The sequence below is a fragment of the Pristis pectinata genome, chromosome 4 (genome assembly GCF_009764475.1).
Source record: "Pristis pectinata isolate sPriPec2 chromosome 4, sPriPec2.1.pri, whole genome shotgun sequence".
Lineage (NCBI taxonomy): Eukaryota > Metazoa > Chordata > Chondrichthyes > Rhinopristiformes > Pristidae > Pristis > Pristis pectinata.
Genome location: NC_067408.1, coordinates 95,689,072 through 95,974,502, shown reverse-complemented (window position 1 = coordinate 95,974,502; position 285,431 = coordinate 95,689,072). Strand labels below are relative to the sequence as shown.

At 40.0% G+C, this 285,431-nt stretch overlaps 2 protein-coding genes across 4 annotated transcripts; both read left to right on the top strand.

The window, feature by feature from the left end:
• The first annotated feature begins 51,662 nt into the window (after positions 1-51,662).
• LOC127569346 (HMG box transcription factor BBX) lies at positions 51,663-173,636 on the top strand. Of its 3 annotated transcripts, XM_052013902.1 has the most exons (14): positions 51,663-51,914; positions 79,509-79,580; positions 139,786-139,956; positions 145,499-145,738; positions 152,307-152,505; positions 154,678-154,745; positions 156,113-156,193; positions 157,387-158,149; positions 162,823-162,961; positions 165,042-165,190; positions 168,701-168,772; positions 169,757-169,960; positions 170,888-171,095; positions 173,027-173,636. In XM_052013902.1, the coding sequence occupies exons 3-14, from the start codon at positions 139,795-139,797 to the stop codon at positions 173,112-173,114; spliced, it is 2,373 nt and encodes a 790-aa protein (XP_051869862.1). In that variant the 5' UTR covers positions 51,663-51,914; positions 79,509-79,580; positions 139,786-139,794; the 3' UTR covers positions 173,115-173,636. The 3 variants fall into 3 exon arrangements, with proteins under 3 accessions (XP_051869862.1, XP_051869863.1, XP_051869864.1); XM_052013903.1 differs by lacking the exons at positions 51,663-51,914; positions 79,509-79,580 and adding an exon at positions 52,593-52,793 and having other exon boundaries at positions 169,775-169,960; XM_052013904.1 differs by lacking the exons at positions 51,663-51,914; positions 79,509-79,580; positions 168,701-168,772 and adding an exon at positions 52,593-52,793 and having other exon boundaries at positions 169,775-169,960.
• Positions 173,637-244,088: 70,452 nt separating this feature from the next.
• Positions 244,089-260,798, top strand: LOC127569670 (immunoglobulin kappa light chain-like). Its single transcript, XM_052014471.1, has 5 exons — positions 244,089-244,158; positions 248,796-249,158; positions 254,212-254,517; positions 258,542-258,634; positions 259,992-260,798. The coding sequence occupies exons 1-5, from the start codon at positions 244,089-244,091 to the stop codon at positions 260,126-260,128; spliced, it is 969 nt and encodes a 322-aa protein (XP_051870431.1). The 3' UTR covers positions 260,129-260,798.
• The last annotated feature ends 24,633 nt before the right edge of the window (positions 260,799-285,431 follow it).

The following is a 285,431-nucleotide window of genomic DNA, read 5'->3' as shown; positions in this document are numbered from 1 at the left end:
GCGGATCTATCCTGGGCCCAACACATTGATGCAATCATAGAGAAGGCACACCAGTGGCTCTACTTTGTTAGGAGTTGAGGAGATTTGGTATGTCACCGAAGACTCTTGCAAATTTCTACAGATGTACGGCGGAGAATATTCTGACTGGTTGCATCACCGCCTGGTATGGAGGATCCAATGTGCAGGTTCAAATGAGGCTGCAGAGGGTTGTAGACTCAGCCAACTTCAACATGGGCATATCTCTTCCTGCCATCGAGGACAACTTCAAGAGGTGGTGCCTCGAGAAGGCAGCATCCATCATTAATGACCCTCACCATCCGGGACATGCCCTCTTCATGTTACTACCATCAAGGAGGAGGTACAGGAGCCTGAAGACCCACACTCAACAATTCAGGAACAGCTTCTTCCACTCTGCCATCAGATTTCTGAATGGTCCATGAACCTATGAACACTACCTCGTTATTCCTCTTTTGGACTACTTATTTATTTTTGTAACTTACAGTAATTTTTACGTCTTTATGTCTCGCACTGTACTGCTGCCACAAAACAACAAATTTCCCGACATACGGCAGTGATAATAAACCTGATTCTGATTAATTTCTTTTTGTTGCTACTTTGTGTAATGAGATGGGCAGGATAGTCTTGGGATATAAAACAGGACAATGGAGCTTGAACTAGTTTAGATGGGAATCTTAGTCAGCATGGACCAGTTGGGCTGAATGGTCTGTTTCCGTGCTATATGACTCTATGACTCTACTTAAAGATGGAACGTTGGATCTTAGCTGGTAAATGAGATGGCATCTGGTGTTTTATGGAAACTTTCCCATTTCTGGGGGTTTCCTTATGGTAACTGTTGTCAGGATATAATGAATCACCTCGAGTTGTGCTTAGGAAAGAACTGTAAAGAACTTTAGTTTTCACGAACAATGTGGAGAGGCAGGATGGAAAAAAAATTAAGATTAATTTGTTGCCCTGAAATAAAATGGGATGAGAGAAAAAAATGAGTGTTATGGAATGTTGGAGAAGACATTGGGGGTGGGTGTGGAGGTGGAGGGACCTTTGGCCAGTCCATTGTTGATTTAACTGACCAAATTAAAACAATAGGAGAAGAAGTATGCCAAACAGTCCATCAAACCTGCTCCATCATTGAATCACAATTAACTTAATGACTGACCTCTAAGGCAGAATTTCAGAGACTCAGAACTCTCTCCTCTCAGTCTTAAGTGGTTGATCCCTTATCCTGACATTATGCCTGTTCGTCCTAGACTCTCTTGTCGAGAGCAATAACTATTCAACATTTACCTCATTAGGCCTCCAAGAATTTTATACTCTGTGAGTGAGAGTCATAGACAGACAGCACAGAAACAGTCCACTGTTTCGGTCCACTGAGTCCGCACCAACCATCAAGCATCCGCTCTACACTCATCCCATTTTTCTTTTCCTCACATTCCCATCAACTCCCTCCCAATTCTACCTCTCATCTATACGCTAGGGACAACTTACAGTGGCCAATTGGCCTGTGAACCCACATCTTGGGCATGAGGAACACCCAGAGGAAAAAGGGAGAACATGCAAACGCCAGACAGACAGCACCTAATGCCAGGGTTGAATCCCATTACTGGAGCTGTGAGGCAGCAGCTCTACTCACTGTGCCATCGTGCTGTCCAAATCTTTTTCTAACTCTAGAGGACATTGGCCCATTCTAGCCAGTCTTTCCTTAGTGACAACTCTCATACTCCTGGAATCAAAATAGTGAACCTTTGCTGCATCCTAAGCATATCCCTCCTTCTGTAACAACATAACTCCAACATTGGTGGGGATTGTTTGTGGGCTTTCAAACTATAAAATTAATAGAGATCACAGTGGAAACAAGAACATTAGAGGTGGTCCATGTACCAAAGGCAATACAGTCATCATGGGTGACTTTAGTCTTAACATCGACCGGGCAAATCAAATTAGTACTGAAAATGTAGAGGATGAATTTCTACAATGTATATTAGATGGATTTCTAGACCAGTATGTTGAATAACTGGCTAGGGAACAGGCCATCTTCGAATACTGTGCAATGAGAAAGTGTTGTTCATGAACAATTTTGTCGTAAAGGATTCTCTAAGAAACTATAATATGGAATTTCATATTACATTCAAAAGTAATGTAGTTTAATCTGAAACCAGGGTTTTCAATCTGAACAAAGGAAACTATAAAGCTATGAGGGACAGGTTGGCAGGGGAAGATTGGGAAGCTACATTAAAGATTATGATCATGGGCAGATAATTGTTAACATTTAAGGAACTAATACATGATTTTCAATAAATAAAGATTCATTTAAGACACAGGATGTGATCCAAATATATGAGAAATTAAAGATGGTATTAATCTCAGGAAGGGGCTTTTACATTAACAGGGAAAGATTAAGCCTGAGGATTGGGAGTATTTCAGAATTCAACAAAGGTTTACAAAGAAGTTGATAAATAAAGAGAAAATAGAATATGGGAGTAACTAGTGAAAAACAGAAACAAGCCTCTGACCTGCTCTTGTAGCCATGATATTTATGTAACAAAAACAGAAAATGTTGGGCAAAAGACAAAGTGCTGGAAGAACCCATCGGGTCAGGCAGCATCTGTGGAGGGTAATGGACAGTCGATATTTCAGGCCTAGACCCTTCATCTGGACACCAAACGTTAAATGTCATCGATGTAACTGCAGACGAGATTCAATATTAAATTCAAGATGAGAAACAAACTGTTCCACGTATGTCCTTGGTTGTCATATAGACAGGGGCAAAAACACTGTTGTGGTCACGGTCAAGGGAATAGAATACTAGACCTTTTCGAAGAGTACATGTTGACTTTTGTAAAAAAGGGAATGAATATTTCTTGGCACTGATCAGCAGTTACTCAAAGTAGATTGAAGTAAAACGATTGGGTTTGTACCTTACTGAACATACTATGGATGAGGTGAGGTCCAGTTGTGTGGATGATGTTTCAGAAAAGCTCATTTCTGAAAATGGTTCTCAGGTTTGAGCTACACTACTTGCAGACAATATGTAATGGAATGGGCTATCATTCATATTCCTTTTCCTTATGATCATTTAGCTTCAAATGGACCAGCAAGAAGATCAGTCTGCAGTGTTAGTAGAGTTCTCAAAAAGCAAGATATAGAGTCATAAAGCATGGAAACAGGCCCTTTGTCCCACCATGTCTATACTGACCATTGAGTACTTGGATGCAATAATCCCAGATTTTCCTCCCACATACCTATAACCTCCCCCAATTTTCCTGCCATCCAACTGCACCAAGAGCAACTTACAGTAGTCAATTAACCTACCAACCAGCAGTTCGGAGAAAACCAGAGCACTGGGGGAAAGCTACATGGTCACAGAGAAAACATTCAAATTCCATACAGACAGCACCAGAGTTTAGGATTGAAGGCAGGTGTCTGGAGATACGAAGCAGCAGTACTAATCACAGCACCATTTTTCTGCCCCAGCAAGTGTTGCAAGCTATTCAAAACTCAGCAAGTAACATCAGTTGTCCAGTTTCTTTCTGATGGATGTAATAACTCCACACAACAAGTTAAGCACCTTATGTGCCTGTTTTGTAAAGAATGTACCGGTTTTACTGATGGTCTCGAAACTCAGTGTGCAGTAAATCTTTAAGACTCAGCATGCAAATAATTTTAAGTGTGCTGTTGCGCAAATAAAAATTCTCTTTGGATAAACATTCAAAAGCTATTACAATCACCATCAATTTCCACTATATTAGTTGGTCTAAAAACATTTCCATGCATTCTCTATATAAATGGAAATGCTCACGCACCCAGTTGTATACAAGGTTTCCAATGTAGCTAGGTTGAGTCTGAGCATGCATTTAGTCCTGTTCCAACTCTTAGAGTTATGTACCACATCATTATATCTTTTGTGCTCTTTATCTAATAGCCACAGAATGTAGTAGTTGCTAAGGACTAAAGACTAATTGCGCCATGATGTTGAAATGAAAGTGGTCACAGGTTTTCACAAACAGTTCACTTAGCTAATCAACAGAATCAAACATACTTTTTTGTCATTGGTCTATTGTTGCCTTTTTTGTTGGTTTTTATCCTTGTTGTCAATTTGTAATACTTGTGCTTATACTTGCATTTCCTACTTCTAATCAGGATTCTGGATATATATAGAGAAACACAAAAAACTGATAACTGGTTTATTCAACCGAAGAACACTGTGTATGTACAAATATGTTAAGACATGTATATTTGTCATTCATTTTATATCCACCACAACACCAATATCTATGTACTTCTTGAAGTGATAACATTGGTAAACAGGTCATCAGCAACATGGTGTGTGTCTGTGATGGTGGCACAGGGATATGTACTAATCATACTGTTTATTTTCCTGCTTCTTTTCTGGATTAGGATCATCATATTTATTTTAACATTACAATAATGGAGCAGTTGAATTATAATTTAAACAGCACCACTTTGGAAGTAATTAAAACAGAAACTATTTGTTAAATTAAGGATTTATTCAAGAGAAACAAAGGACTGCAGATGCTGGAATTTAAATTATTCAACACATTTTGAAATATTTTTGAAATATTGATGTATTTATTCAACACATTTTGAAATAATTTTTCAGCATTTTGCTAGAAATATTAAACAGGCATTCATTGCTGTGCTTGTGATGTCAAGCCTTATCTTACAGGGGCTAAACAACCTTCAGAATGAAGTTAAAGAACATGTGCATGGATAGACAGTTGCAGGACTACGCTGACTTAGAAATTTATTTTTACTTTTTTTGCTCTACCTTCCACTGATGTTTAAGGGAGAGCTACACCAAGCTGTGTATCAATTTAAGTAGATTGAACAGATTGTTAATATGTACTAATTACAGAATGTTTGTCACCTGAAAATAACTAATGATGTCGATGGCAGATTTTTGGCTGACTAAGGTGGGACATGGAAAGGGGCAGCAATCAACACTTAGCTGCAAATAGGCTGAACTTGGCAGGGTGGCAATGGAAAGGATAAAATAAAACAGAAATCAGAAATGAATTTTAAAGTAGTAAAACAAAAAAAGGTTTTAAAAATCTAAGGTAAAAGTAAAGAAGATAACAGATTTTACCATAAAACTAGAAAAATAAAATGCTGGAATTCTGCATTGCAGAAGTAAATTACGATGCATTTGGATTGTTGAAAAATAGATGGTACCAAGATTGGGAGCAATGTTAAAATGCATGAGTACTGGATCATTAGAAAAGACAGGGGACATTAACCTTAATTCAATACTTGATGCTGATAATGGGCATGAGGAGCAGGTGGTCCCTATAATTGGGAGTTATGGCAGGTGCGTGATAAAATGGTCAACAAGTGTGCACAAAGCTCATTAAAGTTCCATCAGTTGCTATCAGCATCTGGCCAGCACCATAAACGTACAAAGGGAAGCGGCAGAGTAAACCAAGTTGAGAAGAACAATGCAGAGTGAGCTAACTGGCGTGAGGAGGAGACAGAACTTCAAATACAGCACTGTAACTGAGTAAGGAACATCAAAGAAACATTAAAAAATATTATGGTGCTTACAGATTTGATAAAGTGAGGAAAGGTAATGAAATTACAGAAAGAGGTTGACATGATAAGAAAATAAGAACTCAAAGGAAAGGAACAGGGGCAGGCAATTGTCTCACCACCTGTTCTGCCAGTTACATCTGTCTCAGTTCTCCAAACCTACCAGCACCTTCACCACAATTCTTAGTTCCTTTAGTATCCAAGATCAATCTTTGGGAAAGTAAAGCTGTAAAGCTCTCACTTCCCAAGGTTTGCATCTTCCTAACATTTGCCCTGTCAGACCCCTGAAGAGTCTTGTACATCTTAATGAGATTTCCTCTCATCTAAATTGTTGGGCAGATGTTCCCAAACAGTGCAATGTGTAAACTGAGGGATGTGCAAAATATCCTTCAGGTGGGTTAGGGGGCTGCATTAAAAACATTATGCAGTGTTAGACTGATGGGGATGAGGGTGCCTGTGGCAGAGGCCATTCTGATGGTGGTGTCAGACAAGACAGCAGGGGAAGTGTGGGCATAAGAAAGGATTGGGGCAGACCTTCAGGCAGATAATTGGGGAGGTGGTAAAGCAGATGTTCTGGAGTCATCCCAAGCAGATGATGGGGAGGGCAGGTGAGTACACGATAGGCAGAGGCCAGGTGGAGGGTGGAGTCGATGATCAGTGGGGGTATCAGGCAGGTGATCAGCAGGAGAGAGGGAGGCGGTTGGAAGGGTATCAGGCACGTGACTATGGGAGGGTGTTGGTCAGGTGATCGATAGAAGGGTTGGTCAAGTGACCAGTGGGGGAGAGGGAGGTGGTTGGCAGGGGGTAGTGGACAGGAAGTCAGACAGATGCTAGAGCAATGGCTTGGACAGTTGATAATCAGCATATGAAAGATATATATTTTACACATATCATGGAAGAGTCTCCAGAATTAAAAAAACAAAGTTTAAGAATCCCTACGCTAGGTAATATAGCAATACTAGCCAAATATACTTAATCTTTCCTTAGGATGATCTGCCCATCCCAGAAATCAGTCTGATGAACTGTCTCCATAATTGGAAGACAAAAAACATTCATAATGTTCCAGGTGTAGTCTTACCAAGGCTCTTTAAAATACTACTTAAACTTCTTTACTTCTTTTCTCAAGTGTTTCTGTAATTTGTCTTCCTAATTTCTTTTTGTAGTTGAATGTCAACATGATTTATGTAAAAGAACACACAGTTCACTGAGAGTAACAACATTTCCTTTTCTCTCAATTTTCAGAAATCCTCTGTTTTTCTCTGTTTCCGGCAGCAGTGGGTGGTCCACTGGGCATGTTACTTGTCTGTATCCCTTTGCAGCCTCTTCACATCCTCCTCACAACCTGATTTCCTTCATCAGCAAACTCAGTTACACCTCATTTCTGTCCTATTGGGCTACAGGTCCCAGCCTGTGAAGAACTGTTCATACCACCCATTGACTTCAGTGGCACCATCTGGGGAAAAGCAAGAGGGTCCTGCACTGTACTGGGATCACAGGATGGAAAGAATAAGCTCCACCACAGAAGGGAATAGCCAGCCAAGCCATGCTTCTTGAGGCAGCTGGAACTGTCAAGTACCGAGTGTTTCAGTCATTTAATGCCCTTCAAAAATAATCAAAAATATGCCTTGAACTTTCACAACTATACACTTGAAAAGATTAAAAATCTAAATTAACCAATTGTCCCTCACTACTCTTTGTCACCACTAAGGTGACTGGGGAAGACCCTCTGCCAGGCCTTGGCACCAAATTCTCATGTGGATTCTCCACCAGGATTGGGGAATCATTTCAACTTCTTGCATCCTTGCTGAATTCCATGAGTCTTCCAGAGTCAGAGACTAGATGGAAAAACAGTAGCAAACCTCTTGTCAATAATTTTGGGCCTTTCACATAGAAACCCCAAAATTACTGAAAGTTGTGCAGGTTATTTCTGATGTTTCCTTACAAAATCCCCTCAATATGTTTTTTTAGTTGCATGTTCCTAATAATAGGCCTTTCCCTTCGATATCAGGCTAATTAGTCTACACATCCCTGTTTAACCCCTCTTAACTATTGCTATCCATGGAAATTGTTCTGAAGTCTAGACAAATCTATAAGATCAAGACCAACACCTCCACAAACATTTGTAGCCACCTCCTTTAAAATCCACAAGCTTAAGGAGATCTGATTGCTTTTGGTCTCACTAATTTCATCAGTGGTATTTCAGTATTAATTTCTTCAATTTCCTCATTCTCAGTAGAAATTATTTTACTGATTTCTGCTGTAAAAGCAGGTCAAATTACACTTTCTCCTAACTTTGTCAATTAGGAGTCACGTTTAGTTTTGCTAATCATTTAATAATCACATTAAAAAAAAACAGAACATTACAGCACGGTGCAGGCCCTTAGGCCCATGATATTGTGCCGACCTTTTAACCTACTCTAAGATCAAACTAACCCTCCCCTCTCACATACCTCTCCATGTGCCTATCATCCATGTGCCTATATAAGAGTCTTTTAAATGTCCCTAATGTACGTCCCTCTACCAGCACCCCTGGCAACGCGTTCCACGCACCCACTACTCTGTGTAAAAACACTTACCTCTGATACCCCCCGTACCTTCCTCCAATCACCTTAAAATTATGCCCCCTCATGTTTGCCGTTTATGCCCTGGGGAAATTCTCTGGATATCCACTTGATCTATGCCTCATCATCTTGTACACCTCTGTCAGGTCACTCTCATCCTCCTCTGCTCCAAAGAGAAAAGCCTCAGCTCACTCAACCTATCCTCATAAGACATGCTCTCCAGTCCAGGTAGCATCCTGGTAAAAATTTTCTCTGCACTCTTTCTAAAGCTTCCACATCCTGCCTATAGTAAGATGACCAGAACTGAACACAATATTCTAAGTGTGGTTTTATAGAGCTGCAACATTACCTCTCAGCTCTTGAACTCAATCCCCCGACTAATGAAGGCCAGCATGCCATATGCCTTCTTAACAACCCTATCAACTTGCGAGGCAACTTTGAGGGATCTATGGACTTGGACCCCAGATCCTTCTGTTCCTCCACTCTGCTAAGGATTTTGCCATTAACCCTGTATTCTGCCTTCAAATTCGACCTTCCAAAGTGAATCACTTCACACTTCTACGGCTTGAACTCCATCTACAAAAACATCTACTTCAATGACTCTTAGTCATTTGCTCTCATTTTTTTTCTGTATCAATTTCTTGGTCAGCCATGCTGAATTCTAAAGCGTTTCTCAATTCTTGGGCTTGCTGCTCTTTTTACATTATTTTAACTCTCTTACTTTATTCAAAGATTAGTGATGGTTGGACAAATCAGAGAGTTTATTCATTTCTTTGAAAGTTTGCCATTGCTTAACAATCTTGATAGGTCTAATAAAAAATAGCAAAGAAAGAACACAAAACTCAAAAAATATTGGGTAAAACAGTTATAAAAAGTAAATCAGTGAAAAAAAGCTTTGCTAAATGTGAGGTGAGCCCTCTAGAGGTCAGTGAGTTGTCCGTGAGTTTATAGTGTCAACAGAATCTAGCAAGTCCTGTACAACGAAATCATTTTTCAGTGTTCATGCAAGAAAAAGATGTGCAAGAAGAGGTAAATTTTGGATTAGATAAAAGGGAAGTAAGAGATATTGTAATATAAATGGAATATATTAAAAGTTAGATTAGCTGATGATAAAGCAATGGATGTTCATTAAATACAAATCTTCACTAAATTGAAAGATTTAGTGGATATAGTCTTGAGAGTGGATATTTGTCTCAGAACTTGAAGATGACCAACATAATGCTAATTTTCAAAAGGTGCTAGAGAGCTAAGCCAAGGAAAGACTTTACATCTGTTAGAGGGAAAATGTTTAATTAACAATGGTTTTAGTTAAATATCTGGATGATGAGAAATATAATTAGAAGAAAACAGAAAGTATGTATTGAAGGCAATTTTTCAGAATGGTGGAAATTAGGCAGAGGCATCTTACATGGCTCAGAAAAGGCACCGCTTTTATTATTTTTTTTGATTCTCATGAAATGTGCATGTACTGATAAAGCCAACTCTAATTGCCCATCTCTAACTGCCCTCGAGAAAATGGTAGTCATCTTCTTGAAGGTGCTTCCATTGTGCTATTGCACAGAGAGCTCCTGAATATCAGTGAAGGACCAGTAATGTACCAAATCAAAAGGTGTATGCATCAGAGAGGTCAGTGTCCCTATTCATCTCATGACCTTATCCCTTTAGGTGGTAAGTGTCATGGTTACGGAGGAGCTGCAATTGAAGAAGTCTTGGCAAGTTGTTGCAGTGTCTCTTATAGAAGTTACATGCTACAGACATAGTTCTTATAGCTACTGTATTTATGTGGCCTATATGGTCATTTCTAGTTAAAGGTGAGCACATCTTGCCCCTTCCCCATCTCTACATCCCCTTCCCCCAACTCCCAAGATGTTGGTGGGATGGACTTGCAATGATAATGCTGGCAAATGTAGAAGGGGAAGTGATTAACCTGTCTCTTATTTGAGAATTTTGTGGACAGGTGGTACCTATTGCTTGAAATAAATAGCTTGGCTATAGACATAACAAGTTCTGGAGTGTACGATAGCAGGGAGACTATTGTTCCATGGGCCTTTGGACCCACAACCTGCATTCTCATTTGAATTTCTTGATATCATATGAAGTGAATAAAATTGATGGGAGGAGTTCAGGAAGAAGTGACAAAAGATCATCCATTAGCAATTCTGGCTGAAAATGGTTCAACCTTGTCTTTTACAGGTGTTTATCATACACACTAATGATGTTCATTTCAGTGTAGAGCGATTAGTGTCCAAATTTACAGATGAACATAAAACAGGAAGCTGAGTAAATAATTTTGAGGACAAAAGGAAGCTGCAAGATGGTTGTATAGAACAAAAGGAGATGAATGGAATTCAAAATATTGAACATGGGATGTTACATGTAAAGAAATATTAAGTGTCAACTACACTTTAACTAAGGGAAGGGAGAGTGATATAAAAGAGCAAGGAGATTTGGGGATTTAGTTTTGCAAGACCTTAAAGAGATCAGGTCATAAAGAATCTGATGGTAGTTGTTTTGTCCCAGGTTCCAGCTGGTGTCTGAACTGAGAGGACCAAGGATAAAAGAAAATTGCCCCATGGACTTAACAATGCATTTGACACAAGCTGCTGGCCCAGGTCAAGCCCTAATATGCAGCCTTTATCCAAGTGAAAATGCCAATGTTGGGCTGCCCACCCAACCAGCTACAGCCCTCAGACAGGTGCTCCATCTGGGCTTCCTCCTGAGATCCCACTGTTATAGAAGAGTCTCTAGCCACTTCTATTCACTCCATATTATATTACAAACAGACAGCACTGAACACGTGCTTGGGAACAAGCTACACCTCTAGTCAAGTTGTCATTGTACAGTTACTACACTAGCACCTAACTACCAAGGGAGAACATTGGCCTGGTATGACTTGTTCATAAAGAAAAACAGGACGAATCCATTCCAGTTAATTACCACACAATCTGTGACTTCTCAATCACCGTCAAGGTGATGGAGCTTTCGTCAACAGTGCTATCAGTAACTTTGCTGCCCAGTTTGGGTTTCACCAGGAGCGCTTGATTTTAGACCTTGTCATAGATTTGGTCCTTACATTAACTAAAGAAATGAATTCCAGTGGTGAGGTGAGAATAACTATCCCTGATATCAATGCAGATTTTGACCGAGTATGGTATCAAGGTGCCATGATAATTCTGAAGTCAATGAGTATCAAAGGGAAAACAGTCCAATAGCTGGAGTTATAGCTTGGAGGAAGGAAGATGGTGTGGTTGTCAGAGTTAATCATCCCAGCTCTAGGACATCACTGCAGGTGTTCCTCAGTGCAGTGTCCTAGGCCCAACTATCTTCAGCTGCTTCATTATAAACTTCCTTCCATCAAAAGATCAGAAGCGGGGATGTTCACTGATGTTCAATTCCATTTGCACTTCATCAGCAAATCAAGCAGCCCAGGTCTATATACAGCAAGGCACAGACAGCATTCAGGCACAGACTATATAAATGACAGGTAACAGTCATGCCACAAAAGTGACTATTACCAACAAGAGAGTCTAATCCCCAACCTTTGACCCTCAATGGCATTACCATAGCTGAGTCCCCTACCATAGGTATCCTAAGGGATCACCATTGAACTGAAACTCAACTGGACCAGGCACATAAATGTTGTGCCTTCAAAAGCAAGTCAGAGGCTGAGTATCCTGTGGTGAATGACTCACTTCCTGACACCCCAGGCCTTTCCATTTTCTACAAGGCACTCTTCAAGAGCATAAGGGCATACTCTCCACTTGCTTGAGTGCAGTGCAACCAGTCTCAGGGAACTAAATACCAACCAGGGCAAAGCAGACCACTTGATAGCACCCCATCAAACAACCTAAACAATCATTCCCTTTACTGTCAGTGCATAGTGACTGTAGTGTGTATCATCCACAAAATACAATTCAGTTACTCACCCAGGCTACTCTGACAGCAACCAAAATCAAGACCCACTCCTGGAGGCAGAAGGTATGGTTGAGGTTCTAAGTGTGTTCTTTGCATCTGTCTTTACCAGAAAAGAAGATGTCCCCATGATATTAATAAAACAGAAGGTAATTGAAAAGCTGAACATGTTAAAAATTGATAAAGGGGGAACTATTGGAAGGGCTGTCCGTACCTTAAGTAAGTTGGTCACCCAGTCCTAAGGAATGCAACCTTGTTTGCTGAGGGAAGTAAAGCTGAAAATTTTGAAGGCACTGGCCATAATCTTCCAATCTGGGAGAAATTAACGGTCACTTGGATAAGTAGAAATTAACTAATGATATACAGCATTGATTTCCAAAAAGCAAATCATGTTTAACTAAACTGATTGAAATGTGTAATGATGTTTCAGAGAGGATTGACGAGGACAATGTGGTTGCATGGACTTCCAACATACCACACAGCAGGATTAATAAAGCATCACCTAATTGTCAGCAAGGTTGAAGCCCATGGGAAAAAAAAGCATTGCTGTGGATGAGAAATTGGGTTAGTAAATGAAAACTAAGAATCATGAAGAACAGTTGTTTTTAAGAAAGGAGAACATTAGACTGTAGTGAACTAAAGGGGTCAGTGAATCATAGAGTGATAAGAGTACTATAGTACAGAAACAGGCCCCTCGGTCCATCTAGTCCATGCCGACCTGATCTTCTGCCTAGTCCCATCTACCTGCACCCAGATCATATCCCTCCAAACCCTCTCTCCTACCTATCCATCCTTCTCTTAAATGTTACAAATGAACCTGAATTTACCACTTCCGCTAGCAGCTTGTTCCACACTCACACAACGCTCTGAATGAAGAAGTTTCCCCTCAGATTCCCCTTAAATATATCACCTTTCACCCTAAAACTATGACCTCTAGTTCTAGTCTCACCCAACCTGAGGGGAAAAAGCCTGCATACATTCACCCTGTCTATACCCCTCATAATTGTGTGTACCTCTATAAGATCGCCCCTCATTCTCCTGCTCTCCAGGGAATAAAGTCCTAACCTATTCAACCTTTCCTGATAACTCAGATCTTCAAGTACCAGCAAAATTCTTGTAAATTTTCTCTGCACTCTTTCAAGCTTATTGATAACTTTCCTGTAGGTGGGTGACCAGAACTGCACACAATACTCTAAATTCAGCCTCACCAACATCTTGTACAACTTCAACATAACATCCCAACTGCTGTATCCAATGACCTGATTTATGAAGGCCAATGTGCCAAAAGCTCACTTTACAACCCTATCCACCTGTGATGCCACTTTCAAGGAACTATGGATCTGTATTTCCAGGCCCCCCTGTTCTACTGCACACCTCAGAGCACTACCATTCACTGTGTAAGTCTTACCCTGGTTTGTCCTCCAAAAGTACAGCACCTCACACCTGTCTGCATTAAATTCCATCTGCCATATTTCAGCCCATTTTCCTAGCTGGTCAAGATCACACTGCAAGCTTTGATAGCCTTCCTCGCTGTGCACTTGGTGTCATCCGCAAATTTACTGATCCAGTTTCTCACATAATCATCTAAATCATTAATATAGATGATACACAACAACAGACCCAGCACCGATCCCTGCGGCACACCACTCGTCACAGGCCTCCAATCAGAGAGACAACCATCTACTACCACTCTCTGGCTTCTCCCACTAAGCCAATGTTGAATCCAATTGGCTACTTCATCTTGGATGCCAATTGACTTAACCTTCTGGAGCAGCCCCCCATACGGGACTTTGTCAAAGACCTTGCTAAAGTCCTTGCAGACGATGTCCACTGCCTTTCCTTCATTGACCTTCTTGGTAACCTCCTCGAAAATATCCATAAGATTGGTTAGACATGACCCATCACGCACAAAGCCATGTTGACCATCCCTAGTCAGGCCCTGTCTATCCAAATATTTATATATCCTGTCCCTTAGAATACCTTCCAATAATTTACCCATGACTGACGTCAGGCTCACCGGCCTATAATTTCCCGGCTTATTCTTAGAGCCTTTCCTGAACAACAGAACAACATTAGCTATCCTCCAGTCCTCTGGCACCTCACCCATGGTTAAGGATGTTTTAAATATCTCTCCCAGGGCCCCTGCAATTTCTGCACTAGCCTCCCACAAGGTCTAAGGGGACACCTTGTCAGGCCCTGGGATTCATCCGTCTCAAGACAGCCAGCACCTCCTCTTCCATAATCCAGATATGGTCCATGGCCTAACTAGTCTTTTGCCTCAGTTCTATAGTTTCTGTGTCTGTCTCCAGAGTAAACACAGATGCAAAAAATTCATTTAAGATCTACCCCCATCTCTTTCAGCTCCGTGCCTAGATGACCACGCTGATCTTCAAGAGGACTAATCTTGACCCTTGCTACCCTTTTTCTCTTAACATAGCTATAGAAACCCTTTGGATTCTCTTTCACCCTGTCTGTCAGAGCAACCTCATGTCGTCTTTTTGCCCTCCTGATCTCTCTCTCATGTTCTCTTGCATTTCTTATACTCCTCAAGGGCCTCATTTGATCCTAATTGCCTGTACTTGATATGCACCACCTCCTTTTTCTTTACCAGGTCCTCAATATTCCTCAATAACCAAGGTTCCCTAAACCTGTTAGCCTTGCCTTTTATTTGAATAGGAACATACAGATTCTGTACTCTCAATATTTCACTTTTGAAAGCCTCCCACTTACCAAGCATCTCTTTGCCGGAAAACAGCCTATCCCAATCCACGCCTGCCAGATCCCTTCTGATGCCATCAAAACTGGCCTTACTCCAATTTAGAATCTCAACTCAAGGACCAGCCCTATCCTTCTCCATGATTATCTTGAAACTAATGGAATTATTATCAATAGATCCAAAGTGTTCCCCTACACACAGTTCTGTCATCTGCCCTGTCTTGTTCGCTAAGAGGAGATCCAGTATTGCACTCTCTCTAGTTGGGACCTCTACGTACTGATTACTGAAACTTTCCTGAACACATTTGACAAACTCTATCCCATCCAATCCATTTACATTATGGGAGCCCCAGTCAATATGTAGAAAGTTAAAATCACCTACTATCACAATCTTATATTTCTTGCAACTGTCTTCTATCTCTTTACAAATTTGTTCCTCTAAATCCCACTGACTACTGGGAGGCCTATAATATAGTCCCATTAACATGGTCATCCCTTTTTTATTCCTTAGTTCCACCTACATTGCCTCAGTAGACAAGCCCTCCAATATGTCCTCTCTGAGCAATGCCATGAAATTTTTTTTGATGAGTGATGTCACATCCCCCCCTCCTTTAATACCTCCTTCTCTATCATGTCTAAAGCATCGGAATGCTGGAACACTGAGCTGCCAGACCTGCCCCTCCTGCAACCAAGTCTCACTAATGGATACAACATCATAATCCCATGTGCTGATCCATGCTCTAAGTTCATCTGCCTTACCTACAATACTCCTTGCATTGAAATAGATGCATCTCAGAACATTAGTCCCACTATGCTCATCAACCAGTCGATTTCTATCTTTGCTTGTAATTTTAACAACTATTTTCCCCACTTGCTGTCCTGCCACTCTGTTTCCCATCCCCCTGCAACTCTAGTTTAAACCCCCCGAGCAGCACTAGCAAACCCTCCCGCAAAGATATCGGTTCCCTTCCAGTTCAGGTGCAAACCATCCCATTTGTACAGATCCCACCTGCCCTGGAAGAGAGCCCAATGATTCAAAAATCTGTAGCCCTCCCTCCTGCACCATCTGCTTAGCCATGTGTTAAACTGCACTATCTTCCCATTTCTTGCCTCACTAGCACATGAAATGGGTAGCAATCCTGAGGGCCTGTCTTTTAACTTAGCACCGAACTCCCTGAACTCACTTTGCAGGACCTCGTCACCCTTCCTGCCTATGTCATTGGTACCAATGTGGACCATGACCTCTGCCTCCTCACCTTCCCCCTTAAGAATGGTGTGGACTTGATTTGAGATGTCTCTGACCCTGGCACCTGGGAAGCAACATGTTCTCATCCACAGAATCTCCTGTCTGTTCCCCTAACTAATAAATCCCCTATCACTACCACATCTCTTTACCCCCTTCCCTTCTGAGCCACAGACCCAGACAGTTCCAGAGACCTGACAGCTTTCCCCTGGTAGGTTCCCCCCCCTCCCAATAGTATCCAAGGCGACATACTTGTTATTGAGGGGAACAGCTGCAGGGGTACCCTGTACTGACTGCCTATCCCATTTTCCTCTCCTGACGGTCACCCAACTACCTGCATCCTGCAACCTAGGTGTGACTGCCTCCACGTAACTCCTGTCTATCAGCCCCTCAGCCTCCTGAATGATCCGGAGTTCATCCAGGTCCGGCTCCAGTTCCCTAACTGTAAGGTCTGTAAGGAGCTACAACCGGATACATTTCTTGCAGGTGTCGTCATCAGGGACACTGGCGGTCTCCTTGACTTCCCACATCAGGGAAGAGGAGCAGACCACTGCCCTGACTGTCATTCCCACTGCTCTACCTGGGAGGGAGGGAGGGAAGGAAGGAAGGAAGGAAGGGAGGAAGGGAGGGAGGGAGGGAGGGAGGGAGGGAACTTATCAGAACTTGACCTTAGCCTCTGCTCAGTGCTGGGTCTACTGCTTTTCCTGAAACGTTAACTAACTTGAATCTGAGTATACATGGACAACCTCAGAACTTACTGGAGACAGAAAAGTTGGAAGTATTGTGAACATTGAGGAGGAGACCATCAGACCTAGGAGGACATGGACTGGCTGGTGGAATTGGCCAAATATGTTGTGAATGAAATTTAATGTAGAGAAATGCTGTGATACATTTTAGTAGAAAAAATGAAGAAAGGCAGTAGAATATAAAGGGCACAATTCAAAAGGGGTTGTAGAATTAGAGAGAACTGAGTGTAAATGTGCATGAACCTTTGAAAGGGATATGTTAGGCTAAGACAGTGGTTTACAAGAAGAATATGCTATTTGGGTTTCATAAAAGAGTAAAATTTATGATGAAACCTTGTAAAACGTTTCCTCATCCACAGCTGGGGTATTACATCCAATTTTGGTCACTGGTTATTAGAAAGGATGAGATATCCTTGGACAAAATGTAGATAAGATTTGCCTTAGGCTGCTTTCAGAGATGAAGGACTTAAGTTACAGGGAAAGGTTGGAGAAGGTGGGGTTATTTTCGATAAACAAGAGAAGATTGAGAGGAAGTGTCAACATAATGAAGTATCTAGACAGAATGGATGGAGGGAAACTGTTCCTGTTGGTGGAAGGATCAAGAGCCAGAGGACATAGATTTAAGGTAAGTGGCAAAAGAATCAAAAACAAACTGAAGGAATGTCATCTTTACGCAGTGAGTTGCTAACATCTGGAATACATTACCCGATGGATTTAATCATTGCTCTTGAAGGGTTTAAGCTCAGTACTTGAAAGAAAAAGAAATGCAAGGCTATGGGGATAGGTTGGGCAAGTTGGAGTAACTGCATTGCTCTTGCAGAGATTAAGTGTGGGCTTGAAGGGGATTCAAACAATGACATGTTTAAGACAATCATGAAATTTAGGGCCTGGGTCTAGCTTTAGAAAACATAGATTGTGTAGCATTAACGTTGCAGGGCTTTTCAAAGAAGTAACTAACATCATGGATGAAGGAAATTATATGGATATCCAGGAAGTTTTTGGTAAGAGCTACATGCAGGTCTATTATATAAAAAATAGATACCATGGTTTTATTGGAGAAACAGTAGAATGGATTGGGGATTGTTTGAAACAAACAATGGTTATTAACAGGGAGCGTTCAAACTGTGCCCTAGTATGAGTATTCCCCTCAACTCTATCTCTTATTCTGCATTGTTTTGATCAACAAGCTGAGGAGGGCATGAATAATACTTTTAGTAAATTTGCAGATGATTCAGATGTGTGCTAAGGTTAGCAACAAAATGAGATTAGCAGGCAGCAAGCTGATTTAGATAAGTTGATTGAATGGGCTGTTAAACGGAAGATGTTGTTTTACATGGTATGCACAGAGATCCAGCAACTTGTTATCTTTCCCTTTAAAAGTAGCATAGAAAGAAACTGAGTTAAATGCAGTTAATGACTGCCACAAAGCAGTAAATTTTTGTTCCATTATGATTCTCTTGTTTTTTTTCCATCGCTGCATCTACAAAATGCTAGAAAATAGTGTAAACCCAGTGTACATCTATCCTACCAATTTTACAGTAGAATATAGTTATTTTTTTAAAAATTTAGGAATAAAAATTATAAAAAATAACAACCATGGCAACTTGTAGTATACGAGTGTATGTACCTTTAAGAACTGAGTATGCTTGATATATTTTTCCACCAGACAATGCAGTTTGGTTTGAGAATGGTTGCTTTCAACAAGTGATCTTTTACTGGTTTGGGATATTTCTTTTGTTAGCTCTGTCTAGTCTGAGTGATCACATTTGCAGCAACACCAAAGGGACCTACAGTCACTACACTGGCAATGAGGATAGAATAGTGCTGCTTGTGATAATACCATGAGACAGAGATCCAGTGTGGTGTGAGTAAAGAATCAAATTCTCTAAATAGGAGCAGGAGTGGTGAGGATGGCAGAAAGTCAACATGTGAGGTATGCTGGGAAGCTCGAAGAATGAGCAGACCCAAGCATTTACCCTCTATATGTACTGCATGAAGTTGCTCCTTAAGGTAAGCAATATTATTGAGGTGCTGGGGGATGACCCAGAATAGATGATGCATGGGGGGGTGAGGAAGGCTATTGACTGTAGGATTGGAGACAGATGGTAAGTCCAATGGTACCACAAACTACTGACGAGATATATAATGAAGTGCAGACCTCGATGAGACATTTCATTTGACTTCACCAGCAATTGTTGAGAATGCAAGCAAAGTGAGTTCATATGGTGGTGGTAACCTTTGGGACAACCATGCAGGAATGCCACCAGTCTGAAGGGAACTGGAGAGTGTGTGGCAGCTTTGCATCTGTGGTGCAAGCAGGCAAAGGCCTACAGAGTTGGAAACGGTGACTTGGTCTTTATTTAGTGTGACTCATGTGGATGCTGCAAATGGGTTCAGCAGAAAGTAAGCAGTCTAAAGGCAGGAAGGCAATGAGCTACATGAAGGGCTGAAGGCCTTGTCATAGATGCCATGATAGACACCTAACCTCAGAATGCTCATTCAGATTTGTACTCGGGTTTCAGTTGCCATGGGATAGGGCACATGGTACAACAGTGCAAGTTCTTCAGGAAGCTAATGGCTGATAGGGAAGGTGTCCCTGCAGCCTCAGAACCTCGGAGGCACATCCGTGGAATGTCCATCCCTCCTAACCATCCAGGATATGGTACCTCTGGTGGAGTCTGAAGCAAAAGATGTGGAAATAAAAACACTCAATGATATTTATTACAACAGAATAAAAATTACAAATGTAAGACCACCATGTCAATTGAGGGTGTGTATAGATACTATGGCTCATTGTTCTGCGGTGGAACAAGATGTGTATTTGGAATATTTCCACCACATTCCATTGAGGTGGAGCAAGACAGTGGTGAGCATCTACTCAGGAGATATCCTCTGAGTCATGAGTGAGAGGGACTGCTAGATGCCTGACAGGGATGGTTGGGTCATGGGAGGTATCAAAGAGTCACAGCTACCAGACAATAAGGACCACAGGCTACGGCTTGAACGTGCTTGCCACAGGAAACAGCATCCTAGTGTGTGACTGTATTCCCAGTCTCCTTGCTGCCTTAGGCTGTGATTTTTTTTAATGAAACACAATCCCTCACTCCAAGTGATTTGGTCCAGTTTGCTCCCATATTCACTGGTGCATGCTCATAACACATATCTATGGTCGGTAACTGGACCCAACAAACCCTGCCAGGCATCCATCAGTCCATTACAAGTATACAGTCCAATGAAGGTTATTAACCTGAAATGTAAACTCTGTTTCTCTCTCCATAGATGCTGCCTGACCTGCTGAGTGTTTCCAGCATTTTCTGTTTTTACTTCAGATGTCCAGCATCTGACATATTTTGCTATTGGGGAGCCTCTGACAATGTGAAGTGGTATAGGAGCAAGGCAGTGCTTTGGAGCAGAAGATTCAAATGTAGTCTCCACGGACCGGAGAGGCAGTGAAAGGGAAATACTGCTCAAGAAATTTCAAGCTGTACATGTAAATATAACAAAATCGTTGAAGGTTACAGCAGATAAGGCAACCCAGAAAGTGGTTGAAGAACACAAATTGATGCTGGCCAACCTCAAGGAAACCTTCAAGGATGCCGTAGATATTAGATTTTCTGGCTCTTGAGTTGGTCTGGAATCTTGAGAGGCTGTGTTTATTGAATTTCAGTATGAAGTGGCTGAGGCATCAGTGTTGGAATGGAGCCAAAGCATAGAATTGATTATCCACATTGAAGACAGTGCATGCAAAATGAACAACACATAAATGGTGAGATTTGAAGAAACTCATTGTGCTAAGATGGTAAGCTCAGATACAATGGGAAATGGGCATGAACGTGCACAGCACCATTCAGAAAAAAGAAGCAGAGGTGCTCAAGATTCTATGATGGAAATAATAATGTAGACTCAGGGTCATAAATTGGAATTGGTTTATTATTGTCATTTGTACTGGGGTACAGTGAAAAACTTGTCTTGTATACTGTTCATACAGATCAATTCATTACACAGTGCATTGAGGTAAAACAATACAGAATGCAGAATAAAGTGTAACAACTACAGAGAAAGTGCAGTGCAGGTAGACAATAAGGTGCAAGGTCATGACAAGGTAGATTGTGAGGTCAAGAATCCATCTTATTGTACTAGGGAACTGTTCAATAGTCTTAAAACAGTGGGATAGAAGCTGTCCTTGAGCCTGGTGGTACCTGCTTTCAGGCTTTTGAATCTTCTGCCCGATGGGAGAGGAGAGAAGTGAGAATGTCCATGGTGGGTGGGGTCTTTGATTATGCTGGCTGCTTTACCCAGGCAGTGAGAAGTGTAGACAGAGTCCATGGAGGGGAGTTTTCCGTGATGTGCTGAGCTGCGTCCACAGCTATCTGCAGTTTCTTGTGGTCGTGGGCAGAGCAGTTATCATACCAAGCCGTGATGCATCTAGATAGGGTGCTTTCTTTGGCGCATCGATAAAAATTGGTGAGTGTCAAAGGGGACATGCCAAATTTCTTTAGCCACCTGAGGAAGTAGAGGCGCTGGTGAGCTTTATTGGCTGTGGTGTCTACATGGTTGGAGCAGAACAGGCTATTGGTGATGTTCACTCCTAGGAACTTGAAGCTCTCAACCCTCTTGACCTCAGCATAGTTGATGTAGCCAGGTCCATGTGCACTGCCCCCCCCTCCCTTTCCTGAAGTCAATGACCAGCTCTTTTGTTTTGCTGACATTGAGGGAAAGGTTGTTGTCATGACACCATGTCACTAGACTCTCTATCTCCTTCCTGTACTCCGACTCATCATTATTTGAGATTTGGCCCACTACGGTGGTATCATCTGCAAACTTGTAGATGGAGTTAGAGCAGAATCTGGCCAAGCAGATGTATTATTTCTACACTGTGAAGTCAGGGTCTGAAGGAAGTTAATGGCAAAGGCTGATGGAAACAAGAGTCAGCCAATGAGAAAACAAAGGAAGTTCAAAGACAGCAAGGACCATGACCCATCATTGAAGGTAATACTCATGTATGTCTGGTCAGGTGGACACAACAAAAAGAATCAATAAACAAAATTAGGCCTAGCAGTTTCCTCTATAATCTGAGCAATGGAAGATTAAGCCCTTGCAACCAGTGGATCACCTCCTGGTGTGCTTTAGCTTCAGCGCTTCAAGAATGGAGGGTCAAACCAAAATCAAAAAGGCATAGCATGCTAAAAGACAATCAAAGAGTCTGTTAACATTGATTTCATGACATTGAGTTATGTGCCGTATGATCTATAATTATATTTGTTGTGATTATCTTTTTAGAGTTATTAGATATGGGTGTTAAGCTCTATGAAAACTTATGTACTGCATGCAGGTGAATATAAGGTGAAGATACAAGAGACTGCAGCTACTGGAATATGGAGCAATAAACAATCTGCTGGACGAATTCAGCAGGTTGGGCAGCAAGTAATCCAAGGTGTTCAACATTAAGGAAATAATTATGTCCCTGCAACAATTATAGAACAGGATGCCAGACCATATGTGTGTGTGATGTATATGAAGGGGTGGCTTATTGGAATCAATATTGGCAGAAGCGAACTTTTCAGCGATATTCAGTACAGCTTCTGGTAAAAAGTTTAGTAAACAAGAAAACTATGAAACTGAATGAATTTACAATTGGTCAAATTATAATTGTGGATTATAGATATGTCTATAAATAATTATTGTATCTTCATATGTGAATATAGATGCTTGGTCACAGAAACAGCATAGAAACAGACCTTTCAGCCCACCACATCTCTGCTGACCATCAGGCCTAAAAATACCGATCCCACTTGCCTGCATTAATTCCACATCCCTCTGTGCCTTGCTCATTCAAGTACCTGTCCAGATGCCTCTTAAATGGGATTAAAAGGCAAGAGGTATGGGCTTTGTTTGCTTTTTAAAGGGAAATAGTGTAGTGTATATAGGGTTGAGTGAACCTTTGAAGAACTGAGTGTACCATGTGGAGTGACCTTGTGACCTTGAAGTAACAAACATTCCTCTCTGGTTTGAGAATGGCTCCTTTCAACAAAAAGGATGTTCTGTGGTTAGCTCTGCCTACTCTCACAGATATATTCATACTAAGAATTGGAATACATCCATCAGCATTTCAGTATTTAGTGGCTAAATGGAACTTTTTTTAAGGAGTTCCTGAAGCTTTGTGGAAGAAGGGGATGGGTTACATTCATTTGAAGCCTATAATGTAGAAAGCATTATGAAAAATACTGTGGTCCCAGCTTTGTGTGACTTTAATAATCTCACACACAAAAACGTGGTACAAAATAGATAACTGTGATTGATTGCTGACAATGAGCTTTGCCCTAAGTTCCTGAGCCCAGTTATGTTCTAGCTCAGTGAATTTAATCTTGCATGACGCTCTAAATCACGGTTGCTACACAAACCATGGGACATGCAGATACATCATAGGCAAACAGAAAACTAAACACTGTGTCCATGTCACCCAGAACAAACATAGAATAGATCAGGCATCAACGTTACATCCATAAACATGGAAGAAGCATTACAATACACTCCGCTACTCCTGAGAATTGTCAGCCTTAATTATTTGATTATGTTGGGTTTCATTTTGCTCTGAGTAAAAAAATAATGGAACACAATTCAACTCTAGACTAGTCAGAAGGTTGTTGGGGGCGAATCTTAGTGAGCTACATAAATAATAAGTAATTAGAGAAAAAATGAGAATATTAGTTTAAAGTAAACCAGGTGCATGGGGTCAATATAAGTAAAATTGAAAGATGCTGGGAGAATCTGTTTACACCAAGGAATAGTGATTGAATAGTTAATAATAGCAATATTATAAGGGATTCTCAAAACAGCTTGGCCATATAATAGGAACATTAGGTACTAGAGAGGTGAAATAAAAACAGAAAATGCTGGATACTCAGAAGGTCAGGCAGCATTTGTGGAAAGAGAAACAGAGTTAATATTTCATGTCAAAGACATTTCATCAGATATTTTTGAATACTGCCTTCTGATGAAGGGTCTTTGACCTGAAGTATTACTCTTTCCACAGTCACTGCCTGACCTGCTTGGTCTTTTCAACACTTTCATTTTTTCATTTAAGTTTCCAGCATCTGCAGATTTTTGATTTTCATTTGTCGGTGAGATAAAATTTGATTGGGCGAATGCTATTACCAAGACTTTTTATGATTTTCTTTTGGACAGCATGACAGCGTTTGTACTGGTTCTGTACATTGGGGAGGAAAATAGTTCAGACCTGTTTGTGAGCTGAGACTCAGCCCTTTCAGTCCCTGAACAAAAAGGCTCGAAGGACAGAAACTGGCTTGATATTGGGCCCTAGCTCTCCTGAATTGCCAGTGCCCCTCCATTAAGTTGCACATCTCATTTCTTGTCTCATTGGCAGTAGCCCTTAAGTAACTTGCAGGTTCAGGGTTGGGGTGGGAATCTGGGATAGGTGTGAGGCTCTGGGGAGAACAATTGGCACAATAATTGAATTAGAGGAGTTTTCTGCTAGTTCCACAAGGAACTCCTTTGATAAAAAAGGAAAATACTAAAAAAGGAAATCAGGAAGGCAAAAAGAAGATATGAGGTTGCTTTGGTAGATAATGTGAAGGTAAACCCAAAGGGTTTCTACAAGTATATTAAAAGGATAGTAAGGGACAAAATTGGTCCCCTAGAAGATCAGAGTGGTCGTCTATGTGTGGAGCATCAGGAGATGGGAGAGATCTTAAGCAGTTTTTTTGCATCAGTATTTACTCAGGAAATTGGCATAGTGGATATGGAAGGAAGGGAAACAGGCAATAGTGTCATGGAACATATAGAGATTAAAGAGGAGGAGGTGATTGCTGCTTTACAGCGAATAAAGGTAGATAAATCCCCCAGGCCTGGTAAGGTATTTCCTCGGACCTTGAGAGAGACTAGTGTAGAAATTGCAGGGGCTCTGGCAGATATATTTAAAATGTCCTTAGCCACGGGTGTGGTGCCGGAGGACAGGAGGGTAGCTCATGTAGTTCTGTTGTTTAAAAAAGGATCTAAAAGTAAACCAGGTAATTACAGGCCAGTGAGCCTGACATCAGCAGTGGGTAAATTATTGGAAGGTATTCTGAGAGATCGGATATACAAGTATTTGGATAGCCAAGGGCTGATTAAGGATAATCAGCATGGCTTTGTGCGTGGTAGATCAAGTTTAACGAATCTTGTAGAGTTTTTCGAGGAGGTTACCAAGAAAGTAGATGAAGGAAAGGCTGTGGATGTTGTCTATATGGACTTTAGTAAGGCCTTTGACAAGGTCCCACATGGGAGGTTAGTTCAGAAGGTTCAGGCACTAGGTATCCATGGAAAGGTTGTAAACTGGATTCGAAATTGGCTGTGTGGGAGAAGACAGAGTGGTAGTGGATGATTGTTTCTCAGACTGGAGGCCTGTGACTAGTGGTGTGCCTCAGGTATCTGTGCTGGGGCCATTGTTGTTTGTTGTCTATATCAATGATCTAGATGATAATGTGGTAAATTGGATCAGCAAGTTTGCTGATAATACTAAGATTGGAGGCGTAGTGGACAGCGAGGAAGGCTTTCAAAGCTTGCAGAGGGATCTGAACCAACTGGAAGGATGGGCCAGAAAATGGCAGATGGAATTTAATGTAGATAAGTGTGAGGTGTTGCATTTTGGAAGGACAAATCAAGGTAGGACATACACAGTAAATGGTAGGGCACTGAGGAGTGCAGAGGAACAAAGGGATCTGGGAGTTCAGATACATAATTCCCTGAAAATGGCGTCGCAGGTAGACAGGGTTGTAAAGGAGGCATTTGGCATCCTGGCATTCTTAAATCAAAGTATTGAATTGGGATGTTATGGTGAGGTTGTATAAGACATTGGTGAGGCCAAATTCGGAGTATTGTGTGCAGTTCTGGTCACCTAACTAGAGGAAGGATATTTGTAAGATTGAAAGAGTGCAGAGGAGATTTACTAGAATGTTGCCGGGTCTTCAGGAGTTGAGTTACAGGGAAAGATTGAACAGGTTAGGACTTTATTCCTTGGAGCACAGAAGAATGAGGGGAGATTTGATAGAGGTTTACAAAATTATGAGGGGTATAGACAGAGTTAATGCGAGTAGGATCTTTCCACCTAGTTTAGGAGAGATAAGTATGAGAGGACATGGCTTTAGGGTGAAAGGGGAAAAGTTTAGGGGGAACATTAGGAGGAACTTCTTCACTCAAAGAGTGGTGGGAGTATGGAACGGGCTGCCATCTGATGTAGTAAATGTGGGCTCACTCTTGAGTTTTAGGAATAAATTGGATAGATACATGGACAGGAGAGGTCTGGAGGGTTACGGACTGGGTGCAGGTAAATGGGACTAGCGGAATACCGTTTCGGCACAGACTAGAAGGGCCAAATGGCCTGTTTTCTGTGCTGTAGTGTTCTATGGTTCTATAACAAAATTGTTTCTAAAAGGTCAATTTTATTGCCACCTATAAAAGTCAGTGAGGAATTCTGAGTGGGACAAGTCTGCCATTTGCTTTGTTCATGATAATCACATTTTCTGGAGGGGTTGTCAAGCAGATGATTTGCCCTTATGTGGGGGTCCTAAAGTGAAGCTGAGGCAGCCACCAAAATTGCCTAAAAAATGAACCTAATGAATTGAACAGTGGCCCGAGCATATTTACACCAGCCAGCCCATAGCCTAATTTGGGAACATTGGATTTGTTTCAGCTTGAAAAACCCAATCATTTAGAATTTAACACTGGTGACATTCATCTAAAATTCACAACTATTTTAAAAGATGTATGGCATTGATTTAACATGGGAAGTCATAGTTCATAATTCTATTTATGCTCTGGGGCCTAAGTTTAATTTGGTAGGAAAAGTTGACCTGGATATTAATGATTTAATTTTTATAAGAAGCTTGAAGAATGTCCACCTGAGGCATTTAAAGGACAATAAGCCATAAGATTATTGCCTACACATAGAAATGAAATGAATGGAAAGAAAAGGTAGGCCGTTTTTATAACAGGCAGCAGATCTCTAATGACAGATGAATTAAATGTTAGTTTGCATTGGTGTTTACTATGGACGATACAAGCAACATCCCAGAAATAGTTGTAACTAGGGAAATGGAAGGGAGGAAGGAAGGAATTTGGGAAAAATACAATCATTAAGGAAGTGGTACTGAGCAGATTGCTGAAGTCATAGGTGACTAATTGCTGGATCTTGATAGATTTCATCCTATGGTCTTAAAAAAGATGTTGGTGAGATTCAAAGTTGATGCAATTCAAAAAAACTGCAGATGCTGGAAATCTGAAATAAAAACAGAAAATGCTGGAAACACTCAGCAGGTCAGGAAGCATCTCTGGAAAGAAGAACAGAGTTAACATTTCAGGTTGAAGATTGTTTGTCTGATAAGGGGGAATCAACCAATGTGCTATGTTTAGATTTCCAGAAGGTACTTGATAAGGTGCTGCATCAGAGGTTATTGTGTAAAATAAAACCTCATGGTACAGGAGATAACATGGTGGAGTGAATAGGTTAGCTGGCCAACAGGAAGCAAATAGTAAGCATGAATGGGTCTCTTCCTGGTTGACAAGATGTCACAATCGGTGTGCCACAGGGATCAGTTCTGGACCCTCAAAGATTTTACAACTTTTATAAATGATTTGAGTAAAGGCACCAAAGGTGTGGCTGATAAATTTACTGATGTCACAAAGACAGGTACAAAACTAGATCGTGAAGAAGACTCAAGGAGGCTACAAAGGGACGTACATAGGTGAGGGAGTGGGCAAAGATTTGGCAAATGTTGTAAAGTATGAAATTGTCCATTTTGACAGGAAAAGTAAAAAAGAAGCATTTTATCTAAACAGTGAAAGATTGTGGGGCTCTGAGAGACAAAGGGATCTGGGTGTCCAATTGCATGATTCACAAAATCCTAGCATACAGGTACATAAGCAGTTTACAAAAGCTACCAGAAAGAAGGCTATACGTCACTTCTATAAGGGCATTGGTGAGACCAAATCTGAATCACCATGCGCAGTATTTGTCTCATCTTTTTAGGAAGGATGTTATTACATTGGAAGCAGTTTAGAGAAAGCTTATGAAGCTAGTACTTGGAATGGGCAGATTTTCTTGCAACACAGAAGGCTGGACAGATTAAGCTTGTACCCACTGCAGTTTAGAAGAGTGAGAGGAGACTTTATTGAAACATAAAATCATGAGGGGTCTTGACAGGATGGATGTAGATGTTTTCTTTTATGGAAGAATATGTAACCAGGGTTCACTTCAAAAATAAAGGGTCACTTATTTGACACGGGTGAGGTGAGTTTTTTTCTCGTAGGAGGTCTTGAATCTTTGGAACTCTGTTCCTCTAAGAGAGGTAGAATATCTTTAAGGCAGAGGTAGATGGATTCTTGATAAGTAAGGGGATGAAAGATTATTGCAGGAAGACAGGAATGCAGAGTTCAGGATTCAGTCAGATCAGCATTGATCTTATTAAATAGTGGATCCCAGATCATACGTTCTTGTGTTTGTACGTAATACTAATTGACTGCACTGGTGAAAGTTTAAAACCTACTCTAGAGAATAGAGAGCAAATGAGCTAAGGGAATTTAAAACTTGTTTAACAATTGAAAAGAGATGACCACAGATGACAAAACATCTGGTCAGTAACAATGCCCAGGGACGTTCTTCACTCTGAAGAAAGGTCATTGACCTGAAGCATTAGCTTTTTTTCCCGTTCAACAGATTCTGCCTGACCTGCTGAGTATTTTAGCATTTTCTATCTGCAGAATCTGTTCCAGGTTCCCTGCTCTTCACATGTCATAAGTAACTTAGAAATCAATACTTATGTAATAATATAAAACTTAATGAGGACACCAAACATTAACAAACTTATCGAAAGACTGTGTGTAAAAATTCAGTGCCGAGAATGGCAAACAGAAGATTCCCCCATGTGGCCAGATGTTGAGCTTAAGGGATAATAAAAACACTTCAAAGATGTGAATCAATTAAGTGGCTTGAATACAAAACATCAGATGGGTTTAAATATATCTAAATATTCAGTTATGTACAGTGGAATAGGAAGTATGAAGTACAGGTACATGGTGTATCCTTGCTAAAGGAAAGGATTCTGGATGTGGTTATTAAACCTTGACTGAAACTACTGAGAAATAAGAAAATGATATCAACAATCAAGTACTTGGGTGCATGTTGAGGGAATCTGATGAAGCCAAATGATCATGTTGTTTCATGAATCAATTCTTCCTATTATACCAGAGTGCTTGGACTCAGAATTTTGAAATGATTTACTTTCATGTTTCAGAGCCAGGAAGGAACTTGATATTCTATTTCATTTCAGAGGACAGTTAAGTGTCAACCACACTTATGTGGGTCTGAGTCACAAATAGACCAGGGTATGGTCAGAGGAGTTCTCTCCTTAAATGACACTACTAAACTGGATAGGATTGACAATCTGGGTGTTTCATAGTCACCTTTACTATTTCTAGCGTTGTAATCCAAATTTATTTAATTAAATGAATTTAAGATTTCATGCTGGGAACTGAATTTGAGTCAACAGACTATTTGCCTAGATCTCTGGATTACTAGACAGGTCCAATATCGTTATACTGTTCAATGCCACACCACCGCTACAATCTGCCCCCCAACAGATTATTATAATGGCTGAGGTGCTGCTCCAAGGAAGTGGTCATGGCTCCATGGTGCACAGATCAGTGTGAAAGCAGCATTACCATTCTTTGATTACCTATACAGTTGAGTGTTAGCCTGCTGAGCCTGACTGCTAACAAACACGTTGAGAAGATACAATCCAAAGCTGGGATTTCTAGGTTCAGAACTGCCTGATGTCTTGCAAGGCCATCTACAGTCTCCTCAATTGAAAATCAGCAGCTTTTTGCCAGTCATGCTTCAATCACTGTCCAGGAGCACTACAGCAGACAGATGTACATGGGACGCAGGCAGCTGAGAAGTGCACAAAGATAGTTGCTTGGTGTTTATAGGTCATTTGGCAAGCTTTACTCTGTAAACTTGATGTAGAATATTTATTTTGAATTTAATTTTATTTCTGCATTGTGTCCAAGTAAATACTGTGATGGTGAAGAAAATGAGGGTGGGCACAATTGATGCATGGGGGACTGGGCTTGTGCCTATCAGTGCCATGTTTGGATGAGCTTTTCATAGCCCAACCAGCTACAAAGGCTGTCTTGGGAGCCTCATCCCTTCCTCTTCCTCCTGGTGGTTATGCGTTGTATAGCAGACCAGTATTAACCACTTGGTGGAGTATTGCAGGATTTGGCCTAGGATGGTCCAGACTGTGAAATTAATGCTTCAACATATGAATGGTCTGGTCTATTACTCTTCAAGGGGTAGCATGCAATTTAGAACATAGAACATAGACAGGCCATTCGGCCTACGATGTTGTGCCAATCTTGATGCCAATTTATACTAAATGACAGTTTGTTGTGAACATGTTGCCTATGTTGGCAAAAGCCATATTGTCAGCAGGTAGACCTTAAATTGTCAAGGAGGCTCAAAGGCTGATGGCACAATGGACTGAATTCAGTATAACTACAGCCAGGATGCAGCTTTCGTTGTTCAACATGTAGTTCACCAATTTCAAATAGAGAACAGCTCTTGCATTTTCTCTGTTTATGTCAGATTTTCAACATTTGCAGTATCTTCCTTTGGTAAGTTCTGAAAATGATTGTTTCTCCTGTTTACTCCTCTGACGAAATGTTATGTTTTGTTATTTGTCATAGTGCCAGCCTCTTTCAACTTGCGCTGTCAAATGTTTTTGTTATTTAATCTCTCCTGCCATCCACTCTAATACACTGTTTGCTTTTGCTCTCTCCTCCTCTCTTTGTTTTTCCTGCATCTCAAAACCTTGAATGTCACCCAGTTTTATGAAAGCCCTTTGACCTGAAGCATTTACTGTTTCTTTCTCCACATTTGCTGCTGGATCTGCTGCATTTCCAAAACTTTCTTCTTCCATGGACTGAAACTGGCTGGGAAATCATATTCTTCATGTAACTGTAAGCAAGTTTGGGATTCTCATGAGAATCAGAAAAATAGGAGCAGGAATAGGCTATTGAATTCTTCAAGCCTGCTCCACCATTCATGGCTAATCTTCTACTCAACACCATTTTCCCACCCTCTCCCTTTACCTCTTTGATAGCTTTTGTGTCCAGAAATCCATGCACTTCTTTAATATATTCAACGACTTGATCTCCATCACTCTCTGAATTCCACAGGTTTATCACCCTCTGAGTGAAGACATTTTTCCTTAGTCAGTCCTAAATATTTTACCCTGGGCCCTGAGACTGTGACCCATGGTTCTCAACCTCTTCAGCCCCAGCCAGGAGAAACATCCTTCCTGCAGCCAGCCTTTCAAATCCTATAGATGTTTTGCACATTTCCATGAGATCAGCTCTCACTCTTTCTAAACTCTAGTGGACTATGCCTAGTCGACCCAATCTTTCCTCATGCATTAGTCCTACCATCCCAGGAATCAGTTTGGTGAATCTTTATTCCACTCTCTCTATGGCAAATGTATCCTTTCTCAGGTAAGGTGACCAAACATGCACACAACACTCCAGGTGACATTTCACCAAGACCCTGTATAATAGTAGGAAGACATTCCTGTTCGACAAACCATTTGACTTCTTAACTGCTAGCTGCACCTACGTGTTTGCTTTCAGTGACTGATGTACAAGGAAACCCATTTCCCTTCCTACATCAACATTTCCCAATCTACAACCATTTAAATAATACCTTGCCTTTCAGTTTCACCAACCAAAATGAAAAATAGCATACTTATCTATGTTATCTTGTATCTGCCATGTTTATGCTCACTCACACAAGTTTTCTAAATTACATTGAAGCATCTTTGCATCCTTCTCACAATTCACAATCTCATCCAGTTTTGTGTCTTTGGCAAACTTCGAAATATTACATTTGGTTGCCTCATCCAAATCAATGATGTATATTGTGACTAGCTGGGACCCAAGCATTAATCTCCGCTGGCCTGCCACAACAGAAATGATTCATTATTCTTACTCTCTGTTTTCTGTCTCTCAACTAACTTTCAATTCATGTCCGTATATTACTTATATGCCCATGTGCTATAATTTTGCAAACTAATCCCGTGAAGGAATTAATCAAAACCCTTCTGAAAATCCAAATGCCACTGGTTCTCTCTTATCTATCCCAGCAGTTAAAAATTCCAGTGAGTTTGTCAAATTGATTTTCCTTTCATAAATCCTTGTTGAATTTGTATAATCCTGTTTGGGATGATTATCATATTTTCGAACATTTTCCCCACTATTGATATCCCCAAATTGCTGCTGGTTTTACAGGCAACTTTACAAAAGCACTCCAACACTGCATTCCCCATGGATAAAATCTGTAATGTGATAATTTTGATTAGAATTCCAGTACTGTTATTGTATAAAAATATCAGTCATATTAATTCAATTTTCATTGGAAGTGGAAATCTGAAGATGCATATCATTTTAGTATTTTAGTATCAAATAACTTATGGTGCTGATACTAAATATAGCATTATACTAAAATTTACTGCAACATTTGCATGGCTGTTACTATCATCATAAAGCACAACTGCATGCGCTGTGACACAAAAAAACTTGCATTATATTCAGCACATTAAATCTTGACTAATTGAAGAGAACAGATAAGCAACCCTTATTTCTGCCTCTTTTCATATCTGTGTGTAAGAGTTTTGATGGCAATGGAGCACTAGCAAAGAAAAAAGTAATTTACAAGAACAGAAATTTAAAAAAAGATGTTTCCAGTATTCTGGGATGTGGGTGGAAGCACCCACTCTGCCGATGTCCACTGAAACCTTGTTATTCATTAAACCGCAGGGAGAGTTTCTGACCCTGCTGATGACCCTGAGTAAGCAGGCCAATCTGTAGGAATTCTTAGCAAGCAAGTTTAGAAATCCTCAGGGATCCAACCAGTGTGGATCACAATTACTACAGTTAGGAGTTATCTTTTGGAACAATTTGCAGCATTCTTGATAGATAGCCATAGACTTCCTTCTCACTGCTGCTAAAGAACTGAGGCCACAGTGAAATGTTTACACTCCATGCCCTATCCACAATTAATCCCAAAAACTGGTAATTAATTGGCTACTGTAAATTACTCCTTAATGTAGGTACGTGGCAAAAGAAAAGGCAATTTGAAAGTGGATAAGTTGGAGGGCTACAGGGAAGAAAGGAGATGGGGAATGATACTGATGAACTTATCCTGTTGTAAGCTGGTGTGGACCCAATGTGCTGATTGGCTTCCTCTGTGAGATCAGATTCTTTAACTGCCACTTTATTTCAACCCATCAGAAAAATCCCCTGTTTCACCCATTGCCTTTCCCCACCTTCTCTGGTAACTAACTTGTTTCTATCTTTCTCAGTTCTGAACCTGAAGCATTGTTTCTCTTTTCACAGATGCTGCCTGACCTGCTGAATTTTTCCAGCGTTTTTTTTAATTTCAGATTTGCATCATCTGCATTTTTGTTTATATTTTCATTTACCATGGTATCGAATACATCCATCTCCGAGAGCACATGGCATGCAGTGGAGGTGGGAGTAGGGTGGGTAGAAATTTGGTTGTGGTAGCTTTTGCACATTGCAGCCCCCTTATATTATTTGGTTCTATTTACAGCAGTCCTGTGATGCACATACATCAATTGTATAGCTACAAGTTTACTGCTAATCTGAAGAAGTCATGAATCTAATATTTCCAGGTAAACCATGTTTTGGAGCTTTGAAAGCAAAGATTTTGACTTAGTGGCCATGAGGGAACAGTGAGATATTTCTGAATCAGATGTCTGATTTGATTTTTACTTGCCTAGAAATTGTTCCATACACAAAAGGTACATTAAACCAACAATGGACTGAGGGCCAAAGGATGTTTGATGCCCCACAGTGATATTTATTGTACGTGAATCCCAAACTTGATAGCACTTATACAAAGAATGGGCGGTAGGAATTCCCAGAAATATAAGGTGGAACGGGCATCTGTTGAGAAAAAAACTTGCACAGTACAACAGGTCTTGCACAATAAATGTATACAAAGCTGTTTTTTCCCCAATAGCTTCACCACTGCAAATCTAAAGGAGAAAACAGAGAGATGAGGGGTAGGTAGTTGTGGTTGGGAGAGGCTGGTTGGCTGGGGAGTATCTGGCAGGATCCAATCTTCAATTAAATATGGGCTGGGTGAGACAGGAACATTGAAAGTTTAACTGGGACGTTGTGGAGGAGTGATGTCGCAATCAGCTGGGCATTGTTGGAGTGGGGTTGTTGATTGGCAGGGATATTGGGAATGCTTTCAGGCTGGTGTCCACTGGCGGTGGAGTATCTGAAGAACATTTGCAGGAAGTTCCAAGGTCATGTGGCAAGGATGAGGGTTAAGTAAAATTCTTATAGGAACTGTACCTCTAGGCAGATCCACACATTGATTTTACAGCTGTGGACCTAGTCTGGCAGATATCCTACAAATTGTGCAGAAGCGGGCCTTATCTGTCTGCATCTATGTTCATGACGGAACTTTGTGTTGGTGATACTGAAATGCATGTTGCACGCCACTTGATGCCACTACACATGTCTTAATGATTCCCTGCATAACCAAGTCATATACACCCTGAACAGATTATGTTTATTTGAACTGCCAACAGAAGCCTTCAAGCATCAGCAAGAATTCCTAGGCCATTATGCTGTGTTGTAACAATTTGGTAAAACTGATTGTTATTTTAGAGAGTAGTTAAATAGATCTGGAGTCACATAAAGAATGGACCAGGTAAGGGAACAAATTTCTCAAAAGAACAATGCTGAAACAGATGGATTTTTATGTGAATCTGACGGGCACTGTGACAAATACTACTTTTCTAATTGCAGATTATTTAATTAATTGAAGTAAATTCTAAGATGCCTCCAGATCTGTATTCTAGACCTTTTGATTCATAATCTAGGAATTAACCCTTTATACTTTCTCAATCTACATCTGCTATTGATATCCATTATGCTTTCTTCTGCCATTCATCAGTTATTTATAAAGCCCCTTTTATAGCATTTATATGTCTTTATCCTGATAACATATCCTCCAGAATCAAGTATTGATGGTTATATTTCATTGATGATGTTATCAATATATGCCACTACCTGACTGTGATGTTATGCTGCAATATTATATAAAGTAAGGTGCAAGATATCTCTGGTCAAAATTTCTGTTGAGTGGGATTCCTATGGTGTGTCAATACTTTGAATTCATACCAAGCATTGCTTTTGACAACACCCTTAGCTATCTTTACTTCATTAGTATCATTGATATTGCACTACTTGGAACATATTTGAATAGTTCATCAAAGACCATTCTTACTCAATTTATATTAACAATCATTGTATTATTAATCCCTTGACCACTCTGAATTTCATTACACCAGTAGTGACTACAGATTAAACTTTTTGTTTCTTGATACATCAGCCTGTTTCAGTTTAATTGTGGGATTTAGATACCAGGAGAGGCTACTGGCCTGTTAGCAAATTTATCCATAATCTGCTGAATGGTCTTTTCAGAACACATCACAAATATGCAATTGTCACTTACAAAAGTTCTTTTATAATTTGTTTGGTATTAATATAGTAAACACTTTTCTTCTTGTACTGATTTGTGACCTAATTCCTGCCTGAAAGTTTATCATTTTATAAGCCAGAAGAGGTGCCTATGTAGAGTAGTATCCTTTCAAAGCAGGGAACAGTTAATGCAGACTACCTTCAGTGTACACACGGCCATGCATTGAGCTGTTTCAGAATGGAAAAATTTCCTCCAGGCAAACTGCTTTTCCTTCAAAGTTTGATCTGCCTGATGGTGTCAAAAGCTTTGTTCAAGTCAACAAATGTCATAGAGATTTTGATTCGGTTCTCTGGACCTCTCCTGAATTTAAAGATTGTGTCTGTGATCTCTTGGTCAACCCTGAAGCTGAACAGTGATTTTGGATATCTCCTATCTGTGATATTCAAAAGTAGGTGACTGAGAAGAAAGAGGAATGTCTCATCTAACAGCAGTCCATACAGGTTTAGAAAATGCTGTCTGACCAAGTGACAACTCAAGTTGTTCGTGGTAACCCAAATGGCATTGGATGCAATTCAATTCAAAAATTTATTTACTAAGTAAAAAGCTGTGGATAGTAAGAAAAACAAATGCAAGTGAATGAAACAAAACTGCATTAAAAAGAAAGACACGTTATGTAACATGATTCATCAGGACATTCCAAATCACTTCATAGCCAATAACAAACTTCTTTTAATTGCAGTCACAGGTGTAATGCTTCTAACCATTTCTCAGAAACCACCTTTGAAATGTTAACTCTGTTTCTCTTTCCATAGTTGCCTCCTGACCTGCTGAACAATTCCAGAATTTCCTGGTTTTATTTCAGATTTCCAGCATCTACAGGTTTTTGATTTTCATTTTCTTCTTTCCTACTTGGAGCAACAACAATGGCCACATTAAGATTAGTTAACTAGTTTAATGCTCTTGAGGACAGAGAATGTACAGAGGGCACAGGGTTGTAATACGGTTCATTGTTTGATTAAGTTTGCCACAGTCACATTTTGCAAGACCCCCCATACACACTTGTGCATCTAGTCACCATGGCAGCCATGTTTGCTGAGGGTCAGAAGTAGTCTTCTATACTATTCGCAGGTCAAATCCAGGAGGTATTATTTTTGGGATAGAATTTATTATTGGAAATCAATAAAGCTGCAGAGGCTGGAAATCTAAAACAAAAACAGAAAATGCAGGAAATACTCGGCAGGTTAGGCCACATCTGTGGGAAGAGAAGCAGAGTCGACATTTCAGGTCGAAGACCCTTTGTTAGAACAAGGAAGGAGACAAAAGAAGCTTGTAAAGCTGGAGGGAGGTTAGGGGAGGGGATTATTTCTGATGGTGAATTTATCCTTCATGATGATTTCTTTCCATGGTTTCCTCCAAGCTGCTGCATCTTATCCTGCGAGGGCTTCTACACGTACCACAAAGATTTCAGGGAGACCAACTACCAACCTGAAAAATTCTTTAAAACTCTATGGAAGGAAAGGAAGGGGAGGTCTGGGTTGTCATGTGAACGGCCTCTCCGTGTCACTTCCTTGCAGTGAATGTCTGAAGGAGTAATATTGGCCAGCTGTGCTAACCATTGAATCAGGGCACATTTCAGGGTTATAATGATAGCGGACATTGCATAATTTGAGTGGACATTCACATATTTGACTCGTAGGTGCACAGTAGCTAGCTGTTGAGAAGAACAATGCTCTAGCAGAGGTGTGGTGTTGTCCTGCAGTGGCATCACAGCTCGTTCTGGTTAGTTTTGCACTTTGCTCGCCCAATGCTTGACTTTTTAAAATTCATTCTATGTATTTATCTATCTATCTACTTATTGATTTATTCTTCAAAGGTTATCATGAATGTTTAAGATGCAGTCAAGGATCACACCCAGGTAAGACAGAATTAGATTGTGTGGTAATTTTTCTCAGCAAAAGATTACGGTGAATATCCACAGATCCCTGAAAGTTGCCTCACAGGTGGATAGGGTAGTTAATAAAGCTTATGGGATGTTAGCATTCATAAGTCATGGGATAGAGTTTAAGAGCCACGAGGTGATGATGCAGCTCTACAAAACTCTGGTTAGACCACACTTAGAGTACTGTGTCCAGTTCTGGTCGCCTCATTATAGGAAGGATGTAGAAGCATTGGAAAGGGTGCAGAGGAGATTTACCAGGATGCTGCCTGGTTTAGAGAGTATGCATTATGAGGAGAGACTAAGGGAGCTAGGGCTTTACTCTTTGGAGAGAAGGAGGATGAGAGGAGACATGATAGAGGTATACAAAATATTAAGAGGAATAGATAGAGTGGACAGCCAGCGCCTCTTTCCCAAGGCACCAATGCTCAATACAAGAGGGCATGGCTTTAAAGTAATGGGTGGGAAATTCAAGGGAGATATCAGAGGGAGGTTTTTTACCCAGAGAGTGGTTGGGGCATGGAATGCACTGCCTGGGGTGGTGGTGGAGGCAGGTACATTGGTCAAATTCAAGAGATTGCTAGATAAGCATATGGAGGAATTTAAAATAGAGGGATATGTGGGAGGAAGGGGTTAGATAGTCTTAGGTGAGGTTTAAAGGTCGGCACGACATTGTAGGCTGAAGGGCCTGTATTGTGCTGTACTGTTCTATGATTCTATGATTCTATGAATTGAAAACGTGCTTTGTGATTACTGAGATGAAGCAATAGGAATATGTACTTCATTGGAATTGGTCACAGTTGCCACACACAGGGGTATTCTGCCATTAATAACAGGTGTGATATCAGCAAGTCTCCAACCTCTCTGAAGGTCTTTGCTTGTGTGCTCATCATCATATGCAAATTACCTCAAAGAAGTAACAGGCATGTCACTGACACGTATATTGAAGAAGATCAGAGCAAGAGCAGTTGGCAGTTATTTAAGATCTTAATTTGCTCACATGCCCATGCTCATGACTCCTTATGTGTGACTACATTAAGCTGTGTGTAGAACTGAAGCGGACAAACACCAAGTGTCACCACGTGCTGAGGTTTTACCTGTCCCTGGTGTTGCGAAGGATGGGCCTGGCCTGGTTTCTGCACCATGTTTCATTCAGCTGGATTTTGCTGCACTGCCTGTCCTTCACAGAAAAGTCTCTGCAGAGAATCACTTTTGACCACAGGTCCATTAGGCAGTGCTCAGCACAAAATGTCCTGCACGTCCTACAGGACAAGGACTCAATGGATCGTGTGGGATGGTTCCCGGAGCAGAATGTCTCAACACCAGAACTCACAAACAGGCACCAAAATCTGGCCTGGCTGGTACTGAAGGGGGTCCTCCCCATCTGATCCTTCCTGCACAGCCAGAGTCTCACCCCCGAGATGACTGCGGTGTGGATGAGGCAATCTTCTATCTCTTTGTGGACTGTGCATTTGCCATGAAGGTCTGGGAAAGGATGTAATGGTCCTTGTCAAGGTTCTATGGTCTATGGGCTATTCCCAGGGACACATATCGAGCAAATATCAAGATCATCAGTTCAGTGGAAAATACACTTTGGTCTGCTCGAAACTTGTTGGTCTTCCAGTGGAAGGAGCCACCCACAGGGGAATACTGCCAATTGGCACATTCCAAGGTGCAGGGGTATGTACTGAGGGAAGCACTGAAGCTCGGTGCAGCCAAGATAAGATATCTTTATTGGTCACGTGTACATTGAAACACACAGTAAGATGCAACTTTTGGGTAGAGTGTTCTGGGGGCAGCCCGCAACTGTCGCCACACTTCCGGCACCAACATAGCATGCCCACAACTTCCAAACCTGAACATCTCTGGAACGTGGGAGGAAACTGGAGCACCCGGAGGAAACCCACACAGACATGGGGCGAACATACAAACTCTTTACAGGCAGTGGCCGGAATTGAACTCGGGTCACTGGTGCTGTAATAACGTTACGCTAACTGCTACACTACTGTACCTGTACTACAGCAAAGACTCTATGGGGAAGGACCATAGTTTTGGTTCCTACCATCACTGGACACTTAGGGATTGGGCCCTGTGTAACTGCCTCTGGAATGTTTCACTGATGCAATATTTAAGGAGGGAGCATTAGTGGTGTTGATATATTGTAGGGGAATGCTTGGTACAATTTATGTACTTAATGACATGTCCTTATTGTATTTACTCTATATTTTATGTATAAAGTATATTTTTGGGAAAATGCATATGTTGATTGGGGGCACCCAACTCGAAGCCTCCCTGTCCATGAACATCAGCATCTGCAACCACTTTGAACAGGCCTCAGGGGGCCAGCATCAATGCTGCAAAAGTGAGGCCATGTTCTTTGTCAACTGGTCAGAGCAGCTCTTTGTTCCCTTCGCTACCAGGTTCAATTACTGTGCTGGGAATCTGCTTCAGAGGAGTTGGGTTGTGCAACAAGAATTGGCTGGAGTGAAAAGCCAAGGTGAACCAGAAGTTGAGCGGCACTCCCTCTTCATGGCAGGATTGTAGCTGGTCAAGAGGTGCAAGCTACTCTCATTGGCCCAAACCTGCTGGGTCCTGTGTAATAACTTCTCAAACATTTAATTGACAGAATGTTTGAGGATGAAAGAATTATGATTTTAACACTTTATAAGTAAAAATATTGAATTGCCTGATGCAGTGAATGAAGACAATGATATGTCCCAAATGTAGGGAGATCGCAGATAGCTGTAAGAATAATAGGTTTGTAACAGTAGTGGATTTTAACTTTCCAAACATTGACTGGGACAGTCATTGTGTTAAGGGCTTAAATGGAGAGGAATTTGTTAAGTGCATTCAGGAAAAATATCTCAATCAATATGTAGATGGTCCGACTAGAAAAGGGGCAAAACTCGACCTCTTCTTGGGAAATAAGGCAGGCAAGTGGCTGACTTATCAGTAGGGGAGCAGTTTGGGAACAGTGACCATAATTTTATTAGTTTTAAAATAGTAATGGGAAAGGATAGGACTGGTCCACAGGTTAGAGTCCTAAATTGGGGCACGGCCAATTTTGACAGGATTAGACAAGATTTTTCAAAGGTTGATTGGAGGAGGCTGTTTGCAGGTAAAGAGATGTCTGGCAAATGGGAGGCTTTTAAAAGTGAGATAGCGAGAGCTCAGGTCAAGCATGTTCCTGTTAGAGTGAAGGGCAAGTCTGGTAGGAGTAGGGAATCCTGGATGACAAGAGATATTGAGGCTCTAGTCAAGAAAAAGGTGTATGTCAGGTATAGGCAGCTGAGATCAAGTGAATCTCTTGAGGTGTATCGGGGTGTAGAAGTACACTTAAGGGGGAAATCAGGAGGGCAAAAAGGGAACATGAGATAGCTTTTGCAAAGAGAATGCAAAAAGATTCTACAAGTATATTAAGGACAAAAGAGTAACTAGGGAGAGAATAGGGCCCCTTAAAGATCAATGAAGTAGTCTATGTGTGGAGCTACAGGAGATGGGCAAGGTACCTAAATGAATATTTCTCATCTATAGTTACCATGGAGAAAGTCATCGATGCCAGGGAATTTGGGGAAGTTAATAATGATCTCCTGAAAAGAGTCCACGTTACACAATAGGAGGTGCTGGAGACCTTAAAAAGCATTAAGGTAGGTAAATCCCCAGGACCTGATCAAGTGTATCCTCAGACAATGTGGGTGGCTTGGGAAGAAACTGCAGCACCCCTAGCAGAGATATTGGTATCATCAATAGCCACAGGTGAGGTACCAGAAGACTGGAGGGTGGCTAATTCTGTACCTTTATTTAAGGGCTGCAAGGAAAAGCCTAGGAACTACAGACTGATGAGCTTAACATCAGTGGTGAGTAAGTTATCGGAGAGGATTCTGAGAGATAGGATCAACATGCATCTGGAAAGGCAAGGACTGATTAGGGATAGTCAGCATGGCTTTGTGCATGTGAAATCATGTCTCGTGAATTTGATTGAGTTTTTTGAAGAGGTGACTAGAAGATATATGAGAGAAATGTCTACATGGACTTTAACAAGGCCTTTGACAAGGTACCGCATGGTAGGCTGGTCAAATGACCTTGATCCCTTTCAATTTGCCTATGGCCACAACAGGTCAACAGCAGATGCTATTTCCCTGCTCTCCACTCTGTTCTGGACAACAGTAATGCATTTGTCAGGCTGCTGTTCATCAACTAGCTCGGCATTTAACACAATCATCTCCTCCAAACTTAACACCAAGCTCCAAAACCTGGGCCTCTGTACTTCCCTTGGAATTGGCAGACCTCAGTCAGTACGGATCAGTAACAACATCTCCTCCTCACTGATCATCAACATAGATGCACTTCAAGGCAGCATGCTTAGCCCCTTCCCTACTCTCTCCACATGACCGTCTGGCTAAGCACAGCTCCAATACCATCTATAAATTTGCTGATGACACCACTGTTCTTAGCTGAATCATGGGTGGTGATAAGTCAGCATACAGGAGTGAGATAGAATATCTGGTTGAGTGGTGCTATAATAATAACCTAGTGCTTAAAATCAATAAAACCAAGGAGCTAATTGTTGACTTCAGAAAGAGGAAGTTGGGAGACCATGTGGGTGATTGGTGGGTCAGAAGTGGAGAGAGTAAGCAGCTTCAAATTCCTGGGCATTAACATCTTGGATGACCTGTCCTGGGCCCACACATAGAGGCACCCCAGCACCTCTACTTTCTTCGAAGCTTAAGGAGACTTGACATGTCACCAAGTACTTTAACTAACTTCTACAGATGCACTGTTGAAAGTATCCTGACTGGTTGATTCATGGAGACACAAGAGATTCTTCAGATGCTGGAATCTGGAGCAACACACACAAAAAGTGCTGGAGGAACTCAGCAGGTCAGGCAGCATCTATGGAGAGAAATAAACAGTCAATGTTTTGGTTCGAGACCCTTCATCAGGACTGGAAGAGGGCAGAAACCAGAACAAAATGGTCAGGGGAGGGGGCTGACGGGTGATAGGTGAGTTCAGGTGAGAGGGGGAATGTAGGAGGGTGGGGGAAGGGGTAGATATAAGAAGCTGAAAGGTGATAGGCAGAAGGGGCAAAGGGCTGAAGAAGAAGGAATCCAGTAGGAGAGGACAGTGGACCATGGAAAGGAGGTGGGGAATAGAGGGAAGGAGGTGGGGAATAGATGGGTAGGTCATAAGATTGGGGAAAGGGGAAAGAGAGGAGGGGAGGGGGCCATAGGAATGAGGGTAGGCAAAGGGGGGAAAGGAAAAAAAAGGGGGCAAGAAGAAGTGAGGGGTTTACTGGAAGTTAGAGAAATTGATGTTGAGGCCGTCAGGTTGAAGACTACCAAGGTGGAATGTGAGGTGTCGTTCCTCCAATCTACGTCTGGCCTTAACGTGGCAGTAGACGAGGAATGTTAGTATGGGAGTGGGACGTGGAATTGAAGTGGCTGGCCACCGGGAGATCCTTGCTTTTGCGGCAGATGGAGCGAAGGTGCTGGATGAAGCGGTCACCCAATTTGCATCGGGTCTCACCGATGTAGAGGAGGCCGCACCAAGAGCACCAGATGCAATAAGTGACACAGTTGGATTCACAGGTGAAGCACTACCTCTCCTGGAAGGACTGTCTATGGATTCATGGCCTGGTATGGCAATTCCAACGCACAGGAACGCAAGAAACTGCAGACAGTGGTGGACACAGCTCAATACATCGCAGGTACAGCCCTCCCAATCATTGAAGGCATCTACATGAGGCACTGCCTCAAGAAAGTGGCATCTATCAACAAGCCATCTCCCCACCATCTGGGTCATGCCCTCTTCTCACTGCTACCATCAGGCAGCAGGTACAGAAGCCTTAAGTCCCACACCACTAGGTTCAGGAACAGTTACTTTCCATCAGTTTTTGAACCGATCTGTACAATCCTAACCTTACCTCAGCAATGGAACACTATATACCACTTCTTGCACTACCATGGACTTGTCTCTGATTTTGTGCTTTTTTTTGCATTGATAATTTATTTTGTGCAGTCTTTTTGTTCTCTTCAGTGTCTTGTATAATATGTGTAATTTATGTATAATTTATGTTTTGTGTGTAGTCTGAACCTATGTGCTTGTGATGCTGCTGCAAGCAAGTTTTTCTTTGTACCTGTACCTCACTATACTTATGCACATGACAATAAACTTGACTTGACTTGAGCTAGCCAATTGGATACAAAATTGACTTGATGGTAAGAGACAGAGAGTGGTAGTGGAGGGTTGTTTTACAGACTGGAGGCCTGTGACCAGCAGTGTACTGCAGGGATCTGTGCTGGATCCACTGTTGTTCATCATTTATATTAACGATTTGGATGAGAATGTAGGCGGTATGGTTAGTAGGCTTGTTAAAATTGATGGTATAGTGGACAGTGAAGGTTACCTAAGATTGCAATGGAATCTCGATCAATTGGACAAGTGGGCTGAGGAATGGCAGATGGAGTTTAATTCAGATAAATGTGAGGTGTTGCATTTTGGTAAGACAAAACCAGGGCAGGACTTGCACAGTAAATGGTAGGGCCCTGGGAAGTGTTGTACAACAGAGAGACCCAGGTGTGCAGGTACATAGTCCCCTGAAAGAGGCAACACAGGTAAACAGCGTTATGAAGAAGGTGTTTGGCACAATTACCTTCATCAGTCAGGATATTGATTACAGGAATTGGGACATCATGTTGCAGCTATACAAGACATTGGTAAGGCCACAGTTGGTAAGTTGACAAATTGGTTTATTTTTATCATATGCACTGAAATACAGTGAAAAGCTTTGTTTTGTATGCCATTCATACAGATAATTTCATTACAACAGTGCAATGAGGTAGTACAAGGAAAAGCAATAACAGAATGCAGAATAAAGTGCTACAGTTACAGAGAAACTGTAGTGCAGGCAGACTATAAGGTGCAAGGCCATAACAAGAGCCCATCTTATAGTACTAGGGGACGGTTCAATAGTCTTAATAGTTGGAGTACTGCACACATTTCTGGTCACCATGTGAGAGGAAGGATGTCAACATACTGGAAAGGGCACAAAATAGATTTATGAGGATGTATCCAGGACGGGCGGGTTTGAGCTATGAGGAGAAACTGGATAGGCTATGGCATTTTTTTCCCTGGAGAGTAGGAGGCTGAGGGATGACCATAAAGAGGTTTATAAAATTATGAGGGGCATAAATAAGGTGAATGGTCACAGTCTTTTCCCCGGGTAGGGGAGTTCAAAACCAGAGGGCATTAATATAAGGTGAGAGTGGAAAGATTTAAGAGACCCGAGGGGCAACTTTTTCACACATAGGGTGGTGCATATATGGAATGACCTGCCAAAGAAAGTGGTAAAGGCCAGTATAATTATGATATCTAAAAGACATTTGGACAGGTACATCAATAGGAAAGGTTTAGAGGGATATGGGCCAAATGCAAGCAAATGGGACTGGCTTAGTTAGGCTATTTGATTGGCATGGTCGAGTTAGGCCCGTTTCTGTTCTGTATAGCTTTATGACTCTAAATTATGAATAAAGTATATTTTTGGAAACAATTGCATAAGTTGCTTGTCCAAAAATGTCTACCAAATGTGGTGCAGACTGGTGGAAGGGAGAAGTCAGCCAATTTTAGCGATGGATCTTTGCAGGATGTAGAAAAGTTAATGAATACTGTGCAGTCCAAGTTTGTGTTGGAAGTCAACCTTGATGTTTATAATGAGGGCAAGCAGTTTATCACAGCAATTTTCAGCGTGGCATAAAACCAGAAACTGCAATTGTGAATGAACAGATATTTGGTCTTAGTAATGTTAGTTAAATGATTTCATTCTCTCGATTTCTATGAGAAATATAAGTGACCCTATGCCTTTATTTTGCATCCAATCAGCCTCCAAATTCAAAGGATACCACTTCTGCTCCTCCAAAGTGATGTCACCAAGAAACATACCTTCCCCTCTCTAATAGAGCAATTGTTCTGAGACACTTTGGTTCACTCTTCAATCATCCCTAACAACACCTTGCCTTCTCCTGGCTCCTCCCCATGTAAGCATGTGATATGCAACATCAGTCCTTTTAATGTCTCTCTCATTGTCATCCAGTGTCCAAAACATTCACTTTAGGTGATGCAGTAATTTACTTGTACTTTATTCAATTTATTGCACCCTATTGCTCACGATGTTGTCTCCTTGAACAAACACTAACAGTTTCATCACTTTATGGAGCACATCCTTTGGTCAGGCAGCATGACCCTAGTCACTTGGTCATGTTTCACTTTAATTTTCTATCTCACATGCATCCTGACTTATATATTTCGGGAAAAACCAATTGATGCTGGAGGAACAACACCTCATCTTTTGTTTAGGCTTTCCAAAATTAATATTATTTGATAATCTCTTGAAATAATATTGAAAATCTTGAGGACAAATTTCAAAGACTTTATTTAAAACATATTCAATGTTAAAAAAATCAAGACTGAGGGGTTGGTCTGCCGCTGCCGCCCACACCCACACCCACACCCGAAAACACAGGTTATAAAAAGATTTTAAAAAATCAGAAATATTATGCATTTTTGCCTGTGTGAGCAAGGGTAAAGAAGTGTTAATACTATTTCAAAAAGAGTCAAGTCAAGTCGAGTTTATTGTCATGTGTACAAGTACGGTGAGTTACAGGTACAATGAAAAACTTGCTTGCAGCTGCATAACAGGCATGCAAGTTCAGAGCGAGTGAATAGAGAGCCAAAGAAAAATATTTCATCTTCACAACAGTATAGGTGAAGGATGCAACCTGAAAAATTAAGGGCAATGTACATGATCACATTGCATAATCTAAATTCAGCTCACATATTCTCAGCTTTGGGTAAAATATTCATTCATCGACATTTGGGAAAGCAACCTTCACATAAAGATGTTAATGAAGACATTAAAGGAATCAAAACACAGTTCAGATGATATGTTTAATTATGACTTTGTGAGATATATAATTATTAACAGGTTTAAACTGACAGCAAAATTTTCAGTTCACAAAGATTTTATTTCTCTTTTCTTTCTTTTAAAATTATTAGCATGTTGGACACAACTGATATTATAATAGAAGTGATAAAAGTAAAAACAAACTGATAGAAGTAACATTTCCAAACAAATATTTCTGGGAACCTGATGGCCACGTTGTACATCCACTCTAGGATTCACTCTTACTATCGAATAGCACCTATCGTGCAAGACATAGTAGTTCACCATTAAAATTGAAAATACCAATTAGAGTTCCACCCACAAGAATGCTTGCAAATATTTATGTTCATGAAACAAGTTTCGCTATTATTGTTAGATTTCCACTTGCCAATATGGTTATTTGCATGAAAAGTTATCAACTAAATAGCAACACTCTACAGAGCATCCAGGGCATTTGTGGAGAGGGAAAGTAATTGTGTATCCACTTAACCAATTTGACTGAAAACTCGTTAATGGGCAGCACAGTACCCAAAGCAGGAAGTGTAAGTTATTTTACTCAATATGAAATCAGGTCCAGATAGTTGTTTCATTCTATTAGAATGGGGGAAAAATTGATGGAAAGGTATAAAAGAGACAGAAAGTAAATGAAAATTCTTTAAATTGTATAACAAAGAATTAACAATAATCAAAAGCTGAAAAAGACTTTCTAATAATAAATGTTAATTTTCAGTAATGAGCAGGTTGGCAATAATTAAGACTAACCACACCTTTTGGGGGTACTTAGACGAGAATGTACACGTCCTAACTTATTTTCTGAATCAATGAGGTAAGTAGAACAGTTTTGCATTTGAGTGGTCTGTTGGATGGTAGGATGCTATTTTTGGGAAGCTTTGGAAGAGCAAAGCATCTTTTTCAGCTCCTATCACAATGCCACATTCAACTGGGCAAGAACGTTCACTGGAAATTGTTGTGCAACTTGCACATTGAGATGAAAAAACGTTAACCTCACTATTAGTTTTACAGCAAAATCTAGCCCAATGTGCTTTCAATGGTGCATTCTTTCCGTATCCTGAAGCTAAGATATATTAGTTTTAATATGACACAAAGCAATTCAGTAACAGAATGGTAATGTTATCCATATTACAGTTTGTTGTACAGAAACATCAGTTCAGGACTAGGCCACTTACCCCTTGGGTCTCTTCTGTCAATCGATATAATTGTGGTTGATATGCACCTGAACTACATTTACCTGCCTATTCACCATGATCTCTTAATATCCTATAGAACATAAATCTACTGATCTTAGTCATTAAAATTTCAGTCGATCCGATATCCACACTGTTTTAGGGATGACAGCTCTAAATTTCCACTATTGCTTGTGTCAATATGGGTTTTTTTCATTTCACTGCTAGCTGGCCTAACTCTAATTTTAATATTATGTTTTTATGCTCTCCTTCCTGGGGAAATAGTTTCTCTGTACCTATCAATTCAATCTCTTTATCATTTTAAAAACCTCAATCAGATCATGTCTTAAACTTAAGAAAGTACAAATCACATTGATGTAACTTGTCATAATTTAATCAGTTCGATGTTAATAACATGTTGGTTAATCTTCAATACATTCCCTCACTATGCAACTGAAACATCATATAAATTTTCTTAAATCGCTTTTGGTACTTGTACTCTAGCTGTACTGGTTTGTGCATATGGCTACCTAAGTCGATTTGTTCTGCACAACTCAAGTCTCTCACCATTAAGAAGATATTCACATTTATCTTTCTCAGATTCAAGTAGACAACCTCACTGTTTCCCAAGCCGAACTTCAATTGCTATAATTTTTTCCATTTATTTAGTCTGCCTGTGCCATTTCCATAATTTCCATTCTTTAGTGGTGTAACCTCAAATAACCCTTTATCCTTGCACTAAATGGTTAATATATAAGATGAAAATCTGGAGACCCTGCACAGATCACTGTCACAAGATTATCTTTAATTCTCCACCGGAGAAACATCCAGATCTAAAAAAAAGGAGAAATAAATCTTCTTTATTGCTTGATCTGTCATAACATCTCCAATAATTCTCAATGCTCTGAAGATATTGCCATATGTTAATTCTTAAATAATGAGTCGTACTCCTGCAGTTGAATGCATGTCTTTTGTTGCTCTTTATTGTGGCTTGAGTAAAGTAACTGTATATTGATGTGTGAGAGTTCAAATTTACATATGGTTAAACACCGAATACCATTTTTACATTAAATTGCAACTATGCATTAATAACATTAATAACATTCATTCCTTTTTATAATGTCTGTAGTAGATATTTGTCATGACCTGCTATACTGGCAATATAATGTGAATGATATACAAAGATATTTAGAGACTTTATAATAACAAAAACAGCGTGGTAAATGTTTGTAAGTATGGTAGATGGAGTTCAATACTGAGAAATGTGGTGCAGTTTGGGAGATACAATATGAAAAAAAAAGAATCAATAGCAAAATTTTGAAAAGTATAGAGAGAATAGGGGCCTAAGTTTCCATTTATTCTAATCCTTGGGTTTCTTGCATTCTTCGGTTATTATTCACTTATTGATGATGGTATTGCTAACTGCCGACAAGTAGGTGGTAATAGTCCACCTTGTTGAACTGCTGCAATCCATCAGGTTTGGATATGGTGTTACATTCTTTAGACCCACGGACAAAGAAGGAATGGCAGTATATATTTTCAAGCCGGGATTGCTTGTGATTTGGAGGGGAATTTACATGTGCTATTATTCCAATACACAAGCTTCTCTTTGCCTCTTTGGTGGTAGAAGTTCTAAAGTTGTCTAGATTTTGCTACATGCAGGCATGGACTGCTTCACTTTCTAAAGGGCTGTAGAGAAAATTGAATATCTTCAATCATCAGGGAACATCTGCACTTGTGAACTTATGGTAGAAAGAAAGCTATTGATGAAGAAGCTTAAGGAATAGATTACAAAAGCTTGGAGATCAATTTAGAATCTCCTAAATCACTGGCTATAGCTCTGCTGGAGAACTGTGGACAATTCTGGCACCACACATCACGCTAGGTGTAAATGGTACATTGGAGGCTTGCAGAGAATGACTTCATTTATGGGGGGACCTTGGAAAATAAATGACTGTTCTCCTTGGAGCAATGGTTAAATAGTGATGCAGGAGATGTTTCAAGATGGAGAAGATAGAACAGATGGAAAAATAACAATTTATTTTGGTGGGTGGATCAACAAATAGATTCAAAATAAAGACAAAAGATTTTGGGAGGAGATGAGAAGCTTTTCACTCAGAAACTTGTCAGAAACTGGAACACTACCTGAAAAGATGACTGATTTGATAAACAATTATAAAAGGGAATAGGAAGCATACTTGGGCATGTGGAACTTACAGAGTAATAGCAGAAAGTGTGGAAATGGAAACAAACATAATTTCTCTTTCAAAGAGCCAGCATGGCATCACTGGCTGAATGGCCACCTTCTATTCTGCAAGTTTCTCTGATTCATGATTCTATGAATATCAGCGACAAAATGTGTGGATGTTGTCTTCACTGTTTGTTAATAGTCATATGATGCAGAAAGGAACTTTTTTGATGCTGATTATTTCAATTTAGATTGAAAGGATTGGATTTAGGAAATACTGAAGTTAATTCATTTTAAGAATCTGGATAAGTAGTTTTCCCATGCAACGCAAACAGTTTTGATTGCGATGTACGTTTTAGTTACCCGTTATGCTGAAAATCATGCATAAGTATTTTTCTTCCCAGACAAAAGAACTTTCCTAACTTTTCTGTGAACACCACGTCCTTTAAATATCAAGTATTGTCCATGCTGTCTGTTATGGTGGCACAGTGATTAGCACTGCTGCTTCACAGCTCCAGGTTACCCAGGTTTGATCCTGGCCTCGGGTACTATCTTGTGTGAAGCTTGCACATTCTACCTGTGACCGGCATGGATTTCATCTGGGCACTCCAGTTTCCTCCTACATCCGGAAAATGTGCTGATAGAGTAATTGGCTATTGTAAATTATTCCTGGTATAGGTGAGTGGCTTTAGAATTGGTAGGTTCCAAGGAAATAAGTGGGGGAATGGGACTGCTTGGGAATGTTCAGAGATCCACATAGACTGGATGAAACAAATGGTCTCCTTCTCTGTTGTAAGAAAATATCAGAAATATGTCCAAATTTGGATTTGTCCTTATATTGCTTTGATCTTTCTGTCCCATAAACATAGCATCAATTTCACTGACTGAGCACTAGAAACACTCACCTGGTGTAAAATATATCAACATCCAACAACCTTATATGGCAACTGCATTGGCTTCCTCAATCTTGAAGAGAGAAAAAGTATTTTGACAATTTTACCTGGTAAAATAGTCTGCATTTACACTCAGTGTAAAAATATTAAGCATTGGAAAAGGGATTCTCTAGGCCCACCTTGCCATGATTTTAACTGTTCACATTCTTACAGTTTGTAGCATTTGTTGTTTACTACTTGGGCCAAGTGGGGTTTACACAGTTCCAATGTTTTGCCCATGGTTACTATTTCCTGGTTTTATAATAACGTAATTGGATTAAAAGTCTTTTGTTAAGCTCCTACAAACACCTTTCTGTCTCTTGAATATTTTTTAGAGAGATGAGAGCTATGTGATTTATGGAGTATATAATTTCTGTATTTGTTGCTTTGTGTCTGATCCATTCTCATACCTAGCATGCAACACGCCTGACGATTACTTTAATCGAGTGTATGTTATTTACCCACTGTCGCACCGTTTTAGAGATTGTTCTTTGTCTGTGTCGTATTGGTTTTTCAGAGATCTGGTTACATACTGTATGTTGCATCTGTTGCAAATGTCCCGACGCTTTCTCTGTGGCTTGCTCCTTCCCGTGTTGTGATCCTGTAGTGAAATCGCATGCAATATGCCTGATGACGAGTCCCTATTACAGTAGCTCCGGTTTGTTTCTCCCCATCTCTCCAAACGCACATTTTAGAGAAATCTTAACTGAATCCTGAACGTGGCTTGGGCAGAGGGGAAACAACGAACGTCTCGGCCGGCTTTCTCTTTCAACCTTCTTCCCTTCCCCTTTTCTTGTTCTGCTGGTCTAGTTTAAGCGAACTAAAAACATCGAGTTCTTGCAACAAGCCAGTTCTTTCTGTGTCTCCGTGTGTGTGTGTGTGTGTGAGAGAGAGAGAGACACCGAGAGGAAAAAAGAACGATATGCAGCACTGCTGTGCGCACACATATTTATATAATCTTTTTTTCTTTTTGCAAGGGAAGGTTAGTTAAACACTGTGTGTTGTGCCTGTTTCTGGTAGTTGTTACAGTCTGTCTCTTTGGTTGCTCACGGCTCTTGCTCGGGCCTGGCAACCAATGAGGGTCCCTGTTAGTGGCAGCAGCTTCTCGCCCTCGTACAAACAGCCGGGGAGAGGAGAGGAGAGAGTGAGTGTGTGTGTGAGAGAGAGGAAAAGAGAGAGAGAGAGAGAGAGAGAAGGGGGGGGGGGAGCAGAGGGAGAGAGGCGCCCCCCAGGCCAGTGGGCAACTTCTCCTGCTGACTGTCACTCACACAGCAGCCGACTTTTCAAACACACAACTTCTCTCTCTCTCTCTCTGTCATCGGCCGGGTGATCATCCCACACATTAACACGGGAGAGGGAGAGAGAGAGAGGCTTTAACCGGCCGCCAGCGCCGGACCGGAGTCTGGGCCGCCGCCACCCGCCCCGCCAGGTGTGTACCACAAGACACTCGCCATCGACCGTTTCTCAGCCACTTGTAAACTTTTCCTCCTTTTTTTTTGTTTTGTTTTGTTGGTTGGTTTTTCAAGAGAGAAATGGTTTGTGGCGTTTCGTGTGAGGGACTCGAGTAGGCCAGGAGAGAGCGAGCTAGGCCAGTGGTAACAGAGAGGGAGCCGGCTGATAAACTGTTAGCCCAGGGCAGGGCAGGGCAGCTCCGAGTGGGGTTTGTGGTGACTTAAAAACTACACCGGGGGCCAGCCGGCATCTGTGCCGGGGCTGAGTGTGGGCGGGGGAGGGGGGTAAATCCGCAGATTACAGACAGTCAGCGCTGGCTGTCTCCATACTGTACAATAATGTGATGTTGTCAATAACTTGGGTGCCAGAGAGAGAGGGAGGGAGGGAGGCCTAGTCCTTCAACACCACCCCCCCCCCCACCCCTTCTAATATTTTCTGTTGTTGTGTCTCGCACAAACTCTCCTGTTTGTTTTTGTTTTCTCTCGTTCACCGTGGAATCAACGTTTGCTGCTCGGGGGTCGGAGGGCGTTTCATGCCTTCGGGTTTCTGTCATGGTGAAACAAAAATAAGGACGGGGGAAGAGGGGGGTGGAGGGTGGTGGAGAGAAGGAACTGGATCATTTCAGAGAGCGATCCGTGTGTGTAACGGCGAGAGATCAGCTGGTGCGTTCAACCCGGGTTATAACAAAGTCTCTGCTAATGGGAGAGAGAGAGAAGCCCAATTCACCACGTTTTAATCTTCCGTGAGATCGTTGTGCAGCCACATCGCCGTTTATTTTTTTTTCTTTCTCTTTCTATGCAAAGAGTTTTAGTTACCGTCGTGACCTCGGCCGAAGAAAATATGATGGATGAATAAGGTAGAGACAATATCATCGCTGGCTCTATTATACCTGCTTTTTCTACCCTTTTCTTGCTGTGATCAAATCGCATTATCGTTTCCCACGAGATCTGGTGTTGAATACAGTCGTGCTGTAAAGTCCCTCCTGTTTGTCTTTTTAAGGTTGCACTTTTTATAAAGTGAAATTTCCTAGTCCTGGTGATTGGATACCCCCCTCCCCTCACCTTTTTTTTAAGACTGATGGTGTTGGTGTGGAGAGAGCTGAAACCATTCCACGTCCTGCAAATTACACGTTCAAGCCTTGCATACACTCACTCAGACCAGGGCACTTTTTTTTCCTCTTAAAATATTATTAGTTTGCAAAATACGCGGACAGATCACTGAATCGCCTGGTGATAATTCATCAGAAATCTAACCTTGCAACTAAAGGACGGTTGGGTCGAACCAGGACCGAGAAACCAGCACTGAAATGGCAGCGAATGCCGCTTGTTTTGGGGAGTTTTTCCTCTCTCTCACTGAGTGAGGTTTGCACTTCGTTTCCCCGAAGCAAGATGGACTCTCGCGCTGTGTCTTGTCAGCCTTTAGATCGACATTTTGCACACAGCGATGCAAACTTGAGCTTGGCCTACTTTGCACTGCAATAATTATGGTGGGTTGGAGGAATCCGGCAACATTTAAATGGTGATGGCTTTAAATTATAACTTAGTCACTGTACTTTTTGTTGTTGGATTTGGTTCTGTCGAGTTGCCTGTATCAGAGAGATTTTTTTTGTCTGTTGTTGCAAGTAGTCCTTTTCCGGAACACCCTGTGTTTTGACGTACGGTTACAGTGTACCTGTGTTGCGATCTCATAAAAGTGATTGATTTTAAACTTAATATCATTCTTCAGTACTGAGCAAAACTGCAAAATTACAGCATATTGTACTATTTTAATACGTAAGGCGTAGTGTACGTCCCATGTGCCGAGTATGTATAGCACTGTCGTGTGTCGCTGACAAGTCCTGTAACTACTGGTTGGGGCCAGTGAGCCAATAGCTAGTACATGATTTACAATTGATCTTGAGCAAATTCATCGCATTTTGCCGTATTAATTAAATACTAACAGCCTTTGAGCCAATTATGATATCAATAGCTTGCACTTTGAGTCATAGTGCGTAAGTTTTAATTCATATTCAAGCTAAATACAGGTGTAATATTGTGGTGTTGAGTATTTCAAAATCTCAGTAAATACTAATGTTTTCAAAACTTAAGTTCTTCCAGTAGGATATTGTTTAAAATCAATGTGAAAAGTTATTGTTTGAAGAAAAACAAGCCAAAAGACTTAATCAAAATACCTTGCAATTGCTGACTACTTAATAGGAAATGGCTGTAGTTGTATTATAATAAAGATTTCATCTCGCAATTGATTAAAAATACTTAATACACAACTAATATATCCTGTGCTGTTTGTTGGTGGTCTTCATTACAAGAAAGATGAACTGAGGTTTTCTTGATTGGTCATAAAGTAGCCAATTGGAACAGTTGCTGGCCGGATTTGAAGTTCATAATAGAAGTATCACTGATGTAATTTGACTTAGTTCATTATTTTGTTAGATAGTTGTAATCAGAACTTTATTCTGAAGTACCATTCCTTAGTTTTGGTGTATTACAGATGTCCTGGTATTTTGCAGCTGACAGTAGCATTTTTCTTGTGTTAACATTTTTTTAAAAATGAAGTTTCATTTTAGTTAAGACAATATTGTGAATTAAGATAAGATGTTGTTTTAATACATTCCACTTAATTCTTTTCTCAAAATTACCAAAACTTCAATTATGAGCTTTAAAGATTTTGTATGAATGAAAGCCCATGCATGTTTTGAAAGGGTATTCTATGGTCAAAGTACCATTAGTAGTGTTTTCTAGCAGTTGCATTAACTTGCATTAACAGTAGCATGTACAGCTAAATGACATTTATGATAGATTCTTAAAAAAAGGTTCTGGAGAAAGAGTAAGAATGGTAAATAACTTGATGATTGTTGCAAATAACTGTCAACCCAACATGGAGATGGAAAATGAATTTGTTGAAGCATGCATACAAATGGTGTATTAAACAACAATTGTAGAAAGTTACTAGTTGATATCAGTGACTCTTAACTTTTATTGAGTTATCCTGATACTTGTATTAGAAATATTTGAGGCCAATGATGTAACAAAAAAGAAAAAAAATGTACATTTTATTCTCCTGGGGAATAATTATGATTTTAGACAAGATCATCAAATTTTACTTTCATCAGTTTTCATCAGTAATATTTTATACAATCCATGTAAAAAAAAGATGAACGATGTGAGAGTGTATGTCCAAATTTTGGAACTTATCTATGATAATGTAGTTCATCTCTACATTTTGCCAAGGGGATCACTAAGATTATGTCCTTAATTGGTAAGTTTACCCATCCTGATTGATGTCTTCATTGCACTTCATAAGTCGCAATTCATAAAAAAAAATTGTAAAGGTGAAAATGAGGATCAATCCATATGGTTGGTTGCAAAAGGGGTAAAAGTAGAAGGTAGAGTTGCCTTTGTTTTAGAACAGTTCACCGTTTAACACTCATACCCTTCACTCCACTCACTTTCCTTTACTCTGTAATTTTTATTCATATATGGATGTGGACATGCCTATTGGCCTTAAGAAGTTGGTGGTATACTGCTTTTTTTTTGAACCATTGCAGTCCATGTCGTAATGTATTGATACAACTCAATGGACTGCAAGGCCATTTCAGAGAAGGTAGTTTTTTACACAAAGACCTTGACTAAACTAGTACTAATGAGTATGGTTAGTATAAAATGTTGGGCTTAAAAGTTACATTTGAGAGTGAGAATGCGATTATGTGTTCATGTATCCAGACTACTTATAGCAGATGCTGAATTCTGTTGAAGTGTTATACCTTCTAACTGGCGAAGCTTACGTTTATTTGGGTATGATCTGTATCTATGCTGATGAGTATAAGATAGCAGACCCCACCAATATTATGGTGAGTTCTAGTGCTGATTCTGAGGAGTTCCTGTGACTGCCTATTTAACTAGAAGGTCTAAAAGCTAATTAGTGACTACTAACTTGGATGAAGGAGAGGATATTGGAGAGAGTTGAGTTTTTTTCCTCCCAAGTGATATATCTAGCAATGGAGGAAAAAATTGGGGTGGATTTTAATTTTCTCCAATGTAACACCCAAGTTGGGAAGGCGTTTAACATTTCAAGACATTAGTTAACGACTCTTGTTAATGGGATCAGAAGGACTAGTTCTTTTACTGGCTAGTTTGCTTAAAACGTGCCCTGGCACCATTCTCAGGAAGACCATGGAGATTCTTTGAGGTGTCTTGATCAATATTTATACGTCTACCAGCATCAGTTAAGCATATGATCTTATCAAATTGCTTTTGTGAAATCTTACTGTGGACAAATTGGCTGCTATGTTTTCTACATTACCACAGTCAATGCACATCAGAGTATTTTGATGTGAATGCCCCTGGGTTGTGAAAGACATTGAAGTCTTTCTTGAAACTCTTTTACTAATCAATACCTAAATTTTCTACTTTAAATAGTGTAATTTTGTACGAAGTTCAAAGTATTGCTCAGTCATCTGATTTCAGAATCTTGTAGTATGGCAATAGCTTTTCACACGTCTAACAGTCAGCGGACCAAAAAAATTCTTGGACGAAAATGAAATTGTATAGAAGTAACATCCTTATTGTTATGCTGCATACATTGTCTCTTTTTCTGAGATGGAAAATTGAAAGTGACAGTAAATGTGAAGTCAGATTTACACATATGAAATTTGTTTTTATTTATTCATTTTTTGGGATTTGAGCATCGGTGATAAGGTCAGCATTTATTCTCCATCCCTAATTGTCCTTGAGAATATGGTGTGAGCCACCTTCTGGAACCGCTGTTGTCCTAGTAGAGGTGTACCTGTAGTGTGGTTGGGGAAAGATTTCCTGGATTTAGACCCAGGGATGATGAGCGAATGGCAGATATATTTTCAATGTTGTGCCACTTGGAAAGAAATGACAAATTGGTGCATCCCACGCATTTGAAGCCAATTTGTCCACAGTAAGATTTCACAAAAGCAATTTGATAAGATCATATGCTTAACTGATGCTGGTAGATGTATAAATATTGATCAAGACACCCCAAAGAATCTCCATGGTGATGGAAGTTACAGACTTGCTGCAGCTGCCTAGGAGAGTAACTGCAGTGCATTTTATAGATGGTACAAAACTGCAGCCACTGTATGACAATAATGGAGGGAATAGATATTTAGAGTGGTGCATGAAGTACCATTGACCTGGAATGTCAACCTTTTGTTGATGGAACTGGACTCATCCAAGCAAGTGGTTTATTCCATAACCCAGGACATTTGGTGTCTGACCTGTTCTTGTAGCCACAGTATTAATGTGGCTGAACCAGTGAAATTTCTGATCAGTTGTAACTCCCAGGATGTTGATGATGGGGTCTGATAATCACAAGAACACAAGAAAATGGGAGCAGGAATAGATCAAATGATCATTGGAAACTCCAAAGAAAAAATCTGGTTAAGGTTTCTTCAATATTTCAACTGCTTAAGATGGTGAGTACCTGAACTATAAAAAGAAACAAGGAAGTCCAAGACTTGACTATTTGTTTATGCTACTTTGATTTCAGGAAGGAATAGAATGGCTACCATTTATCTCAGCATTCCTTCTGGTTTAAATCTGGCTTCCTCTTCTTGGTGGCAACTTTTGTTGGAAATACACCTGGCTGTGACTTGTGATCAGATAATGTGCTGCATAATCCTAAGAAGAATGGTTACTTGCTGAGATGTTAGAGAAAGAGTAATTTCTGTTAAATTGAACTCCATGAAGGAGTCTATTTCTTGAGAGAAAACTACAGCAAAATGTAACTTTTCTTATACAATATTATGTAGCTCCAATGTTTTAAGAATGGTATTCCTATTAACAAATTGATTCCTTCATGGGAGGATGTCAGTTTACTAATATTTGACCATTGCAAGATATAGTACAAAGTGGGGTGTGCCTTGAAGATGTAATTATTGCATAATACCTCTTACATGCAGGTATAAATTAATGTAGTTTAGTAAACTTTAAATATGCTTGGTATAATTTTGGTTTTATATATAAGTGGATGGAGCCTAAATGAATTCATTCTATCATGTTGTAGTGCTAATTGATTACTTTCAGAGTGATAATGGTAAATAAGATTTGAATTACATCATGATTTCAGTGTTTGTAAAAGGGAAAACTAACCAGTTTCATCATTTTAGACCCAGCATGAAATTGTATCAATTCATTAGAATTGATTTTGATTTACAAGTTTGTGTGTATTGGCTATTTGACCACAGAGGTATCATTTATTATTGTGCATGCTATTTTGGTTTAATGGGCATTTACACAACACTAATTTTGTGTCAGTGTCTCTTGTAAAATAGTGTATTAAGAAATGTAAGTGGAAAACCAGGTGGTAAACCTCCTTTGTCAATGATGGAGCTCACTGTTTGGTGTAGGCCATTCAGTCACTCAGACTTGTTTTGTGATTCAATTAGATCATGGCCTCATAAATTTCATTGTGGTGATCCCCACCACTTGACACCCTTACCAAATAAAAACCTATTGATTTCCACAAAGAAACCTCCAATCAACCCAGATAACACAGCCTTTTGAGGGAGGGTGTTTCTTATTTGTCTTCTACTATAATTTGCTATAAAAATCATTTTGCTCCTAAATGCTTTAAATTAAGATTTTATCATCTTGTTGGTTTCCTCACCAGAGAAAAATCAAAAATCACTCTTTTGCATCCACCATGTCTAATCCTATTAAGATTTTAAGTACCCAATTAGATCACTTGTCAATCTTCTGCACATCAGGGATGACAGGCCAGTTTTGTACAGTTTACCTTCACACTTTTGAATTTCTTGTACTAAACATAGTAGATTACCCTTTGAAAGATAATTACTTAGAATTACTTCATTTTAAATTGGTAACTTAAATGGCATTGATAGTAATGAGAGGCCATATGCATCAAAACTAAATAGTTTCTGAATGCTGTTCAGTTGGGCTGATGGCTAGGCCAAGTTTGCTGCAATGCGATGAGAAATTGATACAAAAATGTACTGGCTGTACCTCATGTACAGGTGTTGATGGGAAGCACTTTGTAATGTGCTTGCATAAGAAGATCAGGAGTATGAATGAATTTGCCGCAGGATGAATTTGGTTGATCACAATTTGTGTCAAATTGGTTTTTATTGTATTTGGAGATTGATATAGAAGAAATCAAGGGACATATGGATGTAAAGGAAAGTGGCATTGTGGTAAAGAGATCAACCATGACCTTATTGAATGATGAAGCAGGTGTGAAGGCCTGATATTTCTTGTTAAAAGTTTATTAGTTGGTTACTTAAATTTTACCCAAGTGATCAATTTGTTTTTCAGATCTTTCTGTGCAACTAAATTATGTGTGAGAAAAGGCCAAAAGGACCATTGATATTTTGCTCTCTCTCGCAATGATTTGGTATATAAGGTGGTAGAGCAGTCTTTTCTGACTTTATTTCTCATAGTACATTGTACTTCAGCTATACCAATTGTGCCACAGATTTGGAACATTTGTATTTGTGTTCACATGCAGGAAAACTTCAGTTTCTTGATTGCGCAATGTAAATTATGATTTGTACTATAGCATGCGTTGTGATATCATGACTATTTATCAGTGGTCTTTTGACCTGATTAATATACTAAGGAGTATGGACCTTCACTACTTACACTGTAGTATGTGCAGTGATGTTGTGACTGACATGGAGCATGGGAGAAACAAGATTGTTTTTGAGAAAGATTGCATAAAAATTGGAATTACTTGGGGCTGATATTGTGATTTGACAATCCACTACATTTTATTATGGTGGCTAATTTAGTTTTATGATTTATTGTATTTTAAGAAAAGTCAGGAGTGACAAGGCCAAATGAGGGGGTGTAATTATTGAAGCTGCATTGAAATATTGCCCGAAGTGAAAGGATTGAATGGGAAGTGCAATAAATACTATTATTTATACTGGTAAATAGAAAATGGAAAATAATAGGGTCCTACATTGGCATTCATCTGAATAAGAAAATTTTGGTTTCCAGCTCGTTTCCATGATTTGAACTAAAATTCCAGCTAGACACTAAAAATAATTGTCAAATGTGTATCCTTTGTGATGAAGACTGATTCTTCTGCCTCTTTTGGTAGTTTGCAAAAAGATGTTGAAGAACCTTTGCAGTGGAAGAGTAGTTACTTCATGTTCTTGCTAATGCTCTCCTTCGACCAATATAATCAAAAAATTCCTGCCTAGCTTGCTGAATGAAGAATGCTTTCCTGCATAAAATAGTGGCCACAGTTCAAAGCAATTCTTTGTGATGCGTCTGGATTTTTTTTTGAAAATTGTAAAGTGTTGCTATATAAAGTTTAAGTTCATTTTTTTCAAATGTGTCAATGAATGAGACGAGTGATTATTAAATATATGTCTACACCCATCTGTACCAATTCTTTTTAAAATGTTATTCATTCATAGAATGTGACCATTGCTTACAAGGCCAGAAGTTATTGCCAAATTGACTTCAGTAAGTGGTTTTGAGACTTTTTGAGTGTTGAAGGATTTCCAGAGTTTTGTCCAATTAGTGATGAGGGACTGTTGCTGTATTGAATGAGGGACTGTTGCTGTATTGAATGATACATAACTTGAGGCAAAATTTGACCATGACAATGCTATTGAACCTCCAAGAATGGTGGTTAATTCTCTGACTGGAAAGTGTTATTTCCTCATGCTTGCTTGGTATGCATTTTACTTGCTACAAGCGAGATCAAGCATGGGTATTGTCCAAGTCTTCCTACATATAGGGACAAACTGCTTCATTTTCTGAGAAATTATGAATTGGACTGTTACAGTGAACTTCTAGAGTGATGTCTCAGGGATTTGGTCTCCAGCAAACATAAACTTCCTTTGCAATAGGTATGGCTCCAACCAGTGAAGAATTGTTTCCTTAAATTTACATTTCCTTCAGTTTTACTGGGGTTCCTTGGCATCACAATTGCTGCTTTGAAGTCAAAGAGAAATACTCTTGCCTATGGAGTTTATTTTCTTTGTCCATGCAATGAGATCTGGAGCCAAGTGTCCTGGTGGAAGGACATTTGAGCATGTATATAATTACTACTTTACAGTAACATCACCAACACCTTTCATCATTTTGCTGATGATTGAGACTGCTGTTGATGGTGCAGCAACTGGCCAGATTGGGTTTCATTTTGTTTGTTTATTTCTGGAACCAGACAATTTAAGGCAGTTTTCCCACTTAGTAAGGTAGATGCCATTGTGTTCTGACAAAGGGTGTCCAATCTGAAACATTGACTCTGTTTCTCTTCCTACATATGGCCTGACCCACTGAATAATTCCAGCATTTTCTGTTTTTTGTTTTAGATTGTCAGCATCTGCAAGCTTTTGATTTTCAGGCTAGATGCCATCTATTGTACCTGTATTGGAAATGTTTGATTAGTTCTGGAAGCAGTTTGTAAGGGGTATTGTTAGCTACCACAGATTTTTCTATTTAATGATATGATTGTTCCCACACACTTCTGGCTGGCCTCCCCATTTCTACCCTCTCAACTTGGGATCATTCAAAGCTCTTCTGTCATGGTTCATTGAAGATTCAATAGTTTGATTTCTGGGATGTGTTCATTGTTTTGCAAGGAAAGATTAAACGACCTGTAGTCCCTGGAGTCTAGAATGATCTGAAATTATCTTATTGACATACTTAAGTTTCTGAGGGAACTTGATAAGAAAGTTGCTATTTCCCAAACTAATTGGGATAGTCTCAGGAAAAGGGGCGCTCATTTCTCCTCTAAGGGTTATGAATCTTAGGAATTCCCTTAGAGTTAGGGATGTTAGTTCAGAAAGAATATCAAGACTGAGGAAAATTTTTGGACTAGAGGGGAATCCTGGATTTTGGGGGTCAGACAGGAAAGAGTTGAAGTCAAAGATCAGATCTGCCATGCTAATAAGTGGTGGAGAAGACACAAGAAGCTATACAGTAAACTCCTCCTATTTCATATATTCTTGAATTGAATTGGTTTATTTTTGTCATATTTACCTAGGTACACTGAAAAACTTTGTTTTGTGTGCCATCCACGCAGATCATTTCATTACAATGGTGCATTGAGGTAGTACAAGGGAAAACAGTAACAGAATGCAGAATAAAATGTTACAGTTTAGAGAAAGTGCAGTCCAGGCAGACAATGAGGTGCAAGGCTATAACGAGGTAGATTGTGAGGTCAAGAGTCCATTTTATCGTACTAGTGGTCCTTACAATAGTCTTAGAACAGTAGGATAGAAGCTGTCCTTGAGCTTGTTGGTATGTGCTTTCAGGCTTTTGTGTCTTCTGCCCACTGGGAGGGGGGAGAAGAGAGAATGTCTGGGGTAGGTGGGTCTTTCATTGTGTTGGCTGATTTACTGAAGCAGTGAGAAGTGTAGACATGGAGGGGAGGCAGGTTTCTGTGATGTGCTGGGCTGTGTGCACAACTCTCTGCAGTTTCTTGCACTCACGGACAGAGCAGTTGCCATACCAAGCCATGATGCATCCTGATAGTATGCTTTCTTCTTACCCTGTATTTGCTGACCTACAGTGTGTACTGCTAAAACAATGCTTAATTTTAAAGATCTCGCTCTTGTTTTCAGATCCCTCTAGGGTTTTATCCTTCCGGATCTCATAATCTTCAGGTTCAAAATATCCCTTTCAGCCCTCCTGATCATCTCCAGTGAAAATTCCTGAATTCAGTCACTTCACCATTGGTAGCCAAGGCCCTAATTCCCATTTTAATCCTTTTCATTCCTTCCATCTCTCCTTGAGGCTTTTGGTCATCTGTGCTAATATTGCTTGGAGTGGTTTGATGTCAAATTTTGTTTGATAATGTTGCTTGTCAAGTGCCTGGAAATATTTTGCTGTGTCTAAGGCACCACATTAATGTAAGGAGTCCTGCTGTATCAAGTATTTCAGCTGTTTCTTGATATCACACATAGTGGATTAAGTTATCTGAAGTCTCATTTGTGATGCTGGGGACTTCATGGAGAGGCCGAATGATTCATGTGTTGGACGCTTCTTGAAGATGGTTCCTAATACCTTTTGCACTTGCATGCTTAGCTTGGTCCTTGTTGAGATTGGGGACTTCCATTGGGGTTATTTGGTTTCCACTGCTTACAACTGGATGTGGCAGAAATCAGAGCCATGATCCAATTCCTTTATCGTGGGATCTCTTGGTTCTTCTGCTGACTAGCAAACATGTAGTTCAGTGTTGTAGCTTCATCATGTTGTCATCTTATTTAATGCCTATCTATATTCAATGAACCAGGGTGTGTCTTGATTGTATTGGCAGTGAGAGATATGCAAAACCATGATTTTTATTCATTTATTCATATGATGTGGGCATCACTGGCAAGGCCAGAATTTATTGCTCATCCCTGATCGTACTTTTGTCTGTACCTTCAGTTTATGGAGGTGGGCTCCAGACAGATTTTGATTTGGTAATTTTGTAAGGGTAGAATTTTGGGCAATATAATGGTAATAAATGAAGTGGAATATTTTATTGTTTTTAACACTCCAACACTAAAGAATTAACTCCTGTTTGTATTCCAAGTATTTTTCAAGATGTGGTCATGGGTACCACTTCTATTGCTTGATGAAAGCAAGTTCCATATTTTGGTGGCATGACCTTTGGCTGCATTCTCTCCTTGGGAAGAAACATCTGTTTTACTTTTCTCAAAGATGGGAACATATATGGTTGTCCAGTTATCAAATCCAGGTTTCACTGATGTTTCTTTGACAATCACTTCAACGTATTTCTATTTTGGCCAATTAAATATCATCCTCAATAACGGTATCAGACTACAAGAAGACCACCACTATCCAGGACAAACCACCCCATCAATGGACCTTAAACATTCATTCTCTTCACTGCTGGTTGCAGTGGGTACAATCTTTAAAATGCACTGTAATTACTTATGTCAACTTTTGGCATCACCTCTCAAACCGGTGACCTTTACCACTGAGTGAAGAATGGTAGCAAATGCATATGAACATCACCATCCACGGATTTTCCTCCAAGTCACGTACCATCTTGACTTAAAAATATATCGCCATTCATTCATTGTCCCTGGGTTTAAACCCTTGAATTCCCTTCACAACAGCATGGGAATACCTTCACCAGAAGGACTGCAGCATTTCAAGCTGGCTTATTGCCACCACTTTCTCAGAGGCTATGAGGGATGACCTGTAAATGGTGGCCTTGCCAGTGATGCCTGAATCTCAAGAAAATGAATAAACAATGCAGGGTTTGATCTGGCATTTGAAAATAAATGCGTAGAGGTAAAAAAAATGGACTTTATTTGTATTGCAAAAGAATTTTTGAAAAATCAGATTAGAAATATTGAAGGATTTTTTCTGTAGACAGCGATAAACAGAAAAATGAACCTGTGACTATTGTATGCTTTATTGACTCTATTATTGGCAGAAGACTATGGTTTTTTACTCATTGAAATTTATAGCGTTTTTCTGTAAGAAGGTAGAATTGCGGGAGATGATCAGCCAAGATCATAAATAATGGCAGAACAGATTCAAAGGGCCAAGTAGCTGACCCGTGCTCTTGATTCTTGTTTTTAAATGGATTAAGATTGGATTTTATGACTTGGACTGAATGCAACACTTTCTTTCATACCACAAGTGATGGAACTCTGTCACTGAAATCTTCTAGACATTAAATATTTCTCATTTATCACTGAAGTTGGTTGTTGCTGTTGCAAAAGGTCCTCATTGTTACTAGTGCTAGAAATCGAAATAAAAAGGACTTTCAGAAATACTTAACAGACCGTGCAGAATATGTGGAAAGAAGAAACAAATATTAGAGTTTCAAATTATTGGAATAAAGTCATGGAAGGTCGGTCACCGATCTGAAAAATTGACCTTTGAATGTTAACTGTGTTTCTCTTGTGCAGATGTTCCCTGATCTGAGAATTTTCAGCAGTTTCTGTTCTTTTTAAATATTATTACAACTGTTTAAATTACGTTATGGCTTAGGATAACTAGAAGATGGAGAGTTTACTTTCTGTATAGCATTTGCATTGTTCTCTGATCCTATTTTCCAAACACGCTCTTTTAAAAACACTTCCTAGATATGGTGAAAATTCATCGACCTGAAATTTTAACTGTGCATCTCTCTCTCCTCGGAAACTTCCTGACCTGAGTATTTCAAGAACTTTCTGTCTTTATTTCAGAATCTGCAGTTTTTTTTGCTTTATGACTGATTTTTCTATGCACCTTTCATGTTGCAGCAGTATAAGACTTGGGTTAAACCACATTTGGCGTATTGTGCAGTTCTTGTCACCACAGGTATATGGAGGCTTTGGAGAGTGTGCGGAGATTCGCCAGGATGTTGCCTGGACTGGAGTGTCATAGCTTTAAGGAGAGGTTGGACAAATTTGGATTGTTTTCTCTGGAGCGTCCGAGGCTTAGGGGTGACCAGATAGAAGTATATAAAATTATGAGAGGCATGGATAGGATATCCTGATAGTCTTTCTCAAAGGTTGGAAATATCAAATGCTAGAGAGAATAGGTTTGAGGTGAGAGGGGGAAAGTTTAAAGGAGATTTTACAGAGTGGTAGGTGTCTGTGACACGTGCCAGAAAGTTGGTAGAAGCAGATACGATGGCAATGTTTAAGAGGCTTTTAGGCAGATGCATGAAGAGGCAGAGATTGGAGGGGTATAGACCCCATGCAGGCAGACGTGGTGGGCTGAAGAGTCTGTTCCTGTGCTGTGCTCTTTGGTGTACTGTGTTCCACCTCTGTGGCTGAAATTATTGATCACTGTTTGGGCTTCACATAGAAATTTTTCTAATGTACTTTTCCTAATCATTCTTTCTTCTCATTTCATTTTCTGTTGACCTCTGTCTAGCTGTCAATCACTTTTCTTTATCTCTCCCTCTCATTCTGACGTTGCTTCCCTCTTTTTGTAAGTCTTTGTCTCAATCTCTGAAAGTTATGGTTTCTCTTTCTCTTCCCCTTTCTGCATTCCTATCTGTACTGTCTTATAGTCTCCCACTCTTTCCCAAACAGACTGGTGAAACTGACTTGTAATTGCAGGAATGCTGTTATATACTACTTTGATTGTCAAACCACAGCTCTCCATTTCAGCATTAGAACTTACCATGATTCCTAATATCCTAAACACTACAAAGATACTTGACTAGAAATTCTGGTGCATCTTAATGGCTGTGCCGGATGAGTGTAGCAGCCAGGTGCCCATGACCCATTTCTGCTATTGACTCTCTGCTGAAAACTTCAGTTGCACAATTTTAGCATTGAAAATGTGCCTCCTGTTCTCACTGCAGAGGCCGGGTTCTGGATGGTCGAAAGCCACAGGCTTGATTGGCTCATTTTGGCCATGGATAGAGGGATCAAAGCCTTTCAGGAAGGTACGAGGTAGGGCAGTGGGGGGACTGATTGGGGATCGGCAGTTCAGGGAATGTAGGACGAAATTAGGGAATTATCAGATCAGAAACACAAAGGACATCAGAACTGGCTGTTCTCGTGGGAGGGATTTTGGAGTCACTGGAGACAGTTGGTGGAGGAGGGTTGGGAGTGAGGTTGGGGGTCAGCATGATGGTGTAGTGTTAGGCAAAGTATGAAGTTGGTAATTCTATTATCTGGCAAGTGCCCTAATTCAACACTGCGCTGGAAAGACCATGTTATCCCCAGAGTGCCCAACGATGATTGCTCCCAGAACGATGCGGTCAATGATCCCCTACAGTGCTCCAAGAGGACCACTGTATGGTGAATAATATTGTCCTGTGTACCCCAAAAATGCCTGGTCAAATTTCCAGATTGACGTGAAATGATTTGGTCCATGGAGATGGGAGAGGTTCCGGAAGATTGGAGGGTTGTGGACGTTGTTCCCTTATTCAAGAAGGGGAGTAGGGATAGCCCAGGAAATTATAGACTGGTGAGTCTTACCTCAGTGGTTGGTAAGCTGATGGAGAAGATCCTGAGAGGCAGGATTTATGAACATTTGGAGAGATATAATATGATTAGGAATAGTCAGCATGGCTTTATTAAGGGCAGATCCTGCCTTACGAGCCTGATTGAATTTTTTGAGGATGTGACTAAGCGCATCGATGAAGGGAGAGCAGTAGATGTAGTGTATATGGATTTCAGCAAGGCATTTGATAAGGTACCCCATGCGAGGCTTATGGAGAAGGTGAGGAGACATGGGATTCAAGGGACATTGCAGTGTGGATCCAGAACTGGCTGGCCCACAGAAGGCAAAGAGTGGTTGTTGAAGGGTCGTATTCTGCGTGGAGGTCGGTGACCAGTGGTGTACCTCAGGGATCTGTACTGGGACCCTTACTATTTGTGATTTTTATAAATGACCTGGATGAGGAAGTGGAGGGGTGGATTAGTAAGTTTGCGGATGACACGAAGGTTGGGGGTGTTGTGGATAGTTTGGAGGGCTGTCAGAAGTTACAGAGGGATATAGATAGGATGCAAAGTTGGGCTGAGAAGTGGCAGATGCAGTTCAACCCAGATAAGTGTGAAGTGGTTCATTTTGGTAGGTCAAATATGTTGGCAGAATATAGTCTTAATGGTAGGACTCTTGGCAGTGTGGAGGATCAGAGGGATCTTGGGGTCCGAGTCCATAGGACGCTCAAAGTGGCGTTGCAGGTTGACTCTGTGGTTAAGAAGGCATGTGGTGTATTGTCCTTCATCAATCGGGGAATTGAATTTAGGAGCCATGAGGTATTGTTGCAGCTATGTAGGTCCCTGGTCAGACCCCACTTGGAGTATTGTGCTCAGTTCTGGTCGCCTCGCTACAGGAAGGATGTGGAAGCCATAGAGAGGGTGCAGAGGAGATTTACAAGGATGCTGCCTGGAATGCGGAACATGCCTTATGAAAGCAGGTTGAGGGAACTCGGCCTTTTCTTCTTGGAGAGACGGAGGATGAGGGGCGACCTGATTGAGGTGTATAAGAGGTATTGATCGGGTAGATAGTCAGAGGCTTTTCCCCAGGCCTGAATTGGTGGCCACAAGAAGACATAGGTTTAAGGTGCTGGGGAGTAGATATAGAGGAGATGTCAGGGGTAAGTTTTTTTACTCAGAGAGTGGTGAGTGCGTGGAATGGGCTGCTGGAAACGGTGGTGGAGGCTGATACGATAGGGTCTTTCAAGAGACTGTTAGATAGGTATATGGAGCTGAGTAAAATAGAGGGCTGTGGGTAAGTCTAGTAATTTCTAGGGTAGGGACATGTTCGGCACAGCTTTGTGGGCCAAAGGGCCTGAATTGTGCTGTAATTGTTCTATGTTCTATGAAATGGTCATAACTATATTTCATGTGGCTTGGGGGGGGGGGGGGGGGGGGGGGAAGAAAATTCAATTTTCAATTCTATTACCCAGAGGGGTGAATGAGTGATGCAATTGCATATCTAGGCAATGCTTTTTTCTGGGAGACCTCAGCGATATGTCATATTCGAGTTAGTCTGTATAAAATAACTTGCATGTATTCTAGAATTCTTTTTAGGCTTTTACTTTCTCCTCATTTGCTGTCAGCATTATAAAGTGTCATCCTCAGTTTAGCTCATGAATTCAATATTTGCTGTGAAGCACCCACTAAATGGAAGAGTTAAAATTTCTTCCTTTTACACCAAGTATCTTTCTCTCTTTTAAATTAAGGTTACCAATTCACAGCTGAAGTATAACGTTTGTGCTTTGGGATTGAACCCACAAGCAACTGGATTAAAATTATGCAAACTTATTTTTAAGGGCGACGAGTTAATAGTTCTGATGCTGATCTTTAAGCAATGGAGGCATGCATCAGAAATTTAGTTGTGGAAGCCTGTGTACAATCTGTAGTTATTGCCCAATAATTTTAAGAGACAGAAAAATGTGAGGAGTGTATGTTGACTTTTGTACATGGTAATTATACTTTAATTTGTCAATTTCAATTGGTACTATGATTTCATAAAATGTATTAACCATCAGGTTTTTCAGTGTGGAGTGTGTAAGAAGGGGGTCTATTTTGCTGTACTTGGTTCTGTAATATTTGAGGCAACAGTTGCTGTATAATCTGCCCAGTTTATTTTGTTTGATGGATTCCATAAGTAAATGAACCACATGTTGTTTGAAAATCTCAATTTATTTAAAAGCCACAACCTGCAGGTGTATTTATTTCATGCTGCTGAAATTTTATGATAACTGTGATATATCATTGTAGATCAGTTAATAATGAAAGCTATATTGATGCCTGCAGGGACAGTTGAACACTCTGGCTCCCCTTACTGGCCAAAAAGTACTGTGGACTTTAAGGTTAGGGGAACCATTTACAGTATATATGTGTTCAGTACGATTATTTTGGAGATAAGGAAAACCTAGGCCTCTGCTAATAGCCCATAACTTAACTTTAAACTTAATGGAGGGAACTTAAAGGATTGCTAAGGCCTGATGAGCAACATCTCTTTTCCTTTCTATTTTTGGATGTTGAGAGTACTTAAACAGTATAATTGTTTTAATTTTTTAAAATCTTAGTTCATTCTGAAGTTGTGGCCCTTTATCCCCATCTGAAAAAAATGGTCAGAATACAACCCATGTCACCAATTTATTCCTAAGGTTATAATTGTGATTGGTTCTTTCATGATTAAAACATGGAAACATAGAAGGGGGATTTTTTTTCAATAAATTGGAAATCTTTACTAAAATTTTTCTGCAATACTAAATTGCTCATAGTAATACTGAGTTTTTAATCATGATTACACAAAAGGTATATGCAAGATCTGCCTGTAATTGACTTCTAACTTAGCTATTTCATAACTATAGTTCTTATTTCCTGTAGAAGTACAAGTAGCAGTGCTTGTTGGCCATAGCAATTATGGCTTCAGCCAAAAGTATACAGGAGCATCAATCCTTACTGCCTCCTATCTCAAATAAGGGCATTTGGCTAAAACAGTTTGTGTTTGCATTACTAATTTATTTTTGTCACAACTTTGTGCAGTTCTGCCTCAGGGAGCTGTTCTAGAGATGTACTGGCATTTCGGTGTTGTGTTTAAAATACAGTATTTGGGATCCTTAGGGGAAATTGAGGAAAATATGTAAAATTGAAATTCTTTTGTATTTAATACTTAGATGATTGTTACTATTTGATTCAACAGGAAAATTATGCCAAATCAGATATCCTCAAAATTTTGTCCTAAACAGAATTAATAAAATATTTATTAATTTTCAGTAATAAGAGTTTTGTTCTGAAGATTTCGATTTTGAAATTTAACTGATGACTGATTTCTTCATTTTGCAAGGGTGAAACTTCCTGCTGATTTAATCAGTATGATTGGCACTCTCTTGCTTTTCTAAAATGGAAATCTTGGGAGATCATTTCTTTGGTTATTGGAAGCTTATTTTAAAATATGCTAAGGATGATAAAATTGCTAAAACATAAATACATAAAACTATCATAAAACAAAATATATTACTGGCCAACTAATTCATGCTAAGCAGTTGGGAATTGTTGCTTGTTATTTTCCCATTAATGACATTCTTTGCTGTGAATATCTTGTATAAAAGACGCAAACTCCACTAGCAATTACTGAAGGGGCAGTATGGTACGAGACTTAAAATCGAATGGAACCACCCATGGAGTTTACAGATAAAATCAAGATCCTTTGGGTTATACTTTGATCAATACCCAATTTTAGGCAAAGTTAAATTTCTCTAAAACTCATAGCTTCACTCTCAGCTTTTTATCATCCAGATATATCTTTTTAATGGCTTTGAAATTACTCCCCAGTTGTCTATTATTGTTTGTACGCAGATTTGCTAAACTGTTAATTTTATCTTTGCCATCTTAGGACTGTAGCATGAATGACTTCCAAATAAAATTTAAACTTATAACATACCCTTTCTGAAAACTAGAACCATTAGGATTATATTACTATAGGAAAAATACTGTAAAAATACTTTTGTTTAGGGATCGGTATGCTAGGAAAACACAGATCTTGAACCTCTTGGTTTGACTCCTCATTAAGGAACAGTCCTTTCTTTGCTTTACTCAAGTCAGGGACTGAACAATACCAAAGTTAGCTCACCTGGTGTTCTATATCACCCAATTTTAGTTGAATTTGAGTTTGCCTAACCATTACAAGGTACAGAGTGAATGAATTAATCCTTTCTTGCCAGAACACCATGGAAGAACTCTGACAAGTTGATCCAAATATTAATTGGTTGTTAATGCGCTGAGCAATTTCCACTTTTTAAAATGAAAAATGGAGCATCTAACAGTTACTAAATGCAATTGGTTTTAGATGGGTTTACCCAGCAATTTGAATAATAGTTAGAAAGACAGATCAGTAGTCCAGAATTTGCAATCAGCAGCAAAGTTCATTAAGTTCTAGTGATCTTTGTGGCAAATGCTTCCCCTTCTGATGTTTGCTGCTATCACACATCTGTTTGAAAAGAATCCTTGGTACTCGGCAAATGATTGTAAAAAGCTGGCAGAATAGCACAGAATTTGCACAGATTGCAAATTAGGTACCTGAAAATGTGGATTTTATTGACATTTTAAACATTATACAAAGTATTAAGTATTGAAATATAAATTTAAGGTTTAATATGTTCAAAGTAGAAGTTAAAAAAGCATAAATATATTTAAAAATCAAAGTTTTATGCTTTGAAATATTTATGCAAGGAAATACATTACACACGTATATAGATAAAAATAAGCACCCGATATTTTGGAGTAATTATAGATTAGTAGCCATCAAAAATTCAAACTAAGCACATAATTATATGTTGTCTTTCAGTATGGCTTTCCCATTCACCTGAAAATTCAAGTCAGTTGACATTATTCCCCTTGATTTCCGTGAAGGCTTCAAACAGTGCAGACTAGAAGTGCTCTAAATCACCGCAAAAAAATTTGCGATTTCATTATTAAACTTTGCTTGTGCAGAAATCCTGACTCATTGTCAATTTTGCAAAGTTCTGATGGCGAATGCCAGTAGTTTTACCATTATTACCACAGTAATTCAATATTTTCTGGATTGCTTGTTAAATTTTAGTGGTAGTCAATGTCTGTGTACTGCAAGTTGGTGAGACCAATTGGGAGTATACACTTTGAATAGGCAACGATTTTACAGCAACGGTTAATGTGTTTGTGGGGTGAATGATTAGTAAGGGCATTGTGATTGAATTTGATCTTACCCTTTTTGGACAATGATAGCTTTTCGGTGCATCAAGTTGGCGAGCCCCTTCAGAGCTTATTATCTATTCCACCTTTAGTCTAACTAAATCTATCTGTTGATTCTTGCATTCTGATTTCTGACAGTGTTATAGAGAAATGACTCCTGACTCTCTTAACACTTCTGTTCCTTGCCCTTGGTAGTTGCAAATAGAGAAAGAATAAGACAATGTACTTGTAAAATTACACTTTTTACACCTGCTGGGGAAGTAACAACAGATGAAGGCAAAGTACCATATAACTACAAATAAAAACTACATTTAAAATAGTCAAGATTTAAAAAAAAAGCGTTCCAAGGTATTTCGAGGATCTCCTTAATGGATTGGATATTACTGGATCCAGGCTCCTGTCCACGGCCATGCTAATTTGGTACTAATGTTTAGTGTATCCTTGTTGATCGCTATATATTTGTGGCATCTGGCAAGTTGCAGTGAGGCTTAAATGGCAAGCAGGCCTAAGGAAGTGTAATCCTGAGAACTCGACCCTGAAATTTCTCTTACAGTCCTTGATAGAAGGCAAGGTTGTCAAGGATTTTAAGTTTTTAAATGCCTGTGACATTCACACTCCTTTAAAGGCTACTAAAACTGTTTCAAGAAAGTAAAAATTATTTAAACATTCTTAGAAATTTAATTGAACAGACACAGAATCACTTGCTAGTCATCAAAATCATTGAACCAGAAAAAAAAGTTACTTTTTAAATTAAATTTTTCACTTTCCTCATTCCACAGGCTGAGAACCTCCATTCAAATGAATGGGGGACTAGAAATTGCTTTACTAGATTTTATTAGCATTTCAACAACTTTGTTTTAATTCTGACTTTGAAAGTTCCACAAACAGAATTATCGTCTGTAATACCAGATGGTGTCAATTTTGGCATGAATTATTGCAAGATCTCGCAGCTGCCGGCATTTAGCCTAGCAGCTGTGACTCCAGCAGCCAACTTTTATAAAGACATACTCCAATACGAAGAGCACTATTGCGGAGTCCTGCTGCTAAAACAAAATGAATGCCGAAATAGTGGGAAGGAGATGTGAGAATGGGCTACAGACAGGTTGGTGAAGAACTCTATCTACTGGAGAAACATTCTTTGTGCAAGGAAACCAAGACTAAAGACAGAGGTTCCTGGCAGGAGATCACTAGGTAGGCTTTTGGAAATAGTAGTACTACTTGGCTGCAGTCCATGGATCCTATACTTTAGGGAAGCCTGCAATGTAGGAAAATGTCTATTTCCAGCATTTTCTGTTTTTATTTTAGATTTCGAGCATTTGCATTTTTTGTTTTTGATTTCCATGCTTGCACTGCCTGCTGCTGTTGACTGAAGGAAAATCAGATGAAGCCTTCCCTTGGAGCCTGCATGGGAATAGACCACCAGACTTCTAAAACTTGCTTCACCATTCAATAAGATCATGGCTGGCTCTGCGTTACTGCCTACCCTGGTAACCTTTCACATCATTGGTTAAACAGAACCTGTCTGCCTTTGCCTTAAAAATACTTGAAGACTGCATCCACTCCTTTTTGAGAAAAGAAATTCAAAGACTCATGACCCTCTGAAAGGAAACAACACGGTTTCACCTTTGATGTGAGATGGGCCACACCAAATAGCGACACTTAGTCCTAGATTCAAGAGGAAATTTTTTCTCCAAATTCATCCTGTCAAGACCCCACAAGCTCTTGAATGTTTCGGTGACTAAACTGCTGTTTTTCAGTCCAGTGAGATTGAAAATTTATGCTGGAGTTTAATTTGTGTAAATTAACTGCTTTTGAGATCATTTGGGGAATTATATGCTGATTAAAAAGGTGCCCACCAAAATGTCAGGGGTCGAGTTTCCTGATGGGCATTAAGGTACCCAGAAATGTGAGCAATGTTGTTTTATTCTGGGTCAAGTTGATTTATTTTCAATTGCGAAGCACTGTTTTATTCAGAGTGAGGGATTTTTAGGCCAGGGATTGACTTTGCATAAGATTGGAGAGTTGGATTCTCAACAGGTTCAGTCTGCTGACTCCACGTTAAGTCCAGTGACGGAGTGAAGTGGCAGTATGGTGACATTTATTGCAGGGGTTCCATGTAAATGGCTAAATGGAGCTCTTGTCAGAGCCAATGCCACAGCTAGTCTGATTCCACTCGGTATCCAAAACAAAATCAAGAATTTCTACAACTGAAAAATCTGAGGATAAATATATCTGGAAAAATTCACTGCCTCTATCTCTTGTAAATGTTCTGGAATGATGAAGTTTAATGAGTCATGGTCACCGAAATATTCCACACTTTTTTTAACTCGTATGTCAGTCTTCTCCTTAATGAAGGATCTTTCACAGGATAGCTGTTGTATGAAGTCCCCTTGTCCTACTGACATGCTGTCTTGAGCTCAGCCTTCTATGTTAGTTGTCTTATCAGTGGCCAGGAAGATCCTGCTTAAATGAGTTTTCGCTGGAGTAATACTGAGTTTTCAATTTTACAACTTTCAGTTTAACTATTGATTTTATTTTTTGCACACATTTTAGCACAAACTCTAATTTGAAACATAATTTTGCCGATTTGGGAGACATATTTCCTGCCAGACTTTGAGTGTAGCCATTCTGTTTCTCAAATGTATTTTACTTTTGTTTTGCTCAAATACTCTACTGCATATATTTCTGAGCTTAAGATAAGATATCTTTATTAGTCACACGTACCTGGAAACACACAGTGAAAAGCATCTTTTGCGTAGAGTGTTCTGGGGGCAGCCCACAAGTGTCGCCATTCTTCCGGCGCCAGCATAGCATGCCCACAACTTCCTAACCCGTACGCCTTTGGAATGTGGAAGGAAACTGGAGCACCCAGAGGAAACCCACGCAGACACAGGGAGAACGTACAAACTCCTTACAGACAGCGGCTGGGATTGAAACCGGGTTGCTGGCGCTGTAATAGCGTTACGCTAACCGCTACATTACCATGCCTGCCATTGTTGATCAACTGCAGATTTGAAAATGTAGTAGTGCTTTATTAAAATGATGATAAGGTAATCTATTTTCATCATGTGCATTTTAGTGTGCTTTTCTAAATTTTGTAATTTTGTGTGTTCTGTATTATAACATTAATTTTTTATCTCACTTTTCTTTTGAGAGTCTGTATTGGGGCAATGATTTCTAATGGTGATCTGTTTAGCCATTGGTATTTTTTCAGTCAATGTTAAAATGTTCGATCGGGTTTTAATAAGACTTCACAAAATTTTACTGATATTAGGTTTGCAGTGAAATTAGCCGTACCTAGAGCTTGGGCTATGTCTCCAAGTGTACTTGAATTGAGAACTAACTTGTAAAAGTAGCCACTTCATTGGACTATTTTCTCATTACATCCTTGATTGCACTTGAATGAATTTCATGAATGAAATTACATTGTTGTGAATACAGATTGATACAGATATGATTTGATTTTAATTTTAACTAAAGTTACAAGATGATTTATTGTATTAATAGTGGATTTATTGGTAAAATTCGTATAGTGTCAACTTTGTACATGCATATTTGCGTCAGGCGTATACGAAGTTGAAACTGGTTAATGTATTTTGTGCCTATATAAAAAAACAACATATTAGTATGATGAAGTAAAATGAAATTTTAGCTATCTTTATATTGAAATACATAAACCTATCCAACTTCAATCTCTATATTAACTTACTTTCTAACTCTGGAGCCAAAACAGAGTGTCTTTCGATGCATCTAGCTGGGATATGTGACTGCCTGGAAATATGGATACTCATCCAAAGTAGCCCTGATCACACCGGTATTCTTTATAGCACGTTGGTCTGGATTTTGCAGAGTGCACTTGTTGCTTAGATTTCCCATTGCCCTGCACTACTTGGTTTGGGATTGCGCAGTTCAGTCAGATCATTTGTGTAGGCATAAGCAAGACCTGCCAGAAAATTGCTGAGTAAACCTTTGATAGGTGGCAAAGCTATGTCCCTAGCTGTACTGTTTATCAAAGGTGACAAGTTTAAAATAAGCAACAATTAAAAATACTAAATATTTTTAAATATCACTTTTTCCTACAAAACACATAATTTAAAATGAAACATTTTTTTCCTTTCTTCCTCACAGTTGTAAAATGTATATTGAAATAAATGAGTTCACAGATCCTACACTGGGCAGAGTCTCCTGGGGGATCTCAGCAAATTAGTGCTCTGCTTTTGGACTTAATGGGGAGATTTGCTGAACAGGATCTGTCAAAGTTTTGCATTTAATTCCCAAACTTGTTTGCATTTACAGGGGTAAATGCCAGCAGTTTACAAAAGATTCAACCCATCTCTTTCATTTAGATCTTATTTAAGTGTTAGAAAGTTTGCATAAACTTGAGTCATCTGAGTAGTGGATTGTCAAAGTTGGGCACCTTTGCCAACTGAAAATGGATAATAAAGGCCAATTATTCCAGAGATGTCCATGGACCAAAATAGAATGATTTCAATGTAAGGTCTTGTACCCAGGCTGAACATGTGCATTCATTTCATTAAGCATCTTTAAACTTAAACATGAAACCACATATTTTTGTGGGGGCAAGGTTTGGAAACTAGCATTGTTTATATAACTATGGGCTATTAATCAAAGCTAAATATTCAAAAAATCTACACGTTATTATGGGTTTAATGTATCAGGGTACTGCAGCAGTAAAATTGTGGAGTTTTTGGCATTTTTTGAGCAGAATTAATAAAGAAAATCCCTTCCCTTTGCTTCATCGGCATTGCCCTACAATCCCTTTGAAATTAGTGGGCTGCAGCACAAAATCTGAGGTGGTTAATATCTTTCCTTCCAAAATGTAAATTGTGGGTGATTTCAACAAATGAAGTTAATGGTGGAGCATACTGACAAATCTTGCATATGATAGTGAATACATGAAAGTTCTGGACTTGATTCTATTGCAATGTGTGGCATTTACCAGTAAGATCCTGGCATAGGTATTTAGTCTCTCTGTGATCTAAAGTTGACAACCTGAACTAACTAGAGGAGACTTGCTAAGCTGTGCTGTTTAGTAAGATAATAGATTCCAAGCCAAGGTAGGAGAGGTTAGAAGTGGTGGCAAAGAGACTTCTTTTCAATTAAAATAAATCCAGTTTGTTAGAATGGAAGTGGTTTAAAAAATTTGGGGAAAAGAGCAATGGTTTTGCAGGCACTGGTTTTTGTCTGTATAGTGGGCTGCGAAATGGTGTATTGGAACAGAGGTCTTGAAGTGCAGTGAAAGCAGTATGTTTTGTCTTTCTGATGTGTAATTAGAAGCTTTAGGAATGTATTAGGAATAAACAACCAAGAATAGGCAATTTAGTCCTCCAAGTCTGTTCTGTTGCTAATTTAGATTATGAGTGTTTAACAGCCTAATTCCATGTATCTGCATTTCCCCCAAATCCCATAATATCTTTTGTTTTAGTCTGTTTGTGACTCAATTTTGGGCAAGTACTCAGTGTGGCATTGTGATGGATGTATAGTAAAGAGGAATCCAGTCCTGTATAGCCAGTTCAAAATGGCCATTAGTTGATGGTAGCACGTAGATGAAGAAAAGGATAGTATTAAGTGAATAATCCTGGGAGTCTCTGGAGATAGTGGTGTATAGCCAAGTGGAAAGGCCCTTGGTAATATTTGGAGATGTGTTATTTTCAAGAAAAAAGTTCTAGGGAGGGGGTATATGGTGATAGTATACAAGACCTCAGTTTCTACAATAATATCTCTGAAATTAGATTTTCTGTTTTGGTGAATTATGTGTTGCATCAACTTTGGTGTCCTTGTATTTCCACAAGGAGTATACACCTAATCTAAGTATTTTCTGTTTGCTTACCGGTGGACAGTTTTACTTCAATGGAGAGAATTTCGAAGAATTGACACCAATACTTGAGGGTATGCTGCAAAGCAATATTGGGGGAGTGATATACTGTCTTTCATGTGAACTGTTAAATGAAGGAACTGTTCTGCATTATTGTAAATGATTTCATTGCATTACAAAGAAGAGCAAGGGGTCTTTCAATATTTATCTCTCAAGGAACATCCTACAATTGACTAAAGCAGAATATCTAATCGTGATCATATTGTTGTTACTGGGAGCTTGCTCTGTATAAATTAACTGCCTTGTTTCCTATATTGTAACAGTGACTGCATTACAAAAGCTCCTCTTTGTATGTGAGACACTTGGGGATAACCTGAGACTGTGAAAGATGTCATTTAACAATAACTTTCTTTGGCTCAGCAAGTTTATCAATCATACATTCCAGGTTCTCTTCTCCAGTCTGTTAGGTCCTCTGAGCTCGGTGAATATGTGGGGCAGGGGGAATTGGCCTCATCTACTCTAGGCTAGGAAGTGGCAAATTGTGTATGTTTCTTGTTCCTGATTGCTATCCATTCACCATAATTGAGGATGCTTGTGTGCAAATTGGTGATCAGGCTGGGTTGCAGTTGATTTATTTAAAAAAAACCTCTGATGCATTATAAACTATCCACATGTGTAATGAGAAATACTTGAACAATTGAGACTGATGAAATTATAGGGCAAAATGATAGAACAGATTATTTCTGATCATTGACTGGCCTCAGATACAGGAATAAATATGAGAGCTTTAGCACAAAGAACAGGAGAGTTGCAAGGCTGTGGAACTTCCAGGGTTAATTATTTGAGGTGGAATAAATGTCCATATTAAGCAAGGGTATCACTAACATCACTGATTTAACCCATTTGTGTAGATTACATCAGCCCCTTTCATACCAGTATCACGTACTGACATATACCAGCTTAATTTCACCTCTGACACTATGCATCCAAGATTAAGTTAGATGGATGAAAGAATTGGAGTCTGAGGCACAAGGAAATTGGGTGGGTAAATGATAAGAATGATTTTTGTGAGGATAAATGCAGGCTTGAAGAGGCTGTTTCAATGCTCATGTAATTGCCTTCCTGGCAATGCCTTGCCTCATACTCATGTAATCTCATGAAATAACAAATTTTAAATATGGCTTCCTCATTTCAGTACCTGTGCATTTGGTGTCCTATGTTTATGCCAGTTGTGCTTATTTGATTTTGATGTAATTTTTTATTGTTTTTGTAGGTTAATGAAAAGAACATTTTGCAATTTGATCACAAAACCACCTGCTGGCAGATTTTTCATGATAAGTGCATATCTGTGCCATTGAAGTCTGTGGTTCAGATTGTTCCACCTTTAAAATGAGTAAAGTTGTGTGTTGCATTGTGTTTGTTGTGGGTAGATGAGGAGATACAGTAGAAAGGAATGGGATGATTGGGTTTCTAAAAACCATTGAGTAGATAGTGTGTGTGGAACCTAATTATTCACAGTGATATATACACAAGTTGAAATAATACTGTACATCAGTGTAGCATCAGACCACTTTATTAATCTTGCATATACTTTGAATGATTCATTCCATAAAATAATATCTGTTTCTTTATAGGTCGTGATCAAGTGAGAAGGATTTTGGAAAAGAAACATCTTCATCACATCAATTTCCATTTTAATTGTTTAGGTAAGAAAAATGCAAAGTTTTTTTTGATGCACAAGTCCACATAGAATGAACTCCTTCTGTCCAGACTTGTAGGTTTTGGCAGAAAACTCTTTGGCATTTATCTTACTAAACTGTTCAGTTGACTATAACCCTAAATGTTTCAGGAATTAAGGTTATTGTTGCTAAGGAATTTATAACAATGGAGTTTTGACAACACTTGCCGTATAACTTCCAATGAACAATTTTGTGTTAAAGCTATTGCTATCAGAAATTGCTAATCTTATATTGAGTTTTTAGTTCCTATGCTACTGTCCTGCCGCCTTAGATCTGTGATATTTATTTCCTTCCTTGCAGAAAGGAAGGCAATCAAATATTTTTTTTCAGAAGTTGCCTAGCGAGGTGTTTCATCCATAAGTTGTGGTTGATGTAGGTAATCTTTGAAGTAAGAAAATGGCTTAGAAATCACAAAGAGTATTACAAGTTTCCAATTGTAATATTTTAGTTATAATTGAAATTGAATAAAAGTTGAATCTGTTTAACCTAAACTTAAAACTGTTTTTACATTGTTGTCCTCAATTAAACAATAGTGTATTTTTTTTTATTGGCCTAAGTACAAGTCTTAAGCTTGGAACAAGTTGTGAAATTCATGTAATAGATTTCTGTGTTGTTGGACAAAACAAAGCTCTGGAGGGGGAAGGTTTATCCTGGTATTCTGGTTTCCCACAGTACAGATGTTCCAACTGTGTTTAGTTGCATAGTTTTTGCAAGATTTTCTTGAGGTCTGCTGCTTTATTCAGAAGGCTGTTTCTATTTTAATGTCATGCTTGTCTCTAATACCTATATTGTAACAGAATTCAACATTTGCAGAATTTAGATCAAATGAAATGGGGTGTTAGACCCACACTCTTCCTAACCCATTCTATTTTGATTTTCTAAATAAAGTTCATTCAAGTGAACTTGTTTCCAGCTATTTCACTGTATAGATAAACAGGAAAATAAAATGATGTTATAAATATTACTGAGAGTGAATGTAGTTACAAAGTTTTTATGAAACTAATTTGATAAAAGTTTATTACTCATTTTATCTGTTTCTATAAAGATAACATTTGAATTGCATAGCAGATTAATATTTCAGTGAAAGAGTGATCCTCAATAAAAGGGATGTGTAAAGCTGATATGATTGGGGGCTATAGCTGACGTTAGGTCCTAAGATTATTTAGGAAGGAGATGACAAATTTCTTCAGTTAGAGGGTTGTGAATCTTTGAAACTTTGTTCCAGAGCACTGTAAGTATAGTACAATCATTCAGTGTATTAAAGACTGAAAGTCAAGCATTTGTGGGTGCAAAGGGAATTGATGAACATGAAAATGGCACAAAGAACTGGGCTTGTAGCTGATGAATGATGCTTGCTCCTGTTTCTTAAAACTATGATGTAGTTGATCATTAAAATTTACTGCCAAGTTAGAGCACTGGCGTAAATGAAATGAAAAAATTACCATCATATTGATCTGGAGAGTCAGAATAGAACATGGTAAATGTTTCTCTGTTTCAAACAAGAAATGGTAAGTAAAACAAAAAAAAACTTATTTTGCATTGATTAAAATTTGTTGCATTTACCACTACTTAGTTTTGTACAAGTAAAATGATAATTTTTGTCATGGTCAAAAAAAATGGTCATTCTTGGTTGCTAGAGGTGATGTGTGCATCAACTTGGCTCCATGATGTTGTGAAACATATTCTTGTACATTTGGCCAAAAGCCAGACTGCACAGTTTTGTGAAATATGGGGCTGAGCTCTTTTTCCCATGGCGATGAGGAGAGTTGAAGTGACTGCAACTGTTAACCCATGTTCAGTGAATGTGGAAAATGCCTTCATGAGTGAGATTTTGGTGTAGCCAGTTGTACACTTTATGTTCTGTTTCTTACAAGTGCTTTGTTTCCATACCTCTTGAGATATGCAGACCACTTTTGGTTAACAAATCTGTTTCATGACTGCATTGTGATCCTGACTCCAAAGATAAATTTAGGGAAAATTCATCTGTACAAGTGTTTTTTTTTAAAAAAAGGAAAGGTTCTCTAAAACTTGTAATTTTCAGTGTGACAATGATACTTTGGAAATAATTTGTCATTAAAGATGACTGATTTAAATTTACTTAAAAGAAACAATTGATAAGAAAGCTGAAAGGAGCATTTTCAACATAAGGACGTGAATTATATATTGCAGCACCTTATTGTATGCAGAGTCCATGGATACTGAACTTATAATATTCAAAGTACTTGATGTGGATTAATAGAAGAATTCTAACAGAAGGATTGCATGCTATAATAGGCTGAATACATTTATAATGGAATATTTGTGTATAATGGGCTTTTCTGTCCATGGACACATCCTTGGTAGTGGGTAGATAAAATTTAAGCAATTTTTACTACAGCTTAGCTCACTAACTAATTTAACACAATTTTTGTTGATTTCAGCTTTTTGGGCTGTTTTGATAGCATCCAAAATTACACTGCAATGTTTGAGCAGACGGTACACTCTACAAAGCAATAGTTGCCATTGACAACAGGCGTTTTAAGATCTCCCACTTAGGTAGGAATTTGTGCAGGTAATTTGGTGATTCCCATTCGACTGCTGAGATTTGTGAGTGGTAGGATTTGTGCCTCTTGCACTCATGGTTCTTTGTATGCTATGCACATTAAAAAAAAATCCCTGCCCTGGAGCCCTAAAAAATTGTGGCACAGTTTCACTGTACAGCACCATTGTAACAAGTTGCATAGTTTTTGCAAGATTTTCTTGAGGTCTGCTGCTTTATTCAGAAGGCTGTTTCTATTAAGCATTAAAAGCAAATTACAATATTAAGTTCATTTGCGAAACAACATACAAAATAAAAGAGACTAAGAAATGTAATCAAGGATGGAAGATAAAAAGCAACAGAGAGAATATGTTAAAAAAATATAATTGCTGAGAAATACATCCATGGTTGGTAGTGCTAAACGATCTATACAGGGATAGCTGAACATCGTATCTTTCCAAAATTCAGTTCCCGTGATAAAAATAAACCTTCCGATATCTTGAGCAAATATTAAATCTGAAGGAAGGAATTTCCATATTTATAAAGGCTTACAAGGCTGTTAAATTGACCTGATTAAATCTAACTGATGTTTTTAGTGTAGGCACATTTTCCAAATTCATGCCATGATCTTGTGTTTTAATGTTGGATCTCTCAATGAGGTATTGGTGAAGTGCAGAGTTTGGAGGAACAAAATAACTCTGATTTCAAACATTATGCTGTTCCAGTTTAGTTGGCAGATTGGCTGAATTTGCAGTTCTGTTTACGAGCTTCTTTTCTCTTCATATGGGAGCTGTTATTTTGCTATCTCGTAAACTCAATTCTAATTAAAATAGATGTAAATTATAACTCATTAACTAGTTATTTGTTTGGACTCTGAAGATAGCCACAGTAGTAAATTCATATTATACCCAGTACAATTATCCATATACACTGGAATATGGTTATATCACTTAGTAATAAAACTTCAGTATGGAAGTACCTATAGAAAATGCATCAAATCTAATGCATCTACCCTTCAAGACAGTTTGGAGCAGTATTATAGACAGTTAGTAAAACAGCTCTGCAGACAGGTGGACATAAACTGAGTCAGTCAATTGCAGCCCATGCTCAAATAGGAATAACCTAATATGATATCGTCTCAGCATTCTTCATGTCCTCTTCCTGGTGGGATTAATTGGGCCAAGGAACTTCTAGCATCAAAACGGCACACTTTCTGTTCTGTTGTCACTTTCATTCAACTCGATTACATGTTTACTTCTGAAGGCATATTAAAGTTTCAACTTTGGTTGTAGTAACTATATTCAAAATTTTCCACTTTGTCATTTTGATTTTTAGTTTTTAAGTAGTAGAGAATCAATTTTTAAAACTTGGTAAAAAGATTTGGCAATAAATGTCAACTCAGCAAAATTTACATTATGCTTTAAGAATGCTTCATATCCCTTTCAAAATGTTCATGCAGACTACTCATCAATTCCAATTGTTTGTGCAATACTCTGGTTCACTGCTTGACAGTGGTGAAAAGTGCAGGTTGAGTAAAAGTATTGGTAGAAATGGGGTGAAAAAGAGGTGTGTGTGATTACATAAAGGAAAAGATGGTTTTGCTGAATAAATGATTGAAAGAAAGCCTGAACTAGTCTGTAAACACTGCAGAATTATTTCTGAAGTTACCAACAAAATGGTCTGTCAGATTTCAGAGTATCTAAATGATGCATTGCACACAAAATTAAAACTTTCAGTCTCAACTGAAGTACAGATGTCATTAATGGTAACAAACTAAAATGAAAAGGGAGCATGAAGAAGAGGCTGACGTCATTCATAAATTTGTTTGCACACTAGCACAATAAGGGATCAAGGTGAATAAAACTAATGAACCATTAGGTAAACTGTTCCACAAAAGAATTCTTGCGAGGACAACTCTGCCACATGTACACCATCTTTACAGCAAGTATTTGTAAGAGTTTTCTGAAAATGTTTGCCAAGCAGTGTAAATGATGTCAGTGGGGGAAAATGTACCCTTGATTCAAGCCCCGAAATGCATGGCAATCCTGCTGTGAATTTCTTGTTTATATTCAAAGACAAGACTAAAAGTGGGAGAAGTACTCTAATAGCTGAAATGGAAATTGTACGAGTATTTAATTCCCCTGCTTTAGCAATATTTCTCAGAGAAGTTCTCAACAGATTCAGTGCATTGCACATAGAAATCAAAAACTCATGCATCCATTGACTGGAGTTTTTTAATTGCCAGTTGAATTTAACCAATTTTGTTGAACATTAATCACCCCACACCTCCCTGTAATAAAACAAAATTAATATCAAAAAATTCAAATCCTATTAATAATGTAAACGTGGACTTTGAATGCAACAAAAGTAAATACTGGATATGCTGGAAATCTGCAATATCCTAGCTGAAGGTCAAAATGCTGATACTCAGTTCTTATTTCCTATTTAGTAGGAGTGTGATAGTTTTATGCTAATGCACCAGGAACCACTTTCCTGCAATACATCAGCACCTATTGCTAAAAGAGACAAAATAGATAATTGCTTCATTTATATTTTTGTTCAATAATTAACCTTTCTAGGGTGCCAAATATGGATGTGTAGGATTCAAAAATCCAAAGAATTTCACAGAAAAATTTTTGCTTGGGGTGGGGGTGGTGTGAATGAAGCTAGTTTCATAGCATTTACCTATAGCATTATATCCAGCAATCAGACTTAATTTAAAGTGGAAAATAAAAGCCACTGCTGTATCAAATAACTATTCCTTTATAGTAACTAACAGTAAAGACATGATTACACAGTCCCCCTGCTTTTTTCATGATTTCCTCTGATCTAGATATACAGAATGTTTTCTGTGTACTGATATATCCTTGAACAGGTACAACTTATAAAATTTGCAAGTTCTATTAATACAGAGCCTTCAATCTTTGCTTTTGGAATCTTTTTTCCAGTGTTCTAGTTTGGTGGGTACAACGGTGGTCTCTTATCAGCATTGCAAAGGCCAACTAGCAGATCCAATGTTTGCAATGGTTAAAATCTTGACTTCAGGTATCTTTCAACTGACTGGATAAATTAATGAATGTTATGATCATTTATTTTGTCATAATTGAAAATAGGATCCAAAAATAAAATGTGCTTTACCGACCATTCAGAAGTAGGCTTCACCTTGCCTTATTGGTTACAGCATGATTGCAACAGGCAAGTTAGTAACCATATATGTTTAAGTAATGTCATAAATTTAAGGAGGAATCCTTATTAAATAGAATATCTAGGCAAAATGGATGCTAAACAGTTTTAAAATGGAAAGGAGCGGAGTGAAAGGTGGAGCCCCAAAGACAAGCGATGAGAGGTATAAAGATTCTGCCATCAAGTTTGGGGATGGACAGAGAGAGACTGTATAGGTAACTGACATTCAAAGAAGATGTTTGGTAGTTAGAAGCTCAAGTAATGTGATTATAAAACTGAAGTTACTTTATAAAAGAGTAGCAAGAGTTACATCTCAAAGTAATGACAGGGCCAAGTGATCCCAAATCTGATGAATCAGATCTGTGTTTTTTAGGCTTGCTTGATTGTGTCATGAATGGTGGTGGTAGGATAAACCACTGATGGGAGCATCCACTTACTCTATGGAGATCTACGTCCTCAGAACATGGCAGAGGCCCGCACTTGAGTACAAAAGTTAAGGTTAAAGAATATGCAGCCATCTTCCACCAGAAATGTGAGCGGAGGATTCATTTAGCCTCTTTACATTTTCTTCATCACAGATATCAGACCAGCCATTTCACATGATGTAAAAAGATGGTTGAGTACAAAAGGCTAACCATATTTCTGGCTGCAGTGCTAATAGCCTATGCTCCAATATTAGTTGTGTTTGTACCAAGTTATGTCAGTGCAACTATTAAGTTATCTACCCAACAAAGAGGAAAATTAGTTTTCACTGGGATTTTGTGGACAGGACAACTGACCAATTATTGTGCCATTAGTCCACTTTCACTTATCAGCAAAATGAAGGGAAAGCTTTAACATCATTATCACTTGTAGTGCTGTCAGGCAGGAAGTCCACCACTTGCATTTTCATTCAGACATGAAGCACAAGTAATGTTGAAATAATGTGCAGTAGGACCAGCAGCTTAAAATCACTTGCATAATACCACAAGTGAGATAACAGTGATGTTGGTCTCAAGTGCTTCATTAGCAAGTCAACAATATATCCATCTGCATACGAGTGCCCCAGTAACCGCATTAGATTTGTTCTGGAAAGGGACACTTTAATACCACATTTTGCAAGATTAATATAAGGGGCATCCCAATATTGAGCTCCAGAGCCAGCTGATCACCTTCTTGCACATGCAACACACCTGCTCCTTCAGGATGAGAGTCTGACAAGCATCATTGTTGAAGCAGTTATGTGGCCCTGCCATGTTAATGATGTATAGTGAGGTTAATGAGGTATACGAGTGAAGTAGAAGAACCATCTGCACATTCTTCTGCAAGTCGCAGACAGACCTGACTTGGAAATATATTGCCATTAATTTGTTGTCACTGGGTCAAAATCTTGGAACTTGCTAATAGCAATGGAGTGTCTTAACACGGACAGAGCAGTTTAAAAAGCTGGTTCATCACTACCATCTTGAGGGCAATTAGGAATAAGCAATGACCTTGCCAGCAAAACCCACATCCCATGATTTTTTTATTAATTGAAAAGGAACACTTAGCATTATACTTATTGTCCTCCTCAAACAATTACAAGAAAAATTAGGTCACAGAACAGTCTATAATATTCAGTCATTTTGAAACATTGTTTTATTATGTGTCACTGACAGAAGCAAAATCCAATAAATACTTTTCTACAGGCATAATTCTGATATTTCATATTTAGAAAGAATTAAGTAATATTATTTAAGTATATTATTGAAAAGCTTCAAAGCTTTTTATTTCTGCCTTAGTACCAATGGTTCATTATACCCTTTTGTACATACCTCTCCTAAAACTCCTAGCTCAGGATTTTCACCTCTAGAGCTGATTTCTCCAGTCTTCTTGCTGTGTTACATCTTGCTCATTGCAAATATTTAGTCTTCAAAGCAAAACACTGCAACAAGTTTAATTTGCCCATTTATTATCACACACTTGCCCCCTCCCAATACCTGCCCTGACTGAACTCCAAATGATCCTTGTCCACCAAAGCATAAAATTTAAATTTTGCCTTCTTCAAAATCCTCTAAAGTCTCAACTCATCCTATCCTTATTACATCCTTTGGTACATAATTTACAGCCTTTTTGTTCTAGACCATTTTAATGAATTTTCTACCTCCTTGGTACTGCTGTTATGAACACCTCTGAGTTTTTAAGTTCTCCGCTTTCCTCTCCCTTTTTAAATAACATTATCTACATTTTTACTTTTGGAAAGACTTTGTTCACCTCAATCCCTCTCTACGCAGCTTGGCATCTTTTCTTTCTATGAAGGAACATTTTCTACATTTAAAGGCATACGAAGATATAAATTTATATAAAGGTATATAAATATATAATAAAAGTTGTTGTTACACACCAATCCCCTTCTTCAGTTTGCTGAAGTGAATAAACTGCACTCTGTAAATGAAAAGTCTTATCAGGTCAATAGCAATTAATGGTGAAGTGGCTGTAGGCTAGAAATTGTGGAAGTCTTTGAAGGTGCAATAGAAGTTTGAGTACTATTTCAAAATCTGTTCAAATGAGATTTTTATGTGATTTGTTACTATTAGTAAGCTTAATTCCCAGAATATTTAACCATCAACTCTTGAAATGAACTTTAATAGCTGATTATAGCTTTTGAGCCTCTGTTCAGGCCATCTTCGTGTGGGATTAAGATGAAGAGGAATTGGATGTCAAGAGGGAAGATGGGCTAATAGGAGCAGCAAACAAGGAGTTTAGAAACAAAAGCAAGGGAAACCAAAACTATTGATTGTGAGTAAGGTAAAAGAGACAAATGAAAATCCCATCGAAGGCAGCAGAGATTCAAATATGAGCCCATTTCTTATCATGATCCCTGTAAAAGCACTAGGCTAAGCAAGAGTGAAATATTTTGATTGATTAGCGATTTTAGCGGCAACTTGTATGTCAGAAACTGCAAAGACAATGTAATTATGGATCATTTGTTTCTGACTTCATGTTCTAAACTCTTCAATGTCTGACTGCTGATTGTGGGCATATTCTTGACTTGCTTGAAAAACATGTACCCTATTAAAGTTTGTATTAAACAGAGCAAAAGGTAAGGTGGTTTGTGTAGAGTTGTTGGGAGTAAGTTAATAGCCCACTTCCTCTTGTTGAAAAATTATTAAGCTTATTATACATTCACTCAAATATTAGAAACATAAGAAATAGGAGCAGGAGTAGGCAATCTGGCCCAACGAGCCTGCTCCATCATTCAATAAGATCATGGCTGATCTGGCCATGGACTCAGATCCACCTACCTGCCTTTTTCCCATAACCCTTAATTCCCCTACTACGCAAAGATCTAACTGTGTCTTAAATATATTTAATGAGGTAGCCTCTACTGCTTCCCTGGGCAGAGAATTCCACAGATTCACTACTCTCTGGGAAAAGCAGTTTCTCCTCATCTCCATCCTAAATCTATTCCCCTGAATCTTGAGGCTATGTCCCCTAGTTCTAGTCTCACCTACCAGTGGAAACAGCCTTCCTGCCTCTATCTTATCTATCCCTTCCATAATTTTATCTGTTTCTATAAGATCCCCTTGCATTCTTCTGAATTCCAGAGAGTAAAGTGCCAGGCAACTCAATCTCTCTTCATAGGCTAACCCTCTCATCTCTGGAATTAACGTGGTGAACCTCCTTTACACTGCCTCCAAAGCCAATATATCCTTTCTCAAGTAAGGAGACCAGTACTGCATGCAGTACTCCAGGTGCAGCCTCACCAGTACCCTGTACCTACAGCAACCTCCCTCTAGCAATGAAGGCCATCATTCCATTTGCCGCCTTGATGACCTGTTGCACCTGCAAACCAACCTTTTGCGGTTCATGCACAAGCACTCCCAAGTCCCTCTGCACAACAGCATGCTGCAGTCTTTCAACATTTAAGTAATAATCTGATCTTCTATTTTTCTTTCCAAAGTGGATGACCTTGCATTTACTAACATCGTACTCCATCTGCTAGACCCTTGCCCATTCTCTTAACCTATCTATATCTCTCTGCAGACACTCTGCATCCTCAGCACAATTTGCTTTTCCACTCAATTCAGTGTCATCAGCAAACTTAGATACACTACACTCTGTCCCCTCTTTTAAATCATTAACGTATATCGTGAACAGTTGTGGGCCCAGCACTGAGTCCTGCGGCACTCCGCTCACCACTGATTGCCAACCAGAGAAACACCCATTTATCTCAACTCTCTGCCTTCTATTGGTTAACCAATGCTCTATCCATGCTAATACATTACCTGTAACTCCATGCATCCTTATCTTATGGGTAAGTCTTTTATGCGGCACCTTATCGAATGCCTTCTGGAAATCCAAGCATACAACATCCACCTGTTCCCCTCTATCCACTGTGCTCATTATATCCTCAAAGAACTCCAGTAAGTTTGTCAAACAGGAGCTGCCCTTCCTGAATCCATGCTGTGTCTGCTTGATGGAACCACTTCTATCCAGATGTCTTGCTATTTCTTCCTTACTGACAGCTTCAAGTATTTTCCTGACTGCAGACATTAAGCTAACTGGCTTATAGTTACCTGCCTTTTGCCTACATCCTTTTTTAAACAGTGGCATGACATTCGCTGTTTTCCATTCGACCTGGACCTGCCCAGAGTCCAGAGAATTTTGGTAAATTATCACAAACGTCTCTACTATAACTTGCGCCATTTCTTTCAGTACCCTGGGATGCATCCCATCAGGAGCAGGGGACTTGTCTACCTTTAGGCTCACTAATTTGCTCATCACTACCTCTTTAGTGACAGCAATTGTATAGAGGTCCTCACCTCCCATCACATCCATAACATCCCTCTTTGACGTGTCGTTCACCATGAAGACCGATACAAAATAGTCGTTCAAGGCCTCAGCCATTTCCACATTACCCAATATTAATTCCCCCTCCTCATCTTCCAAGGGACCTACGTTCACTTCTGCCACCCTATTCCACTTTTTATATAATTATAAAAACTTTTACTATCTGTGTTTATATTTTATGCTAGTTAACTTTCATAATCTATCTTCCCTTTCCTTATTACTTGCTTTGTAAAATTTTCCCAGTTGTCCATTTTCCCATTTCTCGGTGACTTCTTATGCATCAGCTTTTAACTTGATGCCTTCTTTTATTTCCTGAGTTATCCAAGGCTAGCTCTCTCCACCCTTATTGTCTTTGCTTTGATTTGTTGAGCACCGTGAAAAATCTATTTGAAAGTCTTCCACTGTTCCTCAACTATCCCACCATATAGCCTGTGTTTCTAGTGTATGCTAGCCAACTCCTCCCTCATCCCATTGTAATCTCCCTTGTTTTGGCATAATACGCTGGTTTTTGATCAAACTGTTGCAGCCTCCATTTGTATGAGAAATTCAATCATACTATGATCACTCTTTCCCTAACCACAAGATCGTTAATTTTACCTGTCTCATTGCACAGGACCAGATAGCATCTTCACTTGTAGGTTCACTAACATGCTGTTCAAGAAAGCTATCACGGATGCATTCTATGAAGTCCTCCTCAAGACTGCTTTCTGCGTGGATTCCCATCCCCCTGCCATATTAGTTTATTGAATTTGTTAAGTGAAAAATAAATATTAAATTGGTATGGGCAATCTGAAGATATTTCCAGTGTTAAGTAAACCTAACCAGTGTCTCACAATATCTTGAATGTCTTTAAAATTTGTATAAAGTGAGTTGCAGTCTCCTTTCGAGTACAATGGCAACACTTATCCTTTCTACCCGTGGAAGCACTGCACCAAAAATCATTTGAGTATCAGCATTCATTTTCATAAGTCATTAAAAAGACGTAAGATTGACTTTTTAAAATTCTTTTTACTTAATTATCAGTTTCTTAAAAAAACTGATAATATTGGTGATAACATATAATACAAGGATTTATGATAAAATGAGATGTGGAGATTAATGTGCAGTTAGTAGATCATGTTTGACACTCAGCATTCTGAGCAATATTCAAATGAAAAGCAAGGAGTTACATATGAAAAGTCACAAATATACCCGTCAACCACAATCTGTTTACTTTCTGCCACAGAATTTTTGCTCTGTTTCACCACTTGCTTTTTGTATCCAGTGGGCTTTTTGACCAGCTTGGCATGTGGGATATGACAAAAGTCTGGCTAAAATCCATGTAGTCTTAGTAGACTAGATTAAACATATTACCCTCATTGACCTCCCCTTGTTATCACTTCAAAAAAACTCAATCAAATTAATCGGGTAGAACCCTCTCTTAACAAATCCATGCTGACTGTTCTTATTTAATCTGTTTCTTTCTAAGTGGAGGTATATCCAGCCCTTCAGAATCTATTCCAATTATTTTGATTCCAATTAATTCCCTTGGGAATTCTAAACTAAACGGACTGTGATTATTTGGTTTATCCCCTTTTTAAAAAATTGTACAACTTTGGCAGTCATCCAATCTTCTGACACTACTACATTAGTTAGGGAGGGTTGAAAAATGGTGGTCAGAACTTGCGCAATTTCCTCCCTTGCTGTTTTTAACAGCCTCTGATATATTTTATCTGGGCCTGGTGAATTAGCCACATTCAAACATGATACAGTAAAACCCTGGTAATCCATTATCCGACCATTCTGAAATCCTGAGTGTTCAGCATCTGGCTCACCCAAGTGATGTTTACCATGTACCCCATACACTCACCGGGGCCGTGGTTCCCATGCCCCCTTCCACTTCAGGAGGCCTGGGTTCCCACATTCCCTTCCATTCACTGGGGCTCCACTTCCCTTTCTCCCTTGAAAATTACCTGGTTCTGTTTCCCATGCTCCTGTTAAACTTACCAAGTTCTCTAGAAAACTTGAGTACAAGAGTTGGGATGTCATTTTACAGCTGTGCAAGACAACACTTGTAATATCATGTGCCGTTCTGGTTGCCATACCATGGGAAGAGTGTAATTAAGCAAGAAAGGGTGCAGAAAAAATTCACGAGGATGTTGCTGGGACTGGAGGGCTTGAGTTATAAAGAGAGACTGGATAGGCTGGGACTGATTTTCGTGGAGCGAAGGAGACTGAGGGGGTGACCTTATAGAGGTTTATAAAATCATGCATAGATCAGGTAGATTGTCAAGAGTCTTTTTCCTAGCAGAGGAGATCTAAAACTATAGTTGAGAGGGGAATGATTTAAAGGGAACCTGAGGGACAGATTTTTCACACAGAGGGTGGTGGGTATGTGGAATGAGCTGCCAGAAGAAGAGGTAGAGGCGGGTACAATTACAATGTTTGAAAGACGCTTGGACCAAGTGGAGGCAAATGGGACTTGCTCAGGAGGGCACGTTGGTTGGTATGGGCGGGTTGGGCCGAAGGGCCTGTTTCCGTGCTGTATAATTCTATGACTGTATAACATTTAAAAATGGTGAATTAAAATGTGTTGGAGCATTAATATAATGACATCAGCTGGTCTAGAAAATCTGCTAGTCCTGCACCAGAGTCCCGAGCATGCTGGATTAACAGAGTTTTACTGTAAACTACTTACTACTTTCCCTCTTTCCATGTTTATCCTATCCGATATTTCAAACTCTTCAGCGTTTACCACAGTGTCAGCATTGGTCCCCTCTTTTTTTAAAAGGCAGCTGTTCTGTATTATTATTTGACATACTAATCACTCACATCAATAGTCCTATTTTTCATTTGGGGACAAGCTGCCATCCACTACTCCACCCCACTGCTCAATCTGGTGCCTGAACTTAATTTTCTTCCCTGAATCTTCCTGAATTCTCAGCGGTGTGGCCCTACTTGCATTATTGCCATACATTGGATGTGGTGGGCTGGGCAGTGTTGGCATCGGGGGAGTGGGGGGGGGGGGAGGGGAGAGAGAGGTTGGAAGAGGTTTGAAGAGGCAGATGAGAAGGGAGGATATGTGTTGGAGCTGAGAAACATGCTGTCTTCACAAAATTGACGTTTAAAAAAACGTGCGACAAGTGGCTAAGCAAGAAGCTTGAGTTTACTGGCTATCAAAAGTGTCATAAACATTTAATGCTTTTCATTTTCCCTGCCACTCCAAAATATTCAACAAAAAGAAGAAAACACATTTCTTTTTAAAATGTGCTTAAATGTGTAAAAATTTAAAAACATTTATCTCCATGATTCAAAAAGTGCAAATTACTGATATCCTTTTATCACTGATGTGATTAAAACCAATTCAACTGCTTATCAGCCCTAAAATGTATTAAAACAAGCAATGTAGGTTAATAAAATTATTAACAAGTTACAGTGGTTCATCTCCAAGGGAATAGAATTGAAAATCAGACAAGTTATGCTAAGTGTACAAAACTGTGCTTTGATTATTCATTGAGTATTGAGAGCAGATATGTTTTCTATATTGCAAAAAGGATATGGAGATACTGAAAGAGAAACACGAAAGCTTAAGGCTGAGAGGCTATACCTACAAAGAGTTTGAACAAGCTTTCTGCCTTTTCTATGGAAAAGAACAGACTGACAAGTAATCTAATGGCTTAAAACTATAAGTGAGTTTGATAGGGTAGAGTAGAGAAGATGTTTCTTTCTCTTGGGAATCCTAAACTAGAGATCATGAATATGACATGGTTCCTAATAAATCCAGTAAGGATTTCAGGAGAAACTGCTTTATCCAGGAAATGTTAAAATGTAGAGCTTGGAGAACTTGAGGGGGCTAGTATGGACTAGTTCTGGGCAAGGTGAATTGCTTAGTTGAGGGAGGGGGAAAATGGAGGGAGGGTGCTTGTGTGAAGAAAGAATGCTATAGATCACTGAAGTGAATGTGCTTATGCACTGCAAATTCTAGTTTAAAAAGATCTGCATTGCAGTACAAGGGAATGTAACTTCCATTGATGTGTTCCTTTGAATGGGGATGAGTATAAATGCAATTTAGAGTGATGCAAAACCTTTAGCTGAGTTGTAGAAAGTTGAGCTATTCCCTTCAAAGAGCTTCTTAAATTCATTGTGGATTTTAGACACTGAATAATATCACTTTATTCTTGGCAGTGTGGTTGATATGCTTTTCTTTATTTAAAAAATAGTGGATTTTGAAATTGAACTTGTGAAGGACAGGGAGGCAATTAATGCCTGCTGGAAGGAAAAATTTGAAGATCTGACAAACTAACTTTATCCTTGATATGAGCTTCCTTGATTCTATAAGAAACATAAGAAATAGGTGCAGGAGTAGACCATCTGGCCCATCGAGCCTGCTCCACCATTCGATAAGATCATGGCTGATCTGGCCGTGGACTCAGATCCACCTACTTGCCTTTTCCCCATAACCCTTAATTCCCCTACTATGCAAAAATCTATCGACCTTTGTCTTAAATATATTTAATGAAGTAGCCTCTACTGCTTCTTTGGGCAGAGAATTCCACATATTCACTACTCACTGGGAAAAGTAGTTCCTCCTCATCTCTGTCCTAAATCTACTCCCCTGAATCTTGAGGCTATGTCCCCTGGTTCTAATCTCACCTACCAGTGGAAACAACTCTCCTGCCTCTATCTTATCCTATCCCTTTCATAATTTTATCTGTTTCTATAAGATCTCCTCTCATTCTTCTGAATTCCAGTGAGTATAGTCCCAGGCGACTCAATCTCTCTTCATAGGCTAACCCCCTCATCTCTGGAATTAACCTGGTGAACCTCCTCTACACTGCCTCCAAAGCCAGTATATCTTTCCTCAAGTAAGGAGACCAGAACTGCACGCGGTACTCCAGGTGCAGCCTCACTAGTACCCTGTGCAATTACAGCATAACCTCCCTGCTCTTAAATTCAATCTCTCAAGTAATGAAGGCCAACATTCCATTTGCCTTCTTGATAGCCTGTTGTGCCTGCAATCCAACCTTTTGCGATTCATGCATCAGCACTCCCAAGTCCCCCTGCACCACAGCATACTGCAATCTTTCACCATTTAAATAATAATCTGATCTTCTATTTTTCTTTCCAAAGTGGATGACCTTGCATTTACCAATATTGTACTCCATCTGCCAGACTCTTGCCCACTCACTTAACCTATCTATATCTCTCTGCAGACACTCCGCATCCTCTGCACAATTTGCTTTTCCACTCAATTCAGTGTCATCAGGAAACTCTGCGCTTGTTCCCCTCTTCCAAATCGTTAATCTATATCGTGAACAGTTGCGGGCCCAGCACCATCCCCTGCAGCACTCCACTCACCACTGATTGTCAACCAGAGAAACACCCATTTATCCCAACTCTCTGCCGTCTATTGGTTAACCAGTCCTCTATCCTGCTAATATATTATCCCCAACTCCATGCATCCTTTTCTTATGGATAAGTCTTTTATGCAGCACCTTATCGAATGCCTTCTGGAAATCCAATTATACAACATTCACCTGTTCTCCTCTATCCACTGCACTCATTATATCCTCAAAGAACTCCAGTAAGTTTGTTAAACAGGACCTGCCCTTCCTGAATCCATGCTGTGTCTACCTGATGAACCATTTACATCCAGATGTCTCGCTAATTCTTCCTTAGTGATAGCTTCAAGCATTTTCCCGACTACAAACGTTAAGCTAACTGGCCTATAGTTACCTGCCTTTTGCCTACATCCTTTTTAAACAGTGAATTTTGGTAAATTATCACAAACGCTATAACTTGTGCCATTTCTTTCAGTACCTTGGGATGCATCCCATCAGGAGCAGGGGGCTTGTTACCTTTAGGCCCACTAGTTTTCTCATCACTACCCCTTTAGTGACAGTGATTGTATCGAGGTCCTCACCTTCCATCGCATCCATAACATCTCTCTTTGACATGTTAGACTTGTCATCCACCGTGTAGACCGGCGCAAAATAGTCATTCAAAGCCTCGGCCATTTCCTCATTACCCAATATTAATTCCCCCTTGTCTTCCAAGGGACCTACGTTCACTTTAGCCACCCTTTTCTGCTTTATGTAATTATAAAAACTTTTACTATCTGTTTTTATATTTTGTGCTAGTTTACTTTCGTAATCTATCTTCCCTTTCTTTGCTTGCTTGTTTAGTGGTTCTTTGTTGCTTTTTAAATTTTAACCAATCGTCCAGTTTCCTACTACTCTAGGGGACTTTGTATGCATGAGCTTTTAGTTTGATACCTTCCTTTATTTGCTTAGTTATCCAAGGCTTGCTCTCCCCAGCCACTGTCCTTGCCATTACTTTGCCCCCCCCTCCCTTACTTGTCCTTAATTCCATCTCATGGCAGCCTATTTAGACCAACATCGCTATCATGCCTGACTGATTAAAAGTTGAAAAAGGCATATTGCAACTGAAGAACAAGAAGAGCTTGGGAGCAGATGGTATCCCTGTTCAAGTTCTAAAACTCAGTGCTGAAGAACTTCAGTTATGAATCCACTATCTCATTGTCCACATCTGTGAAAAGGAGGATATATCAGGGAACCTCAGAGATGCAGTAACTGTGACCTTCAAGAAAAAGATAGGTTCAACAGTGATAACTGCAGAATGGTCTCCCAGATGTCTACCACAGGGAAAGTCATTGCAAGGGTTCTTCTCAACTATTTCATCTCAGTGGCAGAATAGCTTCTGTCCAAATTACTGTGTGGATTCTGTCCATCTCAAGGCAGGGTGGATGTGATCTTTATTGCATAGGGCTTTTAAGAAAATGCAAGGGCGCCACCAAACACTATATGTGGCCTTTTTCAACCCCACTAAAGCGTTTGGTTAATGAGGAGTGACTGTGGAACACTCTTAAAAATTTGGCTGCTCACAGAAATTCATCACATTTTTTACATTTGCGTCATGACGACATGCAAGTCTGGATCCTAATTAATGTAGTCAATGTCAGTGAAGACTATTGTCAAACAAGGTAGCATCATTGCTCTGACACTTTTCCTACCTTTCTCGTTACACCCCACCTCCAACAAACTTACTGTGGAAGTGAAGCTAATCTTCAGAAGAAGTGGGAGACTATTCAACCTGCAGCAACTACACTTCAGAACCAAGTCACCCCAATCTCGGTAGCTGAGCGGAGTTATGCAGATAATGCTTGTGTTTTATCCTCAGAAGTTGAATTCCTAGATCTTGTCAACTTGTTCACTGAAGCATAAGAGATGACAGGTCTTACATGTGACATGGTCCTCCTCCAAACTGTCCCTGCTGTATGACACCACTCTCTTTTTTAAAAAAAAAGGTTCATGTTAAGATCTTGAAAAACAATGACCATGCTTCATTTCCCAAGAGCCATTCCTCAGCAATGGCAGACATCAACCAAGAAATTCACCTTTGCCTTCAATTACCAGCGCTGCATTAAGTTAATTGAGGAAAAGGGTGTTTGAAAATCAAAACCTCAAACCTGGTACAAAATACATGGCAGCTTGGGCAGCAGTAATGTTTCTAAGACCTGGACTACCTACAGTAATTAATCAAGGCACTGGAAAGGTACCGGCACTGTTCACAAAATATTGCAAATTTACTAGAAGGAAGCGTGCTCTCCCATGCCAACATCCCCAGCACTGAGGCAGTGTTGTTCACCTGATAGTAAGCACTTGAAATAGAGCTTTGTCACAGGAAGAGATTACCATGCAGATAGGAGAAGATTCAAAATGTTTTGAAAGCCTCCTTTTAAAAAAAAGTGCAACATACTCACTTCGCATGGGATCCTCTGGCCTATGACTGTTCAAAGTGCAGCAGAAGTATCAGGATAGTATTGAACACCTTAAATCCATTCATCAGGAATTCAAGGGAGCCCAGCATAAGCAGTGGAAGAGCATTCTGTTTCACAAACTCATACCACCTCGCCAGTCACCTCAGAATCCACAGCACCAGAGTGGAACCATGTCGGTCCCAATCCCAAGGGACTCCCTAAGAAGAAGATAGTAGGCCTAAGCTAATTCAAAAGATGTGTGTACATTTGAATTAATGAGCTTGCTACTGTACCAGGATTTTCAAGGTTGTAGATACAAGGCATGTTATTTGCTTGTTATGAGTCAATAAATAGGGGATGATGCACTTGCCAAACTGAATTCATGGCCCTGCAGTGTATATACAGGATAAAAATCATAGTACAAAAGGCATCAGTGCTCAGTTGCACATGCTTTCCCAAGCATTATCCTGTATTTATTCAACTAAAGCCAACTGTTAAATGACCTCATATATGTTGTAATTTGATCATTATTACAGCATAATGGTGAATGCTGTTTGCTTTATAGGGATAGATACTGCGGTACCCTTCTTCTGGTTGTGCTCATCTAATAGCACTTTTTTTATAGTTGATCAGCAGGAAAGCCCACAAGAATATTATCACAGCTCCATCACTATATATTAACCAGCATTTTAATTCTCTATTGTAGTCTTGGTGTTTGCTGTTTGTTGTTGTTTTTCTAAACTCATCTGCCTCACCTGCAGTCTGTCTTCATAGTGCCAAAGGATACACATGGCAGGTGATGGCTATGAATTAATTAATTATTTTTTGCTTTTCAAAGTAAAAATTTACTTTTGTGTTTAAAAATAATCTGGTGATAGCAGTTGCTATAATATGAAGCTTCCTTGTGGCTCAGTGAAAGTTGTTGTTGGATGAGCACTTGGAGCATATCATTGGGTTTTGCAGCAAGAAACAGACAAACTGGGGACAGGGATTTTAGCCACTATGATTTTGATGGGCTTGAATGGCCAACTCCTGTGCTGTAAATTTCAATAATTTCATAAATAGAGGCTTCAGTGCCTTTCAAGGATAGTCATTCAGTTACTTGTCTTTTTGACTTCTATAATCCCTGCCAGAAAGTTGCTGGTGTGAATCCTGAGCAAAAGCTGTATTGAGTTCTGCAATGTTAGCAGTCCTTTCCACCTTCAAGCCCCAGTCAGTCAAATATTATGCCTGCATTTAATGTTGAGGTTCCCACATGGATAAAGCCCTTATCTCCATAGTAAGCCAAGAGCTGTGAATTGTTGCCCAGCAATGGCAGAACAGAAAAGAAAGGGGGTGATTGGTTGGAAAAATGCCATGTGGGGTTTAAAAAAAAGCAACTTTACTTTTTTTTAAAGAAAGCCACATGGAATTGAACATTGAATGAAACATTGCATCATATCCAGTTTGTCACCCACTTGGTGTGTTTAACAGATTTCTGCCTGGTTTTGCCTTTTTGATCGTTTGGTTTTATCCTGCTGCTGCACGTTATGCATTCTGCAAACCTGTACATTCACAAATGAGCTCAATCAATTGTTTTGATGGTTCTCCATTTATTCTGTTTGTTACCCTGTCCTTTCTCGGTGACCATGTTTTCCACAGTTCCATATTACTTTTTTTTGTATTGAAGTTGCCAGCTCTCCCCAAGTTACTGTTGCCTGAAGTGCAATTCCACAATGCTGTATATTTATACAGAAGGTGATTGAACAATTCTTTTTTTTCTTACAATAAAACTTTATGGGTTTTCTGCAGCACCTGAGAAATTCAACCAGGCACTTTCAAGCATAATTCAGCCTGGTGCCCCATTAGTTGTGGATGGAGTGACATTATTCCCCAGGTAGAACTTCTTTTTCCTTCCCTCCTCATTTCCACCTCCCCCAATCCTACAACCCTTCAGTTTTGGCACCGGCCCCTCTAAGCCTCCTCCAATCCTTCCAGCCGCCTGACATTCCTAAAGGAAGCCGCTGCTGCCAGCCACACTGGTCACTGATTATTTCCCCTGTCCCCAGGCTCAGGTTCCCACCCTCCCCTCCTGGCCACAGGCTCCCACCATCACCCTGGCCCCCAGCAATTCAAAGCATCAATCAGTTCAGATTATTATTCTGCTTCCCCAGCACCCCCTCCCCCAATCCCCACCACACTTTCTCATTGAAATTTGTAGTGTGAGAATCCTTGTCCAAAAAAGGCCTTGGTATCCCATTACCAATATAGCAGCTCTGTCTGCTGATGAAACAAACTTAGTCCCCAGGGATTGGTTAAGTTTAGAAACCACTAACATTTGCAAATATGAGTGATGTAATGAAAATCAACAGATTTCTTCCAATAAAATTATTAATGGGGGAGAAAAGTCGTTTATTGATTACAACATGTTCACAGCATTTCATGTTTTTTTCTATTTAAGCTCCTGAACCTAATTTGTCAGACACTAGAACATTTTTGTAGGTTAAAAAAACAAATGAGCAGGTAGGTCTTTCAGTGCTTGAAAGAAAGGTAAGCCAACATTTTGGTGGGAAACATATTTAAAATCTTTGCTGAAAAAAGTTTCTTGTGCAGGCTAATAATGAGTTCTTCAAACACCTCTTGACTTGTTGAGAATAACCCATTCCCCTTGTTCTCACCCTTAAGTTTGCTAAAGAGAGTTGGTTGGGCTTAATTTAAAAAAAATCAGTAGCTCTGAATGAGCATTGTGGAAACATAAAAAGTTGCTGCAAGCTTTTATTTTATCATGAAATATTATAAAGTACAATTAAGGATTGTGTTCTAAATTTCAAACAATGTAGCAACCTAAAAATAGCAGGTGACTTCGTTCTCACTTGTATGTGCTGCTTTTTTTCAAATGGCAAAATTTAAGATCCAGAAAAATAACAATATTGAAATCTTTGTTTATTAATGTGGCTTTTTAATCTGGGTGGAATTGGATCTGTAATATATAATTAATCAATTATGCACAGGGTGTTTTTACAGTGCTCTTCTGTGTACCAAAAATATTCCTCTGTATTAAAAGCAGTTTGATTTGAGTGTTGCAGACTCGCTTTAATTTCATTTAAACAGAAACAACAATTTGAATTTAAGTTGAACGTCTTTTAAATGGATTCCAAAGCTGAATAAATTAATGAATGGCTATTCTTTTCCCAACTGCTTTAATATCTAAGTTAAACTGTCTCCATTCTTACATGAAAGGATTTTTTTGCTTTTGCTGGAATTATCACTTTTTTGAAACAGCAGTTAGCAGTATGCAAGTCAAGAAATGCTGTACTCCTTAAAATACATACCCACTAATCTGAGAATTGTGAAATTGGTCATTATAAATCAGAGGGTACACAAATTTTGGTGCTTGCAGGGTAATTTTTAGGTTGGTGCAGAAACCTGTGGCTGAAATTGTTGCTGGCATTTCTGAAGCCCTAAGTTAACTGGCCAAAGCCCAGTACTGCTACTGTCTGGGAGCTAAAGCTGTCAATCTTTCAGGCCAGTGTTTTGCTTTATTTCCCGAGATTAATCATTCTCAGTGTGATGCCCATATCCTCAGTGCCCCACTTTCTCAGTCTTTGCTGGTGACCCCCTGAGCAGGTTGGTGTTTTCTTTAACTTGCTCATGTGACTGGTAACCTAACATTCTGTATATGCAAACTACCCTATGACGAACTGCCTGATTATCTCTGTGACATCCCATAATCTTGTCCCCAATACATTTCTTATGGAATCTACACTCTCCACAATGGCAGGAGATCATTAACGAAAGGCCTTAACCATCCCGTATAACACCTTGGGCTTTATGCAAGGTAGGCTATACAAGGTTCCTTTTCAGCCACACTTTTTGTCATTGGGCTTATTCAAGAATTGCCTGGGCAGGCCATATTCCTTTTCTGGACTAAGTAGACTGGGAGGGTTTATTTTAAGTGGCTATTGTATTTAAAGGTGAGTGGAACTGATTGGCTGTAATCTACTTGCAGTTTAAGTTAAATAAATGGTTCATGTATTGCACACAAGAGATTAATTAAAGTTAAATTTAAGTATACTGAGGATAGTTCATTTCACAAAGTACTTTACATCACGACCCATGTGGTGTCTATTTATAGAATAGATTATGTCAAATGAAGAGAACCTGTTTATGCATCTCATTTTGAAGTAGTGTGGTTGTGTATGCCAATCTGGTCAATAAATTGATTGTTGCAATGGGCCTGCCTCTTCTATGGCTGCATCAGAGTCTTGTTTTAGTCCATGAGGGATTTTAAATTGTATTGATACAGATGGTTGGATTTTAGAGCTTTGTAATTCATTTGTAATTTACATTTCACATTATGGAATGTGAATTTTGCTCACACATTCTCACATGCAATTATTAAATACGGAAATGCTTCCTTGGATCAAGCCAGAAACCACAATCATTGAATGATAATTTTTTCTAAATTTCTAAAGCCATCTGTGCAAAAACTGTGTGTGTGCATGTGTATGTTTGTATGTGTGTGTAGTTTGTATTATCGGTGATACTTCACTATCAAGTATGAATATTTACTTTGAAATAGTATCAGGAAAATTGTTCTGCAGACATAATAGCCCACTTGTGCTAATAATACAAATAGCACTTTCTAGCTGCTCAGCTCTGTCCTTGAAGGAAACTCATTGCACATAATAATTTACATATCTGATAGACTCAAAGCTGCAATAATTTAATGATTTCTCACTATCTTCCTGTCAGCCACCTTTATGATACCATCTGATATAACTTCAGTGCCCATATTATTTGCTATTGTGTCCCCCAGGAATTTATCTTTAGTTCCTCCTGGTTCTCATTTTCATTGTTTTCTTTGAAAACATCTCGGAAAAATGGCATCAGTTTCCTCATGTACTCTAACGACTCCCTGCTCTACCACACCACCATCTCGCAAACTGTATGGATGTCAAACTGCTTGATTGACATCCATACATAAAGTGGAAAAATTCACAAAGCTTAACTCTAGAAAATGTAAAATTGAGCAGGTTTGGAACTGTCTATTAGTAATCACCCTGAACTAAGATGGGAGAAATCAGCTGGACCTCCTTATTGCACAAGGTCTTTGTGTGAAATGTGACTAGGTAGATGATGACCGTAGCAATATCTCTTCCTCAATGCACCCTGCCCCCCATCCCCCACCCACCCCCCACCACCAGTCCTCCTTACCCACAAGTGACATTAAATGTCTAAACGTAGTTTAGATTCACTAAGGAATTTGTTGGGAGTGATCGCTAGGAAGAGGGTTTAAGAAAGTGAGTTGGAGAAATTATTCCTTAAAAGAAAATCAGCCTCCATTGGCAAAGCAAACTGGATGATCAAGTGTTTAGCCAGATACATATTTTGGGTAATAACAACACCGCAATGGCTAATTGAACTGAGTTTGGACAATTGTGCTGTTTTAGTCACTACACCCTCAAATAGATAAAATTTATTGACATTTGAAAGGATATCTTCATCTTGATGCAAAGGTTAAAGAAATTTGAGCTGTTCCTATGACAGCCTTATTATAGGTAAGATTATGGAGCATCTAAAGAAAAGTAAAATGATGAAAGGTGATGAAGATCAAACAGGGTTACAAGACTGATACCTGGAATGGTTGGGTTCTTGTATGAGGAAAGATTGGGCTAGCTAAGCTATTATCCACAAGACTTTGAGGGAGAATTGTTTGCAGCATATAAGATCCTGAAGAGGAATGTGGGGAGGACGTTTTCTCGAGGGACGATCTAGAACTAGTGGTTACCATTTAAAAATAAAAGTTCACCTATTTAAGACAGATGAGGTGAATTTTTAAGGTTACCAGAGGTAAGTGTGAATGCAGAGTAGATGATATAATGGAATTGACCTTGATCTTTTGAGAGGTGGTGCAGACCAGAGAAGCTGAGTGGTCTGCTCCTGCTCCTAATTTGTTTGTTTGTTTTATAAAGGAAAATTGTGCAATTACTTTAAGATTATTTAAGGGTATCTTAAATTGATGGTATACGGAGAGTCTTAACCTGGAAGAACTTTACCAGCTGTTTCGTACAGGTAGTTTGTTTGGATTTACTTTGTTTTAAAACATCTTTTGCAAATAGGGCTTGAATTTTATAAATAGGTTCAATATTGTTGCTTTTTATCTTTTGTTTGGTTCAGACTATTATTATCATTGTTTGGCAAGATCAGGTATTTTTGGTTATTTAAAGAATCAATAGAAGAGGTAAATTGATAATTTTTTCTATTCAATAATAAACTGTAACTAAATTAATAATGACAATACATAATAGCTGCACAGTCAATTATCCTATGCCCCCATAATTTCACCAACCAGAGCTTCCCCCACCCCTCCATCTCTCCTGTATCCACCCCAAAACCCTTGCCTAGTGTTACAGCTCGTAGACATGCTGCCTTTCAGATCCAGTGACCTGGGTTTGAGACATGAGGGACTGCAGATGCTGGAACCTTGAGCAAACAACAAGATGCTGGATGTGCTGGTTCAGATGAAGGGTCTCAATCCGAAACATTGACAGTCTATTCCCTCCACAGATGCTGCCTGACTGGCTGAATTCCTCCAGATCTTGTTATTTTTGACCTGGGTTCGATTCTGATCGCCAATACTGTCTGTCTGGCGTGTGCACTTTCTCCCTGTGAGTGCACGTGCTTCCTCCAGGTACTCCAGTTTCCCCTCACAGCCTAAAGGTATGCAGATTGGTAGGTTAATTGGCCACTGTAAACAACCCCAAGTGTTTGAGTGGTGGACTCTGGGGGGAGTTGGGAGTGTGGGAGAAATAAAATGGGATTAATATAAGTGAGTGGTTGATGGTTTGTTTGGACTCAGTGGACTGAAGTTCCTGTTTCTGTGCTATACAACTCTACAATTAACCAATCTTACCTGGGACTAAAGTATTTTATTATGTGTCCACAAACAAAAGCACTTGGTCAGTAGTCTGTGCATTATATCCATATTTTAAAGCCCACATTCTGAAAGCAAAACATATGGTTGATATTATAAAATTTTTGCAAACTAATTTTATTTGTGTAGGAAAGGAACCAGACCTATTTTTTTAAAAAAGGAGGCACAGGTTTTTTTTAAACAGCAAAAATAAATTGAAAAACTCAAGTCCAGTATATGATCTTAAATTAGGAACAAACATAGTGGCTGAATATGCAAATAATAGTTAGAAGTCAACTAGTTAAAAGTAATAGTCTCCAAAACTGAACAGGATAAACTACAATACATTTGGGCAGACAGAGGACATAAGTGAAATTCAACGTTGAGAAATATTGGGAATAGTAGCCTAGAATTAGTGATGAGAATAATACCAAGTCTGCAAGCACTCATTATACCACAGGAAATCTGACAGTCACTTCTGGGCTGCATACATACGGGGAAAGATGTACATCTAGAAGTTGCTGCCAATGATTTCCTGCTTCTCCACAAGATAGGCTATTGAAGCTTTCATGAATGTTTTTAGCAGAAGTCAGTGAATTAGTGCAAATTTCACATATTTATGAACTATTTCTGCTATTAAACAAACCCAAAAAATGTTGCTGCTTGTTGCACAGAACTGAATACCAGGGCGCAATTACTATTTTTTGAAAGAAACTTCTTGCCCTAAAATTAATTTATGTATATGAAGTCTAATTACTCCAAAGAGGGCTCTTCTGAAATCACACTAAGAGTGTGAGGAAGGATGTACTTGCCTTAAAGATGGTGCAGTTTGAATTCACTGGATGCCAATAATAAAGGGAACATTCTTTCTGGAGAGTTTGAATAGATGTTCCTTTTAATGTTTAGTGCTAGAATATATAAGAATGAGAGGAGATTTAATTTAAACTTAAAATTCTGAGAAGATTGGTAAGAAGGATGTGAGAAGCTCTTTCTTCTGGCAGAAGAGTCTACAACTAGGAGTCATAGTCTCAGGATAAAGTGGCCATCTATGACATAGGTGACAAGGAATTTTTAACTCTGTTATTCTGTACCCCAGTTGGCCATGAAAGTCCTTGGGCTAGAAATTCTTCTATGTGTCAAAAAGTGCATTATGTTGGTGTTATAGATGTTGAACGGCTTCCATTTGTATGTTGTTTTACATCCAGAGGATGCAGAAAAAACTTAGTATATTGTTTGAGCTATGCAGAATGGACTAGGTCGCATCTAGCAATGAGATTTTAGATTAATTTCCTAATACAACACACAAAAATGTGTTATGCAATAGAGTTTCTGGTTCATTGAGTTTATTTAAGGCTGAGATCAATTGAGGTTTTGACACTGAAGGAAAACAAAGGATATGGGTATTAGGTGGGAATGTGGATGAAGTAAAGGATCAGTCATGGTCATTGAACGATAAAGTAGGCTTGGGGGCTATATGCTCCAATTTCTTATGTTCTAACAATTATTTAAAAGTACTCTGGTTTCATAAACTTATTTTTATTGTATTCTAGTTCTCAATTAAATGTATGTTTCTGCCTTAATCTCATGTATACTTCACAAACATTATTTTATTTCCTGTGCACCTTCAAAATAACCTTGTTTTGTACATCTCAGTTAGGCCATGTAATATAGAATCCAGTCAGTTTAAATGGTACTGCATTGTATTTTTTTGGGGGGGAGAGGACAACTTTCTTTTAATGCTTTTCAAAATGAGACAAACCAGTGCTCTCCAACTGCGTGTTTCCTTTTCACAGCTTTAATGAAATGTTACGGTAGGGAATTTCCTTGAAGCCCAATTGAATGTTATTTAATGATAGGAACTTGCAAATTAAAATGGAAGTTCTGCAGTGCAGACAGACTTGCGCTTCTGCCTTTTGATTTCTTCCCTTTCTCGTCTCCCAAAGTTGTAACAGGCATTTATTTCCACCTCTGACTGGTAAGATTAAAAGTAGATAAGGTTATGCAGGCTACAAATTAAGTTGCATTATTAGTGAAAAAATCCATATACTATTCCTACTGATTGAGGCAATGGTTGCTGCATTATTACTTGGAATTCAGGGCTTCATTCGCAAAACTAGTTGTTGCTGGCATAAAGTTATTTTAAATTTGTAGGTACCCCAGTGGTTTCTGTTCTGTTAGCAGCTATTAAGAATAAATTAGTTTTTATTATAGTTTAAGTTGCAATCAGTTATGTCACCTAATACCTGAAATAAAATGCTACCATTGACATGTCTTAATTAGCCATCAGGAGTTTTTATTTCCCTGTTACTATACTGACAGCATCTGTCTATCTCTCAGGCTTGTGTGCTTTACTGTCACAAGGCCATCCATTTGCCTGCACTTTCAAAAGCCAATCAGACATAACACAACTGAGACTGGCGGATTAGAGCCAGGCTACCAGGAGACTTGGACCTGCGACTTGGATTATCGAGCAAGTAATTTTAGTCCCATGCTGTGAGGTTGACCTCTTGTTTTGTAATGATAGATATCAAATTAATTTGGCTTTTAAAAAATAACGATGTTTGTTTGTTTTCCCATGGCAAATCCTGTCTTGTCGGTATAGTTCTTACAGTAATAGGTTAGTGATTCACAACTGACAGTCAATTGGTTTATATTCTGAATGCTCACAATTGCTTGGTTACAGATTAAGAATGAAAAAACTGTCAAGCTGTCAGAAACATTCCCACTATAAATGAACCGTAAAATAGTTTTAATATGGAAACATTCAATTATCACTACTCCCACATTAGCCATTTTAAGCCTACTATGTATGTCACAGCATGCTAATGACAAAATTATGTAAATTTTTCTGGATGTTACTACTGAGGGATTTGTAACAGCTAAAGAGCTTTAGACACCGTCAACCCATCTATGATAACTTGAATTTAGCAATCAAACACCACATACTAAATGTCAACTTGTAAATGTAGTGCTTTAAACACACTTGAAATCATTTATACGGGCTTGGTTTGAACCCTCAAAGCTCTTGTTGTTGATGTGATGTCAAACACCACAGGCCTCCTTCATTAGCGTAGAAGGGTTAAGTTTGCCTAATGTATACACCAATCTTTTGTCAGTGGAATTTAAGTTTGTGAGTAGTAAACTGGTATTTGCAATTTATGTTGAGATTAAATATTTATCCAGTTGGAAAAGGAAACAATTTAATCCATACGTTTAGATCCATGCTCCTTTTAGAGTTGGCTGTTTCAATTTGTTGCAGGTACAATTCTCTAAAGTTTTCAATACTGCTAATCCTCTCATTTTCATCTTTAGAGCTTCAGTTAGTTGATATTATTAAAATAAACTGAAGTATTTAACTATTGTAATTACTTACAAAAGGATGGGTTTGATGGCTTGTGCATAGATTTTAAAATCTGGGAACATTATGTGAAATACTGTACCACACTATTGCAAAACATACAACACTGTCAGATATTTGACAAGGCAAGTGGAAGACAAAAGAGTAAGAGAGGAATGGCTTGAAAACAAGTCAAAAGGGATGGACTGAGAAAAGAAACAAATCACTATGATATCCATGTTCTAAAGTTGAAACTGGTGTTAGATCAGAGGCCTAAAGAATGATTGTGTGCTCTGCCATTGGACATAGGACCACCAGCAGTAGCTCCATTGCTCTGTATTCTTCATGTTCCGATCCCTGCCTGGAGACTGGGAATGTGAATTCCTCCTGGTGTTCCTAATGTTCATTTCAGAAGAATGTAAAGATTGGAATAAGAATGGAAAGGGATATTGAAAAGAAAAACTGCAGGGAAGTTGGATTCATGCTTGCAGGGAATCACGAGATAATTGTAATTTGTGCTTTGTCCCTCCTGTATGGGAAGGTCAAAAATTGGCTTGATGAAGGGATGCTCCTGTGGAAGGGGTGTTGGTGCTCTGACCAAAATTTTGGGAAGGAAAATACAATTGGTATTGACATTCTTGCATTTTCAAAATTTACAACTACTTGTAGGTGACCCCCTGCATTACAGGGCGATTGTGTTCCTAGAAAATGGTCTATCGCGATTTTCCATTATGTGAAGCCATGTCATCTGCACATGCATCCAGACTTGCAAGTTGAAAAGAAATACATTTTGTATTTATTTATTTCTTTTTTTCACATAAATTCCGTGAAAGCAAATTTTATTCTGTATCACAAACTTCTGAGTGGTGATTTGTGAATTCTGTAAAAGCGAACTTTAGTTACCCAATGGCCGTAACGCAGGGATTGCCTTTAATGTGCTCTAAAGATAATGATGCGTTTTCTCTAATATTTCTTGGGTTGAGTTGGAAAAAATACTTCGTGCAGCTGTTTTCAAATAATTGTGAATGAGAAGCCTTGCCATCCCCTCAACATTTCCGGCTGTGGTAGGAACCTGTTGGCTTTGACAGCTGATTTTTTTTTGTTGATGGTGCTAAATTTTTCATGATTGAAGGAAGAGTGTTCTCTTTTCTGTGATCTTAAGCTTCATCATACTGGAGCAATACCTCAGTTAGATATGAGGCTTAGAACATGATGACATAAAAAAGGTGAGGATCTCTGGTGCTAATATTGAAAATATATAAATTGAAGTTTGAAATTCATTTACAGACATCATTGCAGACAATCTTTGCATCTCCAGCTCTAAGGACAAATAGAGGATAGGTGGAGTTCTCTAACTGGCTTGATAGTTTAGTGCCACAGTAACCAAACTACTGTGGTGGTCTGCTTGTTTTAATTTCTGGGCAGTAGTTAAATCCTAATAAGAATTAATACCTTATGTCCAGGAAAATGAGCTATTGGTCTAGAATTTGCTGAAGTGGGACATTTTATGGTAGGCCTTGTTTGGTTTTTTTCCTTGCCTTTAAGAATTAAAACATTTTGTGCTGCTAATTGCTATAAATGCAAGCTCATGGTGGCTTGGCAAGTTACCTGGGACCATAGTGAATGGATGTTTCAGACTCTGATGTACAGCTCTCTCGCTTCTATTTACAACAACTTAAAATTTTAAGGGTGTATTCTAAATTAATCAGCTTTTTAAAATCTGCTACCTGGGTCTTTTTCAGTTGATCTTTTCCATGAAAATCTTCCAAAATAGTGAAACACACCTTTATCTCCAGACGTGGTTCACAGCTTTTGAATGAGATGCTTTTGGAAATTAGTCCAGGCTCTTTCTCCCTGTTTGTTCTCAGTGTTAATTTCAACCCCAGAGACGACAATGCAGCCTGCAGAGGTGCCCTCACTTTGGGACGGGTGTGTGTGGGGATGTCCAAAAGTTGCTGTCAATTTCATAGTAATAGCCGTGAGTCCTGTCAATTTTGTGAACATTGCTGCTATAAAATCTGGGGGATTAATTTGTGGCAGTGTGGAAATTTATATTGTGGAAATTGTGTTCTAATTATCAGGGTGGACTATTTGGTTTGGCATTTAACAGTCTGATGAAAGACCTCATCCAGGTTTTACCTACTGCTGCTTTGCAGTTTTATTTGGGTTAAAAATTATTCTGAGAGGCCAGTGCCATTGTCCAATGTGAGTCGATGGGCATATGAAGCAAAATAGGCTATAAGGAAATTAATTGGTGGAAATGAGAGTGCTCTTGACTCATTGGCCCAATGACCTCCTCCAAAGTCATAAGAAAATATGGGAAAAAATGTCAAAACTGGAGTTTCATTTCAGATAGTACTCAGAAATGAAATATATTTACTTCATTATCATTATTCAAACTGTCAGCCATAACTAAATACAAATCCCACTCCACAGAACTGAGTATATGATCTATTTTATTTATACTGGAATCAGATGATGGAGAGTATTTACAGAAAGATTTGTCCAATAACAGATAGTGCTAAGGAATATTGAATCTAATTTACTAATTTCATTATGTTACTGTCAATGTATTTGTTCTTCTCAAAATTGTAGCACAAGACCAAGTAGCGTGCCAGAAGTTGAGTTCACTTCAAGCAATCAGAATGAATTTTCATAGTTTAACGTATTGCATTTTTTGTGGTGATTTTCAAAATATTCCACAGACTGTGTGTTTGGGCCTGTTTTCCATGTTCATCTGTACTTCTAATTTTAAAAGTCTGTATATTGAATTAAAATCTGTTTGCTAGGGCTGTGTCATTTATTTTAATTAAACCTAGTGATAACTTAGTCACTCTTGGACTTGTTAATTTACTGATTAAGGTATTTAGAAAGAAGTTGAACAGACACTAGATTCAGCAGGTAGTAGAAGGGGAATTTACAAGATACAATGTTTTCGTGGTAGTTTCTGTAAGAGTAGATGACTGTCAAGAATTTTCATCATTGCTGTTTTTTTATGAAATTAATGTGCCTATTGTTTTTCCTGTGTACTGTTTTGGTTTCACTATTGATTATAACCTTATTGATGGAATCAAAGACTGAATTACAGATATGTGGTAAAGTTAAATCCTTGAGTTGTTATTGAATCCATAAAAGTTACAAAACATCTCGTAATCACTCTTGTGGAGAAAAAAATGTGAACATTTAAAATCCAACATCTAATATAATCAAGAGCTTTTGTAAATATTGTATTCCTACTAGTGATACAGGTCCTCAAGTTACGGCCGGGTTGCATTCCTGTGACTGTTCATAACCTGAACAGTTTGCAATTCAGAAATATGGCCACAAACTGAGTTCCCAGGTGGCAGAAGATGCCTGCAGCACTGAAGCAGCCAACAAGTCCATCCTGCGTTCTCCCAAGTGCTCGATTGTATACATGGGCTATACACAAGTTGGGCATTGGTAACCTGGAGGGGACCTGTTCTTGTTTAAAAAGAAAACTCCAGTAGCTCAACCCTGCCACCAAGAGGCATGCAGAGGTTCTTTAGCTTACTCTGATGAATTGCAAAGCGAAACTGAAGGCATTGTAACAACGAGAAGCGAGTCATGTGTTGGTCTTGGAGAAATTAATAAGGCAGGATTATGCAGCTAAAAGGAGGAGTTGGCATAATTTTATTTTAAAATTTTGACAGGCAAAATCTATTTTGATTTTTATGGAATTGGATTTTCCAAGTTACACAAAACCAGGGGTCCAGGGCAAGCAATTTACCAGTGGCCATGTGCTATTATAATCTGTGAAAATAAAAGAAGAAAATGTGCATATATCATACAATAATTAGGGCTTTTAGGGTTATTTTGGTTTAATCAATTTTCCTTTCTTAAAAACAAGAAAAAAAATTCCCCGAAAAGCCTACGGGGTAACTTATTTTTACAACTGTTTTTTCACTGTTGATCTACAGGCTAGTAATAAATTATGCACAACTTGTATTTTTCATTCATCTTGCTTTAAGGATAGAACACACAACTTTCAAAATGCTCTTATAGATAAGTAACCAATCCCATTAGAGGAATGTGCTGATCAGAACTTGAGGCAGATCTTCTGTTGCCTTGAATTTGCTGTCAGTCTGCTCTTGGGTCATACCCTCTCTCTAAGTATTGCCCCAGGTACAGTCTTCCGCTAGGAAATTGGCTTCTAGCACTTCAGAGGTAGAATGCAAGCTAGGAGTTGTCTCAATTCAGAAGACCTGCTATGCCCACAGAATGGTATTGACAGCTGGTGAGAACTCCCTTACCCTAGGTTCGCCAGCTGTCAAAACCGTCTTTGTTTTTGAATATTTGTGTATGTCATTTACACTTGCAATCATTCAGTAACACTTGGGAATTGTGAAATTTTTTTGACATTTAAAACACTCAAAGAATATACATAATCATTGTTCAGAAGATGCAATCTTGCATAGAAACCAGAAGTTCCTCAGGAAAACACAGAATGCTCTGCCATAGTACTGATGTGGGAATGTAAGTTCTGGATAAATCTTTTGGAATTGGAATTGAGATTGGTTTATTATTGTCACTTGTACCGAGGTACAGTGAAAAACTTGTCTTGCATACCGTTCATGCAGATCAATTCTTACACAGTGCATTGAGGTAGTACAAGGTAAAACAATACAGAATGCAGAATAAAGTGTAACAACTACAGAGAAAGTGCAGTGCAGGTAGACAATAAGGTGCAAGGTCATAATGAAGTAAATTGTGAGGTCAAGAGTCCATCTTATCGTACTAGGGAACCATTCAATAGTCTTATAACAGCGGGATAGAAGCTGTCCTTGAGCCTGGTGGTACATGCTTTCAGGCTATTGTATCTTCTGCCCTATGGGAGAGGGGAGAAGAGAGAATATCTGGGGTGGGTGGGGTCTTTGATTATGCTGGCTGCTTTACCGAGGCAACAAGAAGTATAGACAGAGTCCATGGAGGTTAGGCTGGTTTCCGTGATGTGCTGAGCTGTGTCCACAACTCTGCAGTTTCTTGCGGTCTTGGGCAAAGCAATTGCCATATCAAGCTGTGATGCATCCAGATAGGATGCTTTGTATGGTGCATCAATAAAATTTGGTGACAGTCAACAGGGACATGCCAAATTTCTTTAGCCTCCTGAGAAAGTAGAGGTGAGGGTGAGCTTTCTTGACCATGGTGTCTACGTGGTTGGACCAGGACAGGCTATTGGTGATGTTCACTCCAAGGAACTTGAAGTTCTCAACCCTCTTGACCTCAGCACCGCTGATGTAGACAGGCGTATGTGCACCACTCCCTTTCCTGAAGTCAATGACCAGCTCTTTTGATTTTGCAGAACAGTTGCTATGGAAGTGGAACAGTAATTTAGCAATACGTTTCCTTCAGTGGTAGGTTATAAAAAGTGATGTCTTGATTATCTATCAGTAAATAAAAATAGTTAAGCTAGCAGTTACTTTGAAATTGTTGACAGCTAATAACTTTGAAAAATGAAATTCTCGTATTATATGGAAAAAACTGGGCATTGTGCAGTGTGTTTCATTACATAGTCATACATGATGAGTATTATTGAGGCCTGAACCTGTGATTGGGTCAGATGTGAATTTAGTTAAATAATTTGGAATACATTGCCACAAATTTACCAACTTGTTGTATGAACCCAACTAGTTGACTATTGTTCTTTCAGGAAAGAAGTTCCTCATTCTGATACAGACTGGCAGTTGTGAATCTAGACCCAAAGAAATGAGGTTGACTCTTAACTGCCTTTGAAATGGGTTAGCAACCCATTCATTTGTACCAGGCTGCCATATCATAATATGATAAGCATGATATCAGACAGACCATGCCCAGTGCACTGCCATCTATAATCTATGGTGCCTGTGATCAGGTCAAAAAAAGTATTCAATCATTTCCTTGATGCTCTGTGTCTAGATTTAGAAATTGGCCAAATTAGTTAAGGATGAAGTACTTCCCTGCAATACAACAATGAACCTGTGGTTCATATGAAAAGTTGGTAATGCTATAAATATTCTGCTGAATGTCTTTATGCTTTGTGCATATTGTAACTGCATTGAATTGTAAAATTGAGTGCTAAACTGTATTTGCACTTCTTACTATATGCTGTGTATAACAGGAATTTGAATCATGCACTTCTGTGTGAAACCTAGCTACATACTGAAGCTGCTGGACTTGCAACAACGATACCAATTGTCATTGCTTCCCTATTGGAGTATGGATATGCAACAGTAAAACAGCTTAAGCCTTGAAACCAGACCCAAGTACCAGAAGAAAGGCCTATTTGGGTGCACCTTTTAAGAGATGGTCTTCACCTGAGCCATTGTTGGGGAGTCTGCCATGCAATATATTATTCTTTTCCATTACACCAATAAACCTGATATTGTAGGCAGACCACCTTCTCCCCTTGTATGATGTTGCAGAGTGGAAGCCAGTGGCAGCTGCTCCAATCCTTGCCTGACTTGTCTGCCTCTGATGCCACAATGTTGAATTGAGCCACAGAATTGAGCTGCAAGATGCACACTCACTTAGCAAAATGTCACCCGAATTCACCCAGCTTTGAGCAGCAATGGTTTCTCTTGAAAGCCACTGCTTTAGTAGTTAAAACTATAGTGGGGCATCATGCCATTAAGTTCAGGCTGTGCATGCAGCTCCTGTACTAAAGGCTCAGAAAATATGCTGCTTATATACATAATGCCTTGCACACTATCCATACATGAAAATCACTCCTCAGGATCTTTGGAAGAAACTAGAAAGAGACATTTATAGTGATCCATTTTGGTATGGTATTTTATTTGGGATACAGTTTCTGAGCTATGAAACCTAAACCATAGATCTGAATGTGTAGTGGTTAGCGTAACGCTATTACAGCGCCAGTGACCTGGGTTCAATTCCGGCCACTGTATGTAAGGAGTTTGTACCTTCTCCCCGTGTCTGTGTGGGTTTCCTCTGGGTGCTTCGGCTTCCTCCCATATTCCAAAGACGCACGGGTTAGGAAGTTGTGGGTCTGCTATGTTGGCGCTGGAAGTGTGGCGACACTTGCGGGCTGCCCCCAGAACACCCCACGCAAAAGATGCATTTCACCATGTGTTTCAATATGCATGTATCTAATAAAGATATCTTCTCTTATTTAATGAAATTTAGTTAGAGTTTCAAAAAAAAACAGAACAAAATGAAGGTTAGGAAAGGGAGTAGCAATTAAAGGAGATGAGTTAAGAAAAATCCTGACAGAATGAATGAACAGATTTAAGGGGAGTGAGACTCCCACGTTTAAATTTAATGTACAGAGAGGTTGTTTGGTTTTATATCTCACTTATCATGCTACTTAAAAAACTTACTCCTTTGTACACTAGCCCTAACAATTTCTGCTGCCTTTAGTGGAAAACCATGAGATATGGTAACATAATGGTTAATTTACTGGGTTAATATCTAGAGGCCTAAACTATTGATCTGAGAAGTGAATTTAAATCTCAGTACAACCGCTGGGGTATGTTAAATTCAAGTAACTAATGACTTTAGGAATGAAATTGAGAATCAGTAAGGATAACCATTAAACTATCGGGTCACTTATCTGGTTCGTTAATGTCCTTTAGGAAGGAAATCTGCCGTCTTTATCTTGGCTAACCATGCGGTTGACACTTAACTGCCCTCTGAAATAGTTTAGCAAGCCATTCAGTTCAAGGGGCATTTAGGGATGAACAATAAATGTCAGCTTGCCAACAATATCTATGTTTTGTGTATGAATAAAGAAGTCTATGCCACTATATATCAGTGCTGAGCTTAACAGTAAGTGCGTCCTGTGAAAGAGCAGGGTATCTAACTGCATAATTCTGCATGCTCAGACACCAGTGGTTAATGCCTTATTTACTCCACTGAAATTATAGGAACTGTTGGCTCCCACACGGTTCTTTCACAAAGTCCAGTCCAATGTATGTCTATTTTTATCCCTCCTCCCATCATTCAGATCCTATCTGGCCAACATGAAAAATAATTTTGTAAGTGCATGTATATAATCGAAGATAAGGTTTGGCAATTCATAGTCAGTGGCACACGAGAATTAAGGCTGTATTTGCAGTTCTGTACAATAAGTGAATTGGCAAGTGAGAATCAGGTGATTGCTTGCTTGATTTTTGCCTGTTGTATCCCTCACTTCGAGCTAACCTTTTAGATAAAATGCTGTGTTTTATACCCATGTGGAACCCTCATAATATGGAAATATATTGAAATAAATACAAACATTCTTAGTGCTCTCCTTCTGAAGACTTGTGCATTCAGATCATTTGGGTTAAAGTTGGGAATTGGGAACAAAAAGATTTTGGTTCAAGAAGTCTCTGTTCAAAAGAACAGCAGTTTGTTTACATCACATATGCAAGTGTATTTATTCACAATATGTGAACATCATTGACAAGGCTAGAATTTATTGTGCACCCCTGAAAGCCAATAAGCTTAAGAGACAATTAAGAACTACAGTGGTAGGTCTGGAGTCACATAAACCAGATATGGATGACTGATTTCTTTCCTTGGACATTAGTAAACCAGAATGGTTTTTAATGACAATTATGTTACCTTACTGATATCAGTTCTTCAATTTCAGACTTATTTAATGACTTGAATTTAAATTTTCCAGCTCCATGATAGGATTCATATTCATGCCTCTGGATCAGTGGTCCAGTCCTCTAAATGTTAGTCTATTAAATCAACTACTATGCTACCAGAAATGAAAGTTGCCTTTAAGTGTAGGGATTTATGACAAATGCTAAGTGGCTTTCTTTTTTAGCATTTTGTTTATCATTGAAGTACAATGACCCAAATACCTTCCAGCATAAAGGCAGAAAACTGGGAATTCAAATGGGGTTTTCTATCTTGATTCGAGGAAAAAGAAAGAGCACATGAAGAGATTCTAGCCAGTTCAACTGAATCTGCCTTTTACCACAGTATTATCTTCCTGGGCATTTTCTGAGGAAATCTGCCATTGTAGGTTTTGATTTACCAAGGAGTTGAGTCATAAAAAACTAATCAATCTATGAATTGTCTTTGTTTTGCCGTTAATGCTGTCTGTCCATGACAATCACTGCAACTTGAAATTCTATCCCTCTACTCTTTATAGACAACATTTGGGGCATGAGCTGCATGTTTTCATAGCACACTTATAAAAGCAGGCCAAAAACGCTTGGTTTACCCAAGGAATTAAGATCATAATTGACATCACGATCAATCAATGGACAATAATCTACCTTACTCTATAGAATTCTCCACCGTCCAGGGCATTATCTATAAAACCTGTGTGGCTTGTATGCAATTTGAAGACTCTGCTGGCCTCAGGCATTCAGCTTATTATACAAACTAATACTCATGTCCCAGCCATGCTTCCTTTCTTTCAGGATAGTTCCCTATGCTATGACCGTTTGAAGGCAAAGTAAGTGTTTTCTGTAAGTCCTACCCATTGCAGTCTGGATAGTATAATATTGAGATAACAACAAGCAGCAAATCATATGTCCAGATAAATCAGCATGTTTACATAAACTATTGTTGTATCAGAGTTTGGTGCATGCTGGATGTTAGAGATGCCAAACACTAGAGCATTCCAAGACTAAAGACTGAGTGACATCAGCCAGAATGCTAACTTACTGAAGAAGTGAACCCTATTGATCCTTTCGGCTATTTACCACAGCTATCCCTGCCACAAATGCACAACATATAGGCACAAAAATAAATTCAAATACATTATTTCTGTACTAACTTGCCTTTTTGATGTATATTAGGTATACTAAACTTATGCTCTGCCCAGGTGCTACCCAACTGGCATGTATAAATGAGTGTGAATGTTGACAGTGGGCTCCTTCTAGAATTCAGCCAGCTATCTACTTTGTGTACCTCATGAAATGACGCTGTAATTATGGTTGCCAGTTAATAATTCAATGACATTTGCTATGACAAATGAAGGGAGATCTCGCATTTATATATTATGTTTATATATTGTTTATCTAGAGTATCCCATGTCTTTAGAGTATTGCAAGATGGTTATACAACAGAGAGAGAGAGAGTGTGTGTGTATGGTAGCAATGTATATGTACTGATTCTGGATCTCATTAAGTGCAGCTTTACATTTGATGTGTAATCATAACAAAAGTTGAAGGTTTTGACTTGATTGAAGCACCTACCTACCTACCTACCTACCTAATTGGACTATTCCCCAATGGCTGAGCAGGTAAATTTGCCAGCACCTTGTACAAGGGAGAGAAAAAAAAGTTAATTTGCATGTACCTATGAGTGACATCTCCCAGAAAATGTGGACGATTATAGATGTAAAGGTTATGCTTTGTGCTTTGTTGTGTTGCCGCTCACAATTAAACATCCTCTTTACATACACAGTCAGGATATCTCGTTGAGTCTGTACTTGTGAAACTATTGAATGTTTCCAATCAATTATGAAACCATATTGTCACTGGGAATAGAAAAGGGGAGGTCAGCTGCAGTGAAGATAGTGTGCGGAAAAGGAAAAGGATAATTGCTTTGGAAGGGAACTATTTCAGTGATATCTCTCTTCACAGCCCAACTCAATATATCAATATACCCTGCCTTAAGTACTACTAATTGTGTCATCAGTTACACAGTGGCCTTTTAAGTATACATTTGTAAAAATAAAATCAATTTGGGAAAAATAAAGTGGAATTTAGGATTTCGAAACATTTTTTAATCAGCAAATTTTGCCTTTCAGTATGTTTAAAAAAAAATCAATAAAGCTCGAACCATACTTACACCTCATGTCTACTAGTAAGTTGTGTAGGATTCCATCAAATGCACGGTACAGGAACAAGTCATTTGACCCAGTCAATCCATGCTGACATTTATGTGTCACATGACCCTCTTCCTGCCCCTCCTCATTAAATTTATTGGCATTACCTTCTAATACCCTTCTTCCTTGTCTAACTTCCCTTAAGTGCCACATTCTCACCCAAAGAATTTATTAGTGTTTCCCTTATAATTATGGTCTCTGTTATATCCACAAATGGAAACATTCTCTCTGAATGCACTCTATCAAAACCTTGCAAAATTTAAAGGCCTCTGTAGGTTCGCTCTTCAGATTCCTTTCTTGAAGAGAAAGTAGTCGTACAGCATGGAAAACAGGCTCTTCAGCCTGAATTGTCTATGCCAACAGAGATGTCTATCTACACTAATCCCATTTTCTTGCATTTGGCCCATATCCCTATGTTCCCACCCTCTCCATGTACCTGCAAATGCTTTTTAAATGATGTGATTGTACCTGGCTCTACCATTTCCTCTGTCTGGCAGTTTGTTCTACATACCCTCCAGCCTCTGAAAAACTTGCCTCTCAGGTCCCCTTTAAATCTTTCTCCTTTCATCTTAAACCTATGCCCTCAGCTTTTAGACTCCCCTACCCTTGGATAAAAAAAAAGTGTGCCCTGCCCTCATAATTTGATAAACCTGTATAATGTCACCCTTCAGACTCCTGCAGTCCAGTGAGAACACTCACAACCTATCCAATCTCTCCTTGTAACTAAAGCCCTCCATTCCAGGCAATATCCTGGTGAGTCTCTTCCGCAATCTTTCTAGCGCTACCACATCCTTTCTATAGCCTGCCCAACATTTTCTGTTTTCGTTTTAGTTGGCCAACAACCTCTAATTTCCTTTATTAATCAATGTTTCCTAATCTTACCATATTTTCTTTTTACCCTTATAAGGATATGCTGACTCTGAATTTTTACTATTTTGCTTTTTAAATGCCTCCCTCTTGTTAGATGTTGTTCTTCCCTCTAGCAGCTACTCCCAATCTATGTTTGCCAGTTCCTATCTTGTACTGTTGAAGTCAGCCCTCCCCTAATTTAAGACCTTAACCCTAGGTCCATCCTTATCTTTTTTCCATGAATACCTTAAAGCTCATCAACCTGTGGTCACTGTTTGCAAAGTGTTCCTACACAGACACTCCCATCACTTGCCCATCCTCATTCCCTAAAATAAGGCTGAGTACTGTTCCCTCCCTAGTAGGACTCTCTACAGACTACTTTAGAAACCCTTTCTGGACGCACAATTTACACTCCATCTAAGCCCCTACACTAAGGAAATCCCAGTCTCTATTGGGGAAGTTAAAATCACCCACTACTACAGTCCTATTGCTGTTATACCTTATATTGCTGTTATACTTGTTTACATATTTGTTCTTCTGAATTCTACTGACCCAACCTTTTCATCCTTTCTTAATGTGTATACCATTGGATTTCAGATATAATTATAAATCTCTGTATTCTAGTTCATATTTTTGAATAACATGTTCAGGACAAGATAGAACCTGAGTCACTGGAGCTGAGAAACAGTAGCACTACCTGCTTTGGAAGTGCACCACAGTGCTGCCTATCCTCTCCATTGCCTCTTGATTCTTCTTATAATATGGCAACTAGAAATGCATGCAGTGCTTTAAGTATGTTCAAACCAGGCTTCAATACAGGTTTAGCATAAATGCTTCTTAATTCTGTCACTCTAGAAATAAACCTTAATACTTGGTTTGCTTTTTTATGGACTTGCTAACCTGTGGCGCTACCTTTAGTTATTGGTGCATTTCTCCCTTTTTTCCTTTACCCTACCTAGACTCACATCTTTGAAGTAGTAAGTGTCCTTCCTGTTCATCTTGTCAATATATTAATTCATGTTTAACTGTGTTGAACTTAATTTTTGCTTATTCTGCATGTTTTATAATGGAGCCATACAGCACAGAAACCTTCAGCCCACTGAGTCTGTGCTGACCAAGCTGTGGCCATTTTACACTAATCTCATTTTTATTCTCCCCATATCCCCACCTCCCTCCCCCAGATTCGAACTAGTGCCACTTAACCTATTAACCTGTACATCTTGTGGGAGGAATCTGGAGCATCTGGGGGAAAACCACGCAGCCACAGGAAAAATGCGCAAGCTCCAGACAAACCTGAAGTCAGGACCTAACCTTAGTTGCTGGAGCTGAGGCAACAGCTATACTAGCTGCGGCTCTCTGCTGCCCTCTTACAATTGTCATCTTGTGATTTGTTGCAGTCCTCCTCAGTATTGGCTGCACCCCAATTTACTAATTGCAAAATTATAACTTATCCCTAACCAATGACTGTAGCTCTTGGAAGAAGAGCAAAGCAAATCCCAGAGGACAATTATCCTACTGTCCTTAAACTCAAATCTTAACATCGTCAGAAATGTTTAAAACTGTTTCACAATTACTTTCCAGATCTTTTGATAGCATTGTATACATTGTAGTGTCTATGTATTTAAGGTAGTCAAGGGGTAACTTACTTGTCGGTACTATTAAGCTCTTCCTTTGAATCATTTTCATTCAAGTGCATGAAGTGTAAATGTCAGACTTTATAAATTTGGAGTACTTTTTCATTAATTTGAGATGTAGCTTCTCTTTTCAGGTATGAATAGAAAATAGTAATATCATTAAAAACTAGCTTTATAGTGGCTTTTGCACTTGTGTTATATCTTCCCGAATATTGCATACTGCCTCAAAGCCTTTGGACTATGGAAAAGATATTCTGCCATCTTACAGTCCTAATCGCTTTCCTCTACCTCCCACTGTAAATCTTTGGATGGAGAACAGGAATTGGCTTGATCCAGGATGCCCGAAAGCCTGCCTGACTGCACTTTGAAAAGATTCAGACACAATTAACAGTCACTTGAGCAAAGAGTACCAGCAGGTCTAGAACCCTAACCCAACAAATAGTCAAATTTTTCAGGAGAGTGAAAATAATTGTTATGTAGTTCATTATTGAGCATGCCTGAATTTGTTTTGGTGACTATTTTTATGATTTCATGTTTTGTTGTATAGAGAGATTTGTTTACAGTATTGCTTGACATCAACTCATCTTGACACATTTGTATTTAATTCCTGCTGTTGTAAGTAATTTGACTAATTTAAGTGCAATAGATGAGTTGATAAATTATTAAGGAAATAAACTGTGGAAATTTAGTGAAAGGTGGCATGATTGGCAGAACTAGATGTTAATGTTTGCGTAACCCTGTCTATAAATCAAAAGAACATTCTGAAACAAAAACTACCGGCATTAAAATACACTGGTATGTAGGTGATAATTCAGAATTCAAACCCTGGAATTAATTGCCCTTTTAAAGACTGAAGGAGGAAAGTCATCAAATTCTTATACTATATTATTCATTTGTTTAAGTGTGCTGCCAAGGAGACAAAATATCTTTTTAGTCTGTGTGTCATATAAAATGGTAATTTTATTTATCGTATTTGTAAATCAACAAATTTATTGTGTTTGGTTGACTGCTGTTGTATATCATTTCTTTTATTTAACACAAATGAACTTTTTAAAGAATCATCTTTTAGATGGTATCACAATACTTCTACGATTTGGAATCTGCCTATGCTAATCGGTCTGCTCAGGTTCAATCAATTGCTCCCCTAAATAGTCTGTCTTACATAATGGAACGTAACTCATGCTGACCTTATCTGCTATTGCAGTAGGTAGCTTGCAAAGTATAACCAGATCTGAATTTGTCATTAGAATTGGAAATTCCTAGCACAGCCTTTTCAGTGATAATAACAGGAAAAACTATCACAGTTCACTGTCATTACTCTACTTGAACCATAACTAAACCGTCAGGAACTTTAAAATTTCTGCTTCTTACAAAGTTTAATGTGGAAATCCTAATGTTGATGTTGTTGGCAATAATTTAGTGCATCTCCAGAGGCTACACTAATTTATAGCCTTATCCAGCACCAAGGAAAGTCAGTTGGACTATGTGCATTTAAGGAGAGGGGTGAAAGAGGATGAGGCTTTATAGTTCTGGGATGAAGGCATGGGAGGCACATCAAGCAGGGTTAACCACGAAGAATTCTCTGTTGCATTTGAAGGGTTGGCAAAAATTGAAAGGTGTAGATGGCAGAAACCATAAAGGGATTTCAGCCCACAGATAGAATTTTAATCTGAGGTGTGGACCATGTCTCAGGAGACACCCAAAGGCAGACATTAATGATGAAATTCACTACTGCTTTCAGTGCACCAGCACAGATCTTGGTTGACTGAGGAAAAGACTGAAGATGAAGATCACAGAACCTGACATAAAATTCCTGGTCTACCAGACAGCAATGGTCCCTACCCTCCTTATGAGATGTACTTAAAGACTCTTTAAAGAAATGCAACATCCCCACTGTCTCCTGGAATTTCCATGACCACTTTAAGTGGAGAAGGAGTATTTGTGATGCTCTTGAGAACCAGGAGGGTATGCATCAGGAGAGCTGTGGATAGGCATGTCGATGTGGGAGCGGGATGTGGAATTGAAGTGGATGGCACCAGGAGATCCTTGCTTTTGTGGCGGATGGAATGAAGGCGCTAGATGAAGCGGTCACCCGATCTGTGTCGGGTCCCACCAATATAGAGGAGGCCGCACCGGATGCAATAAATGACGTCCTTGGATTCACAGGTGAAGTGCTGCCTCTCCTGGAAGGACTGTCTAGGGTCCTGAATGGTGGTAAGGGAGAAGGTGTAGGGGCAGGTGTAGTACTTAGTACGATTGCAGGGATAAGTGCCGGGAGGGTCATCTGCGGGGAGGGATGAGTGGACTAGGGAGTCGCAGAGAGAGCGATCCCTACAGAAAGCAGAGGGGGTGGGGAAGGGGAAGATGTGCCTAGAGGTGGGATCCTGTTGGAGGTGGTGGAAGTTGTGGAGAATGATGTGTTGGATGCGGAGGTTCATGGGGTGATAGGTGAGGACAAGGAGAACCCTGTCTCTGTTATGTCGGTGGGGAGAGGGTGTGAGGGCAGATGTGCAGGAAATGGAGGAGATGCGGGTGAGGGCAACGTTGATGGTGGTGGAAGGGAAACCCTGTTTACTGAAAAAGGACATCTCGGATGTCCTGGAATGGAGAGCTTCATCATGGGAACAGATGTGGCGGAGATGGAGGAACTGGGAGAAGGGGATGGCATCCTTGCAAGTGACTGGGTGGGAAGAGGTGTAGTCAAGGTAACTGTGGGAGTCAATGGGTTTGTAGAAGATGTTGGTGGTTAATCTGTCTCCAAAGATGGAGACAGAGAGATCCGGAAAGGGGAGATGGACCATGTAAATTTGAGGGCATGGTGGAAGTTGGAGGCAAAGTTGATGAAATTGACAAACTCAGCATTGGTGCAGGAAGCAGCCCCAATGCAGTCGTCAATGTAGCAGAGAAAGAGTTGGGGGCATTACCAGAGTAGGCTTGGAGCATGGATTGTTCCACGTAGCCAACGAAAAGGCAGGCATAGCTGGGGCCCAGGCGAGTCCCCATGGCTACACCTTTGGTTTGGAGAAAGTGGGAGGAGCCAAAAGAAAAGTTGTTGAGGGAGAGTACACCTTCAACCAGACAGAGGAGGGTGGCGGTGAAGGGGAACTGGTTGGGTCTGTTGTCGAAAAAGAAGTGGAGGCCCTTAAGGCCTTCCTGATGGGAACATTGGATAGAATGCTCGTTAAATCTTGAGGAGTTGAATGCATTGAAGAGGCAAATGCACTAAAGCAGATGTTCAGTATTACAGAATTAGAAGTACACCATATTTGTGATGAAGAGAATGTGGGGGTTGAAACTTGTTTTGAAGTAAACAGCAAGTGTACATACAGTGTGGTTTGCTCAAGAGACTGTGGTTGTGGAAGGTGATGGAACTGGCTTTAAGAGTCTGGATTTTGTTTAGCTGCTTGAAATTACAGCGTATCTAGAATTTGATATCAAATGACCAGTCTAAGGAGAACTCCTGTAAAGACCAGTGGTATGAGGGAATATTTGTGTGAAAGCTGATGCTACATGTTTAGAAGATGTTGAAAGAGAAAACGTGAGTATGTGCTGTTATAGATAAATAAGTTGTGCCTGGCTATGGGAAACCATGCAGCACTAGCCCTCCCTGTTGACCTTTCTGCAGAATAGTCTAGATATACAATGCTTTAGCAAAGTTTTTAATCAATCTCCAGATTGCTTCTTCCTGTCTCAGTGAACAATTTTGATTAAGCTTCTATATATTGAGAAGATACATGCTTATTCTGTTCATGAAGTTTAGAAAAATAAAGTGTGCAGGTACAATGCACAGTGACAGAGGCGGCACAGTGGTGCACAGCTGGTAGAGCCGCTGCTTCACAGTGCCAGGGATATTGGTTTAATTCTGACATCTGGTGCTGTCTGTGTTTGTATGTTCTCCCTGTGCTTCGACGGGGTTCCTCCAGATCCTTGACATGTGAGTTGGTAGGTTAATTGGCCACTGTAAATTGCCCCTGGTGTGGGTGGGTGGTAGAATCTGGGGGTGTTGACGAGAATATGGAGAGAATTTAAAAAATGGGATTTATGTGGGATTGGTGTAAATGGGTGGTTGATGGTCGGCATGGGCTTGGTGGGCCAAAGGGCATGTTTCTGCTTGTATCACTGTTTGACGCTTATGAATGGAAACAGCTTGAGCTTAAATGAAGATAGAGTGAGTGATTTTATTTTATGAATAGTAGTGAAATAGCATTGTTGGTTATTATTTTACAGTTGATGTTAAAATGTGTCTGTCAAAATGCATTAATGATCTGTCATTCAAGTCATTCACTGACAGTTATTTATTCCCAGTTAATCTGAACAGGTCTTGGGTAGAATGCCAATGTTAATTTAAAACTCTTGAAACCTGTTGGCAACGTATAAATTTGAGAATAAAATAAATTAAATGAAATCTCAGTATGAAGAGAATGTCAAAGATTTCATGTTTGACACTTCCTCAAAATGTCATGTTTGACACTTCCTCAAATATTTCATGTTTGACTCTTCCAGGTACTTAAATTCACTAACCACTAATGTTGTATCAATGAAGTATTGGCAGATTGATAATCTGAAATCCTTTTGAACCATTTGTTTACCACTAATTTGAAGTGGGACATGAGGATTGGTCAATTTCTTTCTTCGCTTGAAACCAATGTGTATTCTTAATCTTATTGGGCCAGATCTTTAGCTGTACTGTGCCGTTGTCTGAACTCTGGATCACATTGTTCTTCCAGCGTGGCGTTAGGTGTGTTCCTCCACTGGGAGGTCAGCTCTCCACACATTGGCAAGGCTCAGGGCACTGTGGGGCAGTGCATGATCTCTCCCGGCACAGGAGGACTGACATGAATGGCACAGTCAGCAGTGAGGCCCCATCCCTGGGACTGCTGTTTATCAAGCTCACTGTTTAAATTAAACACATACTATTAAAAGCATTTAAAATAACTGAATTAAATCAAACCAAAATCCCGACCTACCTTTCTGTCAGCAGCTGATTTCTCTCATTCACTTGAGTGGGCCTGCAACTGCTACTGTGTTGAGCAGAAGCCTGTGCTATTGATTGCACTCAAGAGTTACCCGGTTATGGATACTGGCAGAGCTGTCGCTGTACTTGCTGGAAATTTTGCCCCATTCAGTTTGGTATTTGCCGTTGTTGCAGTGTGATCTCAGAAGCATAGGGTTTATATATTCTGCTTTCTTTCTTTCTTTTTCAATATTTTTATTAGTTTCCAAATTAATACAGATTAATATATAACATCGATGTTTGTACATGTAATACAAAGAGATCAGGAGAACAATCATGGCATAGATAATCATAAAGAATAATAAAATATAAAAAAAACCCTGTAGATCCCACGATTTCTTAGTAAATGAATATAATATAAAAGAAAGGAAAGAAAAAGATTTATTGTGTATATAAAAGAAAAAAATCCCCAAATCAATAAGGAAAATTATAAACAATATATCAAACCAAACTAAAAAGAAAAATTTCAGAATAAAAAGACAAAAAAAAGAGAAAAAAAAAGACTGGACTAAAATTTCTCAATAGAAACAGAGCAGTGCTTTCTGATTAGGAATATCTTTCATAACCAAATCATGGAAATAGAAATAACATAGACTCAGCTTAATACTATCTTTGAGTTTCAAAGAATGCAAATGAAATAGTACAAAATTTGTAATCTTTTCTTCTCACCTGATCAACACCTGCAGCTGGCTGGTTAGTAATTTGGCCAGTATAAAGTATGTTACTGCAACTAGTCATTGATGGAAGATGCCTTACAAATACATAAGAATTAAGCTACCACTGTTGTGTAATTGTGCAGCAGATTACCCTGTAGTGCATTATTCATGAATTCACAGCAGAGAGTCTTAAATAAGAATTCTGTAGCTACATTTCATAAATATTTGAAGGACTGCATACTGTGTTTGAATATATCTGTGCATTTTCACAAGGTTTCTGTGACTAAAGAGATGTAATGTGCAACTGAGTGGTCACTTAACCCATTTAACCTGTGGATTATTAAACTATAAAAGCTTGTTAGCACGAAATTGAAGCATTGCTTCATTGCTTTTAGTTTAATGTAGTAATGTTTTATTTTGGTGATAAATATAGAAATACTCATTGTTCCAACTCCTAGGGTTTCAAAAATGTTCCATTTTCAGTCAATTTTAAAATGATCTGATCAAATAGTCCTTTGTTGAAATTGTTCTATTACCTTTCCTCAATATTTATTTTAAAGTATAAAGCACCCTATTTTCCTTCTTAAGAATTCACTGTGTAGCTGGCCTATGCCACAGAATGGAATGAAGATTAACTCCTTAGCTTTGTTAATATGTACTTTAATGCCAAAATGCAGTCTAATCGGTTTCCTTTATGGTGCATTCTGTATGTTGCATTAAATGTATTGGATTTTTGCAGACCAACTCCAAGCTGTAAAAATTGAACCAACTGTATTGCAGTGTATTTTGATACTAACTAGTTTACTTTAAAATAACTGAGCATAAAGTTATGTTGAAATATTTGGTGATACCTTCCTCAATGACTGCCGAAGGTCCTTGCAAACAAAACTATAAAGTTCTGTTGCTCATTTGGATAAGTTTTCTGCCAGCCAAAATTCTTGACTTGTTGGGCTGGAGCTTGTTGGGATATCCTGGCATGACGGCATGATATTTCTGTATATAAGTGCCAATAGGTTTGAGCAAATCTGGATATCCTGACCTTGGTCGCCACTGTCCTCAAGGGTTTTGGTGTCTGTTCTCTGATAATGATGCCTCATGGAGTCAGTGTGAGGATTTGTGGCAGTTCCCTAGTGCTTATACTGATTAATATTCCCATTGAATCGGCATCAGTTTACACCTGGTTTAGGAACAGGAAGTCCATTCATTTCACTTGACATAAGCTGCCACAATGTAGAAGTACTTTTTTTTAATGAATTGATTTTGCTTGGATTTTTTTTGCTGTTTAAACTGTTTAATTCTCTTTTTATGTTTTGATTTTTAATTTTTTAAATTTACTTTGATAGTTTTTGAATATCAAGAAAATTCAAAATCTTTCCTCATCCCTGACAGTTTGACAGCAGGCTAAGCCTGGGTGTGGATTAGCCAGCTGTCAGTTTTTCTGCTGTTTTTGTGAACAAGGCTCATTCTGGCCCAGATAATGGTATTATGTAGCACAAGGTCATGTCACAGAATGGGATTTAATGGTTTTATGACTGTGACTAATGTGTTATTAAAGAGTTCAGTCAAAAATTATTCTAAGGGAAGACTTGGAAACAAGTAGGCAAATCTTTTCAGACATACAAAATCTCCCTGAAGCGTGTCTTGCTACATGAAGTATAACTTCAATTGCCAGTGTTGATCTACTACTTTTTGTATGCCTCATGAGGAGACGAAAAGATTAGAAAAGAACTGGTTATGTTTAAAGAAAACATTTTTGTGTAGATAGTGGGATAAAGTATCTCTAACTTAGGAGTTCAGTAAAATTATGCAAATAAATTGACAAGCTAATTATTTGTAAGATTACCACTTTCAGTTAGCCCAGGGATTGACAGATTATTGAGTTTGTCATTATTTTAGATTCACGAAGGGCTGGAAAGGATAGGCTGTTTTCCTGACCTAGAAAATCAAGAACAAGAATATACAATCTTGGGGTGTGGAGTAGACCATTGAAGACAGAGTTTCCTTTCCTTGGGGGGGGGGGGGGTGAATCTTTGGAATTCTGTATCCTAGAGAAATGTGAATACTTAATTGTTTGAGGATATTGATGACCATGATCAATAGATTTTTGGACTTGGAAGAAGATTGAGGGATATTTAGATAAAATATTTTTTTTATATAAGTTAAGGTCAAAGATCAACGATAATCTTATTGAATGGTGAATTCAAGGGGCCTTAGGCCTACTTGTGCTCATATTTCTTATGTTCTTCTATGTTTTTGATAGTCCTTTTTGTTTGAATTTGCCCACGTTAATGATAGTTAAAGTGGAAACATTGATAATGAAGTTCTGTTTTTCTACATGTAGAATAAATTTATATCTTTTAAGAGATTACTGTGGTTCCTGATGTTTTCCATAATAAGAGTGGTAGGTACCTGGAACGGGTTGCCCGGGGTAGTGGTGGAAGCAGATACAATGGTGGTGTTTAAGAGGCCGTTAGGTAGACACATGGATTATGAACAGGCAGAAGAGATTTAGTTTAATTCGGCATTGTGTTCAGCGCAGACATCATGGACCGAAGGGCATATCCCTGTTTTGTACTGTTCTATGTTCTAATTACGGTTTCAGATTATGGCTATCATTTTTTTCTGACTTACCTGTGATGTTGTTTCATGGGGAGGAAAAGAACTTTGCTCCACTTTTATAATGAACAGAGAGGGAGGTAAAACACATCTTTCTCACTGATGGAGGCTGTTCCAAACATGAATGTGCTCTTTTCAAAAAGTACTCAAGAACCACCAGCAAGACAAGAGATTTAGGGATGGATAAAGGAGAGGGAGTAGGTGGGCGATAAATCCACAGTCCCTGAAAATAAATTGTTACCTTTTATTAACACTTGCATTCTTTTAAAAAAAAGACAGAAATCAGAATGTTCAGTTGTAATGAAATTCTTGTTTCTTGGTAACACCAAAAATACTTCAGTGAAATTTGTACGCCACTTACCTACATCCAACTTTATTACCACTAGGGACATACATGAACCACAGCAGTTCAAGTTGAAGCCTCAGTCTTAAGACATCCGATCTTATGGTCTTATTCACACTGCCGAGTTTTATCTCATCGAACAAATTCACAGTATAGGGTTGTGTCGGTTAAACATTGCCATATTTAAACAGAGTAATTTTTTAAAGAAGGTTCATTTCAGGAGTTTTTATATCAAACGTCATGACAAGCTGATATGTTGACAATTGAAAATGAGCAGTTACTGCTCAACAGTCATGGCTTGGTCTGCTTTTGCAGTTATGAAACAAATTTGGTCCTATTGGAACTAATGGTAAAGTAACATTTTTGCAAAATACTTCTGTGTTGTTCTCTCCCTTTTTAGAAACAAGCAGCAGTTCTCTAAAAGCCACCACTTCACTGAATTTTACGCTTAAGCTAATCAGGCTCTAGACCTGTCAGCCGGTGATTGTATTCCATCCACTGGGAATAAATATAGATTAGAAGAGGGCATTCTCTCTAAAATTGCAACCAGGTTTTTTTTTCATTGACGTTGTGCCATGCCAAATACAATTTTTCCCTGGCTATGCCAGATTTTATTGCTTTTTGCTAATTACCCATGAGAAAGTGATGGTGAGCCGCTGCCTTGAACTGCTGCAGTCCTTCTGGTGAAAGTACTCCCACGATGCTGCTCATTAGGGCTTTCCAGGATTTCAACCCAGCAGTAATGAAGGACTAACAGTATGTTTCCAAGTTTGGATAGTAGGCAGTTTGGAGAGGAACCTGCAGGTATTGGTGTTCAAATGCACCTACAGCCTTTGTCCTTCTTGATGGTAAAGTTCATGCGTTTGGGAGGTACTGTTGGAGTAGCTTGAGCAAGTAAATGCTCTGCATTTTGTAGATGGTACATACTATAGATACTGTGTGCCAGTACTTAGAGAATGAATATTTACAGTGGTGAGTGGAGTGCCAGTCAAGCAGGCTGCTTTACCCCAGATGGTGTCAAGCTTCTTGAGAGTTGTTGAAACTGCACTCATCAGGCAGGGATTAAGTATTCCACTGTACATCTGACTTATGCCTTGGAGATGGTAGGAAGGAGTTGGGGTGTCAGGGGGTGAGACACCACAGGATACCCAGCCTGTTCTTGAAGCCAAGGTATTTATGTGTCTGGTCAAATTGAGTTTTTTGGTCAGCAGTAATCCCAGGATATTGACAGTGGGGGACTTGGTAATGGTAATGCCATTGAACATCAAAGGTAGACTCTCCCTTGTTGGAGATAGTCATTGCCTGGCACACTTGTGGCATGAATACTTCTTGCCACTTATCGATTCATGCCTTGTCCAGGTCTTGCACATGCTGATAAAGGGTTGCTTTGTTTGCTGAGGAGTTGCAAATGGAATTCACTCTGATGCAATCATTAATGAACATCCCACTTTTGGACATGATGGAAGAAAGGTCTTTGATGAAGTAGCCAAGATAGTTGGGCCTAGGATACTACCCTGAGGCACGGTGGCGTAGCGGTTAGCGCGACGATATTACAGCGCCAGCGATTGGGGTTCGATTCCTGTCGCTGTCTGTAAGGAGTTTGTACATTCTTCTGTGTCTGCGTGGGTTTCCATCGGATGCTCCAGTTTCCTCCCACATTGCAAAGACATACGGGTAGGTTAATTTGGGTTTAAAATGGGTGGCGCGGACTCGTTGGGCCGGAAGGGCCTGTTACCACGCTGTAAATAAAATTTAAAATATTTAATTTAAACTCTTGCAGTGATGTCCCGGGGCTGGGAAGATTGATTATCATCACCTTCCATTGTGCAAGGTATGAAGTTGAAGTCGAGTTTATTGTCATATGCATTTGTATATGTATGCACGGGTGCAATGTAGAACTTACTTGCAGCAGCATCACAGGCACATAGCATCATATAAGTAGCATTCACAACAAAAACATAACTTAAACATAAATTATACACAATTTTTACAAGAAAGAACACAAAACAAAAAAAAAACAAAGTCCATTTTAGTGCAAAGTTATCAAAGTGGTCACTAAAATGTAGTGCTTAGGGTCATGCCAGTTGGTTCAAGAACCGAATGGTTGAAGGGAAGTAGCTGTTCTTGAACCTGGTGGTGTGGGACTTCAGGCTTCTGTTCCTCCTGCCCGATAGTAGCTGCAAAAAGATGGCATGGCCTGGATGGTGGGGATCTTTGATGATAGATGTTGCCTTCTTGAGGCAGTGCTTCCTGTAGGTACTACCAGTGGTGGGGAGGGATGTGCCCGTGATGTATTAGGCCGAGTCCACTACTCTCCTCTCTGCAGCCTCTTGGGTTCCTGTGCATTCAAATAGCCGTACCAGACCATAACTCCAGCCACGGAAGTGTTTTCTTTAGATTCTCATTGACTTCAGTTTTACCAGGGTGCCTAGAACTGGAAATGCTTTATTTGTCACATATACTGAGGTACAGTGAAAAACTTGTCTGGCATACCGTTCATACAAATCAATTCATTACACAGTGCATCGAGGTAGTACAAGATAAAACAATAACAAGCAGAATAAAGTGTAACAGCTACAGAAAAAGTGCCGTGCAGGTAGATAATAAGGTGGAAGGTCATACCGAGGTAGATTGTGAGGTCAAGAGTCCATTTTATCATACTAGGGAACCGTTCAATAGTCTTATAACAGGGGGACAGAAGCTGTCCTTGAGCCTGGTGGTACGTGCTTTCAGGCTTTTATATCTTCTGCCCGATGAGAGTGGGGAGAAGAGAGAATGTTTGGGGTGGGTGGGGTCTTTGATTATGCTGCCTGCTTTACCGAGGCAGCGAGAAGTATAGACAGAGTCTATGGAGGGGAGGCTGGTTTCTGTGATCTGCTGAGCTGTGCCCACAACTCTGCAGTTCCTTGCGGTCATGCGGAAAGCAGTTGCCATACCAAGCTGTGATGCATCCAGATAGGACGCTTTCTATGGTCCATCGATAAAAATTGGTGAGGGTCAACAGGAACATGCCAACTTTCTTTAGCCTCCTGAAGTAGAGGTGGTGGTGAGCTTTTTGGCTGTGGCATCATGTGGTTGGACTAGGACAGGCTATTGGTGATGTTCACTCCTAGGAACTTGAAACTCTCAACCCTCTTGACCTCAGCCCCATAATGTTGACTGGAGCATGTGGAACCCACCCCCCACCCCCCCCCTTCCTGAAGCTGCCATACTCAGTCAAGTGCTGCCTTGAGGTCAGGGGCAATCAATCTCACCTCGTATCTGGATTTCAGCTGTAAGGTCCGGATTTCAGCTGTAAGGTCCACATTTCAGCCAAGGCCCTTGTGAGACTTGGAATTGAGTGGTCCTGGTGAAACTGAAACTGGAATAAGGGAATAGTTTATTAGTGAGTAAAGTGAAATCCTGCCCATACATCACTTGGAAATCCCATGAATGCAAGCGTTGTGGGTTGGGTGGACTCCCCTGTGCTGTACATTTCTGTGACTATATGATGGCAACCAGAGATAGCCGATTATTTTTATCCTACTGCAAATCATGGACACTGAGGGCAATTATCATACTCCTACTTGCTGCCCAGCTGAGAACAACTAACTCAGCAGAGCTGGGACAGAATCTGGGAATTCCCTGGCATATGATTTGTATATTCAGTGGATAACATCACTGAGGGCTGTTCTTGGACTGTTAGCTAAAATTAGGTATTTGCCTAAAATAGCATTTGGTACTTTTAGCCAGTCTTTCATGATATCATCTTGAATGCTTCACATTAATTGCAGGATAATGCTAAGCTCTAATTGTAACTAAGAATGAAGCAACACTTTGAAGCAATTTGACATTTTTTGCCTTTGATTTTACATTTTTATATCATATCAAATATGAAGTGACAATAATTGCAACTTGTTTCATTGCAAGGCACTCTAAATATGTAACTACTTCTAACTTAAATCTGCAGATAGAGTATTCACCGGCAAATATCGGTTGCAGATGGCTGTGAGCTTGTACACCAGTTTTACCTTTTCACTTTCCTTTTCATAAGAGAATACTTCTGCTGCATGCAAGAAACATTTTACTTAAATTCTACATAAATTGATAGTGCCTGCTTTATCGAGTGTATCTTAAAGTCTTCCATGTTAGAAAAAGGAACAGCTCCTAACGTAGTGATACCAGAATTGTGATGACAGAGCAACAATGCCATCAAAGTGACCAGGTCATTGAGACCCTAGTAACACTCATTTGGCTCTGTTGGACAGGACACGTCATTCGTTTGTCCGGCACCAGACCTCTGTCCAAGGTCTTCAAAAGGAAGATATTATCAGGCAGATAGGAGAAAAGATTCAAAGAAGTGCTCAAACCTTCCTCAGAAAAAATGAAGCATTCCCATTGACACTTGGGAATCCATGGCCTATGGCTGCTCAAAGTGAAGAAGGAGCAGTCAGGATGCTATTGAAAACCTTGAGTCTGTACATTGTGAATACACAGAAGCTCTGCGTAAACAGCACAAAGTACCTACCTGTCTGCCCAGTGAAGCACCTCCTGCCCCATCTGTGGAAGAGTCAGCAATTCCCACATTGGCCTTCTCAATCACTCCTGAACCCGGAAAACCAGAGTGGAAGCAAGTTGTCTTTGATACCAAGGCACTCCCTAAGAAGAAGGAGAAGAAGAACATTGTCCATATTTAGATGGTTATAAGCAGTTTCTCATTCATGCAAAATCTACACCTTTGTTCAAAGCTTAATGACATTGTTAACGTCAAATCGGAATTCACATTCAAAGCAATTGAGGGAGAGCCTAAGGGAAACTTTTTCTTAAAGAAAAGTGGACACTGCTGCACTCATTTTTTTGACCACCATACATGCCAAGTGTACACTTGATTTGCGTGTTGACCATCCACCCTGAATTAGAAATTCCTCGAATTACTGGGTTTGTTGCTTCTGCACACATTTTGCACTGAACCAAATAGGGATGGGAATTTGTTGCACAGCCAATTATTGAATATTGGATATGCCAAAAGGAAGTAGGTAAATAAGTTGCAAGTGCATTCATTACTCGTCTCGGTCGCTGAACTTGCATGGAGATGAACAGTGGGGCCTGATTGTACTGGGATTCCTCAACATCATGCCTCTTCAATTTTACGCCAGCTGTACCCACCATATGACTCTGGTATGGTGGGGATTTCCAGCTGGAGATTAGGAGGAGAAAGTTAAGTTTTTTTGCTTATTTTAATTTTTCTGTTTCTGGGTGTTTTAATGTGTTTTACATGAATATTTTTGTATAATGACCTTTAATTCAATGGCCTCAATCAGCCAACAATTATGCAGTAAATAGCCAAATCGCAACATTACATGAGACAGCGCATTCACAACTTCTGTGTCTGACCTCCCATTCTGTGCACTGACTGTGGGGTGGAGCTCAGTTATGCTGACCTGAGGGACAGGGATACAGTTCATTTCTGGCCCCTTAGCTAGTGTAAGTAGTGCAATCCATGAATGGAATCATTGGCCTGGATTGAAAAAGGAAGTTGAAGTAAATAGATGTTTTAATGCACTATTTTCATATTAATGTATTTAATTACTCCCACCTACATGGGTAATTTATAGTTGCCAATTCACCTATCAACCAGCAATCTTTGGGATGTCAGAGAAAACTAGAGCAGCCAGGGAAAAACTCACATGGACCCAGGGAGAATGTACAAATTCTACACAGCACACAAGGTCAGTGAGAACCGTGATGCAGCAGCACCACCTGCCACCCATGGGCCTGCTACTCTTAGCAAATGATGTATGGTGTGGGTTTGGCGGATGTCAAGAAAGCCGTGCCAAGGTGCTGCATTGCACTGTTACAATACACATAATAGAGTTTAGCGTAATTGACTCAGAAGTTCTCAAGTATCGTTGCAGCTACACCCATTTCATCCTGCCCTTTCTGGCAAGTGAAAGAGTAAGCAGGAGTTGAGCCACTTGCCATAGAATGCTTAGCTTCTGACCTGCTGTAATTGCCATATAATTTACTTAGCTGGTTGAGCTGAGCTTTGGTCAATAGTAACCCTCCAGGATTTTGTTTGTGGTGGATTAGGCAATGATAATATTGAATATCCAAAGGAGCTGGTTCGGCTCTCTTATTGCAGAGGGACATTGACTAGCAATTATGTGGTATGTAAATTCTCCAGGGCTTTCTGCATGTAGCATGGACTATTTACATCTGCAAACATGTGAATGGAGCTGAACACTGCAATAATCTGCCAGCAGCCCTCCTTAAGAAAGTAGTTGATGAAGCAGCTAATGTTAAAAGGAAGTTGCCCTGAGGAACATCTTCAGCATTGTTCTTAGACTGAGATGATAAGCCTCTTAACAGCCATGACCTTTGTACCGAAGTACAACTCTGAGCAGGAGAGTTTTCACTCACGCAGCATTGACTTCATCTTTATAGGCGTTCCTATGTGGAACGGTAAAATGTTGCCTTGCTGTTGAAGCTGGATACTCCCATGACAGAATCATGCCACCTACTGGTCCAAGGTGGATAGAACTTCAGTGAGCCAGTTGAAATGAACTAAGCATTGTCAAAAGCAGTGAAGTTATGAAAAATGTTCATTGCTGGTCAACAGAGGGAAGTTCATGTTGTCCAGGAATGCGCATTTAGGAAAGAACAGTGCTGTGCAGAAACTCTTACCTCATCTCTAGAAATCCACCCTTTTTGCATGCTTAAGTTGTTCTGGCAGAAACCAAGCTAAGAATCATTATGCAGTTTATTAGAAATAACATTTGATAGCACTCTTGTTTAACTCCTTTTTGTTACTTTGATGATAGGGTGGTAATTGTTTGGGCTTGAGGTGACCTGGTTTATTTTTTTGGACAGAATATACCTGGGCAATTTTCCATATTGTGAAGTTATAAAGTTCTGATTATGCAATAATAGTATTAGTACTTTAATAGCTTTAGTAAATGCAATGCCATTTCTCTGTTATCAAGCATGGTGTCTTTCTCTCTTGTCAGAAAGTTTTTGTAAAATCTATTTTGGTAGATTTCTTGCGAAACTTTCTTATGGCAGTTTATCATTTCACATAAAAATAGTATTCTGTTTGAAGTACAGACTGTGCTTTGTTATGTATTCCATGATAGATGTGCTGTGATATTGGTTCACATCTGGATGCACATTAGATGATAATTATGAACTCAAATTAAATACAAGATTGGAATCAGTGCCCTGGACATCTGTCCAGGTTGGTGCTTGCTTCTTGAATTTTGTCAAAGAGATTTTTTTGCCTCTGCTATATCCCCATGTCAATTTTTCTGAACTAGACCTAATTTTAAGGCATAAAATTCACTGATAGTGGAGTAGGTTGGAATACCAGAAAGAGAAGCCTGTAGTAAAGGCAGAGTGACCTAAATATTTCAATAAAGTTTAATATGAGATTGTGTGTAAAGATAATAGAGGGATTAAGCCAATAGGCTGCCTTCTTCCATAAACACTGTGGTCAGTCTTGTCCACTTCCCTTCTGGGTTGCTGGTACTGCAGTGAAATGCTACTCTGACAAGAACCTCATAATCATGAATGTTGGCAGAATACAGGGAAATGGAGTATTTGTTTAGACATTTGAGCACTGTTATTGGGTGGCCTAGGGTTAGATTGGTTCTTCTCCTAGTGCGGGGGGTGGGATTTACAGCACCGGTTTTAGGGAGGAGATCTGGCATGGAGCCACACTTTCTTTCCTCCTACATATTGTACTACTTGCTTTTGAAAAGAATAATTTGTGTAAATCATGCACCAAATGGATGGAAGCAAGTCATCAAAGCTTTCTCCCTAATACAAGGGAAAGCTTCAATATGTACCAGCTAGAAATCCAAAGGCAGCTGCCTTTTTGGTACTTCAGTGATGGCAAGATGGACTTAAGTCAAACAACGTCCTCACTTATTTATTTTCCCTGCTCTTAAATGCTTGATCTTTTACTTTATTGAAATATCCTTATAAACATGGTGTAGGAATTTCCTCACTACAGCACGTCAGGAAGACAGCTTTTCTCTGCTCTCTGTGCAGTAAGGTTCGTTAAACAATGCTGACCTTGCAAAGACATCTCTCACCCTCAGATGATAGCAAATAAAGAGAAACCTAATTCCCTCTAAAGATACAGTTTTCATGTTGGCGTTCCTTTTATTGAGAATGCAATACCCTTGTACTACCTACCTTTCATACCTTACTACATCTAAGTAGTGCAGCCACAAAGACAGATTGCTGGCTACTTGAAATGAGGGATGTTCCAGATGCCATGGAGAGATGATCACAAGCAGTTCTGTGCCAAGGTGGTGTAATTTGCCACTGCACCTTCTCACCGTTAACTGCAACAATCTGGACTAAATGGCAGTTGTGACGGCATTGTTGGAATAGTAGAATGAAATCATGAATGCTGTCATCTTCAGAGAGATGAACAAACTCATACTGCAGAGTCACTGCCAAGCCCTGTGCAGTGTTTCAGGAGTCCTATGACAGATCGCTCAAGTGTCATGACATCCCTAAGCACTGGCAACTGTGGAGCCCAGAGCCATGATGGCAGCAGTCAGTGCTTGCATGGCAGCAGTCCAAGCTTAGATGGCAGAAGTTTGAGCTTCCGTTGCAGCATTCACACATTGGTGGCCTCAGCCTGTGCAATAGTGGAAACTGACTTTTGTCATCACACACTGTACCAAGGTTGGGTTCATGAGCAGTGTCACAAAACTAGCAAATACACTCATTCTAGAAAGGAGGAGCTTCAGACCCATGTAATCCATGTGCAAGATTGGAAGTGCCCTTTCACCATGCTTCTAGACAACTCAACCAGGATTTCCAGTGGGCTAGACAATGCCCCAAGCATCTCTGCTTATGTACATCAGTCTAGAAAGGAGGAGCTTCAGACCCATGTAATCCATGTGCAAGATTGGAAGTGCCCTTTCACCATGCTTCTAGACAACTCAACCAGGATTTTCAGTGGGCTAGACAATGCCCCAAGCATCTCTGCTTATGTACATCAGTCTATAGGCTGTCCATCTCAATCATCATCTGGGTTCTCTGAAGCAAAACCACTGCAAAAACTAATCCTGTGGGGAGTTGACTTGAGCTCCCCTTTCCCCAGCCTACCTGCAGTGCACTTGCGATTATAACATATCTGTAGACCTCTAAGCTACATTCTCACGTCTGCCAAATGCCAGGATCTGAACTAGTAGATGCACTGCTGTGATGTCCTTGATTTTTGTGGCTCATCAATTAACCAGGGCCTGCTCAAGTGATTTTTTTTGTGAAATTGTATGTGGGATTGGCAAGTGAGAGACCATCTATTTCATTAACTTCATTCTTTATTAAATTATCTTTGTCAATTATTGACACTAGATAAACTTCAGTTCACAAATTCACAAGCTTTGGAATAAGAAACAACTATGGAAATGAAACTGTGTAGTTTCCTTTTAAGCCATCCTGATAGTGTGCAGAGATTTATCATTCAGGAGAGGGCTTCCCCTTTAAGAACCTCTGCAGCAAGCCAGCGAGTGCTGAGAATGCTGCTCCCTTCTGCTAGTTACTGGCTGACTGTTGTGCACTAGAGGGAGCTGTTGCTCTCACAGATCCCTGAACCATAATATGAATCTCTGTAACAATGAGGTGTGCCACAGTTGCTCATATTTCTTTAATTTGAAGATTAGTATCCATGCCCGGGGTTAGGTGTACTGCAATATGCCACTACAGTTCTGATGTACCATGCTGTCCCGAGTTGCTAATCATGTGCTGTTTCTATTTATGTTATGCAGCACAGCACCATGAAAGCCAGCAGCAGAAATAAAGACCACTCAGCAGATGGCGATGGAACTGGAAAGAGACCAAAACGGAAGTGTCTTCAGTGGCATCCGTTGCTTGCCAAAAAGATGCTGGACTTCTCTGAGGAGGAGGAGGAGGATGAGGAAGATGAAGATATTGATAAGGTAGAAATAGGAGTTTGTATTGTAGACTTGATGCTATTTTTAAACTTGGGAACTGATTGGCCTGTTCCTGCCTGTGTTGATATTCCAATACAAGTGTCAAATGTTTGCAATCACACTATATTCCATAAATAAAGGAGTTTTAAGTGACTAAAGCAGCAAAGTATTTGTTTATATTCCTTGTCCTGCTTGATCTTTTTGACACTTCTGACAGTCATCTGTTCATTTCTTCTACTTTGCCTGCTCTTAATAATTCCATTCTCTGGATCTATTTGTATCTATCCCAATATCAGCTGCTTGGATTATTCCTGTGTTGTTCGCCTAATTTCATCCTTGCCCTCATTCTGTTTATCATTGGCCTGCTACCCTTTGGTATTTTCACCCTCGGACAGGGGTCAGCGAGATGAACCACCCAACTACAGTCCATCCTCGGCAATGGCCTGGATCATGCTGATGCTGGCTCACCATTCAGAATCATGACCTAGGATCTCTACCCAAACTTACCCCAATCAGTGTAAAGGGCTGACCTTGCTGAACTGGGTGAGGCTTGGCAAGGTTTTGGCCTGGTGTGGCTCCACTCTTGGAATATCCTCACTTTGATAGAAGGCATAGCTGGGCTGAATCTATGTCTTCTGTAAGACTATTTCTTTTACAGTTTTAAATGTTTCTAATATCAATATGTCATTAAAATATTCAAAATGATATAATTGATTAAAAATTGTAAGTTGCTTAAGCCACTGAAATATTTACAAATCAATAAAATAATAAAAGAATTAAAGTAATTTAAATAAAAACACTTATCTTCTCCATTTTCCAGGCTGACAAGTCCCACTGAAATGTGTGAAATCTCTGACCGTACACCACATCTGACTCCCATAGAATTGGAATGGTACATTCCCTTGGGTAATGCTGGGAACCACATCAGGTCTGGGTTTCACTGATGAACTCCATGTGGAGCCCAGCAATGGATTGGAGCAACAAATGCAATAGCATCTGTGACTCAGGAGGTCCAGGAATTGTAGCAAGTTTGTCTACACCTTGCATGGGAACAGCTGAACATTGGTAGTTCTTTCAGCAATATTGGTCATGGCCAGCACTATTTGACCCACCAATTCCATTCTGTCCATGCTCTACAAGATTACCCCTCTGATACCAAGATATGAATGAAGTGGTGCACTTCTGCTCACAGTTTATGGTTCCCTACCTCCACCAATTACGAACCTCTGATAAATCAGTCCCCCTTACCATGCTGTGATGATATCTTGTTTAATATTTGATTAAGTGTTTAATTTGGGATCCCATAGTTAAACAGGTAATAAAGCTAATTCCTTCCATTCAGAATCATGTTTCTTTAAAGATATCAATCAGATTATTCAACCTGTTTCATATGCCTGTCTGCTGAAGGTGGAATCACTTTGCTCCATTCAGTTGTTGTTTTCCCACTTCCTGGGGATAATTTACCTTTTGCAAATATTAACCTCATCCCTTTTAAATACTTCTACAAATTATTTTTCCACCATTCTTTCTAGAGTGCAGTCCACAACCTAAAAATTACACCTACATACATAAAATATCCTAACTTCTCATTTGTTTCTTTTGATATATGTATCGGTCTAGTTGTTAAAAGCAACAGTAACTTATTAAAACACCTCTTGAATATTTGCAGCCTTCTGTATTCTTTTGGAAGGACTCCTAGTTTTTCCTGTATGTACTCATAATTAAAATCTTTCAACTGTGCTTTCTCCTTCTGCCCCTCTCCTTGACTCTGGCATTCTTAATAAAATGGACACGCTGGTGTTATTTCTCATGTAAGGAAGCCAGACTGTAGAAATACGAATAATATAAATCTTTGTATCAGTGAGATGTGCCACAGTTGCTCATTTTTTTCCATTTGAAGATTAGTATCCAACCCTGGGATTAGGTGCATTGCAAAATACTACCATAGTGTTTTGAGTTTTGCAGAAGTCATTCTGATCTATAATGTTGAAATTCTTCTAACTTCAGTTTTTCATGTTATTGACTTGGCTTTCATGAATAAAAAGGATTTGCATTCAATAGTAAGATGGCATCTTCAGGACAATCAGTATCTAAGTGCCCTGCTATAACTTTTATTATAATTTCTAATATTTTCCCTGTGACAGATGATAGACTTACTGCCCTGTAGTTTTCTGGTTTCTTTCTCCCTTTTTGAATAGGAATTACTTTTGGCTATTTCCAAATCCAATAGAACCTTCACCAATCTATGAAATTTTGGAAACTTAAAGCAAACATCTCAACTATCTAACCAGCAAATTCCTTTAAGACCCTAGAGCAATGTCAATCAAGACCAAGAGACTTGCCAGCCCACTGCTCCAGCAGTTTGCAGAAGTTTCACTACCTTGGTTATTATAATTTTCTTGAGTTCTTTGTTTTAATTCCTGTTTACAGCCATTTCCAGGATATCTTTGTATCCACTGTGGTGAAAACCATTGCAAAATACCTGCTTAATTTATCTAGGCACACTATCCACAGGGAACAACACTCTTTTCTGCTTAAAATATCAGTTGAAACTCTTACTGTGTTTATATTTCTGGCTAGTTTTTCGTACTTTAATTTTTATTTATTAATCTTTTAGTCATTCTTTGCTAATTTTTATACTGATTTTTATAGTCTGCCCTATCTTTTAACCTGCCACCCATCTTTGCACAATTATGGCATCAAACTTAAAGAAAATGCACATCTTTAACTTTTTTAATCAACCATGGATGGTGGGTCCTCCCCTTAGAATTTTTCATTTGCAATGGAATGTATCCTGTGTATTCTGAAAGATCCCCTTAAGGTCTGACACTAAATCTCCATGGACTAGTCCCTTAACTTACTTTGGAAGTTCACTTTAGGTAGCTCTGCTCCCATGCCCTCATAAATATCCTTATTTAAGTTTAGTACTCATTCTGGAACTGAATGTTAAAGTTATTATTGCTATCTAGGGGCACCTTCACTGTGAGGTCATTGAGTAATACTAACTTACTGTACAATATGAGGTATTGTGCAAACTGTGCTATGGTTGGCTCCAAAACATTCTGACTTAAAAACTATTCCAAAAACACTGTATAAGCTTCTAATCCAAGTTTCCTTTGCCCATCTGCTTTTTCTAACATCTTTGCAGATTAAAATCCCTCAAATACATCACTGTAACTTCCTGAAAAGCTTCCTTTACTTCTTCCTTTGTACCTTGTCCGATGGTTTAGTTGTTGTTAAGGGGTCCATACACTGCTCCCACAAGTGACTTGTCTTTATTATCTCTTGTCTCTAACAATCTGCTTCTATATCCTGGTTTCCTGAACTTGGTTCATCCTGCTCTATTGCAACCATTATTATTTAAAAGTGCCATTTGTCTATCTTTTCCCAGCCTATCCTTCCCAGATGTCACGTATCCATCAATAATATTCAGGTCTCAATCTGTCATCCTGCAGCTCTATCTCCAGATAGGCTGTCAGATCATACTTAATTTCTATTTGTATTTTCAATTCACCTGTTTTATTTTGAATGCTACATGCATTCAGCAATAGAGGCTATAGTCTGGTCTTTTCAATATTTTTGTAACCTCTAGCCTTGTATGCTGAATTACTCTTAGATTTGTGCTCTCTATTCCTTCCCTTCATAGCCTCTTTATCATTTTCAATATTAATACTTTCTCTCTAGCCATGTCTCAACTCTTTGATTTACCACATCTTTGCTACTTTGATCCCTAGTTCCACCAGTTAGTATAAAATCCTCTTCATTTTCCTAGTTGCACAGTTATGTTTCCAGTATGGTTTAGGTGTAGAGACCATCCCATTAGTACATCTCCCATGATCTCCATTACTGGTGCCTGTGCCCCATGAACCTAAACCCACTACTATCATGCCATGCATTCATTCATTTCAGATTGGAAATCTGAAGTAAAAACAGAAAATGCTGGAAATACTCAGCAGGTTAGACAATATCCATGGGGGAAAAGAAAACAGTTAACATTTCAGGTCTGAGACATTTCATCGAAACTCTGTCTGTGCAGGCTGCCTGACCTCCTGAGTGTTTCCAGCATTTTCTGTTTTAATTAATTTCTCTAATCTTATTTGCCATTTGCCAGTTTGTACATGGCTCAGCTAATAATTTCTGGATTATTATCTCTGAGCTTCTGCTTCTCAGTTTGGTGCTTTGCTCCCCATACTCTGCAGAACTTCTTTCTTGTTTGTCTAAGCCGTTGATCCCCACATGTACTGTGATGACTGGATCTTCCCCTTCCCACTATAAGTTCCTCTGCTGCCTGGAGCAGGATTTGGGATATCTCTCATTACTGCAGAGAACAGTCAATCCCCCTCATGATATTGCTGTACTAGCACTACATTCTTGTTTGCTCCCCTACTTGACTGGGTTTCATTACCACAGCATCACATGAATATCTGTCACAGACTGCAATAGTTCAAAAGCTAACTTTATGCTGTTTTTAAAGAACTCCAGAAGAAATCAAGAGTGAAGAGCACACTTCCTCATTTGTTGCCAGAGGAAACTGGGACTCAATAACCTTCAGCTATGCAGCTGGCATCAAATTCCTTTACTGAACTGCTCTTTGCCCCAAGTTAGATCACGACTTCACCACTTCCCACCCTAGTCTTGAAAACATCTTCATCGCAACTGCAAACAACCCACTCTCTTTTCTGCCTCCATTATGTCCTTTTACACCAAGCCACAATCAGCTGTGATAGATAATCTATTCCAGTTGTACTGCGGTCTGGAATAGTGGGGCATGCTTTTTACTTTGTGGCCTTTTTAAATTGTGAGAATATTATTCCCATCGCTGTGGCTCATAATTGTTAAGCTCAGAAAAAAATGGATTTAAAGGTATGTTATGTATTACTTGTGTTCTGGTACGTAACACCAAATGACATAAAAGATTGTATCACACTACCTCATGGCCACTGGTGGAGGGGTTAGGTGCCACTTGCCTTCTGATATGGAGTCTAATGCAGATACCTAATGGAAGCCTATAGGCATGGGTTGTGTTACACAAACACTGCTGATTTGTAAAAACCGTTCCCATAATCAGGAGTTGTCTTTTTCATTTTGGTGTTTCCAGAGGATCCACTTCAACTTGCCCTAGTAGAGCAGGCTATGGAATATGATTAAAATATATTAATGTAGCAAAATATTATTATTCCTATGACCATCAATATGCAGTAATATTTCATATTATATTGCATAGTGAGGAACATAGTTGACATTCTGTTTAAAATTATCAGCACATGTAAATAATTGCAATCACGTGCATGTACTTATAGTGAGAAGAGAATAATTTTGGGAAATTAATTATTTTATGTAAATAAAAAGAAACATATAACAGCTAATTTTGCTAAATCATTCAGGGTTACTCTTTAAAGTGAGATCTTTTTTGTTACGGTATATAACTTGGAAAATTGAAAATCTACAAATCTGGTTTCAGTTTGAAAGTGAAGATGTTTGCAGTGAAGATCATTTAATTTTCTTGTAAAATATATTAATATTCTCAGTTACATTATGCTTTCTACAGGATGCTTTGATGAGTACAGAGGGTCTTGAACATGAAGCGGATGAGACAGATGACGACTCTTCTGAACAGCGAGCTCGCAGGCCAATGAATGCATTTCTTCTGTTTTGCAAACGGCATCGCTCTCTGGTTCGACAACAACATCCTCGTCTAGACAACCGTGGTGCTACAAAAATCCTGGCAGACTGGTGGTCTGTTTTAGATCCGAAGGAAAAGCAGAAATACACTGACCTGGCTAAGGAGGTGAGCAGTACAGCAATGAAACCTGTGTGCTATGATCTTAATTCTGTGCGTAAGGCACGTGGCATTTGAATTGAGGTACTCCATATTAAAATTGCTGCACTTGAGGGAGAAGGTATATGCATTTTAATTGCATTATTTCTTCAATAATTGAAAATTGTCATTTCTCTTTATATCCCCAGTTAGATCCATTTGGAAAACTTACAGCAAATGCATATGTACAGTTATGTGCAGAAATCAGAGTGGTCTTGCTAACCCCACCCTCTATAAGCTTTGCTCTTTCGGTACCTTCTCAAGAGAGGCACTGAAATATATGGAGGGCAAAACTTGGAAATTTTGCTACCAGTTTTTGGACAAATAGCCCCAGAAAAGGTTAGGCTTCTCCATTCAAGTGAATTTTTAATAGCATAATGCATCCTAGTTACAGTGACAAATTAATGGTTGCTATTCACACAGTTTCCAGATTCCTTGAAAAAAATTGGAATTCTGATAACATAACTGTCATTTCAAAAGCTCTTAAAACTTCCTTGGCAATAGTATTTTTGATGAACTCTGATACTGTTATTCAGCACTGACCACAAAGTCCAGAGCAATGAGAAATGAATCAATGAATAAATGCTTGACGCGAGAACATGGGTTCAGGAGTAGGCCACCTGGGCCGTCAATCCTGCCCGCTATTCCATACAATCATGGCTGATCTACCCCAGGCCCCAACTCCTCACAGGCCTCAATTTCCCAGTCTTTCAACAATTGATCTACCTCCCCCTTAGACTCTCCATTGTTCCAGTTTCCTCAACCCTTTGGGATAGATAATTTCAGCCATTCAGCAGTGTCTGCGAGGAGAAATTTCTGTGCACCTCAACTTTAATGACCGCCCCCTTATCTTGTGTCTGTGTCCTCTTGTTCAAGACTCTTTGGCTTCAACATCTATCCTGTCATGCCCCTTAAGATCTTATGTTTCAATAAGATTATCCCTCATTCTTCTAAATTCCAAAGAATACTATCCAACATTTTTAGCTGTTCGTGCTAGGACAACTCTCTCATCCTAAGAATTAGCCAAGTGAATCTCTTCTGGACTGCTTCAAATGCACATCTATATTTTCTTAAATAAAGGAACCAAGACTATACACAGTATTCCAGGTGTGGCCTTGTCAATACCTGGTCCAATTCTAACAATATTTCTCTGTTTCTAAACGTCAGCGCCCTTGCAATAAATGCCACTCTGTCATTTCTCTTCCAAACCACCTGCAGCCCCTGACTGCTAACTTCTTGTGTTTCACACACCAGAACATCTAGATCCCTCTGCACATTTATTTGCAATCTCTCTCCATTTAGAGAATACTCTGCTTTTTGATTCCTCTCACCAAAGTACATGATCTCACACTTTCCTACATTAAACTCTTATTTGCTAAGTTTTTGCCCACTCACTCACTCTGTCTACAGCCTGTCTCTATCTTCAACACAGCATAGCCTCCCATCTATTCTCATATCATCAGCAATTTTGATATTGTATACGCTGCTCCCTCTGCTAAGTCACTAAACTAAATTGTAAATAATTGAGGGCCAAGAAATGATCCACGAGTTACTCTACTAGTTACATCTTTACAGCCTAAAAAAAATCATTTATTCCATCTCTGTGGTTTCTATGTGAAAACCAGTGTTCAATCCATGTTATATTTCCCAAATTTAGCCATGTAGATTTATAGAAAGAAAAACATGTTGCAAACAAGATTTTGTAATTCCACATAATGTCAGATATGTTCTGCTGAACATTACAATGAGAATAATTGAATTATCCAGTAGAAACTGGATGGGTGGACAGTTGAAATTGCATAGATTAGCTCCCAACACACAGCATTATAAGAGCTGGCTCATTTAAGTTATGGGAGTTGACCTGCTGAACTGAGGAACTTGCCAGGCTCATTCTTGGGGTCACACACAATCTGCTGGAGGAATTCAGTTGTTGCTCCAGATTCCAGCATCTGCAGTTTCTTGTGTCTTCATTCTTGGGGTCCATTTTTACATGTGTGTCAACTCCTGCTGATGTCATCAAGACCCGCTGATCAGTGGGACCTAGTAAGGAAGTCACAGTAAGCTTCCACCAAGTCAAATGAATGACTGAGAACATTAACATAAAGGATCAGGACAAGAATAAGCATTTAAAGTGAGGTTTGTTATCCATCTTCCTTGTGGTGTCTTGGATATATGTGTTGATGTATAAATAATTATTATTGTCAAATATAATCAAGAGATAAAGCTATGGATATGAAACAGAGAATAGGAATAAATGGGTTATTTTTGGGTTGGGGTGTCAATGACCATTGGTGTGCTGCAGCTATTGGTGCTGGGAGCCCCAGTGTTCACAATCTATGTCAATGATTTGGATGAGGAGATTAAGTGTATAATATCCAAGTTGGCTGATGAATCAAATCTAGATGGCAGTGTCGGCTGTAAAATGGATGCAGAGTGACAGGGTATCTTTTAAATGGTGAGTGGTTCAAAAAGAAGCATTGGTGTTCAGAGGGAACTAGGTATCTTTGTACACGAATCACTGAGAGTTAACGCATAGCTTCAACAACGAATTAGACAAATAAATGATACATTGGCCTTTGTTGAAAGAAGATGAGTTTGAGAGTGGAGATGTTTGGTTTCAATTATATAGGGGTCTGATTAGACTGCTTATAGAATATTGTATACAGGTCTCCCTACATTAGGAAGAATATGCAAGCAATGGCGAAGGTTTGACAAGATTGAGTCCTGGGATGGTGGATTTGTCAAGTGAGGGGAGACTTTGCAGACCAAGCCTGTACTCTCAAGAGTTCAGAAGAATGAGAGGTGATCTCTTTGAAACATGCAAAATACTTAGGGGGCATATCAGGGAGTTGATGTTTCCCAAGGGGGGTTCTTTAGAATCTGAAGACAATGTATTAAAATAAAGAGTCAGCCATTCAGGGCAGGGAAGAGAAGAAATTTCTTCACCTAGAGGGCTGTGAATCTTTAGAATTCTCTACCCAGCAGAGCTGCAGACACTCAGTTGCTGACTATATTTGAGACAGTGATTTTTTAGATATCAAAGGAATGAAGTATTCAGAAGGACCCATGCTAATCTCTGAGAAACACAACAGTATACCTGCCTATCATCTGAAACAGCTGTTCACCCCTATTCTGCATTTTGTCCCACAACCAGGTTAGAGAAGCAAAGTGGTTCTGAGGAGAAAGATCATCTACAATCTTTTTGAATGGGAGAGCAGGTATGAGGAGCCAAATGGCTCCTTTCTGCTCCTATTTCATATGCTTTTATGACTAAGATGAAAATGACTCAGGCTATTAGCATCTTCAATTTCATTTTTTTTAACTTTCTATATTATGCTGCTTGCTCCCACGTAGGTAGCTTTATTGACAATGAAACAATGAAATTGTTTAAGCGATAAAACAATCTTTGTCAGTCTATCCATAAAACTGAAGAAGAGGGTAAGGATTGTGCCAAGTGAAAACTGCTCCTTTCCATTTGGTTTACTGCATTCTAGTTGGTCTATACTGAATTTATAATAAACCTATCTCGGAATGTGAAGTGGTTTGTCATATTTTCACTATAACAACTGACCTCAGATAGGGATGCCAGCCATTTTTATTCCCTTATCAACTGGGAGTATAAAGCAACTAATAAAATGTGTGGTACTTGCTTTAATAAAACTTTGAAACCAATAGCAATATAAACTGTTAAGTTTGTGCAATTTTATTGTAGCTGGGTGTGTGATGCTTTATAATGACATGCACTATTAATTTGCATGCTGCTACTCATAGAATTGTGGAATGATGCAGCACAGAAAATGCCATTGGTTCCATTGTACCTTCACTAGTTTTTTGCTGGAGCAATCCAATTTGTCCCATTTGCTTTCTCTTTCCTTGTAGCTCTGTAACCATTTTCCTTTCAAGTATTCAGCTAATTTTCCTTTGAATGTTACTATTAGATCTGTTTGTACCACTTAAGATATTCCAAATCAGAACAATTCACCTTTGTGTCTTTGCATTGCCTTTGGTAGTTTGTGAGGATTGTTAAACAGGTGGTGAAACATAAGCCTGAAATAAGGTATTAAACTGTGATATCTAGAATCTCAAATTTCCTGGCACAGCAGAAAATACGTTGCAGGTCTTTGCGTCATACAGAAGGCAGGTAGACATTATTGAAATCATGAGGTAACTTCGATTCTTGAAACTGTGTTTGAAGTGATCACATATCCAAGAATTTCTGTTAACAGGAGTTGCGTGGTAGGTAATTGTTGCTAAATTTACAAGCTTCCATTTATTTACTGATGTGATGTGTGTTCATGCTCTCCAGGGAAGTGCTTGGAATGGGCTTTGTGGAAAATATTAAGGTGATTCCAAGATGACATGCTGGATGACTAATCCATCCTCTATCACAGGCAATATCATGCTCTTATGTGCTATATACTAGCTCCTATGTGCTATTGATGATTGGCTGATTGGTCGAGCTTCTTCATGTCACTGTATCTTTCCTGATACTTTTATTTTTACATAAAGTGTGCAGATATCTGCAACAGTGCCGTTCACAGTTAATGAAAGAATGCTGTGTTTCAAGTATGTGTGTCCTGGTGTTAAGGTGATTTATTTATTAGAGACCATTAATGAGACTGAAATGTTTATAAATGTTACAGTATCATTGCAAGTAATTATAACCAGCATAATCTCTGGGAATCCATTCTGCTAAAATATTTAGGTGGCGCAGGCATTTATAAATTTAAAGATTGCTCAATATATTTATAAAAGGCTGTTGGTGGATGTTACATTTCTAGGGATTTGTTTATTTTTTTTGATATCTACATGCAGCTATTTACTTACCTTAAGGCTGGATATCCTTGATTTTAGTTAAGATCATGCTTACATTTATAAATAGACTACAATTGATATCATAAGCAATTTATTAACAGTTTATTTTTGAAACCGGGAAACCATGGCACAATGACAAGTTCAAATGTTGATTTTGTTACCTCAGAAACCAATTTCAGTTTCCTGAATCTTGATGTTAATGCCGTGGCCCTATCACCATCTTAACCAATTTTAAGGATTTTGGGGTAGTGCAGCAGTCAAAGGCTGGCTAGTTGGTTGGTGGGTGGCCAGTGCAGGACAAGAGTGGTGATGGTGCAGGGAGGCAGAGAGAGATGGTGACCATTTGGAGGAGAGATCATTGGTGAGGTGGTACTGGGGGTGGGGGGGGGGGGGGGTGAAGGGGGGAACATGGGTTTAAAAGTTGTTTCTTTGCCCTTGAGAAAATAAGGCCAAGGGGTGACTTAATAGAGATCTTTAAAATTATGAAAGGTTTTGTTAGAGTGGATTCAGAGAGAATGTTTTTACTCGTATGGAATAGTATAACCAGAGGCCATCACAATTAGAGTGAGAGAAAGAGAGACCAAGAAATCTGAGAGGCAATTTTTAAAAATGGCTTCACCCAAAGAGTGGTGAGAATGTGGATCTCACTACCACAGTAAATAGTTGAAGTGAATAGTATGAATACATACAAGTGGATGCTAGACAATTGTGAGGAAGAAGAGATGGAGTTTATGCTGATAGATTTAGATGAGAAAAGATGGGTGATGGCTCAAGTGGAGGCATGGATTGTTTAAGCCAAATAATTCGGATTAATTTATCTAACTTATGAATTCAGTCTTCATTTGACACAGTGAAATATAGGAATACGTTTCCCTAATTGCAACAATTAAATAAAATGGTTTACTCTCCTTCCATTCTTCAGTTTTCATCCTAAGCATAGCACTGGGTCCACTAGATATTTTGCCCATATGATCATTGGTACTTGATCTTGGACAATGAGTGAGGGTGGGCTGATGGATCAGTGTGATTATGATTAAAGGTGATCCTTTTTAATGCTTTCAACCAATTTAGAAACTGTCACTGGTTAGAGAACAGAACCTGATCTTTTTTCGAAACTTGATAATAATATAGTGAATCATCATATGTTTACAAGTGAACCTAGTGAGAATAGGGTAATTATCCGTTACATCTTTTAATGTTGGATTGACAGACATATAGAAACCACAGTATGTATTCTGGGCCTTATTACAAGTGACCTAAGTGTGTAAGAGTGGCAAGTTCACTCAACATATTGTAAACTTCTTAAAACAGACTATATGCAATTTGTGTTGTTACGAACTATATAAGGAGCATAGGAACCAGGATACCTCCCTCTTAAGCTTGTCAACACAGTACATTCTACTACTTAAATGCTCACTTAACTCCTCTAGAGAGCATATTAAATTGCTGCAAATACAATCAAAATTATGTTTACTGAAATGAAAATGTAAATGCTTGAATTGTTCAGTAAGTCTGGCTGCATTTGTAGGGAAAGAAGCAGACTTGCAGATCAACAACCATTTCATTTCTATGCTTTTTGAAACTTGTGTATAAATTCTGTCACATTAATTATTTAGGATTATTTTCTGTTTATAGGATAATTGATTGTGTCAGCAAGCTAGTGGTGGGTTTAATAAAGTATTGGATTGTTCCTATCAATGATTGTGCTGTTGCTTTTTCTCAGTATAAGGATGCTTTTCTAAAAGCCAACCCTGGTTACAAGTGGTGTCCAACAACAAACAAACCACTGAAGAGTCCATCACCAACTGTCACAACAAGGAAGAAGCTTTGGACATTTCCAACAGAACCAACAAAGGACTTTCCCATCATCAAAAGGGTGGTAAAGACTGAGGAAATGCCACAAATCAATTTTGCCATGGCAGGTAGATAATCTCATTGATGGTTCAAAGGCATTTATCATTATTTTAGGGCTTAACAAGTTGGAAATGATCATTTTAACATAACAGTCCCATTTAGGGTTATTTTCTATCTAGCTGTTGTTCCTCTTCCCTTCAGTGTGCCCTGATCCTTGATTAGAGTCCAATCATCTTTTATAGCATCCCACTCCCAAATATGATTATGATGTGGGCTTGTGCTCCATTCAGTTTTCCCGAGTTTATACCAACTTAACCTGATCTCGATATTGACAAGGCCCCAACAGAGATGTAGAATTGGCATCTGCAACTCACAGGTTCAATGGAAGTCTATTCAGAGAGTACCTGGAGTGAGATAAGCAGAATTACATTTCAACCATGAAGCTTATTCCACCAAATTTAAATGCAAGTTGGATTTCTTAGCCTTTTTATGAACAATCCAGATGGTGGTACTTGTTACAGATGCAAAGTTACTTTAAAATCACTGCATCCCAAATTCTGTAGCTCCCTTGTTATCTGTGAGCTAAACCATAATCAACCTTGAGTAATAATTTATTTAAATCTGGATCATTATTAAAAGTTAGAATTCCTGCTGACTCAAAATTGGCTCAAGCAATCATTTAAAGAATTCAACATAATTTGCATCCACATTTTATCAACACATTCTACATTTCATTAAATATCATTAAAGCTCATTGTTCCCAGTTTTCCTTCACTACTCTGATAAATTCTTGTCTTTTTTATGAGGTGTTGATCTAGAAATAATTGATTGTTGGACAGTTACTGGAGAATGTTCTTTGTCAAACTGAAAATCAGTTTTGTGACATGCACATAATGTTGAAGCCAATTTTAAAAAAGGGGTGGAGAAGGAATAAAAACTGAATTCAGATGTTTGCTTTGGCACCTCGACTAGAATTCTGTTGTGTAGCTTAGGACTTAATGCCCTACAGAATAGAACTTTATGTGAAAACTAGTGGCTAATTGCAATCAGCAACTCTGCACTTAACATGCACAGTGGGAGATTGTGGTGTGGTTCCCTATGCATACGCAGGGAGGCCGTTGGGAACACAGCAGTGACATTAATTGGCATGCAATGTATGGCTGATATTGTGATTGAAATATTCTAGAACACAAAGATGCTTAAGAAACCATGCAGTTTCAAATACAAGGGTAGACCTTAATCAGAAAGTGAAGATCTACTCCAGTGTAACTCAAAAGGACAAACCCCCCCTCCCCCTCCCCAGCTGTTGTCGGAGGGTCTGACAGTGAGGGGATGATATCGCTAATGGTTTCATGTACATGCGGATTACAGTTAAGGCCTTTTTGGTTCTTAATGGGGAGTCGTGATGATGACTTGCCCATTTTCAACAGAACATTGTCCCAACAGCTGTCTGAGGAACATTGTGCTTGTTTCCATCATCTATCGGGCATAAAAGAGCACATTTACCCAAAGCATTTCCACCACAATATAACTGCATCTTTGGGTGTGGCTTTTTTAACCCCCACCCCCCCATTCTTTTCTGGCAATGATATGACTAGTCTTGCAGGCACGGTAGTGTTGCGGTTAGCATAATGCTATTACAGCGCCAGCAACCCGGGTTCAATTCCCGTCGCTGTCTGTAAGGAGTTTGAACATTCTCCCCGTGACTACGTGGGTTTCCTCCAGGTGCTCCGGTTTCCTCCCACATTCCAAAGACTTACGGTTTAGGAAGTCGTGGGCATGCTATGTTGGCGCCGGAAGAGTGGCGACACTTGCGGGCTGCCCCCAGAACACTCTACGCAAAAGATGCATTTCACTGTGTTTCGATGTACACGTGACCAATAAAGATACCTATCTGCATCATCTCTTTTACTACAAAACAGTGCCTGCACTGCAGGTTTCTATTTGTATTTTTGAAACATTCATATATTTCTTAAAAGAATGATGGGATGAAAATGTATATAGCTCAGAATCCAGACCTTCAGTCCATTTACCCACTGAGCAGTCAGGAAAATATTTGTTCAAGGTAGTATATTGTAACAATACAACAATAATTTTTTGTTTACTAGGTGACAGTATGGAGATGAACTTGTAGCTGTTAATTGGGTAACAGTTAATTGTTTAAATTATAGTTATTTTTGATAGTGTCATGGGATTATTTCAGGAATGACTAATGCATACATATATTTCATTACTGATAGATCCCACTCAAATGGGAGGACTCAGCATGCTGCTCTTAGCAGGAGAACATGCCTTAACAGCCAAGGAGGTAAGTTGACAGGATGAACTTGGGCATAAATTGCTTTCAGAACTTGAGCTAGTTTAATAAGGTTGCTGCACTTAAATGTGCATTGCTGCTGTGTTCCTTGCTTTGTTAGTTTTGCTTTATACCCCACAACTTAAAAGACAATGAAAATAAGCAAAGTTGTTAGTAATCTTGAAAGGAAAGCTTGTCTTGTGGTGGCAGAAGAATAGTTTTTATTACAGCTTAACTCAATGAGCAAATTATCATCTTGATAATAAACTGGTTGCCGTCATTTCTTGTAAATTGTACAGTATTTTGCGACGGTCATCTGCATTCCTGATTCCTGTTGCAGATCCATTATATTGAAATATGGTCATTTTGTTGAAATCACGCACTATTTATCATTTCACATAACACAGGATATTGCTCTTCTCTGGGGAATGATTAACATTTTTTCACTTTAAGAAACACTCTCTGTTCTCATTTACTTATTTCCTATTCCACCACATACAAGGCCTTTAGTGTTTTTTGTCTTACTACAGGTAGCAGATCTATTGTCACATATTAGAAATGCTCATTAGTGTTTTATGTATGTTACATTCAAATACTTTTTATATATAAAACTGCAAAGATTTTATGGATTTTTTCAAGTTTAATTGACAATTTAAATATCCCAATGCCTGGGATTTGTGACCAGTCAAAAATGGTGCTTGACTCTACGTGTATCCTTCAACTGGATTATCCTCAGAAAAAGGGCAATATATATATTTTCCACTAAAGATGACCTGCTACCAGCCAACACAATGTTCATTGATTTAGGCAAAATTGCGGATACCAGTGTGGAATGGCCTTTGTGTCGATTGTGCCAGATTGCAATAGTCATGTTCCGTTGTTGTACAAACAGTTATTTCTGCAGATGAAGCTTTTCTACATTGGTGTCAGACATTCTTCACTATCTTAAGTTAGAGAGAGCTCTCCCCACCTTTCAGTTATATTAGATGATGGGTGTCTTTTTTTCTGATAATTCATGTATAACTTAGTGTTGGCACTCATTTTCTGTTTTGTATTGTACAGAGAATGTATTAAGCTTGTGTAATCACCTTTAACTGGATGTCATGTGTTAAATAGGAACATTTGACTACTTACAATCTTCCATGCAGAACTGGGAAGTCACTGTTAAAGTAGCTGACAATAACTCTACCCTTAATGAAGGGTTCTTACTGACAATATTCAATATTTAGCATGGATTTAGTCAGAACTAATGTTCAAGTACTCATAACAAAAAATACATTTTACATTGGTCTCAATTCTTTCTTCCCAGCCCCAGAAATGTAATTATTATAATAAAGGATATGACAGTTAATCTGAAAGTCATTTCTTTCTTCATGCAGATTTCCTCCAGTACAGCACAGCCAGGGGTTCCTGACTCGACAAAGCAGTGTGGGAATTCAGCATTGTTTCAGTTAGCAGAGGTATGTCATCTGAAATTGGAATAATACTTAATTCAATAAATGTCCCAGTACTTCTACAAGCTACTGCTGGAGTTGTTTGCTCTGGCCACTGGAATGATGAGTTTATAGTGAATAAAACAACTTGTTAAATAGTTCTACAGAAAAATAAAACAGAACTGTCAGTATATAAACCTCCCAGCCTTGAGGCTTATCAGCTGCATAGGTCAAGTGAGAACATGCATGTGTTCTTGATGACAAGGACAGTCAAACACTCTTGACTGTACAAAAGCAAATTTAAATAAAATCACAGTACTTTGCAATCAGTGGTATGTTGGATTGCTTTGAAATGTATTAAATTCGTCTATCAAAGTCAAGTAAACTTGATGCATTTTAAACAGTCAATACTTTTTTCCCTGGTACTTGCCGACTTAAAGTGTGTTAGAATATATAGAGTATAATAAGGCATCAGATTTCATCACCTGCGGATGACATCTTGTGACCTCACTCATCTGTGATCACAAGGGCTTGAGATGTGTTTAGTCCAACCTCAGCCAAATGATAGGATAAAGACCCTGTTCTTCGTCCTGTTCAGAATTTAAATAGGTATTTCACTTGATAATGACTCCGGCAATTAATTATTTTTCCTGTTACAGTGAACCACACGTTTCAGAGCTCCGTCCCATATCCTCCAAGTTCAGGAAGATGCCATTTGACATTTGGCCATGAGTTGTTTAAACTTAAATTTTATAGTTCCAGTGGTGCTAATAAAATACACTGCTGTTACCATGGTGTTAACTAGAAATACTGGCAGCCTCTTTGCTGTTTGTTTACAAATAGCTTTGCCAACCTTCCAGGATTATGGTGTCTCCATAAATTAATGATTAATCCATCAGACAGTGAACAATCAGGAGAGGAGGAGGGGTGGGGAGGGTGGTTCTGGGGGGAATAAAAGTCATATTTGCACTCAAATTTGTATCTTTTCTATTTTGAATATTTTTATTTATTAGGTTTTATAATAAGCAATTTGAATAAAAGCTATTTTGTTAGCTAGGACAAGTGGAAATTTGATGAAAATGCTAAGAATATAGCCAACAGAGTTGACAGTTTTAATCACATGCTATCCTCCATTATCTAAAAGAGGAATTGAAAGATTTGCTTATTCTAGTATGTTCTTCTGAAAATTCTGTTTAATTGCACTGTGTTATTTGCTTCAGATGTGTTCGGACCGGTTGGTAACAGAAGGAGTGAAGACTGAGTCTTCTACAGTTATCTTGGAAGATGGACATAAGCCTGAGGTCCCCACTGTTAATTCTGCAATAGGTACAAAGAATGACTTTGATACTAAACCAAGGCAGTGGATTGCTAATGAAAAACCATTGTCTTTGCTAACTGACAATTCTATGACAAGTCTTAACAAAGGTGAAAAAATTAAGAAGAAGAAGAAGAAAAAAGTTAAACTTGAATCTACCAAAGTTGATAAACAGACATTTAAAAAAAGTGGAAAGAAACGGAAATCATCAGAGTCTGACATAGATAGCTTAATGTACACTATAGATGCTGTGGCTAAAGGTGACTGGGGCACTGAAAAGCCTTCAGGAAGTCCAGTAAAAAGTGGACGATGCTCAGCAAAGTCAACTGAAAATCAGTTACACTCTGTCTCCAGCCCACCAAAGAAAAAGATTAAACCAAAATCAATAAAATTACCTGCTGAGAAGGTTTCAGAACTCAACAAACACTCAAAGGTTTCTGATACTGAGAAGATTACCACCAGCCCCATCAAAACTGAAACGTTTCCTGTAACTGATCAACTACTTTCCCATAATGCACTAAGCGAAGTGAAAGGTGAAAACAAGGAAATCAATAAAAAAACAGAAGCTTCTGGGTCCAGAAAATCAGAACGAGCGTGTAAAGGTGCCCTTTATAAGACCTTAGTGTCAGAAGGCATGTTGACATCTTTACGGGCTAACGTTGACAGAGGTAAGTGAAGAGGTTCCAAACCATAGTTTTCTGGTGCAATTTTTAGGGTTCTTGCATTACACCATGAAAGTATGTGTACGTTTGATGGTCATAGTTTTCTTACAGGACTTTGCATCTTGAAACTCAAAAGAGTAAGGATGTAGAATTAAAAGAACTAAAATAACAAAACTGTGGAGATCTTCTGGGTTAGCAGTATATGCTGGATTTCGCCTACTTTCAATGCAGCAATCCGTCATTGCATTAAGTGCTTAACTAATTCTAGTCCACTGCAAAATGCCATAAGGTTGATGGAAAGACATTGGAAACAGCACTAGGGTAATTTGCCCCCTGAAAGATGCATTGAAATGGTTGCATCAAGACCACACTGTTGAATTCAATCTCTGACAACTTCCTATGCATCAGACTGAAAAGGGTGTCAGCCCTGAATGACATATTCCCCATGGTGGGGGAACACCAGCAATGTATACTGTAGCTGCCATGGAGGAATGAAGTACCACAAGGAAGGGAGACAGATCCCAGATACACTCAAAGTGATTTGAAAGGCCTAGTCGATGAGTTACATGACAGGCTGGAGATCCTGTGCACCAGAGAGGGCCAGGAGATCTGCCAAGGCTGCCATTAGAAGAGCCTAGCAGGAGGTGACTCCAGTTGTCTCTTCCGGGTATGAGAATCCCCACTTAATAGAGCAACACAGATATATCAGGATGAGCTGCAAACCACTGAAAACTGAGATTCAATTACTTCAATTGTTTATTCAGGGTGAACCTGTAAAGCATCTGAAGGATTATTATGTGTCAGCTAAATACCTTGCCTGATTACCATGTTGGTGGTAATGATTGGAGTGTAGAGGTCACTTGCTTTGCATTGGGCCTACAAAACGCAGCTCTTTACAAGGGTGTCTCTCACATCCCACGTGGATAGTATCTGCCATCTCTGCTTATCTGAGAGATGAAGCTGTGGATGCCAAGCGAATATCCCCTTCCTCCCGCTTTTCTTAATCCTGCCTAAACATTGAAGGAGTGTAAACCTTTACCTGTTGATGAAAATTCTTAATGGGAGCCCTAATGGGCCCAAGTGTAGTCAATGGCTGCCTGCCAGTAATAGTGGCAAATCCCAGTGCATTGAATGCCATCTGGTTCTCAATAAAATCAAAGCAGATGAAAGCACCTCTCTGCTCACTGAGCAGCAAATTGGGAGACTTACAGAGATCTGTCATAGACCCTTGTATAGATCCTGTGGCCAGGAGGGTGAGGCTCATCGTGATCTTGGCCTCCATGAGAGAGCAGTTGAGGTGCAAACAAATGTGGCAAAGGTCTTCCTTTGCAACATTTCACACGCCCTTGGAAAACCCGAGCCACAAGTACATTGTTTGTCAGAGAGGCCCAGGTAGGATGCGGTGTCCCTGAAGATTTTGGGAGTAGGCGCTTCCCAGATGGCAATTCTTTGTCCCCCGCTTCAAGGTCTCCAACCAAATCTGCATGGCCATTTATGGCTATAAAGCTACCTCCGGTAATGGAGTGATGCCAGTGTTGTCACTGCATCTGTTGAATAAGCATCTCAGCAGTTAAATGCTGGGTAAAACACTTACTATTATTTTAATACACTCTGTGGTCTTTGGAAGGTGTTTGAGCAGCCTGCATCAGTTCTGAAGCTGTCCAGTCAGTTCTCCCAATGTCAGCAAAGTGTTCCTTTAAATACCACAAAAAATAACAAACAAGCACATTGTGCTCCTAATTGTACAGAGACTGTTCCAGATGGTTGTAGGTTGTAACTTTGAACTCCAGTTCATGTTGATGTTATTGAAAATGGATGTTACTGGAATGGTGGCATGTCAGATGAGTATCTGACACTGAGAAACCATCAAATGCACTAGCATGCATTGCACACAGAAGTGAGGGGCACTATTTCGCCCAGAAATGGTACGTGATTAATGCCTAAAAAGCAGGTGTTAATCATTTCAATATCTTAAAATCTTAAGTGTTTTCTGTATATATTTTGATCAATAAATGTAGTTCAGCTTAGTGAGTGCCACTTGTAAACTGATAGTTTTATACCTCAACAGTCATTCTGCAATATCCAACCCTCAGCCATAGTTAGGCTTGTGGAAATCAATTCCTATTTCTTAACAAATTTGGGATTTATACTTATTTGATTTTAATGGATCAGAAATTTCAGGATTGCTCAAAATTAGGAAGGTAGGGCAAACAATTTATCAGGAACATAACATTACATAGTTGCATTTCAACACATAAAAATGTAAGTATGCGTGAATCAACAATATAAATGTTATCTCCTTTAAATCATTGTGCTTGTTTGGCAACAGCATTAAATTCATAAGAAAAAAGACTTGATGGATACAAATAAAAGCTCAGGCTTTCTGTTCAATTTGAATGGGTTGTCTGATGGTTTCTGTTTAAATGAATTTCAATTATTAATGCTGAAAATATATTTTCATCACTCAGAGCCTAGGGTGAAATCAATTTAGAAATTGCATCATGCCAAGCCTAGCCACAACGCAAAAAGTTGCAGTTCACCTTGAGCCAATGTAGATTTTACACTGTACCATTCACAGATGAACTCTTCCTTCCCTAATCCACCCCGCCCAGACTCTTGTCCTTCCTTTTGCCTCCTCTCAGTTCAGCCTAGAATTCTTGTTTAATCATCCCCATCCCTGCTTTCCAACCCATGCCTCACACCCCAGCCCGATTGAGATGCCGTTACTTTCCCTTTTCACTCAGTTCAACCTGACAAAAATTCACTTGTTTCATAATTATTTTGATCCTAATGTTGCTTCTTCAAAAAGCTATATAAACTGGAACTTAATTCACTAGAACTCCCAAATTTTCATTCACGTCGTTGATGACTAATTTAGGTCACAGGGAAATTCAATAGAATTAAAGTTTGTTGTCCATAGGTGGCAGCATTGCAAAGATTTCCATAGTAATGGTTTCTGTGCAAAAATTAGTTTATAAGGGCTCTGTGGAACATTGATGTACTGTGGCTGTATTAGGCTCTGTCCTGGAATCTGTTAATGATTCAGAAGTGGTGACGTTATCTTTGAAATATATCAACCAAGGAAATTTAGTTTCAACTAGGGCACTCAACAGAGGAATAACCAGAAAGTGGAGAACAAAGAAAAATACTGCCAGCTCTGCCTTTCGTGATAACTATCCACTAGTCAGCAGCCTTGAGTGTATGCAAATGCTGAATAAGGGTTTAATCAGATTCCACTGTGGTTGAATAGCCTATTGGAACTTGCTGTCGCATCAGTACGATTACTCTGTGGCTTTGAAAGGAAAGAAATATTGGAGCAAGATGAAAATAGTAATGTTGTGAACAATTTGGATGCCATACCATATGCACAAATTTGTCCTGGTAAATAATTCAGTAAATATTCTTTACTATTTAGATTGCCAAAATAATTTACTTTTTGGAGGCTGGAGCCAACATTTGGAAGATAGAAAACACTCCTTTAAACACCCTCTCACCTGGATCCACCTACCACCCACCAGATCTTGCTCCAGCCCTTCCCCCCCACCTTTTGATACTGGCTGTCTCCCCTCTTTCCAGTCCTGATGAAGGGTCTCAACCCGAAACGTCAACTGTCTATTTCTCTCCACAGATGCTGCCTGTCCTGCTGAGTTCCTCCAGCTCCTTTGTGTGTTGCTCATTTTAAGATCACCTAAGTTTTTGCTTAAAAGTTCCCAAATGATCTTGTACAGCTTCCTTTGCTTGATAATGCCCCTGTGAATATGTTTGGGATGTTTTACTCCTTTACAAGTGGCATACATATAAATAAAAGGTCTCTGAGTCTAAAGGTTATGGGTTCAAGGACTATTCTAGACAACAAGCACAGTATCTAGATATTCATAATACTGAGGGATTTGTTTCCTTTGTTCCAAAAAAAAACTCCTGTCTAGTCAGCCTTTCCTCGTAGCTGCAGTTCTCCTGGCAATATACTTGTGAACCTCCTCTCAGCCCTATCAAGGGCTTTAACATCCTTCCTGCAGAAATGCACAAAAGAGGTCTGTCTTCACCTCTGGTGATACCTTAGGTAACCCGACATTAGGACAATTGGCAGAACACAACGTGCCTACTTAAACACATTGTCATCATCATGCAGGAATTGAACGTACCAGCTTTAATAATTCATCTTGTGTAACTGGGGGGAGAAAAAACAAAAAATCCATTTGTATAGGGGCGCATTTTGTCCATCATGCTTTGGTCTGTGCTGGCTTGGCAGCTGCAGTTACTGGCAATTACTGTGATTCGTGTGGTTAGCTATTATTACACCAGCATTTTGCTCGAATGAGCACTGCAGATCTTGGACCAAACTATATAAGTTCAGGTCAAAAATGCAAAGGAATAGATGTAATTGATGTTTCCCATTGAATATATTATTGCTAATGAAATGTCAAACTAATTTACTGGTTGGAATATTTATATTCAAATTCCTAACCTTATAATTCCCTGTACTTCAGCTGTCAGTTACATAAAAAAAACCTTAGATGTTGGCCTCAATGAGATTTAAGCTAGATCTATAATGAACATAAACATTGGGTTTTGAAGGAACCAGAGTAACATGGGAATGACTTTCTATCAGTTAACATTGTGGATATGGTTGTAATTTCCACATCTTCACTGGTACAGAAATATATTTATAATGCTTTCAGGCAAGAAAGCTTCAGGGAAAGGGGGTTCCTCTGATCATGAAGGATGTTGGAAAGAGGAAGATTGGTCATTTTCAAATGTTGGGAGCAGTGGAACCAAAAAGTTGAAGAAATTGAAACAGAAAGATGAATCGGCTCTTGGGTAAGAAACCAATTTTCTTCTCCACTACTATTAGGGAATTAACCTGGCAGCCTGCCTGCCATTCACTCACATTCAGCATATGGATTTTTGTGCTGAGCAATTGCTTGTATCTAATTTGTAAGTAATAATGTTATGAAGCGAGCATTGCTGGAATTTGATTTTCAGTGGGTCTTGAAAAAAGTGACATTGTGGCACTATCAATCTCTGTTCGGTTGCTTGTAGCTCAAACTTGTATCTCTTTTTATGTGATATTTAGCTACAAGATTGAAGGTCAACTGTTAGAAAATAGTTCTTTCTTTTGTCAGATGACCCTCCATCTAGAATGTGTCAAAGTATGTCTACCATAACTTATTTTGCTATCAGAGCTTGGCTTAGGGTTAGAAAAATTCTTGTAGTGTTTTATTATGTTTTACTATTGCCAGTAACTTCTCTAAATGTATTTCCTTATTATTTTCATATTGTCATTAATAGTTTTAATAATCCAGTATCTGTAAACTATGGCTTTGTCAAAGGCAGGTCCTGCCTTACGAGCCTGATTGAATTTTTTGAGGATGTGACTAAACACATCAGTGAAGGGAGAGCAGTAGATGTAGTGTATATGGATTTCAGCAAGGCGTTTGATAAGGTACCCCATGCAAGGCTTATTGAGAAAGTAAGGAGGCATGGGATCCAAGGGGACATTGCAGTGTGGATCCAGAACTGGCTGGCCCACAGAAGGCAAAGAGTGGTTGTTGAAGGGTCATATTCTGTGTGGAGGTCGGTGACCAGTGGTGTACCCTAGGGATCTGTACTGGGACCCTTGCTCTTTGTGATTTTTATAAATGACCTGGATGAGGAAGTGGAGGGGTGGGTTAGTAAGTTTACAGATGACACAAAGGTTAGGGGTGTTGTGGATAGTTTGGAGGGCTGTTAGAGGTTACAGAGGGACAGAGATAGGATGCAAAGTTGGGCTGAGAAGTGGCAGATGCAGTGCAACCCAGATAAGTGTGAAGTGGTTCATTTTGGTAGGTCAAATATGATGGCAGAATATAGTCTTAATGGTAGGACTCTTGGCAGTGTGGAGGATCAGAGGGATCTTGGGGTCCAAGTCCATAGGACGTTCAAAGCGGCTGCGCAGGTTGACTCTGTGGTTAAGAAGGGATATGGTGTATTGTTCTTCATCAATCGGGGAATTGAATTTAGGAGCCAAGAGGTATTGTTGCAGCTATATAGGTCCCTGGTCAGACCCCACTTGGAGTACTTTGCTCAGTTCTGGTCACCTCACTACAGGAAGGATGTGGAAGCCATAGAAAGGGTGCAGAGGAGATTTACAAGGATGCTGCCTGGAATGCAGAGCATGCCTTATGAAAGTAGGTTGAGGGAACTCGGCCTTTTCTCCTTGGAGCGACGGAGGTTGAGGGGGGACCTGATAGAGGTATATAAGATGATGAGAGATATTGATTGGGTAAGTAGTCAGAGGCTTTTCCCCAGGGCTGAGGTGGTGGCCACAAGAGGACATAGGTTTAAGCTGCTGGGGAGTAGGTAGAGAGGAGATGTCAGGGGTAAGTTTTTTACTCAGAGAGTGGTGAGTGCATGGAATGGGCTGCCGGCAATGGTGGTGGAGGCGGATACGATAGTGTCTTTTAAGAGACTGTTGGATAGATACATGGAGCTGAGAAAAATAGAGGGCCATGGGTAAGCCTAGTAATTTCTAGGGTAGGGACATGTTCGGCACAGCTTTGTGGGCTGAAGGGCCTGAAATGTGCTGTAGTTTTTCTATGTTTCTATAATTATTGTGTGTAACTTAGCAAAGAGAGACTGGTGAAAGCATCCCATTTTGCTAATCGGATTTGTCCTCAGCTAAACAGCTATGGCAAAGCAGCAAAGTCGGTATGACGGGACACACTACCATTTAAGTGCATTATGGATCATGCATTGAGTAAGGTAAATAGTCCACAAAAAAGAGTCCAACAGAACTCCATTGTTACCTGGAACTCTTTCACTTGGAGAAACTTCACTAAGGGAGAAACTACTGAGGTTTGATGATTTGGCCGGGTTTCTGATGATAACCAGGATTTGAGAATTCTTTCTTTCCTTCCAGCTTAGGGAATCTAGAGCAGGAATTTGAAAAGAAATTCAACAGCCTTCCACAATACAGTCCAGTAACCTTTGATCGCAAGAACACAACAGTGACAAGGAAAAAGAAGAAGAATAGGAGTGGATCCACTGAGCAACAGAAATGTGATAAAGGTGGGACTAGAGGGTATGAAGTATTCAGGGGGTATTTTAATCTTGATGTACAGAAGTAGAAATGCCATGTATTGGCTATGGTTTTACTGTTCATTGCCATTATATTTCAGTAATAGTAATTGCCACATCATGCTGCTTATATACTTTGCAGGAAACCCTGCAAACACTTAGCAAGTCAGACAGTACCTTTGGGCAAAGAAACATAACTAACCTTTCAAAATGAAGACCTTTCATGGATGGTTATCAAACTGAATCATAACCTTCCAGGTGAGGTAGCGCTTCACCTGTGAATCCGAGTGGGTTATTTATTACATCCGGTGCCCTTGCTGCGGCCTCCTCTACATCAGTGAGACCCGACGCAGATTGGGTGACCACTTTGTTGAGCACTTTCACTCCATCCGCCACAAAAGCAAGGATCTCCTGGTGGTCAGTCACTTCAATTCTGCATCCCACTCCCACACTGACATGTCTAACCATGGCTGCCTCTACTGCCGCGTTGAGGCCAGATGCAAGTTGGAGGAGCAACACCTCATATTCTGCCTCGGAAGTCTCCAAGCTGATGGCCTCAACATTGATTTCTCTAACTTCTGGTAACCCCTCCCCTTCCCCCACCCCTCCCCCTTTTGTTTTCCCTTATTCCTGTGGCCCACTCACCCCTTCTCTTTCCCTTCCCCTGCACTCATGACCTGCCCATCTATTCCCCAACTCCTTCCCTTTTTTCCATGGTCTACTGCCCTCTCCTACCGGATTCCTCTTTCTTCAGCCCTTTGCCTCTTCTACCTATCACCTCTCAGCTTCTTACATCACTCCCTTTCATCCCCCCCTCCACCTCCCACCTCCTCCCCCTCTCACCTGGACTCACCTATCACCTATCATCTTCTTATTGTGGCTTCTGCCCTCTTCCTTTCCAGTCCTGATGAACGGTCTTGACCCGAAACACCGACTGTTTATTTCCTTCCATAGATGCTGCCTGATCTGCTGAGTTCCTCCAGCATTTTGTGTTTGTTGCTCCAGATTCCAGCATCTGCAACATCTCTTGTGAAACATAACTCTATCTCTCACTCCACAAGTACTTCCTGACCTGACAAATATTTACATTAAGTATGTTTTTATTTCAGGTTTGCAGTATCTGCAGTGGTTTGATTTTGTACTACTTCATCTTAAATAGACATATTCAGTTACTTTACACCAATGCCCCAAAGGGAATAAAAAGGACCCAAAGTATTTATGTCTCCATTATTTACAGAAAGTACCATGGTCCTTTACAAGGGCATAATAGGACTTGTCTTTGCTTAGCTAGTTGAAGAAAGATTCAGGTCTTGCATGAGGAAAAGGATGCGGATGACTTTAGAAAGGGAATGCCAGAGCAGAGATCCTACATACCAGAAGACATGCCTGCCAATAGTGGAACAAAGAGAAGAAGGAGACATTCACAACATGCAAGAGTTAACAGAACTGAGCTTAGGCTGATGCTAGGTCCAGAAGAGGTTAGTGGTATGGAGGGGTAGATCACTAAACATCTGGATGAGTATTTCAGATTGGTAGCATTGGGGGACCAATAACTAATTCCTGCCTTGATTGGGTTATTGGATAAGTTGGGTGAAGTCCAGAATTACATCTGCCTTGCACGTTTGACCCGACCAGTCTATCACCTGAAATCTACAGTGCTCCCTCCAACAAGACTAGTCAGTGCTATCACAGTAACTGTGGCCAGATTGGCCACAAGCCTGATTGTAATGGATAAACTGCTCCTCAATGTGATCTTTCATCCACCTCCCTTTTACAAGAGGCGAGCATTAGAGTTAAATTGAATGAAGTGAGATTTATCTGATTTGTAAGCTAGGTCTTTCCTCAGACATCAGGGATGCAACAGTCCATTTCTGGGACGTCATCTGGGGAACAGAATTGATTCTCCTTCTCATTAATCCCCCATAGCTTTTTTCAACCTTCTTCCATTCAGTCCTACCTAGCGGATCCATCCACAGTGTCATGGTCTTGGTTCTAACTGTAATTCTCAAAGGAACTAGCCCTTGCCAGTATTGACTTTGTTTGTTGTACAATCAACTGATGGCTGTGAGCCCAGACGTGAGCATTGCCCCCACCCCCCCCTCCTCCACACACAAATTCATTGGTTGACCCAGGGTTATCAATAGGCATTCTTTTAAGTAAAAAAATATTTTATTTCTTTCTGATAGGTCTTTGCCTTATCAATCCTCCTCTCCGCGCTGGCTCTAATGTTACTTTGTCATTACCTCTGCAGTTTCTGCCTCAGTTTCCGATGATCTTATCTTGTGTTCCTGATCTTGGCTCTACTTTGGATCTGTGCTTTGTGCACCTCATATTCCCTCTGCTCCTACTCCTTGCTGTCTTTCTTTTCTTGGGCTGTTCCTCTTCCACGATTGGATCCTATTCCTTATCTATGCTTTTCACCTCTGCTCAAAATGAGGAGGATTGGCAGTGTAGCTACTGAGAAGGATTGAGCTGGAGAACCTAGAACTAGAGATCTAGAGATAGATCTAGAACTAGAGACCTGATCCCTCTGGAGGGGGGATCAGGATGGGAGTGAAATGAAGAGACTTTTCTTTAGGCAGAGTCTTTGGAGCTCTCTACCTGTAGAGGGCTGTGGTTGCACAGTCACTGAGTATGTTTTAGGCTCAGATGGATGGGTTTTTGGAGATTTAGAAGAGAATTAGATTTGAGTGAGGCATACAATCAACTGCATTTTTATAAATAAGCAGGCTTGAGGAGCTGTATTGCCTTCTCCCGCTTCTGTTTCTTGTGCTCTTATGTCATGAGGTTGCTGGATTGTTGAATGTGTAAGCCCAGAAATTTCAATGCACCCAAATGCGTGCTCTAGATGGGCGTTAGATTAGCATGCAAAAAAATCTTTTAGTCATGATTCTCCCCTGTTAATTTTTTTCTGAAGGTACCTTGCACCTTTTGTATTTGGAACCAGCAGTGAGGGTTTGATTATAGGCAGAGATTTAAGTAGGAGGGTAAGTGGTCAGGTGTAGAGTTAACTACTTCAGGGATGGGGTCTGAGAGTCAGAGCTATTGATAGGGCAAAAAGTAATTTGTGACATCAAACAGGGAGGAGATTACAATGCGTAGCTGCTTTCAAACACACAAATTTTACACGTAACCAAGAACCGATTTCTATCAACTGATCTCAGTACGGACAGAGCTCATTTTTCTGCAATATTATCAGTTATGATAATAGATATGATCGTTAACGACAATCCTTCAAAATCAACAAAATCTGTATGTTTGCACACCTGGCCACAGCCAATAATGCTGTCATCAACATAGTCTCCTTTATTAATTATACCGAGATAGTTAACTGTATTATCCTTGTAGTGCAAGTGATCAAAGCTAATGTAAAGAGTGTAAAGATTACCTATATCCTCATTTTCCATAAATTGGAATAGATTATGGATTTACCATGTATTAGGCATCAATTTGGTGAAGGCCAGCATTTTCTTTTTTTATATTTTTATTTATATTTTTTAGGATCATCTCCATCTCAGAAAATAGTCAGCAAGTTTAAACACCAAAAGGACACACTTCATTTAACTGATAAAGGTACTAAAAAGGTTAACTTTGCTGTATAATAAATTTTTCTCATGGGGGGGCAAAGGTCAAGTTAAGGGACAGCGTGATTGCAGCTCTTGAACCTTTCAGAGTTATTGTATGGTCCAGGTTCAGCATAAGAGCTGTAAGTGCAATTATTCACGTAAGAAAGCATGGACAGAAATGTGCACAAGAAAAATTCCCAGTGGATGTTACACACACCAAAACACACATAAATTTATACATAATGATCTAAGTGCCCACTTGAGACCGTTGGGTTATATTATGACATTGTAATCTGTTAGATAGTAATTAAATCCATGGTAATCATTGTCTGGTAACCTCTACATATTACAATGGTCATTAATTACAATGGTTATGAGACAGATTATGCTTCCTTTCAAGTGGAGCATCCATTAGAATGGATTACTGCAATAAAATTATTTCAAAGCATTTGTTATACTATTAGTTCTTAAAAGATGTACTGCTTTATGTTACCAGTAATACTGACTAAATAGTGTGCAACCATTCCTAGGTAGATAAAGTTAAAGCAGAGTAGACTTCAGTACAATGATTTTGGAATTGAATTTTGAACTTTCTCCGATGTCAGGAATCTAAGATTAAAAATATAGTTTAATGAACCTATTTGTCACAGAATGAATAGACATGAATGTTTAGATTCTAATTGTAAAAGTGTTTCATTTCAAATAAAGACAAACATTCTGATGTTCTCTGCAATGGTACTGCATGTAATTAGGCCTCCTTTTAGATCAAACAGTTTCTTCAGTTGAAGACACTAATTAAAAATTGCTGCCTGTGTAGACTATTTGTTCAAAGTCCTTCACAAACAAATCAATAAGGGAAATCTAACCATTAAGGTATAACTTGGCATTAGAACGTAGATAAATATATATGTACATTGTCACTGAATAAGCTAACAAAATAACCTTGATTCAAGCTCATATTTACAGCTGTGGTGTTTGTAATTTAGCATAGTTGTTTCTTCTACTTCAGCCATAGTCCCACAAGATACAAACTCCGAGGAACATGCAGAGAAGGTAGACCGTGCACAGTCAATTCCAAGCAGTCTGCTAACAGTGACACAAGAACCACTCGTTGGCAGCCAAAAGCGCAAGGCCAGAAAAACAAAAATAACACACTTAATCCGAACAGCTGATGGACGATTGTCACCTGCAGGGGGTGAGTATATAATGGCCAGATTTTACAGTCAGTTGCAAAGAAACTAAGTTTGTCATTGAATATAAACTGTCCACATAGACTTTTCTATGGGCCTTTGAATGACCGCTTGAAATATTCTATCTGAATGGCTTACTGGTCCCATGAAAGGGAATTATGTTATTTATGTAGTGTGTCTAGAGTTTTAAATGGGACAACTGAAAATTGTTGGTAGGTTCTCTGGAGAACATTGTGAAGCTTATCAGTGAGGTTTATCAGTAACCTGGCCATGCTCTCAATGTTACAATTCTGCATGGTAACCACTGTAACCCTATACCTAGTGTCTGGCTGTCAAGGGCAGAAGGGGGCTTTACATATGTATACTTAACACGTGCAAAGATTTGCTGCCATTTAGTAAGTGTTTTAAAATGTATGAAAGTAATCCTAGTTAAACACATTTATTTCTCAAAGTATTTAAATAGAACCTGTTAAATGTATAAAGTGCACTGATGATCTTCCCAAAAGGACCTACACAAAGTTATCTGGAATCCATGGAAACAGCAGCAGAAAGTGGATGTGTAACTTCACCTTAAATGTAGGTTCTTTTGGCTAACAAATCTGAGACAGCTCCATTGTATCTTTTAGATGTTAAAACAATCCGTCCTATGGTGAGTCTCTGATCTCTCAGGTATAAGCAACATTGAGAAGTTAGCATGTACCCACAAGGAAGGATAATGGGCAGACCCAACCATCCATTCTCCATGCACGTATCTGCTGTGATTAGCGTCATTGATTGATTCCACAATACCATTGGCAGAGACTCAATCTAATATGGATATGTGGAGTGGAATAAAGCAGTGAAACTAATTCACTTTTTAATTGTGCTGCCATTTTAATATACTTTTCCTTTTCAATGTTCTGTGTCTCAAAATTGCTGTTCAATTTCTGCAGATCTAACAAAGGAGAAGATGTCATGTAAACAGGAGAAGAAAAAGCAGCCAGTGAAGACAGATGCTTTGATGAGTGGAGTCACCTACAGTAGCTCAGAAACTGAACAGGCATGCAGTATTTCACCAGAAGTGCAAACTTCATCTGCTATCCCAACATTCTTCAGTTTAGCTGCCTTGGCAGAGGTTGCAGCAATGGAAAATGCACACAGGTGAGATAACAAATAGCAGAGCGATAAAAAGAACTGCTCACAAGGTGAAGACAATGTCAATAAATGGACAATATCGCAAAACCATCAGACAAAAAGTACATACCAAATCATTTAATAATCTATTTTACAATTATTTTTATTGAAAAAAAATGATAATAATGACCCAGATTATGCAGTTAGCAGTGAGACACCCAGATTGACACTGACTAACAAAGAAAAGTTTCTTTTGTTAACTTTTTTGTTTAAAAACTGACTGACAAAAAAAAATTAACTCTGCAGTTACCCCAGTGAGAATTTGCCAGATGAAGCTGACCTGTGGTGAGACCCTACAGTACAGCAAAGCCCCTGAAACATAAATGCCATTCTGTGGGAGCCACAACAGATACAACTGCAAAACAGTTTGTAAAGACTTCCACAAGTAGATAAGCTGTGTCCCCCGCTTTTCATCAATATAAATTTTTTAATATATGAAAAAATTAAAAGTTAAGTCATATTAAACACCAAGATAAATTAGAAAAAAATAATAAACCTAATTCCTTGCAGCTTTTCTCCAGTAACTTCAGTGGGGAAGAACTCCCCTTATTCAAGTTGTGTGAAATTGCTGCATCTTTCCACTCTGCCTCTGGACTCAGTCTGAAGTTCAATATTGGAGCCAGTTCAAGAAACATCAATAAGATTGGCTTTATGGCATTTTCCCATGCAATCCAGCCCATCAATGCTTTTCACAGTAACTTTTTTTATGTTCATGTTTTGTGATTTATTTAGGATAATTTCATTGGTTATCTACTTATACATGTCTGTCTGACTGACTAATACTAGTCAGGGGTGTTTTATCTAATGTGCACATGAACATTGGTATTTCCTCCACAGAACCAGGTTCATATGCTGTATAATATTTACTGTTCAGCCTTTCACCTGTCCATAGGACTCTTGAGGTTCTCTGGTTAGTGGGTTCCAGAGGGAGATCAGAAGAGCAGACCTATCCTTGGAAAACAGGCAACCCAGGATCATCCCTATCACTTGAGACTTTATTCAAAACCTCATTTCACACACCTACTATTGCATATATTCATTCTCATTCTCTCTGTCTCTCTCTCTCTCACACACACGCGCACACACACACACACACACACACACACACGCACACACACACACACACACACACACACACACACATTGCGTCACTTATACACAATAAAAAAACAGTCACACCAGTCACACACACGCTTACTTTTATGCAGTCAGTATTAGGTAGACATACTTGTGTACACACACACACATGCCTGCGCACAAACAACAAGCACAGACACCGGTTCACTCACATACTTAGGCAAACATGAATTCTAAACAGTGCATTGAAGGGGATAAGACCAATAAAGTAGATCTCCACCCTCAAAGACTGAAGAAGTGTATGTCTTTAATGACAAAATATAATAAGAATGATGCAGCTGTGAGGTCTTCCTGCCGTCAGTTGTTGGGACCAAATTACTATGACCCTGCCCCATGCCTTGTGGTCACACATTCAGGCTTCATAACTGAATGAACCTTTTACCACCATGTAGCTTGCAATGCACTGCCAGTGTTGGTGCCCTTCCCTAGGGCTACCCAGTTTCATGCAGTAAACTAGACTGCAGGTGGAAGGAACTAAGGCCCAGCTTATGGTTCTGATAGGTCTTTAGAAGGCCTTTGAACTGTTTCCACATGTTTCTGATAATCATAGCCATTGAACACATTTGGAGAAAATAGTTATTGAAAGAAAAATCTGCCCCATTATTGAAAGTTCAGTCAACTTTTAGTTGAATGCAGACTTGTCAGTAGATGCACCATTGCAATAAATTGAGTCCCAAGGAAATCTGGCATTAGAATTCAACTAATTAAGACACCTTGTTTGTTTCTGTTATACTGATTCTCAGTTTATCTTTCATCTGCAGAGGCCAGCGTGCAGTTTCTCTGAACCACGATGGACAACCCAAGGAAATGGCACAAACCCCAGTACTTATCTCCTGTGCAGACCAATAATCCATGATTGATTTGTATTCCAACAAAATCTGCAACACAGGAGATGAGTCAGTAAGGCCTGATATTGACTGCATTGTGGGAGTGTCGTCTTTCCATGGCTGGACAGTGCAGCTGGGAGGCACAGGCTGAGTATCGTCCCATAGACAGGCTCAGAATATATATGAATGGGGCTAATCCAGTTTCCTCAGCTTTTGCACCCAATCTGAAGACAACTTGGTTATATTAAAAAATTGTTGTTACACAGAACAAAGGGCCATGAAATCTTCTGGCAACTCTTGCAGTTGGACGCTGCGCGATTAGAGTGTGAGCTACTCAAATTTGCTGCAACTTTTAGCTTTTCTCAAGTAACACTGATGCACTGTGCTAGTGACTAGATATCGTCAAGTTCTCTTTTTTTCCCTTTTTTAAAAAAAAGCACATTATGATTTAAGTTTTACAAAAACTGTGTAATCATGAACTTCTGCCTGATCACTGAGATGATGGTGGGAAGAAAATATATTATTAAAAATACTTTACATTTTGCTCATTACATTAAGAAATTTTATTTCAACAGCATCATTATTTAGTTGAAAATATCTCTTAATCTGTAGTTGAGTTTAATAGCGAATCTGCCTCTAAACAGATGGTACTTTTTTTTACACATTGTTTTTGCTTGAGTTATTTTCCATAATGACTTCATACCTATTTTCGCTTCCTATTGCTAAACCTCACTGACCCTACACTGGGCCAGTTTACTGGACATGACTGTTTTCCTATATACTGTTAAGATATGTACAATAATTTGCTTATTTTTTTAAGCAATTAGGCACTAATAGTGGCATAAATCCTGTAAGCTTTTTAGGTCCCAACTGTTGCACTGCTGTGTTTTTTACAGTGAATGATTATTATGATGGTTGTAGGGTTACTAATTCAGCAAATTACTGAAGAGAAATTCAGGTTTTATTTCAGGTTGCAGAAGTATATCAGCACAAAGAAATCAACATCTTCTGTCAGACCAACAGCTAGAATTACTGATGTTTTGTACTACATAGTTTAAATGCAAAATATTTTCTTCCTATGTTGGCTGAAGATCATGTTACCAGAATGGAAAACAACTTGGGATTAGAAAGAGCATTTCAAAGTAGTTGTTCAAATTTTTGGGGTGGTAAAGTACTCGACACATTCAAACACAGTTCTTATGCAGTTCAGTGAAGTCACAGTAATACAGGTGCAATTATGAGCTGCATTTTAAGATTGTTAGCTCATCATCTTGATACTGATAATCCTGAAAACAGACTAACACTATGCAAGTATTAGTCTGTTTTCAGGAAATTCACAAGAATTATTTAATGTTTAATAAGCAGCACAGAATGGAATAGTACATGCTGTTCACAGCAAAGAAGTTTGTTATTTTAGGAGATTTTGATTGCAATTTGTAATAAATTGGTACAGTTATAATGAAACAAATATATCCAAAGAATTCCAACTGATTATCTAAAACATTTTTTTTCTGGATTAGATCTGAATTAATCCTAAATTTGATATGGCTCTTATGACTAAAATATTAACATGGGCTTATTTAGTCAAAGTCCTAATTTTAGTACATCTTTTGACAAAATGATCATATTTCTAGCAAGTTAATTCGCGATGTTAAGCTTTCGGCAACAATTTCAGTTTCCAAGAATAATATTTTAGATTGATGACTAATGAATAGAATTAGTGAATTCAAAAGAGTGGAAGAATGACAAAGAGCCTTCGATGCATATGATATTCTTACAGAGTTCTAAAATAAGATACACTTCACCTTTCCTTTTAATAAAATCTATCATAGATTCAAAAGCAATCTTGACTGTCAGATTAATAAGCTTTTTCACACTCAGTAAAGGAACTTGAGTTGTCCTCGTGAACTGCCAGACAGACACTTTGAAGATCTATTGTGCTTGTCTCAAAGAAGGATTGTGGTAATGTTGGTCATTCTCAGGACTTCTAAAACTGATATAAAAAGCTTTCCATTATGTCTGAATGGTACAAGCCATCATGACCCCCTTTTTATTTTGATTTGCATTCTTGTGCTATATTTGTTGATCTCACTGACAGTTCTACATTTTATCTTTATCCCAGCTATTATCTGCCAGTATGAGGGCCAAATAAAACTATTGATGAGGACTTATACCCAATAGATGACCCAATAACTTCTTCCAGCAGCACGTGCCACTGAAAATAATAGTATGTGGACACCGGATGAGGCCAGAAATAAGCTCACCTGTGTTAGTTCTGCAGTGAAATCATGGTGAAGGAGAGGCGTTTGGGATACATGGGGAAAATAATAGCTGTGATTAAATGCAGAGCCCACAGAATCAAAATAAAGGAGCAGATGGAGGAATTTGGAGGGAGTTAGATTGTCTACAGTATGCAAAGCACAGCAACCTGGATACATCTACTTGTGCGACTTCAGATAAGGGAAAGATATACTTCACTGTCAGAGGAACCTTCAGCTACTAGAGCGTATACTGTTTTGTTATTGGACACTTGCAACCTACCACAGGTTTCACTTCAATGTTGTTAGTTTATGGTTCATATTTTAACTTTGAATAGATTAGGGAGGGTCAAATAAAACGATTAGTAAGTTCTAAATTTTGCGCAGATACATAGAATTGATTCACCCTGGATCCGCAAACGTCATTCAGAAAATCAATCTATCAAGTTCTTTACCAAAGTGGAGTCTTGGCTGGAGAGACACAAACCTTAGGATGAGTTTTGGAACTGGCTCCTACACATTATCATCAGGGAATTTAATGAATCAGAACTGTTGATTTGGGTTGCAATACCAAAATAGGCACATGTGATTTTTGAAAGCTGTGGCTGTACTACTTTATTCTGAGCTTTGGTCATCACTGTTGACACAGAAGATTGATGCACTTTTTTTCAACAGAACAATATATGAAGGTGTAAAGCAAACATCCCATTCTTTCCCTGAGTGTAATTTGAAGTTCACCATTAATTTCTCTAGCCGCAGAGTACAGGCTATGATTAGGCACAAAGTAGCTAGAACAGTCCATCCTGGTAACATGATCCTTTATACAATTGTATACCGCTTTATACAATATTTTGTTTCTCTTTTCACTCTAGCTGTAAATAACATCTTGTTAAAGTTTTGTGAAATTGTCATCCTTCGCTTGTCATTAGAAATAATGTCTTTTCCTTGTTGTAGAAACCAGCTTTTGCCCAAAGTCTAGCTAATATTTAAAAATGGAGAAGTACACAAAAGTAACTGTATTTAAATGTTACAATGCTTTTTCACAAAAGTTGAGTATAATGATAAAAATGTCTACTTTTTATGCCTGACCAAGTAGAATACAATTCATTGTATTTTTGCATTTATTTTGTTTGTTTTACTGTTAAGTGACGTTTCCATGACATTGATAGGTGGGATATGGAGTTTAAAGATTAACTCCTTTCTTTGACTTATAGCAAGAGAGTGTGACTATTTTGAAGTATAGCTTATTGCACTTGATATCACTTTTTTTAGCATGTGAAAAGACTGCAAAATTTGATCACCAACATAGATGTGTGAGTTTTTAAAAGCGGTAACGGAATGCCTATCAGCTGTCCTGGTGCCTATTCTGGGAGTGTGCCCATTTGCTTACAAAGAAGAGCTTTAACATTCATGGATGAGCAAAGCAAACAACAGGGAGAATTGATAAATCATATCTATGTAATATTGCTTCTGTTTTCACTGCGGTAAGTTATTATGTTGGAAGCAGTGGGAATAGCAAGAGTTATTACAGGGTGAATGTACTGTTCTTGCCACTGTTGTGCAGAAGTGGACAGTAGGATGGATATTGTTAGGTTTCAGTTGTGGCTCAATATTTCCTTTTATGAAACATTAGGACACTTAAATTTTGCCCATTGTGCATATTTGAATGGACACACCATGTGAAACTTGGGTCTATGCCAGAAATTTCTCCAGGCTTCTGCTCCAATGCCATAACTTTAGAAGGAGTTTGATGAAAACCCTGTATAAACTGATGAACACAGTTCTGTGGGAGTAAAAGCAGGAATTCCCACAGTAGAAATTTAACAACCAGGCAATTAACCCTCGTATGCACTCAACTTCATTACCATCTTCAAACAAATAACTTTTTTCGTGGAATTTGGTTTGTTGAGGTTTTGGTATTGGATATAACTATTGGAAAAATTCCTAGAACATTTATAAATTTAGGATTACATGTTACCAAATTTTATTTTGATTATTTAAAAAAAATATGCTGAATCATTGAGGGTTGTTCTTAAATCAGTTCAGAAATGATTTCTACATAGAAAACGTCCTATTATATTTCTTTTAAATGAGTTGCAATAATAATTTCGTAAGGCTTCTAAATTGTTCCTCCCACTGGAGTTGCTTGTGATTGATAAGTGTAACTAAAATGATATAATAACCCGTAAATCTACACGGTATTACAAGTTACACTGTTAGTTGTAGCAACTTAAGAATTTCCATTAATATGTATGGGAATAGTCCAGGCAGTTACAGCCTATATGTACAGAGGATTTATCTAATCCTTGATTTAAGTGTTTTATTTACAAAGCATCACATGCATAATTTATAGTAGTGTATTTTAAATAGCTTTTGGTATTAAGAAATGCAATAACCAATCACTTTTTTCCATTGTGAATTCAATGGATGAGACAGTTATAAGGATAGAATTGTATGTATATTTGGAGTTCATCCTCCTATAGAAAAGGTAGAAAGCAATTGAGCAGTCTTAAAAGCATAACTCCATTACCTACGTACAGAGACGAGAAATATGACTAATTCTGATTGTAAACAGTTAGCCCAGTTAAATTTGTTGAAGACCAAGTTGATAAGTCACTCAACTTTTCAAAGCCCATGTCATAAAAATAAATAATTGTTAAGCTGAACATTAATAGGTTTATAGTTAAAGAGTACTCTGAATTAGAATGGAAATGGCAGCAAATTATTACTGCCAAGTAATTAATAATTCATTCAGATAAGAGACCCTGGGATGTTGATCTAATTTCATTGTGGATGTGAAAATATGCTTTCTAGATGGAATTTTGTAATTCAGATATAACATGCACATTTTTATCGTAGATGTTTATTTTAAATGATGTTAGAACTTTAACAGATAATATAACGTAATTTCTTTTTTACCTTCTACTGTAAGGCATATTTCAACAAACTCAAAATGTGCAGTGTCTAGAAGACAATTATTTGGCCTTAAGAATGCTTAGGTTTTTCTTAAATTGGAATTGAAAACAAAGACAGCTTTACAAATTTATACTTTTTAATATTGTTATGTCTTAGTTATAATTGCTGCAGTAACATTGTAGCCAAAGGGTTCATTTGTAATAGTATTTCTTACACATTGTTTGAAGCTGAATTGAGAAAATGTTTAATTTTAAAAAATATATCTACTGAAAGGAGAAATAAGTCTACTTACCCAGTTGTGTGTATGAACTAACATCTTTTATATCATACCCCTTTGGTCACAGGTTGAAGCCTTGGCCATAGTAACTGGTCCAGTAGAACACCCAAATAATGAGAGGATATATAGTGATAAAACATTGCCTACCTACCATTAAAAGCACGGAGTGTGGCCTACAAAGGGAGGCAGAGAGCTGAGTAATGCACCTAATGTTATTGACCAAATGTATGATGCAATTTAATAATTTATAAATACAAATTTGTTTTTGGCCAATTAAAATGATTCCAGTAGTATATTTGTAAATGGTGGCTCAACAAGTAAACTGAAATATTTAATTTTTTGGAAGGGGGTAAATGATGTAATAATGTACAGTTGATTTTAATTTTAATACCAAAAATACAGGGATGTTTTCTGATTCACAGGAAGTATTAAAGGAATTATATTTCATTAGAATAAAATGCAGATCTATAAATACTTAAGGCAGACATTCTGAACTATGTTGACTAACCTAGAAGACCAGCATTAATTTCTGTCAATATATGAACTATAACCTTTAGGCTTTGGTTGAAATATTCTAAAACTGTTTAAAGGAAGATCAGCGCCCTGCACACACTCATTCCAGACCAGCAGGGAAATGTTTGGACATACTTCTAATAATTGTCGATTGTTTTTGCACTTAAAATTGAAATTTCTAATGTTTGAATTAAGCAAGGCAAATAACACAGCAATATATGTATTCGATGCTTAAGATAATTAATATCAGACAATTTGAAATAAAGAACTTTGAATTAAGAGCAGACTGTGCACACAAAATTGCATTGTTTGCAGTTTCAATTTTACACATTCACAGCACCAGTTGAAAGACAGAATATGTCCATTGTACTCTGTTCACCAGTGATGAAATAAATCAGTTATGGAGCCCAAGAAAACAATAATTTAGTTTAATTGTTTATTGTCTTTCCAAAATTTTGTTTGAACCTTAAATTTTTTGATTAATATCCATTCTACTGTTGTTGTATTGTTCACATAGTTATTTTGATTCCAGTTAAAGAGTAGATTGGAGGCCTTGTTCAAATAGTGCTATTATAATACCATTCTTTGGGGTTCTCTTAAATGAAATGCCAACTATCCAGTAGTTAGAAGTGCATGGAAATGTTTGGAACACTTTCTTTTGACTATTAGTGTGAAGTGAACTTCCACTCTATCTCCCGAGAGCTGGAAAGAATGCACTGGCTAGCTTTCCTTTTAATTTGGGGAAGCTAGGTCACTGTCCCCGAATGAGCCAATGGTTTTGATATTAGCACTGCATTAAGAAAAGGCCATAAGTGTTTTTAAGAGAGACAGATCACAATCAGCGATTCTTCCCTTCAGTTTTTGGAGGCCTTTGATGATCCAGATATTTCAAATTGTTTATACTGGTAAAATGCAAGTTCAGAGTTTCAGATGCATTACTGTAATCATTGATACCAATAGTGCCATTATGGCAATGTTCTGTTGACAAATAATCCATCTACAGTTTGAAAACTCAGGAAGGGACCTGATCAACTTCATGGATCAGGCACTTTATACATAACTTCATTCACAAAAACATCTAAAGTGGTGGAAACATTATATTTCCCTTAATAAAGTTACTCATGCAAACCCAAAGGTCACAGTTTGAGCCTGACCGCTCTTTGAGCAGTGCTGGTTCCTTATCTATAAGCTTACCTAACAGGGGTTTTGGATGTTGTTGTCTTTGTCAACAGACTCCCAAAGAGCAGGATATTCAATGGCTAGTAATCCTGCCATCAACTATGAAGCACCAAGGTCCATCGCAGTAAAAAAAATTAATACCTAAAGGCCAAGTGTCATCTTGTGATTTGATCCAAATAGAAAATCAAGTGGCTAATTGTGGTTCCTAAGACAGTGGTATTTAAAATTATTTGCAGGCTTGGTACACCATTAGAAATGCATAGAGCAGTTGTGACGGTGGTGATGATCCTCACTATACTGAAATATTTGCCTTTTTTTACTTGTTGCAGGCAACAAAGTAGATAATGTAGCATTTAGCTGCACTGTGTTCAATGGAGTACTATAGTTCATAACATTAATTGAAAGGGTTAATGGTATGGCTGAAAGTCAGTGCTAAATCTTGCAGGGGACTGTGGTTGTAAGCTATTTGGTTAAACACGCTTATGGTAACTGGGAGACTGCTATAGGTTATCATTTTGATGTTCCTGGAAGAGTAATGTCAGTGACGTATAATTTTGAAAAAGTGAAGCAAAATTCTTGGTGATGTTAGGATATCCCTATTACACGAGAATCAGTTCTTGTTACAGAAGGTGCCTGTGTATATAGCTCCTTTGTATTGCTTTGAGCAGAGTCCCTTATATATTTCTTACTAATATGCTCTGTAGAAATTGAATTCAGAAATTTTACTACTGATAATTAAGAGTTTAAAGCCACTAATTATATAAAAGTTGCATAATTTGACAGATGATCATTTTATATTGCGTACTGTTTATTGCCTGTCTGTTTAGTTTTGTGATTGAAACACAGTTTTCCTTCTCCCTATGTTATAATGCTGTATGCTGCTGCAGTGTTATTCTCTCTCATTATTTCCTAGCAGGCAATAAAGCATATTGTACAGTATTATATAATTGAGTAAGATTATTATTTATAACAAAATATAGTCTTAATATACAACCAAAGTCAACCCAAAAGTATTTGAAACTACTGAATTAGTTTTGCAGGAAATGAAATGAACATGATTTCATCCAATTCAGTTAATTGGTTCCATATGTATAAATGTTTTAACTCCTTGGATATCTGTGTTCTCACTTAGTAAGAACAACTGTGTCAAATTGCATTAAATAACATTGTCAAGCCCCTTGGATTAAAAATTGACTTGGCTACATGCAACACAAGCATGGCTACAAATCCTCCCAGATTTGGAATTTTTTGGAATTGAGTTGGACTAAAGTTTCATGATGATTAGATACTACAAAGACTGGCCATTCTTAAAGTGGATAAATCACCTGATCCAGATGGAATGCATCCAAAGTTTCTAAGGGAAATAACAGTGGAAATGGCAAAGGTATTGGCGATAATCTTCTAAATGTCTGTTAGTGGGGCCAAGCTTCAAACTGCAACCGTTCCACCAGTGTTCAAGAAAGGATACAGGGATAAATTCAGAACTACAGACTGGTCTGTTTAACCTCTGTAGAAAGGATTAGCCGTTAATTGATCATTATAAATGTACATTGATTTGGAAAACCCAGAATGACAATTTGTGTTTAATTGAGAGAGCTTTTTGATGGGGTAATGGGTATGATGGGGGAAATGCAATTGGTGTTTATGTTGACCCTCAAAAGATCTTTGATAAATTGGCACATGATTGGCTTGTCATCAAGATTGAAGTCCACGGAAGGGGCAGTAGCAACATGGATAGAAGCTCGGCCTACTGACAGGGAACAGATTAATAGTGAATAGGAAACATGAGACTGCAGATGCTAGAAATCTAGAGCAACGCTCAAAAAGCTGGAGGAACTAAGTGGGTCAGGCAGCATCTATGGAGGGAAATTGACAGTCAACGTTTGGGGTCGAGACCTTTCATCGGTACTGGAAAGAAAGAAAGGATAGCCAGTATAAAAGGTGGGGGGGCAAGGGGTGGATCAAGAGCTTGGCGGGTGATTAGTGGATCCAGATGAGGGGGGGTGGTGGAGAGTGGGAATGAAGTAAGCTGGGAGGTGATAGGTGGAATGTGTGGGTGATGGGCAGATTGAGAGGGCGGTGAGGGGAAAGAGATGGGGTGATGGGGCCGGTGGGTTGAGGGCGATAAAATGGGGACAAAAGGGGAGTGGTTACTGGAATATACAGATATCGATGTTCATGCCATCAGCTTGGAGACTACCAAGGCAGAATATGAGGTGCTGTTCCTCTAATCTGCATCTAGCCTCCACTTGTCAGTAGAGGAGGCTGTGGACAGACACGTTGGTGTGAGAATGGGAAGTGGAATTAAAATGGCTGCCCACCGGGAGATCCGGCTGGTGTGGCAGATGGAGCAAAGGTGTTTGACGAAGTGATCCCACAATCTGCGTCAGGTTGTGAATAGTTGTTATCAGATGGGAGAGATGAGTACAGTCTGTTCCTGAGGGGCAGTCCTCAGATCATGGCTTTTCTTAATATAATTGACTGTGACTCAGGTGTACGAGCTACAATGTAAAAATCAGCACATGACACAAAACTTGGAATAGTAGTGAACTGTGAAGAGGATAGTAGTTGACTACGTTAGGATATAAAAGTACTGGTAGGATGGGCAGACACAAGGCAGATGAAATTTAATACACAAAAATGCAAAGTGTTTCACAAGTGTAGAAAGGGAAGCAATGCTATGAGGGGTGCTGGAGTAGACAGCAAGGGAGTTTAGGTGCACAAATTGTTGAAAATAGGGTAGATTGAAAAGACGGCTTTAAAACAATACAGGAACTTAGGCTTTGCAACACGCTTTGTGCATTTTAATGTGTTAACTACCTATAGAGCATAAGACCTTCAAGTGCAGGGACTTCACCACCTGCAGGATCCCCTCCAGCAGTCTCCCATCATCCTGATTTGGAAATATATTGCTGATCCTTCATAGTTACTGAGTCCAAAACCTGGAACTTCCTCCCAACTGCATTGAAGGTGTACTTTTAATAGAAGGACTATAGTGATTGAAGAAAGTAGCTCACCCCACCTTCTCAAGGCCAATGAAGAATGAGCAATAAATGTTGGCCCAAACCCCAAATAGTGAGTTTTCAGAAATGACATGATTACACACGGGGAGTATCTCTAATCACCATCTATAAATGAAAAATAGGGAGTAGCAGTGGCAGAGTAGTGGACAAATGCACATAACTTGTCAGCACCCTCTCAAGATCAGTCAACGTTGATGACAAAGTCAACAAGAGAATAGCAAAATCCAGCTCTGCTCTTGGAAGACTGGGAAGTGAAGTGTGAGAATGAATAGGGATCAGCCTGAAGACCAAGCTGAAGATGTACCATGCTGTTGTCATACCCACTCTGTGCATGCGAGACATGGACAGTGTACAGCAAACATGGCAGACAGCTTAGCCACTTCCATATGACCTGTCTGCACAGAATACTTCACATCAAGTGGCAAGACAAGATTCCAGACACACAGATTTTGTCCCAGACAAATCTCCCCAGTATTTACATATTACTGAAAAAGATGTAATGGTCAATTTTAGTTAAAACATAAAGTCATATAACTTCAAAGGAGTTTGGCTGCTATTTTGAAATAAAGAGGAGTCTGTTTAACTTACACAATTAAACATGAATTCACCCTAACACTGAATATAAACAATACAACTTCAAAAAGAGTAACTGAACAGTAGCATGGTCACATGAAAAGTGATCCAAAAACAGAAAATGTTGGATAAACTTACATTTTCTGTTTTTGTTTCAGATTTCCAGCATCTGCAGGTTATTAACTATCATCTCACGTAGAACAGGAAAGCACAGTGAACTGCCCTGTGTTTCATAGCTGCATTTGCCAAATGCAAACTGTACTACAAAGAGGGAACACAAGAGACTGCTGATGCTGGAATCTGGAGCTAAAAACAAACCTCTAGAGGAACTCTGCATCTGTCAAGGAAAATAGACAGTTGATGTCTAGACCAGTCGGAGAGTCTCAACCCAAAACATTGAGGTCCATTTCCTTCTGCAGATGCTTCCTGACCTGCTGAGTTCCTCCAGCAGTTTGTTTTTTTTGCTGCACTACAAAAATGTGGGAAATGACAGGGCTCTATCGCAAGTGGGTGCTTGAAAATACAGATTCTATAGAAATTGCAGCATTCAGACTAGGTCATCGCTGCTGGCAGCATATTCTGTTTCAACAGACCACCTCAGCTCATGAACTTGCTGTCCCTCAACCTCAGGTGTATCCATCTTACTTGAATCAAATACTCCTCAGGCTGGCTTGTGCTGGACCAGGTCATTCCTGCACTAAAATGTGAGCCAGAGTTGGAGACCAACCTCACTGGTCTGAAGGACATGCCGCACTCGAAATGCCATTATGGAAGGTGAGCTGGGAATGGGGCCCTAAAACCTGTTTTATATCAGTTTTTATATGTCTCTGGCATTGAGGGACATATAAAACCAGTAAAATTTGAAATGAATTTTAAAATATTTAATTAAAACACCAATAAATAAAGGAGGCAAAATGTTTTTTTTAAAAAATAGCTTCACTCCCCTTTCCTGATAGAGTCACGGAGTCATACAGCACAGAAATGGGCTCTTCGACCCACCATGTCCACGCTGACCATTTTGCCCATTTCTGCATTAGGTCTGTATCCTCTGCCATTGATGCAATCACAAAGAAGGCAGCACGCCAGCAGCTCTACTTCATTAAGAGTTTGAGGAGATTTGGTATGTCAACAAAGACTTGCAAAATTCTACAGGTGTACGGTGGAGAGCATTCTGACTGGTTGCATCACCGCCTGGTATGGAGGCTCCAATGCGCAGAATCGAAAGAGGCTGCAGAGAGTTGTAGGCTCAGCCAGCTCCATCACGGGCACAACCCTCCCCACCATCGAGGATGTTTTCAAAGGGCAGTGCCTCAAGAAGGTGGCATCCATCCTTAAGGACCCTCACCATCTGGGACATGCCCTCTTCACATTACTACCATCGGGGAGGAGGTACAGGAGCCTGAAGACCCACATTCAATGTTTCAGGAACAGCTTCTTCCCCTCCTGCATCATATTTCTGAATGGTCCATGAACACTACCTCGTTATTTCTCTTTTGCACTATTTATTTATTTTTGTAACTAATAGTAATTTTTATGTCTTGCGCTGTACTGCTGCCATAAAACGAAATTTCACGACATATGTCAATGATAATAAACCTGATTCTGATTATCTGCCTTGCCTATTCATGTGCTCGCCTATATGCCTCTTAAGTGTGATCATTGAAATTAAGAGAGATGCAGGATCTGAATGATCATTTTCCCAGCATAATTCCAGGAATCCCAGCCAGACTGGTCTCCATGTGAAGCCTCACAACAGAATGTAGTGACAGATGTGATGTGACTCTTGGACTTCCAATCTTGAAAATACAATAGAAGTCTGGTCTTAACAGCCACAGGGCTGGTGGTTCTGGCAAAAGTCAGTCATCTGTTGCTTCCTGCACAGTTCCAACAAGGCCTGCTGTTAGCTTGAGAGACAGCACCTCCTCTCCTCAGCATGTTGCAGATTTCAAGGCAGGAATTCAACAATTTTAAGTAACTTGCCTTTCCCTGTGTCAGAACCAGTCAGTTCCGATGCAGGTTATCCATCTGTAAGGTTGACTCGGTTTTTCCTCTCTCCACTCGCATGGACTGACCTGTTGGTTTTTGTCCTACAGCTTTACATTTTCACTCTCTCCCTAATTACCCTCATTATCTTATTAACCAGACAACTCATTAAACAGTAAAATCACCATAGCAACCTGGGTCTCGGCCCATCGGCGATATTTCCTTTGTCCTATCCATTCCTCCCCGATCCTCTCTGCAACTTAAAACTGACTTGTCTTCTCTCTACCGCAGTTCTGACGAAACACTTTCAACGTGAAGTATTTAACTGTTTCACTTTCGCCGGATCCTGCCTGAATGCTAAGTGTTTGTAGTATTTTCTGGTTTTATTTCAGATTTCCAATAAATACACACACATAAACAAATCTCAGTTTTCTGAATATCAGACGATGCCTGAATACTTTAGACTTGAGTAAATTGAATCAGTTTTAATCTTCATATATTATGAGTTGTCTTGAAATAAGTGAATGGATTATTAACACTTCTATGCCAATCCAAACAAAAAATGTCTTTATATTTACACAAGAAGTCAACAAACACTGTAACCTTATTAATCACACTTTATTTAACATTTGCATTCTCAGCCAAACAGTAGCTTTCATGGTGACCAGTTGCACCTCACAGAGCCTACTAATGAGCTTGGTCAGTGAGGCCTCATCCACATTGTGTGCTGTGATTTGAGCTGGAGCAAAAACTTAGGTTGACTTCTCTCAGAGACTTAGCTATGCCAGTTGACTTTGCGGAGGTCCTGCATTTAAATAAGCTGCTAATATTTAACATTTCTAATCTCATGCCAAATCAAGGAGGCATTGCAGATATATTGCAGGGTGGAAAGCTGCTTCTCTCTACACAGCTGTATAGGTCTTTTGTTTTAAGTGTATATGTCAGTAACACTGTGGCAGATTATTGAACTTACATCCTGAGGCGTGGACTAATAATCCAAAAAGGAATTTGAATCGCACTATGGCACTTAGGGAATTGAAGCTTGGTTAATTAAATACATTTGGAACCAAGGTAAAGAAGCTTTGGACCATTATCTCTGGAACACAAGGAACAGCTCACGGTGAATTACAAGAATGAATAGTGGTCTGAACACAATAGTTATCCAAAAGAATTTATGAGTGCAAGTGAAATTTCAAATTTTGACATGAAGAGTCTCTTCATCCAGACAGGTTTCCCGAAGAAATAAGAAAAATCATACACTTAATAGGGGGTACTGTAAGCTATGCTTATTTTAAATTGAAAACCCAAAATTGTGACCTTGTTTCCCAATTAGGCAGTTGTGGACTTCAAGGGCAGATTTCCTAGTACTTGTTGCACTGATGAGTGTAACTATTGATGTTTCAACGCATGGCACAAGTGAGGTGGTTCAAATTCATCAGCAGTTCTAGAAGGAAGAAACAATTAGCATATAATGTATTAAAACTGAAATTGCAAGTGGATTTAAAAAGAAACATGAAAAAGAATTTAATTCTGATTACTTTAGTTCAATCACATCAATTAACTATCAAATCCAATATACATCAAACAAATCAGTGAAAAGTATTTCTTTCAAATGCTAATTGCACGCAGTGGATCTCCAGCTTTTACTGCCTTTATTTAGCACCCGCAACTCTTCTCATTTTGTTTATAACCTGCCACTTTTTAGAGGAAGTTTTGCAGGATTTACTGGAACATATTTGACTGTAACATAATTTCTCGCCTACTTTTTTTTAAAATAACATTTATGAAGAATTCCATTTGAAATGGTAAACTTCCTTTTACTTCCAGGTTTTGACTGCCTTGTTATTCATTATCAATATTTTCAGTTCGTACCTCAGATAAAAGCTTGTTGCAAACATGTCAACAAAGCAAAATGTATTCCAAGAGTATTCTAACTGGTGGAGGACTGTCACAAAGAATGAATTTGCCAACAGTGAGACAAGTGATGGCTTCTGTTCTCTTTGTGTAACTGCAGGTGATGGGCGCATTTGAAAAAATGGAATCTATCTGTCTGCCTCACCATTGAAATGTATTGAACAGCATGTAGTTGCTGTAGTTGCAAACTAGATTTGAAGAAAATCTTGACATTTCAAAGCTTAAGGACCCATTTAATGAAGTGGTGTCTTAATTACTACCAAACAAACTCAACGTCATTAAAAATTGTCTATTAAATGTGTGAAGTTTGGGATTTGGGTACACTTCAAAGGTACAATTGGTTGTTAAAAGTGTTTTGTCCATGTTGCTCCCAGGAAGCAATCCCATCAACCCATTCCTCCTCCTCCTCATTTCCCTGTACACCTGCAACTTATTCACTCTCACATACCCATCAACTGTCTTTTGATTCTTTGACCACTGACGTAAACTAAGGGAGAATTTAGAGCTGTAAATTACATACCAGCATGTCTTTGGGATGTGGGAGGAAACCGGAGCACCCAGCAGGAAACCACACAGCCACAGGGAGGTGGTACAAACTCTACACAGACAGCATCCAGGGTCATGATTGAACCCAGGCCTCTGAAGCTGTGAGAGTTCTTCATTTACAGGTGACCCCTGCATTACGGCTGTTCAGGTAACAGAAACTCACCCTTACAGAATTCATAAAATAACCACCTAAACATTTGAGATACAGAATAAATTTCACTCTCACAAAATTTAAGTGAAAAAAGTCAACAAATCAACATTAACATTTTTCAACTCGCGTTTCTTAACATGGGTGCAGACAATGTGGCTTTGTGATATGGAAAATCACAATACGGACCGCGGGGATCTGTACAGACCCGGGGGGGGGGGGGGGGGGGGGGGGGTTCGCCTGTACATTGCAAATAAAGCATTCAGTGATTAAGGATGTTCTGCTTAGTAAAGTGTATATTTTCACAATCTTTCCCGAGTTTATTCAGTTTCTCACTGAACTAGAATTATTCACCACACTACAGGCAACCTTATTTAGAGAGGGCATCTATCCTACTAAGTCAGCTGTTGAATTTATGATGCTGGAAGAACCTGATTCCTTTGGAACTTAAACAAATATCTTCCCTTAAGCAACCAACACTTCAAACACAAAAAAACCAGAATTGAAATATCTGAACTCAGTTTTAAAACAATAAATTAATTAATTGAGAGTACTTACTGGGTTTGAAGTACAAAAGAAGTCCTATCATCACAATCAACGTTGCCACAGCTAAGACAGAGACTCTTGTTTCTATTGCATAAGTAATATTTTCATTGTCTTTATCTGTAAAGAGTTGTTGATAAGGCATTACATGTTATCCACTGATCAGCAGATGGTGATAAAACATTGTTCCATTATCTGCACATTGACTTAAATAAACAATTCTGTTTTCATCTGGTTGCTGAGGTTCTGGGTGTAACTAAGCTTTATTTTTTTACTCAGTAAAGCTTCCAGTTGGAGTAGTCACTTTTACAACAGTTCTTATTTAAGTATTTCAAACTTTCATTAGGTTTGAATTAAAAATATACAGTTATCCTACTAAGTATGACCCAAGAGAGTGCTACTTCACAATAGCCCTCTGGGTCCTCCAATGTGAACCCTCACAGCTACTCCCTATACTTTACTAAAGACACTTGTCAGGCTGCACGCTGCTGTACTGGGAACCTGGTGCAAACTCCTGCCCTATGCGGGCACCTACTCAATGAAGAAACATCCCACAGCTAAGTGTGGAGAGGCTGTCCAGTAAGACTGGCGTTGGGTGTGCTCGGGTGGACTGTGTGGCCTCTCAGCACCGAGACATGGTGCTTAAACCTGTGTTGGCTGCCACGGTGAGTGTGACTGGGGACTGGGGACACCTGCTCTGTATGTTGACAAACAAACCACCTGGATCCTACCGTCTCTCTCAGCAGTCCTGATAGATTTCTTGGAAGCCGTTATCTTCCCCTCTCTATTGAACTCATTACCATAGAGAAAGTTCTGTGCTGGGGAGACCTATACAGCCAAACAAAGAGGAAGACAACAGCATCTGTCACGTCTAACCAGTGATGAGAGAGACTGTAGTATCTGGGCAGTCTATCAACACATGGACAAGGTGTTGCCAGTCCCCAGTGCTGGCCAGTGTGCAGTCCTGCAGTGCTGATCAGATGCACCAGTCACCCCGGCCAGCCCAACATCACCCTCACAGGCAGGCTCTCCACACCCAGCTGTTGGTGACTCACTGCTGTGGGAATGACAGTGGAGGGCAGGGGTTCACACCAGATTCCTGGCACCCAGATTCCTAGCATGGCAACACACAGCAACAGGGAGGGCAGGGATCCGTTCCAGGGCTCCTGGCACAGCAGTGTTGTTAGTAACACGTCTCTCTGTATGTAATACTGTAACAAACACTTTTATTGATGATTCTATTCGTGTTCTTGGGAATGCACCTTGAGCGGTAAGTGAGGTGGTGTGAGTCTCTTGCTGTTTCAAACCACTGCTTTCATTGTTTGTAACAGCTTCTGCCTCAACCAGTTTTCTTTAAACTTGCCACTTGCATTTGCACTGTAAATTATGTCAGTGTAACCCTGTGGATGGTGCAGGGATCATGCTTCAAGCCCAGAGGGGAGACCCACATGACATCCTGCTCACAGAGTGAGAAAATAAATAATGCATAAAAAAGAAATATAATAGAAATGAGTGAAACTAGAAATTGAAATAAAGGAAAGTAAAGGAAAATATTTGTGGCAATAGAGAAAAAAAGCTTGCTTGTTCCTCTCTGCATCAATCGGCAGTGACTTGGTGCCTGATGCAATATTTAAGAGGTAGAGATTGGATAACGGAGGAAATGGAGGAGACGTTGACAATATGGACTGAGAATCGAGATGCCCCCTCTCCTCTAGCATCACTTAAGAGAAGGCTCAAGTCATATGGAGGGGACCTTAAGAAGTAGCATGGCATGTGAGAGACTGACACATTTACATTTACTGGACAGAAGCAGCTAACTGAAATATTTGTTGCCATGGTTGTTTTCAATCAAAGTCCAAGTGAAGTTTTTTGTCATATGCACAATGTCATGTGTATTTCCCTGGTATATTCAATAATAGCTGTACACCACTCTTCTTACCTCTTCTATGGACAGAAATGTGTTGAGTGATAGGTTTGGAGAGCTTTGAGTGGTTCACCTGACAGAAATAATTCCCACCGTCATTCCAATCAGATAGAGAAAGATTCAGGAAACTTGTGATGGAGAATGAGCCGTCACTGTTGGAATAGAGGGGCCCGTTCTCTGTCCTGTTGGTGATTAACTGTCCATCTCTAAACCAGGACACTTGAATGCTGCCAGGGTAGAATTCCAGTGATGTGCAGGTGAGCTGTACACCCTCGTTAGGGGAAGGCAGAGGCTCTGCTTTTAGGTGGACCCTTGGGCAAGCTGAAAAATGAAGAGCAAAAGCAGATTAGACCCTTTCTTTCCATTATCCACACTACCTTGCATTACTTCCCAGTGTTGCTTCAACTGTATTTTGTGAAGTTTACAATGTGCTTTGCAGTGAGATTATTATTCAAAAGCCAATTTCAGAAATAAAAGCAGAAAATACTGGAAATAACCATCAGGTGAGTGAGCTCCTGTGACAAGGGAAGGGAGAATTGATGGCTCAGATTTTGTTGAGAGGGATATATCGGGTGCACTCACGAAGCACGTTTCCAAAACCCTCAGACGTATATTCTGTGCCCTGAAGACTGATCTTGCCAGCCAAGATGGTCCTGGAGTCTGGCAGCAAGACCATGAGTGATGGTAGAGCCTCCAGTGACATAGCGGATTGATGTGGGTGGGCCTGTCCAGGAAATCTTTGACAAGCACAGTGGCACAGCTAGTAAATCCTCTGCTTCACACACTGGAGACCCGGGTTCAATCCTGACCTCGGGCACTGTCTGTGTGAAGTTTCCACATTCTCCCTGTGACCACGTGGATTTTTTCCAGGTGCTTTGGTTTTCTCCCACATCTCAAAGACGTGAATGAACCACTGTAAATTGCCCCTAGTATGTAGGTGAGGGAAACTGATGAGAATTTGCAGAGATTAAAAACAGGGGATTAATCAAGGATTAGCATAAATGGGTGGTTGATGGTCGGCATGGACTCAGTGGACTGAAGGGCCTGTTTCCATGCTGTATCTCTCCATGATTCTGTGACTCTAGGTGGCAAAGCCAGCCCCCAACTCTAGTTTTTGTTGAGGTTTCCAATCCTTCTGAGTGAGTTTTAAAACCACTGAAATTAAATAATTTGTCACAAAAATGTAAGCATTATTTAAAAAATACTTTAAACACATTAAGTAATTAAAGCAAATAAATTATGCAACTTGCTAACTTACTTTATTCTTCTCTTTCTTACTTGCAGTCATGCACAATTTGAATCGGTGCAGGGTCTGTGAGCAGATTCCCTAATGTAAGTGTATGGGATCTCTGCAAGCTTTTACTCTGCTATTGAACCCTGTGGGGAGCTGGGCCATCAAGTGCAGCTGGAAAAGTTTAGCAGCATTCAACCAGTAAGTTCATGACTCCAGGGGGCCCAAACTTAACAGCAATTAATGAATGGTTAAATGAATAACTGGCAAAACCTTGCAATGTGGGCTAATGCAACCAGAAGTTTGGCTGTCTATTGAGTTAAGAAATCTATTGTACTGTGCAGTGAAAAGTAAGATATTCATCTGGTACCCTGCAACCATCAAAAACTCATTAACTAGCCATTCATTGCATTGTTATTGTGGGATCTTGCTTCATTTAATCTAATTGCTGCGTTTGCCAATACACAACAGTGATCACATTTCAACCAGTAATCCAAAGCATGTGAAGTACTAATGGGAGCAATGTGGAAGGATAAAAATTTCCTTCCACACTTTATACTCACTATTGGCTCTGATCTCAGATCAAACTCCGGTGCAATTTGAGGTTAGACTCTTGTGATGGTTTCTCTGTACATGTGGAATAATCACTTGGCAACCTGCCATCTCTAGGAGACTGGAATATCAGGCAACCTCTTGGGCAAGGAAAAGATGCCCCCAGAAGCTTGTCTGTCTATTGAGGTAAGGAACCTATTGTACTGTGCAGTGAAAAGTAAGATATTCATCTGGTATCCTAGTCAACATGGATGGATGGGGATCAGGCCCAGATGACCCCGGAGGAACAGTTTACCTGTACTACAAAGATGAACATCGAATTACCTGTCATCATTATTATTCCTTTCCAGTTTTTGTTTTATGGGCTATCACTCAGATAAACTCACCTTCCACTGTTAGCTTGGTGCCTTTTCCTTTTACCCTTTGTACAGGAGGGGGTATTTCAAGGTAAATCCAGCAGAAGTATATGTCAGAGTCATTCAACTGAAGATTGTCGATTGTTAATATAAACGAATTGGTAGAGTGGTCCAGCATAATGTTAGTACGTTGTATACATCGCCATTGACTATAATTTGTCTTATATCTATTGAAAATATAATCACAAATCTCCTGTGCAGAGTTATTTCTTTGCCATTTAATCAACAGTTGTTCATAGTTTTCATGGCTGTAGGAACAATTTATTTTCACTGTCTGTCCTTTCAGTGCTTTTATCATGGATGGTGTCTGAGAAACCATCAAGTTTTGGTATTTTCCTTGGGATAAAAATAAACAGAATTAATTTGTGCAGAACGGCCAACATTAATAATCCACCTCCTTGCTTGTGCATTACATATCAGTACATTTCAAATCAAGGTCAGTTCACCTTCAGTATAGCTCCCTGAGCTATGCCATAGTTGCACTTCAGCCCTGAGTCCGGTATGCAAAAATTTGGCAGATGGGCTGATAACATGGGGAGATATGAGCAAGTTAGCAATAAAAACCGAAAATGCTGGAAATACTCAACAGGTTGGGCAACAGTTGTGGGGGAAGAAACAACTTAAGGTCAATGATGTTTCATAGAGTCATAGAGAAAAGCAGCACAGAAGTGGGCCCTAAGTGTCCCAGTGGCCTGGCTGCAGTGACCATCCAGCAAGCTGGTGTGGTCCATGAGTAATGACTAGATGTCAGGCCTCATCCCAGGGACCATTGTCACTTCTTGTTGAAAGATTGCTGCTCTTAAATTTGTTGAACTACTTTCATGTGTCCCTGAGCAGGGGTGGGATAGACCGTGGCCTTGTTGCTCAACAGAGTTAACCTTTCAACAGTTTTAATACTTTTCAGCAGGATAAGGGTCAGATGGAAAGTTGGGCAGAACATTGGCAGATGGGATTTAACCCTGACAAGTATGAGGTGATGTATTTTGGGAAGTCAAATAGGGAGTAGGGCATTTACAATAAATGGTAGATCACTAAGGAAAGTTGATGAACGGAGAGACCTAGAGGTCTAAGTCTATAGTTCCTTGACAGTGGCAACACAGGTCAATAGGGTGGTGAAGAAATCACATGGCATGCTTGCCTTCATAGGTCAGGGTTCAAAAACAAAGAGCTGGGATGTTATGTTGCATCTTTACAAAATACCAGTTAGCCTGCATTTGGAGTATTGTGTGCACCTCTGGTTGCCACTCTCCACTCTATAGGAAGGATTTGATTGCGTTGGAGAGAGTGCAGAGGAGATTCACTAGGATGTTGGCTGGATTGGAGGACTTTAGTTATGGGGAAAGATTGGATGGGCTGGGTTTGTCTTCCCTGGAGTGATGGAGGCTGTGGGGGGGAGTTGGGGAGGTGGTGAACTGATGAAAGTATATAAGATAATGAGAGGCATAGATAGGGTAGACAATCAGAATCTTTTTCCCATTGTAGGGGTATCAAAAATCAAATGTCATTGATTTAAGGTGAGAGGTAGAAGGTTTAAAGGGAATCTGAGAGGTAAGGTTTTTATACAGATATCTGTAACATGCTGCCAGAGAAGATGGTGGAATCAGATACATTTACTATGTTTAAGGTACATTCAGACTGACCCTTAAATAGGCAAGGCATAGAAGGGTACGGTCCTAATGCAGGCAAATGGGATAAGTGTAGATGGACACAAAGGTTGGCATGGACGTAATGGGCAGAAGGGCCCACTTCTGCGCTGCTTTTCTTTATGACTCTGTGAAAGATCATTGACCTTAAGTTGTTTCTCCCCCCACAACTGTTGCCTGACCTGTTGAGTATTTCCAGCATTTTCATTTTTTATTGTTAACTTACTCATGTCTCCCCATGTTATCACCCCATCTGCCAAATTTTTGCAAACTGACTTAAACTTTCCAAAAGAATATCAGTTGAATGTTTCAGGTGGAACTTCCACTTCAACAGGAAGCTTAAAGGGGTCAGTTTTAAAACACCCACTCACAGGATAAAAACTCTGTACACAAGCTGGCTGGAATGCAACGAATGTGGCAGGATGGTGAAGGAGAAGGATAACTCAGGATCCTTCTTCATTCTGCCAGCTATAGCAATGGCCTCCAATTCAAAGCAAGACAAGGAGGAAGAGAACAAGGACTGGGTGGGTGGTGTTGAACAACAGGAGAATATTTTTGTAGCTCTCTGATGTGAAATTAAGTAAGGCATTGTGAGCTCTCTTACCTTCAGTGAGAAGGGAATGTAGTAAAATAAGAAGCAATTGATTTCCTAATGGTGACATTACTGATGAGTTCTATAAAAAATAGAAAAGGAAGCAATGAAAACACTGAATTTAAGTAATGTAATATCATTGATTTTCTTCTTGCAGTGTAGATTGGCTGGGTGTACCTCTATTATCTAACACATTTTCACCATCAAAACCATGGATTGATTAATTAATCAATCAGATGAAAGGAGACACCATGACATTAACCCTGGAATCACAACCCAATTATTTGTTAGATGCTATTATATGATGTTAAATATTAATTGTTAAAGTGTTTTATTCAAATTATACTGGCGAAAGATTCATGTGACAAAGTATCTACTATTTATTTTACTTATCACATCAAACATCTATCCCTAGCCATTGCTCTTATTGTTCTCATCCTGAGAACTTCCAAGGTCAAGGACGTGACCAACAGCTGTAGATTTATAAATTAAACACAAGTCATTTTGCCTTTGCTGTTGGTATTTCTTAGGTGGATGCAGCATTGGGGTCTGTGGGACTCCCCTGGAAGTCAGTTGTCCCAGTTAGAACATGCATTAAACCCACCTGATCATTAGTCAGAATGGCTCCACAAAGAGCGGAAAATGTTAATGGCTCATTCTAGTGTTTGTATGCTATTGCCTCTGGTAGTCTTGAATTGACTTGCTCAACCTTTCTCTCTGTGATGCCTCTGTGTTGGATTCCCCAATGTCATTTACAGTTCCTATTCCAGCTGCAAGGGCCACCATGAGTAACGGTTAGGGCTTTGCTCATTCTAGCTCCAGGCATTGAATTGTACTATATATCTATTGCAGCCCCATTCTTAAATAATTCAACATTGTGCCAATTGATTCTGCAATCAACATTTTAGACTAGTTTGTTTTGCCATTACTTTCTAAGTGAGTGTTTAAACTTGTCAACTTATTGTATAGGTGTACAGCAGGGTGGGTTGGAGAACTCAGCAAAGGTGGGCCAAGAGATTGATTAAAAGAGCAAAGATAGAACATGAGAATAAACCTGGAGAAAGCATGAAAGAAGTCTGTAAAAATTCTACAAATATGGAAAAGGTGAGTGAAGTTAAAGGTAGGCCCCTTACAGTTAGATAGGGGAGAATTTATAATGGTGAACAAAGAAATGTTGGAGCAATACTTTGGTTTTGTCTTTGCAGAAAGGAACACAAATAACTTCATAAAATGTGGGGGGCAATGAATCCAATGAAAAGGAGGAATTAACAAAAATAGTATAAGTTAAAAAAAAAGTGCTAGAAAAATGAATGGGGGTGAAAATCAACAAATTCCAATGGCCTATAATTCATCCCAGAAACGGAAGGGTTAACTATGGAAATAGTGCATGCAATGGTTGTCAAGTTCCAAAATACTATAAATTATGGAATAGTTCCTGTAGATTGGAGGGTGGCAAATGTAGCCAACTATTTAAAAAGGTAGGTTAAGAGAAAACAGGAAACTACAGACCCATTAGCCTACCATCAGTAATAGGGAAACTGCTGGACTCTATTGCAAAGGATGTGAGAACACAACACTTAGAAAAAACCAACTGGATTAAACAAAGTCAACATGGATCTGTGAATGGATATCATGTTTGACAAATCAACTAGAGTTTTTTTGAGGATGTACCTGGTAGAAGAGATAAGGAGAAACCAGTAGAATTGATGTATTTGGGTTTTAATAAAGTCCCACAAAGGAGCTTAGTGAACAAAATAAAAGTACGTCAGATTGGGGTTATATGACGGCATGGATTCAAAATTGATTGACAGGAAACAGAGAGTAGGAAGAAGTGGGAGATTTTCTGGCCAGCGGGTGTTGACCACCGGGATCAGTACGTGGGTCCCGGCTATTCACAACATACACCAATATTTGCCATAGACAGAGTGAAGTGGAGGTTCACCAGACCAATTGCTGGGATAGCGGCACTGCCTTATGAGAAGAGATTGAGTTGAGTAGGTCTGTATTTGCTAGCGTTTAGAAGAAAGAGATGAGATCTACTTGAAATGTACAACGGGTTGGATACAGGAGAATCTAGAACCAGAGACCGCAGTGTCAGAAAATGTGGTAAGACACTTGGCATTGAAATGAAGAGAAATTCTTTCATACAGTACATTGGATGGTGAGACTGTGGAATTCTTCACCACAAAAGGCACTGGAGATCAATTTACTGAACATATTTAAGAAGGAGCTAGTCAGATATCTAGACATAAAATGCATTAAAGGGTAGGGGGAGAGAGTGGGAATATGGAATTGAGATAAAGGATCAACCATGATCTTATTGAATGACAGGGCAGTCTCGAAGGGCTGAATGCTACTCCTGAAGCCTACTCCTGCTCCTGTATTTCTACATTATTGTGCTGGTAAAGAACATATAAGATTGAGATCATAATCCCCATACATTTTCATATATTTCAGATTACTAATACTTAAGGATATTGGTGTTATGAATTAGGCTTTATTCAACATTGAAGAAATAATCCCAAGTATCAGCCAATTCCCAAATCTCCTGGGCCAAAAACTCGTATCACACAAATTATACATACATGTAAATAGTTACGCAACACGAAGTAAATGTAAGAACTGACCTTACATTAAAAGCTGCTTCCCCATGCTCTGACTCCATGACTGGCTCATAGGATGTGATTTTGCCACTCTGCCCTAGACTATTGGTGGAACTGGATTTGTCATTTTTAAGGTGTCTGTTTTTTTACCAAACAGCTCAGTGAGAATAATTTAACCAAAAGCTGAAGGAGTCCAATTAACTTGTACAGAGAGTGGAACAACAAATGCACAACACAAGGTCACAACTTTCAATGTACGCTGCTATTTTCCGATTCAGGGTACTAAAATGGAATTAGCTTATCAGGTTCATTAATTTATTCCATGTGTGATTAAGCGGCATTCACTAAAGACAGAAAAAGTGTATTTGACTCTTGAGACAGGCAGTTGAGACACTTATTTTAGTTGCTGTGTGTCAATGCACTAAATTATCAATAAAATATAAATAAATTTCAAAGGAAGATGTTTTGATAGAATGGAGGAAGAGTACTTTGATTTATACAGATCAACAGGCAGAAGTGACGGATTTCTGCAGCATGTCTCACAAGCCGGAAGAAGCTGCAAAATTTATATTAAGTAACTAAAAAGCAACCTATATTAATCAGACAATTTAAAAAGTATAACAAGTTTTGATTTGGGAGATGATGGCACAGTTGAAGAAAATGGTTTTGGGGTGGTTTTGGAAAAGTCCAACAGAGTTTCATTGAGGATAAGTCAATGAAGAGGAAGCAACTCCATTTCATTTTTGTTAGACCAAGTTCTAGTTCACAAAAGTCTGAGGTGAAACAGAAGTTTAGAGAGAGTAATAGCCTTTGAGTCATTGCGAAAGGCAACAAGATTGACCTAATGTAATAAAACAAAGAAAGCTGGAAAGTAGGTCAGGCAGCACCTCTGGGAAAGCGAAAGTGAGTTATAACTTCGACCCTTCATCAGGACTCAATACCTAATGTACTGATGTTATAAGATATGGTGAATCACAATTAAAATACTTTATTAATATACAGAGGTTTGGGCTATAGATCTCATGATGTGATTTTGAATCGCACCATGGCAGCTGGAGTGGCATGCAATAAATGCTGCCTTTATCAGTCACGTTCACATCCTCTGGGTGAATAAAATATAGGAATTAATATTCCTCTCTATCTGATGTCCTTCTTCAACAAGTGTGAGCATTTAGTACAAACTAATCATTAGACCCTGCTAGGTGTTGACAGACCGATGGACTTAATTGAATAGGAAAACCATATAGGATTTTTTCAAAGCCACTACTTTTAAGATTACCACTGTATTTAAAGCCATCTCTGCAAAAAAGCTGCACTACTTCACTACATTTATGAATGTAGTGGTTATAATGTGCTTAGCCAAAAAAAAAAGACTGACTAACAGGATATTGGTTACAAACAGAAAAACAGCATATTTTATATTTGAGATCCGATACACATCATTTTTTAAAGTGCTGCGTGTACGTTGCATCACCAGCAGATTCCCTTACCTTTCCCAATGAACAACCGGAAGAAGCACATTTTTATAATAAAGGAACATTTATGCCTTCTGAAAACATTAATTTACATTACTGACTAAATACAATTCCATTTTTGAATTATATTCTGGGATTAATACCAATATATCATGGATGGGTCCATGATGATGTTCACTGTAAATGCGTCACTATTTTATATCCATTCCTTTATCATGTGTACTTGGTTTTTAATCCCTTATCCTTTTTACTATTAAAATACCTTGTAAGATGGTAGACAAGAGAGAGTAGCTGGAGTTCAATATCTATTAATCTCTTATTTAACGATTCTGAGAAGGGATAACTTGATGGAACTGCTGTGGAAATCAGAAATAAACACTTGAAATCTTTTCAAATTTGCCTTTTGGCTTATCTATAAATAATTTTGAATCAAACAGCAAATAACTACATTTGTATTAAGAGTCTCAGAGAACCTCTTTGCCTTTGTCAAATTAAATGCTACTGATACATTAAGGAGCATTCATCTGGTTGAAGAAAAGAAGACATTTCTTGAAAGTGCTTGACAAATATTACCTGTTTCGGGAGGTAAGCACCATTTAAAGTCAAAGTTGAGTTTATTGTCATAGGCACAAGTAAATGTATGCACAGGTGCAATGAAAAACTTACAGAAGCATCACAGGCACATAACATCAGATACACAACATTCACAAGGAAAACATAAATTAAATATTAATTATACACAATTTTTACAGATACTTGCTGCAATACATCCTTTGTCAATATCTTATATCCGTGGTAGAAAAATTACATTTCTTCTCTAGTTATGAGGAATTGTTAAACATTTATACTGGAGAATAGAACATGAACATTTACAACCAAAAAATCATTATTATCAATTTTGCAATTTCATTTTATTGATAAACATTCAGGTCACTCAAAATACAGTTTGCAAATGCACTTGTCATTCTATAACTGAAATATTAATGTCCAGGAAGTTTTAAAATGATATTTGTGTGCATTATTTCAAATTTAATCATTATTATATCCTCTAATGGTAATCATAAAGATCTGTGTCTCTCTGATATTCTCAAAAGTCTGGCTATGATCACAATATTTTTGTCTAGAGCTGAGGCTGTCAGTTGAAGTTATATTGTGCAATCTAACAATATGCTATGTTCTAAACTTCATTAATGTATCAGTAGCATTTAATTTGACAAAGGCAAAGAAGTTCCCAAGACTCTTAATACAAATGTAGTTATTTGCTGTTTGATTATTTTATAAATTATTTATAGATAAGCCAAAAGGCAAATTTGAAAAGATTTGAAGTGTTTATTTCCGATTTCCACAGCAGTTCCATCAAGTTATCCCTTCTCAGAATCGTTAAATAAAAGATTAATAGATATTGAACTCCAGCTACTCTCTCTTGTCCACCATCTTACAAGGTATTTTAATAGTAAAAAGGATAAGGGATTAAAAACCAAGTACGCATGATAAAGGAATGGATATAAAAAAGTGACACATTTACAGTGAACGTCATCATGGACCCATCCATGACATATTGGTATTAATCCCAGCATATAATTCAAAAATGGAATTGTATTTAATCAGTTATGTAAACTAATTGTTTCAGAAGAAGAAATGAAGATTTGAATGAAGAAATGAAATAAGATGTTTTAAAAATTACGAAATCAAAAAATTATGTTTTATATTTTGTGACTAAATTTACCTATGAAGCTTTATAAGATGTCCATTAATAATATTCTTAAAGATTGTGATGATTAATCAAATCAGAAATATTAATACCAATGCAACATGTTACATAATTTCAAAAATTACATATTTCCAGTCTGTGCTTTGTTAGGGAAACAAGCCTCAACTAAGTTCAATCCAAGCCCCAATTTATTGCTTAACATAGAATTTCAACACAACTTGATTTAATACCTTGCAATGTAATTTAACCCTTAAGAAAAATGCACCATTAATAAACAACATTAATAGAGTAAATAGTTCAAGGAGAGTAAATAAAACTAAAAAGTACTGTCAATCTTTCCAAGTACAAGTAAAAATTAATCACAATCCTTACAGAACTCTGTCCAGAATGGAGAGTACAAGGAATACTACTAACAACAGTGGTAAAACTTCAGTCACTGTTACTTCTACCTCTGGACCTGTTTGCCAGATAGAATCATTGCCTAGATATGTTTTCATTGTGCACTGCTGTCTAAATGCAGTTATTTCTCAATAGTGAGAATTTGATATGTACAGTAGTGACATATCGTCTTCTTTTAAAGGATAATTAAATAAGGTACTCACATGAAGTTGAGGACAAATACAGTATGTGTCTGCTGCTGAATGAGGGAGTAACTCACTGTAACTCGTGTCAACACTTCCTTTTTTGGAAGAACAAAATTATACTTGATACACATCCAGTGATCAGAGGAAATTCTAACCACTGCAATATTTTGAATTAAATTTTATTTCAGCAGTTAAATGATTACTAAATTTTGTTGAAGTGTTATATGTGCAATCCCACACAGGTGCATCACGACTGAATAAAGCAGTAATGCAGCTTTCCATGGTATAATCCAGTATTAATTGGCTCCTGGCATTGGGGAAAAAGCTCAATGTTTAAATACACAAGGATACATTGATCTGAGTGGAGCCAGATTCTTCATTTTTTCATTTGTAGCTAGTTTCAATGTTTTTTGCATTATATTATACTTCATCCACAAGCATATCTACGCTCTTCTTAAAAGAAAAACATTCTCCTGAGGCCTGAATATTTCCTCACTCATTTCTCCGAAGATTCATCCTCTAGCCTGGGTACACTGTAGAATTCCTTGAGTTGGTTCAAAAATTGCTGGATCGACCTCCACAAGCTTTAGTTTCTTGAATGACTATTTATCCAGTTTTCATTTGTGAAGAATTAATTCAACAAGGCCAATAGTTTTTAAACTATAATGATATTTCCTCACAACCAGTCCCTGAAGGGTTCATGTTGTTTCTCATACTGTCTCCCTCTGATTAGCCGATAAAAAGTCTTCACTGGATCTTTCCTCATGCTATACACCATTTGCATCTCTCAAATCTCTTGCTATTTCTGTTGTCCAAGCAAACATTCGCTGGATATTTTATCCACAGTAGAGACTGTTTAACTGGCTAATTGGTGCCAAATTGTTGGGTTTTCCAGTATGCATGCCCTTAGCCTGGAATCTTTTTCTAAAAACCTTTGCATGCAATTGGCTTCCTCTATTGGTTTCCTCATAACATAAATATACAGTGGCATGCAAAAGTTTGGGTACGCCTGGTCAAAATTTCTGTTTCTGTGAATAGCTAAAGGAGTAAAAGATAACCTGATTTCCAAAAGGCATGAAGTTAAAGATGACACATTTCTTTAATATTTTAAGCAAGGTTACTTTTTTATTTTCATCTTTTACAGTTTCAAAATAACAATTAAGGAAAAGGGCCCGAAGCAAAAGTTTGGGCACCCTGTATGGTCAGTACTTAGTAACACACCCTTTGACGAGTATCACAGCTTGTAAACACTCGCTGTAGCCAGCTAAGAGTCTTTCAATTCTTGTTTGGGGGATTTTTGCCCATTCTTCCTTGCAAAAGGCTTCTAGTTCTGTGAGATTCTTGGGCTGTCTTGCATGCACTGCTCTTTTGAGGTCTCTACACAGATATGCGATGATGTTTAGGTCGGGGGATTGTGAGGGCCATGGCAAAACCTTCAGCTTGTGCCTCTTGAGGTAGTCCACTGTGGATTTTGAGGTGTGTTTAGGATCGTTATGTTGTTGAAGAAGCCATCCTCTTTTCATCTTCAGCTTTTTTACAGACAGTGTGATGTTTGCTTCCAGAATTTGCTGGTATTTAATTGAATTAATTCTTCCCTCTACCAGTGAAATGTTCCCCGTGCCACTGGCTGCAACACAAGCCCAAAGCATGATCGATCCACCCTCATGCTTAACAGTTGGAGAGGTGTTCTTTTCATGAAATTCTGCACCCTTTTTTCTCCAAACGTACTTTTGCTCATTGCAGCCAGCAAGTTCTATTTTAACTTCATCAGTCCACAGGACTTGTTTCCAAAATGCATCAGGCTTGTTTAGATGTTCCTTTGCAAACTTCTGATACTGAATTTTGTGGTGAGACGCAGGAAAGGTTTTCTTCTGACGACTCTTCCATGAAGGTCATATTTGTGCAGGCGTTGCTGCACAGTAGAACAGTGCACCACCACTCCAGACTCTGCTAAATCTTCCTGAAGGTCTTTTGCAGTCAAACGGGGGCTTTGATTTGCCTTTCTAGCAATCCTATGAGCAGTTCTCTCGGAAAGTTTTCTTGGTCTTCCAGACCTCAACTTGACCACCACCGTTCCTATTAACTCCCATTTCTTAATTACATTATGAACTGAGGAAACGGCGACCTGAAAACACTTTGCTATCTTCTTATAGCCTTCTCCTGCTTTGTGGGCATCATTTATTTTAATCTTCAGAGTGCTAGGCAGCTGCTTAGAGGAGCCCATGGCTGCTGATTGTTGGGACAAGGTTTGAGGAGTCAGCGTATTTATAAAGTTTTGAAATTTGCATCTCCTGGCCTTTCCTAATGATGAATGTCAACAAGCCATAGCCCTAACAAGCTAATGAAGGTCTGAGACCTTGGTAAAAGTTATCTGAGAGCTCAAATCTCTTGGGGTGCCCAAACTTTTGCATGGTGCTCCTTTCCTTTTTTCACTCTAAAATTGTACAAAACAAAAATAATACACTAATCTTGCTTAAAATGTTGAAAAGAATGTTTCATCTTTAACTTTATGACCTTTGGAGATCAGTTCATCTTCTATTCACTTAACTTTTCACAGTAACAGATATTTTGACCGGGGTGCCCAAACTTTTGCATGCCACTGTATATCTCAATGTTTGGATCTTAATAGCTGTTGTTACATTGTAACTGGAATTAGATATAATCTTGAATAATTATCTTTCAATACTTTTGCTTAGCTTAAGCATTTATAATTCCTGCTGTTTATAACAGCTGCGTTGGGGCTAACACAATCTGCTGGTGTGACTTGTTGCTGGCAAAATGGAACCAGTAGAAGATAGATTATTGAGACTATTATTCTTATTTCAATCCATCCATCTTTCTTTTCAGATTTGATCTATCTACCTTTAGTACACTTTAGCATCCTTTAGATTATTAAATGCTTCCTTCAAAACACACAAGCCAGGAGCTGATACTACGCAAGTAATAGGAGTAATGGTGAAGGGAAAGATAGATAGAATCTGAGTAGACATTTGTCATGAACATGAAATGAGATTGCAACAGAAAGGGAAATCCTTGATACTGCATTTATTTTGCTTCTCTGCGTTTTAGATTTCCACCACCCTTACATCCTTCATGCAAACCCACCCAAAAGCCCTCTCCATCTGATTCACCTACTTCCTGGCAGTCCTTCCTTTGACATAGGCTATGCACTTTATGCACACAAATGATCTCCCACCACTGGCCTGCTGTCTCTTTCGCCCATTTTGGGTGGTCAGCTGAACGATGGGAAGCAACTGAGGCCTGGTAGTTAAAATAACCCCTGCCCAATACGGGCAGCTCCTTCTTGTCCCATTCAATATTGCAGTCGGGCCCTCCACATCCACGTCACACTACCGCACAGAGACACTTGATCCGTTTAATAGTGTCCATGTTTAATTGCCTCTTCCAAGAAATTCAATCAAATGTGGGTCGCTGGTGCTGGTCTTCACAACATATGCGATGCACCTCGGAGATACTTAAGTACATGGAAACCAACATTCCCATAGTCCATGGGAACAGGCTGCAGGATGATGTCCTTTACTTAGGCCCCCACTACCATATCTCAGCTCCAACATCCCTCCACCACCACCACATTTCAACCTCAACTCCCATGAACTGATCACGATCCTGACACTGCATCTGATCATGACATTCCCTACTGCCCCCACAATAACTTGCCCTGACCCTTGAGGCCCTTCCTCCCCCCAATCTCACAGACCTCTGCACACCACAATGGCCTGGGAATGGTGACCCACTCACTCCATGTTGCCAGGAGAAAACCCTCTGTTTAGATTTCATCATGCAGGGCTTGTTCTATTGCACATCACACCTTAGGCTTTGTGGATAATAGAATTCTGCAGTGTTGACGGTGGTAAGGCTGATTCTTCCCTACCCGAAGCCCAGTCAGGTACACCGTGTGAAATATTTGCTTGTGTGGTGCAGCCACAGCAGTGAGATTAGAGAAAGGGCAAGATTCTCATTGCCATTGGTTGCCAAGGTGACTTTGGCAATGAACTCTTACTTGCTTGGCTAGACGTATTTGGAAACTCTAACTGTTTATTGTCAGGTTAGGGAGGGTATTGAAGCTCTCTTTAAATGACTGCATTTCATTCACTCACCACAGAGACGGGAGAGGAGGCAGGTGCCTTTGTTAGAATTGCACGGTTCCCACGTTGTAGGATGAATCTGCATCAAAAGCACTCTGTGGCCCTTTATAACATCTTCTGCCTAGTCTAGGAGCATAAAGGATCACACTCCCACAGCACCAGGTGGTGTGTGACCATAGCTGGTGAATCCTGTGGATATATCCTGGAAACAGCCATGATGTCTTCATACTATAGCAGTCCCCACACCATGACAGACCACAGGCTGGTGACTGGATCATCCAGGCTATGTGTAAATAATTATATTGTGCGACCTTGCATGTGTGGCTAACGTGCATACAATAATGACTACAACTACAAATAAACATACAATGCAGCTGCTTTAGAAGAATCCTTCAGTACTTGATAGGATGGGTATCAAAATTTGTCTGGTTTTCTACTTGCTGCACGATCTCAGTCTCACGCAGACTCTGTCTTTACAACAATCTATAGGGTAGGAAATACATACAACGGTTCTGTTCCACTTGTTATCAGTATTTGTTCCAGACTTGGTGATAATGAGTAAGATTGCAGCATTTATATTTTGTACCCTTGACCTGGATTAAGAAATAGATAGCCAAAACCAAGTCAAATATGGAAATCTTGCAAGTAAATTCAATGTATGTTCTTAACTTGCTTCCTTTCATCTCCGTGAGAGCTTGTTTTGCAAGAGGCAGCTTTGAAACAAATAACAAGAAAGTATCTAAAACAAAAGATAGCATTTTAGCTGGGTCACTAACCCACCTGTATGCAGGTTGAAATGATGTTTCCTTGTGTTGTAGTGTTTATAGAATTCTTCCTTCAGTTTCTGTCTCAAAATACTCTTTCCCTATCAGGCAGGTGCCCTGCCACTGCCACGTGCTTTTCTTCCTGCAAGCTACCCTGTGTCATTTGGACTTCTAAATGTTTGCATGGTGAATGAGTAATCCTGAGCTGATACCAGTGGAGAGGCTCTAAAAAGGGTGGTTGATTGCTAGAAGAACGAGTGAAGACATAAGGATGACTGCAGGTGCTGAAATCTGAAGCAAAAAACAGACTCAGGTCAGGCAGCATCTGTGGAGGCAAAGGGATCATCGGCATTTTGGGTTGAGATCCTCTGTCACCTGAACTAGAGGCATTGGGTAGCGTGGAAAGGCTATTGCTTGTGACAGAGGTTGGCTGGTGGAACTTGAAGTGAATCTTGCCTCATTATCCCAGGCAGAGGTGTGACATCTGGTGATGGGTTGCCCTTATCACCTTCCTTTCCTCCATCCTCCTCCTCAGAATTGTGTGAAGTGGACCTGAGTTCTTTGCCTTTATCTCGACTTTGTCACTCTGCAATCATGTCTCCGTGATGGCAATTATATTGTATCCAACATCTATATGTACTTCTTCTGACTTATTCTAAATGCTTCCCACATTTATCTATAGCACCTTTATAGTTGTCTTGTTAACATTATTAGACAACTTTGCAATTTTTGTACTGTAGCTGTATTTGTCTTTTTAACTTTTTTTTCTGACCAAACCACATTTGTTTGATGCATTCTTTTGCTTGTATGCTCTGTCCCTTCCTGAAACAATTTGGCTATCTTTACCCCAGTCCCTTCCTTGCACTACTTCCTTACCTTTTTTCTTTCACATTCTGGATTTTCTCCACCTAGATGCTCCCCAAGATAGTTTAAAGACCCATCCATACTTCCTGTTATTCCATTTGATGCTTAATAGTATGATTTTGTGTGGAAATAGTTGACAGTTTCTATGGTTTCTAAGAAGAGGAAAGCAATGCACCAAAAAAGAACTGAGTGTACCATGTGGTAGGACTTCTAATGCATTGTTGTACCAGACGTTGGTACATGACAAAAGTTTACTGCCTTCAATAAGTAATGTTATACTGATAGTTCTGCCTCTGTTATTTGCCTTTACAAACAACAGCACCAAAGAGTCTGCAAACATTACTAAACAAATGTTCCTGAACATTTAAAAAAATGTTGGATGGTTTTGTGTGCCACAGTCCTTTAAATTGATTAAGATATGCTTAATTCTGAAAACGCATAAAACTGAAAAAATGCCTGTACGTAGTGTTAATAGCATGAGTTGTACTTGTCAAGGAACCTAGGACTAATCAAGTAGGTAGTGCTAACACAGGTGTAATAATATTTGATTTTTTTTAAAGTAAGAGAAAGTAGCAAAAATACTAAGCTACAGAGGCTAGAAATCTGAAATAACAGGAATTGCTGGAAGCACTCAGCAGGTTAGGCAGACTCAGTGGAGAGAAAAACGTTTCACGTCGGGGACCCTTCATCAGGGCTCTGACCATCCAAATCTTAGCTCTGTAATTCCTCCCCAAACCTCGCTACCTTTCAAACTCCCTTTACTTCTTTGAGACGAGCCCTTTGGTCATTTGTCCTTTGGTGGCTCAGTGTATAATTCTCATGGCACTCTTGTGCAGCACCTACAGATGTTTTACTGTAAAAGTGCTATATCAGTGCAAATTGCTTTCGTTGTTGAACACCTCCATATTGTTTCTCATTAAGGAGCCTTGTGGCAGATTGTTTATCATCTATGACTCTGGCTACCTTCAGATAACGTCCCCCTGCTTCCTATTTCATCATTGCTATCACTTGCATCATCCTGGTTTGGTGTGCTCTTAAGAATCAGATGTAACATCCCATCTTAAAGGTCAAATACTGTCCTTTTTTTTTGAGCCTGTGCAGTCAGCCCATGCACCTATTTTCATTATCATGCAGCATCTTATTGAAACACTTATCCTGTGGAGATTAATAATCTAGGATGTCAGTTTACAGGACTCTCTTACCTTTATTGCACCCGGTCAGATAGGGATTGAATTACAAATAGATCAGAACTCCCTTAGGAGTTCTAAAAGATACTCCTCTTAATTTGCTGGGTGCCTAATTTCAATAACTCCTGCTTTCAGAGAACCCATTCCAACACAGGTGCTCCCCAGATTACGAACGCCCAATTTATGTACAGCCCATACATATGAATGAGTGTTTGGGAGACCTGTGGGGTGGATTTGTCGGCTGCTGAGGGGCTGCAGGCATCTTCTGCTGGGTAGGAACAGGACATCTCCATGAGCCGAGCAGAGCTGGGAGCACTGAGCAGACTCATTCGCTGAGTCAGTGAGGCCGGCTGGCAGCTGATCTTCCCACGCCTGCTCGCTCTCCCGTCGCAGCTGTTTCTGTGACCCTCTCCCACACAATGCTTTTGTTCATTTCCAGCTTACGATCTGTTTAGGTTACGGACAGTTCTCAGGAACTGAACCCTGTTGTAACCTGGGGAGGAGCTGGACTGGTCAGGTCCCAATCCAGAATTCCCTCCTGTTTGGTCACCTGTCCTGTGTAATTTCCCAATGCGGAATTTTATTTCATGGTGCTCCCACGAAAGTGATTTGGGATGCTTTACAATGTTAAGGGTGCTATACGAATGCAAGTTTTTTGCTTGTGGCAAAAGTGGCAAAGGTAGTTGTTTAATGAGTCTGATTTCCAGATGTCTGGTTTGAAGAGTCTGGCAGCAGCTTCCATCCCCTCTCACATTCTGGAGATTAAGTTTTACCATTAAAGTGAGATACATTGAATGTTCTTTCACATTTTCCCCATATTATAACAAAATGCCAAACACTCTGATCAAGAAGAGAGGAAGGGCTGCAAAAAGATAATATGGAAATTATCTTGAGAGGGCCATCAAAATGAGCACACAAAATTTTTGGAATTACAGTAGTCAAGGGGAACGTGGACATTTTGGAGAGAGATCAAAATAGTACCTCAAATGAAAATAGGAAATCAAAGACTAATGGGTTTGGGGGTTTGAATGGCCCTTTCCCATTCTTATATTATTGTGTGTGAAGGCTGTTCATGGTAGCTGTAGCTTGAAGATATGGATCTGTATGTGTTAGGAGTTGATTACCTTCTGCATTGTGTTTCTTCGAACTGCTTGATAAATAATTTATCACATAGATGCAGAAGCTGAAGCACTTTGGATGAAAGCATACACCTACACTCAAGATAGATGGTGAATTTTCCAACCTTTATGTCAAAAGGCCAAGTTAACAGTGAGGTACTTACACATTGGAGGAGTCTTTTGTTAATGACTGTACTCAGTCCATGAGGACTAACGCCAGATATTCATGACTTGCCTCTCCCATTCCCGCAGGATATTTGCCCTGACCATCAATGACACGAGGGCGGCCCCAGGGCAATGTGTTCGTCAGTCCCATCTATCATCCTTCTCCACACACCTCAAGGCAGTAAACAGGTTTTGCTCCTTGGATCCATGCTGAACGACAACCTATCACAGGGTGTGCACTTATTGAAAAGTTGCTTCCAATCTGAGTGGGTTCTCCAAATATCAAACAAAATTAAGCTGCTTTAATACAAAGCCTGTGTCCTCAGAACCTTTGTGAATGGTGGAGAGTCACGGCCATATACACACATCAAGGAAAGCATGAACAGCTTCCACCTTGACACCAACTGAAAGGATGGAATCATCAACGTATGCTGGGCATCAAGGCTGTCCTGTTGGTTTCAATCTATTTTATACAGGCAAATTGCAGTGGGGGAGGGAAGAGGAAGGTGTTGAAAATTGTACTTCAAAGATATCCGCATGCAGGACATGAAGGCTATTTGGAATTAACTCAAAATCTGGGAGACCGTAGCAGGAGACAGAACAGAATGGTATTCCCTTTTCAATCATGGAATCCAACATCACAATAAGGATTAGTTAATGGAGATACTGCCGTCTCGCTAGCCCCCAACACCATGTACACAAATGACTACTTTGATGGGACCTGCAAGTCTAACATCAGACTCCACAGCCATAAGGGAAAATGTAGTGTTATGGACTCAGTGAAAGTCCCTTTAAGATAGAGAGTGTGTGTATGTGTGTGTGGGGCGTGCTTACGTCAATAGAAGATAAAGGACGTAATGACGTTGTTGAAGAAGGCAGAAGAAGAAGGAGAGAGAGAGAGAGAAGGGAGAGAGACACCAGCCTGCTTGTTTTCTCTATCGATGGATGAGAAACAATAACTGTGTTTGCCACTGAAATCCATGTATGGAAGTTGGAAGTAATCCGGTGGAGTTCACTTTGTTGCTGACCTGTAGAAGGAAACAGGTATTTGTGTGTGGACGACCACGGTTCGGATGCTTTTCGGGGTGAGGAAGTCACTACCGAGTAAACACTGAAGTGTCGTTTGAGTTCCATCGTGGAACATTTGGATTTCGTATGTACTCTCTCTATGTTTTTCTACATCTACATCTTATCTTCAGACAACGGTGGTTGTTGAAGAAGCCCTTGCTCATGTTTCACCTTATGGCTTGCGGAACTGAACTTTAAGAACCATTCCGGAACTGGGAGTTTTGGACTTTGTCACACACACACACGAAGAGTTTAGTTTTGGGGTTAACATTCGAGGTTTAACATTTTTGAATTCTAACATACTAACATTTTTACTTTTATTTTACGTATTATCATAAGTAGTGATTAATAAAATAGTTTTTAACACTGAATCATGCTCAGTGTGTTTCTTTTGTTGCTGGTTTGTGACAGTAGCATCAGTTGTAAAACAGCTACAAGATGCATCATTGTGTTGGTGATTGGATGTCAACAAGACAAACAGAGGAGCTCACAGGTAAACACAATTAATTGTAACATTTTTAGATCCTGCTTCAGTTTGTTTGCATATACACTAATCAGTTTAGAGATTTAAAAATGTTGTAACACAAATACACAAATTCACACTGATAGATGCAATATTTTTTCCTCCTTTGATCAATTCAACTGCTCACCGTTGCATTTCTTCCTACTATTTCAATTCATCATGTTTCTGTTAAACAAATGTCAAACAGCTTGTTGTAAATTACTTCAGATGCAAGTCAAGTGTGGCACAATGAACACTCATTACGGCCTTGCTATTCAGATGTTTAAAGATGATGACACATAATTACTCTGGCACCTGGGCTATGCACGTGTCTTTGATTGGAATATCTTGCACTGTCTAATGTTGGACTGAACCTTGTTATTCTGCTTTTTGCATCACAGTTGCTGTACTTCTGCTTCCATGTTCCGGAGATGCACTGTGAAAACATGGAACTTCTCTCTTCACCCACTGGTGTCAATCAATTTGTAGAATATATCTGATTCTTATGAATGATAATAAATAATCAGTTCTGATAGATGTGATCTCACTGCATCCTTTTCACCCATAATGTCAGACCTGTTTATCTGACCTCTGACTGTGTCAAATTCTTTGAAACAGTTTCAGACTTTTATTGCTCAATTGTAATACCATTTGTGCAGCATGACAGACTTTTACTAGTCCTGTAGACTTCTCGGGTTGTTTGACAGTATGTGTGTGGCCATACAGCTTCGTTACCTGCAGGTCATTGCTCCTGGTAAGCTTCCCTCGCTGTCAGAACAACATCAGAAATTGAGATGAGCCACACCCATGCTTTTCTGATCATTAAGGAAATGGTGTCTAAGATCTCTACACTTTCAGTTGCAAGAGGTATAGTGTCCTTAGCCAACATTCCTCAACGCGTCTTTGAAGGGGCATTTGAATCTGGAGGCTCAGATAGAAAGATACTTCCTGCACCTTTGGTGTAACCTGGTCCAATGTTCTTTCATCATTTCACTTCCCCTTGATCCTGTTCAGCCTCAACTCTAGACAAGTACAGGAAAGCATGCAGTGAAATAAAGTCTAACTGCTCATTATCACATTACTTCAATTCTGAAACTATTGAATGCCCTTTTGGGATGTCCTGAAATGGTGCAATATGAGAACAATGACTGGAATTGTAAGCACAGTGATTAGCTACCAGTCTGTAGATAAATATATTGCATTTAAAAGTGTTGTCAGGGTTTGAACTATATCCTTAATGAGACCTCTTTTGGAGCTTGTGGCACGGGTAGACTGACCAATGTCTCAGACATGTGTGATCCTCCACAGTAATAATATCACCTTCTTCCTGTCATGTTTAGCCATGTTTCTCTTTTCTTCCCCAGGGTTTTGACAATATTGTTCACCTTCAGGGGAACATTTCCGCGCTCCATAGACAGGGCAAATGGCGGCACCGCTTATATTTCTTGACCTCACCGATTTATCTGTCACACCCACTGCTTACCATCATCTCTGATCAACTTAGATATTTTCTTCACACTGGATCACTGTTCTGCTACTCGCTCAAGCAGCAACCTCTGAACTTTAACACCATTGTCATGTCTGCGGCTCATTAGTGCTGCTGCTTGCAAAGGCAAATAACAGAGGTGGACCTATCATAGAACACCTTTTACTAAAATTAATAAACCCTCATTTCATGGCAATGCCCGATACAACAACATATCAGAAGATATAACACCTGGCACAGTCAGTGCTCAAAGATACACTTACCCTTATAAACACTCTGTTAAAGATTTTGGGTGGAACGAAAGGTGGAATAGGGCAGGTAATTCTAGGATTGACAGGAGAAAAATATGATGGGTCAGAGGACTGTATGATGAATTTCTGTTTTGCCTCAGGAAAATATATGTTGAAGACGGGAAGGCATATTTACAAGTCAGGAAAGGTAAAAGGAACACTGATTAAGTAGGTAAGCAAGTAGGTTTTGAGAGAGATTGTAATGGCTAGAAGTGACAAATTTCCAGCCATTACAATTCTGGAAAGAAAAATTAGTTGGAAATAATAATAAATGAACAATATGCTACAGTCCATTTTTTACCATTGGTGATATTAAAATTGTCTCCTTTACATTACCAAGGACCAGATGTTCAGTGTAGAACTCCCTGTGAACTTTCCATCTATTGCAGTGATGCAACTGCACTCAAGGTCTGAGAATTCAAGCTGGAGAAATCCCAAAATAAATTATAAGCCAAAATAACACCAACACAGAATGTCCCAAAGAAAACCTGCTGCGTAATGGACCAACAGCTCTGCCACTGAGTTCAAATTTATAATGACAAGAGAAATTCAAGTCAATAAATCTGATAATTTGTGGATTAAAAGTAGAACAAGTTTCCACAAAATCTACCATATGTAAAAATCCCTCAAATTCACTGGGGGCTTTTAAGAGGGCCTTGGATAGGCTCATGAATGAGAGGAAAATAGAAGGATATGGGCATTCTGTAGGAAGAAGGGATTAGCTATGACTGCACAGCATTGTGGGCCGAAGGGCCTGTTCTGTGCTGTACTGTTCTATGTTCTATGTTCTATGTATGTCTTTAGAGAAGAGAGTGTAACGTTACTATCAAGTTTGGCTACATCCAGCGTTTTTTTTGTATTCATTGAAGGGATGTGTGCTTCACAGGCTGAGCCAGCATTTAATTGCCCATCCCTAGTTGCCCTTGAGAAGGTGGTGGTGAGCAGCCTTCTTGAAGCACTGCAGTCCGTGAGGTGCGTGTACACCCACAATGCTGTTAAAGAGGGAGTTCCAGTATTGGCACCCAGTGTTGGTGAAGGAACAGCGATATATCTCCAAGTCAAAATGGGGTGTGGCTTGGAGGGCATCTTCCAGGTTCTGGTATCCCCATTTTTTCTTAGACTTCTCCTGGGAGATGGTAGAGCTCGTGGGATTGCAAGGTGCTCTCTCAGGAGTCTTGGTGAGTTGTTGCAGTGCATCCTGTAGATGGCACAAACTGCTGCTAGTGTGTGTCAGTGGTGGAGTGAGCGAATGGTTGTGGATGAGGTGTCTATGTCCTGTATGGAGTCGAGCTTCTTGAGTGTTGTTGAAGCTGCACTCATCCAGGCAAGTGGAAAGTATTCCATCACACTCCTGGCTTGAGATGGTGGACAGGCTTTGGGGAGTTAGGAGGTGAGTTACTCACCTCAGGATTCCTGGCCTCTGACCTCTGCCTGTCCCATATTATGAAATTGGCATTTAAGGTCTTTTGGGTAACTATGGATGGCCAATAATGCTGCCTGAACAGAACCACCCATATGTCCAGAGCAAACAGAACATGACTCGATGGAAAGTGTGAATCCTTGAATTGGGGCATTGAGTATAAAAGTTGGGAAGTCATGCTGCAGCTGTATAAAATTTTAGTTAGGCCACATTTTGTGTGCATTTCTGGCTGTCACACTATAGGAAGGATGTGGAGGCTTTGGAGAAGGTGCAGAAGAAGACCAGGATACTGCCTGGATTAAAGAGTATTAGCTATAAGGAGATGTTGGACAAACTTAGATTGTTTTCTCCGGAGTTTCAGAGGCCGAGGGACAACTTGATAGAAGTATATAGTCAGAGTCTTTCTCCAAGGGTGGAAATGTCAAATACTAGAGGGCATAGGTTTAAGGTGAGAGGGAGAAAATTTAAAGGAGATGTGCAGGGCAGGTTCTTTTACAGAGAGCGTGGTAGGTGTGCCTAGAATGTGCTGCTAGGGGAGATGGTGGAAGTAGATAGAATAACAACATTTAAGGTGCATTTAGACAGATACATAAACAGGCAGTGAATAGAGGTATACAGACCATGTATAGGCAGATGGGATTAATTAAACCGGCATCATGGTTTGTGCAGACTTGGTGAGCTAAAGAGCCTGTTCCTTATGCTGTACTGTTCTATGAATGTCCAGTGACTGAGACGTTGTCATGCAATTGCTTAATTGTCCAGAAGAGGGAGCCTTTTTGTTTCATCTACAGGATGACTGCAATATTGGTGAAGTCAGCATTTGTATCCTATCACTACATGCCCTCAGGAAACTGTAATGAAGCAGAGAATTCTGCAATTTTGAACTAAAGATGATGAATGTGAATGGGAGGGGAACATGGAGATGGGACTATTCCCATTCGCTTGCTGACCTTGGCTTTCCAGTTGATAGAAATTGGTAATTGGTTTATTATTGTCACGAGATACAGTGAAAAACTTTGTTTGCGTGCCATCCAGACAGATCATTCCATACATAAATACACTGAGGTAGTAAAAAAGAAAACAGAATGCAGAATATAGTGTGACAGTTACAGAGAAAGTGAGTGCAGGTCAGCAAATAAGGTGCATGGGCCATGACAAGGTAGACAGAGAGATCAGGAGTTCTTTATCGTATAAGAGGTCCATTCAAGAGTCTGAAGAGTGGGATAGAAGTCGTCCTTGAGCCCAGTGGTATGTGTTCTCAAGCTTTTGTATCTTCTGCCTGATGGAAGGAGGGAGGAGAAGGAATTACTGGGGTGGGAGAGTCCTTGATTATATTGGCTACTTTCCCGAGGCAGTGGGAAGTGTAGATGGAATTAATAGAGGGGAGGCTGGTTTTCGTAATAGACTGGGCTGTGTCCGCAACTCCCTGCAGACTCTTGCAGTCTTGGGCAGAGCAGTTGCCATACCAATCTGTGATGCATCCAGACAGGATGCAGTGTGAGGTTCTGTCAATGAAGCCTTGGTGAGATATTGCAGTGCAGTTTGTGGATGGTGCAGAATGCAGGTGGGCCAATGTGTCGCTGACACTGAGATCGGGAGCTGGACACAGAGTGTACCTTGGAGCGTGAGCAGGAGTGAAGATGTGGTCGAGAAGCAAGGAGGGTGATTGTGGGCAACAGTTCTTGGTGTGTGTGTGTGTGCGCGTGTGTGTATGTGTGTGTGCGTGTGTGTGTGCGCGTGCTTGTGTGTGCACGTATGTGTGTGCACGCACGTGTGTGTGCGTGTGTGTGTGTGTGTGTGTGTGTGTGTGTGTGTGTGTGTGTGTGTGTGTGTGTGTGAAGACCATGTGGCAATGTACAACAGCTACTCTATGTTAAAAGAAACCATGCACAGGCAACTTCTACTCCACAATATGAAGATTGGGACTGTCTCAAAAAATGACAGAGCTTGAGAGCTTGTACACTTTGCATGGACATCACTGTCCTGAGTGAGACGTTATGGCAGAAGATGGTCAGTTTAAGAAACAAGGTGGAGGGGCAAATAGGATAAGGAACACCTTTGCCATCAAGAATGAGCTAGTCTGGCATCTCAGTGACTCCTCCTGCAGAATTAGTGAATGCCTTATGATTTTTCAGCTCACTCAAAATGTCACCAACATACTTCACTGTACTGTGTATACAACACAATGTGGAAGCTGCAGATGAAGCCAAGGAGGACTTCTACTGTGAACTTGAGTAAACCCAGGTCTGCATCTCAGAGAGATTTGGACCAGTGGACACAATGGTGCAACAGGTAGAGCTGTTGCTACTTATCACCAAGGTCCAATCCTAGGCTTGGAAGTTGTCCATATGGCATCTGTGCTGTGACTGGATGGGTTTCCCACTGGTGCTCTGGCTTCCTCCAACATCCCAAAGACTTGCTGGTAGGTTACTTGGCTCCCATAAATTGTCCTTTGTGTAGGTGGGTGGCAGAAGAATTGGAGGGAGTTGATGGGACAGTAGGTTACAAGGAAATAAGTGGTAGAATGGGACCAATGGGAATGCTTTAAGACCCAGAATAGACTTGATGGGCCAAACAGCCTCCTTCTATGTCCTAAGATAATACAATTCTCCTGGGTAACTTCAATGGCAGGGTTGGAAATGCAGTGCCCTCTGGCAAGGAAGGAGTAGGGAAGACTAACTCCAGTGGGTCCTTCTCGGAAAATGGTTGGAACTTGGTCTTTTCATAACCAACACCCTGATTCAAAGGAGAATTAGCACAATTCATCAGAATAGTCCAAATTTCACTGCCATGTCATGTATGGATCCTAGCTTTGCCACATTGTTCCGGAGCACTAATTGGTCAGCCACCTCCACATACTTTGCTCTGTCATTCAGTAAGGTCCTTCCTCAACTTCACATTCCCATTCCATCCCCATGTCCCAGAGTGTAACTTCCATCCACTGCAAAAGGCTGTGAAGGGGTAAAGGACATCTAATTCCTCTGCCCTAGTTGTTAGTTGGGATATTGCACAGATTACCTGCTCTTCTACCTAGTTGAGCTCCAGTGGCACTCTGTGCACACCAAGGATCCCAAAATGTTCCCTCTGTCAATCTATGCACAAGGTCTCTAGATTTTGATGTTCTGTGGCCCCTCCCCAAACCGATTGGGCAGATTCCACAACTACAATTAGAATTCTGAAGATATAGATTATTCACTAGATTGCTTTGGAAGTTTTAAATACATGCACACATTAACTATCTCAATGACCTACTTTATAACAATCTCATAATCTGCAAAAGTAAAGCACTCTGCAAAACAATATGCAAACAGATTAACAAAATACATGAACTTTTGACCTGCAATAATGTTGAAATGGTGTGTTTCCAGAAAAATTGTGTTAATGAAAAGTGATTTCAAGGTCTTGGGAATGCTGTTGTGTAGTATTTCATTCTGAGTGCCAGCTCAAAAATGTGGAAATCCAATGCCCTAAAAGGTACTAATGCAACACTACATTGTCAGCTTTTCAATGGATAAAAAAATAAGCAGGTAGTAATGAGGATGGGATGGGGCTTCAAGGGAATAAAGACAATGTAAGCAAGAGGGCAACAAAAGAGCAGAAAATGTACAATGTGGAATGATGTGTGGCATCCACTTTGATAGAAATAAAACAAGAAAGGTAAATTGTGTTTTTTTAAATATTGAGAGACTGGCAATGGGATAGCCTAGCAATGAGATCCCTGCAGAGTGCACAATCTACACATTTAATAGTCCCAATCCAACAAAGCAGATCAAGGTTAAAGCAGAGTAGAGGGCTCAGGCTGAGAACTCAGCCTCCAAACTCACAGCATCATTCTGTTGGCTCTGTGGATTCTGATTGATTTCCTACTCTATACCATCTCTGCATCCTGATTGGCATTGCCTTTTCTTGTAGCTTCACTTTGAATAGCATGATCAAGAAACCTCTCACAAGCTGTGCATTGTGGCTAATCGTTGCTCCTGTTGCCAGCAGCATCAGACTCTCCGACAATTCATTTGGCCAGATGTGCAACTCAGTGGCCTTTTGAGGCTGAACTAATCTTTCACACTTCATTGATATCTCACAGACTGAGAATGAGTTCTTACAATTTTTCTTATTTTCACAATTTACAATGTAGCCCTACTGACAAAGGTAGTGCTGCCAATCAGAAAAACTGATCATATCACTTTAATTAGGAATTAAATACATATTATTGCACCAAACACATTTGCAGATCTAACACAAACAGCTTTAAACAGCCACTTGCACTGAAGAATTAAAATGAAGAAAATTAGAATAATTTGAACATAAATTGTAAAATATAAAATGAAACTGTCAGTGCTTATATCCTCTTCACTTCATCCGAGATCCATGCACTGCAGACCTTTCACACTCCACTGACCAGTTAAAGATCGAGTAACACAACTCTCAACATCTTATTGTTCAATTTGTGCAATAAAGAAATTAATTCTGTTGAACAGAATAACATGACAGCAAGAGTTTTACTTGGACAATGGTGTAAAACAGGATAATGAGTGAAAAACTACATCATACTTTCTCAATGTCTGGTAATATTAAACTCCTATACCTTTTGTTCAAAACCATGGAAATTGTATTCACTGACTCCAAACCATGTGCTGTCAGCTTCTGGTAATCACATAATCTGATCTAAATATATTAGTTTAATGCCAATTGCTGTTTCATCAAAACTGCTTTATTCAGTGAAGGTTCATCTATTAAAATACAAGGTAATTTATCAGGTTAGGAGAGTAAAATGGCATGACTCATTCCGCAGTTATGTGAAGATGACTTCTGACTTTCCAGCAGTTAACCGAAGTAAAGCAGCCACAGTCTGTAAAATAGAATTAAATAAATGAAATAAATAAATAGCATTCTCAGAACATGGTTAAGTGTTTGGAAATCCAGTTTATATACTTTGTCCTGTGTAAGTGGTCCTTTTCAGACAAACTTCTTAACTTCTGCATCACCTTACTACCTTTAACTCTATGGTCACAACTTAGGGAAGGTTTCAATTATTACTTGATGTTTGCAACAGTACCCACCCCACTAATCTTGTATTTTCTTAGAGTCATAGAGCACTACAGCATAGAAACAGGCCTTTCAGCCCATCTAGTCCATGTCGACCGGGTTTTCTGCCTAGTCCTATCTACCTGCACCCAGACCATAGCCCTCCATACCTCTCCCATCCATGTACCTATCTAAACTTCTCTTAAATGTTACAATTGAACCAACATCCACCACTTCTGCTGGCAGCTCATTCCACACCACCCTCTGAGTGAAGTAGATCTCCCCCAGTTCCCCTTAAGTATTTCACCTTTCACCCTAAACCTATGACCTCTAGTTCTAGTCTCAGCCAACCCAAGGGGAAAAAGCCTGCATGTATTCACCCTATCTATACCCTACATAATTTTGTATACTTCTACAAAATCCCCCCTCATTCTCCTGCGCTCCAGTGAATAAAGTCCTAACCTATTCAGCCCTTCCCTGTAACTCAGGTCCTCAAGTCACAGCAACATCCTTGTAAATTTTCTCTGCACTCTTTCAAGATTATTGATATCTTTCGTGTAGGTAAATGATCAGAACTGCACACAATACTCTAAATCCGGCCTCACTGACACCTTGTACAACTTCAACATAACATCCCAACTCCTGTAGTCAATGCCCTGATTTATGAAAGCCAATGTGTCGAAAACTCTCTTTACAACCCTATCTATCTGCAATGCCACTTTCAAGGAATTATGGTTCTGTATTCCCAGATCCCTTTGTTCTACACACGCCTCAGAACCCTAACATTCACTGTGTAAGTCTCACCCTGGTTTGCCCTCCCAAAATGAAACAATTCACATTTGTCTGCATTAAATTCATCTGCCATTTTCAGCCCATTTTCCCAGCTGGTCCGGGTCACTTTGCAAGCTTTGATAACCTTCCTCACTGTCTACCACACCCCCAATCTTGGTGTCATCTGCAAATTTGTTGATCCAGTTTACCACATTATCATTTCAATCATTAATATAGATGATAAACAACAACAGACCCAGCACTGATCCCTGCAGCACACCACCAGTCACAGGCCTCCAATCAGAGAGATAACCATCTACTACCACTCTCTGGTGTCTCCCACTTAGCCAACATTGAATCCAATTGACTACTTCATCCTGAATACCAAGCGACTTAACCTTCTGGAGCAGCCTCCCATGCGGGACTTTGTCAAAGGCCTTGCTAAAGTCCATGTAGACAACGTCCACTGACTTTCCTTCATCAACCTTCCTGGTAACCTCCTCAAAAAACTATTAGATTGGTTAGACATGACCTGCCACACACAAAGCCATGTAGACTATCCCTAATCAGGCCCTGTCTATCCAAATACACATGTATCCTGTCACTCAGAATACCTTCCAATAATTTACCCACGACTGACATCAGGCTCATCGGTCTATAATTTCCCAGCTTATTCTTGGAGCCTTTCTTATACAAAGGAACAACATTAGCTATCCTCCAGTCCTCTGGCACCTCACCCGTGGCCAAGGACATTTTAAATATGTATCCACCCTAATTCGCCTCAAGACAGCAAGCACCTCCTCTTCCATGATCAGGATATGGTCCATGACCTCACTACTCTTTCCTCAGATCTATAGACTGAGGCTATCTCCTGAGTAAACACAGACGCGAAAAATCTATTTAAGATCTCCCCCATGTCTTTTGGCTCCACACATAGATGACCACTGCTGATCTTCAAGAGGACCAATTTTGTCCCTTGCTATCCTTTGCTCTTAATATAGCTATAGAAACCCTTTGGATTCCCTTTCACCTTGTCTGCCAGAGCAACCTCATGTCCTCTTTTAGCCTTTCTGATTTCTCCCTTAAGTGTTCTCTTGCATTTCTTATACTCCTTAAGTGCCTCATTTGATCCTAACTGCCTATACCTGATATGCACCTTTTTTCTTTACTAGGGCCTCAATATCCCTCGATAACCAAGGTTCCCTAAACCTGTTAGCCTTGCCTTTTATTCTAACAGGAACAATCAGATTATTTCACTCTTGAAGACCTCCCACTTACCAATCACCTCTTTGCCAGAAAAACAACCTATTACAATCCACGCCTGCCACATCCCTTCTGATGCCATCAAAATTGGTCTTCCTCCAGTTTAGAATCTTAACCCTAGGACCAGTCCTACCCTTTTCCATAACTATGTTGAACCTAATGGAATTATGATCACTAGATCAAAAATGTTCCCCTACACTCACTTCTGTCACCTGCCCTGTCTCATTCTCTAAGAGGATATCCAGTATCACATTCTCTCTAGTTGGGATCTCTACATATTGATTAAGGAAACTTTCCTGAATGCATTTGACAAACTCAATTCTATCCAGTCCATTTACAGTATGGGAGTCCCAGTCAATGTGGAAAGTTAAAATTACCTACTATCACAACTTTATATTTCCTGAAACTGTCTGCTATCTCTCTACAAATTTGCTCCTACAAATCCCACTGACTATTGGGAAGTCTATAATATAGTCCAATGAACGTGGTTGTCCCTTTTTGTTCCTCATTTCCACCCAAATTGCCTTGGTATTCAACCCCTCCAGTATGTCCTCTCTGAGCACTGCCGTGACATTTTCCCTGATGAGTAAAGCCACCCCTCCCCATCTATCATGTCTAAAACAATGGAACCCCAGAACATTGAGCTGCCAGTCCTGCGCCTCCTGCAACCAAGTCTCACTAACAGCTGCATCATCATAATTCCTCATACAGATCCACACAAGGTTCATCTGCCTTACCTACAATACTCCTTGCATTGAAATAGGCATGACCCAGAACATTAGTACCACCATGCTCAACCGTTTGTTTTCCATCTTTACTTGTAGTCTTAATATCTACTTTCCCCACTTGTTGCCCTGCCACTCTGGTTCCCACCCCCCTGCAACTCTAGTTTAACCACCTCCACCCCACCCACCACCCCGCCCCCCAGCAGCACTAGCAAACCTTCCCACAGGGATATATTGGTCCCCCTCCGGTTCAGGTGCAAACTGTCCCATTTGTACAGATCCCACCTGCCCTGGAAGAGAGCCCAATGATCTAAAAATCTGAAGCCCTCCCTGCTGCACCATCTTCCTATTTCTTGCCTCACTAGCACATGGCCTCACTAACATTGCCTCACTAACAATCCTGAGATCACCACCCTAGAGGTCCTGTCTTTTAACTTAGCACAACTCCCTGAATTCACTTTGCAGGACCTCATCACTTTTCCTGCCTAGGTCATTGGTACTAACATGTACCATGACCTCTGGCTCTTCCCCCTCCCCCTCCCCCTCCCCCTTAAGAATGCTATGGACTCAATCCAAGACATCTGACCCTGGCACCTGGGAGGCAACATACCATTTGAGAGTCTCATTCTCGTCCACAGAACCTCCTGTCTGCTCCCCTAACCAATGAGTCCCCTATCACTACTGCTTGCCTCTTCTGCCCCCACCTTCCCTTCTGAGCCAAAGTGTCAGACTCAGTGCCCGAGACCTGACTGCTGTGGCTTTCCCCTGGTAGGTCATCCCCTCCAACAGTATGTAAAACGATATACTTATTATTGAGGGGAACGGCCACAGGCATACTCTGTGCAGACTGCCTATTCCCGTTCTCTCTCCTGACAGTCACCCAGCTACCTGCCTCCTGCAACTTAGGTGTGACTGCTTCCCTGTAACTCCTGTCTATCAACCCCTCAGTCTCCTAAATGAGCCAAAGATCATCAGCTCCAGTTCCCTAACACAGTTTGTAAGGAGCTGCAGCCAGATGCACCTCTTACAGATGTAGTCATCGGGGACACTGGAGGTCTCCCTGACTTCCCACATCATTGCAAGAGGAGCACACCTGTGCAATAATAAAGAAAGAAAGAGAACTTTGCAGAGCCTCCACCTCTTCACAGCTAAGTCACCTGAGCCAAAATCTCAGCTCCCCACTCTTACACTGGCCCACTCACACAATGGTCACTCAGCTTTACCCTACCTGCCTGTTTTTTGGCTGAGTTGCCATGCATTTAGCCAATCAGAAACAACTTAAAAAAAAAAGCTGCTGGCTCTTCTCCTCTGCTGCTCTGGCTACTGGATCTGCATAAAAAAAAGGAACTGTTATGGTGATAGAAAAATTGTGATGATGTAACCATATAAAATTGCTTTAATTAGTATTAGATGCAGGAAAACAATATCAAAAATGGATGCAGAGGAAGGAAAAGCTTAGACTTAAATCTCAAAATTCAAATTGCAGCTAACATCTGCACTACTTTGTAGCATCTGCACACTTATGATTCTTCTTGCAACTTTTTAAATGGTGCACAGGCACACTCACTTCAGAGACTCAGATTAGATAAAGAAAACAGACCAGTTTAGATCAATGGCACTTTGGACAATCCCTCTTTCTTAAATACGTTTGCAAAGGTCTCATTGAAATGCTGGGGGAAGGAGGAAGTAAAACAGCGTTGCATCACTAGTGCTTTAGTTTCACCCCTCCCCTCTGTCAAACAAATTTCTAAAGGAAAATTCAAAGCTCAAACACATTTTATGCTACTTGAAAACTTTGTTCAGAATTGGAACTTCAGAGAGATCAAAGGAATCTTCATAGGTACTGTACGGAATTAACTACTTTTCTTGGGTGTGGATAAAACAGCTGATGCTGGAAATTACAAGTGTAAGTAAGATAAGATGAGATTACATCTTGTATAAATTTTGTTCTCAAGCATCTGAGGGACATAATTATGTTGAAGCTAATTAGAGTAACAGGTGCTGGTTATGGTTCACATCAGATTAAGGGTAAACATCTTCAATGAAATGAGTCATATCTACTTTTAGCTGGCACAGTTAGAATGGTGGTCTTAGGTTTTCTGACTGTTGGTCAAGAATTCTGTCCCATTGTCTTCAATTTTGTGATAACTCTGTATCCTCAAAATCAGCAGGGGAATCCGACAATGTATCAAAGAAAAGCAAACAGCAAGACTGAAGAACTTAAGTTTTTCAATTATGAGAGGAAGCTTGCACAGTTTAATTTGTTTTCACTGAGGGAATATCGCAGGATTTGTGTAATTTTATTTAAGTTTAAACTGTTATCAGATAGAGCAGGCTTGAATTCAGAACTAGAAATAACAAACCTAAAACAAATTAAAAGGCCATAGCAATAAAAGAGATAAAAATGTTTGCCCTCATAGAATACAAAATATAAAGAACAATCTCCAACAAAAGTTACTGATGCATTGATGAACTTCTTTAGAAAAATGTAGGATCTATGTGTGATTGGAATTTAGATTGGATCTTGCAAGGCTGAGATGATCATAGATTTTACATAGTTGTTGTTGGTTGAAATGTAAATAAAAATGAAAGAATTTGAGCAGTGAGCGACACTGAAGGCTCAGTTATTGATTCATTGGAGATCTGAAGCCGAGAGAAATAACAGGAAAGATGAAGCTATATCCCCCCATCAGAGGGCTGGGTGGACAGAGAAAGGCTTTCAGCTGGGAAAGCAGTATTTGAAGATGAAAAAGGTTAAAGTTAGAGTGCATGGATATAATGGAGCCTGAGAAATACAGATGCATTTGGCCTTGTGTGAAAATGAACTTGGGCTACAACATTCCTGATTTTGTGGTTAGGAAGAAGGGCTTTATTAATGATGCAAATACACAGCAGAGGAAAATTCTGGAAGTAGAAGGTGATTTTGGTCAGAAATAAGGATTGAAATTCAGCTTGGCATCCCACAGAACACTGAATCTGGACATTGTTAGATCGTGCCTGGTGAAAACCAGAAGCTCATAGATGCAGTTAAAACATGAAGCAAATAGGTTCTGATTTCATTTCTACTGAGCTAGAAAATATTGTTGGGCAAGCAAACACACCAAGACCGAAAAATTCTGTGATCATTTAACTGAAAGTACGGTGGTTAGTTAAAAAGCAGGGAAGTGAAACAGTTGTAATTATTGTTCTCCAGCACATGATGCATTCACACATAAATTCTATCATGCATTTATGCATACTAATTCTACCATGGAAAGTCGTACTTTGTAGTTTTATTATTCATCTGATTGATGCTGCTTAGTTACTATTACCTAAGTAAATGGTTTCTGTCCACTTAAAAAGCTTTTGTGGTGAATTTCATAACATAAGACCATGATTTCTTATAATTCACATTTTTCCTTCCCCGTCAGCTTACTGTTTTCTTCTCCATTTTAACTTCAAATAATCCAGAACTGGTGGTTCTTATGGTACCTGGATTAACAGGAGACAAGGCATCGTGCCTGAGTTAAGTATAGGAGATGTAGGCACCATGATGTTTAACTGCCCCAGATATGTTGTGTTCAGTGTCAAATGTCGATGTAACTGCACTGTGTAATGAATTGACCTGTACGATCGGTATGCAAGACAAGTTTTTCACTGTACCTCGGTACAAGTGACAATAATAAACCAATACCAATACCAATCCCAAATGTGAGCTGTTTAGAAAAACTGCACAATCCACGTAGTCCAGTAGTTGTTCAAGAATTGGTCACCAGAAATGTAAGTGGTCTTCTGTTATCCTTCAGTCCTCGGACAAGCTTCTCTTCATGTTATAAAAGTCAGATTTCTGATGCATCATTGTGATTACCATTCAGATAAGTAGGAATAAGCAGGATAAACAAAGGGAGTATTTACACAGAGTGTTCCTTCCAGAGGTGAAATTTGGCAGAAAAGATTGTACATTGTCAATAGAAGGAAAGGCTTTATAAATATTCTCTTCTCATTCTGTTCTTATGTTCAAATAGTTTGTTTCAAGTTAGACATTTGAAGAGTTCCTATTTGTAAGGCTGGGGTGGTTCCAGAACAAAACAAAATGAGCAGCAACCAGTAATTTGTGTAAAAGATCATGAGTCTATTAAGTGCAAAATTATATACTCAGCAACAGTTGACAAGTAGCTCAGAGCCCTTCATCTCTGGAGCTCCTTGGACTCAGACAATGATGGCTTCATTCTTCTCCTTTTTCCTATCTTCCCATGTGGTCCTTAAGTCTGTATGAACCTTTCCTCCTTGTGCTTAGCTCCATTCTATCATTGTTCATGTACACCGGTGTCCTGCTTAGCGCTACCCCACTGTATACAGCGCATGTATTAGCTATATATTACTGACTCAATTCTTTACCCAGTAACTAACTTATGCCCTCAGCTTCTCACCATGTTTTATGATTGCAATTTTATGACTAAGGATCAAGAGGAGTTTGTTCAATATCACTATAACTTCAAGAGCAAAGTTTTTAAGCCATGCCATTGATATTTTAATGCACACATTAGGAGAGTTTGTGTTAAATCCAGGCAGTTTCTCACTTACGTTCTGAGGCAGCACCAAATGTGTCACTGAATTTTCCTAGCTCTGGAAAGAGCATTTATCTCGCACTCACAATTTGACACTTGGCCCTATAAAGCCAGTCAGTAGTTTATTTTAAAGGAAGGTGCAAATGACTATCAAAATATTAGTAATATAAATTACCTTTCTCAAGCAGTTTGTTTCTTCAGTAATGTTGCGTACAAATATCTTGTGTATTTGTCACAAAATCTTTTAGTAGCCCTGTGCAAATCCCAGTTTGATATCTTGGCAGACATTCATTTGCTTTTATTTCTTGCTTATTACTGAATTATAAGTAGTCAGGCTACAATGCCTCTTTAAGATATTGCTTAGATAATTATGGTATATCGAATTGGGACACCGTTCTGTTTATTTGGAAGTCTTTGACGCTATCATAATTAATACAAATCTTTAAATGCTTAGCACCTCAGATGCATAATTCTACAAATGCTGAGAACTGCAGAACAGTTCTGATTTGACACTTCAGTTTGATAGAAAATGGAAAACTTTTTCCATTTATTATTCAGCATACAACAGCACAACAGATACTGAGGTTACGTTAGATCACTACAAAACATGGTGTGCAGGTCATTACCTACAATTAACTTGTGCCCATTGCTTCTGACGTAGGGATAATAAGTGACAAGCAGTTAGGCCCACCCTAGAAAATATAATAGCTGAGAAATGGCAGCAACTTTTTCTGTGCTGTATTAGCACATCATCACTGAGATACACAACAAAGTCTTGTATATGTATGAAAGACACTGAGATGTGATAACTACCATTACTTAGCCAGTTGGTGGGGAGAACCTAAAACTACTCATGGTGCTCAATTAACCCTCTCACTGCAATGTAGGTGGTGCATTCAATTCTGGTGCCTGCTCTTTAAACTAATTCCTCACGATTATCCCCAGGCTTAGTCTGCCATTGGCTTCTAGTTCCCATCCCCTCAGCTCTGGAATGTCCTTCCTAAACTTTTCCCCCCTTTCCTCTTCTTTGAAACTCTCCTTAAAACCTATATCTTTTACAAAGTATTTGATTACACGTTGCTAATATCTCATAATGTAGCTCAGTTTAATGACTGTTCCTGTAAACCACCTAAGGACACTTTACCACATGTGGTACATAAATGCAAACTGTTGTTGCTGCCTGTGAGTGAGAGATGAATGTAAAACATTCAACAATCACTTTCTTTTTCACAGATTACCATTTTCAAGTAATTTGGAATTAGTTTGTGTTCACAAATATTTATTGGAGTCTCTTCAGGGGTAGGGATGTCCTGTACAAGAAGGATGAATTGCACCTAAGTTGGAGGGGGACCAATATACTGGCAGGAAAGCTTGCTAGTGCTACTCAGGAGGGTTTAAACTAGCAATGTAGGGGATTGGACCCAAAGTGACAGTGTAGCAGGAGGGGAGAGAGAAGTATATGTGGTAAAGGAACAGGCAAGTCTAGTTGGTAAAGCAGGCAGAGATGGGAGACGGTGTATAAGAGGGCTGGTAGACTTAACTACATTTACTTTAATGCAAGGAGTCTTGCAGGTAAGGCAGATGAGCTGACATTGTGGATCAGAACGGGGGATTATGATATTGTGACAATCACGGAAACGTGGCTGAGGGAAGGGCAGGAATGGCAGTTCAATGTTCCTGGGTATAATCTTTTCAGGCATTAAGGGGGGGTGGGGGTTTCCAAAAGGGGAGGAGTGTTGAATTGCTGATTAGGGAGAGCATTACACCAGTACTCAATGACACTATCCTGGAGAGATCAGCTAACGAACCTACATACAGAGCAGATTGGGAAAGTGGATTGGGAGCAGCTGGTAGAGGGGAAAACAGCATCCAACAAATAGGAGGCATTAAAAAGCAAAATAGTAAGAGTTCCGAGTCAGCATGTTCCTGTAAGGGTAAGAAGCAAAGATGGTAAGATTAGGGAATCTTGATTAATAAAGGAAATTAAGGGCTTGATCAGGAAAAAGGAAGTTTATGTCATGAAATTGTTATCAATTGAGTTCTTAGAGATTTATAGAGAATATAGGAGAGATCTTAAGACACCAGTTAGGAGGGCGAAAAGGGGAGATAAAATGGCCGACAGAATTAAAGAGAATTCCAAAACCTTTTCTAAATATATTAGAAGCAAGGGGGTAGGTAGGGAAAGAGTAGGTCCCCTTAGGGACTAAAGGAGAAGTCTTTGTGTGAAGCCAGAGGATATGTATAGTGCCCCGAATGAATAACAAACAATCTGCTGGAGGAACTCAATGGTCAAACAGCGTCTGTGGGAGGAAAGGAATTGTCAGTGTTTCGGGTCGAAACCCTGCATCCTTTCCTCCCACAGATGCTGCACAAGCTGTTGCGTTCCTCCAGCAGATTGTTTGTTGCTCCAGATTTGAGTGTCTTGTGTCTCTGTCTCGAATGAATACTTTGCATCACTGTTCACCAGGGAGAAGGATGGGGAGGTGTACACAGATAGCCTACAACATGATATTAATGCACATTAAAGTGGACAAATCCCCAGGGCCTAACAAAATCTATCCCCGGGTGTTATAGGAAGCAAGGGAAGAGATTGCTGAGGCTCTGACAGAGATTTTTGCATCATCTTTAGCTATGGGTGGAGTACTGGAAGACTGGAGTGTAGCTAATGTTGTTCCCATATCCAGGTAGGGATAAGCCAGGAAACAACAGGCCAGTGAAACTTCTATCAGTAGTAGGGAAACTATTAGGAAAAAATAGGGATGGGATTTAGATCATTGGAAAGACAAGGACTGATTAGAGGGAGTCAGTGTGGTTTTGTGCATGGAAAAATTCCTGCCTCACAAACCTGATTGAGTTTTTTGAGAAGGTTGCTAAGAAAATTGATGAAGGCAAGACAATAAACATGATACACATGAACTTTAGCAAAGCTTTTGACAAGGTCCCACAGTGTAGACTGGTCCACAAAGTTAGGGCACATGGGATCCAAGGTGTTTTGGCAGAATGGATCCAGATCTGGCTTGGTGATGGGAGGCAAAGGGTAGTGGTGGAGGGTTATTTATCTGACTGGAAGTCTGTAACCGGTGGTGTACGGCAGCGATTGGCGCTGGGACCTTTGTTGTTTGTCATGCATGTATATTAGTCGAACGACAATGTCTGTGGTCTGATTAGTAAGTTTGCTGACAGCATGAAGATTGGTGGAGTTGTAGACAGTGAGGTTGTTTGCCCAAGGATACAGAGGGACATAGATCAGCTGGAAGGCTGGGTGGAATGGTGGCAGGTGGAACTTAATCCTGACAAGTGTGGGTTGTCTAATACTGGCCGTATATATACAGTAAATGGCAGTGAACTTAGAAATGTTGATGTACAGAGGGACCTTGGGGTGCAAGTTCATAGCTCCCTGAAAATGGTGATTTTCCAAGGGTAGGGGAGTCTAAAACTAGAGGACATAAGATTAAGGTGAGGGGGGAATATTTAAAGGAGATCTGAGGGGCAGGTTTTTCACACAGAGGGTGGTGGGTGGATGGAATGAGCTGCCAGAGGAGGTGGTGGAGGCAGGTACAATCACAGGGATACAATTACAGCATTTAAAAAGCATTTGGACAGGTACATGGATAGGAAAGGAATAGAGGGATATGGGCCAAATGCAGGAAAATGAGATTAGTGTAGATAAGCATCTAGATCGGGTTGAGTCAGGCCGATAGGGCTGTTCCATGCAGTACGACTCTATGACTCTGACTCTAAGAATATCCCAAAGTGCTTTATAGTCAATTAAGTACTTTTGAAGTGCTGTCATAGTATGGAAAGCATTGCAATGTGATAACCATTTAAATCTTCCCATGAAGACCCAGTGAGATTGAGCAGCTAAACCACACTGAGTAGAACATTAATAAGATTGATCCTCAGCCTGTCATATGTTAACTGACCTTAGTCAGCTTTACAATTGGCCCCTGTAACCTGAGGCTCAGATGAAGAAAATGCAGCCGAACTAAATGCTATCCAGTGACTCCTGCTTAAACATGAAAGGGAAACAGATTCAAGACTCCTTCTTGACTTTAGCTGGACCAAAGCAATTTACAGATAACTCACTCACAGGTCATACTCATGAACAACCAAATTTCCTATAGCTGCTGACAAGAATCATGCACTGATCCCAACAAAACAGGATAGAAAAAAAGGCCATCCTCACTCAGCACGAAAGGCTGCTTTGTTACCATATGCCTTTAATGTAACAAAACTTCTCTCTCATCATGGCTGGTCTCTGATGCCTTTATGGAAAATGTTTTGCACTTTTCAGTGCTTTTATAGTCTACCCATGCTCAGGGAAATAAAGTCAAAGTTTATATTTTTTAATATAAGATAAAAGCTTTGTAAAATTAAAAGTATTGATGTTGTAGCTAGTTGTACAAGTTGCATCCAATATAGCACTGTTCATTTAACACATTGAAGATGAGGTGACAGATTAGAACCAGCAGCCTTGCATAATTTGAATTTTGTTTACTAGGGCTTTAAAAAAATTACTTCAATTAGAATTGTGAATAAATGGAAAGGTCACCATAATTCAGATTAGTGCTTTGTTGCATCTATCCACCCACGGCTGATTATTTCATACTGTATTTTCACTACAACTTTTCATTTACTGTTCTTAAAGGTCAGGCAGAAAGTTACAGATATTTTCAAATGACTACCCTGCTGCATTATTGATTACTACTTTTTCAAAACTAATACATTTTACTTCATTATGCTGTTCTCCAGAGATCAAACTATTTAATCTGCCATGCCTTTTAAAATATTTGATTCTCAAAGCATTTCATGCCATATTTGTACCTACACTCAGAAATATTACAGCACTTATTTTAACCGGCATCCAAGTTTCTGCCTCACAAATATGACAATCAGTGCAGACTTTATAAGCATTGATTGCCCTTCACATATTAGTCCAATGACCATTCTTCATGTTCACACCTGGCACTGCCCATGAGCTGAGGGGAACCACAGCCTGAACAACTGTGTACAGCATGCTTGCATTCATTGCCAGGGGCATTAAGTATAGAAGTCGGGAAGTCATGTTGCAGCTGTATAAAACTTTAGTTAGGCCACATTTGAAGTCATGTGTGCAGTTCTGGTTGCCACACTCTAGGAAGGATGTGGAAACTTTGGAGAAAGTTCAGGAGAGGTTCACCAGGATGCTGCCTGGATTAGAGAGTATTAGTCATAAGGGGAGGTTGGATAAACTTGGATTGTTTTCTCTGAAGCATCGGAGGCTGAGGGACAACCTGATAGAAGTACATAAAATTATGAGAGGCATGGAGAGGGGAGATAGTCAGAGTCTCTTTCCCAGGGTGAAAATATAAAAAGCTAGAGAGCAAATTTAAGGTGAGTGGGGGAAAGTTTAAAGGAGATGTGCAAGGGAAGTATTTTGCACAGAAACTAGTAATGCCTGGAACACACTGCTAGTGGTGGTGTAGAAGCAAATATGATAGCAACATTTAAGAGGCATTTAGACAGACACATGAGCAAGCAGGGAATGGAGGGATATGGACCATGTGCAGGCAGATATCATTAGTTAGATTGGCCTCATGGTCTATACAGACTTGAGGGGCTGAAGGGCTTGTTTCTGTCCTGTACTGTTCTATGTTCTATGTTCCAATGTCAGTGGGTGTCAGAGTCATTTGCAAAGCGTACTTACAACTATTTGCCTTGTGGTATTGAGGAACCAAGTTCAGATGAAGGACCTGAAACATTTAACTCTGTTTCTCTTCTCATGTATTTCCAGCATTTTCTGTTTTACTTTTAGAATTCCTGAAGTTATTTTGATTTTCCTTCCTTGTACTGAGAAACTCTCCCATTGACCTTTAAACTGGTGGTTAGTAGATTAATTGTCTACCGTAAATTACCACCAGTGTAGGTGGGCAGTAGGAGAACCAGTGTGGAGTTGACAGACATGTGAGAGAGAATAGGTAACAGGGAAATAAGTAGGGGAATGTGATTGATGGGGTTACTCTGCAAGCTGGCACAAATTCAATGGGCTGAATGGTCTCCTTCAATGTAAGAGAATATAAATTCCAGCATGGTCAGCGAATGTGTATGTCATTACCTTGGGACAGCTGCTGGGATCACAAGCTGAATGCTGAGATCCAGGTCTACTACTCATGGTAACCCAGTAGGCTGCCTTTGTAGCTGGACACCAATGGTTTGTCCCATCCCAAAAAAAACATAGTTTTATCAATTATTTTGAGGAAATAATTTAATTTCTATCAATTATTATATTTGTAACTGTGCTCTGCTCAGCTAGAATTGTGTGGTAGCTGAATCCATAATTGACACCTTCCTGTCCTCCAACTCACTGAGCATATGTGCACAGATTGTTATGCAATCTTGTTTGTTTGTTGTCACAACCCATGAGCAACGTTCACCTGCAAGGAGGAGGAAAAAATGTTCTTGACCAGTTTTCAGCAGGGTGTGAATGAAGTGACAGCCAGGATTGAATAGCTGCTAGAGTGTGTGAGGGGTATATGAATGCTGGAGCAGATGCGTGTACATTTGGTGGTGCTGGTGTTGACAGGATGGGACTTGTGGCTCTCTGTGTTAAACCTGACCACACACAGGACTTCCCCTAAACATTAGCAACAGAGAATGCCAGAAATAATTGACACATCCAGCAACATCTACAGAGGAAATGGTTTAACATTTCAGGTCAATAACATAAAATGACAAGCTGTAGCAGGAGGAGGCCTACTTCTACCTCAGTGCCACTTTTCTGGCCCCATCATCCCTTGATTCCTTTAATAACTAGAAATTTATTGATCACTGTTTTGAATAAACTTAAGAGCTAAGCCTCCACAGCCCTCTGGGTTGAGAAATCCAAAGGTTCACCAGTTTCTGCGTGAAGAGGTTTCTCCTCACCTCAGTCCCAAATAGAGTCCCCTTTACTCTGAGTCTGTGCCTCCTGGTCCTGGACTCCTCAGCCAGGAGAAACATTCTCCCAGCATCCAGCCTATCTCGTCCCTTAGCAAATTTATAAGTTTCAACGAGCTCTCCTCTCATCTACACTCTACTCAATCTCTCCTTACACAGCAAACCCACCATCCCTGGAACTGGTCTACTGAAACGTTGCTGCATTCCCTCTGTGGCAACCACTATGCATCCTTTCTTTGGTAAGGAGACCAAAACTGCACACAGATGCAGTCTCACCAAGACCTATTGTATTAAGACTTCCTTACTCCTGTATTCAAATCCTCACGTAATAAAGGCCAATGTACACTTTGCCTTCCCAATTTCTTGTTGCACCTGAATGTTCAGCAACTTGTACACAAACATGTGTGGGTCCCTTTGAACATCAACACCACTCTGTCTCTCACCGCTGAACAAATTTACTTCTCTTTTCCATTGATGATTCAATGTGTATGACCTCACACTTATTCCACAATATGTTCCATCAGCCATGTTTTCGCCCACTCATTCATCTCGTATACATCCCCTTGATATCTCTTTACATCCTCCTTCCTACACAAAATCCAACCTTGTTTTGTGTCATCAGCTTCATTGCAAATATGACATCTGCTTCCCTCAGCCACATTGTTGATATGGATTGTTAATAGCTGGAACCCTCTTACCCCAATCTTTCTTTCTTCTCCCCCCTCCCCTCGGGCAGAAGATACAAAAGCTTGAGAACACACACCACCAGGCTCAAGGACAGTTTCTATCCCACTGTTATAAGACTGTTGAAGGGACCTCATATGATAAATATGAACTCTTGATCTCCCAATCATCATGGCCCTTGCACTTTATTTGTCTGCCTGCACTGCATTTTTTCTGTAATTGTAACACTATATTCTGCATGCTTTTTTGTCCTTTTGTACTACCTTGATGTACTGATGTATGGAATGATCTGTTTGGATGGCACACAAATGAAAGCTTTTCACTGTATCTCAGGACATGTGACAATAATAAACCAATAACCATTACCCAAACACGGATATCTGTGGTACTCCTTCAGTCACAATCTGATCTGTTTATTCCTACTCCTGTCTTTCTGTCCAATAACTAATTCTCCTTCAATGGTGTTTTCTAACCATGCTGACTGATCTCCTTTGTGGAACTTTATTAAAAGCTTTCTGAAAATCCAAATACACCAAACTCAACAATTCCCCCTTTTTTATTCTATTGGTCACATAGAACATAGAACACTACAGCACAGTGCAGGCCCTTCGGCCCACAATGTTGTGTCGACATTTTATCCTGCTCCAAGATCTATCTAACCCTTCCCTCCCACATAGCCCCCTACTTTTCTATCATTCATGTGTCTATCTAATAGTCTCTTAAATGTCCCTAATGTATCTGCCCCCACAACCTCTGCAGGCAGTGCATTCCACGCATCCACCACTCTGTGTAAAAAAATTACCCCTGACATCCCCCTTATACCTTCCTCCAATCACCTTAAAATTATGTCCCCTTGTGTTAGCCATTGTTGCCCTGGGAAAAAGTCTCTGACTGTCCACTTGATCTATGCCTCTTATCATCTTGTACACCTCTATCAAGTCACCTCTCATCCTCCTTCTCTCCAAAGAGAAAAGCCCCAGCTCGATCAACCTATCCTCATAAGATATGCTCTCCAATCCAGGCAACATCCTGGTAAATCTCCTCTGCACCTTCTCTAAAGCTTCCACATCCTTCCTATAATGAGGATCCTCAAAGAACTACAGAAATTACACTGCTTGATAAATTAATTGGCTAGTGTAAGTGGGTAGTAGGAGAATCAGGGTGAAGTTGATGGGCATTTGAGAGAGTGGGTTACAGTGAAATAAATAGGTGACTGGGATGATGAGAATGCTTTGTAACTTGGCATTAATGGGTTGAATGTCCTCCCTTTATTTCATAAGGTATGATGAAAAACATAAGAAAGGCCAGCAGATTAGGCAAACATGATTTTCCTTCCATCAGTGTATGCTCAATCATCTTTTTAACATATTCTGTTATTACATTCTTTATATAGATGTCAGTATTTTCCCTACCACTGACCTTCCATTACATCACAGCCCAGGAAATGGGAGTAGGTCAAACACATGCTGGTTATGTGCCATAATGTGGTAAGCTTACCCTGTGGACTCTTCCACCCCCACCGCCTGACAGCAAATATAAATAGCATTTTGTGAAATCAAATTGGTCAACATCTGGTACAATACAATGTTTAATACTTTCTCTCAGAAAGTGCATAAATTAATTATATTGGAAACAAACAAACCGTACCGTGGCATGCAAAAGTTTGCGCACCCCTGGTCAAAATTTCTGTTTCTGTGAATAGTTAAGGGAGTAAAAGATGACCTAATTTCCAAAAGGCATAAAGTTAAAGATGACACATTTCTTTAATATTTTAAGCAAGATTATGTTTTTATGTCCATCTTTTACAGTTTCAAAATAACAAATAAGGAAAAGGGCCCGAAGCAAAAGTTTGGGCACCCTGCATGGTCAGTACTTAGTAACACCCACTTTGGCAAGTATCACAGCTTGTAAACACTCTCTGCAGCCAGCTAAGAGTCTTTCAATTCTTGTTTGGGGGATTTTTGCCCATTCTTCCTTGCAAAAGGCTTCTAGTTCTGTGAGATCTTTGGGCCGTCTTGCATGCACTGCTCTTCTGAGGTCTATCCACAGATTTTCGATTATGTTTAGGTCAGGGTACTGTGAGGGCCATGGCAAAACCTTCAGCTTGTGCCTCTTGAGGTAGTCCACTGTGGATTTTGAGGTGTGTTTAGGATCGTTATGCTGTTGTAGAAGCCATCCTCTTTTCATCTTCAGCTTTTTTACAGACGGTGTGATGTTTGCTTCCAGAATTTGCTGGTATTTCATTGAATTCATTTTTCCCTCTACCAGTGAAATGTTCCCCGTGCCACTGGCTGCAACACAAGCCCAAAGCATGATCGATCTACCCCCGTGCTTCACAGTTGGAGAGGTGTTCTTTTCATGAAATTCTGCACCCTTTTTTCTCCAAACGTACCTTTGCTCATTGCAGCCAACAAGTTCTATTTTAACTTCATCAGTCTACAGGACTTTTTTCCAAAATGCATCAGGCTTGTTTAGATGTTCCTTTGCAAACTTCTGATACTGAATTTTGTGGTGAGACGCAGGAAAGGTTTTCTTCTGATGACTCTTCCATGAAGGTCATATTTGTGCAGGTGTCCAGACTCTGCTAAATCGTCCTGAAGGTCTTTTGCAGTCAAACGGGGGCTTTGATTTGCCTTTCTAGCAATCCTATGAGCAGTTCTCTCGGAAAGTTTTCTTGGTCTTCCATACCTTAACTTGACCACCACCGTTCCTGTTAACTGCCATTTCTTAATTACATTACAAACTGAGGAAATGACTACCTGAAAATGCTTTGCTATCTTCTTATAGCCTTCTCCTGCTCTGTGGGCATCATTTATTTTAATTTTCAGAGTGCTAGGCAGCTGCTTAGAGGAGCCCATGACTGCTGATTGTCGGGACAAGGTTTGAGGAGTCAGCATATTTATAAAGCTTTGAAATTTGCATCACCTGGCCTTTCCTAACGATGACTGTCGACAAGCCATAGCCCTAACAAGCTAATGAAGGTCTGAGACCTTGGTAAAAGTTATCTGAGAGCTCAAATCTCTTGGGGTGCCCAAACTTTTGCATGGTGCTCCTTTCCTTTTTTCATTCTAAAATTGTACAATACAAAAATAATACACTAATCTTGCTTAAAATGTTGAAAAGAATGCTTCATCTTTAACTTCATGACTTTTGGAGATCAGTTCATCTTCTACTCACTTAATTATTCACAGTAACAGAAATTTTGACCAGGGGTGCCCAAACTTTTGCATGCCAACTTCAGTTATGTCATCTCTAAATATATTTCTGTAGGCTGTACTTTAACCAATAACAAAGCCAAGATATAGTTATAACAGCACATGTGAAGTATAGTGAAAGGCTAGTGTGAAGATCAGCTTCTTGATAACTCTGAGAAACTTCCTGTGTGAAGAAGTTTTTGTTTTTCTGGGCATCAGTTGCACTGTTTCAAATTCAATGTATGTATGACCTGGTATTCTTTACTGAACAGAAGGTGAAACAAGGATGCAAAAATACTATAGAACCCATTATATTTATAAGAAATGTTTGTCACAGAGCTCCCCCAAGGCAAGTGAGAGACAGCACTGAGTTTTTTGGCTGGAAACTGGAAGCTTGCTCGGCAGCATCTTCTCCAATATCACATCCAGAGCTGAACCGACAGACTTGGTGTTTGCCCCTGATGCATGGTCATGCAGCCGAGCACAAACTGCCACTAAACCTGCATGAGGGAAGTACTGAATTACAGTCCTTTCAGAGCTGCTGCAGATTTCCTGTCTACTTCTTAATCAAAGTGTTGGCTGTATATATAATAAAAACATTTAAAGAGCAAAGTAAAATCTTGTTAGTAAGTTGACCTTGGTGAACATGTGCAGCACAACCTCAAGGCCATTTTCTTCATGACTGGCGATCAATGCTGTAATTGGGAAAATCTGCCAAAAAGACAAAACCACTCTGGAGCCTGCTTGTGATATTTAGTTTTATCCATGATACTCCATCCAGTTTTGGTTTTCAAAATAACAGTGGAGCACAGTGGAGTCTTGGAGCAAGGTTTCTTTGGTGAATGTCTATTTAGCCGGATGATTAAAAAAGCTGAAGATAGTGGAAATGCTGTAAATATCAGAGTTTGTGAAGAAAAAGCCAATTTTATCAAAGAATAAATGCAGAAAGTTTTGGAAGCAGATTAGGCAGCATCTGTGGACAGACAAATCAATCTCAATGTTTCAAATCAATATCCTTTCACCAATTCTGATGAAAAGATATTAAAGTCAAATTTTAGCTCTTCTCTCCACAGGTGTTGCCTTACCTGTTGAGTATTTCCAGCATTTCCTGTTGTTATTTCAGGTTTCCACCATCAGTAGTTAACAATTCTTATCAGGAACTGTGCCTGTCAATTTCAGGCATTGGTAGTTCCACAATCATAATCTTTCCCAAATGGGTGGAAATAGTGGGCAAGACAGCTTCATTTCTTTCATGTACACAGCCAGAGGGCAACTTTCCTTCTTCTTGTGGAGGAAAAGGAAAGATGCCACTGTTTAACTTAAAGAAGACCTACCTAATGAGTCCATAAGCCAGGGGTGCAGACATGAGAAGTATGGGGTAGTTTCTGGGCAAGTGTTGCCAGTTGGGTACCACCCCAATGTGTGGTCACCTCTGTCCATCAGTGTGTCAGATGCAGATTGATCCAGAAAGAAGACTGCAGACCTCACAAGCTTGTCCCTAAATGTCCTTTCCAAACATTTCCATACATCAATTGTATCGTGGAACTCACTGAAATGTAAAACAACTCGAAAAGCAGAGACTCCAGATTTCTTTGACTGATGGATCAATAGTAATCTGACAAACCAAATGACATGAGCTAGAAACTTGCTGTGTCAGATTATGTAAATATAAAAGTTTAAAATATTATTATATTGACACATGTTTAAATGGCTGTTGAGAATTCAAGAACACTTTTATTATAATTTTTAAAAATTGCTTCACTGTGAAGCTTTTCATGTCCTTGGGATATCTCATCATATTATACAATCAATGCACTTCTCTGCAAAGGGCTGTGGATTGCTGCACAATCACCTTTAATATTAGCAATGCTGCAGAAAGAGCAGAAAATAAACACCAGTGAGTTTTCCTTCATTCACGTTTATTACAAATAGGCCTACTCAAGCATGGTTTTCACCATCTACAGTCACTTCTTGATGGGCAGCCCAGGGATGATGGTAGGAGTTGCAGTCCTGACTGGACTCTCCCCACTGCATCTCCAATAACAGCCCACCAAATGTAACCAAGAAATGAATGAACAATGTGGAAAACAGAGCAATCATTTCTAGTTGTATCTATTTTAATGAAGGATTATAACTAGTAAGGTAAATTAATTCAAAACTGTAATTTATGTGGGGGAAACAGGACTGTCAACTCAATATCCCAGGGTATAAAGTATACAGGCGAGACAGAAGGGGAAGTAAAAGAGCAGGTGGCATTGCATCGTTAGTGAATGACTGCATTATCTCATTATTGAGAGAGGATATTCTGGAAGGCGCCTCGAACGAGGCCATATGGATAGAGATTAGGAACAAGAAAGGTGTTGTCACTTTGCTAGGGATGTATTGCAGACCTCCTGACAATAAGAGTTAGAGAAATGGATGGAGACACAAGAGACCGCAGATGCTGGAATCTGGAGCAACAATCTGCTGGAGGAAAGCAGTGGATCAGGCAGCATTTGTGGAGGAAAAGGAACTGTCGACATTTCTGGTCGAAATTTTGCATCAGGATTGAGAGTGGAGAGGGGAGATGGCTAGTATAAAGAGAGAGGGAATGGTGAGACAGGGACTGATGTAGGAGTAACAGAAGAAGAGCAGATGTATAGGCAAATATCATAGAGATGCAATACAAATAATGTTATACTACTAGGGGATTTTAATTTCCCAATTATGAACTGGGATTGTCTTAATGTAAAAAGGCTCAGAGAGGGCAGAATTTTTGAGATGAGTTCAAGAGAGCTTTTTGACACAGTATGTAGTTAAACCAGCAAGGCAAGGATCATGACTGGACCTTATCTTGTGGAATGAAGCTGGTAAAATGGAGGGAGTGTCAGTGAGGGGAGCATTTTGAGAATGTTCCCTCTCAGTCCTGATGCAGGGTCTCCACCTGAAAATTAACATACACGTTTTGCCTCCATGGATGCTGCTTGACTCGCTGAGTTCTTCCAGTTTTCTGGTTTTGTTCGAGATTCCAGTATCTGCAATCTCTTTTGTCTTCATGCCTGGAAAAACTTGGTCATATTTTCAGATATGTGAAACAAGTTGGAAATGGTCAGTAATATGTTTCAAAAAAAACCTCAACCTTCATTTGCACAATGCAGAAAAATGGAGTCTTATGGGATTTAAGTCCCAGGGCAAGACCTGCTCAGAAAACCAGAGGTAATATCATCAACCACCAGGTGGCAGGCTTATCTTTTGCACCAACAGCTACAAACTGTAATCCAAAATATACAAATACTCAACGTCCAATTTATAAATTAAAACATGTAAAATGCCCTGTAATGTCAACAATTTGAGATGAAATGAGATGAGATTTCTTTATTAGTCACATGTTCATCAAAACACACAGTGAAATGCGTCTTTTTGCATAGAGTGTTCTGGGAGAAGCCCGCAAGTGTCGCCATGCTTCCGGCACCAAAATAGCATGCCCACAACTTCCTAACCCTTATGCCTTTGGAATGTGGGAGGAAATCGGAGCACCCAGAGGAAACCCAAATAGTCATGGGGAGAACGTACAAACTCCTTACAGACAGCGGCCAGAATTGAACCCGGGTCGCTGGCGCTGTAAAGTATTACGCTAACTGCTACACTACCGTGCCTACCATGGTACTTGCCTTCTCTACACTTCTGTCTGCTTTTGTACTCCTATGGACTACCCCAGAAGCTCATGAAGGCTAACAAATTTTATTAGAGGAAACTAGTTGGACATGAAGTTGAGCTCAGAGGTAGGAAGCAGAGGGGGGTGGTTGAAGGTTATTTCTCCGAATGGAGGCCAGTGACTAGTGGTGTGCCACAGGGGTCAGTGCTGGGACCCTTGTTATTCATTATTTATATAAATGATTTGGATGTGAATACACAAGGCTTGATCAGTAGGATCGCAGATGACACAAAATTAGGAGGTGTTGTTGATTGTGAAGAAGGTTATCGTAGATTACAAGGGGATCTTCATCACTTAGGGAAGTGGGCCGAGGAGTGGTAAATGGATTTCAATACAGGTAAGTGTGAGGTGATGTATTTTGGAAAGTCAAACCAGCGTAGGACTTGTACTATGAATGGTGGGGCACTGGGAAGTGTAATGGAACAGAGGGACCTTAGTATTACAAATACATAGTTTGTTGAAAGCAGTGTCACAGGTAGACAGGGTGGTGAAAAAGACATTTAGCATGCTGGCCTTCATCAGTCAGGGCACTGACTATAGGAGTTTGGACATTATGTTGCAGTTGTTTCAATTGTTAAACTGGAAAGAGTGCAGAAAAGATTCATGAGGAGGTTGCCAGGACTAGGAGGCCTGGGTTGTAGAGAGAGGTTGGCCAGGCTAGGTCTTTATTCCTTGGAGTGTAGGAGAATGAGGGGCGACCTTATAGAAATGTTTAAAATTATGAGAAGTATGGATAAGGTGGATGGTAACAGTCTTTTTCCCAGGGTAGAGGAGTCCAAAACTAGGGGGCATAGATTTAAGGTGAGAGGAGAAAGATTTAAAAGGGGACCTGAGGGGCAACTTCTTAATGCAGGGTGTGGGGAGTATGGAATGAGCTGCCAGAGGAAGTGGTTGAGGCAGGTACAATAGTATAATTTAAGAAGCACTTGGATAAGTACATGGAGGGGCAGGCTCAGAGGGATATTGGCTGAACACAGGAAATTGAGACTAGCTGCGTGGGCACCGTGGTTGACGTGGACTCGTTGGGCCAAAGGGCCTGTATCTGTGCCGCATTGCTCTATGCCTCAATGAAGAATGATCTCATAAAATTCTGGCCTAGAAAGCCTCGTCTCAAATGCATCTTCCAGGCAAGAGTATCAATATCTTGGAGAGTCCAGCTGGCAAAAACAAGAAGGGCACTGGTGATGTGACAGTGCTGGATTGACTACTTGAAGCTTTAGTGGTCCTTGGAACCACTCCCAGTCTCCAGGATGATGCTGAGGTGTTCTGTTGGAGGATAAGAGTGCAGGACTGCTTCAGTCTTCTGTAGTCCCCTGTGAACACTGGTGTCCACTGCCATGACAACAGCCATCCAGGTTACAACAAACTAGCCTTCAGCCAAACAGTGCAGCCTGTGTTGCAGTAGAAGCCGGGGTATTGGACATCAGACACCATATGATGGTTGAGCCCACAAAGTTCTCACGAAGTTGACCACGTTGGAAGGGATAGGCTCCAAGAACTGCACAAATCCTATGCAAAGTTGGTTCTTGATCCATCATGAGGTGAGATTTCTTTATTAGTCACATGTACATCGAAACACACAATGAAATACACCTTTTGTGTAGAGTGTTCTGGGGGGCAGCCCGTAAGTGTTGCCGCACTTCCAGCACCAACATAGCATACCCACAACTTCCTAACCCATACGTCTTTGGAATGTTGGAGGAAACCGGAGCACCCGGAGGAAACCCACACAGTCACGGGGAGAACGTACGAACTCCTTACAGACAGTGGCTGGAATTGAACCCGGGTCGCAGGCGCTGTAATAGCATTACGCTATGTGCTACATCATAGTTCTTGACCCTTCTTGTAGGCCTAACAGTGCACATAAGCTATTATTTTGCCAACACTCAACATGCTCCTGTAACCCTTCCCTGTAACATCTGATCTGAATCTTAGATAGCTGTCAGGTACCCATTCCTTGGCTAGAGTCCTCTCATGGCTGGTACATCATTAGATGCAGAACCCAACTCGAAGCTAACCTCTAAATTACACGGGGTATTGGTCTCTAGCATAATGTCTTTAATGAGTGTGGATCTTCTTCATCCTCATCCTCTTCTTCGCCTTCTGCCGCGGTTTGGGCAAGCTGAAGTGTCTGAATATCTGAAAGGAAGTAGCACAAGAACAGGACTGTGAGAGGAGGTGGGAGAGGAAATCACCGTCTACAGCCTGAAAATCAGGAAAAGTTGTCGGATGAGGTGGAACTGCAAAACTGTAAGGACAATGAAGTGTAAGAATACTATGGTTTCCGCCCTGCCGTTGACCGTGAGCTCTTAACAGCCTGCACCGACTCCTCCATAGTGTAAAGTGAAGCAGCCACATTTATACTCGGCCAGTCAGTTCCTGTTGCTGCTGCTGTTGATGAGGATCCACCCCTTCCAGCGCCAGACAGGGAAGTGTGACATAATATTTTAGGTAATGTGCACGTCATGGTTGAATAACTGCCAATGTGTGCAAACCGTGAGAAGGAGGTGTGAGGCCTTGGGCAGTGTTCAATGTCTGAGGATGCACTGAATGTATGGATGTTGGGTATGAATCCTGCCTGATAGAGATTGTTGTTGGGTGGCCATGGGAGTGTGGTGCAATATGTATGGCTACACATACACATTGCTAACTACACCTAACTCTGACTTCTCAGGTGAGATCATTCAATTTTTCTGGCATTGCAACATTCCAAAGACATATGGGTTAGGAAGTTGTGGGCATGCTATGTTGGCGCCGGAAGTGCAGCGACACTTGCGGGTTGAGGATTGATTCCTGGCATTGACTGCCTCAGTTACCTCCTCCAACTGCAGGGCCCTTGCAGAACCAGGATTCATCTCCTCCTCTCCACCTTCCATGGTAGGTGCCTCAGTGTGGCACTGAAAATCCACTCTCTCCCATGTGGTGCCGAGAATCTTTTGACAAGATGCAGTCACCTCCACCCTGACCTTCACCACTTGCTGCAGTCAGAACGCATCTCACCTACACTAGAAGCAAGCTGGATTAAGGCAATGCAGGCTAGTGAATTAACTAACGCAAGCCACTCAAGAAATTGATCCCTTCTCTAAGCCACTTCACTGTTCACAGTCAATGTTAGCTGGCCACAGAAATCATTTAACACGCAGAGGAATTTGCTGTGTTGCTTGCAACACATTTAGTGGGCTTGGGTTAATCATGCATCAGCATCCCGTGTCCAATTTCAGGGCCTCTCTAATTTAGATCCCTGTGAATTTATTAGAGTAATGGAGTTAGGTCAGAAAAGGTTCCATAGTTTTGCTAATATTCTCAAAACTTGTGGAAGCAGTTCTGAAGATTTGGCTTTGGTTTGAGTGACTGACAAATGAGTCCCCCAGATCTATGAGGCTGTGTGGAAACACAATATTGATCAAGGGCTAACCAGTCATAGAATGTAGATCCAGAGTAAACAACAGGGATCAAAGCTTTCACCCCAAATCATAATGTGTACATTTATAAAAATTATTTGGCCAGTCAATTGCCCGAGCATCAGAACCCTTTCCTGTGCTTAAGAAATCCATATAGGCAGAAATTCCATTAGGAATCTAATAAGTGGAGAGTCTGCCTCTCAACAGGCACCTCACGTGGTTGTGCTTGGAGATGTAACATGTATGTACATTGACAAGTACTGCAGGCTAAAGTCGGACTAGTGTGACTCGATGTTGAGCTGTTTACCTGGACATTGCACTGGCAAACATTTCATCGCTTCTTAAACTGCAATCGGCCACCCTTTAGGGCTTTGTCTCAGAAGATTAACAGCAGTGGTAGATATTCCAGCCATTTGTGATAAATTTAATGCCTTCAAATCCTGGTAATTAGGCATACAAGTCACATCAGCGTGGTAGGGCAGGTCAGAATTCCAACTAATTCATTTGATGGTGACTTCCTGCTGTGCCACGTTTGAGTGGGTGAAGGTAATTTATCTTCCTCCACAGTGATTAGTCACCAGAAACAACAAGATCAGCTTGAAAAGGCTGTACCCCCAAGGCTCCACCTTGAGGATTAGGAACAGTGCATCTGATCCATGGTGTTCCCAATTATCCAGTGACTAAAGCTAATTGCTGCAAAGTTGAAGACAGTATGAATTAGGACTGCAATACTAACGTCCTCATTAATCACCCCGTAGACATTTTGTATTGTGGCTCTTTGCATTAAGCAGGGAAATTCATGGCGCTGCCTTGAAAGTGCCAAACACTACTGATAATGCAGTTTTTAAAAAATACATAGTGTAACGTAAACATCAGACTGAGGTAAAATGGGTCACATTTACCTTGTGTACATTTGCTTATTATCATGGAATTTAGAATATTTAGGCTATCATATAACCCACAGTATTTAACGCTACTTTAGTATTACATGGAAGCTGAGGGTTGACATAGAGGTTTATAAAATTATGAGGGAAGACACAGTCTTATTCCAAGGGGAGGGGAGTCTTAAAACTGGAGGGCATAGGCTCAAGGTGAGAGGGGAAAGATTTAAAGGGAATCTGAGGGGCAGTTTTTCACACAGAGGGTGGTGGATATATGATAAGATACAAGATAAAATATTTATTTATTAGTCACATGTACATCAAAACACACAGTGAAATGCGTCTTTTTGCGTTACTGAGAATGTGCTGGGGGCAGCCCGCAAGTGTCGCCACTCTTCCGGCGCCAACATAGCATGCCCACAGCTCCTAACCTGTACATCTTTGGAATGTGAGAGGAAACCGGAACACCCGGAGGAAACCCACGCAGGCACGGGGAGAACATACAAACTCCTTACAGATAGCGGCGGGAATTGAACCCGTGTCACTGGCACTGTAATGGTGTTACGCTAATCACTACACTGCCAGAGGAGGTGGTAGAGACAGGTACAATTACAACATCTAAGACATTTGGACAGGTACATTGATTGGAAAGGCTTAGAGGGATATGGGCAAATTCAGGATTAGTGTAGATAGACAACTTGGTTGGCATGGATGAAGGGCCTGTTTCTGTGCTGTATAACTCTATAAATCTATGGTGAAAAACACTATGCTGCTGGAGGAACTCAGCAGGCCAGGCAGCATCCGTGGAGAAAAGCAGGCGGTCAACGTTTCGGGTCAGGACCCTTCTTCAGGACTGAAGATAGGAAAAGGGGAAGCCCAATATATAGGAGGGATATACAGCTACCCCTCGCTCTGGATCTATGGTGCTTGGGTGTGAACAGCAACTTTTTAAAAATCTCCAGTTAAGCACAAGATTGTAGACAAAGGAGGGGAATTAAATGGAAATACAAGTTTAACCAGAAAAACTCGTTTCTCTGAAAGATACCAGACTTACTCATATGTCAGAAGAACTACAAAAATTGCCTCCAAGTCTGTGCCAGTGTCATGGTGGAATGACAACTATTTAAATCTGTATCACCAAACTGAAAATGATAGCTTGCTTCAGAAACTTTAAATCCATTCTCATTAATGAGAACATTTCCCAAGCTGCAGACTCAAATTTTGGTATTGTGATTTAAGAATAACTATTGCTAAGTGCATGCTTTTTCACACCTTCAACCCACAACATTAAAATCGGTATAAAAAGTACTGGTGCCAGTAAGGTTGGTTCAGCTGAGATCTGAGGGCCGAATAACTCTAGACCCCACGATCGTAGCCATGTGTGGTATAAAGAGACTTTGGAGGACAGAAAGTGAAAGGAAAAAACCAAAAAAAATCCCTCAAAAAAACTAAGTTTTTTTGGAGACGCAAGAAACTGCAGACGCTGGTATCTAGAACAAAAAACATGAGCTGGAGGAACTCAGCGGGTCAGGCAGCATCTGTGGAGGGAAATGGACAGTTGATGTTTCATGTCAAGATCCTTTAACTGCACTGAAAGTGTAGAGGGGAGATAGCCAATGTAAAGAGGTGAGGGGAAGGAGGGAGACAAGAACTGGCATCCACCTGGATCCACCTATTGCTTGCCAGCTCTTGGCTCACCCCTCACCTTCACCTCTTTATACTGGTTATCTCCCCTCTACACCTTCACTCCAGATGAAGGATGTTGACCTAAAATGTCGACTGTTCATTTCCATCTACAGATGCTGCCTGACCCATTGAGTTCCTCCAGCTCTCATTTTTCACTGTTTTTTTTCCCTTTTGGGCTTTAAAGGGGAGAAAATGAATGGACTGTGATCAAATATTTAACACCTCCAGCTCCAACTTGGTTTTCATTTCCCAAAAACTATTGGGAAATGCCTGGGAACTTTCCCTTGCATTGTAAGTGCAAGTCGCTGCTCCAAATTACACTGTTTTAACACACGGACATATCATTTCCTCCTTTAGCGAATGATTAATTTCTATTTTTTCCATCTTCAGGATCAGATAAATAAAATGACACTTCTGAGAACACAAGTGATCAGCATTGGTGTTTTTCTTCACTTCTTTCTAATTGCAGGCAAGTCTGATTTATACCTATCAATGTAGGAGTAATTGCAGATGCTATTAATTACATTGATGAGACAAGACAACCACTGTTTTGCCATTCTGGCAAATTGCCATATGCTTTGCTTTCACTTTATAAATCAATGCATAGAAACTGGCTCTACCTCAACCAAATTGTTTTTAATCATGTTCAAAATCTTCATTGTTTATCTTGCCAATTAAAAGAAGTTTTTAACTTCGTTTAATTCTTTCCCTTTTGTTCTTTATTGCATGTAAATTCCTCAAATAATTTGAAGAAAGGATATTATGAAAAATTACAGTGTTACAGGTGGACTTGCATAAACTCCATTAAACAAATTGGTGCTGGGGGGCGGTGGAAAGGTGGTCCAAATCATTAAAACATCCAGGCAGTTTTACTGGTACTCAATATGAAAGAAATCCTGCAACTATGGGATTTCCTAAAGTGATTTAGAGGCAATTATGTTCATGGTTTTGAAGTTAGCCTGTTACAATGGAGGAATCACAGCAGCCAATTTTCACACAGTAATTACCCACAAAGTGATAAAGACCAGGTCTTTTTGGTGATTCAACTGAGGGATAAATGTGGTCCAGGAAACCAAGGGTAAATTCCTGCTCTTTTTCCAAAAGATGTTGTGGGATCTTTGACATCTCCTGAAAAAGCAGATGGAACCTTGGCTTAACTGCATGAGAAAGATTAAACCTCCAAGTTAACATTGAAAATATTTACATCGGTGTTTAGATCCACTAAATTAGCTCCACAGCTTCTTGATTTCCACTGAACTACAAATGGAGCTTTACATTCAGCTCAGAAAATATTCATTACCAACTGGAGATTACATCATATTAATCATACTTCTTTTCTTCAGCAAGAAGCAAAAACCCAACAGTCTCCCAGACACCGCCAGAGATCAAAGTATTGAAAGGGGACACAGCACGAATAAACTGTTCGTACAGTGGTGGAGATGAAGAACAGATGAGGATAAAATGGATGAGAAACTCCAGTGCACAACCATTGTGTCAACACATGAAAAATAAACTTAATTCTACTTCTATCAAGTTATGTACAAATCATTCTAACGTTACACTGGAATTCTCAGGAAGCTCTACAGCTTTACTAATCTATAACGTTCATTTAAATGACTCTGACATTTATTTTTGTCAATTTTCTATTGAAATACCTCCCCCTACACGGATGGCAAAAGGGGAAGGCACACGGCTGAAAGTGGAGGGTGAGTTTTACATTCAGAACTCAAAAGTACCTTGCAATTATCTCTCACATAAAAAAAAACAGAAAATGTGAAAATTCTCAGCAGGTCAGGCTGCATCTGTGGAGAGAGAAACAGAGTCATTGTTTCAAGCTGATGATCTGAAACATTAACGCTGTTTTGCTCTTTGCAGATGCTGCCTGTTGAGGATTTATAGTCATTAAGAATACTCTTAAGGGGGAAACGGGAGGGTAAAGAGAGGGTATGAGATGGATTTGACAGGTAAGTTTACGGAAAATCCCAAGAGGTTCTATAGCTATATGAAGAGTAAAAAGGTGGCTTGAGAGAGAGGGTAGGTCCCCTTAGAGATCAGCAGGGCCACTTATGTCTCAAGCCACAGGAGATGGGTGGGATCTTTAATGAATGTTTTTCCTTGGTGTTTGCTGAGGAGAAAATTATGGTTGCTCAAGAGATAAGGGAAACAAGTGGAGATGTTTTGGAGGATATTCCTATTACCAGGGAGGAGGTATTTTCAGTCTACAGCACATTAAGGTAGATAAATCCCCAGGGCCTGACCAAATGCATCCTCAGACTTTGTGGAAGGTTAGAGAAGGAATTGCGGAGGCCCTTGCGGAGATATTTACTTCATCGTTAGTCACTGGTGAAGTTCCTGAAGACTAGAAGGTGGCTAATGTTGTTCTGTTGTTTAAGAAGGGTTAGCAAGGACAAGCCAGGGGTCTATAGGCCGGTCAGCCTGACATTAGTAGTGGGAAAGTTACTGGAGGGAATTATGAAGGACAGGATCTACCAGCATTTGGATAGCCAGAATCTGATCAGGAGGAGTCAGCATGGCTTTGTGCATGAGAAGTCATGCTTGATGAACATTGTAGAGTTTTCTGAAGAGGTGACCAAAAAGGATGATGTGGGTGCGGCAGTGTATGTTGTCTATTTGTTCTTTAGCAAGGCCTTCTATGAGGTCCCACGTGGTAGGCTGGTCTGGAAGGTTAGGTCCCATGGAATCCAGGGAGAGCTAGTTAGTAGATTCAAAATTGGCTCAGAGGAAGGAAGCAGGGGTGGTGGTTGAACGTTGTTTCTCAGAATGGAGGCCAGTGACTAGTGATGTGCCGCAGGGGTCAGTGTTGGGACCCTTGTTATTCCTTAGTTATATAAACTATTTGGATATGAATGCACAAAGCTTGATCAGTAAGTTTGCAGTGACACGAAATTAGGAGGTGTTGTTTATAGTGAAGAAGGTTATCATAGATTACAGGGGATCTTGATCAGTTAGGGAAGTAGGCCGCAGAGTGGCAAATGGATTTCAATACAGATAAGTGTGGGGTGATGCATTTTGGAAAGTCAAACCAGCGTAGGACTTATACTATGAATGGTAGGGTAACGAGGAGTGTAATGGAACAGAGGGACCTAGGAGTACAAGTGCATAGTTTGTTGAAAGCGGCCTCACAAAATAGACAAGGTGGTGAAAAAGGTGTTTAGCATGCTGGCCTTCATCAGTCAGGGCACTGAATATGGGAGTTGGGATATTATGTTGCAGTTGTGTAAGTCATTGGTGAGGCCGCACTTGGAGTAGTGTGTACAGTTTTTGTCAAGCTTTTATAGGAAAGATGTGGTTAAACCAGAAAGAGTACAGAGAAGATTTACAAGGATGTTGCCAGGACTAGAGGGCCTGAGTTGTAGGGAGAAGTCGGCCGGGCTGGGTCATTATTCCTTGGAACGTAGGAGAATGAGGGGAGGATGACCTATGGAAGTGTTTAAAATTATGAGAGGCAAAGATAAGGTGAATGGTAACAGTCTTTTGCCCAGGGTAGGGGGGTCCAAAACTAGGGGCATAAATTTAGGGTGAGAGGGGAAAGATTTAAAAGTGACCTGATGGAGAACTTTTTCACACAGAGGGTGGTGAGTATATGGAATGAACTGCCAGAGGTAGTAGTTGAGGCAGGTACAATAGTATCATTTAAGAAGCACTTGGACAGGTACATGGAGGGGCGGAGCTTAGAGGGATATGGGCCGAACGCAGGAAATTGGGACTAGCTGGGTGGGCACTGTGGTTGGCATGGACTGGTTGGACCAAAGGGCTTGTATCTGTGCTGTATTGTTCTATGACTCTGTGATTCCCCGTATTTTCTGTTTTTATTTAAGATTTCCAACACCTGCAGTTTTTTGCTTTTTCAATTAATAATTCACAATTAACATTACTCAATTTGCTGCAGGACCAAAATAGCCAATTAGGGAATACCAGCAGCAATCACAACTTCCCTTTATATAGCACCTTTAACATGGCCGCAGTCTCTATGTTGCTTCACAGGAGTGAAACTTGTCACTAAATCGGACAGATGGCCACATGCTTATTGAAAGAGGCAAGTTTTAAGGAATGTCTCAAAGAAAGAGCAAGAGATAAAGAGCAGAGGTTTATACTTGGGATGACAGAGTTTAGGGCCCAGCTTCTGGACCATAGCCGCGACTGGAATGAAGAAAAGCTGGCACGCTCAAGAAGCCAGAGTTGGAGGAAGGGATAAGCCTCAGGGTGGGTGTGTGGATAGGAGTGCAGGAGGTAGGGACGTGGGGAGGAAAGGAGATTTCAAAACAACAATGTGAATTTTAAAATTGAAAATATCACACTTACAATATATACGAAAGTAGTGCACTTCAGTAGATGGATTGATAATGAAACACCAAGACCTGCCGGTGATGAATGATTCATTACAAGTGATCACTTCAACCATGCTACTCACAGATGAATATGCAGATGCCTTTCATGGAACAGGGAAGCTGGAGGGCAAATACCTCCCAGATCTGGATTAGGGCAAGCAGTACGAGGCAAGTTCCAGTGACTCTCAAGGAGAAACTAACAGGTGAGCTGGAGAGGCTGACTGAGGCAGAGACAAGAGCCTCAGAAGACCCGTCTACCCTTTAGATATGCAGCTTGGTGTGTTAAGGGGCAAACTGAGAAGTTGCCTAGATCCAGCATGTATTAACAGAGATCTAAAGAGGAACCTCTACCCTTTAAGACAATAGAAGATCTTTCGGCAGAGCTAAATTTTCAACACGCTGGAGGTAAATTGTGTAACGGCACAAGTGCATATTTAACTTACTTCAACACATCTTTTCGTAGCTACCATGGGAGAAGAATGCTATTTGGGATCAATGCAGAAACAGGGGAATTTCAAGAGGAGAAATGCTACACTTGTAGATCCCAAAGGGATAAAGACCGTTGCTGGTGACATATTGGCCTTTAGAGAAGGGGAAGCTGAAGCCTGATCAGCGGGTGCAGAAGAAGTTACTGAAATTGAACACCGAAGTTCTATATAAAGGAATTCTTCATGGGTTAACAAACAATCTGCTGGAGGAACTCAGCGGGTTGAGCAGCATCTGTGAGGGGGAAGAAATGATCCAGGTTGAAACCCTGCATCAGGACTCTTCATGGGTTACTTGATCACCGGAGATAGTCTGAAGCCAGATTCAACAGAAGTCAAAGCAGTGAACAAGAAATGGAGCTGGTCTGATGTTGCAAACATGCAAAGTTTTTTGGTGTTCATCACCCTCAGCAGTTCCTGTCCAACCAGAGTGAGTCGTGTGAAGCCACTCAGACAGTTGACCAAGAGGGATGTGGAATGGATTGCTTAACTTTTCATGAGCCAGAAGTCAAATAAATTAAGGCAACAATCACAGCAGATCTTGTGTTGAATATTTTGAATATGAAGGAGCTGGAGAGAGAGAGAGAGATGCCTCAGGCAATCAGTAGCAGAAGAGCCAGTTGCTGGTATATAAGAACAGAACTCTGGCAGAAACTGAGATATGTCTCACACACACATGGAGATGGAGCTTACTGGCTGTGATCTTTGACCTGTAAGGTAAGTAGGAGTTTTATGTGGGAGATGTGCATTCAGCGATCACAAGCCACTCAAGGTTGATGTTAAGGCTCTCTACTGGTCACCAAAAAGACTGCAGAAGATACTTGTGAAGATGCAGGTATACAATTTACAGTCTGAACAAAGACAAGCAGGTATCTGACACACATAGTTGAACTAGATCAGGAAGGACAGTCCACTGACCTAAGTCTCTTGAAGACTTTGTGCAAAAGTCAAGCACCTGGGGACTGGACAATTTGCTTGGTGTTTCATTCTTTCATTTTTGATTTTCAAGATTAAAGAAATGATGTAACATATGACATATTGTTCTGTGGGCAATTATTATTTCTATACTGTAGTGCTTTAAGGTTTGTGTCATGAAACTAATTTATCTCTGCTGTTTATACAATGTTTAGGGTAGGAAGTTCCAGGGGCAGTCTGTTTGGAAGAAAACCTGGACAAGCATAAGCTCATCCATTAACAGTCCCCTTTTGTTAATTGTTTAAATTATCAATTATTACCATTATCTTATAGAATAAGAGAGATGTTGAAAAAGTGTATTTTTCAGTGGCACCAAAACTGCCCAAAGTGAGATCTGAGCACTCTGACACCCCAAACCACCTCATCCACCATACACAATTCCAATGAAAGGTAAAACCTCCCGAACATCCTGCAATCCTTCCAGCTGCTGCCATCAGGTGTTTGGTGCCTGCTACAGTTGGGAGGAACAACCATGATACAGACCCCCAGCTGTACCTAAATGTTGCATTTTGCTGTTGTACCACCCTGACTTAAATCATCCGTCATCTGTTTAATTGAAGTGGGTAGCTCGACTGTTTTGAGGATCATGTGACAATTGTATGACACACCAATCGTGAGATCCACCCATCACCCCAACCATGCCTTTCTGGTTTTTAGATAACCTCTCAATGATTTGGTGCGATATCAATAGTCAGCAGTTAAAAATTGTTCCCTTCTTGTCCTGGCCAAATTCTGGAGATGGGCTGCATGGTCCAGGATGGGTGTGTCTCCTCCATCACAGTTATTGTATTTGCAAAAGAGTAGTTTGTGCTTTATTGACCGGAATCCTGATGCTTCAATGTAACCAAGTACAACATACATTCATTACTATATTTTGGGTTCAATGTGTGTATGACTGAGAACCATTTCTAGGCTACAAGGTCTAATAATATACCACAATCGCTTTTCAGCACGCCCAACAGTTCAGTTAACAACAGAGCCTCTGCCTTCCCCTAACGAGGGTGTACAGCTCATCTGCACATCTCTGGAATTCTACCCTGGCAGCATTCAAGTGTCCTGGTTTAGAGATGGACAGTTAATCACCAACGGGACAGAGGACGGGCCCCTCTATTCCAACAGTGACGGCTCATTCTCCATCACAAGTTTCCTGAATCTTTCTCTATCTGACTGGAAGGATGTTGGGAATTATTACTGTCAGGTGAACCACTCAACACTCTCAGCACCCATCACGAAACAAACTCACAACAGCAGCCCAGGTAAGAATGCTTGTGTGCTTTGTTATATAGATGTTTGAATCATGTCAAGTTGAGAAGCTTTGGGATGTATAATTCCAATGATTTTTTTTCCCATTTTATGGTTTGAGCAAAATACCTACACAATTAAGGTACAGGGCTGTGATTAGTTTGGCAGACTTTTACATAGCAAAGTTGAGACTTTTCAGTTTGGGACTGCTCGGACTAACCATAATACTCAGCTTGCACAGTCAAGCCCATTCTCCCTGTGAACTGAGTCCTAGTTTTATATATAGGGAATACTACATGTTACTGGACTGTATCATGTCTCACATCAACTATGTTAGATATGATTTGTAACAATTAAGAAGTTTAATAGGGAGTATGGAGTCAAGGAGCAGAGGTGAGGATTTGAAAAGTCTAATAATGTATTACCCCTTCACAAAGGTTTAATTAATTTAGTCACAAAAATAACTATTGAATTCATACAGAACTTGAAAAACAACAGAAAGAGACCAGAGCTGATCCATCTTTGTGATCCTTGTGATTTTGTCAATCCACATGATTAAACCCATCCCATCCCAATGCTGTTACTGTGCAAGCCTCAGGAAGAAAAATAAAATCACACAAATCTGCACCAATTCAAGTAAAGATAACAAAAACTTTATCTTCACTTTCCCCACTTTCTTCCCCCTAGTAAACCCAAGACCCCGAGGGACACCGCTATTCCTGACAGTCCACCTATCATCCATAGCTTGAACTGTTTCCTGTTTATTCTTCTTCTCTTCTTAGGCAGTCCCTCAGACAAGTCCCTCAAGAAGACATTTTGCTTCCATTCCATTCCACTCCATCTCTGAGGGAGCTGATGATGCCAATGTGGGATCCACAGATTCCGCCTCTGGTGGATCAGAAGGGGTCGGGTGTGCGGTTTGAGAAGGCAGAGCAATCCTTCTGCCATTTACACTGGACTTCCATGTGCCCATGGTTTCAGGGATGCTTTGAAACATTTCCTCTCTCTTCCTTAAAATATCTTACTATTTCAGAGCTCTGAGAAGATCAATGTTTTGGGAGTCTGAGGTCAGGCATACAGATGATGTGGCCAGCTCTTCAGAGCCAACTGAGGGTAATTAGAGTCTGGATACTGGGGACGTTGGCCTGTGAGAGACACTGATATTGGTTTGCATATCCTGCCAATGAATTTGAAGGATTTTGCAGAGACAACATTGGTAGTATCTCTCCAGCGTATAAGATGCCTGCAGTAGATAGTCCATGACCAAGAAGCATATAAGAGGTCATGGATCACTGCTGTCCCATAGACTATGAGCTGGGTTTATGATCTTGATCTTCAAACACTCTTTTACTCAGTCAGCCAGAGGGTGTGCTGGAGTTTCAAAATCAACATTTGCCTTCGAGTCATAGAGGCATAAAGTTGTACAGAATAGAAACAGGCCCTTCAGCTCACCATGTCTATGCCAACCATCATGCTTATCTACACTACTCCACTTGCCAGCATTAATTCCATATCCCTCTATGCCCTGCTCATTCAAGTACCTGTTCAGATGCCTCATTAATGTTGTAATAGTTCCTATCTTTACCTCCTCCTCCAGAAGCTCATTTCAGATACCGACTACTCTTTGTGTGGAAAATTTATCCCTCAGATCCCCTTTAAACCCCCTCTCTCTCACCTTAAGCCTGCGCCACCAGTTTTAGACACCCTTATCATGGGAAACAGACTCGGGCTATCTACCCTCTCTATCCCTCTCATAATTTTATATACCTCTGTCATTTCACCTCTCAGCATCCTTTGATCCAGGGAAAACCGACTCAGCCTTTCCAATCTCTCCTTATAACTCATGCCCTCCAATCCACACAGCATCCTTGCGAATCCTTTCTGCACCCTCTCTAACTAAATTACATCTTTCCTGTGGTGTGGGAACCAGAACTGCACACAGTACTTCAACTGCAGCTGAACCAACGTTGTGCACAACTGCAACATGATGTCTCAGCTCTTGCATTTAATGCTTTGGCCAATGAAGGCAAGAATGCCATAAGCCTTCTTCACCACCCTGTTCATCAGGGATCTATGTACTTGTATCCCTCAGTGTCTGCTCAACAACACTGCCTAGGGCCTTGCCATTCACTGTGTATGTCCTGACAGAGTTTAACTCGCTAAAATGCATCACTTTTTGCACATGCCCATGTTAACTTCCATCTGCCATTCTTTTGCTCGTCTACCGCCCTGGCCTCTTCATTCTTCTTTTTCACCTCTTCAAAATTAAATTAAATTCATGAGACATGATTTCCCAACACACACAGCCATGCTGACTATTCCCAATCAGTCCTTTCCTTTCCAAAAGCAAATAAATCCTGTCTCTCAGAATCCCCTTCAGTAACTTTTGTATCACTGATGTATAGGTTAGGATAGAGGATTGATGTTCTGGGGTTGTCCTCGAGGTCCTGATATCCCAGGTTCCAAACTTCATGCTGAAGAGTGGAAGTTGCCTGTGTGATTTCTTTTAATACGTAGTGGTCATTGTGCACTGGTTACCATGCAGCTGGCAGAGTGAGATCTTGGTCTAATGGCAAGGAGGATCCGAGACCCTGGAAGCCAAGCTGTGCTGCATGGTTCCAGCATCAGGCTGCAGCTTTTCCATAGATTTCAGAGGATGTCCAGGATAGACCCCACATGGACTGGGGGTCTCGGACCACGTGCCCTGTGTTGGGGGGTGATGTCATTCAGCCAACTTCGGGCAGCATCAGAGGAACAGCTAAGATCATGGAATGGACAACAAGCCTTTCCCAAGATTTTTCTCAGGGCCAATGAACGGACAGTGGTATCTGAGGGGGCAGAGGGGGAACTGGGCAGAGAAGAAACCAGGGTTGGGTCAGGGTGGGGGCATTGGAGAAAGAGCAAAGGGTTGGAGGGAAATAGAAAGGAGGTGGGAGAAGTCTGGAAAAGGGATAGGAGGGAGGTGAGTTGTAGGGTGTGAAAGAGAGAGTTGAGAGAAGGAGGAGTAGGACGGGGTGCTGAGTGAGAGAGGGTTGGGAAGGGGAGGAAATGAGGACAAGAGGAGGTTAGGGGAGGGTGGGTGAGGGAGGGGTATCAAGGAGGAGACAATAGGGAAGAACCCAACCCTGCCCACAATTCTTCTCCAAATTAGAAAGATATCAATTTATATAGCATCTCTCACATTCCTTTCAAAGTAACCTAAAGTGCTTTGCAGCAAGAGTTTAGTCACTGTTGTAATGTAGGAGACGAGGCAGCTACTTTGCAGACAGCAAGTTATCAATGTGACAGCTGTTGGCAAGAACATTGGGGATATGGTCTCTGCTCTTCTTTGCAATAACGTCATTTAATCCATTTGAGTTTTAAGTCTCATCCGAAAGACAACACCTGCAGAGCTTTTTCAGTATTGGACTGGAAATCAGCCAAAATTTTGTTCTGAAATCTCGCATCTGTAGCCTTATTACTCAGATGCTACAGTGCTAGTGGGTGAGCCGCCATAGCATTCCATTGAGATGAATTGCCATTACAGAATTGGCCTAAAGAACATTCAGCAAAACTTGGCGTCATTCAGATAAATTCATAAGTGTGAAATTCCATTGTCTAATTGGCACAGATTCTTGGGAAAGGGCCAAATCACACAGGCAAGTAATAGTACTATCCTGTAACAGTGTCAGAGATGGAGGTAGTTTTGCACAGTTTCATAGCTCTTGATTTTTATTGAAGGTGTGACCTTTGTTCTGAGTGTGGTATTTACGTCCTTTACCCAAAACTGGTGACAAAGTCGACAATGCTGCCGTCACTCTGATGTGCAATAAAATAGATGTAAGGAGCTGTGCTGAAAAAGAGCAAAATCCATAAAAATCAAGCTCTTACTGAAAAGAACTGCATTCAGAAAACGAATCACATCACCTTTGTGACTGCTGAGAAGTCAACTTATATGAAGATTAATACAAAGAGAAACTAAACTTAAAGTTTTAAGACCTACAATTTGGCATGTTATGTAATGCAACTTTTAATGCATTTCCTGAACTATCTCACCAGGTCCTGTTGGACGTAAGATGACATGGATAATCCTGACATCATGCAGTCTACTTGTGCTGACGGTTGCAGTAATTTGTGCTTACTCAATTTCAAGTAAGTGTTAGTGTTTTCTAGATTACAATGTAACATTATTTGAAATCCAAAGAGAAGCTTGCGTCAAGCATATTTGGAGTACCTTGTTCTGAGTTACACGGCTAGGTAAATATCCAAGTCTTTTATGTATAGATCTGTAACTTTTCAATAGCTATTTACTGGCAAATGTTGGCAAACATGTTGAGTGCTCCAAATCAGTGCTGAATTCTGACTCTGATAAGAAAGATATAGCTTTTGTCCTTGCAAATAACCACTGATTCTCCTTCCTCTTCAATGTACTTGAACACTCACATTCAGCCTCGAACTGCCCCACTGCTTGTTGGTTAAATCCTTCCTATCAGATGTTTATCCTGGGACAGTACTGAAACAGCCCTGACCAAAGACACAACTGATATCTTCTGTTACTCTGGTAGAAAAGGATTGTGATACACAAAGAACTTCTAGTCCTTGCTCTCTTTGATTAATTGTTAATATGGAACTCTGCCTGCTCTCACATGAACACAAAAGTTCTCATGACAACATTTCAAGGAGGAGCAGGGAATTTGTCCCCAGTGTCTTGACCAATATTTAATCCTGGTAATTATCACATTGCTTTCTGCAAGACATTGCTGTGCATAAATTGGCTGCCACTCTTCATATATTATAACATTTCAAAAATACTCATTTGACTTTAAAGTGCTTTAGGAAATCCTGAGAGTATGAAGGGCACTTTATAAATAGAAGTCTTTCTATCCACTGGAATAGAATCCTCTGTGACGCTATAGTCATTGACAAAATCAACTTTGCCATCTTCTTTGTTGTCCAGCTCAGTAACAATTAGTTCCACTCTTACCAATTGGATCACAGAATTTAAACCCCCTCAAAGAAATGCTCTACAGTCTCTCTATAACTTCCTCCAGCACCTCAGCTCATCCTCTCCTTTTCCTGGTTCTGGGTCGTGGACCATTCACTGTCCTGCTCACACCTGCTGCTGAGTCCCCCAGGCTGGAGTCACTGTAAGCTCCTCCGTCTCATTCTCCTGCTTCCTCATTCCTCACTTTAAATCAGCTTCTGACCACTGCTGCCCGTATCTGGCATTCCAGTGAGGAACTCAACTTTCCCCTTTACAGATGCTTATTGCTGCTGCACACTTACAGCTTTTTGTCTTTAATGTTTCAGACTTCTGGTCATTAGAGTTTTCTTTCAATAGTATAATTCAGTGCAGTGTTTGTACATTATGCCACAGAGCTGGATTTTATCTAACTTGATTTTAAAACCAATTCACCTTGCTGAAGTTGACATTACTTTTATGCTGCAGCTCTTTGGTTGCTTTGCCTATTGAGCTCTTCTAAGAATTTTCCTTTTTGGTTTATTGCAGAAAAGAAAGTTCCACCATCAGTGAAATCATCCAGGCCTGAAAGTGAACAAAATGTGAAGCAGCCAGTGAGACAGCAGTTTAACAATGATAATGCCATTTACTTGATGCTTGGCCAGAATTATGTGTGTCAAATGTGAACTGACCAGCTGCTTTACCAAAGGCTGTCTGCGCAATCGTATTCTCTGAATGTGCAAGGTCCCCTGTAACATTCTTTTAGAAAGAACAACATTTTTTCTTGCTGTGTGGAGCAATTTGCCAGTTCAGTGTTGTTCTAGAAATTCTTCCAGTGTACTTTTACTTCAATAATTATTATATGTCAGTCAACGGATTTAATGCTGCAAGACTAAGTGAACAGGCACCTGGTGGGAATCTCACTATACAGCAACTTTAACACAGAACGATATTGTTGACCGCAAACCAATCATTCTCTCATTGTTAAAGTGGAGACCCATATAATTCTCAAGGCAATACAGACTCAAAGGTCCCATTCACTTAGACTTTATCCTCTCATTTTATAATGTTATTTCACATGATCATAAAAGGGCCAGGAGCAGGGTGGCAGAATGGCACAGAAATTGGTGCTGCTGTCACACAACTCCAGGCTTAATCCTGACCTAGAGTGTTGTCCATGTGGAGTTTGCACATTTTCCCTGTCACTTCCTCCCATATCCTAAAGACCCAATCGTTGTTTAATTGTCCGCTGTAAACACCCCCTTTTGCAGGGGATGGCAGGAGAATTTGGAGGGCTGAGTAATTGATGGTCATGTTGGTGAAAATTAATTTCAGGAAAGTAACGAGAATGCTCTGAGATTGGCCAAATGACCTTATTCAATGTCATTAGAAAATATGAAAATGAAATATCAACACACAGAGATGGCTTGATACCAGTTCCTGAGATAAAACACAGTGGAAAGTCATGCATAAATAAATTGTTGAAATCAATAAACATTATAGTCAATTATCCAGATCCAAATGAAGAAGCCTTAAAGTAGGAATAATTATTTGGTTCCAGTCATGGGCAAACTGCACATTATTATAAACAGCTATGGTTTTGAGAGATACCACAAATACTAACCAGGAGGGACAGGCCAATCACCTCACACCTCTCCACTTGAGCAGCTGCCCGGCTCAGAGATCCCTTCTCCCATTGGACTGCCCACCCTGGGGTAAGCATGTGGGCTGACATCCTCTGTTTCTGTTCCACACTTCCAAAAGGGTAAAGCAATATAAGGGTCTCCTTTTTTATGCTAAGTACCAAGTGGCAAATGACTTAAGGCCCATGTGTTGCCATGGCGTGTGGTTTGGAATCCTGTACCTTGTCAAAAGAAAAATCTATACTAGCTCATTTTGTGCAAATATGAGAATAAATGCCTCTGTACACAAAGTAGAAGTACTCTTTCTCTCTTAACCTGTACAAAGGAGTTCAGGCCACATCTACCTATGAGACAGGAGTTCTTTGGTCTATAGTTAAGTCATGATGTGGAAGCCTTACCTTCCAAAGTTTGCCTAACAATGTTTAATCAGATACTAAAAGATTTACAAAGACCTGAGAAGAAAATGATCATGTGATTCTGGGTGCAAAAACTTTCACTTTGATCTTAGTTCATGTTTCTTATGAATAATAGCTACTGCATACTATAATCTTCAGCTTGACTAATTTTAGCTATTTATTTCTTAGATTCATAATCAGTGCAAAATCCACAGATTTGGCAATTAGTCACTGTTCCTTCAATGTTGCTGGACAATGTATTGGAACTCCCCATCCATCAGCACTTTGGAATCGCCAGCTGAACAGTAGTGGCTCAAAGCCACTCATCATCTCCTTCCCAATGGCAACCACGAATGAAAAACATGATGCTGGCCTTGTCAGTGACACCTACATCTTGTAAATGAGGTTAAAAAGAGGGCAGGAATATCAGTCCACCCACCTCCAAGCATCACATGGGGAAGTGTAAGACAAATCCTGTGGTGACAAGAAACAAAGCTCATGATTCTAAAAATAAACTCTCCTCAAGTGTCCCTGCCACATTTACTTTGATGACCAGTTTTGTCTGCTAAGTGACCTCCTAAGTCTCAGTAAGGCAGGCAAGAAATGCCAGAGGTGTGCAAAAAAATTATGAAATAAATGTTAGGCATATTGTATATATTGTGGATTCACTCACAAGATTGTTTTGCCTGAAGTGAATGGAAATAGAAATCAGAAATATAAAGTTGACTGCCAATTCACCGTCACCCATTTTCTTCAGCTGAAGCCATCACTTTTAAGTGGCAAAAGTCTAAGTAAAGAAAGGGAGTTTTCTTATTAAAGTAATGAGACATATGAAGGAATAAATACGTAGAACAGTACAACGTTGGACAGGCCATTCAACCCACTATGTTTTGCTGATCTTGATGCCAATTCATACGAAATGTCCTCCTCCTGTGTATCATCCATATCCCTCCATTCCCTTCATATTCGTGTGTCTATCTGAAAGCTTCTTAAACTCCATCAAACTGCCTGCTTCCACTTCTATCCTTAGCAACCTATTCGAGGCATCTACCACTCTCTGTGTAAAAACCTTGCCCCTCACGTCACATTTAAACTCCCCCCCAACCTTAAAAGCATATCCTCTGGTGTTTGACATTTCTACCCTGGGGAAAAGATTCTGACTGTCTACCCTATCTATGCCTCCTATGATTTTAAAAACCTCCATCAAGTCTCCCCCCAGCCTCCAACGCTCCAGGGAGAACAACCCAAGTTTGTCCAACCTTTCCTTATAGCTCATACCCTCTAATCCAGGCAGCATGCTGGTAAACATCTTCTGCAACCTCTCCACAGTCTCCACATCCTTCCCATAATGGGGCGACCAGAACTGCACACAATACTCCATGTGCAGTCTGACTAAAGTTTTATATAGCTGCAGCATGACTTTCTTACTCTTATACTCAACACCCCTACCAAATGAAGGCAAGCATTCTACAGCCTTCTTTACCACCTTATCCATTTGTCTAGCAACTTTCAGTGAACTATGGACCTGGACCCCATGATCCCTCTGTACCTCAATTCTATGAAGAGGCCTACCATTAACTGTATACTTTCTCCTTTCACTTGACCTCCCAACATGCAACACCTCACACTTGCCCAGATTAAACTCCATCTGCCACTTCTCTGCCCAGATCTGTAACTGATCTACATCCTGATGTATTCTTAGACCTTTACACTGCCCACAACCCCACCAATTATGGTGTCATCCACAAACTTTCTGATCTACCCATGTACATTTTCATCCAAATCATTGATGTATATCACAAACAAGAGATCCAGCACCGATCCTTCCACTGGTCATGGACCTCCAACCAGAATAACAGTCTTCCACCCCTACTCTCTCTGTTTTCTATGGGCAAGCCAGTTCCGAATCCAAACTTTGATTTTACTGTGGATCCTGTGCATCTTTATATTCTGAGTCAACCTTCTATGAGGGACCTCATCAAATGCCTTACTAAAGTCCATGTAGATAATGTCCACTGCATTACCCTCATTGAGCTCCTTTGTCACCTCCTCAAAAAACTCTTATCAGGTTTGTAAGACATGACCAGCCCTGCACAAAGCCATGCTGACTGCCCCCTGAGCAGGCCATGACTTTCCAAATGTGCATAAATCCTATCCCTCAGTATCCTCTCCAATAGCTTCCCTACCACTGAAGAGAGACTCACTGGCCTACAGTTACCTGGATTATCTTTATTTCCCTTCTGGAACAAAGGCACAACATTTGCTACTCTCCAGTCCTCTGGGACCTCGCCTGTTGCTAGTGAGGACACAAAGATCTTTGTCAAAGCCCCAGCAATCCCCTTACTTGCTTCTTTCAGTATTCTGGGATATATGCCATCAGGCCCTGGGGTCTTATCTACCTTAAAGCTTTTCAGAAGACCCAGCACTACCTCCTCCTTAATCTCAAATGTCCCAGCATATTAGCATGCCCCACTCTGTTTTCACTATCCTCCAAATCCTTCTCCTCAGTAAATACTCATTTACTACCTCAGCCACTTGCTCTGACTCCAAGCACAAATTCCCTCCTTTCTCCTTGAGTGGAACTACCCTCTCCTTAGTTATTCTCTTTTTCTTAATACAAGTATAAAATGCCTTGGGATTATCCTTGATCCTGCTCACCAGGAACATTTTGTGGCCTCTTTTGGCCTTCGTAATCACCTGCTTGAGCACTTTTCTGCTATCTTTATATTCCACAAGGGCCCAGTCTGACTTTAACTTCCTAAACCTTACATATGCTTCCTTTTCCTTTCTGACTAAATTTAGGACCTCTTGGGTCATCCAGAGTTCCTTGTCCTTATTCCAGCCTTGTCCTTATTCCAGAGCATGCTGATCCTGAACTCTGATCAGCTGGTCTTTAAACAACTGTTACGAACCAGCAACAAAAGAAACACACGGAGTCATGATTCAGTGTTAAAAACTATTTTATTAATCACTACTTATAATAATACGAAAAATAGAAGTAAAAATGTTAGTATGTTGGAATTCGAAAATGTTAAACCTTGAACATTAACCCCAAAAACTAAACTGTTTGTGTGTGTGTGGCAAAGTCCCAAACTCCAAGTCCAGGAATGGTTCTTAAAGTTCAGTTCCGCAAGCCATAAGGTGAAACATGAGCAAAGGCTTCTTCAACAACCACCGTTGACTGAAGATAAGACGTAGATGTAGAGAACATAGCGAGAGTAATTACGAAATCCACATGTTCCATGATGGAACCCAAACGACACTTCAGTGTTTACTCGGTAGTGACTTTCTCACCCCGAAAAGCATCCGCACACACAAATACCTGTTTCCTTCTACAGGTCAGCAACAAAGTGAACTCCACCGGATTACTTCCAATTTCCATACATGGATTTCAATGGCAGACACAGTTATTGTTTCTCATCCATTGATAGAGAAAACTAGCAGGCTGGTGTCTCTCTCCCTTATCTCTCTCCCTCCGACTGACCTCTTCAACAACATCATTACGTTCTTTATCTTCTATTGACGTAAGCACGCCACACACACACTCTATCTTAAAGGGACTTTCACCGAGTCTGTAACACAACTCCCACATGTCAGATGTGGGCTTGTTTGACAGCAGCTGCTCCCAATCAATATCCCTTAGCTCTTGTCTTATCTTGTCATAATTTGCTCCCCCAATTTAGTACTTTCCCACAAGATCTAATGTTATCCTTACTCATAACTATCTTAAAACGCAATGAGTTGTGGTCACTATTCCTAAAATGTTCACCCACTATTAGATCTGTCACCTGGCCTGGCTCATTTCCCAAAACTAGGTCCAGTTTGTTCTCTCCTCTAGTTGGACTCTCCACAGACTGTTTCAAGAACCCCTCTTGGATGCACTGAAGAAATCCTGCCCCATCTAAGCTTCTTGTATCAATCAATAAGTTCTAATCAATACTGGGGAGGTTAAATTGCCCCCACTATGACAGCCCTGTTGTTTCTACACCTTTCCATAATCTGTTGACATATCTGTTCCTCCACCTCTCAGTGGTTATTGGGAGGCCTACAGTACAATTCCATCAATGTAATTGTACCTATCCCATTTCTGAGCTCCACCTAAATTGCCTCTGTGGATGAGCCTTCCAGTGTGTCCTCTCTGAGTACTGCAGTGACATTCTCCCTCATCAGGAGTGCAACTCCTCCACCTCTTTTACCCCCCTCTCTATCACATCTAAAACAACGAAACCCAGGAACGTTGCGCAGCCAGTCCTGTCCCTCATGCAACCAGGCCTCTGTAATGGCAACAACTCATAATTCCATGTACTGATCCAGGCTCTAAGTTCATCCTCCTTGCCCATAATACTCCTAGTGTTGAAATAAATACATTTTAGCCCATCAGACCCACCATGTTTACTAGTCTGTCCCCTGCTGTCCTTCCTTTCAGTCTTACTTGTCATACCATCTTCCGTGCCCTCAGCCCTACCACCTGTGGCCCTGCTGCTGTGGTTCCCATTCCCCTGCCACTCCAGTTTAAACACTTCCAAGTCACACCAGCAAACCTCCTTGTGAGAATGTTGGTTCCCCTTCAGTTCATGTGCAAACTTTCTTGATTGGCCAGATTCCACCCACCCTGGAAGAGAGCACAATGATCCATAAATGTGAAACCCTCCCTCCTGCATCAGCTCCTTAGCCACGTATTGATCTGCACTATGTATCTATTTCTCATCTCACTCGTATGTGGCACAGGTAGTAATCCTGAGATCACAGCACTGGAAGTCCTGCTTTTTAACTTTCTACCTAGCTCCCTAAAATCTCTTTGCAGGACCTTGTCCCTGTTCCAACCTATGTCAATGGTACCTATTTGGACTATGACCTCTGGCTGCTCGCCCTCCCCTCTCAGAATGTCCTGTACCCACTGTGAGACATCCTTGACCTTGGCACCAGGGAGGCAACTCACCATCCTGGAGTCTCGATTGCGGCCACAGAAATGCCTATCTGCACCCCTCACAGTCGAGTCCCTTATCATTATCACTCTTCCCGACTTCACCCTTCCCTTCTTTGCCTCAGAGCTGGGCACAGTGCCACTGACCTGGCTACTGCTGCTGGCCTCTGAAAGGTCATTCCCCCAACAGCAGCCAAAGGGGTGCACCTGCTACTGAGGGCAATGGCCACAGGGCAACCCTGCACTGTCTACACCCGAGGTGTGATCACCTCACTAAAGCTTTCATCTATGATATCCTCAGAACCCCAGATGATCCTGAGTACATCCACCTGGGCCTCCATTTCTTGACCTGATCTGTCAGGAGCTGCAGCTGGGTGCACTTCCCCCAGATGTAGTCATCAGGGAGACTGTGAGGCTCCCTGACTTCCCACATCTTGCAGGGGGAGCATTCCACTGCCCTGACAGCCATTTTGTCTAAGGTGACGGATTAACAGGAAAATAAAAACCTTACCTGTTCTTACTTGCTACTCACCTGTGCCTCCTTGCCAAAGCCTCAGCTCCCCACTCCTAATCTGGTCCACTCTCAGTATGGCCGCTCCAAAAAAAATGCAATAAAAGTCATTAAGAGTAGACTTTGAGATCAGTTAAGATATGCTTTTGATCATTCATTTTATCACATTCATTTATGGTTCAGCAAAGAAAAGAAATTAAACATTGCTCACTGTCTGATGCTTCTCATATTTCAATATGCAGGATTGGTTTGTGTTAAAGGTGTTTCGCAAGAAAACAAAATAGCAAACCTGAACACATGCAATATATCTGTGGTTTGATTGTCCTTTGTTTTAAAACTTTACAGTGGTCATAAATGTGTATGGATTAACCTTGAAACCAATGACAAGTAGACCTCAGTTTACTATAACATAGATTACACATGTAGACTTTGTATCTATTAAATAATCAGCTTGTTAGTCATTGATTAGTATTTCCAGTAACTACTGACTTTCTGAGAATGAACAAACATTCTGCATTGTCACTTCTCCCATTGAGAAAGAGAGAGAGAGAGAGAGAGAGATGCATTCCATCACAGACACCTGCTGGTCCTCCATTTCGGCATCTTGGTGAAGCTCACGGAGGACCAATCATGCCATTGTGGTAGAACAATTATTCCAAGCTGGAAGGCAAACTCCAAAGTGTGCATCAGATGCTATTCGTATTGATGTAGCAAGTTCCATTTTATGCCTAACGTTCGTACATTTGTTATCAAAAGCCTCTCTTTTAATCATTCAAGAACAAAGGATAAGTGCAAATGGAGAAAGAGTGGGGCCTCAATGCTACCGGTTATTGGAATTGTCATGATACCCTCAGTTGGTTAAGGTTCCTGATAGTGCAGGGTGACAGCATGAAATCACTGAGAGCCAATAGTAAGGTGTCTTTCCTTCCGCTTTCATGGAAGAGATGCAAGTGTTGTAGTTTTGTTGAGAGTCATGTAGCAGATTTTCCCATCATCCAGTGACAGAGAAATGAACATTTGACATTCGTATTCTTAGAGGCAAATTCCCTTATACCATTGGAAGGAACTACATGATGAATGTCCAAGTCAAAGGCAAGTTTATTGTCATAAGTATGCAGTGAAATCCTTACTTGCAGCAGCAATACAGGCACATAGCATCATATAAGCAGCATTCACAAGAAAAACATAAACTAACCATAAATTATCTGCAATTTTTCCAAGAAAGAACAATTAGAACAAAAAAATAAAGTCCACTTTATTGCAAAGTGATCAAAGTGGTCATCGTGTAGTAGTGATTAGGGTTTTGCCAGTTGGTTCAAGAACCGAATGGTTGAAGGGAAATAGCTGTTCTTGAACCTGGTGGTGTGGGACTTCAGGCTTCTGTACCTCCTGCCCGATGGTAGCTGCGAAAAGATGGTGGGGATCTTTGATGATAGATGTTGCCTTCTTGAGGCAGCGCCTCCTGTAGATACTACCAATGGTGGGGATGGATGTGACTGTGATGTATTGGGCTGCAGCCACTACTCTCTACAGCTTCTTACATTCCTGTGCTTTCGAATTGTCGTACCAGACCCTGATACATCCAGTCAGAATACTTTCAATAGTACATCTGTAGAAGTTTGTTAGTGTTCAGTGACAAACCAAACCTCGATCTCCTAAGAAGGTAAAAACGCTGGCACGCTTTCCTTATGATTGCAACTATGTGCTGGGCCCTCACTCTGATCCATTACTGGCAGTGGATTTCATGGAGCAATCCTCAGGAGAATCTGCACTGTCAGGCAATGTAACAAAAAAAGCAGAACTTTTCAAAGCCACTTGCCAGAGATGGCAAATTTTGTCTCAATCTTTTACGAATGGCCAATTCAAAGAGTATTAAATTGGTTGATATGTGATTAATACAATGCTTCCAATATAATCATCACCCAACTTTGTGCTAGCTACTGGCAGATGTTCTGGAACTTAATGCCATCTGGAAGAAATAGTATAGCAGTTTCCTATTGCTGTACTAAGGGCTTAATGGAGGATGTGGAGTGGAGAAGAGATGTTCTATGCCCACAGGGGACCAGGAGGACATCCATACACACACTTTGATGGCAAAAGATCAAGTCTTAAGTCCACTGACCTCATTGTCTGCTCAAGGGCAGAGAGAACATCTTTAAATGCACATCCACAAACTACTTCAGTAGCCTCCACCACACCTCCACCACTCAGCTACCAACAATCAGAGCTGAGGAACCTGTTTTAATACAAACCTGATTTTAGCTTTACGTATTGTGAGATTCCTGAGGAAACTCCTGAAGGCATTCACAGAGCTGTATTCTTTAGTGAGTACAAAGATGGCTTGGTCAATTTATCTGGTGATTAACCAAAACAATGACATTAAAGGAAATCATACATTTGATCAGTAAATTATATTATGTTTGCTAATTCCAGCTGTCATGCTTGTAGGAAAGTTATGGTCAGTCTGTTTTACTGGGTTAAAGAGGGAGATGAATTCCTTATTCCTATTAACTGTGCAGACTGTGCAGAACTGTGCAACTTGACTGATACCTGATATTCTTATGGTCCATTGTAAACTGATACAGTTACTACTGTCAGAGGCCTCACACCGACATGCAACAGCCTGTATATGCTGTGCACCATTCAGTCATGGCAGGGACATCACTATCACATCTCTCACTCATATAGGAAGAGAAACCAACCGGTGGGAAACCTCCCCGTGGAGAAGACTGTGCCTACCATCGCTGCAGCAGCCATTACTGAGTCTGCAGAGTGGAGACTAAATTTATAGCAGAATGGTACTAGTTTGTAGTTTGAGGAGCAACACAACAACATCTTCACTTAATCATTGCAGCTTTTTTAACCAGATAACCCAAGATAGTGTTTTCAATGGAAATTAAAGACATAATTCCTGAATTCTCTATTTTGGGCCTTTTACTTGTCAGTGCCCATCAAAACAGAGATGTATAGTTGTTTTTATAATTTGCAAGTAGCTTCAACTGTAGAATTCTTTGAGGGATTCTATGTCTATGTGCACTTTTGCCACAGCTTTCAATTCACAGGTGCATGAAATGTAAAGTGATATAAAACTGACATGGGCCAGACATTGCTCCAAACAGGTTGCTGAGCAACAAATTATGGTACGTTCATCTGGATCATTGACCAGTAAATTAGTGTTGAGCAATACACAAAAAGTGCTGGAGGAACTCAGCGGGTGGTTTACCTGGCTAACCCTTACTCTTCATATTACGTCTTTTTTTAACTTGTTCAAAACCAGATGGTGTTTTCTTCTCACTTATTCCACCACAGCATTTCATTTTCAGAGAATAAGAAGAGATTTTAAATTTGTCTGCAGCAGTATTCAATTATTTCTGCAGAAGCCAACAAAAAGCCAACCATTCAGATTCCAAAAGCAGAAATCTGGAGGCTTGCCAATGATTCAGTTGATTAGGCATACCTTGACAAATGAAAGGTTAACCAGACTTAGCTCTTTGCATGAGTGGTTTGGTCACGCCCAAGTCATAAGTAATTGTCAATTATGGGCTAGGTCATCTGACCTGAGATCTGCCTACACCCTTAGCTGGACCTGAAATGTGCATTGCTTGATGATCACTGATGCCTGAGGAAGACCATGTGACTGCGGTCCTTGCACATGTTGATTATGCCAGCCTTAGATCTCCCCATCTCTTTCCCCAACTTCCACCCTCAAAATCATTTCTTCAAGTTCCTCACTATCTGAGTCATTGACTTAGTACACAGGATATCCTTTATTTCTAAGAGTACTCTAACATATGTATTTTACCAATCCCGCTTCACGTGCAGACCTTGGGGATCTGGTGACTTGACCACCTTTAGTCCCGTTCGCTTTTTGAATACTTTGACCCTGTTATAGTGATGTTTACAAGGACTTGCATAGTGTTTGAGACTAGCTGATCAGAAATCTTTGGGATGTTTGCAGTGTCCTCCACTATGAAAGATGATGCAAAGTGTTCATTTACTATATGTGCCCATTTCCTTTTCCTTTTTTAATTCCCCTGTCTCACTTTCTAGGTGTCCCACACTTACCCCAGTTAGTTTCTTCCTTTTAATATATCAATAAAAGCCCTTGCTGTGTGTTTTGACATCTCTTGCCAGTTTTCTCTCATATTCAATTTTCTCCCTCCTTATTAACTTCTTTGTCTCTTACCATCAGTTCTTGTGAAATTCCCAGTTCTCTGGTCTACCACCAGCCCTCGCCACTTTATATGTTCTAACCTTTGATGTAATATTTTCCTTGACTTCCTTTGTTAACCTTTGTTCATCTTTCTACTGGGACCCCTCTATCTCATTGGGATACATTTCTGCTTATGAATTAGCTGTTTAAATATCTGCCTCTGCTCACCCATTGACCTACTTGTTGATCATTGGGATCTCTTCTGGGGAAGGTATGACTTGTACAAAAGGGACGGGTTACATGTGAACTGGAAAGGGACCAATATTCTTGTGGGCAGGTTTGCTAGATCTGTCGGGAGGGTTTAAATTGGTTTGGCAGGGGGATGGGAACCAGAGTGATAGGTCAGAGCTTGGTTCATTTACTGTACAAGTAGATGCAGAGTGTAGAAAGACTGCAAGGAAGGATAGGCAGTTGAAAGAGCAAAACTGCAGTCAGTTGAATGGGCTGAAGTGTGTCTACTTTAATGTGAGAAGTATCAGGAACAAGGCTGATGAACTCAGAGCGTGGGTAAGTACATGGAACTATGACATGGTGGCCATTCCAGAGACTTGGCTGTCGCAAGGGCAGGAATGGCTGCTGGATATTCCAGGGTTTGGATTTTTCAAAAGGGACAGGGGCAGAGGTAAAATAGGTGGGGGGTGACTTTGCTGATCAGGGACAGTGTCACAGCTGCAGAAAGGGAGGATGTCCTGGAGGAATCTTCCACTGAGTCAGTGTGGGTGGGAGTCAGAAACAGAAAGGGAGTGATCACTCTATTGGGAGTATTCTACAGACCACTCCCCCCCCATCCCCCCCCCCCACCCCCAGTAGCATCAGAGATGCTGAGGAGCAGATCGAGAGGCAGATTTTGGAGAGGTGCAAAAATAACAGGGTTGTTGTCATGGGTGATTTCAACTTCCCTAATATTGATTGGAACCTCCTTAGTGTAAAGGGGATAGGTAGGACGGAGTTTGTTCGGTGTGTACAGGAAGGATTCCTGACACAGTATGTGGACAGGCCAACTAGAGGAGAGGCCATACTGGACCTGGTACTAGGCAATGGGCCTGATCAGATTTCAGATCTCTCGGTGGGAGAGCATTTTGGAGATAGTGACAATAACTCCTTGACCTTTACCATAGCCTTGGAGAGGGATAGGAGCAGACGATATGGGAAAGTATTTAACTGGGGGAGGGGGAATTATGATGCTATTAGGCAGGAGCTTGGGAGTGTAAATTGGGAACAGATGTTCTTGGGGAAGTGCACAGTGGAAATGTGGAGGTTGTTTAAGGAATACTTGTGTGGGGCTCTGGATAGGTTTGTCCCATTGAGGCAGGGTAAGGATGATGGAGTGAAGGAACCATGGTTGACACAAAATGTAGAATATCTTGTCAAGAGGAAGAAAGAAGCTTATCTAAGGTTTAGAAAGCATGGATGAAACAGGGCTCTGGAGAGTTACGTGGTAGCCAGGAGGGAGCTTAAGAATGGACTTAGGAGAGCAAGAAGGGGGCATGAGAAGTCCTTGGCGAGTAGGATCAAGAAAACCCCATGGCGTTCTACACGTATGTGTAGAATAAGAGGATGACTAGAGTGAGGGTAGGACCGATCAGGGATAAAAGAGGAAACATGTGCCTGGAGTCATAGGAGCTAGGGCAGGTCCTTAAAGAATACTGCGTGTCGGTATTCACCAGAGAGAGAGACCTTGACGTTTGTGAGGATGGCGTACGACAGACTGATATGCTAGGGCAGGTCGATGTGAGGAAAGAGGATGTGCTGGAACTATTGAAAAACTTAAGGATAGATAAGTCACCGGCGCCGGACAGGATATATCCAAGGTTATTACGTGAAGCTAGGGAAGAGATTGCTGCACCTTTGGCAATGATCTTTGCATCCTCACTGGCCACAGGAGTAGTACTGAATGATTGGAGGTTGGCAAATGTTTTTCCTTTGTTTAAGAAAGGAAGTAGGGATAACCCTGGGAGTTACAGACCAGTGAGTCTTACTTCAGTGGTGGGTAAATTACTGGAGAAGATGCTTAGAGACAGGATTTATGGGCATTCAGAGAAGCATAGGCTGATTAGGGACAGTCAGCATGGCTTTGTGAGGGGCAGGTAGTTCCTCACGAGCCTGATTAAATTCTTTGAGGATGTGACAAAGCACATTGATGAAGGTAGAGCAGTGGATGTGGTGTACATGGATTTTAGTAAGGCGTTTGATAAGGTTCCTCATGGAAGGCTTATTCAGAAAGTCAGGAGGCATGGGATCCAGGGAAACTTGGCTGTGTGGTTTCAGAATTGGCTTACCCAGAGAAGACAGAGGGTGGTGGTAGGTGGAGCATATTCTGCCTGGAGGTCAATGACCTGTGGTGTTCTGCAGGGATCTGTTCTGGGACCCCTGCTCTTTGTGATTTTTATAAATGACTGAAGAGTGGGTTAGTAAGTTTGCTGATGATACAAAGGTTGGTGGTGTTGTGGATAGTGTAGAAGGCTGCTGTAGATTACAACAGGATATTGATAGAATGCAGAGCTGGGCTGAGAAGTGGCAGATGGAGTTCAACCTGGATAAGTGTGAAGTGATACACTTCGGGAGATCGAATTCAAAGGCAGAATACAAGGTTAATGGCAGGACTCTTAGCAGTGAGGAGGAACAGAGGGATCTTGGGGTCCATGTTCATAGATCCCTCAAGGTTGCCACGCAGGTCGATAGGGTTGTTAAGAAGGCGTATGGAATGTTGGCCTTCACTAGTTGGGGTATTCCGTTCAAAAGCCGCGAGGTGATTTTGCAGCTCTATAGAACTCTGGTCAGACCACACTTAGAGTATTGTGTTCAGTTCTGGTTTACTCATTATGGGAAGGATGTGGAAGCTTGAGAGAGGGTGCAGAGGAGATTTACCAGGATGTTGCCTGCATTGGAGAGCATGTCTTATGAGGATAGGTTGAGCGAGCTAGGGCTTTTCTCTTTGGAGAGAAGGAGGATGAGAGGTGACTTGATAGAGGTGTACAAGATGATAAGAGGCATAGATCAAGTGGAACCAGAGACCTCTTCCCAGTGTGAAAATGGCTAACGCAAGGGGGTATAATTTTAAGGTGATTGGAGGAAGGTATAAGGGGGATGTCAGGGGTAAGTTTTTTACACAGAGAGTGGTGGGTGCATGGAACGCACTGCTGGCAGAGGTTGTGGGGACAGATACATTAGGGACATTTAAGAGACTCTTAGATAGACACATGAATGATAGAGAAATGGAGGGCTATGTGGGAGGGAAGGGTTAGATAGATCTTAGATCAGGATGTAATGTCGGCGCAACATTGTGGGCCGAAGGGCCTGTACTGTGCTGTAGTGTTCTATGTTCTATGTTCTACACCTTAGTCTATTTACCCAGTCCACTCCAGACAACTCTGTCTTCATACTATTGTAATAGCCTTGCTTTAAATGAGGACATCGGTTGTCTTTCCCTGCCAGGATTACGCAAACGCATAGCAACCACAGCTCTATTCCTGCTGCACTACCCTAATGTTATAAGGATGTTATACATCAACTATTTATGTGCATAAATAAAGTTTCTACGATTCATCCAGTAATCGTAGTTGTCGTCGTGGCTATCCCTCGAGGTCGAGGATGATGGTCTTCATTCCATTGATCTATTTATGGGCTCTCAAGTGGCTTATGAGTCCAATCTTGGCTCTGAAAGTTTTTCTGCATTCAGGACAGGCAGTTCCAGGTGGCAGATCGAGCTTTGGTTGTTGCAGCCTCGCTTTCCATTTTCTTCTCTTTTCCTCTAATTCTGCACATCTGTTGGCTTCAAAAGTTGCTGTTCCTTCTCGGATGATGGTTTGCCAGAGTTTCCTGTCCTTGACATTGGTTTCCCAATTGTTGATGTCCATGTTACATTTCTTCATGTTGGCTTTTAAGACGTCTTTGAATCTCTTCTGTTGTCCGCCTCTTTTACGTTTGCCTACTTTAAGCTGGGAGTAGAAGATTTGTTTCGGCAGACGTTCACCTTTCATCCGAACAACATGACCGCTCCATCTTAGTTGGTTCTTGATAACGTAGGCTTCAATGCTTGTTTTTTTTTGCTTCACTTAGCACGCTGACATTGGTTCTTCTATCTTCCCAGCTGATATTTAAGATGTTTCGAAGACAGCGTTGATGGAACTTTTCAAGTGCCTTTAGATGTCGTCGGTATGTTGTCCAAGTTTCTGATGCATACAGGAGCGTTGGGATCACCACTGCTTTGTACACTAACATTTTAGTGTCTGTTCGGATGTCACGATCATGAAAGACTCTTGTTCGGAGACGTCCAAAAGCTGTTCCGGGGCATTTAAGACGATGTTGGATCTCATCGTTAAGGTCGACATTGGAGGAGAGGTGACTTCCAAAATATGGAAAGTGGTCCACATTTTCCAGGGTTGTTTCGCCAAGTTGAATCGATGGTTCTATCCAATTTGCCTCAGTTGGTACACTGCCAGTAATATCATGGCAGTGGAACAAGATTCCACATTTGACCAGCTTCCTTCTTTAAAATCTGGTAAACTGGAATTAAACCTAAGAATACTTGTGAATTTTTGTACCATATTCGATTTTCAATGCATTAATAGACTCGCTAATCTCCAATTTTTATACGTGTGAACACATTTCTTAGAAGTATATGAGAGGCACGACATTGATTTAATTTCATGCCATTATTCTCAAAACTGATTGATCGGATCCGCGATTTATTATCCCTGCTCAGCTCGTCTAACCTGAATGTTTAACAGTACCTACCCATTTTTGATCAACAGTAGCTCCGCCTGAGTTTTTGGGCGCAACGTCCCAGTTCCAGTAACGCAACAAACACCAAGCTCCAGGAAGTAATGAGAACGATAAAAGTAAATGAAACTACAGGATAAAGAATGCCGAGAAGGGGCTAGAAAATGTAAGTACATTATTTTTAAATGTTGCCAGCTCTATGGGCATGTTGAAATTGAGCAGTGATTTAAACTCTAGTGTTGGACTTTGATCTGAGGCGTTAGTTTACACTAGAGAATCTTTTCTATTCTCACTGCAAGGAATTTGAGGCGATGATTTGAAGTGTTACCATCCCCAAACACACCGATATGTCATGCAGCACAAATTACTTTTCACAGTAAAATTCTAATAATCTATTATCCCGTTGTTCGGAAATCCCACTGGTTTGGCATCTGGCACACCATGACCCCAGTCCCCCTCTCACTTTAACCACACGGGGAAGCCGGGCGACGCTCCTTTTAAACTGATCAGAGCCCGTTCCTCTTCTCTCTTTAAACTCACCTGGTTCACTGGAAAATCTATTGTACCACCGGATAACATCTAAAAAAGGGTGAATTAAAAATGTTTTCCATTAGGCTACAAAACCTGCCAGCCCGACACCTGCAAAGTCCAGGGTGCTGGATTATCGGAGTTATACTGTGCTTAACTCTTTTTTTTGGTAAACAATGTCCTCTCAACTCCAGAGAGTACAGTGCTTTGATCATGCCAGATTCAAGCCAAAGTCAATTGCAGCACACTGATGCAAGATTCGGACGCCAAGCTTCGACCATTTTTTTTTGCCTCCAGAGATGCTGCTTGACCCACTGAGTTCTTCCAGCGTTCTGGTTTTTTTTGCTCCAGATTCCAGCATCTCTGGTATTTCGTGTCTCAATGGCATTGTTCCCTGCCACAAACTCCCTCTCCTTAGCCTCAGCTTCAACCATCAATTCTGTCATTATCTCAGGCTGAGCTTGTCTGCTCACAGCCCTCACTCTGAGATGAGTTTGCTAAATCTTTCCCATGATTCACCTTATAAAAATTGCCCAGTTTGGCCCATCAGCAGCCCAACCCTCATTCACACCTTTGGATCCTTCTGTCTTGATTTGCCCCAGGGACTCCAGACCAGTCTCCCATTCTCCAAACCAGAAATTCTAAAGTTCACTGCCTATGACCTACCTGGATCCAAGTCATGCCCAGTGGTTACTCAGAGGCTGAACTTCAAAAATTTGATTGATTTATCAAATCCTTCAAGCCGTATGTGCTGTAATCTCCTCCAGTTCTAAACTGTAACCAAACTATCCCTTCCTCTCACCCTTGTGCATCCTCCACACCTTCAACACATTATGGGAGTGTGGACTGTTGTCAGTGTTGGGTTAGGGTCTAAACTGTTATTTTTCTTGTAGTTCAATTTTCTTATGTGTTGGTCTGTAAACGTTCAGTGGGTTTGCAGTAATTTGTAGGTTCTGTACTTCTGTAGTTTCTTTGTTTGTAAGCCTGAGATGTCATGGCAGTGTAAATCAAGACTGTCCTTGTCTCATAGGCTGTTCTTTTCAGGGAGATTCCCCCTGCCTGACCTCCTGAGTTCCTCCAGCATTTTGTGTGTGTTGCTCCAGATTCCAGCATCTGCAGGATCTCTTGTGTCTCCCTTATCGATCCAGTTTGAACCAGTTTTCAGTAGAAAGAAAAACTGTGAGGCAGGTTCTTTGTTAATTATTGTTAGTTCTTTGTTAGAGTGTGTTAGAATCTGTGAGGGTGACTTTGTTACTGTTAGTTCTTTGTTAGTTACAGTTCATTTCTTTCTTATGAACATCTAATAAAACAACTGTGACTACAAGATTTGTGCCTCGTTCTTGCCTTCTGAAGAACCTTCTGGACAATATCATCTCCAGATCCAATAACTTGGTGTAGTCGGCCGGATAGTTAGGAAGATTGAGGATGTGGAAGAATCCCAGACGAAAGGGAAAGATTTGATGCGCGCACTTACCAGGAGGTAAGACCTTCCTCCTTACTTTCCTAATCATCAGAGCAGCACCTAGTTCTTATTTCAATACACTATCTAAAGGAAGTCTAAGAGTGAAGTTAAATCCCAGGGATGCTCTACTCTAATCTATTTTTAAGTGAAGTTAAATTGTACTAGTCAGCTGTGCACTGTCCATTTGAATTTTGGTTGCAATCTCGTGATTACGATATAAGGGAGCTCCAGTAAACAGACAATTAACTGCTCCACGTGTAGGAGGAGGAGATTTAACACCATGGCCAAGTTTGAGAAGAAACCTACCGCAGAAAAAGGGAGAACTGAACCTCCAGTTGTTACGTGTGAACAGATGCCTGAGGGTTTGAGTTCATATCTAGGTAAAGTATTCCAACTGGATAAGATCAGTGAAGAAATCAGAACAAAATATACCATCAATGCAGAGTCTAATGGAATCTGGTCGCTAGATGATATTAAAAGGGCATGGGGTAAGATCCAGAGAATCACTAAACAAGTAGAACGAGACCTGGAAGTTCAAGTAAGAGCATTACAGACAGGATCACCTGTTGACCAACAAAAAAAGCGAGACCAAGTCCCTAAAGGAGAATGTCACTACTGTGGTAAAGTGGGACATTGGGCTAAAAGTTATGGGGCCAGAAAACAAGGTGGTCAACAGAGATAGGCTCAACCACAAGCTCAATCATCCACTCCACCAATGTCAGGAGACCCTGACCTGATGACACGGTTTCAGCAAATGATTGCTGAACAACAAAGGCAACTTCTCAACATAATCGACGCAGTTTCAAAGTCAAAAAAACAACTAACTCCTTCCCTGCAGCCCTTGCTCGCCCTGATAGAGCAAAAAACAGATGGTCCATATGTTACCCTGTTACCATTGGACACACTAAGACAATGATGACCAAGACTGTGCAAAGATAATAACATGCCATGAAGATGCAAGCCACCACAAAGAAACACCACCACCAAATCCAGATCTAATTCTGTTCACAGATGTCTCCTCGATAGTTGAAGGAGGAGTTAGAATGGCTGGGTGGGCTATTGTCTCTGAAACTGAAGTGCTGGAATCAGGAAGTATGGCTTCTGGTACTTTGGGATAACAGGTGGAACTGAAAGCCCTGACTGAAGCCTGTAAGATGGCAGAAGAAAAGTCAGCTAACATCTACAGAGACTCTCAATATGCTTTTGGTGTTCACAATTTCAGACACTTATGGAGGCAAAGGGGATTTCTTACCACCGTAGGAACCCCAATCAAGAATGGCCAGTTGGTACAAGAATTAATTGATGTTATACAATTACTTTCAGAAGTGACTGTATTGAAATGTAAAAGCCATTCCAAAATGGACACAGTTGAAAGCCACTGAAATGCATTAGCGGATGAGACAGCAAAAGGGGCAGCATGGGGAGGAATAAAAGGGTTAAAAGGAATAAATAAAGTGAATCTGACAACTAAAGTTGAGAGAACAAACTTGAACTCTCTATCACAGATGAACATACAGGATATTCAAGAAATGCAAGCTTGATGCTCTAATGAAGAAAAGTGGTCCTGGATGGAGAATGGTTGGAAATAAAACAGTGACGGAGCATGGAAATAGGGTACTAGTCACAGACTGGTTGCCCCAACCAATATCATCTCTCGATCCAACATCAGTCAGGGTCAACACTCTAGAATTTTCTTTCCAAATGTAACAAACACAGCTTTCACAGCTTTGGGTTATGTCTCCTCATCTTTTGCATGATGTCCAATTATTTTCTCTTAAAATCATCTATGCAAAAGAAACTACCAGTGTATGCTATTACACTTGTTGAATGGTATGCTATTTATGTCTTTTTTATGGAAAGATTTGTTTAAATGATTTTGAAGTATTATTTTTGGTTTCATGGTTCTTTGCACTGGTAACTTTTCATAACTTAGGATAACACAAGGAATTAAGATGCAGGCATTCAATTTCTTTTGTTGATCTTTGGTGAGACCACACTTGGGAGTATTGTGTACAGTTTTGGTTGCCCTGTTACAGGAAAGATATCATTAAACTGGAAAGAGTGCAGAGAAGATTTACGAGGATGCTGCCAGGACTCAAGGGCCTGAGCAGGTTGAGCAGGCTAGGACATTATTCCTTGGAACAAAGGAGATTAAGGTGTGACCTTAGAGAGGTGCATAAAATCATGACAAGTATAGAGAGGGTTAACACACATAGTCTTTTTCCCAGGGAGGGGAAACTAAAAACTAGAGAGAGTAGGTTTAAGGTGAGAGGTGAAAGATTTAAAAGGGATCTGAGGGGTAATTCTTCACTCAGAGGGTGGTGCGGATATGGAGTGAGCTGCCAGAGAAATGGTTGTGAACTTTTAAATAAAAACATTTAAAAGACATTTGGATAAGTATGTGGATAAGAGGTGTTTACAGGGATTTAGGCCAAATGCGGGCAAATCGGACTAGCTTAGTGGGTACCATGGTGACTTGGGCTGAAGGGCCTGTTTCCATACTGTATTATTCTTATGACTCTATGACTCTATCTGTAGTTATTCTTGAGAATACTAATACTTTTGACAAATTGTCACTTTAGGGATTCCTCCCCTAATTCATAACTTAACTGATGGTTTAGAGTTAATCGGAGACATTACTCATCAGCTTGCTTTTTTACAGGATTATTTCTAAAACTTTCCAGACACAAAATTCAGTTTTGGAGAAGTTTAGTTAATGCCTAACCTCACAGTAATGCGTAGGTCAAATTTCAACTGTAAGCCCCAGTAAACATTTGACATCTGCAGAGTGAGTGTAGTTAGAATTTGAAATTATTAACTTAGTGCATAAGCAGGTCAGGCAAACATTATAGTGGCCTGGTTCCTACTTTTGGGGAAAATGGTTTACTTGAAAGCAAAGAGGCTTTGATAATGTAGTGCTTCATATGAAAAGCAGTACACTACATTTCATTTTAAACATTATTTGATCTGACATCATATTTTTATTGCAGGACCTTGATTCTGGACCTATTGAGAAACACGATAAAGATTTGCATCGCTTGCATCTTTATGTGAAATGATATATTCAGATGAAAGCTATTGTAAACTGAGAGAGTTGCAGAGATGTTACAACAAATAGTCTGCTTCTGTATATTCGGAATTTTTCAACTAATAAGAGCAGGTGACATTCCATTTTATTAAGTTTTGTATTAACATGTTAACTTTATCAAAACCTGAATATTAAGTTAGGATCAGAACACATTTTCACAATTATTGATGGTCTTGAAAGTATAAATAGTGAAGAATTGGCACATTGATTGTTTATAAACACACTAAAGGGAGTTATTAGAACAATTATCAATAGTGCTCCAGAGTAGATGACTATTGAATGTGATAAGGAATATTGTTTGTTCCTAGACCAGGATTCTGCGGCTCCTGACTTAATGTTATTGTTAGATATAATAAGGGAATTGAGTAAGTACATCAAGTAAGTGTTAGGGAAGGACATTGGCTGTGCTGATAGCAAAGACACCAGTGCTACTTTGAGGTCTGAATCTTACTAAAATTGAACTACCCAGCTTCCTGAAGGGTTCTGCTGGATTCAGGCTGGGGCAATATCAGGGAGGTGGGAGAGGGCCAATCAGCAGCAAGGGAGGCTCTTGGAGGGAAACAAATGGAGAAAATTTGAGGAAAGTCACAGAGTTGATGTTTTAGGTCCCACTTGAAAAATGAGAAAACAAGCGTGTTTTTAAGTTGCTGAGATGGGGAGTATTTGTACACCAACACTTCCCAATCCAACACTATTTAAATAACACACCTGCCAAAGTGGACCATTTTGCATCACCCATTTTATGCTCATCTGCCATGTTTTTGCCCACTCACTCAATTGAAGTCTCTTTGCATTTTTCTCACAATTCACAATCCCAGTTTAGTATCATCAGCAAATTTCTCCCTCCCTGATATCCCACAGTAACCCCACCATTTATGTATTAACTTAATTACTTAGTTTAGTGATAGTTATTTAATTAGTTTTTTTCTAACTTTATTATTTACCATGTTTCATTGTTCATAGAACATAGAACAGTATAGCACTGGACAGGCCATTCAGTCCATGATGTTGTGCTGATCTTGATGCCAATTTATACGAAATGTCCTCTTGCTGTGTATCATCCATATCCCTCCATTCCCTTCATATTCATGTGTCTATCTAAAAGCTTCTTAAACTCCACCAAACTGCCTGCTGCCACTACTACCCCTGGTCACCCATTCCAGGCACCTACCACTCTCTACATGAAAACTTACCCCTCACGTCGCCTTTAAACTTTCCCCCTCTAACCTTAAAAGCATGTCCTCTGGTGTTTGACATTTCTACCCTGGGGAAAAGATTCTGACTGTCTTTCAGGTGTCCCCTCAGCCTCCGACACTCTAGGGAAAACAACCCAAGTCTGTCTAACATTTCCTTACAGCTCATACCCTCTAATCCAGACAGCATCCTGGTAAACCTCTTCTGCACCCTCTCCACAGTCTCCACATCCTTCCTATAATGGGGTGACCAGAACTGCACACTATACTCCAAATGCAGTCTGACTAAAGTTCTATATAGCTTCAGCATGGCTTCCTTACTCTTATACTCAACACCCCTACCAATGAAGGCAATTAATTATTAATTTTAGTTGTTAAAAGTTAAAAACCTATGTTTTAATTTAGACTGCAGCCACAACCAATCACTTATCTGCCTTACCTGTGATATAACAGGGCAAATTCCAGCCCTCTCTCTTCCAAGCTCTCACAGACTCCCACTCCCCACTCACTGCCTGTACCTCTCCACTCTCACAGACTGCCACGCTCCACTCACTGTCTGTATCTCTCTACTCTCATGGACTCCCACTCCCCACTCACTGCCTGTATCTCTCCACTCTCACAGACTCCCACTCCCCACTCACTGCCTGCATCTCTCCACTCTCACAGACTGCCACCATGCACTTACTGCCTGTATCTCTTCATTCTCACAGACTTCCATTCCCCTCTCACAACTTCTGCATCTCTCTGACATCACAGATTCCTGATCTTTTTTCACTGGTCCTATGTGTCTTCTCTTTCCCAGAATCCTGCTCTTTACCCCTTTGTACAGTCACATTGGGAGAGAGAACAAAAAAGGGTGGTTGCCCGCAATTGTTAAATTCAATATTGAGTCCTGTTGAAGAACAAAAGAATCACTTACATAAGCATGTACTCAGGTCAAACAGAGAACAATTTATTAATTGATCTTTCACCTTCAGGAGGGAGAGGAGCCCAAACACCTTAGAGGGGCAGTCCCTACACTCCCTGATTGTACAAAGCATGGTATTTCCACGCACAGTTAGAGATAAGGTACACCATTTTCACCAATTTACAGATGTTCTGTTATCGAGACAGGAAGTGCATGATCAGCCACGTCTGACATCACCTTCCCTGCTTGATCATCACATGCCTTATAGATACCTGCCTTTGGTTAGAGTCTGGTGGTCACATACCTAAAGCATTCCTTTATTAATTTAAGCCCTGGTTACCATGGTTACGAAGAGCAGACCCATTATCTCCAATTCCTCCAGAGGCAGTCTGCAACTCTTATCTTGTGCTCTATCAATTAACTATCCCCAGCAGATGCATTTAAATAAGTAACGGGTATACATCATAACCTCTTAATACATCATTACTACATTCTTCAGTCTATGTCTCCCATATTATGTCCTTCCTCTAGCTCAGGCCCCAGTTTACCATGGGGGCTACTCTGGTATTATCCCCACTGCCTTAGAGGCAATCAGGAGTTAGCTCTGTTATCTCCAAATCTAAGAACGCAAAAACTCCTATGGTCCTGTGATGATGGAGTTATCTCCATTCAAATAGCCATGTGGGTTGCTTGTTTCTGAGCTGGTTGGTTCAGTTACACAAACCAGTGGGGATGGTTTAATGGGACAGGGATACTCTTTGTCCTACAACTTGCTTTACAATTTAGAATGCAAGTTAACCCTCTGGGCTAGGCCCCCGTGTCCATGCAGGGTTTCACTTCTGTCCCTAGGGCGGCAACAAAGCCGGAATGAAGATGAGTAGCTTATGTTGGAAATTGTCGGAGCAACATAGGAGGGCGAATACAGAGAGGTCAGAATGAGATGGAGATCTAAAGTGACAGGTGATGGGAAGCTGAATGCAAAGCAGTCATCCAATCTGCTTTTGGGTTCCCCAGTGCTGAGGAGACCACACAGTGAGCATGGACTATAACACACTGAATTGGAAGATGGTGTGGGAGAGTGCCAATTCACTTGGAGGGACTGTTTTGTGTTCCTAGATGGTGGAAAAAGAAGAGATATGAGGCCAAGGCTTGCAGAGAAAAGTGCCATGAGAAGGGGAATGGTTGGAGCACATGAAAAAGTGGACCAGGGAGTCACAAGATTTTCAGCATTTTAATTTTTGTTTCAGTGTCCAGTATTTGTGATTATTTTGAACCAGGCCCTGGGAGGATTTTGACACTCTCAGGGAGGATGTTAAGAGTTATGGTGGTTAAGATTATTTTTGTGGGACCCTGGAGTAACATTTCTTCTCCTGTCATCATAAAAGTAGAACTTTTTAAGACCTATTCAGCACATGCATTTAAATCTGTTCAAGCTTTAAAATTGATTGATGAGTCCACTGACTTTGCCAAGTTAACTCCCAAAATCACAGTCAGCTTCCTATGGACATCATAAGACTGTCACTCAGAAACTGGAACAGCCACCCCTCCCCCCACCAACCCCCACTCTCCCCTCACCACTACCCCACCCCCACCCTGAAGCAGTCAGGCAACCTGGTTACCCAAAGTGGGCACTTTTAACCTGTAGTGGCTGAGGCAATGTTAGCATTAACAGACTTTAATTACTGCACTTTGGGACCATTGGTATCCCATCCTATTTATAATAACATAAGAAGTTAGAATAAGTCACAGAGCAGACAACTCTCACTGAGGAGGCATGATTGGCTGAACATCCTGATGTAATTATCAGAACCAGAAACAAATGAAAATGTTGCTGACAATGCACCTATGTTTGTTATATGTTATGATCAATGAAATAAATTAGCGTTACATCTACTTCACACTCTCTCAATTCTGCCTCAATTCTATAATTAGAGCCAAGGCCCCCCCCCCACTCTCCAATAAGCCAGTAACTTTGGCTATTCCACCCCCCCCCCCCACCCCCACACCCGATATCCATCCCAAAATAATGCTCCACTCTGTGAGCTGATTGCCTGTGATTTTGGCCAATTTTTGAAGCATAAGATTTAGATTGTACATTTTTCACGAGAAATAGTTAATCTCACTGTTTTCTTTTAGATACGAGAGTCACAGCTATCATTTGCAAGGATGTGGTGTTGCCATGCACATTTCAGCCAGCAATTTTGTCAGAAATAGTGCTTCACTGGATGTACAAAAAGCCAGAAAAATCGATTGTCGTTCACAGCTTTTATCGAGGAACAAATCAGCTCAAGAACCAAGCCGTGCACTACCGTGGAAGAACAAAGCTCTTTAACAATGAGATAATAAAAGGAAATGCATCCCTTCATCTTACAGAAATTAATGTGGATGATGAAGGAGTCTACC

Bases quoted from the DNA above. Each gene is read 5' to 3' on its own strand.
- LOC127569670 (XM_052014471.1), top strand. From the start codon at position 244,089: ATGGGAGTGTGGTGCAATATGTATGGCTACACATACACATTGCTAACT. The intron at 244,159-248,795 runs GTGAGATCATTC...TCTTTTCTTCAG, and splicing joins ACCTAACTCTGACTTCTCAG to CAAGAAGCAAAAACCCAACA. The intron at 254,518-258,541 runs GTAAGAATGCTT...CTATCTCACCAG, and splicing joins AACTCACAACAGCAGCCCAG to GTCCTGTTGGACGTAAGATG.
- LOC127569346 (XM_052013902.1), top strand. From the start codon at position 139,795: ATGAAAGCCAGCAGCAGAAATAAAGACCACTCAGCAGATGGCGATGGA. The intron at 145,739-152,306 runs GTGAGCAGTACA...GCTTTTTCTCAG, and splicing joins ACACTGACCTGGCTAAGGAG to TATAAGGATGCTTTTCTAAA. The intron at 165,191-168,700 runs GTGGGACTAGAG...TATATTTTTTAG, and splicing joins GCAACAGAAATGTGATAAAG to GATCATCTCCATCTCAGAAA.